Source organism: Pleurodeles waltl, chromosome 2_2 (genome assembly GCF_031143425.1).
Source record: "Pleurodeles waltl isolate 20211129_DDA chromosome 2_2, aPleWal1.hap1.20221129, whole genome shotgun sequence".
In the NCBI taxonomy this organism is placed as follows: domain Eukaryota; kingdom Metazoa; phylum Chordata; class Amphibia; order Caudata; family Salamandridae; genus Pleurodeles; species Pleurodeles waltl.
Window position 1 is genome coordinate 961403572 of NC_090439.1, and position 288358 is coordinate 961691929.

Here is a 288358-nt window from a genome sequence, read left to right on the forward strand (position 1 = left end):
TTCCCTTCAATTTAGTACAAAAACAGTTCATGGTTTTTAACAAGGGGACTGCAAGCAGGTAGTCTGCAATCTTCAAAGGAGTAGCCATACACCATGGGCATAAATTACAAAGACAAAGGCAGAAGGGCAAAACAGGGTCTCTAGCATCTTTAATTGGGTTCTCTCCATTATTCTCTGCCATCTATAGCTACAAGAGAATTCTATCTGAATGGATTTCCTCACACAGTGGCATTGTCTAATGGGGTAAACACATATTTTCTTCAATGATTAAGTCTAGGTGTTCCTCCTTATCTTAGAACATCTCAATAGAGAAATCACATGATACCGATTATCAGGGACATGTAGAAACCTTCCTTTAAAAACTGTGCATCAGGTGCACGATGCAATACACAGGCTAATAGTCAAATGTGCAAACAAAAAGACAAGAACTAGAGGGTCCTGATATTTGCATGATTAGGACACATCTGATGCCACCAAAAATTAAAGTAGCAGGAACAGAAGGGAACCGAAAACCAAATTAAAATAGACATTGAAAATTCGTCATGTTCAAAAAGGTAAACATAAGATATCTCCTTTTGAGATGGAAAACTTGTCTTACTATAATATTGAGTCAGTTAACCAGTCTATCGCTGCCCTGACAGTCAGGCTGGAAAACATTGAAGCAGGCCTAAGGCAAATTCTTGAAAACCAGTCTGGTCATACCAAAGGGAATTATACATAACATGGGGGTCCCTGGTACATCACTGCAGTCTGGAAATGTGAACCTGAACAATACATCAATAATAATAAAAGGTCTGACTGGTGAAAGGAATTTGAAAAAGAGAAATGGGACTAGGACATAGCTAAAATCTCAATAACTAAGCATGATGCGACATTGGTCAGGGGAAGTAACAAAAGAAAAAAATCTATAGGAAGAACAAAAAAAATTATTTGGGTGATAGTCAGGCATGTGACACAACACCGAGAGTACGGGTGATACACAAAGGCCAAAGTTACACAAATTTTAACTCTACTGTTGGCGACTACACCATATGCGGTACTCCTAGCTAATGTTTCAGTTCCTTCTTCAGGAAAAAATGAAAACCTGGTTTTCTTTTAAGGAACGAAAGCCATATGCTACTTAGGAAACAGAACATCATTAACTAATGTAATATAGAAATTAGGCCACCTTGAGTCACAGATCTATAATTTCATCCTTAGGTCCAATCAAGGCTACATAAATGTAGGGCTGCCTGTTCCTTTAAGGGAAGGGGCAGTAACGTGACTAACTGCAGGTGACACACTTTGATCCTGTATATCTCTTTTTATTTTCCTTCAGTACCATTATAGCCAAATAGACATGCACTGGTGAAGTGTTGTCTTTTATGTTCACAGCATGAAATATCATTATCTGTGGAATTTAGTTACCAGAACAAGTTCAACCAACTATTGCGTAGCGATGGGCATCGTCATGACCATCCCCTCACAACACAGGGGAGCTTGTAATAATATCAAAAGCAGCAACAAACATGCAAAAAACAAATAAAAAATAATAAAAACGCACAAAACGTCAAGCCATCAGATATACTTGCTGTGTATCAAGCACAAAAAGCATAGACAAAACAATAGCATGTGTGAATAAGCGGTGACACACAACACCATGTCATGTACTTTATGCACTGTAAACCTGCAGCCCAAAACCCAATATTTGGGCCTGTTTAATTTGTCAGGTTTAAAATCCTTACCCTCCTTTTGACAGTAGATCACCAGGCAATGGAAATCTGCTGTCAAATATAACTTTACTGTTTCTCTTCTAACATACAGGACCAGCAAGAACAATTCATGATAGGACCAAATACATGAAAATAAATTTCCATTACTTAACTGTTACCCTCTTGTCAGTTACTTCGCAACATCAAGCCACCTTAGTTTTACCTTTCTAAAAGTAAAAATGTTTACACTGACACTCCATATTAATTTGGCACCTACAATTTCCACTGTGAAAAATAAGTCTTAATTGGTAAATCGTTCTCATTAAGGCATGTAGCCTTCAAAATTTTAGAAAAGTGCTGCATCTTATTTTCTGTCTAAGACTTAATGCAACACTTCGTTTTCTGTCAAATAAAAGCAACTAGCAGGCATCAATTTATTTTTTTAGAGCAGAGACACAAATGTATCAGTTCTGCAGAGCATTTAACATGATGTTGGGACTTTCGAAGAAACCCCTTTTTTTATATTTTCCCTTTGGAATTAAGTTCTTTAATTGTATTGATGTTCTTCTGGAGAAACCAGAAATCCCACTTTTAGAGGCTTGTAGGGTCATTCTGCATTTCACAGAGACAAGGCCCTAATTTAAAAGGTCACAAGTGTCAACATGACAGCCTCCTCCATTGTTTATGGGAAAACTAAAGATAGCATCTCAGCAGCGTGACTTGAGCCAGCCTCTGTAGCTCTCCTAGCTTCTGCCACTCTGAATCTGTCAAAGACAGTAGGCCTTCCTGTTTTCCTTCTAACCTGCAATAATTCACTCTATATAAAAAAAATAAAAAAAATCCTTTTTAGGCGCTAAAATTTTTTATCTCTATTTCCAGATTATTAAACTACATTTACTGTGAATAATGCACAAACCTTAATAACACACATACCAGTTGTTAGAATAAATGCTTGTTGCAATCCCATGCAATGGTACATATTTCATCAACCTCGAATGAATGAACGTCTCAGTAGGCCCAGCTGAAGTTAGCACCTTCAACCTCAATATTAAAACAAGCCTTTGTACTGGCACATTGACTCATTGAATCATAAGAAGGCACAACCTGCAAAAATATATCAAACCTAAATGTATGCATTTACTGAAGCCTGAGACACTTTAAAAAGTACTCTAAATGAAAGAAAATGCAGTTTAAACAGTGTTTTTGCCCAAAATCGACTTTGATATTTTAGGCATTAAAAATCAATATCCTACAATTTTCTTGCATAATATGCATTACCAGAATGTCTATTACACAATCCATGAGTCAGCCATTGAAAATAGTAACTTATACTTTATAGAAATGAGCTGGTTTGCTCCTGCGCCAAGGGAAAATTGCACATACAAATGTCATTTTAGCGGTGCTACATAACTTAAATTAAATTTTAATGCTAGGAGGTCATAGTATAGGTATTAAGCTTTATAAATATTAAAAAACGATTTTGAAAGGCACTTATTTTTTAAATAATTTTTCCATAATTAATAATTTTCTTTAAAAAAAAAAAAAAAAACAATTATTCTTTTTTTTGGTGATAATTCCACATATAAAAGCAAGCTGCATCCCTTGCCTATTATTTGGGATACATTAACTCACAAGCCTAAGCGTATAAGCCTAACTTGAAATGCGTCACATTTTTGCGCCACTTTCATTTAAAAGGAAGGTTATGCAAAATTCCACCCGTGTTTAACTGGGAAAGTGCTGGCTGAATTGAACATTCCTATCAAATATACTGCAGCTGAAAAGTTTGCCTGTGAACATCTAATACAATGCATCTAAGAAAAATGCTGTAAATTTTTTTTTTTTTTTGCAAAAATAGATAATTTCGTTTTTTTTTTAGGGCCCTATTTATATCTATTGAATGTGTTTTCTAATTTATTAAGCATTTAACGTCAGTTTTGTATATGTGCACAATTGCTCATTCTATAAATTAAAGAGCAACATATAGCTATGTTAGCACATCACACGGTTCATTTCTGGATTTTTTCTAAGTTTCTACTTAATATTAATTAACCAACATTTTACTTAACAAACTGAAAACATCAAGAAGACCCACAAACACACATTGAGCTCATTTCAGATATAAACAGAAAACACTCAGGACACACAATACAGCGCGCTTTAGCCATTTTTCATAGATAGCGCCGTCGCAATTTACTTACAGAACCGTTTGCAGATCCTAGTTGTAAGTCATATTTACAAGAGAAAAGAAAACTTTTCTCAATAGTGTTCCAAAAAACTGCAAAAACAGCCTCACAGACATTTATTTCCAAGAATAGCGGACCCATACTTTATTAAACGTGATGGGGCCCACTCCGTGCTTCACATATAGTTCATAGGTTGGAGTTCCAATCGGAGGAACCGGACATGAGTCCTCCAACCGGGAGTCCCTTTTACAACCAAGACAAAACAAATTTCCAAGTCTGCTAAGACCAGGCATCTTCGCTCACTAGTCTAGCTTCAAACTTCAAAGGATTATCGTTTACGATAGTCTCGTGAATACACGAGTCCTTCGGCTTTGGTACTTGCAAGTTCCAAATCAAAGTGATCCCGAAGGGATACCAAACCAAATGTCCAACTAAGGACCAAACCAAGTGTCCAACTAAGGACTGGGAGACGCTCCACTTATACTTAACTGAAAATATCGATGACGTCACCAGAAGACTCGTCTTATCGTTTCGCTCTAACAAACATCAAGGGTCCAAATCAGGGCGATAGCCAGGGCAGCAGTCCTTCGTAGCCGTCGGGAAGCGGGGAACCTCGCAGCAAAGACTTTCGGACCACGTCGACATGCAGGGGTCGATGAAGTGGCGGCCTTCCTCCAGAATTTTCACACAAAGCTCCCCACGGACCTCAGGCTTGGACCGGTACCGCTGGTATCGCCCCACGTTTGGGCGCCAACTGAGGTACTGGGTTTTTCAGAACCGGTACTGATCCGGTAACCCAGCGGTGCCAGGGTACACCCAAAGACCTCGGGTACTTTCCTGATTCAGACCACAGAAACTCAGAGTCTTCTAGGTGAAGTCAAAGATCGAATTTATTGGCTGCAACCAAGTGACAAGCGTCCTAGAAGTACAACAGCACGGTTTGTATGTTCTCAGGAGACTGTGTTTCAATGCAAAGTCAGGTTTCCTTATATACAGTTTTTTAAGCTTCAGGCAAACATTCTTGACATTTTGGTTGGTCATTCACATGTTTTCACTACAAAGGAAAAAACAGTGTCATGATGAAACCTCATATTTCATGTCATCCAACCCATAATAAATTACCCGGCAAGGCCTAGTATTTTACATCAGATAAGTGTGGACCCCCAATAAAAACGGGCACCTCCCCCTCGTAAAGTAAGAAGAAGAAAAGAGCAGGTGCAGGTGTGAGCAAGATTAGGCAGGGTGTGTGAGCGATAATAGGGGTTTTATGGCATGGTGTGCCTTGATGCTATCTGATTCGGCCACTGGGAGAGGGACTGACCAAACAGGTTTGGCCTGAGGCAATGGTTCCAGCTTGCCCAGGTCAGAGAAAAGTCAATCAAGGCGTATGTGTCCTTGGAATCAAATCTGACTGTATTATAAGCCTATGTGAGGGCAACTTTTAAAAATGGCTGCCGTGTATAAAATGGGAGCCTTGAGTGCAGGACGAAAATGGCGATTTCGAGGTGAAAACGCTGCTGGAATTGAGCGAAAATGCTCATGCTTAGTGTACTAGTCATTATCGGTCTTTTGATACTAAAATCGTACTGCTGTGGCAAAGTAAATTACATGGGTCCAGAATTTTTAGAACCACAAACCCTCCTTTTGCCCTTACATAGGCAATAAACCTATTCTCATGCTAATCTGAGTCCAGGTCTATGTTTATAAGGCCATGGAGATGTTGCTGGAGCAAAATTCTAGTACTTGGTAACTCTCTCTGGACAGGTCTCCTCGAACATGAAGTAGCACAAAAGGCCACATATGGCAGGACAAAATAAGGAATACCTCTATCTGCAGTAGGTGGCATAAGATCACACACCCAACAATTAGTGATGTTCACTACTAACTAGTGTTGATGCAGAAGCTGTACAAAAGAATTGCTTACGAATTCTGATCTTCTAACCTGCTCATGTTCAGGAAAAGGGTGAAAAGAGTGCAAAGAAACAATAGTAGGAAAAGACATAGGTTGGGAAGTGGGTGCAGAAGTCAATTGAGTAGAGAAAAACAATCCCACCCATAAATGACAACGTCATGTTTAAAAGACACTAGAAAACACGTTATTAAGAACATATAGACAACGGGAGAAAGTAGTGGCCACTATTACAAATGAAATAATAATTTTTCACAACCCTAACCAAAAAGCAAATCCTAAAATTATCTAGTAACATTTTTAGGGCTCCTCTGCATTTCAGTAATTTTTGTATGTTCAGGTGGAACAGTGGTGACTCTCATCAATGCTCTAAGGTGAAAAGGGGGTACTCTTTCCACAGAAAATGGACTTTATTCTGCTTTTACTAAACAGCAAAGTACTTTAAAACAATGCCAGCAAAACAATCAGTCTCCTAACACCTAGTCTATACAATCACACGGAAACCTCTTGTGAAACCAACTATGCCCAGAGTCCGTTCAAAAAGCCTCTCTGGCAGGCTTCTATTGTCCATCAAATTTTCTTTTGTTGTTTTCTTTCGCATGGGCCTCTCAATTCAGGCCTCTTCGTGAGAAAAGTACTGCTTAGTTGGAGTGCCCTCCTGGCAAACACCCACAGCTCACTCGAAAGTCTCAATGTCTTAAAGCAATGCACCAGTGTCTCTCCTCTGTGGCAGACACTACAAACAATGTGCTCTTCATTGATCAAGGGCACAAATCATCTCGTGCAGACCCAAGCACCATTAATTGGGAAATAGCTCAAGCTCAGCAGCACTTTCAGACTCCAACACTCATTATTTAGTGTCAGAGGACGCTCAAGCTGCTCTTTCATGGACATCACAATATAGTGCCTTTTTCCAAACTTGAAATCTCCGGTGCACTGCCCTTCTTCCGTTGGAGCAAAGAAAAGGGGGTGTGTGGCCAAAACTCAGGCCAAGGGGCTCAAGGGATTGCACACTGTCAGAGGTTTCCAGCACATGACAGGTAGAGAAATGAAACCTCAAAACAGCTCTGCCATCAACAACAGGAATCCTTCTCTTTAGCTCTTTTACACTGAAACTTTGGTTTTGTGATGTCCAACGCCGTCTGATGGAGCAAGTACGATACCATGCGCTGGCGATCGCTGTCCAGCTTTGCTACTTTCTGGGTGCTGAGACTGTAGGGCCAAAATGTCCGTCTTTCATCTGTAGCTGTCACTGATGGGAATTAGGCTTAAATCAATGTCCTGCAGGTTATTATGACTTGATACCCGCAGAATCTAGTGACGTAGGAAATGTGCCACAGTTGTTAGTTCCCTTCAATTTAGTACAAAAACAGTTCATGGTTTTTAACAAGGGGACTGCAAGCAGGTGGTCTGCAATCTTCAAAGGAGTAGCCATACACCATGGGCATAAATTACAAAGACAAAGGCAGAAGGGCAAAACAGGGTCTCTAGCATCTTTAATTGGGTTCTCTCCATTATTCTCTGCCATCTATAGCTACATGAGAATTCTATCTGAATGGATTTCCTCACACAGTGGCATTGTCTAATGGGGTAAACACATATTTTCTTCAATGATTAAGTCTAGGTGTTCCTCCTTATCTTAGAACATCTCAATAGAGAAATCACATGATACCGATTATCAGGGACATGTAGAAACCTTCCTTTAAAAACTGTGCATCAGGTGCACGATGCAATACACAGGCTAATAGTCAAATGTGCAAACAAAAAGACAAGAACTAGAGGGTCCTGATATTTGCATGATTAGGACACATCTGATGCCACCAAAAATTAAAGTAGCAGGAACAGAAGGGAACCGAAAACCAAATTAAAATAGACATTGAAAATTCGTCATGTTCAAAAAGGTAAACATAAGATATCTCCTATTGAGATGGAAAACTTGTCTTACTATAATATTGAGTCAGTTAACCAGTCTATCGCTGCCCTGACAGTCAGGCTGGAAAACATTGAAGCAGGCCTAAGGCAAATTCTTGAAAACCAGTCTGGTCATACCAAAGGGAATTATACATAACATGGGGGTCCCTGGTACATCACTGCAGTCTGGAAATGTGAACCTGAACAATACATCAATAATAATAAAAGGTCTGACTGGTGAAAGGAATTTGAAAAAGAGAAATGGGACTAGGACATAGCTAAAATCTCAATAACTAAGCATGATGCGACATTGGTCAGGGGAAGTAACAAAAGAAAAAAATCTATAGGAAGAACAAAAAAAATTATTTGGGTGATAGTCAGGCATGTGACACAACACCGAGAGTACGGGTGATACACAAAGGCCAAAGTTACACAAATTTTAACTCTACTGTTGGCGACTACACCATATGCGGTACTCCTAGCTAATGTTTCAGTTCCTTCTTCAGGAAAAAATGAAAACCTGGTTTTCTTTTAAGGAACGAAAGCCATATGCTACTTAGGAAACAGAACATCATTAACTAATGTAATATAGAAATTAGGCCACCTTGAGTCACAGATCTATAATTTCATCCTTAGGTCCAATCAAGGCTATAAATGTAGGGCTGCCAGTTCCTTTAAGGGAAGGGGCAGTAACGTGACTAACTGCAGGTGACACACTTTGATCCTGTATATCTCTTTTTATTTTCCTTCAGTACCATTATAGCCAAATAGACATGCACTGGTGAAGTGTTGTCTTTTATGTTCACAGCATGAAATATCATTATCTGTGGAATTTAGTTACCAGAACAAGTTCAACCAACTGTTGCGTAGCGATGGGCATCGTCATGACCATCCCCTCACAACACAGGGGAGCTTGTAATAATATCAAAAGCAGCAACAAACATGCAAAAAACAAATAAAAAATAATAAAAACGCACAAAACGTCAAGCCATCAGATATACTTGCTGTGTATCAAGCACAAAAAGCATAGACAAAACAATAGCATGTGTGAATAAGCGGTGACACACAACACCATGTCATGTACTTTATGCACTGTAAACCTGCAGCCCAAAACCCAATATTTGGGCCTGTTTAATTTGTCAGGTTTAAAATCCTTACCCTCCTTTTGACAGGAGATCACCAGGCAATGGAAATCTGCTGTCAAATATAACTTTACTGTTTCTCTTCTAACATACAGGACCAGCAAGAACAATTCATGATAGGACCAAATACATGAAAATAAATTTCCATTACTTAACTGTTACCCTCTTGTCAGTTACTTCGCAACATCAAGCCACCTTAGTTTTACCTTTCTAAAAGTAAAAATGTTTACACTGACACTCCATATTAATTTGGCACCTACAATTTCCACTGTGAAAAATAAGTCTTAATTGGTAAATCGTTCTCATTAAGGCATGTAGCCTTCAAAATTTTAGAAAAGTGCTGCATCTTATTTTCTGTCTAAGACTTAATGCAACACTTCGTTTTCTGTCAAATAAAAGCAACTAGCAGGCATCAATTTATTTTTTTAGAGCAGAGACACAAATGTATCAGTTCTGCAGAGCATTTAACATGATGTTGGGACTTTCGAAGAAACCCCTTTTTTTATATTTTCCCTTTGGAATTAAGTTCTTTAATTGTATTGATGTTCTTCTGGAGAAACCAGAAATCCCACTTTTAGAGGCTTGTAGGGTCATTCTGCATTTCACAGAGACAAGGCCCTAATTTAAAAGGTCACAAGTGTCAACATGACAGCCTCCTCCATTGTTTATGGGAAAACTAAAGATAGCATCTCAGCAGCGTGACTTGAGCCAGCCTCTGTAGCTCTCCTAGCTTCTGCCACTCTGAATCTGTCAAAGACAGTAGGCCTTCCTGTTTTCCTTCTAACCTGCAATAATTCACTCTATATAAAAAAAATAAAAAAAATCCTTTTTAGGCGCTAACATTTTTTATCTCTATTTCCAGATTATTAAACTACATTTACTGTGAATAATGCACAAACCTTAATAACACACATACCAGTTGTTAGAATAAATGCTTGTTGCAATCCCATGCAATGGTACATATTTCATCAACCTCGAATGAATGAACGTCTCAGTAGGCCCAGCTGAAGTTAGCACCTTCAACCTCGATATTAAAACAAGCCTTTGTACTGGCACATTGACTCATTGAATCATAAGAAGGCACAACCTGCAAATATATATCAAACCTAAATGTATGCATTTACTGAAGCCTGAGACACTTTAAAAAGTACTCTAAATGAAAGAAAATGCAGTTTAAACAGTGTTTTTGCCCAAAATCGACTTTGATATTTTAGGCATTAAAAATCAATATCCTACAATTTTCTTGCATAATATGCATTACCAGAATGTCTATTACACAATCCATGAGTCAGCCATTGAAAATAGTAACTTATACTTTATAGAAATGAGCTGGTTTGCTCCTGCGCCAAGGGAAAATTGCACATACAAATGTCATTTTAGCGGTGCTACATAACTTAAATTAAATTTTAATGCTAGGAGGTCATAGTATAGGTATTAAGCTTTATAAATATTAAAAAACGATTTTGAAAGGCACTTATTTTTTAAATAATTTTTCCATAATTAATAATTTTCTTTAAAAAAAAAAAAAAAAACAATTATTCTTTTTTTTGGTGATAATTCCACATATAAAAGCAAGCTGCATCCCTTGCCTATTATTTGGGATACATTAACTCACAAGCCTAAGCGCATAAGCCTAACTTGAAATGCGTCACATTTTTGCGCCACTTTCATTTAAAAGGAAGGTTATGCAAAATTCCACCCGTGTTTAACTGGGAAAGTGCTGGCTGAATTGAACATTCCTATCAAATATACTGCAGCTGAAAAGTTTGCCTGTGAACATCTAATACAATGCATCTAAGAAAAATGCTGTAAATGTATTTATTTTTTTGCAAAAATAGATAATTTCGGGTTTTTTTTAGGGCCCTATTTATATCTATTGAATGTGTTTTCTAATTTATTAAGCATTTAACGTCAGTTTTGTATATGTGCACAATTGCTCATTCTATAAATTAAAGAGCAACATATAGCTATGTTAGCACATCACACGGTTCATTTCTGGATTTTTTCTAAGTTTCTACTTAATATTAATTAACCAACATTTTACTTAACAAACTGAAAACATCAAGAAGACCCACAAACACACATTGAGCTCATTTCAGATATAAACAGAAAACACTCAGGACACACAATACAGCGCGCTTTAGCCATTTTTCATAGATAGCGCCGTCGCAATTTACTTACAGAACCGTTTGCAGATCCTAGTTGTAAGTCATATTTACAAGAGAAAAGAAAACTTTTCTCAATAGTGTTCCAAAAAACTGCAAAAACAGCCTCACAGACATTTATTTCCAAGAATAGCGGACCCATACTTTATTAAACGTGATGGGGCCCACTCCGTGCTTCACATATAGTTCATAGGTTGGAGTTCCAATCGGAGGAACCGGACATGAGTCCTCCAACCGGGAGTCCCTTTTACAACCAAGACAAAACAAATTTCCAAGTCTGCTAAGACCAGGCATCTTCGCTCACTAGTCTAGCTTCAAACTTCAAAGGATTATCGTTTACGATAGTCTCGTGAATACACGAGTCCTTCGGCTTTGGTACTTGCAAGTTCCAAATCAAAGTGATCCCGAAGGGATACCAAACCAAATGTCCAACTAAGGACCAAACCAAGTGTCCAACTAAGGACTGGGAGACGCTCCACTTATACTTAACTGAAAATATCGATGACGTCACCAGAAGACTCGTCTTATCGTTTCGCTCTAACAAACATCAAGGGTCCAAATCAGGGCGATAGCCAGGGCAGCAGTCCTTCGTAGCCGTCGGGAAGCGGGGAACCTCGCAGCAAAGACTTTCGGACCACGTCGACATGCAGGGGTCGATGAAGTGGTGGCCTTCCTCCAGAATTTTCACACAAAGCTCCCCACGGACCTCAGGCTTGGACCGGTACCGCTGGTATCGCCCCACGTTTGGGCGCCAACTGAGGTACTGGGTTTTTCAGAACCGGTACTGATCCGGTAACCCAGCGGTGCCAGGGTACACCCAAAGACCTCGGGTACTTTCCTGATTCAGACCACAGAAACTCAGAGTCTTCTAGGTGAAGTCAAAGATCGAATTTATTGGCTGCAACCAAGTGACAAGCGTCCTAGAAGTACAACAGCACGGTTTGTATGTTCTCAGGAGACTGTGTTTCAATGCAAAGTCAGGTTTCCTTATATACAGTTTTTTAAGCTTCAGGCAAACATTCTTGACATTTTGGTTGGTCATTCACATGTTTTCACTACAAAGGAAAAAACAGTGTCATGATGAAACCTCATATTTCATGTCATCCAACCCATAATAAATTACCCGGCAAGGCCTAGTATTTTACATCAGATAAGTGTGGACCCCCAATAAAAACGGGCACCTCCCCCTCGTAAAGTAAGAAGAAGAAAAGAGCAGGTGCAGGTGTGAGCAAGATTAGGCAGGGTGTGTGAGCGATAATAGGGGTTTTATGGCATGGTGTGCCTTGATGCTATCTGATTCGGCCACTGGGAGAGGGACTGACCAAACAGGTTTGGCCTGAGGCAATGGTTCCAGCTTGCCCAGGTCAGAGAAAAGTCAATCAAGGTGTATGTGTCCTTGGAATCAAATCTGACTGTATTATAAGCCTATGTGAGGGCAACTTTTAAAAATGGCTGCCGTGTATAAAATGGGAGCCTTGAGTGCAGGACGAAAATGGCGATTTCGAGGTGAAAACGCTGCTGGAATTGAGCGAAAATGCTCATGCTTAGTGTACTAGTCATTATCGGTCTTTTGATACTAAAATCGTACTGCTGTGGCAAAGTAAATTACATGGGTCCAGAATTTTTAGAACCACAAACCCTCCTTTTGCCCTTACATAGGCAATAAACCTATTCTCATGCTAATCTGAGTCCAGGTCTATGTTTATAAGGCCATGGAGATGTTGCTGGAGCAAAATTCTAGTACTTGGTAACTCTCTCTGGACAGGTCTCCTCGAACATGAAGTAGCACAAAAGGCCACATATGGCAGGACAAAATAAGGAATACCTCTATCTGCAGTAGGTGGCATAAGATCACACACCCAACAATTAGTGATGTTCACTACTAACTAGTGTTGATGCAGAAGCTGTACAAAAGAATTGCTTACGAATTCTGATCTTCTAACCTGCTCATGTTCAGGAAAAGGGTGAAAAGAGTGCAAAGAAACAATAGTAGGAAAAGACATAGGTTGGGAAGTGGGTGCAGAAGTCAATTGAGTAGAGAAAAACAATCCCACCCATAAATGACAACGTCATGTTTAAAAGACACTAGAAAACACGTTATTAAGAACATATAGACAACGGGAGAAAGTAGTGGCCACTATTACAAATGAAATAATAATTTTTCACAACCCTAACCAAAAAGCAAATCCTAAAATTATCTAGTAACATTTTTAGGGCTCCTCTGCATTTCAGTAATTTTTGTATGTTCAGGTGGAACAGTGGTGACTCTCATCAATGCTCTAAGGTGAAAAGGGGGTACTCTTTCCACAGAAAATGGACTTTATTCTGCTTTTACTAAACAGAAAAGTACTTTAAAACAATGCCAGCAAAACAATCAGTCTCCTAACACCTAGTCTATACAATCACACGGAAACCTCTTGTGAAACCAACTATGCCCAGAGTCCGTTCAAAAAGCCTCTCTGGCAGGCTTCTATTGTCCATCAAATTTTCTTTTGTTGTTTTCTTTCGCATGGGCCTCTCAATTCAGGCCTCTTCGTGAGAAAAGTACTGCTTAGTTGGAGTGCCCTCCTGGCAAACACCCACAGCTCACTCGAAAGTCTCAATGTCTTAAAGCAATGCACCAGTGTCTCTCCTCTGTGGCAGACACTACAAACAATGTGCTCTTCATTGATCAAGGGCACAAATCATCTCGTGCAGACCCAAGCACCATTAATTGGGAAATAGCTCAAGCTCAGCAGCACTTTCAGACTCCAACACTCATTATTTAGTGTCAGAGGACGCTCAAGCTGCTCTTTCATGGGCATCACAATATAGTGCCTTTTTCCAAACTTGAAATCTCCGGTGCACTGCCCTTCTTCCGTTGGAGCAAAGAAAAGGGGGTGTGTGGCCAAAACTCAGGCCAAGGGGCTCAAGGGATTGCACACTGTCAGAGGTTTCCAGCACATGACAGGTAGAGAAATGAAACCTCAAAACAGCTCTGCCATCAACAACAGGAATCCTTCTCTTTAGCTCTTTTACACTGAAACTTTGGTTTTGTGATGTCCAACGCCGTCTGATGGAGCAAGTACGATACCATGCGCTGGCGATCGCTGTCCAGCTTTGCTACTTTCTGGGTGCTGAGACTGTAGGGCCAAAATGTCCGTCTTTCATCTGTAGCTGTCACTGATGGGAATTAGGCTTAAATCAATGTCCTGCAGGTTATTATGACTTGATACCCGCAGAATCTAGTGACGTAGGAAATGTGCCACAGTTGTTAGTTCCCTTCAATTTAGTACAAAAACAGTTCATGGTTTTTAACAAGGGGACTGCAAGCAGGTGGTCTGCAATCTTCAAAGGAGTAGCCATACACCATGGGCATAAATTACAAAGACAAAGGCAGAAGGGCAAAACAGGGTCTCTAGCATCTTTAATTGGGTTCTCTCCATTATTCTCTGCCATCTATAGCTACATGAGAATTCTATCTGAATGGATTTCCTCACACAGTGGCATTGTCTAATGGGGTAAACACATATTTTCTTCAATGATTAAGTCTAGGTGTTCCTCCTTATCTTAGAACATCTCAATAGAGAAATCACATGATACCGATTATCAGGGACATGTAGAAACCTTCCTTTAAAAACTGTGCATCAGGTGCACGATGCAATACACAGGCTAATAGTCAAATGTGCAATAAAAAGACAAGAACTAGAGGGTCCTGATATTTGCATGATTAGGACACATCTGATGCCACCAAAAATTAAAGTACCAGGAACAGAAGGGAACCGAAAACCAAATTAAAATAGACATTGAAAATTCGTCATGTTCAAAAAGGTAAACATAAGATATCTCCTATTGAGATGGAAAACTTGTCTTACTATAATATTGAGTCAGTTAACCAGTCTATCGCTGCCCTGACAGTCAGGCTGGAAAACATTGAAGCAGGCCTAAGGCAAATTCTTGAAAACCAGTCTGGTCATACCAAAGGGAATTATACATAACATGGGGGTCCCTGGTACATCACTGCAGTCTGGAAATGTGAACCTGAACAATACATCAATAATAATAAAAGGTCTGACTGGTGAAAGGAATTTGAAAAAGAGAAATGGGACTAGGACATAGCTAAAATCTCAATAACTAAGCATGATGCGACATTGGTCAGGGGAAGTAACAAAAGAAAAAAATCTATAGGAAGAACAAAAAAAATTATTTGGGTGATAGTCAGGCATGTGACACAACACCGAGAGTACGGGTGATACACAAAGGCAAAAGTTACACAAATTTTAACTCTACTGTTGGCGACTACACCATATGCGGTACTCCTAGCTAATGTTTCAGTTCCTTCTTCAGGAAAAAATGAAAACCTGGTTTTCTTTTAAGGAACGAAAGCCATATGCTACTTAGGAAACAGAACATCATTAACTAATGTAATATAGAAATTAGGCCACCTTGAGTCACAGATCTATAATTTCATCCTTAGGTCCAATCAAGGCTACATAAATGTAGGGCTGCCTGTTCCTTTAAGGGAAGGGGCAGTAACGTGACTAACTGCAGGTGACACACTTTGATCCTGTATATCTCTTTTTATTTTCCTTCAGTACCATTATAGCCAAATAGACATGCACTGGTGAAGTGTTGTCTTTTATGTTCACAGCATGAAATATCATTATCTGTGGAATTTAGTAACCAGAACAAGTTCAACCAACTGTTGCGTAGCGATGGGCATCGTCATGACCATCCCCTCACAACACAGGGGAGCTTGTAATAGTATCAAAAGCAGCAACAAACATGCAAAAAACAAATAAAAAATAATAAAAACGCACAAAACGTCAAGCCATCAGATATACTTGCTGTGTATCAAGCACAAAAAGCATAGACAAAACAATAGCATGTGTGAATAAGCGGTGACACACAACACCATGTCATGTACTTTATGCACTGTAAACCTGCAGCCCAAAACCCAATATTTGGGCCTGTTTAATTTGTCAGGTTTAAAATCCTTACCCTCCTTTTGACAGTAGATCACCAGGCAATGGAAATCTGCTGTCAAATATAACTTTACTGTTTCTCTTCTAACATACAGGACCAGCAAGAACAATTCATGATAGGACCAAATACATGAAAATAAATTTCCATTACTTAACTGTTACCCTCTTGTCAGTTCCTTCGCAACATCAAGCCACCTTAGTTTTACCTTTCTAAAAGTAAAATTTTTTACACTGACACTCCATATTAATTTGGCACCTACAATTTCCACTGTGAAAAATAAGTCTTAATTGGTAAATCGTTCTCATTAAGGCATGTAGCCTTCAAAATTTTAGAAAAGGGCTGCATCTTATTTTCTGTCTAAGACTTAATGCAACACTTCGTTTTCTGTCAAATAAAAGCAACTAGCAGGCATCATTTTATTTTTTTAGAGCGGAGACACAAATGTATCAGTTCTGCAGAGCATTTAACATGATGTTGGGATTTTCGAAGAAACCCCTTTTTTTATATTTTCCCTTTGGAATTAAGTTCTTTAATTGTATTGATGTTCTTCTGGAGAAACCAGAAATCCCACTTTTAGAGGCTTGTAGGGTCATTCTGCATTCCACAGAGACAAGGCCCTAATTTAAAAGGTCACAAGTGTCAACATGACAGCCTCCTCCATTGTTTATGGGAAAACTAAAGATAGCATCTCAGCAGTGTGACTTGAGCCAGCCTCTGTAGCTCTCCTAGCTTCTGCCACTCTGAATCTGTCAAAGACAGTAGGCCTTCCTGTTTTCCTTCTAACCTGCAATAATTCACTCTATATAAAAAAAATAAAAAAAATCCTTTTTAGGCGCTAACATTTTTTATCTCTATTTCCAGATTATTAAACTACATTTACTGTGAATAATGCACAAACCTTAATAACACACATACCAGTTGTTAGAATAAATGCTTGTTGCAATCCCATGCAATGGTACATATTTCATCAACCTCGAATGAATGAACGTCTCAGTAGGCCCAGCTGAAGTTAGCACCTTCAACCTCGATATTAAAACAAGCCTTTGTACTGGCACATTGACTCATTGAATCATAAGAAGGCACAACCTGCAAATATATATCAAACCTAAATGTATGCATTTACTGAAGCCTGAGACACTTTAAAAAGTACTCTAAATGAAAGAAAATGCAGTTTAAACAGTGTTTTTGCCCAAAATCGACTTTGATATTTTAGGCATTAAAAATCAATATCCTACAATTTTCTTGCATAATATGCATTACCAGAATGTCTATTACACAATCCATGAGTCAGCCATTGAAAATATTAACTTATACTTTATAGAAATGAGCTGGTTTGCTCCTGCGCCAAGGGAAAATTGCACATACAAATGTCATTTTAGCGGTGCTACATAACTTAAATTAAATTTTAATGCTAGGAGGTCATAGTATAGGTATTAAGCTTTATAAATATTAAAAAACGATTTTGAAAGGCACTTATTTTTTAAATAATTTTTCCATAATTAATAATTTTCTTTAAAAAAAAAAAAAAAAACAATTATTCTTTTTTTTGGTGATAATTCCACATATAAAAGCAAGCTGCATCCCTTGCCTATTATTTGGGATACATTAACTCACAAGCCTAAGCGTATAAGCCTAACTTGAAATGCGTCACATTTTTGCGCCACTTTCATTTAAAAGGAAGGTTATGCAAAATTCCACCCGTGTTTAACTGGGAAAGTGCTGGCTGAATTGAACATTCCTATCAAATATACTGCAGCTGAAAAGTTTGCCTGTGAACATCTAATACAATGCATCTAAGAAAAATGCTGTAAATTTTTTTTTTTTTTTGCAAAAATAGATAATTTCGTTTTTTTTTTAGGGCCCTATTTATATCTATTGAATGTGTTTTCTAATTTATTAAGCATTTAACGTCAGTTTTGTATATGTGCACAATTGCTCATTCTATAAATTAAAGAGCAACATATAGCTATGTTAGCACATCACACGGTTCATTTCTGGATTTTTTCTAAGTTTCTACTTAATATTAATTAACCAACATTTTACTTAACAAACTGAAAACATCAAGAAGACCCACAAACACACATTGAGCTCATTTCAGATATAAACAGAAAACACTCAGGACACACAATACAGCGCGCTTTAGCCATTTTTCATAGATAGCGCCGTCGCAATTTACTTACAGAACCGTTTGCAGATCCTAGTTGTAAGTCATATTTACAAGAGAAAAGAAAACTTTTCTCAATAGTGTTCCAAAAAACTGCAAAAACAGCCTCACAGACATTTATTTCCAAGAATAGCGGACCCATACTTTATTAAACGTGATGGGGCCCACTCCGTGCTTCACATATAGTTCATAGGTTGGAGTTCCAATCGGAGGAACCGGACATGAGTCCTCCAACCGGGAGTCCCTTTTACAACCAAGACAAAACAAATTTCCAAGTCTGCTAAGACCAGGCATCTTCGCTCACTAGTCTAGCTTCAAACTTCAAAGGATTATCGTTTACGATAGTCTCGTGAATACACGAGTCCTTCGGCTTTGGTACTTGCAAGTTCCAAATCAAAGTGATCCCGAAGGGATACCAAACCAAATGTCCAACTAAGGACCAAACCAAGTGTCCAACTAAGGACTGGGAGACGCTCCACTTATACTTAACTGAAAATATCGATGACGTCACCAGAAGACTCGTCTTATCGTTTCGCTCTAACAAACATCAAGGGTCCAAATCAGGGCGATAGCCAGGGCAGCAGTCCTTCGTAGCCGTCGGGAAGCGGGGAACCTCGCAGCAAAGACTTTCGGACCACGTCGACATGCAGGGGTCGATGAAGTGGTGGCCTTCCTCCAGAATTTTCACACAAAGCTCCCCACGGACCTCAGGCTTGGACCGGTACCGCTGGTATCGCCCCACGTTTGGGCGCCAACTGAGGTACTGGGTTTTTCAGAACCGGTACTGATCCGGTAACCCAGCGGTGCCAGGGTACACCCAAAGACCTCGGGTACTTTCCTGATTCAGACCACAGAAACTCAGAGTCTTCTAGGTGAAGTCAAAGATCGAATTTATTGGCTGCAACCAAGTGACAAGCGTCCTAGAAGTACAACAGCACGGTTTGTATGTTCTCAGGAGACTGTGTTTCAATGCAAAGTCAGGTTTCCTTATATACAGTTTTTTAAGCTTCAGGCAAACATTCTTGACATTTTGGTTGGTCATTCACATGTTTTCACTACAAAGGAAAAAACAGTGTCATGATGAAACCTCATATTTCATGTCATCCAACCCATAATAAATTACCCGGCAAGGCCTAGTATTTTACATCAGATAAGTGTGGACCCCCAATAAAAACGGGCACCTCCCCCTCGTAAAGTAAGAAGAAGAAAAGAGCAGGTGCAGGTGTGAGCAAGATTAGGCAGGGTGTGTGAGCGATAATAGGGGTTTTATGGCATGGTGTGCCTTGATGCTATCTGATTCGGCCACTGGGAGAGGGACTGACCAAACAGGTTTGGCCTGAGGCAATGGTTCCAGCTTGCCCAGGTCAGAGAAAAGTCAATCAAGGTGTATGTGTCCTTGGAATCAAATCTGACTGTATTATAAGCCTATGTGAGGGCAACTTTTAAAAATGGCTGCCGTGTATAAAATGGGAGCCTTGAGTGCAGGACGAAAATGGCGATTTCGAGGTGAAAACGCTGCTGGAATTGAGCGAAAATGCTCATGCTTAGTGTACTAGTCATTATCGGTCTTTTGATACTAAAATCGTACTGCTGTGGCAAAGTAAATTACATGGGTCCAGAATTTTTAGAACCACAAACCCTCCTTTTGCCCTTACATAGGCAATAAACCTATTCTCATGCTAATCTGAGTCCAGGTCTATGTTTATAAGGCCATGGAGATGTTGCTGGAGCAAAATTCTAGTACTTGGTAACTCTCTCTGGACAGGTCTCCTCGAACATGAAGTAGCACAAAAGGCCACATATGGCAGGACAAAATAAGGAATACCTCTATCTGCAGTAGGTGGCATAAGATCACACACCCAACAATTAGTGATGTTCACTACTAACTAGTGTTGATGCAGAAGCTGTACAAAAGAATTGCTTACGAATTCTGATCTTCTAACCTGCTCATGTTCAGGAAAAGGGTGAAAAGAGTGCAAAGAAACAATAGTAGGAAAAGACATAGGTTGGGAAGTGGGTGCAGAAGTCAATTGAGTAGAGAAAAACAATCCCACCCATAAATGACAACGTCATGTTTAAAAGACACTAGAAAACACGTTATTAAGAACATATAGACAACGGGAGAAAGTAGTGGCCACTATTACAAATGAAATAATAATTTTTCACAACCCTAACCAAAAAGCAAATCCTAAAATTATCTAGTAACATTTTTAGGGCTCCTCTGCATTTCAGTAATTTTTGTATGTTCAGGTGGAACAGTGGTGACTCTCATCAATGCTCTAAGGTGAAAAGGGGGTACTCTTTCCACAGAAAATGGACTTTATTCTGCTTTTACTAAACAGAAAAGTACTTTAAAACAATGCCAGCAAAACAATCAGTCTCCTAACACCTAGTCTATACAATCACACGGAAACCTCTTGTGAAACCAACTATGCCCAGAGTCCGTTCAAAAAGCCTCTCTGGCAGGCTTCTATTGTCCATCAAATTTTCTTTTGTTGTTTTCTTTCGCATGGGCCTCTCAATTCAGGCCTCTTCGTGAGAAAAGTACTGCTTAGTTGGAGTGCCCTCCTGGCAAACACCCACAGCTCACTCGAAAGTCTCAATGTCTTAAAGCAATGCACCAGTGTCTCTCCTCTGTGGCAGACACTACAAACAATGTGCTCTTCATTGATCAAGGGCACAAATCATCTCGTGCAGACCCAAGCACCATTAATTGGGAAATAGCTCAAGCTCAGCAGCACTTTCAGACTCCAACACTCATTATTTAGTGTCAGAGGACGCTCAAGCTGCTCTTTCATGGGCATCACAATATAGTGCCTTTTTCCAAACTTGAAATCTCCGGTGCACTGCCCTTCTTCCGTTGGAGCAAAGAAAAGGGGGTGTGTGGCCAAAACTCAGGCCAAGGGGCTCAAGGGATTGCACACTGTCAGAGGTTTCCAGCACATGACAGGTAGAGAAATGAAACCTCAAAACAGCTCTGCCATCAACAACAGGAATCCTTCTCTTTAGCTCTTTTACACTGAAACTTTGGTTTTGTGATGTCCAACGCCGTCTGATGGAGCAAGTACGATACCATGCGCTGGCGATCGCTGTCCAGCTTTGCTACTTTCTGGGTGCTGAGACTGTAGGGCCAAAATGTCCGTCTTTCATCTGTAGCTGTCACTGATGGGAATTAGGCTTAAATCAATGTCCTGCAGGTTATTATGACTTGATACCCGCAGAATCTAGTGACGTAGGAAATGTGCCACAGTTGTTAGTTCCCTTCAATTTAGTACAAAAACAGTTCATGGTTTTTAACAAGGGGACTGCAAGCAGGTGGTCTGCAATCTTCAAAGGAGTAGCCATACACCATGGGCATAAATTACAAAGACAAAGGCAGAAGGGCAAAACAGGGTCTCTAGCATCTTTAATTGGGTTCTCTCCATTATTCTCTGCCATCTATAGCTACATGAGAATTCTATCTGAATGGATTTCCTCACACAGTGGCATTGTCTAATGGGGTAAACACATATTTTCTTCAATGATTAAGTCTAGGTGTTCCTCCTTATCTTAGAACATCTCAATAGAGAAATCACATGATACCGATTATCAGGGACATGTAGAAACCTTCCTTTAAAAACTGTGCATCAGGTGCACGATGCAATACACAGGCTAATAGTCAAATGTGCAATAAAAAGACAAGAACTAGAGGGTCCTGATATTTGCATGATTAGGACACATCTGATGCCACCAAAAATTAAAGTACCAGGAACAGAAGGGAACCGAAAACCAAATTAAAATAGACATTGAAAATTCGTCATGTTCAAAAAGGTAAACATAAGATATCTCCTATTGAGATGGAAAACTTGTCTTACTATAATATTGAGTCAGTTAACCAGTCTATCGCTGCCCTGACAGTCAGGCTGGAAAACATTGAAGCAGGCCTAAGGCAAATTCTTGAAAACCAGTCTGGTCATACCAAAGGGAATTATACATAACATGGGGGTCCCTGGTACATCACTGCAGTCTGGAAATGTGAACCTGAACAATACATCAATAATAATAAAAGGTCTGACTGGTGAAAGGAATTTGAAAAAGAGAAATGGGACTAGGACATAGCTAAAATCTCAATAACTAAGCATGATGCGACATTGGTCAGGGGAAGTAACAAAAGAAAAAAATCTATAGGAAGAACAAAAAAAATTATTTGGGTGATAGTCAGGCATGTGACACAACACCGAGAGTACGGGTGATACACAAAGGCAAAAGTTACACAAATTTTAACTCTACTGTTGGCGACTACACCATATGCGGTACTCCTAGCTAATGTTTCAGTTCCTTCTTCAGGAAAAAATGAAAACCTGGTTTTCTTTTAAGGAACGAAAGCCATATGCTACTTAGGAAACAGAACATCATTAACTAATGTAATATAGAAATTAGGCCACCTTGAGTCACAGATCTATAATTTCATCCTTAGGTCCAATCAAGGCTACATAAATGTAGGGCTGCCTGTTCCTTTAAGGGAAGGGGCAGTAACGTGACTAACTGCAGGTGACACACTTTGATCCTGTATATCTCTTTTTATTTTCCTTCAGTACCATTATAGCCAAATAGACATGCACTGGTGAAGTGTTGTCTTTTATGTTCACAGCATGAAATATCATTATCTGTGGAATTTAGTAACCAGAACAAGTTCAACCAACTGTTGCGTAGCGATGGGCATCGTCATGACCATCCCCTCACAACACAGGGGAGCTTGTAATAGTATCAAAAGCAGCAACAAACATGCAAAAAACAAATAAAAAATAATAAAAACGCACAAAACGTCAAGCCATCAGATATACTTGCTGTGTATCAAGCACAAAAAGCATAGACAAAACAATAGCATGTGTGAATAAGCGGTGACACACAACACCATGTCATGTACTTTATGCACTGTAAACCTGCAGCCCAAAACCCAATATTTGGGCCTGTTTAATTTGTCAGGTTTAAAATCCTTACCCTCCTTTTGACAGTAGATCACCAGGCAATGGAAATCTGCTGTCAAATATAACTTTACTGTTTCTCTTCTAACATACAGGACCAGCAAGAACAATTCATGATAGGACCAAATACATGAAAATAAATTTCCATTACTTAACTGTTACCCTCTTGTCAGTTCCTTCGCAACATCAAGCCACCTTAGTTTTACCTTTCTAAAAGTAAAATTTTTTACACTGACACTCCATATTAATTTGGCACCTACAATTTCCACTGTGAAAAATAAGTCTTAATTGGTAAATCGTTCTCATTAAGGCATGTAGCCTTCAAAATTTTAGAAAAGGGCTGCATCTTATTTTCTGTCTAAGACTTAATGCAACACTTCGTTTTCTGTCAAATAAAAGCAACTAGCAGGCATCATTTTATTTTTTTAGAGCGGAGACACAAATGTATCAGTTCTGCAGAGCATTTAACATGATGTTGGGATTTTCGAAGAAACCCCTTTTTTTATATTTTCCCTTTGGAATTAAGTTCTTTAATTGTATTGATGTTCTTCTGGAGAAACCAGAAATCCCACTTTTAGAGGCTTGTAGGGTCATTCTGCATTCCACAGAGACAAGGCCCTAATTTAAAAGGTCACAAGTGTCAACATGACAGCCTCCTCCATTGTTTATGGGAAAACTAAAGATAGCATCTCAGCAGTGTGACTTGAGCCAGCCTCTGTAGCTCTCCTAGCTTCTGCCACTCTGAATCTGTCAAAGACAGTAGGCCTTCCTGTTTTCCTTCTAACCTGCAATAATTCACTCTATATAAAAAAAATAAAAAAAATCCTTTTTAGGCGCTAACATTTTTTATCTCTATTTCCAGATTATTAAACTACATTTACTGTGAATAATGCACAAACCTTAATAACACACATACCAGTTGTTAGAATAAATGCTTGTTGCAATCCCATGCAATGGTACATATTTCATCAACCTCGAATGAATGAACGTCTCAGTAGGCCCAGCTGAAGTTAGCACCTTCAACCTCGATATTAAAACAAGCCTTTGTACTGGCACATTGACTCATTGAATCATAAGAAGGCACAACCTGCAAATATATATCAAACCTAAATGTATGCATTTACTGAAGCCTGAGACACTTTAAAAAGTACTCTAAATGAAAGAAAATGCAGTTTAAACAGTGTTTTTGCCCAAAATCGACTTTGATATTTTAGGCATTAAAAATCAATATCCTACAATTTTCTTGCATAATATGCATTACCAGAATGTCTATTACACAATCCATGAGTCAGCCATTGAAAATATTAACTTATACTTTATAGAAATGAGCTGGTTTGCTCCTGCGCCAAGGGAAAATTGCACATACAAATGTCATTTTAGCGGTGCTACATAACTTAAATTAAATTTTAATGCTAGGAGGTCATAGTATAGGTATTAAGCTTTATAAATATTAAAAAACGATTTTGAAAGGCACTTATTTTTTAAATAATTTTTCCATAATTAATAATTTTCTTAAAAAAAAAAAAAAAACAATTATTCTTTTTTTTGGTGATAATTCCACATATAAAAGCAAGCTGCATCCCTTGCCTATTATTTGGGATACATTAACTCACAAGCCTAAGCGCATAAGCCTAACTTGAAATGCGTCACATTTTTGCGCCACTTTCATTTAAAAGGAAGGTTATGCAAAATTCCACCCGTGTTTAACTGGGAAAGTGCTGGCTGAATTGAACATTCCTATCAAATATACTGCAGCTGAAAAGTTTGCCTGTGAACATCTAATACAATGCATCTAAGAAAAATGCTGTAAATTTATTTATTTTTTTGCAAAAATAGATAATTTCGGTTTTTTTTGGGGCCCTATTTATATCTATTGAATGTGTTTTCTAATTTATTAAGCATTTAACGTCAGTTTTGTATATGTGCACAATTGCTCATTCTATAAATTAAAGAGCAACATATAGCTATGTTAGCACATCACATGGTTCATTTCTGGATTTTTTCTAAGTTTCTACTTAATATTAATTAACCAACATTTTACTTAACAAACTGAAAACATCAAGAAGACCCACAAACACACATTGAGCTCATTTCAGATATAAACAGAAAACACTCAGGACACACAATACAGCGCGCTTTAGCCATTTTTCATAGATAGCGCCGTCGCAATTTACTTACAGAACCGTTTGCAGATCCTAGTTGTAAGTCATATTTACAAGAGAAAAGAAAACTTTTCTCAATAGTGTTCCAAAAAACTGCAAAAACAGCCTCACAGACATTTATTTCCAAGAATAGCGGACCCATACTTTATTAAACGTGATGGGGCCCACTCCGTGCTTCACATATAGTTCATAGGTTGGAGTTCCAATCGGAGGAACCGGACATGAGTCCTCCAACCGGGAGTCCCTTTTACAACCAAGACAAAACAAATTTCCAAGTCTGCTAAGACCAGGCATCTTCGCTCACTAGTCTAGCTTCAAACTTCAAAGGATTATCGTTTACGATAGTCTCGTGAATACACGAGTCCTTCGGCTTTGGTACTTGCAAGTTCCAAATCAAAGTGATCCCGAAGGGATACCAAACCAAATGTCCAACTAAGGACCAAACCAAGTGTCCAACTAAGGACTGGGAGACGCTCCACTTATACTTAACTGAAAATATCGATGACGTCACCAGAAGACTCGTCTTATCGTTTCGCTCTACCAAACATCAAGGGTCCAAATCAGGGCGATAGCCAGGGCAGCAGTCCTTCGTAGCCGTCGGGAAGCGGGGAACCTCGCAGCAAAGACTTTCGGACCACGTCGACATGCAGGGGTCGATGAAGTGGCGGCCTTCCTCCAGAATTTTCACACAAAGCTCCCCACGGACCTCAGGCTTGGACCGGTACCGCTGGTATCGCCCCACGTTTGGGCGCCAACTGAGGTACTGGGTTTTTCAGAACCGGTACTGATCCGGTAACCCAGCGGTGCCAGGGTACACCCAAAGACCTCGGGTACTTTCCTGATTCAGACCACAGAAACTCAGAGTCTTCTAGGTGAAGTCAAAGATCGAATTTATTGGCTGAAACCAAGTGACAAGCGTCCTAGAAGTACAACAGCACGGTTTGTATGTTCTCAGGAGACTGTGTTTCAATGCAAAGTCAGGTTTCCTTATATACAGTTTTTTAAGCTTCAGGCAAACATTCTTGACATTTTGGTTGGTCATTCACATGTTTTCACTGCAAAGGAAAAAACAGTGTCATGATGAAACCTCATATTTCATGTCATCCAACCCATAATAAATTACCCGGCAAGGCCTGGTATTTTACATCAGATAAGTGTGGACCCCCAATAAAAACGGGCACCTCCCCCTCGTAAAGTAAGAAGAAGAAAAGAGCAGGTGCAGGTGTGAGCAAGATTAGGCAGGGTGTGTGAGCGATAATAAGGGTTTTATGGCATGGTGTGCCTTGATGCTATCTGATTCGGCCACTGGGAGAGGGACTGACCAAACAGGTTTGGCCTGAGGCAATGGTTCCAGCTTGCCCAGGTCAGAGAAAAGTCAATCAAGGTGTATGTGTCCTTGGAATGAAATCTGACTGTATTATAAGCCTATGTGAGGGCAACTTTTAAAAATGGCTGCCGTGTATAAAATGGGAGCCACGAGTGCAGGACGAAAATGGCAATTTCGAGGTGAAAACGCTGCTGGAATTGAGCGAAAATGCTCATGCTTAGTGTACTAGTCATTATCGGTCTTTTGATACTAAAATCGTACTGCTGTGGCAAAGTAAATTACATGGGTCCAGAATTTTTAGAACCACACAGTGGCACAACAATAGGCACCTGACACTAGCCAAACCGAGGAACAGCCTTCCACCTCCGCCGGAGCTAGTGAACAGTAGGCCCCGTCACAGGACCAACAGGCCATTAGCACCCCACCCCCTGCAGAAGGAGAACCACCCCGCAAACGGTCCCTGCGATCCAGGCAGAAGACAGAGAACATTGTCAAGACCACTGCCAAGAAATAAGACTCTTCTGATTGTCACCCTTCTGTCCCACTCTGTCACCTTGTTCACCTTGAACTGCCATTACTCTCCTTCCTATGCCCCACTGGACAATGCACCTGTGATACCAAAAGACTGGACTCTACCCTGGACTTTCCTCCACCATCAGCCCAGCCCCTTGCACATCCCCCTCTACTTATGAGCACCTAAATAAACACCCTTGGAACAAATACCAATCTGGAGTCTGTCAAATGATTCACAAATATATTAGTACAACATTATCAAAGCATTACAACTCAAATGTACAGTGAAATATACTTTAGGATGACCTTTGGTGGGCAGCAGTACACACAGTAGGAGCCAGAATGGGGCACAGAGATCTGAAAACAGAGATTCCAAAGGGAACAGTCAGTGGCCATAGACATAGGGAAAGAGGCTGCCTTGTACAATGTCCAACAGATAACTGCAATGTAAAGTGTCACTGGAAGTACTGCAGAATTATGTTGGTTCTGTTGTCCACATCTTCTTTGTCTGCCTCCTCTTCCTCACTGTCCACAGGCTCCACCACTGCCACAAGACCATCTCTGGGCTCATCCTCCTGCAGAAAAGGCACCTGGCGTCTCAAGTTCAGGTTGTGCAACATGCAATGATGATCTGGCACACTTTCTTGGGTGAGTAGTACAGGGACCCACCTGTCAGATGGAGGCACCGGAACCTGGCCTTCAGGAGGCCGAAGATCCTTTCTATAATCCTCCTTGTACGCCCATGTGCCTCATTGTGACGTTTCTCTGCCCATTCCTCACTGGGGTCAGTAGCCATGAGAGGTTGGAGTAACCAGAGTCACCTGCAAATATCGAGGAATACCTGTTAACCACACACTCACCCTTAGGGACAACCCCATACCCAGGCACCAATTTATACTGGGTGGGGACCTTTGGCTCACCTATAAGCCACACCCGGTGCCTCTGGAGTTGGCCCATCACATATGGGATGTTGCTATTCCTCATGATAAAGGTGTCATGCACAGAGCCAGGATATTTGGCATTCACATGGGAGATGTACTGGTCCGCCAAACACACCATCTGCACATTCAGAGAGTGATAGCTTTTTCTATTCCTGTAAATCTGTTCATCTCTCCGGGGGTCGGGGGGACAAATGCTACATGTGTACGATCAATGGCACCAATGATGTTGGGGATATGACCCAGGGCATAAAAGTCAGCCTTCACTGTGGCCAAATCCTCCACCTGGGGGAACACGATGTAGCTGCGCATGTGTTTCAGCAGGGCAGACAACACTCTGGTCAACACGTTAGAGAACATTGACTTAGACATCCCTGATGCCATGGCCATTGTTGTTTGGAAGGAACCACTTGCCAGGAAATGGAGCACTGACAGGACCTGCACTAGAGGGGGGATTCCTGTGGGCTGGCGGATAGCTGACATCAGGTCTGGCTCCAATTGGGCACACAGTTCTTGGATTGTGGCACAGTCAAGTCTGTAGGTAATGACAATGTGTCTGTCCTCCATTGTCGCAAGGTCCACCAGGGGTCTGTACACCGGAGGATGCCGCCATCTCATATTCTGTCTCAACGGTTGAAGCCTATGGAAGAGAACGGTGAGCAGAGGGTCATATTCACACATCTATTGCTTGATGATTTCTTTACTTTACGGAAACAGTATGTGAACTTGAGAGTCAGTTGATGTGCCAATGTCTGCTGTGACATACTTAGGTACCATGCCCTGTGCCCCCCTGAAATGGTGGCTGCCTGACCTGTGAGACCTGTGGGACAAGTGGAAATGAGGTAATTGCGCTCGTGTTGTGCGCCGTCGCGGTAGGCGGTCGATGGCGCAAAATCACATTGGTTATCATTGGGCCCTATGGGTTTAAGGAGCCAATGGCGATGTACGCGGGCGGTGACGGCAGGCACCTCCGCGGACGTCACCGCCATTTTCTATCTGATCACTCACTTGCTACCTGACCTTCAACAGAAGAGGACCTACACTGCAAGTGCTGCTGTGACCTGTGTCTAGAACCGACCATGGCTGATGTGTCTGGGGAAAAGGCCCCTGCCTTCACTGCGGAGGAGTTGGAGAAACTGGTGGATGAGGTCCTACCCCAGTACACATTACTCTACGGTCCTCCAGACAAACAGGTGAGTACACTGTGAGCATGATGCGTGGGCCATGAATGTAGGGATTGCTGTGTGTGTAAGCCACATGTAGTGGGGTTGCAGAGGCGTCCTGGCCTGAGTGCAGCATGTAAGGTGGTCAATGTATGTGCATCAGGGGATGGGTGGGATCTGGTGGGCAATGAGTCTGATGGTCCAGATGGGTGAATAATTCCCTTTTCTGCTCTCTTTTCCCTCCAGGTCAGCCCCCACCAGAAAAAGCGTATTTGGCATGCCATCGCCAAGGAGGTGCAGATCCTGGGGGTTTTTGACAGGCGGAGCACCCACTGCCGCAATGTAGGTCCCTTGTTGTGCAGGCTCTGGAGCACTCCTACTCCAATAGTGTAAATGGGCATCTACTACTGGGCAGGGTCCTGTGGGTTTCTGGTGTGCAGATGATGGCGTTAGGCATTGTACCCCATGGGCTGGTGACTGTCTTACTAAATGGTTGGGCATGGCCTAGTGTATAGGGCTGCTCCGTGTGTGTTGTGTGCGCCAACGGTAGGGTGTTGGTGGCATTGAGCAAGAGTTTCCTCTGTCTCTTCCCCCATATTTATGTTTTGTCACCTTGTCCTTATGTGCATTAGCATAATCTGGCTGAGGAGCAGAGGCACCGGTGACGGAGGGAGCTGCATCCCACATGGAGGCCTAATCCACCGAGTGTGAGGGTACCAGTGGGACGGAGGGCGAGGGGAGCACCACAACGGGGACATGAGGGGAGACCACAGACAGCGACTTCTCCTCCGATGGAAGCTCCCTGGTGGTAGCGGACACCTCTGTGCCCACCCCTACAACAGGTACAACCGCCACCCCCACTACCAGCACCGCCCTCCCAGCAGCCCCTCAGCGTGTTTCCCGTGCCCGTTCACCCAGGAGGGTGGCCATCTCCTTCGCCCCAGGCACCTCAGGCCCTGCCCCAGTCAGCCCTGCTGCCTTCAGTGAGTAGGCTATTGACCTCCTGAGATCCCTCACTGTTGGGCAGTGAACCATACTGAATGCCATCCAGGGTGTAGAGAGGTATTTGCAACAAACAAATACATACCTGGAGGGCATTCACTCTGGTGTGGCGGCTCAACGGAGAGGCAGCCCTTGTCCCTGTGTCTAGCCTCCCCCTCCAAATTCCTCTACCCAGACCCAATCCCCTCAAACCCCGCCTATCCCAAGCAAACCTTCAGACCAGCATTCACCCAAATCACCACACAAAAGTGGCTCAGGCAAACATAAGCACCACATTTCATCTCACAGGCACTCACACAAGCACCATACCCATGCAAACACACCAACATCCACTGCCTCCACTGTGTCCCCCTCTTCCTCTTCATCCACCTCCCTCCCAGTAGCATCTACACTCACACCTGCATGCACTACATCTTCATCCACTACCTCCATCACCAGCATGCCCATCACAACACACCCCTCACAAGCAGTCACCACCCCTACAACCATGCACACATCCCCTGTGTCCTCTCCCAGTTGGTCTGTGACACCTCGTCCCAAAGTACACAAACTCAATCACCCACCCAACAGCCATCCACCTCACAACAGCATCCAGTCCATGCACCTTCACCCAAACTCAGCAGACATACACCTCCTACAACCACTCCCTCTTCCTCCACTCCCAAACCCTCTTCATCTTCCCATCCCAGTGTGTCTAAAAACCTTTTCCTGGCATACATTGACCTGTCCCCTACCCTTCCCCCTGTCCTTCCCCTCGGGCCAGTGTGTCCAGAACACAGGCCAGCACCTCAGCCACCAAGTCGGCGTCCGCTGTGGTACCTGCAACTCCCAGAGGACCAAAGGGTGCACCCGTCAGGCCAGCCAGCGTACCACCAACCCCTGCAAAGGACCAAACCATTCCGCCACCTGCCAAGGTGAAGAAGGGGACAGCATGCAGCAAGGGCAAGGAGCATGACCCACACAGCAGGGCTTCCTCCAAAACTCCAGCTGCCAGAGCCAAGGTCCCAGCAGCATCTGGCAAGGTGAGAAAGGGGCAGAAAAGCCAAGCCAAGACACTTAAGGCATCGGAGGCTCCAGGTGAGGGCCTGGTGGCCACAATCAGAACGGACAGCCCCGCCACCTGTACCGCAGCCAGCACCGCCAGCATCCCCGTCGCAAGCACCGCCACCTGCACTGCCGCTGCCACCACTACTGTCTGCAGCAGCATCCCCAGTGGGCAGCCATCCGAGGCTGCAGGAGACGGGCTGGTGCCTCCCCCCACCACTAGCAGCACCAGCACCTACACCACGGACAGCACCGCCAGCATCCCCGCTGCAAGCACCGCCACCTGCACCGCTGACAGTATGACCACTACCAGCAGCAGCAGCCCCAGTGTGTGCCCATCCGAGGCTGCAGGAGATGGGCTGTAGACTCCCAACACCACTGGCAGCACCTCCACCAGCACCGGCATTACCATCAGTTTGCAGCCTTAGTCGCCGCAGGATGGAGTCTGGCCCTGCCTCCATGGAGTATCAAGCTACCTTGTCCCTGCAAATCTCGTGCCTCAGACACCCAGGTGAGAGAATGTGAACTGCCACACCCCAAGTGCTGCATCACTGGGCACAAGGCCCCCTCCAGAACCAGTGGAAGAAGCCATCCACTCACCCTATCCTTGGCAGGATGAAGCACAGTGGGCACAAAGCCCCCTCCAGAACCTGTGGAGATATGCATCCACTCAACCTATCGCTGGCAGGATGAAGCACACTGGGCACAAAGCCCCCTCCGGAACCAGTGGAGATATGCATCCACTCACCTCCTCCTTGGCAGGATGAAGCACACTGGGCACAAGGCCCCCTCCAGAACCAGTAGGTATATGCATCCACTCACCCCCTCCTTGGCAGGATGAAACACACTGTGCACAAAGCCCCCTCCAGAACCAGTGGAGATGTGCATCTACTCACCCCCTCCTTGGCAGGATAAAGCACACTGGGAACAAAGCCACCTTCAGAACCAGTGGAGATATGCATTCACTCACCCTATCCTTGGCAGGATGAAGCACACTGGGCACAAAGCCCCCTCCAGAACCAGTGGAAGAAGCAATACACTCACCCTATCCTTGGCAGGATGAAGCACACTGGGCACAAATCCCCCTCCAGAACCAGTGGAGAAGCCATCCACTTGAGAGACTGTGGCCTTGCACTCCCCAGGACCAAGCAGTAGGCAAACCACCCACTAGAGAGACTGTGGCTTTGCACTCCCCAGGACCAAGCAGTGGGAAAACCACCCACTTGAGACACTGTGGCTTTGCACTCCCCAGGACCAAGCAGTGGGCAAACCACCCACTTGAGAGACTGTGGTCTTGCACTCCCCAGGACCAAGCAGTGGTCAAAGCACCCACTTAAGAGACTGTGGCTTTGCACTCACCAGGAAATCGCTGTGGGCATGGAGCCCCCTCCAGGAGCAGTGGCATTATTCCATATCAGGCTGAGGTGCCCCCCACTTCCCCATCCCCCTGAGGTGCCTGTGTGTTTACGACCTGATGCCCCTGCAGTGTCCTCTCCGTCTTGAGGCAAGAGATTTTTTGCCCAGTGGCCCACGGTCATTTGCAAAGGACAATGTACGGCCTTCTGTCCATATTGTAAATATTTGTAAATACTGTTTTTATATTTGTTACGTATATATGGCTATTTCTAATATATCACTGGTTGGACTCTATTCCTTTTGTTCTTGCATTCTTCCAGGGTTTTACAGGGTGTAAATGTACTGTTGCTGCATGTGTTTGTGTGTATGCTGTTGTGGGTGAGGGTGGGGGTGTTGCGTGTGTGTGTCACTCTCTTTTTCCTTCCCCCCTCCGCTGTGTGCTAGGTGCAGTACTCACCGTGGTCGACGCCGCCTTTGATATTCCTCGTGTATGAAGAGGTAGACCATCATGGGCAGGACCTGTAACTCGGGCTCCATAGCATCCTGGTTCTTCGTTGAGTGTCGTGAGGTGAGTGTTTCCCGGCACTTTATCACCTACCGCCACGGTTGTAATAAGGGCCTATGTTTCATGGATGATGGTTCCTTTGCAGTTGTAGGTACACAATATCTGATATGCACAACTAATAGTTTTTTACTTGCCAAGGGTGCAAATGGTTTAACACTTGTTTTAGTTTGTTTAACTGCTGTGATTTCGGTTGGTGTTTTTCCCTAAAGGTGTTGGCACTAACTTTAGTTTTCCCAACACAGTTACAGTTGCTGGACATTTAGCTCTATCTTGGCTACACTATCAGCACCAGTCTCAGTAGTGTGGTAGGTGCAGCTGAAGACTTTGAGGCACTTGCTATAGCCTTAACAGATGTAACTGGTGCATACTCTTGGTTGGTGTGTTCTGGTCGGGTAAGTGCTGAAGAGACATCATTAGTAATGTTAATTCATTATACATAGTACATTGTGTTTTTATTTTTTCTAAAAAATAATTTAGCCAGTCTGAAAGGTTAACTAAAGTCTTCCGCAAAATGCATTTCTTAAATTTAAAGTAACATTTTTTAAATGTTTCTAAAATGTAAAAGAAAATAATTTAGAAGCTTTGCTCCTCAAACCAATAATTCAGACTTTGTCATTACTCAATTTTTTTTTATTAATTATTAAAATGTTTGAAAGATGCCTTGCCCTTGTTTATACTCAAAATGCACATGTAGCCATAGTAGCCCCTGGAACTGAAGGCAGCCACTTTGTGTGGATGTGCTCCTTGTGAAAAGCAGAACGCCATCATGCACACAAACGCTAGACAATGGTTGCAGTGGGCTGGCCCACTGTCCCATGTGATTGACATTATTGAAGAACAATAGAGGATGAGAGCTGTGTAAAAGCCATTCTAAAATAGATTATTATACATATGTTTGAAATGACTTTTCAGACATGGTATTGGGTAATGCTGGAGCTTAAAAGGGCAACATATATGATATGAACTTCCATAATACCCTAGGGAACAAATCTTGTGGGAAGTAGGTCCGATTTATGAATGGTTGGGATTATAGACACTTACCTGATTCCTCCTCCTGTGTTCCGCCATAGTCTATTAATTCAAAAATCGCATCCATTCCCAATAGATCCAGGATTCTGAGTAGCTTCTCTTCACATGGGTTTAAATACAGCTGTGGTGTAGCTCCTGTTGCTAGAATATCTTTGCGGTACTTAGCAACTATTTCACATGCTTTTCACTTCAGCTCATGGTATCTTTTCTGGATATTTTCTATGTCTCTCTGGTACAATGATACAGCATTTACTTTCATTGATATTTACTCCCATAGTCGAGTCATAGTTTAAGGAAGTGTGCTAAGGAAGGGGGCTAAGTAATTTTTAGCCCGTTTCTGCCCCCGGGGGGGGGGGGCAGAAAACCCCTAGACACCAGGGATCATTTTCTTGTTGTTTTTTTTTTTTTTTAATGGGTAGGGAGCGACCCCTTTGGAAAGGGTCGCTCCCTGGGGGACTATGGCCCATATTTATACTTTTTGACGCAAAACTGCGGCAACGCAGTTTTGCGTCAAAAAAATTAGCGCCGGCTACGCCATTCTGAAGCGCCATGCGGGCGCCGTATTTATTGAATGACGTTAGCCGGCGTTAGCCGCCGGCGCTGTCTGGTGTGCGTTAAAAAAAACGACATACACCAGGCAGCGCCGGCGTAGGGGGAAAATGGCGTATGGGCGTCCACAAATGGTGCAAGTCAGGCTGAGGCAAAAAAATCGCCTCAACCCGATTTGCGCCATTTTTTTACGACGCCCATCCCCCATTGAAATGACTCCTGTCTTAGCAAAGACAGGAGTCATGCCCCCTTGCCCAATGGCCATGCCCAGGGGACTTCTGTCCCCTGGGCATGGTCATTGGGCATAGTGGCATGTAGGGGGGCACAAATCAGGCCCCCCTATGCCACAAAAAAAATAAAAAAATAAACTTACCTGGACTTACCTTAATGTCCCTGGGGTGGGTCCCTCCATCCTTGGGTGTCCTCCTGGGGTGGGCAAGGGCGGCAGGGGGGGTACATGGGGGCAGGGGAGGGCACCTCTGGGCTCATTCTGAGCCCACAGGTCCCTTAACGCCTGCCCTGACCCAGGCGCTAAAATCTGGCGCAAATGCGGGTTTTTTAGTCCCGCCCACTCCCGGGCGTCATTTTTGCCCGGGAGTATAAATACGACGCATATGCATCGCAGTCATTTTTTAAGACGGGAACGCCTACCTTGCATATCATTAACGCAAGGAAGGTGTTCACGCAAAAAAATGACGCTAACTCCATGAACTTTGGTGCTAGACGCGTCTAACACCAAAGTATAAATATGGAGTTAGTTTTGCGTCGAATTTGCGTCGAAAAAAACAACGCAAATTCGGCGCAAACGGAGTATAAATATGCCCCCAAATTGTTTTTAGAGCCATTTCTGACCCTCCTGGGGCAGAAACCACTAGTCACCAGCAATTTTTTTTGAGATTATACTTATGTATAAAGGGAGCGGCCCCCTGGGCAAGGGCCGCTCCACAGGGGCCAAATACATTTTAGGCAATTTCTGCCTCCCCCGGGGGCAGATCCTCCTAATATAATTAAGCTGATCTGCCCCCAGGGAGGCAGAAAACCCATAGACACCAGGGATCTTTTTTTCTTTTGTTTTCATTTATGTGTGGGGAGGGACCCCTTAGGCAAGGGTCGCTCCCTGTGGGTCCAAATTCTTTTTAGACCATTTCTGCACCCACAGGGAGCAGACACCACTAGGCACCAGGGAGGTTTTTTGTTTTTAACCTTACATATAAGTGGAATGGCCCGCTGGGCAAGGGCGGCTCCCAAGGGAAGGCAAAATATTTTTAGGCCTTCTATGCCCCCAGGAGGCAGATCCGCCTAATATAATTAGACCGATCTGCCTCCAGGGGGGCAGAAACCTCTAGACACCAGGGATATATATATATTTTAAATTACTTTATGTTTTTATTTATGGGGAGCGACCCCCTAGGCAAGGATTGATCCCCTGGGGGGGAAATTGTATTTAGGCCATTTCTGCCCCCCTTGGGGGCAGATCAGCATATTTTTGTTAGGCCAATCTGCCCCCAAGGGGGAATGGTGTGTGTGTATATATGTGTGTGTTTTATTTGGGGGGGCTGCCCCTTGGGGAAGGGTTACTCCCCTGAGGGGGAAATTACTGTTGGCCATATCTGCCTGAGCCTATTTTTGGGAGGCCCATCTGCCCCCAAGGGGGGCAGAAAACCCACCAGATACCAGGGAAGATTTTCTTTTCAAAATAAGAGGGTGGGGGTATGGCCATACCCCCACCCCAAATAAATGGGGCCAAAGAGGTTCTGCCCACCAGTGGGCAGATGGGGCAATTACCCCTGATCCACACCCCCAGGGGGGCAGAAAGTCTACTAGATGGCATGGAATAAAAAGTTTAAAAAATTGTGGGGTGGTGGCTACCAACCAGTATGGGTCTGGTTAGGCCCCCACCCCAAATGAAGGGGGTAATAGTCTCTCAGCTCTCCCCCCGCACACTAAAATATCTTATCCTACGGCAAGCAAGAAGACATTTGATTATTTTGGGTTTTGGTTTTACATTTGGGCCATGAGAGCTTGGTAACTCTCAAAATCGTCCCAATTGGAATGGTGAGGGCTGCACTTTTTTGACTTTGGGACACTGCCATGTAGAAAAATCCACAAGACCCAGACACATCTGAAAACTAAACATCTGGGTGATTTCAGGGTGGTGTGCTTCACATGCACCCTGCATCATTTTTTTACCCACAATGCCCTGCAAACCTCCAACTTTGCTGGAAATCACACATTTTTCCCACATTTTTGTGACGGAACCTTCCGGAATCCACAAAATTCCTACCACCCAACATTGTCTCATCTATACCGATAAAAATTCAGCTGCACTTGTCAGCCTAAAAATGTTTTTTTTCAAACTGCCCTTTTGGAACTGCTTTCGTTCCCCCCTCAATTTTGACAGGTTATGGCTTTTCCCTGTCACAGGCACTTGGCCCACCTATACAATTAAGGTATCATTTTTACTGGGGAGACTGAGGGGAACGCTGGGCGGTAGGAAATTTGTCCCGGTGTGGTGATCCCACAGAGAAATGTGGGAAAAAAAGGTATTCTTTTATCTAAATTTGAGGTTTGCTGAGGATTCTGGATAAGAAATCATTGGGGAATCCACGCAAGTCACACCACCCTGTACTCCCTCAGGTGTCTAGTTTTCAGAAATGTCTGGGTTTGGTAGGTTTCCATAGGTGGAGGCTGAGCCCAGGACTACAAACGCAGGTGTCCCCCAACAAAAACAGGTAGTTTTCTATTTGATAATGTTCATGTGTCCAGATATGGTAATAGGGCATTTCCTTTCAGGAGCACTAGGCCGAACCACACAAGTGAAGTACAATTTTTATCGGGAGACTTCGGGGAATGCTGGGTGGAAGGACATTTTTGGTTCCTCTCAGATTCCAGAACTTTTTGTCATCGAAATGGGAGGAAAAAGTGTTTTTTGGGCCAAATTTTGAGGTTTGCAAAGGATTCAGGGTAACAGAACCTGGCCAGAGCCCCATTAGTCACTCAATCTGGGATTCCCCTAGTTGTCTAGTTTTAAAAAATGCACAGGTTTGCTAGGTTTCTCTAGGTGCTGGCTGAACTAGAGGCCAAAATCTACACCTAGGCACTTTGCAAAAAACTGCTCTGTTTTCTTTGGGAAAATGTGATGTGTCCATGTTGTGTTTTAGGGCATTTCCTGTTGCGGGTGCTAGTCTTACCCAGACAAGTGAGGCACCATTTTTATCGGGAGACTCGGGGGAACGCTGGGTGGAAGGAAATGTATAGCTCCTCTCAGGTTCCAGAACTTTCTGTCACCGAAATGAGAGGAAATACTGTTTTTTGGCCAAATGTTGAGGTTTGCAAGGGATTCTGGGAAACAGAACCTGGTCAGAGACCCACAAGTCACCCCATCTTGGATTCCCCTATGTCTCTAGTTTTAAAAAATGCACAGGTTTGCTAGGTTTCCCTAGGTGACGGCTGAGCTAGCGGCCAAAATCCACAGCTAGGCACTTTGCAAAAAAAAAAGCTCTGTTTTCTTTGGGAAAATGTGATGTGTCCACGTTGTGTTTTGGGGCATTTCCTGCTGCGGGTGCTAGGCCCACCCACACAAGTGAGGTATCATTTTTATCGGGAGACTTGGGGGAACGCTGCGTGGAAGGAAATTTGTGGGTCCTCTCAGATTCCAGAACTTTCTGTCACCGAAATAAGAGGAAAAAGTGTTTATGGGAAAAATGTTGAGGTTTGCAAAGGATTCTGGGTAACAGAACCTGGTCAGAGCCCCACAAGTCACCCTATCTCGGATTCCCCTATGTCCCTAGTTTTAAAAAATGCACAGGTGTGCTAGGTTTCCCTAGGTGATGGCTGAGCTAGAGACCAAAATCCACAGCGAGGCACTTTGCAAAAAATAGCTCTATTTTCTTTGGGAAAATGTGATGTGTCCACGTTGTGTTTTGGGGCAATTCCTGTCGCAGGTGCTATGCCCACCCACACAAGTGAGGTACCATTTTTATCGGGAGATTTGGAGGAACGCTAGATGCAAGGAAGTTTGTGGCTCCTCTCAGACTCCAGAACTGTCTCCGAAATGAGAGGAAAAAGTGTTTTTTTGGCCAAATTTTGTAGTTTGCAAAGAATTCTGGATAACAGAACCTGGTCGGAACCCCACCAGTTACCCCATCTTGGATTCCCCTAGGTGTCTAGTTTTAAACAATGCACGAGTTTCCTAGGTTTATCTAGGTGCTGACTGAGCTAGAGGCCAAAATCCACAGCTAGGCACTTTGCAAAAAACAGCTCTGTTTTCTTTAAGAAAATGTGATGTGTCCACGTTGTGTTTTGGGGCATTTCCTGTCACAGGCGCTTAGCCTACCCACACAAGTGAAGTACCATTTTTTATGAGGAGACTTGGGGGAATGCTGGGTGGCAGGATATTTGAGGCTCCTCCCAAATTCCAAAACTTTCTGTTACCGAAATGAGAGGAAACGTGTTTTTTTGGCTAAATTTTGAGGTTTTCAAAGGATTCTGGGTAAAAGAACTTGGTCAGAGCCCCACAAGTAACCCCATTTTGGCTTCCCCTTGGTGTCTAGTTTTCAAAAATGCGCAGGTTTGCTAGGTCTCCCTAGGTGCCGGCTGAGCTAGAGGCCAAAATCCACAGCTAGGGACTTTGCAAAAACAGGTCTGTTTTGTTTGGGAACATGTGATGTGTCCATGCTGTGTTTTACGGCATTTCCTGTCGCGGGCGCTAGGCCTACCCACACAAGTGAGGTACCATTTTTATTGGGAGACTTGGGGGAATGCTGGGTGGAAGGAAATTTGTGTCTCCTCCCAGATTCCAGAACTTTCTGTCACTGAAAGTAGAGGAAAAAGTGTTTTTGTGGCCAAATTCTGAGGTTTGCAAAGGATTCTGTGTGACAGAAGCTGGTCAGAGCCCCACAAGTCACCCCATCTTGGATTCCCCTAGGTTTCTAGTTTTCAAGAATGCACAGGTTTCCTAGGTTTCTCTAGGTGCCGACTAAGCTACAGGCCAAAATCCACAGCTAGGCACTTTGCAAAAAACAGCTCTGTTTTCTTTAGGAAAATGTGATGTGTCCACATTGTGTTTTGGGGCATCTCCTGACGCAGGCACTAGGCCTACCCACACAAGTGAGGTACCATTTTTTATCAGGAGACTTGGGGGAATGCTGGGTGGAAGGGAATTTGTGGCTCCTCCCAGATTCCAAAACTTCATGTCACCGAAATGAGAGGAAAACGTGTTTTTGGGCCAAATTTTGAGGTTTGCGAAGGATTCTGGGTAAAAGAATCTGGTCAGAGCCCCACAAGTCACCCCATCTTGGCTTGCCCTTGGTGTCTAGTTTTAAAAAATGCGCAGGTTTGCTAGGTTTCCCTAGGTGCCGGCTGAGCTAGAGACCAAAATCCACAGCTAGCAACTTGACAAAAAACAGCTATGTTTTCTTTGGGAAAATGTGATGTGTCCACATTGTGTTTTGGGGCATTTCCTGTTGCGCGTGCTAAGTCTACCCACACAAGTGAGGTACCTTTTTTATCGGGAGACTAGGAGGAACGCTGGATGCAAGGAACTTTGTGGCTCCTCTCAGATTCCAGAACTGTCTCCGAAATGAGAGGAAAAAGTGTTTTTTTGGCCAAATTTTGTAGTTTGCAAAGAATTCTGGATAACAGAACCTGGTCGGAACCCCACCAGTTACCCCATCTTGGATTCCCCTAGGTGTCTAGTTTTAAACAATGCACGAGTTTCCTAGGTTTATCTAGGTGCTGACTGAGCTAGAGGCCAAAATCCACAGCTAGGCACTTTGCAAAAAACAGCTCTGTTTTCTTTAAGAAAATGTGATGTGTCCACGTTGTGTTTTGGGGCATTTCCTGTCACAGGCGCTTAGCCTACCCACACAAGTGAAGTACCATTTTTTATGAGGAGACTTGGGGGAATGCTGGGTGGCAGGATATTTGAGGCTCCTCCCAAATTCCAAAACTTTCTGTTACCGAAATGAGAGGAAACGTGTTTTTTTGGCTAAATTTTGAGGTTTTCAAAGGATTCTGGGTAAAAGAACTTGGTCAGAGCCCCACAAGTAACCCCATTTTGGCTTCCCCTTGGTGTCTAGTTTTCAAAAATGCGCAGGTTTGCTAGGTCTCCCTAGGTGCCGGCTGAGCTAGAGGCCAAAATCCACAGCTAGGGACTTTGCAAAAACAGGTCTGTTTTGTTTGGGAACATGTGATGTGTCCATGCTGTGTTTTACGGCATTTCCTGTCGCGGGCGCTAGGCCTACCCACACAAGTGAGGTACCATTTTTATTGGGAGACTTGGGGGAATGCTGGGTGGAAGGAAATTTGTGTCTCCTCCCAGATTCCAGAACTTTCTGTCACTGAAAGTAGAGGAAAAAGTGTTTTTGTGGCCAAATTCTGAGGTTTGCAAAGGATTCTGTGTGACAGAAGCTGGTCAGAGCCCCACAAGTCACCCCATCTTGGATTCCCCTAGGTTTCTAGTTTTCAAGAATGCACAGGTTTCCTAGGTTTCTCTAGGTGCCGACTAAGCTACAGGCCAAAATCCACAGCTAGGCACTTTGCAAAAAACAGCTCTGTTTTCTTTAGGAAAATGTGATGTGTCCACATTGTGTTTTGGGGCATCTCCTGACGCAGGCACTAGGCCTACCCACACAAGTGAGGTACCATTTTTTATCAGGAGACTTGGGGGAATGCTGGGTGGAAGGGAATTTGTGGCTCCTCCCAGATTCCAAAACTTCATGTCACCGAAATGAGAGGAAAACGTGTTTTTGGGCCAAATTTTGAGGTTTGCGAAGGATTCTGGGTAAAAGAATCTGGTCAGAGCCCCACAAGTCACCCCATCTTGGCTTGCCCTTGGTGTCTAGTTTTAAAAAATGCGCAGGTTTGCTAGGTTTCCCTAGGTGCCGGCTGAGCTAGAGACCAAAATCCACAGCTAGCAACTTGACAAAAAACAGCTATGTTTTCTTTGGGAAAATGTGATGTGTCCACATTGTGTTTTGGGGCATTTCCTGTTGCGCGTGCTAAGTCTACCCACACAAGTGAGGTACCTTTTTTATCGGGAGACTAGGAGGAACGCTGGATGCAAGGAACTTTGTGGCTCCTCTCAGATTCCAGAACTGTCTCCGAAATGAGAGGAAAAAGTATTTTTTGGGCCAAATTTTAAGGTTTGCAAAGGATTCTAGGTAACAGAACCTGGTATGAGCCCCACAAGTCACCCCATCTTGGATTCCCCTAGGTGTCTAGTTTTAAAGAATGCATGGGTTTCCTAGGTTTATCTAGGTGCTAACTGAGCTAGAGGCCAAAATCCACAGCTAGGCACTTTGCAAAAAACAGGTCTGTTTTCTTGAAGAAAATCTGATGTGTCCATGTTGTGTTTTGGGGCATTTCCTGTCGCAGGCGATAGGCCTACCCACACAAGTGAGGTACCATTTTTTATCAGGAGACTTGGGGGAATGCTGGGTGGAGAGACATTTGAGGATCCTCCCAGATTCCAAAAGTTTCTGTTACCGAAATGAGAGAAAAATGTGTTTTTTGGGCCAAGTTTTGAGGTTTTCAAAGGATTCTGGCTAAAAGAACTTGGTCAGAGCCCCACAGGTAACCCCATTTTGGCTTCCCCTTGGTGTCTAGTTTTCAAAAATGCGCAGGTTTGCTAGGTTTCCCTACGTGCTGGCTGAGCTAGAGGCCAAAATCCACAGCTAGGCACTTTGCAAAAACAGCTCTGTTTTGTTTGGGAACATGTAATGTGTCCACGCGGTGTTTTACGGCATTTCCTGTTGCGGGCGCTAGGCCTACCCACACAAGTGAGGTACCTTTTTTATCGGGAGACTAGGAGGAATGCTGGATGCAAGGAAGTTTGTGGCTCCTCTCAGATTCCAGAACTGTCTCCGAAATGAGAGGAAAAAGTGTTTTTTGGGCCAAATTTTAAGGTTTGTAAAGGATTCTGGGTAACAGAACCTGGTATGAGCCCCACAAGTCACCCCATCTTGGATTCCCCTAGGTGTCTAGTTTTACAGAATGCACAGTTTTCCTAGGTTTATCTAGGTGCTAACTGAGCTGGAGGCCAAAATCCACAGCTAGGCACTTTGTAAAAAACAGCTCTGTTTTCTTGAAGAAAATCTGATGTGTCCACGTTGTGTTTTGGGGCATTTCCTGTTGCAGGCGATAGGCCTAACCACACAAGTGAGGTACCATTTTTTTATCAGGAGACTTGGGGGAATGCTGGGTGGAGAGACATTTGAGGATCCTCCCAGATTCCAAAAGTTTCTGTTACCGAAATGAGAGGAAAATGTGTTTTTTGGGCCAAGTTTTGAGGTTTTCAAAGGATTCTGGGTAAAAGAATCTGGTCAGAGCCCCACAAGTCACCCCATCTTGGCTTCCCCTTGGTGTCTAGTTTTAAAAAAATGCGCAGGTTTGCTAGGTTTCCCTAGGTGCCGGCTGAGCTAGAGGCCAAAATCCACAGCTAGGCACTTTGCAAAAAACAGCTCTGTTCTTTTGGGAAAATGTGATGTGTCCACGTTGTGTTCTGGGGCATTTCCTGTTGCGCGTGCTAGGTCTACCCACACAAGTGAGGTACCTTTTTTTATCGGGAGACTAGGAGGAACGCTGGATGCAAGGAAGTTTGTGGCTCCAGAACTGTCTCTGGAATGAGAGGAAAAAGTGTTTTTTTGCCCAAATTTTGAGGTTTGCAAAGGATTCTGGGTAACAGAACCTGGTCAGAGCACCACAAGTCACCCCATCCTGGATTCCCCTAGGTTTCTAGTTTTCAAGAATGCACAGGTTTCCTAGGTTTCTCTAGGTGCCGACTGAGCTAGAGGCCAAAATCCACAGCTAGCCAGTTTGCAAAAAACAGCTCTGTTTTCTTTAGGAAAATGTGATGTGTCCACGTTGTGTTTTGGGGCATTTCCTGACGCATGCGCTAGGTCTACCCACACAAGTGAGGTACCATTTTTTATCAGGAGACTTGGGGGAATGCTGGGTGAAAGGGAATTTGAGGCTCCTCCCAGATTCCAAAACTTTCTGTCACCGAAATGAGAGGAAAACGTGTTTTTGTGGCCAGATTTTGAGGTTTGCAAAGGATTCTGGGTAACAGAACCTTGTCAGAGCACCACAAGTCACCCCATCTTGGATTCCCCTAGGTGTTTAGTTTTCAAGAACGGACTGGTTTGCTAGGTTTCTCTAGGTACCTACCGAGCTAGAGACCAAAATCCACAGCTAGGCACTTTGAGAAAAACAGCTCTGTTTTCTTTGGGAAAATGTGATGTGTCCATGTTGTGTTTTGGGGCATTTCCTATCACGGGCGCTAGACCTACCCACACAAATGGGGTACCATTTTCATCGGGAGACTTGGGGTAATGCTGGGTGGAAAGAAATATGTGGCTCCTCTCAGATTCCAGAACTTTCTGTCACTGAAATGAGAGGAAAAAGTGTTTTTGTGGCCAGATTTTGAGGTTTGCAAAGGATTCTGGGTAACAGAACCTGGTCAGAGCACCACAAGTCACCCCATCCTGGATTCCCCTAGGTTTCTAGTTTTCAAGAATGCACAGGTTTCCTAGGTTTCTCTAGGTGCCGACTGAGCTAGAGGCCAAAATCCACAGCTAGCCAGTTTGCAAAAAATAGCTCTGTTTTCTTTAGGAAAATGTGATGTGTCCACGTTGTGTTTTGGGGCATTTCCTGACGCAGGCCCTAGGTCTACCCACACAAGTGAGGTACCATTTTTTATCAGGAGACTTGGGGGAATGCTGGGTGGAGAGACATTTGAGGATCCTCCCAGATTCCAAAAGTTTCTGTTACCGAAATGAGAGAAAAATGTGTTTTTTGGGCCAAGTTTTGAGGTTTTCAAAGGATTCTGGCTAAAAGAACTTGGTCAGAGCCCCACAGGTAACCCCATTTTGGCTTCCCCTTGGTGTCTAGTTTTCAAAAATGCGCAGGTTTGCTAGGTTTCCCTACGTGCTGGCTGAGCTAGAGGCCAAAATCCACAGCTAGGCACTTTGCAAAAACAGCTCTGTTTTGTTTGGGAACATGTAATGTGTCCACGCGGTGTTTTACGGCATTTCCTGTTGCGGGCGCTAGGCCTACCCACACAAGTGAGGTACCTTTTTTATCGGGAGACTAGGAGGAATGCTGGATGCAAGGAAGTTTGTGGCTCCTCTCAGATTCCAGAACTGTCTCCGAAATGAGAGGAAAAAGTGTTTTTTGGGCCAAATTTTAAGGTTTGTAAAGGATTCTGGGTAACAGAACCTGGTATGAGCCCCACAAGTCACCCCATCTTGGATTCCCCTAGGTGTCTAGTTTTACAGAATGCACAGTTTTCCTAGGTTTATCTAGGTGCTAACTGAGCTGGAGGCCAAAATCCACAGCTAGGCACTTTGTAAAAAACAGCTCTGTTTTCTTGAAGAAAATCTGATGTGTCCACGTTGTGTTTTGGGGCATTTCCTGTTGCAGGCGATAGGCCTAACCACACAAGTGAGGTACCATTTTTTTATCAGGAGACTTGGGGGAATGCTGGGTGGAGAGACATTTGAGGATCCTCCCAGATTCCAAAAGTTTCTGTTACCGAAATGAGAGGAAAATGTGTTTTTTGGGCCAAGTTTTGAGGTTTTCAAAGGATTCTGGGTAAAAGAATCTGGTCAGAGCCCCACAAGTCACCCCATCTTGGCTTCCCCTTGGTGTCTAGTTTTAAAAAAATGCGCAGGTTTGCTAGGTTTCCCTAGGTGCCGGCTGAGCTAGAGGCCAAAATCCACAGCTAGGCACTTTGCAAAAAACAGCTCTGTTCTTTTGGGAAAATGTGATGTGTCCACGTTGTGTTCTGGGGCATTTCCTGTTGCGCGTGCTAGGTCTACCCACACAAGTGAGGTACCTTTTTTTATCGGGAGACTAGGAGGAACGCTGGATGCAAGGAAGTTTGTGGCTCCAGAACTGTCTCTGGAATGAGAGGAAAAAGTGTTTTTTTGCCCAAATTTTGAGGTTTGCAAAGGATTCTGGGTAACAGAACCTGGTCAGAGCACCACAAGTCACCCCATCCTGGATTCCCCTAGGTTTCTAGTTTTCAAGAATGCACAGGTTTCCTAGGTTTCTCTAGGTGCCGACTGAGCTAGAGGCCAAAATCCACAGCTAGCCAGTTTGCAAAAAACAGCTCTGTTTTCTTTAGGAAAATGTGATGTGTCCACGTTGTGTTTTGGGGCATTTCCTGACGCATGCGCTAGGTCTACCCACACAAGTGAGGTACCATTTTTTATCAGGAGACTTGGGGGAATGCTGGGTGAAAGGGAATTTGAGGCTCCTCCCAGATTCCAAAACTTTCTGTCACCGAAATGAGAGGAAAACGTGTTTTTGTGGCCAGATTTTGAGGTTTGCAAAGGATTCTGGGTAACAGAACCTTGTCAGAGCACCACAAGTCACCCCATCTTGGATTCCCCTAGGTGTTTAGTTTTCAAGAACGGACTGGTTTGCTAGGTTTCTCTAGGTACCTACCGAGCTAGAGACCAAAATCCACAGCTAGGCACTTTGAGAAAAACAGCTCTGTTTTCTTTGGGAAAATGTGATGTGTCCATGTTGTGTTTTGGGGCATTTCCTATCACGGGCGCTAGACCTACCCACACAAATGGGGTACCATTTTCATCGGGAGACTTGGGGTAATGCTGGGTGGAAAGAAATATGTGGCTCCTCTCAGATTCCAGAACTTTCTGTCACTGAAATGAGAGGAAAAAGTGTTTTTGTGGCCAGATTTTGAGGTTTGCAAAGGATTCTGGGTAACAGAACCTGGTCAGAGCACCACAAGTCACCCCATCCTGGATTCCCCTAGGTTTCTAGTTTTCAAGAATGCACAGGTTTCCTAGGTTTCTCTAGGTGCCGACTGAGCTAGAGGCCAAAATCCACAGCTAGCCAGTTTGCAAAAAATAGCTCTGTTTTCTTTAGGAAAATGTGATGTGTCCACGTTGTGTTTTGGGGCATTTCCTGACGCAGGCCCTAGGTCTACCCACACAAGTGAGGTACCATTTTTTATCAGCAGACTTGGGGGAATGCTGGGTGGAAGGGAATTTGAGGCTCCTCCCAGATTCCAAAACTTTTTGTCACCGAAATGAGAGGAAAACGTGTTTTGTGGCCAGAGTTTGAGGTTTGCAAAGGATTCTGGGTAACAGAACCTTGTCAGAGCACCACAAGTCACCCCATCTTGGATTCTCCTAGGTGTCTAGTTTTTAAAAATGCACAGGTTTGCTAGGTTTCCCTAGACGCCGGCTGGGCTAGAGGCCAAAATCCACAACTTGGCACTTTGCACAAAACAGCTCTGTTTTCTTTGGGAAAATGTGATGTGTCCACGTTGTGTTTTGGGGTATTTCCTGTTGCGGGTTCTAGGCTTACCCACACAAATGAGGTACCATTTATATTGGGAGACTTGGAGGAACGCTGGTTGGAAAGAAATTTGTGGCTCCTCTCAGATTCCAGAACTTTCTGTCTCTGAAATGAGAGGGAAAAGTGTTTTTGTGGTGAAATTTTGAGGTTTGCAAAGGATTCTGTGTAGCAGAAACTGGTCAGAGCCCCCAGAAGTCACCCCATCTTGGATTCCCCTAGGTGTCTGTTTTTCAAGAATGCACAGGTTTTCTAGGTTTCTCTAGGTGACGACTGAGCTAGAGGACAAAATCCACAGCTAGGCACTTTGAGAAAAACAGATCTGTTTTCTTCAGTAAAATGTGATGTGTCCATATTGTGTTTTGGGGCATTTCCTATCGCGGGCGCTAGACCTACTCACACAAGTGAGGTACCATTTTGTATCGGGAGACTTGTGGGAATGGTAGGTGGAAGGAAATTTGTGGCTCCTCTCAGATTCCAGAACTTTCTGTCACCGAAATGAGAGGAAAAGGCGTTTTTTGGGCAAATTTTGAGGTTTGCTAAGGATTCTGGGTAACAGAACCTGGTAAGAGCCCCACAAGTCACCCCATCTTGGATTCCCCTAGGTGTCTAGTTTTCAAAAATGCACAGGTTTGCTAGGTTTCCCTAGACGCCGGCTGGGCTAGAGGCCAAAATCCACAACTAGGCACTTTGCACAAAACAGCTCTGTTTTCTTTGGGAAAATGTGATGTGTCCACGTTGTGTTTTTGGGTATTTCCTGTTGCGGGTTCTAGGCTTACCCACACAAATGAGGTACCATTTATATTGGGAGACTTGGAGGAACGCTGGTTGGAAGGAAATTTGTGGCTCCTCTCAGATTCCAGAACTATCTGTCTCTGAAATGAGAGGAAAAAGTGTTTTTGTGGTGAAATTTTGAGGTTTGCAAAGGATTCTGGGTAGCAGAAACTGGTCAGAGCCCTCAGAAGTCACCCCATCTTGGATTCCCCTAGGTGTCTGTTTTTCAGGAATGCACAGGTTTTATAGGTTTCTCTAGGTGACGACTGAGCTAGAGGACAAAATCCACAGCTAGGCAGTTTGAGAAAAACAGATCTGTTTTCTTCGGTAAAATGTGATGTGTCCATGTTGTGTTTTGGGGCATTTCCTATCGCGGGCGCTAGACCTACTCACACAAGTGAGGTACCATTTTGTATCGGGAGACTTGTGGGAATGGTAGGTGGAAGGAAATTTGTGGCTCCTCTCATATTCCAGAACTTTCTGTCACCGAAATGAGAGGAAAAGGCGTTTTTTGGGCAAATTTTGAGGTTTGCTAAGGATTCTGGGTAACAGAACCTGGTAAGAGCCCCACAAGTCACCCCATCTTGGATTCCTCTAGGTGTCTAGTTTTCAAAAATGCACAGGTTTGCTAGGTTTCCCTAGGTGCTGGCTGAGCTAGAGGCCAAAATCCACAGCTAGGCACTTTGGAAAAACAGCTCTGTTTTCTTTGGGGAAATGTGATGTGTCCATGTTGTGTTTTGGGGACTTTCCTATCACGTGCGCTAGACTTACCCACACAAATGAGGTACCATTTTCATCTGGGGACTTGGGGGAATGCTGGGTGGAAGGAAATTGAGGGCTCCTCTCAGATTCCTGAACTTTCTGGCACCGAAATGAGAGGAAAAAGTGTTTTTGGACAGATTTTGAGGTTTACAAAGGATTCTGGGTAACAGAACCTGGTCAGAGCCCCACAAGTCAAAACATCTTGGATTCAGGTTTGCTAGGTTTCCGTAGGTGCCGGCTGAGCTAAAGGGCAAAATCCACAGGTAGGCAATTTGCAAAAACAGCTCTGTTTTCTTTGGGAAAACGTGATGTGTCCATGTTGTGTTTTGGGGCATTTCCTGTCATGGGCGCTAGGCCTACCCACACAAGTGAGGTACCATTTTTATTGGGAGACTTTGGGGAACGCTGGGTGGAAGGCAAGTTGTGGCTCCTCTCAGATTCCAGAACTTTCTGTCACCGAAATGAGAGAAAAAAGTGTTTTTGGGCCAATATTGAGGTTTGCAAAGGATTCTGGGTAACAGAACCTGGTCAGAGCCCCACAAGTCACCCCATCCTGGATTCTTCCCCTAGGTGTCTAGTTTTCAAAAATGCACAAGTTTGGTAGGTTTCCCTACGTGACGGCTGAGCTAGAGGCGAAAATCCACAGCTAGGTACTTTGCAAAAAACATGTCAGATTTCAATGTAAAAATGTGATGTGTCCAGGTTGCGTTTCCTGTCGTGAGCATTATGCCTACCCACGCAAGTGAGGTACCATTTTTATCGGGAGACTTGGGGGAACACAGAATTGCAAAACAAGTGTTATTGCCCCTCGTCTTTCTCTACATTTTTTCCTTCCAAATGTAAGACAGTGTTTAAAACAGGCGTCTATTTGAGAAATGCCCTGTAATTCACATGCTATTATGGGCACCCCGGAGTTCAGAGATGTGCAAATAACCACTGCTTTTCTTCACCTTATCTTCTGCCCATTTTGGAAATACAAAAGTTTTCTCTATACCTATTTTTCACTTTTTATATTTCTGCAAATGAATTGCCGTACACCTGGTAGACAATGAAAACCCATTGCAAGGTGCAGCTCATTTATTGGCTCTGGGTACCTAGTGTTCTTGATGAACCTACAAGCCCTATGTGTCCAAACAACCAGAAGGGTCCAGCAGACATAACAGTATATTGCTTTCAAAAACCTGACATCGCAGGAAAAAGTTACAGAGTAAAACGTGGAGAAAAATGGCTGTTTTTTAACCTCAATTTCAATATTTTTTTATTTCAGCTGTTATCTTCTGTAGGAAACACTTGTAGGATCTACATAAATTACCCCTTGCTGAATTCAGAGTGTTGTCTTCTTTTCAGAAATGTTTAGCTTTCTGGGATCCAGCACTGGTTTCACACCCATTTCTATCACTGAGTGGAAGGAGGCTGAAAGTATAAAAAATAGTAAAAATGGGGTATGTCCCAGTAAAATGCCAAAATTGTGTTCACAAATGGGGTTTTTCTGATTCAAGTCTGCCTGTTCCTGAAAGATGGGAAGATGGTGATTTTATCACTGCAAACCCTTTGTTGATGCCATTTTCAGGGGGGAAACCACAAGCCTTCTTCTGCAGCCCTTCCCCCCCCTTTTTTTTTTTTATAATTTTTGCTGTATTTTGGCTAATTTCTTGATTTCCTTCAAAGAAACCAAAGTCTGGGTACCTCTAAAGTCTCTAGGATGTTGGAAAAAAGGATGCAAATTTGGCATGGGTAGCTTATGTGAACAAAAAGTTATGAGGGCCTAAGCGCGAACTGCCCTAAATAGCCAAAAATAAGGCTTGGCACCTGAGGGGGAAAAGGCCTGCCAGCAAAAGGGTTAAATGACCCATCACCTGTCATGTTGTTTTATCACCTCCTTTACTGAAACCTCTAATTCTTGGTCAGTAACATATATTTTGTTTTATTCTATTGGCTGCTATGTTGAAATATGTGTATTTGTTTCGGAGTTCACTATCAGGCAGGTGATGGATGGCAGTGGAATGAATCAGCTTCTCACCAAACAAAAATAGGTAAAAATCCAAAATGTCTGCCTCCATAATCAGGGCCTTTGGGTTTTAATCACAGGTTGGAATGGGGCGTGATAACACTATGGCGCCAATTATAAGTGGGTTTCCGTGTTCTACCCCCTGCATAAACTCCTGTTTGCGCATGGGGTCGAAAGTTCAAAGTTATTTAACCCCTTCCAGTATTAACACTTTTACGCTTTGTACGCTTTGTTACATTTTGGCAGGTTAAGCTTTTGGAATTTAACACCGGAAAAGTCTACAATATTTACCATACTATGCAGATTTTTGTGCGGTAAACAACAGAATCTGTATGTTAGTCCTCAGATACTCGTAATTAGTACTATTATCACACCTAATTAATTACGCACCTCAGGGTATCGTTATTTATCTGGTGCGATAAAATGCACCCGGACCCTAACAAACTCAGAGGGTGGACGTATCGATTAATTATTCTGTCAGTATAAATTGCAGCTTTATCGTTCCCTTCAATGCCTTCCCGGTTAGCGTCCAACATATTTTACAACTACATCCATTAGTGTCCTACCAAAGTATAAAAGCACATGATTATGTTTTGCTCTTCCAATCTGAATCTTTTCAATAAAGAAGGCCTGGCATTTAACTCTGCATGACAGAGGCCTCTTGATAATTGGTGTGATACAAATGAGAGTTAATTATCAGTTCATATGCTCAATAAAAATTAATTATCGGTCGTTTGATTGTTACAGATGTATCCCTGAAGCTTCATCTTAGAGAAGCAATTTAAAATCCCCATGATTTCTTTTATCCTTTTTTTAGATTCAAATTAGTATATTTATTTGCGAACTTGTCATTTTACATCCCCGTAAAATTATAGATAATTTATCATGTGGTTTATCGCTCTGTTTTCAGCAGAATTAAAATTGCATTTTCCTGTTAGAAGTCTAATCAAGTAGTTGCCTCGCCATTAAATTAGAGTAAAATGCAGAGATGGTGAGGTACATCAAAGCCTCCGGGGCTGCTTCCGTTCTGTTTTACTTCTGTGTCACGCATAGCTTGTGATCACTACACCTCTCTCCTCCCCCTACCATGTGAAGGGCTCCCTCAGAGACATGTTTGATCAGCATGTTACTGGAATTGAACTTTGCATTATGCCTATTGCATTACAGCCCCTTTTCCCACACTGAAGCAAATAAACAAATGACTGACTCTCATGGTGGTGGATATTGTATGAGATTCAGAACTATGGGCCAGATGTATGAAAATATTTTGCACTCGCAAACGGTAAAATTGGCCGTTTGCGAGTGCAAAATAGTGGTCTGCAATGCATGAAAGGCATTCGCAGGCCACAAAGTAGAAATCGCTAAATTTGCGATTTTTAGCTTTGCGACCTGGATTTTGCGAATCACAATTTGCGATTCGCAAGGCAATGCTGCAAAAAATTGCAAATTGCGATTTTTCGCAGAATGGCATTTTGCACATGCAAAATACTATGATCTGCAACCAGGTGGTAACCTGGTGCAAAATTAAAAAATGCAGTAAAACTGCATTTTTAAATTGAACATGTAAAGCACACATGCCCTTTTTGCATGTGTGTACCTTACATGTAAAAAAAAAAAAATGGGGTGCAGGAGAGGGGGCCTTAGCCCCCAGCACCCTGGCCTTTTGCATTTCCAAAATGGCGATTTCTGGTTCAGAAATTGCAATTTTGGAAATGCAAAAAATTCGCAGCTATAGGCCAACAGGCCCATAGCTGCGAATGGGGCCGGTATCGCAATTTGCGATTCGGTAATAGCATGTGCGATTTTTAAGAAATCGCTATTACCGATTCGCAAATGTGATACATGGACCTTTGCGAGTCGGTAATAGCGATTTCTTAAAAATCGCTATTACTGAATCACAATGGGCCGTGATGGTACATCTGGCACTATGTTACACATGTATTCTGGCCAGGATGCTTTTGAACTAATGCGTTTGGAAGTGATTTACAGAACGTTTTCACATTTAAAATATCACACTAGCCTTGGACAGATAAAGATTTATGGACTGTAGAGACTGAGTGCACTGGTATTTTCCAAATCACCTGAAAAAAGAGACGGTCAACCAAGGGGTTTAATAAGATAGCAAGTCATGGTACCGTTCACTACAGCACCCAGGACACTAAATTGCATCTGGTCACTATTGTATGCCTACTGTTTAATTGTAAACTTCTCGTCTTGAAAGTAAAACTTTGGGTTCGACAATCAGTAATTGTGCTGATTTATGATGTCGAATTTTGAACTTGAGAAACCCCTTGCCCTTCCACACTACCTTCCTGACAGCTCTTTCTCACTTCCACTGAGAGTCATGTGCTGAACGGGTTATACTTGGTCCCAGTTTGCAGGTCTGTGGCCTTGTGAATGAGCTTTGTTACAAGGGTACTCGCTTTAGGGCATCTATAGTCCAGAACCATGTACTGCTGCAGAAATCAAGCAAAATATTTACAATGCTTACCACTCTGAGCCCTCAGGGAGAGTTGAATGGTTTAATGGTCTTTGAAAAAATGAAATGCTATGATGTGCAGCAAAACTGGGCTCTGGTGGCCCAGTGCTCTTCCTTTTGCACTCTGGTCGATCTAAGCCACTCCTAACCAAAAACCTAAGGTAAGACAAGTTGAGATTATTATGGGTCACCCTGTGGTGCTTCTGTCTATCCCTTAAACATCTCCTGATTGCAGTTGAATGATGATATGGCTCTGCAACGTTGCAAATAGCTGATTTAGGGCCAGATGTACGAAACGTTTTGCGACTCGCAAACGGCAAAATTTGCCGTTTGCGAGTCGCAAAACGCGTATCCCAATGCAGAAATGCATTTTGCGAGTCGTTACCGACTCGCAAAATGCATTTCAGACTCGCAAATAGGAAGGGGTGTTCCCTTCCTATTTGCGAGTCGCATTGGGATGCAATACCATTTGCGACCGCATATGCGGTCGCAAATGGCATTGCAGTTACCATCCACTTCAAGTGGATGGTAACCCAATCGCAAATTGGAAGGGGTCCCCATGGGACCCCTTCCAGTTTGTGATTGCACCCAAAAATATTTTTTCAGGGCAGGGAGTGGTCCAAGGGACCACTCCCTGCCCTGAAAAATCCGAAACTAAAGGTTTCGGTCTTTTTTGTAGTGCAGCTCGTTTTCCCTTAGGGAAAACGGGCTACACTTAAAAAAAAAAAAACTGCTTTATTGACAAGCAGGTCGCTAACATGGAGGCCTGCTGACGTCAGCAGGCCTCCATGTTAGCGAGTGCCCATACTCGCAATGGGGCCGCAATTTGCGACCCACCTCATGAATATTCATGAGGTGGGTCATTGCGACCCCATTGCGAGTTGCAGTCGGTGTCTGAGACACCGTACTGCATAGCAATTTGCGACTTGCAAATTGCGAGTCGCAGGGACTCGCAATTTGCAAGTTGCAAATTGCTTTTTTCGTACATCTGGCCCCTAGTTCTTAAACAGTTTCCATTCTAAGATGTGCTCTGCACTGCACACCTGCTGACCAAAGCCTACTGCGAGCATCAGACTGGTGACTGTGTGCTTGTAATAATAAATCAGTGGAAGGCAGTGCACCATCCCTGATGGCAATGCCTGTTCCAAGTCTTGCTCACCAAAAAATACAAATGTGAAGTGCCAAGGGGTTGCCTGCTTGGTGCCATGTATCACACTGCAAGCAAATTACTGAATGCCTCATTGCTTAGTTCACTGTGCTTTGAAGGGTTGGGAGATTAGTGTACAGCCTTTCATCAACTTCCAAAATTGATGTTCGATCTATTGTGATAATGTTTTCATGCACTTCATGGAGCAATATGAGCACAACCATCACCTTCCCCTGTGCTGGATGTCAGCCCATTTGCTTACCTACTCCAATGCGTATCTATTGTTTTTACTGCATTTGATGAAGAAGCACAATGTGTGGCAGCTCGCCTGCATGGGTGCTTCTCCTCAAAGTATAGCAGTGTTACAGATCACATTTCTCTCTGAACTGAGGGTTTTTGTTTTCCTGACCAGCAAATCTACCTACTGCTGTTCATTTGGCTGCCTCTGCGTATATATTAGGTTATGAAAACTTACTCCATGAGCAACATGGCAACATCTTTGTAGGCCAAATCGAATGTGACTGTATAAGAAATTGGAGTATTAGCTGACAGGGTTAATTATCCACCTCAAGTAATAATCACAGTCTGTGTTAGGGTTAACCACTAAAGTAACTAATTACATTTGAGTGTAACCTCCTGCTATGGCATGGAGCAGACAGACTTAACTCAGAGGCAAAACAGTAATACAGTCAAAATACAACACAAGAAAAGCTCCGAAACAATTTAGAAAAATAGAGATTGTTTTAATAAATAAAATGGCACTATAAAACAAACATCATGAAGGGAAACCACCAGAGATATAAGCTTTTAAAGTGTATATTAAAAATAGAGCTAGAAAGCATTACGTGCCAACTGCAGTCATCTGGTCCACTTGAACGGTACCTAGCCACAACTTAAGGCTAGCTGAGATGGAGCTTGCATCAGATAAAGTAACCATGTTCGGCCCAGTTGGAAGCTTTACCTTTGGACTTATTTTCTGAAATGGAAGTAAAAAATCTTCAGCTGAGCAAGGCAGCAGGCTGTGGCCGAGGAGGGCTCCACGATGCTGATGGCCGTTGGATGAGATTTCCGGCCCTGGTAAAGCTTTTGACTTCTGCCTGTATAAAAATTTCAAATCTGCACCCAGAGAAGGTCCCTCGCTGGCCTGATACTTTGGGTACCTTTGCCTGGTAAAGATTTCCACAGTTTGACTTAGTCACTTTTTTCCAGCTAGGCAAGGTTCCAACCTGTAGACAAAGGTGGCTTCACAAGGCTGAATATTGTCTTTGTGAGGTCCAGCTGAAAATGATTTGCTACTGCTAAGAAGCTCTTAGTGGGAAAAACCTGAATCTTTGGCCCAGTTGCAACACACCTTCATCGGATAGAATTGGAAAGTTTGCCCCCGGTACGTCAAATGCCTTTGGAGCCAAAAAGGTTTTCAGGGGTAGTAGGTGGAGTACACTTTGACACCAAGCAGGGGCCAGGACCTTGGGGACTGCACTTAGCGGTCAGGAGTCACTCCAGAAGAGGTCACAAGCAGGGTCTAGGGCAGGTCTAGTTAACAATGGTCAGCTGTGTGACTGCAGACAAGGTCTCTCATAGCTTGTTATGTCCCAGTACCTTGAACAGGAGGTGTTGTAACTGCCCCTTGGGGTCCACTTCTTAGTCCAGGGTACAAAAGAGAGCAGGCCCAGTCCTTCAGCATTCATCTCAGTGCACAGGCAGCAGGTTTGGTCCTCTTTTGATTCTTCTACATGCTCATTAGTGTTCTAAGGAGGTTACTGGGGATGCCACATGTATGCCTGATGCCAGCCTGTGGGTGGGAGGAACTTCTGGACACTCCCTAACCATCAGGATAAACATTTCCAGGGGTACACCTACCCACTGAAAACAATCCCACAGTGCCCCTCTCTGTCTAAATCCATATGATAAACCCCGTTTTCCCTTGTTCAGAGTCAGTGTGCCCACCCAAGAGGTTTGGCCATGGAAATGAACAATTCATCCTCTGTAGTCGCTCTAAACCAGTTTGAGGGGCATGTCCCCTCCCACTGGTACTGGTGTCTGCCAGACTGGGGACACAAACAAAGGGGCCTACCCGTTGCCAGTAATATCTGTCTGTGACAGCATAGCTCTCTTTGAAGTTAATTAAAATCCTGGACCAAATCTACTGGTCATTCTGTCATGGCAGCAGCAACATATCCTTATACCCATGGCTTTTGTCTCAGCTCTGGGAGCAGTTTCACACCTCATCAGTGCTGGATCACTCTGAGAGCTAGTATTGGAGGCACATATAAATTAACCTTGAAAGTCCTTGGGCAGAGAACAGGTAACTTTCAGAAAGTACACTTCCCTTAATATTTATCAGAAATTAGTTTTTATTATGAAGAGCCCTTGAATTATAATCTAGCTGTTTCCTAACGGAAATTAGCATCATTAAATGTAATAATGTAAACCAGTGTTTTCCTATGAAACAGATAGCCTTGCTACAGTGAAACTAGTGTTCGGGGGCTATTCGCTATAAGGACATGTGTAACATTACTTTTTCCTACTTTTAAATATCATACACTATGCCTTGTGGCCAACTAGGCCTACATAGGGGTGACACTAATATCTAAAAAGAAGGGGGTTATTTTGACAGGTCAAAATTCAGTATTTAAAGTGCAACAGTTTGACATTGTCACTGTAGAGGGTGGTGCAATGCGTGCAGCAGTCCAGTAGTGACACTTAACTTACAGGCCATGGGTACAATTTGTTCCTTGATCTAGGGATGTATAGGTAAGTTAAATATGCCAATCAGGTGGTCACCAATTTTTTCATGGTGAAAGGGGGAGCAGAGGCGCTTTACCACTGGTTAGCATGGGTAAAGTGCACTTTAACCAGCAAAAAGAGTTAAGGCAAAAACTTGAGGGTACACCACACAAAAGATTGCCAATTCCTGTAGAATTCTACTATCCAGCCTTACCTGATTCTGAAATGTGCCTGTACTTCTTCAAACTGCCATCAGGGGTACTTTATACCCACAGACACACCTGTGGTTTCCTGGCACCTTTTTCACCTGTGGGAAAAGGGCATATGATTAGCACCGAAAGACTGGACTGGATCTTTCCATCCAGCTATTGCAGTACCTAGCATATGATATATTCCAGCTAAAATCCACCCTCTCCCCCGCCCAGAGAAATTTCTGAGACTTCTTGTTTCTTTACAATCTTGTTTCCTAACTGAAATAAGAGGGTATACAAAAACTAGCCAAAGTATTGTAGGAGATGGTAAACTCAACTTCAATAGCCATATTGTCAGGTTTTTACAGAATAGGAAGGCTCTTGGTTTTGTCCTGACTGCCATAGGTGGTGTCTGTGCAATCATAAACTTTGGATGTTGAACCTTTACACCTAATGTCTTTCTAGGCATTCTTGAACAGATTGCTCATATGTGAAGCATTAAGAAATTTCATATTATTGATGATTGGGTGCGTTTCAAAGTGTTGAATATTTGGTTCTGCTGAAAAGATTTTTTTGAATGTTGAGAAGGAGGATTCTTGCAATTATATTGATCAACTTTGTCAGTCTTAAAATGATTTACAGTGTTGTTCAAGTTTGCAAAGCTTCTTAGTGATACCGATTGGTATATCATATTTAGGTGGGAGGATTTTACTCCTCCACACTATCCATTCAATTATAACAGTGCAATATTCATTGTCAACTGATGATATATTGTGTAACATTTATAGCAGGGGCTTGATTTAGCAATCTTTCATGCAATGTAATGCAACGCAACACGACAAGAAAACTTGCTGCATGATGCTGCATTTAAGGGAGGTGGAGGGAATGCTTCATATTTACTAGTATTTGCTGCATTCCTGTTCTCATCCTGTGCTGGAGTACATTCTGCTGCCTAGTGCCAAAATAGGCAGCCTTGCGCCATGGTGCATGGGTGTCTGCATTTTAGGCAGGATTGTTTTTGTGCAGTTGTCCCTTCATAAAACATAAACAATCCTTTGAGGTTTTTTCCTCTTTCTATGTATGCTGTACAATGACGTATCTGTATACTGTAAAGAGGAAACAAGGAAGAGAAATAAAGACATTTCCCCTTTTTGCGCCTCGCCTGGGAAGGTATAGTATTTTGGTGCATTCCCACGTTTACTAGTCTTGATCTTGGTAAATCTGGCAATGTGCTAAAATCCATCCACACTCAGAACTCCTTCCCAGAGCAGATTAACACAAGGCAGCTACTTGCGCTGCCTTGTGTTACTGAAGATTTACCAAGAAATGCAGGACCAGACAAGGTGGCCTTGTATTGCTTGATAAATCTGACTCTATTAGTGTGTTGACCATATGACACCTTGTGGGACACAAGGGCAATGGAGTTACTATGATAAATCTGGGCCCCAATGTTTATACTGTTTATCTTATGTGATATATTATTTTGCTATTGTGTGATAGAAATTGTTTGGTCCATTTCCTTATGCATACATCTATATATCTAAAGTCATGTTAAATCATTGTTACATAAAAAAATAGCAGCCCCGGCTTGCCATACTTTCTTTAATGTACCACCTTTTCTCTGGGACTTGACTGCTCAAACAAGCTACCATGATGCTTAAGGGCCCGCATTCACACTTTCGTCATTGTCCCTGAAATGGAAGCAATGCAAGATACCTTAGTATGCAGGTCTGAGCATCACAGGTTTATCCAAAAACAAAATTCATTTCTTTAACACTTGAAGGGTAGAGGAGCAAATAAATGTACTCTTCTACTGTTCACTCATAATAAGTTAATATTGGTTCTTGGAGTGGGGGGGTTGCTGAATCCTGGAGATTGCCTCGAGGTAGCTGGTAAGCTCCCCTATCATGTGTGGCAAGTTATGTATTTCTAGACTGCAGTAGGTTGGATTCTGGGACATGAAGTTTTGAATTCAACATTTAAAATCTCAATATGCAAAGTGCTGCATGCTAAAAAGGCAGGACTGTGGAAGGTGTCATATAACATGGTCCGATATGAAAAATATGTAATGTATTTACAGCTGGAGAGGGCAAGTTTATCACATGTATTTAGACAAAATATCTGTTTAGGTTACATTATGAAAGATATGTCAAATGACCTTGGATGTCTGTGGCCAATAAAGGCACTGGCCTGTGGTCTCTTTCTTCTTTATGGTCATTAGCTACCTGTTTACATGCAACATCCTTAAAATGCACAGTTGGTGTAGAATCCTTTGCTTAGCATCTTGCCTTCTGCCTCCACTCTGGTCAATTACTACCTGAGAGTGGTTTCCACCTTCCTCTTAGATAATAATGCCTATGTACTTCCATCACTGGAAGCACAAATTCAGATATATGATTGCACTGATTCAAGTATTTATTGAATTTCTGCCAGTAAAAGTATCACTGCAGCAGTGGGCATCTTTAAACATAGAGTATTTTCAGAGAAGTAACATCCGCCATCAACACAAATAGAGTTCCTAGAAGCTTGGCACTTTTCATCTTCATCTCTGTTCATTTGCTTACGTTTATCAACTTTTCTTTTTTACTAACCTTTTTTCGCTGTCTTAGACATTGGCTTTGCTTATGCCTTTATTTTCACTTCCTCCCCAGTTTTCTCATTCCCTTCTTTCCTTCCTTTCTTTCCCATTTTTCCATATTTATTTTTAATTTATACCATTGCACGATTGAGCTGGGAGATAGGAGTGGCTTAGTTCGAGGTTATGAAATCTATCAAACTCACAAATTTTGCAATTAGTTTTACACTCTTTAGGCCCGATTATTTTACATCTGATATGACGTGTGCAAGTCTCCTGTTTCCAGTTTGAACATTTCTCGTTTTTACAGCCAGGAGAGAAATCAGAAGTGATTAAAACCAGAGTGGGCGGAGCAGGGTAACTAAAGATATTGTACTTACCCTTAGATCCCTCCTAATCCCAAATACTGACCTCATATCACTGTAGAGGGGGGCTGGTAACTGCTTTCCCTTTTGGTGATGACAAAATCAAGTCCCCAATCAAAATTCAACTTTCTGTTCTATCAATTGTCAATGAATGGTTGTCATCCCTCTCTTCTCTCTAACTCAAAGTTATCATCAGTTGCCAGGCTGCTGCTACATGTTTGTGATATCCAGGACCCTCAGTCCCCCTTCCTTGTTGATGTCAATAAAACTTTGTCTTGGATCTACACACAAAGACAAAGGGGCAGATTTAACCGAGAAATATTGCAAAACAGTGCGGAAACCAAAGTTGCTGTATTGTGCTGAGTGCACACAACTTTGAACAATAGCACAATATAGTATACAGTTGTGTGTGTGTTTTCTAACATAGATTTTGTTGAGGTATAAAATCCAATACTTTAACTTAAAAAAATGCACACTGAATGTGTGGTGAATAACTCTGCACACATGCAATGTTTGAAATAGTAGTGCCTGCCTCAAGGAGGTGTTATTTTTTGTGTAAAGCTAGGTCTCTTTATCTAATCTTTAGATTTAAGTCGAAAACCATGGGTTGGAACACGCAAGGATCACCCATTTAATGCCTCTTTCACACAGTGTAGCTCAAAACACCACAAAGGACTATTGTGCTACCGAAAGGGTAACTTTTAAGCACAAAACACTTGTGTTGTGGACCGTAAATACCATATCAAGACTGCATCAATGTGTGTCACTTTGTATGACTTTAGAGTGACACAAAAACTTGATAAATCCCTCTAAAATTATTTTCAGCATTTGGGCAATTTTAATCGTGAGGGCCCCAGGTAGGTCAATTGTGGGTTGCCAAGGGTTGCAACTGTGACCACTGGCATGCCCTTTGTGTCCCCTGGCATTCTGTTATGTTATGAAAAACGTATAGAGAGTCCAAACAAAAGTAGAACGTTTTGACTAACTGTGGGCAAAGAGTGCAGAAATGTCTATCTTGACAGTAGCACTCATGGCAAGGGGTGGAATGCAGCACATCCAATGATGTGCACTCAGCTTGTCACAGACTGCTTATGTTGACTGAGTTGTACTGTGAAACATATTTTTTTATTTAGCAGATAAGGCACTGAAATGCACTTTCTCATTTTTCCATTTTACCTAGGGCCAGTTATTTATATAGACCTTGGAACAAAATGCACCATCACATCAACCGATCTCCATCGAAGTTTGAGGAGCCTAGGCCTAGATTAATGAAAAGTTCACGCAATGTAGATCAGCTAAAGTTGCTGCAATGTATTGTGTGACAGAGAGAGAGCAGAACGGCACTGTAAGGAAGCAGGTTTTTTGCAGGTCCCCGCTCCCACACTTTTTGCCCCCATTTGGATTTCTAGCTGCTGGTTTTCAAATTCGAGAGTGCACTAAGGTCTGCCAAGCCGACTTCAGTGCCAGTGTTCTAACCCCTCACAAAATACATGTCAACTGGCTAGTTCTGACTTACTTATAAGTCCCTAGTATATGTACTCAGGGCATGGAAGGCAGAGTGTCTACTCAGGGCTGCAGCACTGTTTGTACCACCCAAAAGGACAAAATGTCTCCCACCCTGTAACAGCAGATTCGAAGGGCAGTGTTTACACTGCTAGTTTGATTTTGCCATTTTAAGGACAAAGCCACCTCCTCCTTTAACCCCATATGGAGGTCTCTCCTTTGGAAGGCCTATAGAGCCCCAAGGCAGGGAACTATATATTGCTAACTGGGGCATATATGTTCATATATGTCATAACAACAAAACGCCTCAAATTGTCATTTTGCTTAGGAAAAGGTAGCAGCCCTACTGGCTAACAAAGGGTTACCAGCTGGCATCCCAGCCTGACTAACTTCTGAATTGGACTACTTACCTGGGTATTGTAAGGTATCAAAATAATTGTGACATGAAATCTGACCTCATGCCCAGGTTTAATTTAAGTTCACAATTAAAGTTCTGCAACTTTCAGACAGGTCCAGGCCCACCTGGGGAAATGTGTGAATGCCTTCCATGTCTAGAAACACAGGCAGCTGCTAAAGGGTGAGGTGTTACCTCCCCTCTCACAAAGCCAATCTTGGTGTTATCCCAAAATACGAGCTTCAAAGGGGTAGACACCTTTGAAGGGTAAATGGTGATAACACTCCCGAGCAGGCTGCCATTTGTTCATGCAGACAAGTTAGAGATAGGGCCAGAAAGGGAAAACTCATCCCCAAACGGGTTATCCCATGAGCACGTACCCCTTAGTTAGCCACACCTCTGGGGGAGGGCTACCAAGATCCTCACAGTCAAGAGAAGGTCTTTAGAGTTGCATGAATATTGCACTCTGGGATTGCTAAATGCTGCACAGCACAAGAACTTTCCCATAAAAGAAGAGGGGACCTAGTACACAATTGGCTAGTGACTGCGTTGTCCCCTTGAGACATTTTCCCAGGATAAAATGGGCATCCCTGGACTTCAGCTTACATTGGATTTGGAGAAAAGACTGAAGAAAGACTGCCCTACTGCTATTGAAACTGCACAAAGAGAGGTTGCACCGTTGGAGGAACTGCTCCTGCTGCACTTTGGGCTTGTGAAGTTTGGACTGTGTCTGTGGCTCCTGGCTCAGTGAGAAGTTGATTGCCTGCCCCAGATCAAAGCAGTGACTCAGAGGGTCAGTTGGCTGCCCCCCTAGAACAGCATCAGGGACATCAAAGCTGAAAGAGACCAAACCAGCAGAGCCGTAGCCACTTCTGCAGAATCCCAGCTGCCGGGCCCCCCATAAGACAAATCCAAGATAGCCAAAAGTTACACATGAGTCTGCCGGACCCTGGAGCGCTATCTGATTCTGGATTCATTACCCAAGAGGGACTCTAGCTCCCAGTCATAGCTGCCCTTCTACTATTGCAAAGAGGGCTTTGTGAGACCCCAAGTTCAGTGGCCAAGGTTGCCCCACCTCACCTGTGGACTGAAGGATCACCAGGAACTGATCCTCATCAACTGAACAACACCAGGAGCATCTTTAAGCATCTTTTCATCCTGCATCCCCAGCATCAGGACCACTCCATTTTATTCTATGGTGGTTGTTCTATAAGGGCTGGAACTGGGCTGAAAAAGGCTCTGGTCGACTATTGCTATCAGGGAGAAATGTAAGGGGGAAAAAAGGCTCTGGTGGCCAGGTAATTTTCAAAAGTATCCTTACTGGTCTCCTAAACCTCTGCCCTGTTGAAAGTGGTCACCCAAATCAGGTCAGAGTTGCCGAACCAACTCTTTCTAACTTTTCAAACGTTTCCAAATTTGTTGTTGATCAGTGCTTGTTTCTAGTTAAATTAAAAAGGTATTAAATGCCTATAAATTCATATCTCCAGAAACTTCTGGTAGATTTTGATGATCAAGTAATAATGAATAAAAACATACTCTATTTTTATAAATTGTTGCGTCTCTTTCTTGATTTCTTTTTTGTCCTTATTCACATTTCCGGGTAGTGGCGTGTCTTATTGGAGGGCCTCATCTGGGTGGCCCATTCGTTCAAGTTCAACCTTCCCTTACAGGCTCCTAACCGGAAGTGGCCCAAATCTCTGAATTGGTATAGTCTATTAGGCACATGTTCGAGACATTCCCTTGGACCGACTGTTGAGTGATCATGGGACAAGCCAATTATTGCATAGCTAGCCAGCTGTTTAATGAGGCCAAAAAACTGTTCTTCTTATTCATCTCCTCCTTTCCACTTGTATCTAATCTAAGGGTAAATGTTAGCGAGTCTTTCCACTCCAAAACCGTCTGGGGGAAAATACTGATCCACTTCCAGCAGATCTCCCTCCTGGCCAATAATATCATGTAAAACAGCAATTTGCCAGTGTCTCTATTTACCTTCATTGTTTCCAATAGACAACCAAAGATCACCAATGGGGGGCTTACCTTACACTTTATAGGTAAGATTTTGTTGATAATCTCTTCAACCTCGCTCCAGAATCGGCTGAGCCGTGAACACTCCCAGAACATATGCAAATCTCCAACGGCTTCCAGGCCACAATTCCTACAATTGACCACACTACTCTGCTTCAATCTTGATAGTTTCTCTGGGGTCCAAAAGGCCCTGTAAATTGAAAACAGATGGTTACTTCTTAAACAAGCAGGTTTAACTGTAGAATATAACTAGGTAGTAGATACTTGCCATAATTCTCTTATCTGTGATCTTTTCAGGTGTTCTCTCCAGATTTCTTCTGGCATAAGGAATTCTCCATCTATAGTCTCCAACAGTGCCCAATACCATCTCAGTCACTTCTTTCTTTCCGGGGCTGTCCTGATGAAGCAGTCTCTCTACCTTGTTTGAGCTGCCCACTTCTTCTTTAATACCCTTCACCCAACACTTTATTTGCAGATATTTAAATTTGGAGGGGTTACCAACTGTCTCCATATTGAGATCCTCATACGAGATCAAGCCCTCTTTGTTGCACAATTGTCCCCACTGCGCGATCCTAGCCTCTTTCAGAGGTCCAGCTAGAGCATGTTTAGTTAATTCTGGCAAGCCCGGTGAGTCCCAGTGGGGGCATATTTGCCATGGTATGGTAAATTGGTGGCTCTCCTCACAGGGTACAACATTTTTGCGGAGTCTTGCAATATTTTGAATCTCACCTTCTTGAACACTTTAGGATCTTCAAATTTATTTTAAAAAATCACACCTCTGTTACCTTCTCAAATTTCATCATGACTTTAAATATCTGCCCCAGCTCTGAAACCCCTGGCTCCTTCTATGCCCCTCTCGGGTTTTTAATAGCACCCAGGCATAATATTTCAAGTCCGGTAGCTCGAGCCCCCCTTTCTCCTTCCACCGTCTCAAAGTCTTCCAAGCTATACGTGCACCCTTGCAGGCCCATAGAAAACTGCTCATTTTTCCCTGTAGCTTACTCAACCACTCCTTTTTATGCTCCAAAGGCAGTGCATTAAAAATAAATAGCAATTTTGGTAAGATCATCATCTTAACAAGGTTAACCCTCCCCAAAATCATAACGGGTATGTTAACCCAACTCTTCATTAGTTTGCAGGATAACTTTCAGGGAAGCCGGGAATTTAAGTTGGGCCGTAGCCTCCAACCCCTTTAAAACTTCAATTTTCTTCCCCAATTCCCATTGCTTGTTTAGTGTGGCACTTGAAAGATCAGATCTAATCTCAAAACTAGTACCCTCAACCATTAATATTTTTTTTTAAGAGCTGCAACTAAAATAACCTCCTTCATAGCATACGTGTGGAAGCAGACCAGGATCTTTCTGGGCTTATCTCTATTTAGGGGTTTTCTAAATGGATCCCAGTGCACCCTTTGGATGTCTCTTGCTATAGCTTCATCCGTGTCTTCAACTTGTACCCCTTATAATCAACTGGACTACCAAACCCTTCAAGTCTCCCCCTTCCAAACCTTCTGGGACCCTTAAAAACCTCAAGTTATTTCTTTTCTGATTATTCTCCATAGTTTCAAGCCTCAACTGCACCTTTTCCTCCCCTGTTCTCAGGTCTTGAATTTCCACCCTATTTTTCTCTGTTGCTCTCATCAATCACTGAAGACAATTTTTGTAAGGGTATTCAATGGTGAGACCACACAGCCATACCATATAATACACCTAAATCCTCACAAGCATAACATTTACTAAGATGTGGTGCAGTTTTCATCTCTTTCTATGCTTGCACACTTTAGTGTCCCATGCACCAATGCACACGCAATTCTGCCATAGTGGAAGGGTAAGTGTGTTCTCTAAGGAATAGTTTTTGTACTTTCCAGTACTAAAGCTATCCTTTAACATTTTTTACTTGAATTTGTTCTTTTGGGGCTGTCCCTGACATTTAAGACTGTTTGAGCTTAAAATCACTGCCTGGCATATAATGGGTACTGCAAGTTAACTGATAGCTGCATCTCTGACATATGGTATCACCTAATTAGTATATTTGTGACTATGAAAAAATACATGGTTGTTTTAAAAAACATTCTGTTGTGTTATTAATATTGAACTTATGTCATTGTGTACTTAGCTTAGTTTTCTTCGGTGATATCACTTCCAATGATGTGACAGAGCCAAAGGTCACATGAAATCATTTCCTGTAATGTGCCAGGCCTGATGTTATCTAACGACACCTGTAAAAGGACATGTGATGTCTCTTCTGTTACCCCTGACATTTTGGTGAATTTACATCCATAGAACATAAAGCAGTCAGACATAAAATTAATTTTAAAACTGTTAATCCTTCCTAACCAAGTCATTTCTAAGATTATTTACAATTCTTTATTGTGGAAGAGAGAGTCCAAGAGTTTATGGAGAAGAGGAATGGAATATGATACATTTCAGATTTTTATCTTCTCCAGTTTAAAAATGTAAACTATCACATTTACTTCATAATTAAAAACTTTTAAGGGTATTAATTGCAGCAAAGCCAGAAAATGCTATCTCCTGCCATCAACACACTCCATGCAGGGCCTTCACAAGGCACCCATGACAGTCACAAACCCTAAGAGAATCAAATAAAAACACACATCTTCTCTGTACATGTGCACAGATTATGGGGCAAATTCTCTTCATGCCTGAGATCTCACTGATGTAATTCAGTTAGACAATCTAGAGTTTCTGCATTTGCCACCAGGAATGTAACACTACTCCGGAGTGTTCACATACACTCATATCCACCCATATCCAACATACACTACTGAATTATTGAAACTTTTATACATATAATCCAACTGAGAGGCACATATGTTTTGGCATGCTCTATGTAGATCTTCAATGCCAGGAAAACATCTTTCTATAGGACAATTAGCTGTCTCTTGTGGCCAGCCATGCAGGAGCAGCTCGCGGCACGTGATGGGGTGGGTCAGCACGAGGCTTGGGGTGCCAGGTGAACAAAAATTTATATTAATTTTTTTTTAAACTTACCTGAATCCGCCGACACCACCACACAGCTCCTGTTTCCTTCGCCATAGGCACAGGCTCCCAGCCTGCCCTCTGGCCAATCTTAATGCTACTAACATGCTGCTGGAAGCATGACAACAGCATTCAGATTGGTCGGAATGCCCAGCCAGGCAGACTGGTAGAGTGTGCCTGCTTGCTCCAACCCAGCACTGAGTTGCCTAGTTGGACAGAGCTTAGTGCGCTTGTATGTTTAGCCGGCCTGAGACGGCCGGCCAAACATACATGCGCACTGGGGGAGCACTCCCCCTCTGTGCTCGTCATAACCCATGGCCCCGTCCCTTCTACAATAAAACAATAATGAACACAGTTTATTATTGCTTGATTGTAGAACTTTAGCAGCTGCTGCTGGCGGGGGTGATGCTCCTTCACCCTAACGGAATAGCCACCCCTGCAGCCATGCACCTTATCAAAGCATCCAACTGTAGGAGTGTAAATGTTAGTAATTATATTAGAGACCCTGACATCAGCAGATAGTGACATCTTATGCTTCACATTTAAAAGACTAATGTAGAAAAACTGCACTGACACGTATTTTAAAAGTCCTCATGTTTTCATTTGTGGTGGTAACAATTGTGCCAACCGGACTTTACAATGTGTTAATAAGATTTAAGTAATGTCAAAGTATAGTTTAGACACTAGATTAGCTGCTAGTAACAAAATTAATTAGCATTTATAATGTTCAATGTGTGATTTATGAGTTTAAAGTTACTTGTGATAAAGTTAAATGCTCTTCTCTGTCATACTTAATGTGATGCCTTAATAAATATGCAATTCTTAATGAAATGTTTTACATTTTCTGATGATGTATTAATAATGCTGATTTTACAAGTTTGCATTTTATGTGTGTTATTAACAAATACATTAATGCATTATATACCTTGTGTTAGCATAACTAATTCTCCACAGCTGGTATTTTGCAGTCATATAAAGTGATGAATCATTGTTCTTTCGGACGTGAAATTTTCCTCTAGGTTCTGTTCTCATGAAATCCTTTGGAAGTAGTAATAGGTTCTTTGTTCAACTGTACAGATACTTGTAGTTAGTTTCCGGAAAATTTAGGCCTGTGGGCATAACGTGAAAAAAATTGCTTTAACTAACACAGATTCACAAGGGACTGAGTCAATTCAATTGTACACCCGGAGAAGAAACTGGATTGTTACAAGCAAAAATAAGTTGTTACCAAACTGTTTGGATTCACAAGGAGAGAGGAGATGATCCCAGACCGAACCTGAGAAAATACCGGGCTGTTGCAACCTGACATTTTCGTGATTTTGTTTTTGATTGAATGATGCCACTTTTGCGTGATGTGAGGCCACTAAACTGACAAATCAGAGCGATTCATGTGCTTTACCATAGGGATGGACTTTGCAAGTTTTAGGCAGTCTTGCCTTGGCTATTGCCCCTGCTGTTCCCTGTGCAGCTAGTGTTCTGCACTTCCCTGATGGTGCTTCTAATAGACTAATTGATCTACATACTTTGCTGATGAAGAGTCTTCGAATGCTGACCCCGGAGAGTTGTATCTCCCTCTGATTGTCATTTAATTTGACATGTTTTTCCTTTTCTACAATAGAAGCTAGCATGCTCACACTCACTCTTTTCATTTTTCTAGTCAGTAGACCATAGCCCTAGATATGTTTTCCAAATAATCTTTGTCTTTCTTTTGTATTTTGCTCGCATCTGTTAACCCATCCCCACCCATACATGTCCTAATTTGGTTAGCTGTAGGGATAACCTATGTGCTCTCTGCTTACCAAATGCTAAAACAGTCTGATCTGAGATATGTTTCTGTGGCTCGTCGTGTCTCTAATGATATGTTTTATACTTCTTGAAAGATTTATTGTGTTTATGCTAATTTGATTACATTTGTTTCGCCGTTTTGGACAACGAATGGTGCTGATTTATCTTTACAATTCGATTTTGTGCACAGTCTTCATGACATTAACTTTGTGGTTATAAAATAAAGGTTTGAAACTTTTCATTGATTAGAGTGTCCTTCTGTAGCCAAATTGGTCATGTGTCTAAATTGTTTGGGCGGTGTTATTGTAAATTTGTGTATAGTTCACCGCACTCCTTGCTGTGTCACAATGTCTGTTGTCTTCAGTGAAGCAGTTGATTTATTCAGTTGAACCCACCAGTGACACAGAGATGTCAGAATGTTTTGGGAATGGTTAGCTACTGCCGCCAGTGGATTCCGAAGATTCCCCCTTTGTCCAATCCTTTACTGAAGTTGACACACAAGGAGGTGTCTAATCCACTACCATTTGGTGACACAGCATGAAAGCCTTCTCTGAGCTGAGAGGAAGCCTGTGCCAAGTCCCAACTCTGGGAATGCTTGATTAAAACAAATGTTTTTCTTTGTTTTTTTGCGAAAGAGATGCTTTTGTGCTTTCTGTTTTGACGGAGTAACATGGAGGTGTCAACAGGCGAGTGGCGCATTTTTCCACCACACTTGATCCCGCAGCTGCTCCATTGCCCGGCTGTTTTAAAGCTGTGGCAGCTGTCAGTGTTGCTATTAGCCAGTGCAGGAGCATTGTCAGAATGTGCTCCATTCTGTGAAAGTCCTTTTGACCTGAACCAAGACCCAGCATTTAACCAATGCGCGTTCAACCCATTATGAACAAGGTATTTTGGGATCCCCAAATGTTATTACTAAAAGGTGTAATGTTTTAAATCCAGCAATGCTTTCACCAATCTCTGTTGAAAATGTAAATGACCGCAAAGATGAAGTGGAAAATGACTGTCTAGATGTGACTGAACTGTGCACCAAACCAAGACCTCCAATTACCACCGCCGGCATGGCGGTCCAGACTGCCATGTTCTTTATGAGGGCCTATGTCATGTTCGTTCATGGCTCCTGTTAAAGAGATACTATGGAACTTTGGAATCTGGTAATTCAGTCTGCACAATCTCAGAGTGATAGAAGCTTCATGGCTTCAAGGAGTCTTATCTGCCCAAGTAGCCTATTGGTTGGTTGCTCTTACTACAGCATACTGTGCTTCTGAACAGCATAAAGTGACCATTTTCAGTATGGTTTTGGTGTCATTCATAATTTTGGACAGTTATGGTCCCAGAGAGGGTTATGACCTCTTTTGTATCACCTATCTGAAATAGCAACAGGGTTTACCAATTGTTGAAAGCATTACAATGACCTGTGAAAATTGCAGTTGTTAAATGAGTAGCACATCAAAAGCCAAACGATTACATCTCATTAGGCAATGCCTATGCTGACCAAGCAGTACATTATTGTGCTCTCCATGGCACATCCTTCAATGAAGAATGAAGTGATAGAAGCAGCACCAGTGAGACAAACCAAAGTTTCCTTATGACAGCAATTGATATTTGGGAGGAAGTCAAGTGATTGCAGAAAGAAGTGCCAGAAGAAGAACAAAGGAGTTGGAGTAAAGCAGGTTATGTTCAGAGAGATGAGGATCATGGGAAGGCTCATATAGGCAGAGGCACAATAATCAGAACTTTCAGACAAATATGATACAACCCTCGATCCAGATTGGTGGCAGAAGCAGTGTGTCACAGATGTTAACATGTCAACGTAGGGAAATACACTGTAGTTAACCTGAGCCTCATAGGTAGATCAGGAGGTCATTTCAACAGAATATAGCTTGATTTTATTGAAATGCCTGTCTGTATTGGATTGAGGTATGTTTTGGTGGTGGTATGTGTATTCTCACATCGGGTTCAGGCTTACACAACTCGCAGGAATAATAGCCTTACAGTTACAAAGCTGCTTTTGATGGAATTGATACTTCAATTCGACTTTCCAACTTCTCTGGAATCAGACTGTGGAACTCATTTCAATACTGAGATCATAACATTGCTGTGTGCAGATTCACAAATTGAGCAAAGATTGCATTGCAGTTACAGACCAGAAGTTTCAGCATTAGTCGAGCAAATGAATGGAACGTTGAAGTCTCAACTGGCAAAAGTATGTGCATCTACAACGTTGAAATGGCCAGATGCATTGCCTCATTTCCTGATGTGCATCTACAGGACACCAGACAGAAAGACAGGATTGTCCCCTCACAAAATCATTATGGGACGTGCTATAAGATTGCCAGCTGTGTCCGCCAATGCACTTGTGAACATTACAGATGACTTAGGGCCTGATTATGACTTTGGCAGAGGGGATTACTTCATCCCAAAAGTGACAAGATATCCCGCCTGCCGAATTACGAATCAATTATATCCTATGAAACTCGTAATAGGGCGTGCAGGATATCGGTCAAAATCGTAATCAGGCCCTTAGTTCTGGATTACTGCAAAGGACTAGCTGATGGTTCGCTCTTTGTCTCACCAGTTTGAAGAAAAACTGCTCAACCACCACAATGACTGTGCTATGACCCGAGTCCTGGAAACTGTGTTCTGGTGAAGAAGCATGTAAGAAAGTCATGCTTAGGGCTGTGCTGGTGACTACAACTGCTGTGAAGTATGCTGGTCTACCGAACTGGGTTCATGCGAGCTACACATGCAAAGCTCCAAATGCTCTCGATGATACAGTGCCTGCTCCTCTAGGGTTGGATACAGTGAGAGAAGGGGTCCACGTTAACCAAACTGTGAGGACTTGACAAGTGGCTATCACAGACCATGTACAGTCTGGTGAAAGCGTGAGTGCGTCAAAGACAATTGAAGGTGCAGGAGGGTCGAGTCAGTTGACTCCTGCTAGCTCAGAAAATGCTGAAGTCCTAGTTGTGCCTGAGAAAAGAATTGTGACTGGAGACCGGTGGCTTGTAAAAAGTCCAGACCCAGTGATAAATGTGCCTCCTGCTATTGTTGAAGTGACTGAAGATTCAGAGCAAAGTGACAGTGATATTGAAGTTCATGCAGTAAGGAGGTCAAAAAGAAAAAGAGTGGCCAGTCAAAAATATTCAGCTCCTGACTGGACTTATTTTGCAGCTGCTGTTTGGGAGAAGGAGTTTGTTGCTTTTTGTGCTGACAATTTAAATACAGCTGAACCTTTTGGGACCTGGAATTGCTTTAGAACTGAACTTTGAAATCTCATTGCCATTTGATGAACATAGACATTATTTGCTGCAAGTGCTAATCAATGATTACCAGATGGTTTATTACTAGAGGCATTTGAACTTTTAATAGTGGCTTTTGAATATTCTCAAGTAGAGAAAATCTTGATTACATTTCTAGAAGTTCGCGAACTTGGTAAATAAGTGCAATGAAACTTAAGAAGATACATTTTTGTTTTTTGTTTCTTCCTTTGCTTACAAAACAAACAAAAAAGGATGCCTTACATTAATTGGAAGGCGCTTTTCCATTTTTTATGTTTATTTTTATTTTTTAATTTGATGTATTTTTGGTCTGAATCTAGGCAAGCCATGAATCCGACCAAGGTAAAAGGAGTAAATGTAAGTATGTATGTGTAGGATCAGTATGTGTCAAAGGTAGCATCTTATTGATACTTGGATTGAGTCTGCAGTGAAAGAAGACATTGAGAGCACAAGTACACCAATGTTAGGAGATTCACATACAGAACACGATCCCCTGTGTGAAGAAGAGAGGTTGTTACACACTGACAGTTGTAAGGGAGATTTGTCTTCTAATGTATATTACAGGCTATTGTTCCGAAAATTTATCATGTGGACAATTTTGACAGTCCAGTCTAGAAAGAAAAAACAAATTCCAAATTGAAGAGAGGAGCTAGTGCAGAAAGGATTATTGGTGATATATTTAGTGCCATCATTCCAACAGTTGGTGTGATCTTGAATGATATCAAGATTAGGAAGTTGTCAACCATAGTAGGCAAAATATCTATTGATTATGCTGGAGCTATTCATTTAATGGATACGGAGATGGTTGCAGTAAGATAAGTGGTTTTGGAAATTTTTTTGCGTTAGACATCTTATTGGCGCAGGAGGGTGGAGACTGCACAGTTTTGCATGTGCAGTATTGCTGCATTTACATCCGTGACAATGGTAAGGAGATAAGGACGTTTTTCTCTAACATCACAAATCTGAAAAATGACCTGAAAGGACTGACAGCCACTGGTGCATAGGAAGCAATAGGTAATGGTTTTTCAACTACTGGGAAGTGGTTTGGAAACGGGAAAGGGGGTAGTAGGAATGATCTTGAGACCTGTGTTAATTGTGAATCTGTGTGACTTGGCTGAAACTTGGAATATGCAAACAATACAAATTGTGGAAAGAGAAGCAAGCTAAGAGTAGACAGGGGAGGAAAGACATAGAAATGGAGAAGATGAGAAGTGTTTATTATGCTAATCTCAAGAAAATGGAAAACTACAACAGAACTTACCAGAAAGACATCGAACTTTTGAGTTGTCTCATCGAAATGAGAGTGTGTCCTTTTGGAATAGATTGCCGTCAGAGGAGGGACTGTTGGAGCGTATGTTTTAGTGATGATTTTCGAGACCCATATGTCAGCAGAAGGTGACATCTAATGCTTTACCTTTAAAAGCCTAACGTAGAAAAGCTGCACTGGCATGTATTTTAAAAGTGCTCATGTTTTCATTTTTGGTGGTCACAATTGTGCCTACTGGATTTAACAATGTGCTAATAAGATTTAAGTAATGTATATTTTAGACACTAGATTAACTGATAGTAACAAATGAATTTGTATGTATAATGTTTAATGTGTGATTTATGAGTATAAAGTTACATGCACATAAAGGTAAATGCATTTTTCTGTCACATATAACGTGATGCCTTAACAAGTTTGCAATTCTTAATGAAATGTTTTACTTATAATGGTGCTTCTAACATACTTTTCTGATGATCTACATGCTTTGCTGATAATGAATACTTGAATGCTGACTCTTGGAGAGGTATATCTCACTGCTGATTGTCATTTCCTCTAACAGGATTTTCATGATCTAGAATAGACACTGGCATGCTGACACTCACTTTTCTTTATTTTTCTAGTTAGTAATCTAACCCTAGATACATTTTTCCAAATTATTTTTGCCTTTCTTTTGTATTTTGCCCGGATGTGTTAGCCGGTCCCGGACATGCATGTCCTAATTTGGTTAGCTGTATGGATAACATATGTACAACTCTAATTGTGTTCTCTGCTTAATTTGATTTGACAAATGCTACAGCAGTCTGATCTGAGATATGTTTCTGTGGCTCAAGTAATTTCTCTAATGACATGTATTATTCTTCTTGAATGCTTAATTGTGTTAATGCTAATTCAATTAGATTTGTTTCACCATTTTGGGCAACCAATGTTGTTGATTTATCTTTACCATTCGATTTACGCACAGTCTTCATGACATTAGGTTTGTGGTTATAAAACAAATGTTGGACTTGGCCCTTTCTGCAGGGTCATTCCCAACCTTTTTACTTCCTTCATCCTATTTTTCTGACACGTTTTTGTTGGCTTTAGGGCTCTGGGAACTTTACTACTGCTAACCAGTGCTAAAGTGCAAGTGCTCTCTATTGTGATTATGATTGAGTATCCCTGGTTGGTATATCTGATTTACTTTTAAGTCCCTATTAAAGTGCACTAGAGGTTGCCAGGGCCTGTAAATCGAATGCTACTAGTGGGTCTGCAGCACTGGTTGTGCCACCCACATGAGTAGCCCTGTTAACATGGCTCAGCCCTGCCACTGCAGTGTCTGTGTGGGCAGTTTGGAACTGCCAGTTTGCCCTTGCAAGTGCACCCACTTGCCAGGACTCAACCTTACTTTTTACTACATATCTACGTCACCCCTAAGGTAGGCCCAAGGCAGCCCCGTGGGCAGGGTGCAGTGTATCTAACAGGTAGGACATGTCCTGGTAGTGAAATAATGCCAAATTCAGTTTTCACTATTGCAAGGCTTATCTCTTCCATAGGTTAACATGGGGATTGCCTTTAAATACCTTTTAAGTGTAATTTCCTAGAAGGAGCAGATAGAGATCCGGAGTTTGGGGTCTCTGAACTCACAATTTAAAAATACATCTTTTGGTAAAGTTGGTTTTTAGATTGTGAGTTTCAAAATGCCACTTTTAGTGGCCATTTTCTTGCTTAACCATTCTGTGCCTCTGCTCGGCTGCTGAATCCACGTCTGTATCAGACTGACAGTTGGGCTGAATTCACTCTAGACATTAACATAAAGGGGGTTGAGGAGTGTCCTGCATATCCTGATGGGTCTTCCTGAACTAGAATGGGAGAGAGGAGCTGACACCTGCACATGAAAGGGCTGTGCCTGACCTCACACAATACAGTCTCCAACTCCCTAGAATGTGGTTGGGGCAGGGCAAGGAAAAGGCAGGGTCTTGTGCACTACAAAGGCTTTCCTTTGAAGTTTGCCCACTTCAAAGGAAGAAATTAGTCTAAGTATTGGACTGCTGACTCCACAGTTTTAGAACACTTCTGGATCAAGAAGAACATCTGCCAAGGAGAAGAGCTTAAGAGTTGTTGGAAGGAGTACTGCCCCTTTGCTGAGCGTGCTTTGCTGGGTTGGCCTTCAGTTGCTGCTTCTGCCTTAGAGATGACAAAGACTGGATTTTGCTGTGCATCCTGCTTGTGAAGTTTCTCCAGGGGCTTTGTCTGAGCTTTCTTCCTGTTAGGAAGTCTCAGGGACATCTAAGACTTCATCTGCCAACACCTGGGCTCTCTTGCTGAGACACCCCCCTTATTTGCCAAGTGGTTCTGCTCCAGTCCCTGGGCCCTTGGAGGGAGAAGCATGTAAAACATGAGTGAAAATTCATGCACCAGAGCCGAGCGGCAGAATAATTGATGCAGCACCCAGCTCACAGCTGTAAAACTAATGCAGCACCTGCCTCGCGGCTGCGGAAATCGACGCATCACCAGCTCAGTGCAACTTCCTTGTTACAGTGCATCTGGATTTTCCATGCATCGTCCCTGGGCACCATAACTTTAACATCACGGCACGGACCCAAGGTTGCCTGTCCGGAAATCGATGCATCTCTTCTCTGCATGGTAAAGAATCTATTTGTCGCTTACCCGGCGGGCAAAATAATCGACGCATGGCCTCACTTGCGAGTAAGGAATCAACACATCACTTGCTTTTCTGATGCACCCTTGCAGATTTATTTTTGACGCATACTAGGACTTTGTGCTAAAACAATACATTCATTGATAATTATGGATTGTGGCTCTTTTTAAACTTTAAAATGTGATAACTTTACCTGTATGTTGAATTTTTGTCGTTTTGGTCTACTTTGTTTTAGATAAATATTGACTACTTTTTTTTAACTGGTGTGGCGTCTATTTGTGGTGTTTTCACTGTGTTACTGTATGTGTTTGTTCAAATACTTTACACATTGCCTCTGAGACAAGCCTGACTGCTTGTGCCAAGCTACCAAAGGGGTAAACAGGGATTAACTTAGGTGTGTGACTCCCTTATCCTGACTAGAGTAAGGGTCCCTACTTGGACAGAGTGTAAACTGACTCCCAACTAGAGACCCCATTTCTAACAATAAAGCTTTGAAATTTTGATTGGAGTCTCCTTCCGTAGCTAAATTGGTCATGGTGCCTAAATTGTTTGGGTGGTGTTAATGTAAATTTGTGTGTAGTTCACCACACTCCTCACTGGGTCAAAAGGTCAGTTGACCTCAGTGGAGCATTTGATTCCAGTGAAGGATGAAAAACTTTTTAACACAAGAAAGTATAAATAAGGAAAGCTGCTAGTTTCAACATGACTGCAGAGTGTCTATAAGAAAGATGTAAAGATGACTTGACTCTTGCAGAATACAATGATAAAAAGTAGTTTAGTATTTCCACCATGATAGAGCAAGTAGTATGAAATGGCCCCACCATGGCATCCTAAATTAAAGAACAAGATACCATGGTCGGACTGGGACAAAAAAATAGGCCCAGGCACCAAATAAAAGGGGCCCCTGTTAGTGAACCAGATAGCTAAAAAGTGACCCACATTTGCAAATCAGGCCAGTTTTGAACCATTGCATGGGTATTTTCAAGGTATGGGAGACTGCATGAATTTGCTGTAGAAAGTATGAGGCAAGTGTAGCACTGGATTGAGTGGTCCAGGTTCAAGCTTTGGTGAACATGTTACTATTGTGTTTCCATGGGGAAACATAGGCAATGCCTGGTGATTGGACAGCACGTTTTCGGTCCGCTGATCCTGTGACATCAGTACCTCCACGATGGCATTCAGTTTAGTGTCCTCAGTGGGTGCATTTCTAAAATTCTGCAGACTTCTTCCTCAGATGCCAATGATATACAGGGCAAAATTTATGAAGGTGTCGTAGAACGCAGCGTTGCTGCCAAAAAGGCTGTGCTGCATGACAGGGAGGAAGCAGGAGAACTCCATATCTACAGAGTCATTCTCCTCCTCTTCCTCGAGACCCAGTGCATTATTTTGCTGCTGAGTGCCATGCACATACCTTTGAGTCATAGTGCAAGGGAGTGTGCATGAGTCTGATGTAGGTTTTGTACTGTAAAGATTCTCTTCAAGTACAAAATAGTATGCCTAGACCAGTTTTAAAACTGTTCCTACTTTGTATGTGTGTTGCACAGTGCAGCACAAATGCAATGAAAATAGTTCTTGTTTCAAGTGGTGTTCATTTTTAACACAAAACCCTGTCTACTATTGTTAGTAGATAGGTTTTTTAATAAAAAAGCATGGGTGGTTGCATGGGAATGCCGATGTAACACCCATGTATCGCCCCCTTGACGTCAAGTAAGACAAAGCAGCCATTCACACTGGTTTCGGTTGCTTTTTACACTGCCTTGCATTACTTTTAGGAAACTTTCCAGCGCAAAACAAGTGTTGGGCTGGAAAGTAAATAACAAAAAAGCATTATGTTCTGGGTTTGGGGCACTCTTGTCACCCAAACCCACCAAAAAATGTTAGCAAAATTGCCCAAAGCATTCAAAATTATAAAGCAGATTCAAATAGTATTTCCTTACACACATAGGCCCTCATTCTGACCCTGGCGGTCTTTGACCGCCAGGGCGGAGGACCGCGGGAGCACCGCCGACAAGCCGGCGGTGCTTCAATGGGGATTCCGACCGCGGCGGTAAAGCCGCGGTCGGACCGGCACCACTGGCGGGGTCCCGCCAGTGTACCGCGGCCCCTTTGAATCCTCCGCGGCGGCGCAGCTTGCTGCACCGCCGCGGGGATTCTGACCCCCCCTACCGCCATCCAGATCCCGGCGGTCGGACCGCCGAGATCCGGATGGCGGTAGGGGGGGTCGCGGGGCCCCTGGGGGCCCCTGCAGTGCCCATGCCACTGGCATGGGCATTGCAGGGGCCCCCGTAAGAGGTCCCCTAAATGTATTTCACTGTCTGCTGCGCAGACAGTGAAATACGCGACGGGTGCAACTGCACCCGTCGCACAGCTTCCACTCCGCCGGCTCGATTCCGAGCCGGCTTCATCGTGGAAGCCTCTTTCCCGCTGGGCTGGCTGGCGGTCTGAAGGAGACCGCCCGCCAGCCCAGCGGGAAAGTCAGAATTACCGCCGCGGTCTTTCGACCGCGGAACGGTAACCTGACGGCGGGACTTTGGCGGGCGGCCTCCGCCGCCCGCCAAGGTCAGAATGAGGGCCATAGACTTACAGCTATATTGGCTCAATTGCACTCCGAAGCATGAGCATGACAAACCTTTGAACTATGAATAACAGTTAGTTTGGGATTTAATATTTTAAGTTACCATTGCACGTTTGGAAAAAACTTAAGACTTCTGGCTGAAAAATTTAAGAAATAGAACAAAACAGGAAGATGTGTTCACAATGAATACTAAAATAGCTGTCAATGTGACATAGTTGGTAAAGCATATTTATAGACACGACCCATTGATAAAAAATGATGCTAGAATTGAAATTGCAATCCCAAGAAAAACAATTGCTATTTTCACTGTAAGACAATAGCAGCCTCAGTAAACGAACAAGAGTGATACATTATTTTTTTTAAATGGAGAAAGAGGTTTGAGACAATAAAATAGGAATACAAGTGGATGCGAGGAAGAAAATAGGATGGGTAGATGGAAAAGTGAAGGGTGGAAAGTTGCGAACAAGGGTGAAAGAAAGGTAGAATTGGTAAGACCAAGGATAAATGGATGGATGGAAGGTGAAAGGATATGTGAATAAACAGTTGAAAAATGAATGGATGGCAAAGGGAATAGAAAGGCAAGAGTGTGAAAAGATAGATGGGCAAAAGGTTCATTGGTGAGTAGATGTATTTATTGATGGATGACTACGTCAAAGGGTGGATGGGTGGATGGAAGTTTGCATTGAAGCATGCATAGATGATGGATGTGTGAACGGATGGCTGGATAGAATGAAATGGTACACGATTAATAGATGGTTGAATAAATGAATGTATGAAAGAACAGAAAGGTGAAATGGTGGGTATCAGTTGAATGAAAGAATGAAAGGATAAATGGATAGATGCTTGGATTGCGGAGTCAAGGGAGCTCTTCTAGGGAAAGTCAGGTTAACTAGCTTTGTTTGCATGGTGGGAATAGTGCTTTGACTTAGGGGGAGATATTTAAATTGTCTGTCTTGCACTGCCACCCATAAAGGAACCTCTTGTACTCTGAAAGACAAGGCACAATAATATCTTAACTATCATTTTGAGGTAGCCAAATACAAGGCATTACAAACAAGAGATTTTGGATTTTTAGAGTGAGCTAACAGGGAGGTAAGCCTCTCTTTCTACCATAAAGGCAGCCTTTCATATTTTATTTGCAGCCTTCGTCTCTGGGTGTCTGCTGAAGTTACTAATTGGTATGTGAAAGCATCTTTTGTACCATGCTGGGGTTGACTGAACGTCCATAAAATGTCTGTCTTGTGCGAGTTGCACATGCATTCTTGCAATCTAAAACTCAGAAGACAGAGGTTGCCCAAGAACAGTCACTCTGCCAACTCCAACCCACCTCAACTCGTTTTTCCTTTACACAATTCACAGCCGTGTTCAGGATCAGTCAATTATGTACTTCTCAATCATATAGCTACTAGGGCTGGGGAATTTCAATAACGTTAGAGTAATCAAAGTAATTCTGGTAATTTTTTAGTACTCCTTGATACAGGATTTCTAACAATAGCACAATTACTATTGCTCACTTGATTAAAATAATTTGGAGTGAAAAATCCTACTGCAAGAGCACAGTGAGAGAGCACAAGCAGCAGCTCACACACTCTATTCATGTTCTGGTACATTTAGAGCTATTTCTAAGTGCAAAATGAAGACGTCTCACAACCATTTTGGAGTAATGTTGCATTTTGTATTATGAAAATAGCTCTAAATCCTGGGAGCACATTGGGGGAATATTACACACCAAGAGCACATTTAGCAAGCACGAGCAGTTGCTATTGCTCCCTAATTGTGTTAGTTGCATTCAGCGGTATTTCTTAGCGCAAAATGTATTCTTGCATCAATTTTGGAGGTGAGGGGTATTTTTGCTTTAATAAATGGCACTTTGGGCCTGATTGCGAGGCTGGTGGTCTTGCGACCGTCAGCTTCGCAGGGAAGTGGTGAGGAAAGCCTCTGCTGTGGCAATCCAACCACCAGTTTATGACCCTGACGGTCAGAGCACCAGGGTACCATCATCTCCGCCGGGATCAGTGATCCCGACGGGCTGACGGTGGCGGAGGTCAGAATCAGCCAGGATGGGGCTGCATGCAGCCCCGTCCTGCTGATTACGACATGGTTCTCTGCCAGCCTTTTCATGGCTGTATCACCCCCATAAAAAGGCTGGCACAGAACAGGTGCAGGGGATCACAGGGGGGCTCCTGCACTTCCCATGCACTTGGCCTGGGCAGTGCAGGGGTCCTCCAGCACCCTGCAGTGGCAGCATTGCCACAGCTCAATTACAAGCTGGCGACAATGCTGCTATCACTTACCTGCTGGGCTGATGGGCAGAAACTTTGGTTTACACCTGTCAGCCCAGGGGGAAAGTCATAATGGGCCCACCGGGGAGGCAGCCAGCATTGCAGCAACCTCCCCGTTGGAAGTTCGTCAGACAGGTTATCCCATCCGTCAAAGTCGTAATGAGGGCTAAATGCCGAAATACTCGTCTCTCACCAACGTCTGCGTAATCTTGCAGAATTCTTAGTGAATGCCAGGTGATTATGCTAAACAGAAAAACACAAGTTACATCCCAACCCAAATCACTACCTAAAACCTATTTTGGGATAGCGGACCTAGTTGTCGCCAAACAGCTATTAAAATATTCCAGCTAGCTGTGTTGCCAAAAAAGTCTGTTAATTAGATTCTATGGCACTGAATTTACAATTTCATGTTTTCACACTTTCTCCCTGGTCAGATTTTCAACATAGTTCATTTTATTTGTTAGCTATCGTTTATTCAACGACTGCTTTGATGTCAGCCGTTTTTTCTTTCGAGTTGCTCCTCTCCTCTTATGCTTCCTATGAGTCGACTCTTCCGAACTAATGCTTCTGCATGGTAGACAGTAGACATATTCTAAAATGCCATTCCATTTGTTGGTGACCTCATTATCCCCTTAATATCTCTGGGTACATGTATACATATTTCGGTGCCATTTTAGAAAGTTGTGGATGGCTTTGTCTTTCCTTAAGTAAATTCCCTTTCTCTTGGAAGCACAGGGTAAGAGAGGAAGATGTGAGGCTTTTAAAGAGATAAAGAATTCTTAAGGGATTATTTTTGCCAGAAGCCGAAGATTAACAGGACAAAAACCATGAGTCAGGAATATGAAAGTTAAAGACTTTTCCAAAGCAAAGTTACCAGCACAGACAATAAACTACCACCGTGTCACTTTTGCTGAAAGCAGGCCTTTTAAAATCTGCACTGGACAGGAGAACAAAGAGAACATGCTGCTGAATGGAAATGAGGTTATTCTTCTGAAACACTGCATATAAGTGACAGAAGATTTTCTAGAGTCAGTGCAGTCATCCAAGGAAACGACAAGCAAGGGCAAATTTTACAAATCCCAATGAGCTTACAGGCTTCTATAGCGATGATAGGAGCAAGGTCACTTGAATAGCAATAGAAGAATCTTCTCAATACCTTTCAGTGAAGGAAGCACAAGGACACAACTGTTTTCTCCTCAGAACGGAATGCCCTCAAAAGGATCTGGGTAGCAGTCCTGTAGTCTAAAAACTGGCCTGAGAAGTTAACATAATCTCTCTTCAGACACTCTTAGCTGTCTGTTGTCAAAAGATCTATTGTGGACAATTCCAACACATACTAAAGGCTTTGGTTTAGACCACTGCTTACAACTGGGCCAACTTTCTTGCTGATTTCAGTTGTGTCTTCTGTTTGTCCCCCTCTTGGAGAATATCTTTTTTACCAGCCTTTTGATTAGATGACTCAAATGCTTACATTCAATGAATTACATGTTCTTTCACTTTCAGCACTCCATCGAAGTGAATATGAATATGTTTTCTTCTTCTCTCTTTACTTCGTATGCTGCTTCCCCGCCATGATCTCTATGTTCCTCTATGTTCCTCTCCCTAGCCCATTCCACTCAGTTTTTCTTAATAGTATACAATGTAATGTTTTCTGATGTTGTTTAGCAAGGGCAATAATCACTTATTTTTTTATTTTTGCAAATACTGAACACATTGTCAAAATGCATTGGTGAAGCCAGTAGGCCTGCACTGGCAAAGCCAAAAGGCAACACATATTGGCCTTGCTATACTTGTTTATTTACGGTAAGCTTCAGCCAATGACAGAACATCCAGGTCGTGTCCTACCAGGTGGTGATGAGACCAAATAAAACATGAAAGAAGCTCAGCATAGATATTGCAAAGACTTAGAGAAATCAAAGCCAGCCAAATACCAGAAATACGCTGATGGAACAATATTATGGTTTCTGGTGCTTTTGACTACAATGCAGCAGCATATCATATTATTGCTTCAGAACATCAGACTACATTTTAATGTGTAATGTCACCTACCAATCACTACAAGCTTAATATTGTTTCAAATGTTGTCAATAAAGCATATGAGAGGACTTGCCTAAAATGAGGGAACATGGCAGCCAGCTAGTGTAGTGGGTCGGAAGCTCAGCCCACGGGAGCTGCAGAGCGTCATTACAACATGAGCTTACCTGTATCCTTTTTCGAATGTGGGTCCCTCTTTGGTAATACTGGTTTTACATTGCTTTTCTGGCCTTTTTTGGGTCTAATGTGTGGGCATCCAGAGCTACAGTGGTCAAAAGCAGCAAGTGCATTCCATAGTATTAGGGTGGCTCAGCACTCCTCCTCCAACATGGAAGTAATCCCGGCGCGGGCAGTGCTGGCAGAGTCAGCACAAGTCTCGGGAAATGGGAAGGGATTTAGTAGGCTGTGGAAAAATCACTGCATAGCGAGTGAGGTGCACTGGATCATGAGAGATAGATGAGTAACCCAACCACAGCAGATTCTATGGAAGCTGGGAGACTGTGGTCTGAGGGTAAGGCTGCAGTTGGGAGGCCTGGGGCAGTTTCAGAAGAGTCAGTAACACATGGCATTGACATTGATGGGCAGGCACTAAGGGATGAAGTCCTAGGCAAGATATATAAGTTAAGATGAAAGACCTTCTTACAAGGAAAGTCTGCTACCAGAACCACGGCTGACAGCGCAAAGGGAAGTTCCCAGGCTAAACAGTCTACATTCTAAGAAGTCCTGCAACAAAATCCCATCAAAAAAGAGATCCCGCTCTGACTGAATCAGCAACACTGCTAGCAACTACTACTGAGTCCTACTTTAAAGAAAACACTATGAGTAATGTAGGGTATAGTGTAGGGAGCAGTGTAGAGACTTCTGGGGCAGGTATGTGCTGAATCAGGTTAAGGGTAGGGATGGTAGGAAGCAAGTTCAGATCAGGGCTGAAGTTTGTGTTGCTTCCCCCACAATATACTTGGATATTCCCACTACAAATAGATTTATACCATTGGAGGGAATTAGTTTCCCACAGAGTAGTGAGGATGGAACTGAAGGAGCAGCAGGAGGGGTGGATGTGTCAGGGAAGCCTCAGCTGCCTTCAACACTGAATCAGTCAGAAAAGGAAACCTTTAGTAGGGGTAGTAGCTGGCTGTTGGGATGCAGTCCAAGCAATGTTTAACAAACTATCCCAAGAGATTAAGGTACACTTTTCAACTTCAGAAACAAATCAAAAGGAGATACAGGCTACATGCCTAAGCCTAGAGGAGAAAATGTTTAGTTTGGCCCAGAGTACAGATGTACTAGAAAGTAGGATTCAGGATTTAAGCTGAACAGTGAATGGAAACACGCAAGAGGTAGCTATGTTGAGGCATAGAGAGAAGGTGCTAACAGGGAAGTTGGAAAGAATGGAGAATAACTCAAGGCAGAATAATATTAGAATTTTGGACATTCAGAAGGGCGCAGAGGGGGAAGATGTTAAACGCTTTGTGGTGGATCTTCTTACCAAGGCTTTTCCCCAGGTGATCTCATCGTTGAATTAAGAAGCAGAAATTCAAAGAATACATTGAGACCCCTTCAGGCTGAACCCAGGGCTTTAGAGGCCTGGGAAGATTTTAGTTAATTTTGATGACATGTGTAGCTAAAGAGAAAATTCTGTCACGGAAGGAAAAATCTCTGCAAGTTCAAGGTCTGGCATTTAAAAACAGGTCCGACATTTTCTGCGCTACTAAAGATAGATGGTGGGAGCTGAGCAAACATACAGAGGACCTTAGAAGAATGGGGGCTGTGGTGCATTGAGGTTTCCAGCAATCCTGAAAGTTATGTGGGCCAATAAAATGCACAACTTTCTGGTCCCAGAAGAGGTGGATAACATTAGAACTCAGAATGACTCTCGGCCCAAGTTATTATGTTGCAAGAAACTCACTTACTGTAGTCAGAGTGCATGAGTCTCTTTACGAGACAAAGGTGGGTGGAGAAGGTCGTTGCTACAGATCAATTATACTGTAAGAAGGGGATAGCCATCTTGGTCAAAGTGAATGCTGGGGTGGAAGTGGCGTGTTATAAGGGAGGTGATGGATATTAGCAGAAGTTAAAATATGGCAAAGTTGTTGTACATTAGCTAGCTATTATGGCCCTAATGTGGATGATGCTAGATCACTGACCACCCTTTTCTCTGTATTGTTAGAATCTGATGCAACTATTATTTTAGACAGAGATTTTAATATTTTATTGAATAATAACTTAGATAGGTCTACAGTTCATACACAAATTAGCTCACTAAAGATGAGGGCCTACCTTCATTCAATACTAGAAAACTTGAACCTTTGTGATGCATGGCGCAGATTAAGGGGGCAAAGCAGGACCTATTCTTTTTATAGCAAGAAGAATGGTTATTATTCAAGGATTGATTATCTCTCCTTAGGTGAAGGGAAGGCTGAAAGAATTATGGATTTAGAGTACCTCCCTATCCCTATCTCTGACCATGCAGCATTATTTCTGATATTCCGGGTTCCAGCTTCTCTTACAACAAGAAGGTGGACTATAAAGAGAAGATTGTTTCTTCATCCGGGAATTATGCATGAAATAGAGGAAGGCTCAGTGGATTTTTTAAATTGGAATATGGCTTTGGCACCCATATATTTGGAATGGGATGCTTTTAAGGGGGTCCTTAAAGAACTCTTCCGTTGGCTGGTTCAGGAGAGCAAACAGGCGGATGTTACAATTGGAAGAGGCATGGCAGAAAATGATCTGAAAGCATCTCACATACAGGGGGAAAGTAGACAGAGCGTAGAAAAATAAGTTGGAGGACCTGCAACTGAAGTTTAAAGTTAAGCTGAAGTAGAAAGTACAACAGCAGTGGGAAGCAAGCAAGTTGAGGAGACATGAGCAGGGGAGAGCAGCGGAAAGCTGCTGGTGTGGAAGGCAAGGATGGATAAGACAAGAAACAACATCAGTATTATTAGGACTGAAGAGAATAATAAGGTGGTGGAGAACTCAGAAGGGAAAGAACATGTATTTCATCAATTCTTTCAAGATTTATACTTAGAAATGCTTGAGGTAGATGAGGAGGAGTTGGATAACTGGCTTTCAGATAAGCAGTTATTGAAACTTACTTCTGAGCAGCAGCTTTATTTGAGTAGTCAAATTATAGGGAACAAAATCTTGACAGCTTTTATAAAGCTTAAAAGAGGGAAAGCAGCAGGCCCGGATGGGATCCCAAATTAATTTTACATTGTCATGTCGGAAGTAGTGATCCCAGTCTGGCTTGAGTTAATTAACCTCTTAAGTGCGGGCTTCGCCCAGTGGCCGATGCCCACACTACCTCCCTGGTGCGGGTCACGAACAGTGGCTGACACCAGGGAGGGGATTGAAAAATCCTCCACGATGTGCACTGACGTCTGTTTTCCCCACCAGAGCAGGAAGCGGGGATAAGGCCGTTTCTTGCTCCGGTGGGGAAAACAGGCCCAATTGGGCCTCCCCGCCTTGTTTAAAAGGGGAGATTCCTGAAATGGTTTCCTGGCTATCGAGGGCCAGGAAACCTCACTAGACACCAGGGATTTCACTTGGGGGGTCAGCTCCCTCTAAAAACACCCCCAGGCATATTTTTTTTTAAAGTAAGTCTACCCCTAGGGGAGCGCAATAGCAACCCCCCTCCCACCCCCAGGGTTAATTTTTTTTTTAATATACATATATTTTTTTTTTATGAAATAGTTAGGGGGATGCCCGTGAGCAGGGCGAGGTCCTGTGGGGGCAATTCTTTTTTTTTAGTTGTATGGAAAGTGCCCCCCAGGGAAAACCATACAGCTATAAAAAAACTATATATAGATCTATATATATATATATATATATATATATATGTATATATGTATGTATATATCTATATAGATAGATATATTTATATAGAGATATAGATAAATATAGATATGTGTGTGTGTATATATATATATATATATACAGATAGAGAGAGAGAGAGAGAGAGATCACTTTTGTCAATGTGTGTGTGGTTTCCCTGGGTGCTGCGATCGCTCCCCAGGAAAACCACACCCACATATATATATATTTAGGTTATAGATATATATATTTGCCACCGGTTCTGTTGCAGTTGCAGCTTGCGTCTTCAAAGCAATGCACAAACTCCAACTGACGCGTTTCAACTGTAGCTTTTAGGCAGGAATAAAAAAGTCAAGTAACTCTTATTGATTACGATTATGTTTCTGCTACAAAAGGATCTGACCTTTGTCTAGTTGCAGTTTTGATGTCATAACGTTGTGCAGAAGATTTGTATGCCTACTGCAAAGACCAAATCTGTATTTTATGTAAATAGCTGAGTAGATTAGTAAAGCCAGCCATTACCTGCGCTACAATACAAATGAAATGCATGTGCGAGGGGGGCTAGGGAGAGATGAAGGACACTTTTGCTGGGTAGTAGTGAGGGAATCCAAGAAGGAGGTCATGGGAGTGGGAGAACCAATAATGATTGTTGGACTGGGCGCCAGAGACGCTAAAGACTGTGACGATTGGTACGTGACAAGGTGAAGAAATAGTGTGTCTTTTGTTCTTTTGAGTGTTTTGAGAGAACGTGCTGATTGAGGGAAGAAGCAAAGATAATGTGACTGGCCCTTATTGTTGTATGCATCATACGCATACCCACCAGCAATTATGTGACTGTCTATGTAGGCTAGTGTTTTAGAGCGAGAGTTTAGAACGTAGCAGAGAGGGCGTCTTGTTGGATGACTGCTGCGGTCTAACTCGGGTTATAGAGGAAAGCTCTGACATAGGATCAGAGAATGAGACAGCAGATACTGAGAGAGCATCTGAGGGATAGGACAACAGAGCAGACTCTGGGAGTGATTTTTCCAACAACTCCTCTTCCAGTGTATCTGAGGGAGGTGATGAAGACAGTCCTGCTATCCCTTCACAAGCACAGTCTGTGCAGCGGGACAATAGTGGGTTAGCCCAACCCAGAGAGCAGGTGCATGTGGCGGCAAGCACAGAGAGAGTTCTCTCTTGGGAGCACCCCAATTTAGTTCAGCCCCAAATTCGACCACCCAAATTGTATTGTGGAGACATCAAAATTATCTATCACAAAACAACCTGGTTTTGTAAGGCAGGCACCTGCGTTTTTGGTCTTAGGCTCGGCGGCCATATAGGGAAACCTACCAAACCCAGACATTTCTGGAAACTGAACACCTGGAGAGTCCACTGAGGTGTTACTTGTGGGGATTCCCCTGCAAAGGTGAAATGTTGAATAAAACTCTATTTTTTTCTTGCATTTCTGTCACACAAACTACAGGAATATGCTGGGATCCACAAAATTCCTACCACCCTGTGTTTCCCCACCTGTCCTGATAAAAATGCTACCCCACTTGAGTGCTCATACGTAGTGCCTGCATCAGGAATGGATCACCCAAGGGTCAACAGTTGCTCTCATGTAATGACTAACATTGACCGTTGCATGATCCATTCCTGACACGAACACTAGGCCTACCCACACAAGCGAGGTACCATTTTTATGGGGAGACTTGGGGGTGGAAGGAAGTTTGTGGCTATTCTCTGATTCCAGAACTATGCAGAACCAAAATCTGAGGGAAAAGTTTTTGTTGCCACATTTTGAAGTTTGCAAATGATTTTGGGTACGAGAACCTGGTGAGAGCCCCACATGTCACCCCATCCTGGATTCCCCTAGGTGTCTAGTTTTCAAAAGTACACAGGTTTGGTAAGTTTCCCTAGGTGCGGGCTGAGCTAGAGGCCAAAATCCACAGCTAGGCACTTTTCAAAAAACACATCAGATTTCAATGTAAAAATGGGTTGTGTCCATGTAGGCCTACCCACACAAGTGATATACTATTTTTATTGGGAGAACACAGAATAGAAGAACAAGTATTATTGCACCTTGTCTTTCTCTACATTTTTTCCTTCCAAATGTAATACAGTGTGTAAAAAGAAGTCTATTTGAAAAATGCCCTGTAATTCACATGCTAGTATGGGGACCTCATAGCTCAGAGATGTGCAAATAACCATTGCTTCTCAACACCTTATCTTGGGCCCATACAAAGGTTTCCTTGATACCTATTTTTGACCCTTTATGTTTCACCAAACGAATTGCTGTGTACCTGATGTACAATGAAAACCCATTGAAGGTGCAACTCATTTATTGGCTCTGGGTACCTAGGGTTTTTGATAAACCTACAATCCCTATATATCCTGGCATCCAGAAGAGTCCAGCAGACGTAATAATGTATTGCTTTCAAAAATCTGCCATAGCTGGGAAAAGTTATAAAAGAAAATGTGGACAGAAATGGCTCTTTTTTTCACCTCAGTTTCAATATTCATTTTTTATTTTAGCTGTTACTTTCTTTGGGAAAACCTTGACTACACAAATGACCCCTTGCTGAATTTAGAATTGTGTTTACTTTCCAGAAATGTTTAGCTGTCTGGGATCCAGCATTGTTTTCACACCCATTTCTGCCACTAACTGGAAGGAGGCTAAAAGCACAATAAATAGAAAAAATGGGGTATGTCCCGAGTAAAATGCCAAAACCTTGTTGAAAATTTTGGTTTTCTGATTCAAGTCTGCCTGTTTCTGAAAGCTGGAAAAGTGTTGATTTTAGCACTGCAAACACTTTGTTGATACCATTTTCAGGGAAAAATTAATATGCTTTCTTCTGCAGCCCTGTTTCCCCATTTTTCTGAAAAAATGAACTTTTTGCTGTATTTTGTCAAATTTCTTGGTCTCCTCCAGGGGAACCCACAAACTCTGGTTACCTTCCGAATTCCGAGGATGTTGGAAAAAAAGGATGCAAATTTGATGTAGATAGCTTATGTGGCCAAAAAGTTATACGATCTAAGTGCAAACTACCCCAAATAGCCAAAAAAGGGATCAGCACGGCGGGAGGCTCAGCAGCTAAGGGCTTAAGGTGCTCACCTTTACCAGAGTCCTGGGATGAGGCAGTTATTTCGATGATTTTAAAACCGGGTAAGAATCCCATGCAGTGTCAATCATACCGGCCGATACAGCTGTTAAACTGCAATTATAAAATTATTATGAGTATTCTGGCTACACATTTGTGTAAGGTAGTCGGGATTAAAAGAAATGAATATCAGGGGGGCTTTCTACTTGAGAGGCAAATGAGAGATCTTAAACGCTCCCTAATTGTCTCAATAGATGGTGCTATATAGCACCTGGAGTCCCCCGGTCAGTTGTAACTCTGGATGCGGCCAAAGCCTTTGATTGTGTAAACTGGAAATATCTTGCAGGTACACTAAAGACGTTTGGAACTGGGGATGAGATACAAAACATGCTAATTAAGATTTACATTAAGCCATGTGCTCAGGTGCTAGTTAATGGCAGCCTCACCTCCCAGGTAAAGGTGAGTAGAGGGACTAGATAGGGCTGCCCCCGTCCCCAATAATTTTTGATTTGTATATTGAGCATTTAGTGCAAAGTTTGAGGTTAAACGGTGAAATTAGGCCATTTATGGTGGGAGTTTTCTCAAGAAAAATAGCCTTATATACTGATGATCGTATGATGAATGCCTCAAATGTTGAAAACGTTATACCATGCTTGATGGCAGAGGAGAAGTCTTTTGGGAAACCATCTGGTTCAGAAATTAATGACAGTAAAACTGAGATATTGATATGGAACCAGAAACATCAGGGTATTCAGACATCAAAGGAACAAAGGTAAATAGGGATAACAATATTACATGATTTAAAGACAATACCCACGGTAAACTTGGACAAAGTGTCCAAAGAGGTAGATACAATTCTAAAACAGTGGCAAAATCTCCCACTTACCTTGTATGGCAATGTAACCTGGTAAAGATGTATTTTCTCCCCAAGTTCTCATTCTTGTTTGATAACATCCCATTGGCGTTTGATAAAACAATCCCTCTCTAAGGTACAGGGGAGAATTACAACTTTTATTTGGGCCAATAAGGGGGTCAGACTATCTTGGAAGAAGCTGAGAAGGAGGATAGGGAGTGTTGGGCTGGGACTGCCAAATGTTTAGCTGTATTGTTGAGCGTACCAGCTTAAGAACAACAGAATGCTGATGCTCCGCCCGGATAGCTAGCTAGTGGGCCTCATGTATAGTGCAATGGTGAATGACTTGTCTGAGGTTGGCTTTATGTGTAAATTTGGAGTGCCTACATTTTTTAAGAAAGTGCAGCTGAAATGCTTAAAAGCTGCGGTATAAAATATGGTACGGGGTCTGGTCCTTTTTGGAGATTTTGTACTATAGTAAGTGGTGTCCAGTGTGGGACTAACCTGGGACTCCAGAATCTCTACTGAGTAGCCAGGCAAGACCCCTGAGGGAGTCCGGAATATCGTACAGGGGCAGATAATGGAAGGGGATTGTGGTCTCTCCTGGGATACGCTGAAATGGGTGACTAATGCAGCACTCTCCAGGTTTAAGTTTTACCAAATATCTGCCTGGCTCAGGAGTCAGGGGTGGATGGATGTGAAGTTAAATTCCATGGAACAGGAGCTGCAAGATCCGAATCCAAGAAAGAAGGAGATATCATGCTAGTGTTGACATGTGGTGGTGATCACAGAAGAAAATATGAGACCCCTCACCTGGTCTGGAAAGGATACATGCCAAGTGCGGAGTTGGAAGAGTTACAGCAAGTCTCTATAAGTATGCTTTACTTTGTGAATAAATCTGCTTCATTAAGGAGAAATCACCTTTTCACTTTACAGAGTGTATTGGACCCAGGTGAAATTGACCAAGGTGAGAGGAGATGGGGATTGTAAATGGAAGTGGTGTGGCGCTCAAGATGTGGATGATGTCCATATGTTTGTTAACTGTCATGTTTTGGAATATTTCTGTAGGAATGCTGGTAAGACCATTTTTGATGTCCTGGGATTCGAAGTGGAGGTAAGACCCACTCTTATTATATTTGGTATGATGCAGCAAGGATCTGGTTCTAGGGCCTCTTCAAAACTTCAAAACTATTTTGATATGCTATCTGATCCTCCTGGCAAGAAGAGAGGTATGTATTGTGTGGTGCCAACCCTCACCCCCAACTTGGCTGGAGTGGTGGAACTGTGTGAGATATTTTAGGGAATTTGATGACAAGATTAAATGGAACAGGAGCAATGCAGAATCTGGGTTATTTTTGAATCTGTTGGAATTGGTTGGAAGGTCATGATGTCCGATGATTATACCTTTTGGTCAGTTCTTCTAGATGCAAGGCACTGGGTGATACCTTGCCTCAGACATTGACTGATAGTGCTCCCTGACATAAGCATGAGGGGTAGACGGATCAGGAGGGTGCTTACTTATTCGAGGTGATATGAGGACTAAAATAAATATGAGAGTTTTGAAAAAAACACAGGGGCAGAATATTTATGTGCTTTATATGGAGGTACAGAAAAGTAAAAGAAATTAGGTTTTAGGAGGTAGCAGGTAGCAGCTAGATATTCTGCATATCTGCTTGACCTTATAGTGCTCCATTTGAAACAGACAGCTTTCAATAATTAATTGTGCATATGGTCTGATGATTTGGTGGTTGTTGTACTACAGCACATTGGGCTCCACTTTGGGCTGATGGCACAATACCCTACAAAGAAAGATGGGCAAAGGAAGCTTTTTTACCACAAAATCAGACGTCTACAGTGTTATGAAATGTATTATCGCAATGCAAACTCCAGTCCTATCTAAAAGAAAATAGGAGGCAGTGGGGCCAGAGGACCTTTGTTCTGGAGAATCGCTCCAGGGGTTCTGGTGCATTGTCACTTCTCTAAAACCACCACGAAAACTGAGGAATGGCATGAGGAAGCCTCCTCAGTACCAGGCGAACCCGGTTATTGAAAATCAAACTATGGACCCCTAGAAATATCCTCAGTTTCTCTCACTCCTCCTTGTACATGCGAAGGAGATTCTAAGGTGGCACATGTAGTACTGCTATGCAGCAGATACCAGATCCTGTGAATGTGGGGGGATAGCTATGTCCCAAGCTTCTTGTGCCATTTCTGAAGTGAAGCGGAAACTAAGTCAATCCTGGAAGAAGGTTAGTAGTTGCCTTTACTTACTGCAATTGCAGTGAATGCAGCAGTATGGTGCCAAGAGGCAAATGGGCCAGGAAGGGAACCAGAACCACAGTCCTCTTAAAGTGAAAATGAAGACTGTCTGAGTCAATTAGACCCTTGCAGGTGGGCAATAATTCTATCAGATCAGCAATGGCCGTACCCTCCATTTTCCAGTGGAAGATCACCCACCATACTTTGCGATCACCAACTTCTTGATCTGTAAACCTTCAGACCAATCACTGGTGTACCAGTTGCTCTGAAGAGTCTTTGAGCAGGGGGAATGCCTGGTTTTCTCACTATGCACGTTTTGTATTTTTCAAGAATTAACCTACCAAAGCAGTGGTCTGTTCTGGAAAAAACATGAACGGCAATGACCCAGATGCATAGGGAGTTCTATTAATCAATATGGGGCTGTTAAATTATGTCCCTACCCTGGACCACCACGCCTTGTCTGACTGTCCTGAGCAAATGGGAATCTAGTGGCGGTCTCTCGCCTGTGCGGGGAGTAGCAACCTATCATATTATCGTATGTTCCTGTAAGGCACTGTAGTCAGTCCTCTACCTAGACCTTTGGATATACCTTTCAAACATGGAAAATCATTGGTAAAAGTCATTGTCTTATTGTTAGTTGTGTGCCAACTAATGCATATTGCTCACACTTAAGTTCCAAAAGGATGAGCAAAAGCACCAGTCCCAAAGGAGACTTAGAGGAGTAGCAAAAAAACATTAAATACAAATGTGATGAACTGCAGTAAAGTACTATATATGTATTTATTTATTTATTGTTCTGTAGAGCAGGTGTGCATCTTACAATAACTCAGTAGCGTGTTGTTCTTTGCAAAGCTAGAAAGGCAAATGAGAGTGGAACAAGGTGAAGACCATCATCCTGCATTCATAAGTATGCTAACACATTCCATTCATGCAAATAATTTCTCACTGTAAGAGGTCTTTGGCTAGTAGCCTCCCATTTCTGGACTAGCAAAGTGCACACAGCATTACAAATACTGAGGGTATAGGTAGCACTGTGAGATCACATGTTGATACTGTACAGGTACCCGTGGAAAGGGGCATAACATGTGGGCAATTTACTGAGGACAAAGCCCCCTGTACAAAAATTGTATTACCCCACCTGGAAATACCAGGTATTACATTTTGGCATTATAATTTTAATACCACACTTTTTTTTTAATTCACAGAAAACTCCCATTTTGGTGACAGCTGGAACAATGCACACATAAAAGGCTTAAGATATTTTTGGGATCAGTGTTACCTTGGATTTGCTCAGATTTGAGATTTCAGAATGCACTTCAATAATGTTTTGGGTATTTATAGAGCCTGCCTAATTCAGAATCTACCCTTATCTTAAAATGAAGTCAACCAAGCATAAGCTGTTCAGAAAGGCAGGAGAGTTCACAAATCCATACAGTTATCCTAATGTTTGAAAAGGGGTTGAATGTACAGAAATACATTTATAATTAAAACATAGAGGGCCTGATTTAGAAGTCGGCAGAAGGAATACTCCTTCACACACATGAGGGATATCTTGTCCTCTGTATTACAATCCCATTATATCCTATGGGGATCATAATACAGCGGACGGGACATCTAAATCAAGCCCAGAGTCCTTGCTTTTCAATCAGTCAATCAATCAATCAGGAAATTTGTAAAGCGCACTACTCACCCTTGAGGGTCTCAAGGCGGTGATGTGGGGGGTGCCCTTCACCAAGAGCCTACACATCTGACAGGCAGAGCGTAAGGCAGGCCCGAGCAGCTCCTGAAGCGCAAGGGGCCCCACAACCCTGTAGGGCCCCTCTATCTCTCAAAAGGCCCGAATTCATTCAAAGGCAAATGAACATCTGTGAGAGATGGGAGACTCGAGGACCCTCTTTTTGAGCTTCTGTGGAGGGGCTTGAGGGGGGCAGGCAGGCCTGGAATGGTATCTAATAGTGGAGTGCTTTTTAGGGCGCTTTTAAGCATACATATCATAGTTCAGAAAATTTTGCGATAGGATGTTTTCCTCTTTTAAACTTCAAAAGCAGCAGCCGACATGGCATGCATTTTATATTTCCAACAAGGGCGAGACGTGTCGCGCCTCGAGCGTTGCACTGTGCGGAATATGACAGAGATCGAGTAGTTAATATCAGGAATGTTTGGGGCTCTGCAGGTTATAGGGGAGAATCCTGCCCATGTTCCCTGATAAACGAATATGAGATTGAACATTATCCAGCTGTCATCTGCAGCGCATGTTGGCAAGCATAGTTCCCCGCTGGCATTATTTGCTTTAATGCAGGACTCCAGCGTCCCTTCCACTGGTCGCCTGCAATCCTCTGGAATTAAATACGTGCCATGATAATGGCGCTGCAGTGGTCAGTTTCCGAATTCCAATAAGGAGCATTGAAGAAGAGCGCAAATTAAAGCAGGGGTGGACGGACAAGAGACAAAGGCGTCTCATCTCCCTGGCAGGCCACGTCCATGTTCTGCGGCTAAAGGATGAGACGTCGGTTATCGTGACTCATACCCACTCCCCCCACACGCTGATGCTGTTTATGAGAAACAAACACTAAGTGAAACGCAGAAGGCCAGATGCTAAATAAATCACAGGCCCAGCAGCGACACAGGCGACGCCAGCTTTGCCCACACTATCATGGTTATGATGTAACAAATTCCTCCTCGCTGACATTCTATCCAGATTTCGGCACACAGTCCCCTCCTGATCTCTGAGAACACTTTATTTTTTCATTCCGACCTCCTTCCAAATCCCCAAGGTCCCACAATCCACAGAAACAGGCCGCTACACAAGCAACTAGAACCAAAAAGGTGTACAAGGATTGTAAGCACGTGCACAGAAACTTCTTCCAGCACAATGAACTTCCGAAGCCAGCTATTCTCTGACCTTAGACGTTGAGGAATGGCTGGCACTGAGAAAGCACTACAGCTCTCAGAAGACAGACAATGCCTTTATCTTTGTTTATCCCATCCCAGCTAAAAGGCTCATTGTGAAATGTACACCCCGAGAAGCCAACCGTGCAAGACAGACAAGCTCTTTAGATAAAACCCAAAAGCCAGCTTTCCAACCGAGGACCAGATGTATCGCCGGGTTTTGTTCTTGTACATATTTAGCCGAGCTTTTCAAGTGGTAACGACTAGCATGTTTGTTTTGCGATACTAATGAATATGGTTTTGATTTACATTTCAGAAAATGGAAACTTTTATCTTCTCTGAGACTTTGTTGCCTAATGAATCCCAGAAAGGACTTTGGTGTCCTCTTTTAAACCTTCACCGCAAAACGTGTATCGCTTTTCGCGAGGCCTGTCCTGCAGGCCTGGAAGCGGGGCGACTTGTCTTTTGTTTGTTTTTGGAATGGTGTGAATGCAGGGTTTTTTGGAAAGTCTAGTGGAAACATATGGACACGCCAAATTATTTTTAAAACGGCTTTAATGTGATTCCCTGGGTAGAGATGAGTGCATCCGAGATGAGACTAAAGCCAGATAAGAAATGCCTATTCCTTTCTGCGGTACACTGTGTTCAGAGATAGCATTCACGGTTCCTTACTTTTCCGTACATTTCTCTGCAGATAAGAGTGTCTTGGAAGAGTATTAACTCCTAGCAGACGTCATACAGTCACAGCGGAAATGTGGCCTCCTCATTTGGAGGCCATAATGAATACAACACAATACTCAAATCCTTGTACCCAGAACCTTATTTTTCTGCAAATCTCTGCTTGGGAAGAACTTAAACTGACCATCCTTTATTTTCCTTTAAGGCTAAAAACATAGGGCCTGATGGACTAATAACTGGTTGCGAAATACTGGTCGCGAATTGTGACCAGTGATGAATTTTATAAACCAGCTTATGTAGTAATAATTTGGCTCGTAAAATTCTGAATCATACTGCGTCACAATCCGAACTATTAAATGAATATTAATACAGTAAGTTGCAAACTGTGACTCACTATGATTGGAGGCCATCATTGAGATGGTGGCCTGCTGGGGTCAGCAGACCACCGTGTCTGTGATTACTATTAAATATAGCATATAGAAATCTAGTGGCCAACTCCCTGACCTATAGAGGGAGGGACAAGCTTTACTGTGATCTTTCTGATGTTCCAGTACTGCACTGTAGTCAGTCCTCTACTTAGACCTCTGGAGAAACACTTTTTTTTTAATGCAGTCCTTTTTTTTTCTAAAAAAAAAAAAAATGGAAATTCCACTTTGTTTAAAAAGAAAAGCTTTTTAGAGAGTTGGCAGTCCCACGGACCACTGACTATTCTCCAATATTTTTTTCAATTCACACTTTTTGCCACAGGTTAACACGATATCTGTGGTATCAGTAACTTTTCAATGTTTTGCAACTGTATGTCAGTAGCAAAACTTCGGTGCACAGCAAACTGATACAGTATACAGAGAGGAGTCCTAAAACATTACCCTTCCAGATACTGAATCAGTCTCATTTTTTGAGTACCAAAAATGGGATTAGTTCAAGCAGCCCACATTAGGTGCAACAAAAACTGCAATTATGATTTTGAAAACCATGCCAGTCATTGCCTTTAGGCATTTTATTTATTTATTTAGAAAAAATGTAAAAGGGTAGCAAGTATCTTTTTTAAAGCGTCATACTGCATATTCCTTTTTTCTTGAATGGCTCCTTTTATGAAAACCAACCTGGTAAATAAATAAATAACTAAATAAATACACAAACTAAAGTTTTTCTTGGAAACCCACTGCCGAGTGTGAGGGTTGCAAAGTACCAAGACTGCCTCATCTTGTTTCCTCCTCATGCTTCATTCTTCACCCTACTCTCCATGTCTCTTTAGGTCACTTTTACTGATACTTTTTATTGTACCTGGCCCTTTTTACAGGGTCATCCCCAAACTTTTTGCCTTTGTCCTCTTATTGTTTTCTGACCCTTTCTGCTGATGTTACGACTCTAGGCACTTTACCATTGCAGATCAGTGCTAAAATGAATGTGCTCTCCCTTGTAAACCTGGTATGCTTGGCTTACACCCGATTGGCACATTTAATTTACATGTAAGTCCCTTGTACGGTGGTGCCCCTGTACCCAGGGCCTGTAAATTAAATGCTACTAGTGGGCCTGCAGTGCTGCTTGCATCACCCACAGAAGTATCCTTTCAAACCTGTCTCACGTCTTGTAGCACAAGGCCTGCATGCACAGTTTACTGCCTCAGGGACCTGGCATCTAGAATTACTTGCCAGGCCTAGAACTCCCCTTTTACTACATCTAAGTCACCCCTAAGGTAGGTCCTAGCTAGCCCTATGGGCAGGGTGCTGTTTATGTAAAAGGGAGGACATGTGATTAGTTGTGTGGCCTGTCCTGGTAGTGACAATCATCATATTTGGTTTCTCACTGCTGTGAGTGCTGCTTTCTAATAGGATTGCATTGGTAATGCCCTGCCTTATATCTGGGTGGTATTGTCTGATCTATGAGAGGTAGAGTAGGCATGTTTGTTATGTTTGTAATGATAGGGAGAAATGCTGCTTACTGGTGTAGGTGAATTATTTATTACCATAATAGAAATGCCACTTCTAGAAAGTGAGCATTTCTCTGTGCTTATGACTATTGCTTTGCAGCTTGATTCCAATCCACATATGTGGGAGAGTTACAGCTGGGCTTGTGCATATTTTTCAGACAGCCTGTACACAGGGAGGGTGGAGGTGTCACAGAGGTGCATCTGCATATTTTGACTGGTCTTCCTCAGCTGAGGGAAGGAGATGCTGAGCACGCCAGCATTTGTAAAGGCTGTGCCCTGGCCTCACACAAGGGCATTGTTTAGTCCCAACTGATGTCTGGAGCCTGTGCTGGAGGAGAGATGGGTGCCATCTGTTTATTGCCCTACTGCCTGGTCCCTGCTAGGTGGCACAAAGAACTCATCAGGATTGTTTTTCTGCTTGTTGCCCTGCTGACCAGCTGCCCCCTAGATGTGGGCGGGACTGGTATTGCTAGACTAGTTGAGGAGACTGCCCCTACCTCCCTGTGGGGTTCTGGTCTCCCTGTTTGCCGCTGCCTATCTTCATGTTTCCCTGAGTGCCTCCAGAGAGCCCAGCATGTGAAAAGTGCTGCTTCTGCACCTGGGTATCTCCTGGTGGTGCAGTCCTTTGGCTTCCTTCAGCGCGAGGACAGCGCTAAGTAGGAAAGCAGTGTGTGAGAAGCGCTCCTCTTTATTTGCCTAAAGCACATTAGAAGCGCTTTTCTTCCACTCCCCGTGGAGCTATCACCACAGCGACCTTGGGCAGAGGAAGACAAACCCAGAAGTGATTGCAGTCCGCTGACTGCCCACAGGCGAAGAGCACTGTGGAGAGTGCCCCCGGGGACAACGCGGGGACCTACTCTGATGCCTTCACCACTGCCACCTGGGAAGGCTGAAAGGGAGGCTTTCGCAATATGTTGGGTGTGGGCGCATCATCCGGCTGGGGACTGGCTGCCTATAGGAGAGGAGATCTCATAGGAGGTCCCTCTCTCCCGCCAGGCCCCCCTTGTCACTGTCTTGGAGATCACGGATGGGGTGGCAACCTTGACGAAGGTCCCCAGTTACTACTGGGCTTCCCTGTTGTTTGGTGGAGGATTGCAGGTGATAAAACCTCCTCGGAGGTCCCCCGTTACTGCTGCCCACCCCCACCTGCATTTTTGTGGCACATAGCAGGCCGTGGTGGCGACCCTCGATGGAGGTCCCCGGCCCTGCAAGTACTGCATGAGGATCGGAGTGCAGGAGCTCTGAACTCTGGACATCCCCCATTTTTTCCCCCCATCATTCCTTGTTGTGGCATCTGGGGTGAGTGGCTGATTATACTCGCCGGTTTGGGTGAGAAAAATGTATAGGGGTATTCACAGGCCTCTTTAGTGCCTTTCATGATACCGTTTTGGCAGTTATGATCATACGTGTTACTATAATATGTGCCTCCTAATGACAACGTTTGACTGACTACTACCTATGTTACATGACAACCTATGTATTATTGATACTTGTTATATGATATCTAATGATGTTTCGTGCAATACAGTTTATTTTTACATAACTAGGTGTTGTGTTTCCTTTGTGGTGGGGATAGTGTGTCACATGTGTTGTGTGTGTTGTGAAAACGCTTTACACATTGCCTCTGGGTTAGGCCTGACTGCTCATGTCAAGCTACCAAGGGGATGACCGGGGGTTATCCTGGGTGTGTAACCCCCTCACCCTGACTAGAGTGGGTGGGTTCTGCCTGGCTTAGTTGCATACCCTAGCCAACCAGAAACCCAATTTCTGGCTGTTTTCCTATATTTCTATTCAACTTTATTTCTCATTTATGTGCGTTTCCTTCTCTCCCTCTGAGTAAAAGTCTGAAACAAAAATGACTCCTTGCCCACAAAAATGAGTGTCATACACGAACACCTATAACCTTTTGCACAAATCATGCATATCTTTTAAGTAATGAGCCAACTATTCCGGTGGGCCTGGGGTAATTATACCTTGTTAATGCATCATTTAAACCTGACCTAATAAGTGTTAAACATATAAATGCATGCAATATATGTGTGCGCAGTGTACACGCATACATACTCTGGCCCTGGGTTGCTTGTGTTCTGAGATGTTTTCACCCTGTGTAAAATGCTGATTCTCTCCTACAAATTGGTGAACTGTGTTTGAGAAAAAAACTGTATTCTCACATGATTCTCACATGATTTTCTCCTAGATGTTACAGAATGTGCTCCAGAAGCTAAAAACTAGCTAAAGGTTAGTTAGAGAGCTAACAATTTGCATTTTCTACAAGAGTGCCACACCAGGTCGCCTTTTGATGTAATCAGAGCTCTAAAATACAAACATTTTACAGCAATAAATGAATAAATGAGGGAAAATTATTTAAAAAAGGAAAGCCGTTTCTCACGATGGGTGCCCAGAAAAAAAGAACCCAAATGTAACCCCAATATTGCCCAATGAAAGAAGTGTACAAAATGCGTACGTAACTCATACAATAAATTGGACCAATTGGATAAAAAAGGGGAAAATAGCAGCTACTTTAAAAGCACTCTGTTGCTTTTTGAGAACTCATAAATAGTGTCCTTACTTTAGCTTTCTACTGCACTCACGATAACTTCTATAGGGAGAAAAAAGCCAAGTCTCATGTTGTTCAGTTCTAAAGGAAATGCTTTAGGAAGGGGAGTGGTTCAGACAAGGGAGGGCAGGAGGGAGAAAGCAGGGGTAGAGACAGCAAGCTGATCATGCCAGGAAGGTATGAAGGGAGGTGGAAGCACAACTGATCAAGCAGGGTAGGTGGGGGACAGCGGCAGAACAATGGAGTATATAGGGCAGGGTGGTAGTAGGCAAGGGCTGCAAGCAAGAGGTCGTGGCAGCACAATGAACTATGGAGGGCATGAGGGAGAGGGAGAGGCAGTGGCAGCACAAAAGACCATGGTGCGTGGGAGGAAAGGTGCACAGGCATGCACATGGACAGTGGAGGGCAGAGGGAGAGGAGGGCAGCAAGCTGACAGGTGGGACATTGGTGGCACAACAGACCATGAAGGGCAGGATGGATGTGGCAGGAGCAAACCCACCAACCATAGAGGGCATGAGAGAAGGGATAGGAGCAAGTACTCAGACAACAGAGGGCAAACAGGAGGATGACATGGACTGGGGTAATAAGCTAACCACTCAGGGCAGGCAGAAGGGGCAACTGCAGCACAATACATCCTGCAGATCAAGTGGAAGAGGGAGTGACAGCACAGCAGACCATGAAGGGCAGGAGGGAGGGGATAATGAGAAGGACCTGGACAAAGGAGTGCAGGGGGAACTGGGGCAGCAAGCTGGCCACACAGGGCAGATGAGGGCTATGGCAGCACAATGGACCAGTCAAGGCAGGCAGGAGAGGCAGAGTCAACTCAATAGACCAGGGAGGACAGGAGGGAGGGGGCAGAGACGCATATACAGGTAACAGTCGGCAGGGTGGAGGGGCAGGGGCAAGAGGGAAGGACCATGGAGGACAGAAGAGAGGGTTTGGGGCTGGCCTTAGGCAACAGAGTGCAGAAGTAAGGGAAAGGGCAACATGAGGTGTAGTGGCAGCACAACAGACCATGCAGATAAGGTGGGAGTGGCAATAGTAGCACAACTGATCATGGAGGGCGGGAGGGAGTGGGGCATGGATTCAGGCAATGGAAGTTGGGGGGAGGGAACAGGGACAGTGGCAACAAGCTCACAATGCTGGCAATGCTGGGCAGGTGAGAGGAACAATAGCAGCACAACTGACCATGCCGGTCTGGGAGGAGTAACAGTGACAGCTCAATAGACTATGAAAGGCAGGAGGAAGAGTGCAGGACCATGAACACAGACATTGAGAGCAGGGGGGACCAGGGCAGGAGCAGAAAGCAAACCAGACAGGGGAGGCAGGGGGCATTGGCAGCACATTGGACAATGTAGGGCAGGGTATTGTACAATAGTGGGAACGGAGGAGATGGGTATGAGCAGCAAGCTAAGGACTGAGGGCAAGAAGGTAGGATAGGGGCTGCACAAAAGACCACACGGGGCAGGAGGAAGGGGGCATGGACAGACCCAAACAATGGGGGTTAGGGGGCCAGGAGCAGCAAGCTGACCATGGAGGAAAGGCCTGCAAGGGCAGGGGCAGGACAATGTACCATGGAAGGCAGGAGAGAGAGGGCAAGGGTCCGCACAGAGAGAAAGATGTAGGTAGAGGATGTGGCATAAAAGCTAGAGCTGCTGACTGTGGAACTTAGGAGTCAGGTTTGAGTCTCAGCATTGGCTCAAAATCTTGTTTTTATGGGCAAATCACTTATTCTACCTGTGCCTAAAACCCCCCAAAAATTAATGTGCAAAGTAACTGGTGCTCATGTAAAGCACTCCAATACCTTTAGGTCGAGTTTGCTCTATGTAAATCAGCAAAAAAATGACGGGCAGGGAGGAGGGAGCAAGGGCAATAAGCTGACCACATAGGGCAGTTCAGCATAGGCAGGGGCAGTCAGTCATCAACAGAGGGCTAATGGAATGTAGAAGGGGCACACAGATCGTTAATGGAGGACAGTCAGAAGAGGGACAGGAGCAGCAATATGACTGCAGCGAGCAGGCCTACATGAGCAACGTCAGCACAATAGACCATTGCGGACAGGAGGGAAGGGCAGGAGCATGCATATGGAGAACAGAGGTTAGGGAGAGACAAGAGTAGCAATCTGACCACAGAGAACAGGCTGGCAGGGGCAGTACAGCTGACCATGGAGGGAAGGTGAGAAGGGGCAGAGAATGCACACAGAGGATGGAGAGCAGCGGGGAGCGGGGGCAGTGACAGCAAGCTGACCACGGAGGGCAGAATACGGTGGGTTGGCCACCAGAAAGGAGTGGGCCTGTGCCAACCACTGGTTGCAAATGAACAGTGGAGATGTTGGCTGAATATGTTACACAAAACTCAGAAATTCGCTAAAAAACAAAAGTTATATAGATGTTATAGTCAGGAATGGTAATCTGATCTCCCCAACCATTATAAAAAAACTTCAGTGAAAACAAATAAAGGTTAATATGATGTTACAGTTAGGTATGGTAATAAGATGTTAGCTTGCAATAAAAACCCTAGAGGTGTGTTGAAAAAAAAACAAAGGTTAAAGTAAATTTATACTTAGATGTTACAATGAGCTAAAACATAATGCTTAAAAAAAACTCTGAAATTCGCCAGTGATGGTTCGGTAAGCTAACTATAACTTTGCTCCCCATTATGGACTGCTTATGACCTAACATATCACATCACCCATGGCAGTTTAAATGGCATCCTTCTCATCATCACTGCTGACATCTCAAATAACATCATAAACAACCATTTCAGCAAAACATTATTCCAGAATACAGCAGGCCAACGCGTTCTCATGAACATCTATGTAGATATATGCAGAATGAAGCCATATGTAAGGATGCACGTGGAATGTCACACCTACAATGACAGATGTAGAAGCTGTAGGACTGCAGATTATTGTTGAGAGAGGGTTTCCTCATGTAGCCTTAAAGGTTTCAAGGAACACATCAGACTCATGGTGTCTTCTAAGGAAGCAATAGGTTCAACCTAATATTTCTAGCCTATATATTAAAACAATTGCTCTATTTAAAAGTATCCAGCGTGTATTGCAAGTTCTTAAGCTTGGTGGAGGTCCAGGGGGTGCCTAAAGCCAAACAGCACAACAAAATAGGCACAAACTGTAAAGCAACTTACAACGTACACAACGTCTTATTCTACACATCACAGATTCTATGGCGCCTGGGACTAGCTCTTAAACCTGAATACTTCCCAATATGAGTTTGAATCCTTGAAAACTCTTTCATCTTACCAAGATTTTTAAATAGAGCCCTATAAATCGGGTAATAGTAACAGATGCTATTAAAGGAAATTTAAAATCGCAGATGTGCAGCATGAAGCACTATACACAAAACTATATTATTGGGTTTCAAATATGCAAATTCTTAGTAGGGAAGAACCAAATGTTAGCATCAAATATTGAAACAAATATCTCAGCAATCAAGTGGGTGGCACCGAACGGTGTATGACAGCTGTTCAGCAAATTCACTCAATAGGGTAATAACATTTTCAGGGAAAGAGTAATAAATTACGCCGAAAGTTATTTACAAAGCTTCCTTAATTTATGCAATATTTTCTAAAGTCTCGTGAATAAATTGCACAGGTTGAAAAGTGCTCGACAAACGAATATGATTAGCGAAAACAAAGAGCACTGACAGGCCTTGTTGGTAGCCCTGAAAAGGTAATTTTCACATTATCAAAGTTCTAAAGAGCGTTAACAGTAAGCATTTTTCATAACACCAAACAGAAAGTGAAAATATTCTTGTTTTGACTGTTTTTATGAGGGCAGTATTTTCGCTTTGAAACGACAATTGAAGAATCCACAGATTTGCCCTCACAGTGGTCTCAGAATTGCCCGTGAAAATTTCCGAACTCGTGCTGTTTTTAAACGGGAAAACCATAACCAAACGGTGGGTCGAAATAAGTGCATAGCACCAGCGGCTCGCCAATTTAGCTTCATTATTTGCACTTAATAAGGAGCGAAAAGAACATAGCCACCGATCAATGAATGGCTTGATCACTTCTTGTAAACTCCCCAAGGTTAGTACACTGCTTTGTGATTTAAGTGCAGACCACAACTATGCGTGTAAGAATTAGGGCCATATTTATACTTTTTGACCAAAACTGCGCTAACGCAGTTTTGCGCCAAAAAAATTAGCGCCGGCTAACGCCATTCTGAAGCGCCATGCGGGCGCCGTATTTATTGAATGGCGTTAGCCGGCGTTAGCCGGCGTTAGCCGACCGGCGCTGCCAGGTGTGCGTGAAAAAAAACGACGTACACCAGGCAGCGCCGGCGTAGGGAAAAATGGCGTTTGGGCGTCCCAAAATGGGGCAAGTCAGGCTGAGGCAAAAAAATCGTCTTAACCCGATTTGCGCCATTTATTTTGGGCGCCCAGACGCCATTAACATGACTCCTGTCTTAGCAAAGACAGGAGTCATGCCCCCTTGCCCAATGGCCATGCCCAGGTGACTTATGTCCCCTGGGCATGGTCATTGGGAATAGTGGCATGTAGGGGGGCACAAATCAGGCCCCCCTATGCCACAAATTTTTTTTTAAGAAAATACTTACCACAACTTACCTTTTCTTCCCTGGGATGGGTCCCTCCATCCTTGGGTGTCCTCCTGGGGTGGGCAAGGGTGGCAGGGGGTGTCCCTGGGGGCAGGGGAGGGCACCTCTGGGCTCTTTCAGAGCCCACAGGTCCCTTAACGCCTGCCCTGACCCAGGCGTTAAAAAGAGGTGCAAATGTGGGTTTTTTTGCCCCGCCCACTCCCGGGCGTCATTTTTGCCCGGGAGTATAAATACCACGCACATGCCTGGGAGTCATTTTTTAAGACGGGAACGCCTACCTTGCATCTCATTAACTCAAGGAAGGTGTTCACGCAAAAAAATGACGCTAACTCCATGAACTTTGGCGCTAGACGCGTCTAACGCCAAAGTATAAATATGGAGTTAGTTTTGCGTCGAATTTGCGTCGAACAAAACGACGCAAATTCGGCGCAAACGGAGTATAAATATGCCCCTTAGTCTTTTGCTTTCATGTTTTGTTCGGCATAATTTCATTTCTGCATAATGTATGCATCTAATAAGGATGTGCAAGCCTTGTGAGCAACTTTTTTTTTTTTACAATAGGTCTGGATTCATTCACAATGGAAAATGTAGAAGCAACACTTCTGTATTGTAGATGAGTTTTTGTCAGAAATAAAGAAGTGACACAATTCTAATAATAATTGAGTATATTTATAAGTAAATAAAATACGTCCGGGAGTATAGCACAGTTTTGTAACTGAAGCCACACTCAACTCAGCTCTTACAAACAACGATTTTTCTACACTTGGTGGGCACTTAGGTTCCACCTCCTTCATACATTTACAATTAACAAAAAAACGTAGGGCCAGATGTAGCATTTTCCGATTTTGCGAATCGGATGTAGAACGGTGTCTCAGACACCGTCTGCGAGTTGCTATGGGGTCGCAAAGACCCACCTCATTAATATTAATGAGGTGGGTCGCATTTTGCGACCCCATAGCGAGTCGCTGCACTCACAGGGATGGTGGCCTGCTGAAGTCAGCAGACCTCCATGTCTGTGACTGCTTTCTAAATAAAGCATTTTTTTATTTTTATTTTGCAGCCCGTTTTCCTTAAAGGAAAACGAGTTGAAAAAAAAAAAATAATAACGAAACCATTTGGTTTCGGTTTTTCAGAGTAGGCAGTGGTCCATTGGACCACTGCCTGCTCTGAAAAACCCTTTGTGGCAACATTCACAAAGGGAAAGGGGTCCCCTGGGGACCCCTTCCCTTTTGCGAACTGCGAATTGCCTTGCGACCGCATTTGCGGTCACAAAGCAATTTAGCATAGCGATGCGAGTCGCAAATAGGAAGGGTCCACCCCTTCCTATTTGCGAGTTGCATTCACAATTTGCGAGTTGTGAATGAGCATCGCAATCGGCATTTTGCATGGTGCAAACTGCGATTTTCGCAGTTTGCATCATGCAAAATGCATGCTACATCTGGCCCATAGTTCTTTTCACGTATCATATACGCTTCTGACCAGAGTAGGCCTTCTGTCATTTTCTTGAGGCCTATTATATTCCCCCTCTAGTTGAATTTTCAACTACCTGCTCACATTTCTACCCAATGCACCTATCTCGTTGTATGTGCTCTGCTTCTCCTTCCACACTTTGTTAACTCCGCTATTAGTAAACACCCTAAAATAACCTGAACAAGACAATATGGAAATAAGATCATCACAAGAATTGGAAGAAGTCCTTTGTCAACACCATGGCTGCGCACGCGCTCTAGGGTCCGCCTGATGCCAGAATCCGCGCATTACTGTTTCCACCACATAGTCTTAGTCCAGAAACTGCCATTTGCAGAATCTAGTAGCTGATGCAGCACGCTATACGCGCTTTATCTTTATTTCATGGCATTGGTCCCAAGTATCTTTATAACAGCCATCTTGGGCGGGGCACTTTGGGTGTGGCACATTGGGCGGGGCACATTGGGTGTGGCACATGGGGCGGGGCACAAGTCTATTTAAGTGACCCCACCCAGTTCTCACTGCTCACTATTCTGAGGATTTCGTGAGGACTAGAGCTTTTCTGTTTGAAGTCGGGAGTTTCCATGTTCCTGCTTGTTCACCTGGGATTTCCCTGTGTTGAGGCATTTGAATCAGCGAGTAGCAGACACTCAGGGCGGTAAGACGGATGGTGATTTCTAGCTTCCATCATCCGTTTTCTTATTTGATAAAACTGTTTAAAGTTTGATATTCTTTTTTTTTTGGAGAAAGTACTAATCTTTGGCAATCAGCTGTAAATATTTAAATTGTTAACAAACTAAGCGAATGTTTTGCTGTTACAGCGTTATCCCTTTCTCGCGGTCACTTTTCAACTTCAGCTACTTACTTGTGGAGCTGCTCGTTAGCGACAGAGATTCATTGTATAAGCGTGGTTATTCAGAAGAGGTTTAAATGGTTATGAATAAATGCTAAAGCGATAATTTGAACTCAAGGGAATATTTGATTATGGTTAATGTAAAATACGGAACAAACTGAAATCGTGTATCTTGGAATATTTTTGAAATGTGAAGTAACACTTCTTTGAGTGAATACCGTGTTAACCTTTTATTTCTTGAAACTTATGAAAGGCGCTATGATTTACTATTGTTCCAAGCGGCTGCTGGATTTATAGTTGACAGATTCCGAAGAGTTCTGTGATTCATATTTCTCTGTAGTATCAGTGATTCTTGTTTCCGCAGGTCTCCTTCCCCACTGTACCCTTCCTTAACTCTCTACCCCCCACTTGGTCACTCTAAGACTCTGCGCTGTTAAGGCTTATAGAGTTGGAGCTGCCAGCTTGTACTCTGAGGATTTGGTCTCGCTGACAGAATAGTGAGCCCACATATTTAAATCCTCCTGGTTTATTCTTGAGTTGTCAATATGGCCACCTTGGATGATTTGTTAAAAGTAATTACACAAATACAACTTGACTTGATTGAGTTGAGGAACGCCACTGCAACCTTAGCTGAAACGGTTGCTCAACTACAAGATAAAGTGGGAAAGAAGGAACAAAGTTCTTTTGGAACGGGTTGGCATACTGTTCCACCACAAACATCAGGAGTGAATCCCCCAACTCACATTTCACTCACTGTTCCCACACCAATTCCTTTAGCTGCACCAGAGTGGTTTTCTGGTGATCCCAATAAAGTTTAGACTTTTCTTACACAAGTGGAACCCTATTTCACTTGTAGACCAAATACCTTTCCAGATCCACAATCCCGAGTAGCATTTCGAATTTCCTATTTATCTGGAGATGCTGCCACATGGGCAGTTCCCTTAGTCCGCCAAGATAGCCCATTACTCTATAACTGGAGAAGGTTTGTGCAAGAGTTCGAAAATGTCTTTGACCGAAGAGCAATTACCTTGTCAGCAGATCGAGCAATTACATTGTCAGCAGATCGAGAGTTGGTAGATTTACGCCAAGGAAAAAGTGATTTTGTTTCATATTTGGCTAATTTTAATTTTTATAGCAGCGGAAACGGCTTGGCCAGAGGAGAAAAGAGACGCTCTTTTCTATCAAGGTCTTAAAGACGAGTTGAAAGATGTTCTTGCACAAATTGATCCTCAACCAACTGGCTGTTCAGAGTTAATCAACCTTGCTTTAAGATTGGACCTTGCTGAAAGGAAAGGAGAACGGAGAAAACCTGAGAGAAGCACTTGGCGTGCAGACAGGAGTAAAGGTCCACAACCAAAAAATGAAGTTAGCCCAGAACCAATGGAGATAGGAGCAGTCAGGCTACCTTTAACTATAGAGGAAAAAGAACAGCGCCAAAAAAATGGACAATGCTTGTATTGTGGCCGTCAGGGTCATTTTGTAAAAGAATGCCCAGTAAAACCAAAGAGCAAGATACCAGTAACAAAAAGAACAGTTGCAAGTGTAGATACCGAAAAGGAAAACTAGAACACCCAAGGTGTAAAGAAGGGTTACTCTTGGGTGTAGCCATTAACCATTCCCAAGACACAATCAAAATCAACAAGTAACAAGGTCACAACATTTAAGAATCGATCTGGAGATACAGGTACAAGATCAAGTTCATCTCGGCAAGGCTTTAGTGGACTCTGGTGCTACTGGCAATTTCATAGACGCACAGATAGTTCAATCATGGAATATCCCGTGAGAGAAAAAGAAAACACCAGAGATGGTGCAAGCAGTAGATGGCAAACTACTATCTGGAGGACCAGTGGTTCTACAAACTCTTCTTTTGTCAGTAACCTGTGATGGACAGATGTAAAAGATTAAACATGTTGCATTGATAATGTTTGATGTGATTCATGCTCCTCAATATGGGATGATTCTTGGAATGCCATGGTTGAGTTATCATAATCCCCAAGTAGACTGGAAAGAAAGAAAGATAACGTTTTCATCTCCTTTCTGTAAAGTAAAGTGTCTTAAGACAATGAACAATAAATCTCCCAATGAATCCTACGTAGCCACAGCCGCTGACAAGGATATAGTATTACTCTCGCAATATTCATCATTTACTGATGTGTTTGATGAAAAGGAAGCAGAAGTTTTACCCCCGCACAGACCATATGACTGTCAAATTGATCTCATGCCTGGAGCAGTACTTCCTAGTTGTTGTATATATGCCTTATCCGAACAGGAAAATCAATATCTCAGACAGTCCTTAGACCAATTTCTAGCTAACGGATGTATTTGCCCGTCTAAATCTCCAGCAGCCTCTCCTCTTCTTTGTCTCCAAAGCAAATGGAGATCTTAGAACTTGCATAGATTATAGGGCGCTTAACAAGATCACGATAAAGAATAAGTATCCGTTACCCTTAATTCCCGTCCTTCTAGACCAAGTAAAAAAGGCAACAATCTATACAAAACTAGATTTAAGAGGAGCATATCATTTAGTCAGAATGAGAACTGGTGACGAGTGGAAAACTGCCTTTAAAACTCGGTATGGGTTATTCGAATACACTGTCATGCCATTTGGACTTTGTAATGCCCCGGCAGCCTTTCAGTTCTTTCTGAATGATGTCCTGCGAGAATATTTGGATCTTTTTGCAATAGTATGTATAGACGACATTCTCAATTATTCCGATAATGAAACTGAACAAGAGCAACATGTTAAAAAGATTCTTCTAATGCTCAGAAAACATCATTTATATTGCAAAGTGAGCAAATGTGAATTTCATGTCACTACCGTTGAATTCTTGGGTGTAATACTTACCCCACAAGGAATGACCATGACCGAAAGAAAAGTTCAAGCGGTCACCAATTGGCCAATCCCTAAAACTGTGCGAGATGTACAATGTTTTCTTGGTTTCGCCAACTTTTATCGCAGATTTATTGATCATTTTTCCCAAACAGTATCACCAATTACCAAGTTGCTGAGGAAAAACAACCCTTCTTGTGGTCCCCAGAAGCTGATAAGGCCTTAAAGAAAGCTTTTTCTACCGCGCCTATCTTAGCTCATCCAGATACCGAACGCCCATTTGTTAAAGAAGCACATGCTTCTGATATAGCGATAGGTGCAGTACTTTCTCAACGCAATAAAGAAACTGGTGAACTTCATCCGGTGGCTTATATGTCGCGAAAGTTGAATGAGGCAGAGCAAAATTATGTAATAGCAGAAAAAGAGCTCCTAGCAATTCGTGACACCCTTAAGGAATGGATACATTACTTATTAGGTCTAAAATATATCATCACAGTCCACACAGACCATCGTAATCTACAATTCATGAGCGCAGCTCGCCTCTTAACACCCAGACAATTATGATGGATGTTATTTTTTGCAGAATTTGACTTTGTGGTAACCTTTCGCCCGGGTAAAGACAATCGTAAAGCTGATGCTTTATCCAGACAAGATTCTACGATATTACCCATAACTCAACCACCACAAGCCATAATAGCCCCAGAAAAGGTTCTATGTATTATAAGAACTGAAGACTTTTTTGAAAACATCTGTAACTATTTTATCATTGAGAAATGGCAGAAATGGGTTCAAGCAAATCGTGATAGAACTATCAAACAAGGCCTGCCCTTCCACAAATCTTGTTTGTTTGTCCCGAAAACTAGCCTACGTAAACTAGTTTTTCACTGGCTACACACCGTCCCCATAGCAGGACATCCAGGCATCCCAAAGACACTTGAATTAATTCAAAGATACTTTTGGTGGCCTACCCTAGTAAAAGATGTTAAAAAATGTTAACAGACTGCGAAATCTGTGCCTGAACAAAAACAAGTCATTCAAAGCCCAAAGGACTTTTACAACCTCTCCCAACTCCAAATAAACCATGGGAACATATATCTGTGGATTCTATTACAGGATTAGCATCAGTACAACATCATTCTGTAATTCTCATAGTTGTAGACAGTCTCACTAAATATGCACACTTCATTGCTTGCAAAAAATTACCTACTTCCAGTGTTTTGGCCATTATACTTCTAAATCAAGTGGTTCGCCTTCATGGACTGTCTAAAATGATACTCTCTGACCGAGGATTGCAATTTACCTCACGTTTCTGGCAAACGTGGTGTAAAACATTACAAGTCACATCCACTCTGTCCACCAGTCATCATCCACAAACAGACGGACAAACCGAAAGATTAAATCAATCATTAAAGCAATATTTATGAGCTTATGCAGAAAAGGCGGTAACTTCTTGGGTATCAATGCTTTGGCTAGCTGAATTAGCCTATAATAACTCTTACCATACATCCACAGGATCAACACCCTTTTGTGGGATGTTTGGGTATCACCCAGTTACATTACCTATCACAATACCCCAAGAGACCTCCCTTACTCCTGCAGTCTCTGATACTATACAACAACTTCATCAGGTGCAAAAGCAAATTCAACAACACCTGGAATAAGCGAAACTAAAATATAAAAGACATTATGATAAAAAAACATTGTGAAGGTCCACAATACAAGCCAGGAGATAAAGTGTGGCTCTCAACTCGTCACATCACCTTTAAGAAAAAACATATGTTCCATCCTAAATACATTGGTCCTTACACAGTACTTCAGCAGATAAATCCAGTGACATACAAACTGCTTTTACCCACACCATTACATATTCACCCTGTTTTTCATACTTCCCTTCTGAAAAAAGCACATAAAAAATCCTGTTCTCGGCCTTTCTCCAGTTCTAGTGCAAGGAGAATGGGAATATGAAGTGTGACAGATTTTAGATTCAAAATTCCGAGGTCGCACCTTATGGTATCTGATAACATGGAAAGGCTACGGACCAGAAAATGAGTCCTGGGTTCCAGCACATGGAGTGCATGCCCCAGGACTCGTGCAGAGTTTTCACCGTCTCCATCCTCATAAACCAGGCCTTAGAGCACGCTAGGGAGGGGGGAAAACTGTCAACACCATGGCTGCGCGTGCGCTCTAAGACCCGCCTAATGCCAGAATCCATGCATTTCTGTTTACACCACACAGTCTTAGTCCAGAAACTGCCATTTGCAGAATCTAGTAGCTGCTGCAGCGCGCTATACGTGCATTATCTTTATTTCATGGCATTGGTCCCAAGTATCTTTATAACAGCAATCTTGGGCGGGGCACTTTGGGCATGGCACATTGGGCGGGGCACTTTGGGTGTGGCACATGGGGCGGGGCACAAGTCTATTTAAGTGACCCTGCCCAGTTCTCACCGCTCAGTATTCTGAGGATTTTGTGAGGACCGGAGCTTTTCTGTTTGACGTCGGGTGTTTCCATGTTCTTGCTTGTTCACCTGGGATTTCCCCGTGTTGAGGCATTTGAAGCAGCAAGTAGCAGACACTGAGGGCGGTAAGATGGATGGTGGTTTCTAGCTTTCATCATCCGTTTTCCTATTTGATAAAACTGTTTAAAGGTTGATATTCTTTTTTTTTTGGAAGAAAGTAGTAATCTTTGGCAACCAGCTGTAAATATTTAAATTGATAACAAACTAAGCAAATGTTTTGCTGTTACAGCTTTATCGCTTTCTCGCGGTCACTTTTCAATTTTCAAATGGAGTACTGACAGGACCTGCACTAGAGGGGGGATTCCTGTGGGATGGCGGTTAGCTGACATCAGGTCAGGCTTCAACTGGGTACACAGTTCCTGGATTGTTGCACGATCAAGTCTGTAAGTGATAATTATGTGTCTGTCTTCCATTGTCAACAGGACCACCAGGGGTCTGCACACCAGAGGATGTCGCCATCTCATCACCTGCCCCAGCGGACGTGCCCTTTGGAGGAGAACGGTGAGCAGTGGGTCATATAACACATAGGTTTCACAAGGCTGTTTAGCACTAACGTTAAAATTTCTCTATGTGCCTTTGTCTGTTGGTATTCCTGGCCTAAATAGATGTGACACCGTTATTTGGCCTGCCATTTGGCCCCCTGAAATGGCGGCTGCCTGACCTGTAAGGTGGGACAAGGGGAAATGATGTAACTGCGCTGGCGTTGTACACCGTCGCGGTAGGCAGTCGAAGACCGCAGCGCAATCCATCATTGGGCCCTATGGGTTCCAGGAGCCAATGACGATGTACGCCGGCGGTGACGGTTCACACCGCCGCAGACGTGACTGCCATTTTCTATATATTGCCTCACTTGATACTTGACCTTCAATAGGAGAGGACCTACACTGCAAGTGCTGCTGTGACCTGTGTCTGGAAACGACAATGGCTACAGTGTCTGGGAAAGGACCCCTGCCTTCAGTGCGGAGGAGTTGGAGAAACTGGTGGATGGGGTCCTCCCCCAGTACACGCAACTGTATAGTCCTCCCGACAAACAGGTGAGTAAACCTGCATGGTGGATGGCACATGATTGTATCTAGTTTCATGGATGGAGGAGACGGGGGGGACAGGCCAGCATGTGAGGATGGTGTGTGTATATATGTCTGGGCCAGGGTGGGAGGTTTCTGGGCAATGTGTGAGAAGAACTGTATGGGAGAGTAACATTCATTACAACTTCACTTTTCCTCTAGGTCAGCGCCCACCAGAAGAAGGGGATTTGGGGTGCCATCACCAAGAAAGTGCGGACCCTGGGGGTCTACCATAGGCGGAGCACCCACTGCCAGAAAAGATAGGAGGACCTGCGCCGCTGGAGTAAGAAGACGGCAGAGGCCCAGCTGGTGATGGCCTCCCAATGCAGAAGGGGTGCCAGATCCTGGCGGTGGCATATCCGGAGTTGGATGGGCGCTTGGGGGCATCACAGCAGCTACAAGGGTGTGAGTACTCTCTCATTCAGCTGACTCTGTGCGCATTATGAGGTGTCTGGGTGGGGGAGGTGGGCTGTGGGTTCCCCAAGGCCAGGGGAGACGCGCAAAGGTAGATCCATTGATTTGCAGCCTCATTCCCTGTCCAACCCCAAAGGTGGTATTTGCCTTCTACACCTAGTCTGGCTCCTGTGGCTTCCAGCTGTGCATCAAATGGGTCTAGGCAGAGTCCCCCATGGGCACGTGTTTTTCCCCTGCCCTGTCAGTGCATGGCTTAGTGCATAGGGTTGCTCCCTGCGTGTTGTGTCCGCCAACGGTAGTGGTATTGCATGCATTGACCATGTGTCTCCTCTGTCTTCCCCCCCTTTTGTTTTGTCACCCTGTCCATGCGTGCATTAGCATCATCTGGCGGAGGATCAGTGGCACCTGGAGCAGGCGGGAGCTGCATCCCACACAGCCCTGGAGGGGGCAGTAACGGAGTCAGAAGGCACCAGTGGGACGGAGGGCGAGGGGAGCTCCACGACGGGGACAGGAGCAGACACCAGCGACAGTGACTCCTCCTATGATGGGAGCTCCCTTGCGGTGGCGAGAACCTCTGTGCCCACCACATCAACAGGTACAGCTTCCACCCCCCTGCTAGCACTGCCCTCCCAGCAGCCCCTCACCGAGTTTCCCGTGCCCACTCACCCAGGAAGGTGGGCATCTCCTTCGCCCCAGGCACCTCAGCCCCTGCCCCAGTCAGCCCTGCTGCCCTCAGTGAGGAGGCTATTGACCTCCTGAGATCCCTCACTGTTGGGCAATCTACCATTTTGAATGCCTTCCAGGGTGTTGAGAGGCATTTGCAGCAAACAAATGCATACCTGGAGGGCATTCATTCTGGCCAGGCGGCCCAACAGAAAGCATTTCAGGCTCTGGCCTCAGCACTGATGGCAGCCATTGTACCTGTGTCCAGCCTCCCCCTCCAACTTCCTCCACCCAGTCCCTGTACCTCAGCCTATCCCAATCACACCATCTGACCAGCATGCACACTCATCAACACACAAGAGTAAACATGGCAAACATAAGCACCACACATCCCATCGGCACTCACACAAGCACCATCCCCATGCAGACACACCAACATCCACTGCCTCCACTGTGTCCCCTTCCTCCACATCCTCCTCCTCCCTCCCTGCCTCGTCTCCGCTCACACCTGCATGCACTACATCTTCATCCACTACCTCCATCACCAGCACGCCCATCACCACACACCGCTCACGTGCACTCACCACCCCCACTGCCATTCACAAAACCTCTGTGTCCTCTCCCTGTGTGTCTGTGAGCCCTCTTCCCAAACTACACAAACGCAGGCACACACCCACCCAACACCCATCCACCTCACAACAGCCTCCGGCCCATGCACCTTCACCCAAATAACACAAACGTACACCTCCTACAACCACTACCTCTTCCTCCACTCCCAAACCCCCTCCATCTTCCTGTCCCAGTGTGTCTAATGGCTAACATTGACCTCTTCCCTACACCTCCCCCTGTCCTTCCCCAAGGGCCAGGCTGTCCAGGTCCCAGCCCAGCACCTCAGCCACCAAATCCTCCAGCACAGTGGTCTCAGCAACTCCAGTCACATCGCAGGCGCCACCCATCAGGGCTGCCAGTTTGCCACCTAGCGAGGCCAAGGAGCAGGCCATTCCACCACCTGCCAAGGTGAAGAAGGTTCCTACATGCCAGAGGGAGAAGCCGCACCTACCAGCAAGCAAGGGCTCCTCCAAGCCAAAAGGGGACAGTGGCAAGGCACCAGCAGTGACATCAAAGGTGGGGAAAGGACACAAGCCGGAGAGCAGGTCAGGACAGGGCACGGAGGTTCCAGCTGAGGGACCAGAGTCACCCCTTCTGTCAACCACAACACCAGCCTGTACAGCGGTGGACACCGCCACCTGCACCGCCACCTGCACCACCACCAGCACTGCCACCAGCACCACCACCAGCACCTGCACATCTGCTGCCTCACCAACAGTCCGCAGCATCAGCCCTAGTGGGCAGCCGTCGAGGCTGCAGGAGGCGTCCTGCTGTGTCCTTCAACAGGTGCAGACACATGCACACCGCCAGCACCTCCGCCCCAGACACCGCCGCAACCACCGCCACCAGCCCCGCAATGTGCTCAGACAGTGCCACCACAGCTGACATGGCAATCATCCCCAGTGGGCAGCCATCCGAGGCTGCAGGAGACGTCCTGGACCCTGCCCCGCGTACATGAGGCATGACTCCCAGCATTGTTTGTACCAGCAGGTGGCAGGCGAAGTCGCAGCAGGGTGGAGCGTGTCTCTGCCTCCAGGGAGTATCATGCTACCTGTTCCCAGGCAATCTCGTGGCACATATACCCAGGGGAGGGAATGGGACCTGCCACACTGCATGTGAAGAACTCTGGGCACAAAGCCCCCTCCAGAACCAGTGGAGAAAGGCAGCCACTACCCCAGTCCTTGGCAGGATGAAGCACTCTGGGCACAAAGCCCCCTCCAGAACCAGTGGAGATTCACATCCACTACCTCAGTCCTTGGCAGGATGAATCACTCTGGGCACAAAGCCCCCTCCAGAACCAGTGGAGAAAGGCATCCACTACCCCAGTCCTTGGCAGGATGAAGCACTCTGGGCACAAAGCCCCCTCCAGATCTAGTGGAGAAAGGCATCCACTTGAGAGACTGTGGCTTTGCACTCCCCAGGATAAAGCAGTGGGCAAACCACCCACTGGAGAGACTTGAGAGACTGTGGCTTTGCACTCCCCAGGATAAAGCAGTGGGCAAACCACCCACTGGAGAGACTTGAGAGACTGTGGCTTTGCACTCCCCAGGATAAAGCAGTGGACAAACCACCCACTGGAGAGACTTGAGAGACTGTGGCTTTGCACTCCCAAGGATAAAGCAGTGGGCAAACCACCCACTGGAGAGACTTGAGAGACTGTGGCTTTGCACTCCTCAGGACCAATCAGTGGGCATGGAGCCCCCTCGTGGAGCAGTGGTGTTGTCCGTTCATCCGTCTGAGGTGCCCCCCTCCCCTGAGGTGCCTGTTTTTTTTCCATCTGATGCCCCTGCAGTGTTCGCTCCGTTTCAAGTCAGGAATTTTGTGTGGGCTTCGCCCATGAATTTTGGGACACTGATCCACAGACAATGGTTTCATTAATATCCGGACTTGAGTAGTTGGTGTACAAATTTGTATATACTGATTTCTGATTTTGGCCTATCTGATATTTACTTGATTACACTCGTTACAATCATTTCCTTTTGTCCTTGCGTTCTTCCGGGGGTGACGGGGTGTATATGTAGGTTTGCTGCATGTATTTGTGTGTATGGTGTTGTGGGTGAATGTGGGGTGGGGCTGTTGCGTGCTGCTTGTGTGTATCACTCTCTTTTCCCTCCCCCGCCAGGGTTGTAATGAGGGCCATAGTGTGTCTTCCAGCCTGGCCTGGATATCACATTTCATTACTACATCAACATTATGGCCCTCATTCTGACCTTGGCGGGCGGCGGAGGCCGCCCGCCAAAGTCCCGCCGTCAGGTTACCGTTCCGCGGTCGAAAGACCGCGGCGGTAATTCTGACTTTCCCGCTGGGCTGGCGGGCGGTCTCGTTCAGACCGCCAGCCAGCCCAGCGGGAAAGAGGCTTCCACGATGAAGCCGGCTCGGAATCGAGCCGGCGGAGTGGAAGCTGTGCGACGGGTGCAGTTGCACCCGTCGCGTATTTCACTGTCTGCGCAGCAGACAGTGAAATACATGTAGGGGCCCTCTTACGGGGGCCCCTGCAATGCCCATGCCAGTGGCATGGGCACTGCAGGGGCCCCCAGGGGCCCCGCGACCCCCCCTACCGCCATCCGGATCTCGGCGGTCCGACCGCCGGGATCTGGATGGCGGTAGGGGGGGTCAGAATCCCCGCGGCGGTGCAGCAAGCTGCGCCGCCGCGGAGGATTCAATGGGGCCGCGATACACTGGCGGGACCCCGCCAGTGGTGCCGGTCCGACCGCGGCTTTACCGCCGCGGTCGGAATCCCCATTGAAGCACCGCCGGCTTGTCGGCGGTGCTCCCGCGGTCCTCCGCCCTGGCGGTCAAAGACCGCCAGGGTCAGAATGAGGGCCTATATTTTTTTTAAACCTACACAAATTCCCCCATGCACTTATTTCCCCATACTACAATTACCACAGAACTATGCACTTTTAACTATAAGAGTTGGAAGCCCAACCCCTCCTCACCCTTTAGGACAGCAGCCTCTGGAATCCCACCCGTCCACTTGAGCAGACAGGTGTTATTCTCACCTGGTTTGCGCGCAATGTTCTATTCAAGAGTCACGGGCGGTGGTTCCTTGAGCCGCGTCCAGGGACTTGAGGAGGTAGCAGGCTCCTGGCTACCGCTCGCCAAAACGTAGTTGAGTTTTTGTCAGAAATAAAGAAGTGACACAATTCTAAGAATAATTGAGTATATTTATAAGTAAATAATATGCGGCCTGGAACAAAGGACAGTTCTGTAACTGAAGCCACACTCAACTCAGCCCTTACAAACAATGATTTTTATACACTTGGTGGGCACTTAAGTTCCACCTCCTTCATACATTTACAATTAACAAAAAAACATAATTCTTTAAACGCAATCTGACTGCTTGTTACAAAAATACGGTTATAACAGAAATAATACAGATATATCTTCCTGCATAAACAGTGACCTTCGATCCTACCCTTGAACTCTATCAATATGTCCTCCCTACACCTCTACCACCCTTTGAGGTTTTACGGTCTGTCTCCCACTTACTGCCAACCTTGAAACACAAACATCTAGTGCTGTGTCTCCCTTTCAGCCTGTCATGATTGACCCCTTCTCCTAACTCTGGTATCAGAAAGTGGCTCAGACTCTCCTTTGTGTATGCGTCCTTCTAAATTATCTATGGTATGCAAAGTCGAACTGTGACTGCTTTTACCCTGCACCTGGCCTCTCTCCTCATGTTCCTTTCTGTCCCTGCATCCCTACATGACCATTGTATTCAAACCAAGGCCTGTACTTTTCATGTATCATATACACTTCTGCACATTTGTTTTCTATGTCGTGTGTTGACCAGAGTAGGCCTTCTGTCATTTTCTTGACTCCTATTACAGTATATAAGATTCCCATAAGGATTTAATTGCACATTCAGAAATCACTGACTCCACCCATGCAAACATCAGGGAGCAATTATAATTTCAATCTTTGTCTCTAGCTACTGTACATCTAAAGCATAAGCATAGCTGGGTTTGTAGCCCTCACTAAAGACATCTAAACGGCATGTGAAGTACCATCACATATGTTGTGGACACCATGATTAACTCCACATTGTGAGAGAGAAGAACCTTGCTGGAGTTGCCATGATTGAAGGGCATAGACAGGGTGATTTGGCAGGGTGTAAGGATACACTGAGGCATGTGACCTCTTAAATTAGGCTTAGGTGATACGTTATAGGGCAGCAACTTCTACTACTCTCAGAGGTCGAGACAAATCTTTTGACTCAGACAGGAGTAATAAGATCATCAAATCAAACAATAAGAACCAATAATAATAAGCAACAACAATATGCAATAAAGAGTCAGTAATCTACACACATATGTGGCCATGAATCACCATATCAATTTAGTAAAGTTTAAACATTTTTTGCCCTTATATTAACAATGCCAAAGTCACTTAAATAATATGCAAAACCAGTTCAATCAATCAATCAATCACATTTATTAAGCGTGCTACTCACCCATTAGGGTCTCAAGGCTCTGGGGGGGGGGTATTATTACTCAAAAAGCCAAGTTTTGAGGTGCTTTCTGAAAGTTAGGAGGTCCTGGGTCTTGCGTAGGATGGTGGGGAAGGAGTTCCAGGTCTTGGCATCGAGGTGGGCGAAGATCTACTGCCGGAGGTGGTGCGTTGGATGTGGCGGACTGTTGCGAGGACTAAGTTGGCGAAGCAGAGCTGTTGTGTTTGGTTGTGGAAGTTGATTCGTTTGTTGAGGTAGGCCGGTCCGGTGTCGTGGAGAGCTTTGTGAGCGTGGAATAGGAGTTTGAAGATGATCCTTTTGTTGATGGGCAGCCAGTGTAGGGATCTGAGGTGGGCGGAGATGTGTTTGTGGCAAGGGAGGTTGAGGATGAGACGTGCGGCTGCGTTCTGGATGCACTGGAGTTTTCCCTGAAGTTTGGCAGCAGTCCCTGCCTAGAGGGCGTTGCTGTAGTCCAGTCTGATGTTCATGAGGGCGTGGGTGACCGTTCTTCTTGTTTCTAGGGGAATCCATTTGAAAGTCTTGCGTAGCATGCGGAGGGTGTTGAAGCAGGAGGATGATATGGCATTGATTTGTTGAGTCATGGAGAGAGAGGAGTCCAGTATGATGCCGAGGTTGCGTGCGTGGGTGGTGGGTGTTGGGGGGTGGTCCTAGGATGGTGGGCCACCATGAGTCGTTCCATGCTGTCTTGTTGGGACCGAAGACGATGATCTCGTTTTTTTCTGAGTTTAATTTGAGGTGGCTTGCTGTCATCCAGTTGGCGATGGCGAGGAGTCCGGCGTGTAGGTTATTCTTGGTGGTAGATGGGTTCCTCGTGAAGGAGATGATGAGCTGGGTGTCGCCAGCATATGAAATGATGTTGAGGCCGTGGGGGCGGATGATGCTGGCGAGCGGAGCCATGTAGATATTGAAAAGGGTGGGGCTAAGGAAGGATCCACAGATGGTCTTGGTGGCAGTAGACCTGAAAGGAGGGAGGCAAACTCTTTGGGTTATTTCGGAGAGGAAGGAGGTGAGCCAGTCCAGGGCTTTGTGGTAAATTCCGGCATCGAAGAGGCGTGTGCAAAGGGTTTGGTGGCATACGGTGTCAAAAGCTGCAGAGAGATCTAGGAGGATGAGGGGGACAGTTTCGCCCTTGTCCAATCTGGTCCTGATGTCATCTGTGCAGGCGATGAGAGAGGTCTCGGTGCTGTGGTTTTTGCAGAATCCAGACTGGGAGACGTTGAGTATGTTGTTTTCCTCCAGGAAGTGAGACAGTTGTTTGTTAACTATCTTCTCTATGACGTTCGCGGGGAAGGGGAGTAGAGAGATAGGACAGTAGTTTGTGAGGTCTTCAAGAGCTGCTTTGGGTTTTTTGAGTAGAGTGTTGACTTCAGCAGTGATAGCAGTACAGAAACAACACAGGCTGTCCAAAACATCTGAAGAATCTTAGTCTGACAAGACCAATCACCATTAAACACTCCATAAGAATAATACAGAATAACAACATAATTATTTGAGAAATAGCAACAGATTTCATTAGTTAATTCAGTCATAATCAATTAATAAACATTCATTTCAATTCTTGGGCCAGACATCACTGCTGCTTCTTCTAATTCAAAAAGCATGTGTGGGGCTGGACTTTGGCAAATGCAAAAATTTTAAATAAGGCAAAAAATAAATTTGAAAAACATCTGAACTAGGGTGCGAGCAAAACCTCTGTTGGATTTCTAAGGAAAACCTGCAAAGATAACAAATGCACATTGGTTATACCTCTCCTAAAAGAAACAGCAGTTAGCAGAGTCGTTGTCAGCAGAGCACAGGAAAAGCAGGTCTTCAGTGATCCGCATCAGGAACATGTGAAAGGGCAACAGTTCAGTAGAGTTGGGCCTAAGGTATCTAAACTTTTAGAAGCATAAGTCATCTAAACATAACTGCAACTGGAAAACTTTAACTAAATTGAACACAACTTTAACTGTACCATAACTGAATGATATCATCTAGAATTTTGCCTACTTAAAGTCCCACAATTTACTAGCTAGACTCCTACTGGACAATAAAATGAGGTGTGACAGTGAGCAACCAATTGTATTACATTCTTTCTCCAATTTGTAACTTTCCTTACATTTCCTCAAGATAGGTCCATGTGACGCTCTTCTCCGGATGGCAGTTTCCACAAAATATTAGCATTGTAGAAAACAGCACAGAACATGACATTTTAACTAACATTATTGCCTAACAAAAACTAAGACCTATTGTTAAAAATTTCAATAGTTTATCACAAGGAAGTGCAGAATGAACAGAGTGGAAAAAACAGTAGGTGTCCACTGTGAGCTTTCAATGGGATAGCTAATACACAAAGCCTGCAAAAGATTTTCAGTGAAGTCAGCATAACATCTCAGCACTGTATTGAAAAATACTGAAGCTTAGTCCTTTTAACTAATGCTAATATGTAAAGAACTAGAACAATTTTAATATTCAAATCATATACATCTTATGATTAGTATCCTAATTAATATCATGGATTTCAAATCATATTTTGCACATTATTTAATCAGTTAATAACAATTTCATATCATTACTTTTATTCATAAATATTCTCTTTTGTCAGTCCAAATGGTTATGATTGATCAAAATATTTTTTCAAAGTTATTTATTATTTCACATAAACCTTGATATGGTGGACACCATGTCAACCACATTTCAAACATGCACTACATATGTAGTACATATCATCTATACAATTTGTTTACACATATTTTGCTAATAATGCTTACTCTTCAACAATCCCTCCTCTGACTGCAATATGTGCCATCACAAAAGAATACATAATTAATGAGACAATTCAAAGCTTAGTTTGTTTTAGTATGTCTACAGTTAGGTTTTTGCCATTCCGCAAAATTTCTCAAATCACGAAAGTATCTTCTTCTAATCTTTTCCATTTCTATTTCTTCCATCCTCTATTTATTTCTCATCCATTGTATTTTTCTGCATAAATACAGGTTGTAAAATCCAGTTGTACAAATGAAACACACAACCACCATTAGTAATGATTTCAGTATAATTCCCACAAAAACCCTGACCAAGATTTTCCAACCAATTTCCCATTTTAGTAAAACATTTACCTATATTTTCCCACACACTTAGTTGATTCAGATACTTTAAGTCAGAATTCAAATTCGTCAAATTTGTATTGCAGCTTCTTATTTCTATGTTGAGCCTTAAGCATCCAACAGACTCCGTCCTCTTTTGCTAAAAGGATGTCTAATGCAAGACATTTCTGAAGAACTATTGCACAGACCACAATTATTATTGTATCCATGAGGAACATTGCTCCATAAAAATCTGTTAACATTCTGTCCACAATGGTTGACAATTTTTGAATTTTCATGTAATTCAGAACAATTCCTACAGAAGGAATAATTGCCCCAAACATATCTCCAATCATTTCTGAAAGGCTTGCTCTTTTTGATCTTTGTCTTGAATTGTCATGAGTATCATTTATGTTGTTAATTTGGTACATTTTATGGAAAACCACTCACAAATAACAAGTCCTGTATCATCACCTAGGGAGACGATAATAGGCATTTTTATCACAAATATAATATACACCAGGAATCACAGGATCATGTCCATTTAGCACAAAGTTACATATGTCCCTAAATAGAAATACATGTCTACAGTCACTTCTTCCCACAAACCTAATATCAGTTCTGGATTGAGGCCATATATACAAAGCTTCTCTTTATGTTGATAATCTAAAGCAAGTTTCCTTGTGTGTTAGTTAAGCTATGTGCTTGGTCATACTTATAATGGTGTTTTATTAAGCCCTTTTCTGTTTTCTCTTTAATTGCTTTTCTTCTATCATCAACCTGATTCAGGACACTTTTCTCAAGGGGTGAAAGTATGCAGGTCAAATTATTCCTGTGAGCATAAGCCATACAAAAAGCCAGTGTAAGCTCAAAGAAACCCTCCACAATATCTAGGTTTCTAGCTTTACCAATACTAGTCAGTTGTTGATTAACTCGAACAAAAGAAAGTACCAGATTTTAATTTGAGTAAAAATACTGTATATATTCCTAATTTTAAAGCCTTGTTTATACAGTAAAAGACTACAACTGATCCCATAAGTTAATGGTAAGCTATGACATGTAATTCCTTCTTGTATCAAGGAAGGAATTTGTGTACACATGTAACATCCTCTCACATCCACAGTCTCAACATATTCATATAACAAGTGATAGTAAACATTAGAAGAATGCCACCCTGTGAGTTGTTTAAGTGTAAGTAACTCATCTTTCTAGAACTTGTCTAACTCAGAAAATGTAGACTTTATCAGAAATACTCATGCCTATAATCAACAACAAACTTAACAACACACATACAACTGCCAATCCAACACACATATACTTGCACCCATTGTTTCTATTGTGGGTGACACTTATGGCCTGTAAAGAATGAAAATTGGAAGGAGGTAAAATATACGCTAAACTATGCAGCCACTACATGAATCAAAAATCTTAAATTATTTTGCAATTATATACTGCACCTTTCAGGCTCTCCGGAATTCATAAAAAATCGGTTTAGTAGCTTTATCAAAATCAGTTTTGATTGTCTCTTTGGTAGCTCCCAGCCTGCTAGTCACTGACTATTATTTCCAGTTTATAATGTCTTTCTTGGTCAATTGACAATGTAATTTCAAAACTCAGTTCAAGTGCGATTTCAAGCTCCAAAATGCTGAACTGGATTCTCACGGTCAAAACAAAAGGACATAAACTCATCTTCCCATTCATCACCTGCAAGGTATGCCCATTCAGGACCTGAATATCTCCGACTTACAACTCTTTTTATTTTTTATTTTCAACTTGTACTTATTTCTCCTTCACTCAGAACTGTTCCTTCTACAGTTTCTGCTTCCTCATTTATGCTTAGCAACACATCAGAAACATTTTCAGTTGCAAGTGAGAATGGCCACTTATCTCCTTTCACAGTTTTTCTAGACAGTGATGATACAACTACACTTACGATTCTTCTTGGTCTTGCAGGAGTTTGACAAATTCTTTGACTTGTTTCACTTGCACCACTAGCTACTTCAGGAGGAGTCAAATCTGTATGATTTTGATTCAACTCAACTCCACTTTTAGATGCTTCAGGAAACAATATTTGTTTTATATCTTTTCCCAATCGTCTGCTTCTGGGAAAGTCCTCCGGCTCATACTCAACTCTCCTGTTACATCCACTTCCATTTCTGCTGATAGAGGAGTGTGAGGATTAGAATCTTCATCAGTTTGCACTGTCTTTACCTCTGCAGTCTCTTGCTGTGTTTCTGTCACTTGCTTCTTTTGAGATTGTACAGTTTCTGCTGATGCTCTCAGAAACACTGGATCTTCATCATCCAAAGTATATGGCACTTTACAAGTACAGCTTGCATGAATCCAGTTTGAAATTTTGGCATACTTCACAGCAGTCGTCGTCACCAGTATGACCTGGAACAGACCTTTCCATCTTGGCATCAAGCAAGTCTTCCACATGTGCTTCTTAATCACCACCCAATCACCAGCACATAGAATGTGATACTGATCTTGTAATGGTGGCATGGCTGTTGCCTCCACCTGGTGAGAGAAAGAGCGAACCCCATCAGCTCAACCCTTGAGGTATCAAGCACTGTTCTGCTTTCCTGCTCTTATCTCATAACCGAGCTTACAGAACCTCTCTGGAATGCACTTCTGAGTTTAAAGAAGACATTTATTGTTCACCACAAGGTTCCTGAGAGACGAAGTTAGTAGATTGGAAGCACACGTTCAAAAGTAGTCGTAGCAATGAAAGCAAAATATATCAAAGTACTACTCAGTTGCAATGTACACAGCAAATACATGTGATTATATTATAGCATAGGCTGTAGGGCCTATATCTCAGCTTCATCTTTCTGGGGCTTCAAGTTGATGACTTCTTTCAACTGCAAGAAAGATATTTTCTACCCAAACAGGAGACAGGCAACTGACGTCTAGTTCCTGTCTGAAGTCAAAGCAGATTCAATCTAACTAACTCTGCCGCTGTCCAGAGCGATCATTCAGAAAACGTGCCCCCTCCTCTCAGACCCGGGAAAACTACGCAAGCCTTTGGAGACTGGCCAGATCTCCAAGACTTCTCCTCTTCCCAAGGCTGAGCAGAAAGGAAAACACCAAATGTACTCTCTCTTATCAGCTATAGTCTGGTGTGAAGAACACAGCTTGGTCTATCTTGTGGAAAACCACAGCTTGGAAAAACACAGCTCATCTGCAATGTCTCAACTGCAATGTCTAACCCCACGTTAAAGCCAATAGGCAGCTAACCTAAATACCAAATGTAATGTCTAATGCCATATCAAAGCCAATAGGCAGCTAAACTGAATACAGAATGTAATAGCTAATGCCATGTCAAAGCCAATAGGCAGCTGACCTGAATACAGAATGTAATGGCTAACGCCATGTCAAAGCCTATAGGCAGCTAAACTGAATACAGAATGTAATGGCTAATGCCATGTCAAAGCCATTAGGCAGCTAAACTGAATGTAGAATGTAATGGCTAACTCCATGTTAAAGCCAATAGGCAGCTAAACTGAACAAAACATATAGGCCGCCAAGATCTGACCACCGTGCGGCCGCCAATGCGGCCGCACCCCCGCCGCGGTCATTAAGAGATCCCCGCTGGGCCGGCGGGCGGAAACCTGGTTTCCTCCTGCCGGCCCAGCGGGGATCTCGGCTGCAACATAGGAGCTGGCGGTGTTGCGGCCGTGCGACGGGTGCAGTTGCACCCCTCACGCTTTTCACTGTCTGCATAGCAGACAGTGAAAAGCTGCATGGGGCCCTGTCAGGGGGCCCCTGCACTACCCATGCCAGTGGCATGGGCAGAGCAGGGGCCCCCAGGGGCCCTGCGACTCCCCGTACCGCCAGACTTTTCCTGGCGGTTTAAACCGCCAGGAAAAGGCTGGTGGTAGGGGGACTCGTAATCCCCTGGGCAGCGCTGCTAGCAGCGCTGCCCTGGCGGCTTACAATGGCCCCGGTGGTGCGACCACGGCGCTTCCGCCGTGGTCGTAATGACCCTGGAAGCACCGCCAGCCTGTTGGCGGTGCTTCCGTCATTTCAGCCCTGGCGGTCCGGTACCGCCAGGGTTGAAATGACCCCCATAATGTGCTACTGGTGAACACTGAGCAACTAATATGTGCAGTGGTGAAACACAAAGTCATTGGTCAAACACAATTAATAGCATCATAAGCCCTAAGTTATCTGTCATGCTTATAAGCGTATTTGCAGGAATAGCTAGAAATCTCATGGCTCTCATGTGGCAAAATTTATTTCTTTCTGTCTGGTGTACTTCGCATAGTCATCAGAACCAAAGGTAAAGCATCAAGCCATTTCAGACCACTCTAAAAGTGTCCCATTCCAATGAGAACAAAATAAATTGTATTGATGCAAAACAGACAGCATTTCAGGAGCTAAAGAAAGCAATCACAAATGCTCCAGTGTTAGGTACGCCTGGAAAGCAATCACAAATGCTCCAGTGTAAGGTACACCTGACTACAGTAAAATATTGTACCTCTTCTGTCATTCTAATGAATTGACAATGGCAGCAATGCTGACTCAAAAGATATGCATTGGACACAAACCAATTGCCTTCTACAGTGGGCTGCCTTATCCTGTCATAAAAAGTCACTACCCATGTGACCAAGCACTGGCTACTGCATCATTTGTGGCATAGCAAAGCACCACCATAGTGAAGGAATCACCTATAACACTGTATGTGGAGCATGGGGTATTTGCTTTCTTATAAAGAGGCAAGAGCACCCTCACAACTCAGAGAGCATCTGGATATGAGGCAATACTCTCAGTACCAACATTGCAAGTGGTTTGCTGTCACACAGTTAATCCAGCAACATTCTTTGCACACCTAGTTACTGATGATGAAGAAGTACGTGACTGTTCTAATTACAAACCAGATGAAGGAAGTAAGGCGGGAGAAGACCCCATCCCAGGTAGCATGTTGCTCTTTGTTGATGAGTCCTCTTTCATAGATCAGGAAACTGGGATTAGACGTTCTGGAGCAGCAGTTTTAAGAGCTGAACAGCAGGGATCATCTGATACATTACAAATAATTAGATGCCACTACCGTCTTATTTTTCAGCACGGGCTGCATAATTAGTGGACATTATTGAATCATTACAGCAAGCTGAGGGACTAGAGGTCACCACCACTGTACATTCTAGCATTCACAGATGGAAAAAGAGGGAATTTCTTAAACCTTATGGGTCCTCCATGATGCACAAAGATTAATTGGCACAATTAAAAGTCTAACTATTCCATCAAAAGTAGCAGTGATAAAGTGTGTGCGCACACTAGTAAGCAAGGTTTTATCTCCAGGGGTGACGCTCTGGCAGATTGGGCAGCAAAAGAAACATCTAAAGCATCCTCAAATCATTATGAGTATGATGAACACCTATTGGAAATAATGACAAGCAGGCAACAGGATGCTACTGAATCACTACCCCATATACAGAGATAGCGCAATTACATTTACTCAAATTGCAGGAAGAAGCACTACCTCAAGAAAGGGAGTTGTGGGAACAGCGAGGGTTCTCACAGTCATCAACAGATTACATTTACAGGCAAGAGCACACAGGCAAGCCAGTAATGCCTCAAGCCCTTTTGTACACAGCTCTAGAGCAACTACATCTCCCAGCACACACCGCAGATGAATATATTCTTGCTAAACTACAGGGAGATTGGTTTATTCCACAACTATCTGAAATGATCACTATGTATATTGCAGAATGTGCAGTATGCCAATAGTATAGTCCTAAGCCTGCATTGAAATTCATCACCTCAACAAACCATGCCCAACAGGTCCATTTAAAAATTTACATTTTAAACTTCGTTGACATGATTGAGAGATGTAACAATTAGAAAAGGATATAATCATGACAGGGATCTGGGTTGATTAAATACGATATTTCCAGACCTCTAGCCATTTTTATTTTCACATACATATATACCAATCCCACATACTAGCACTCAGTTACCAGCATTCTTTACACTCAAAAGATCTCCGGCAAAAAGCCCCCACGAGGGGCGCGCCAGGCATTGCAGTGCCGGCCTGATGAGGAGCAAAAGCCCGATGATGAAGCATGTCACCATTTGGTGAGCGAGGGCTCTTGTTCTAATAAGAGCAGACTCATAGACTCTATTACTTACTGCATACATTTGTACTAGTCTATTGGCTGGAACTGTGTACTTTTGTTTTTTTGGTATTATGATGGGAGTACCGTACACAGGACCAACTTTTCTCTAAACACTCCCGACATATTAGCCCTTCTTTGTTTGTATTCGATAATTTAGTACAGCTTCTCTGCTGTAGGGCTTACCCAGATATTTCTGCTTTGGTGGAGTCTCACCAGTAGTAGTGATGGCTGACCTTCAGGGCCTGAGTTTTGATGAGGACTCTGTCCAAGCAATTTTACAAGCACCATCTATACTTGATGGTGACCACAGTGGTCCATCTGGTTGTTCAAAAGAAGATTGGGATAAATTATCCAGCCTGAAAAAAGAATTAATTAAAACAATCTTACATGGCACTATTATGACAGAATATCTCCGGGCCAATATTTCACCTAATGGTCTGATAGTCACCAATGTCCCTAGAATTTTTCTACAAGATCTGCAATTCTGAAAAGACTGGGCACAGGTATCATGGAAATGTAAATGTGATTGGTTGGTATTAATTATCAACACCTCTAAACGTCTGGCGGACTCCATCACAATACAGATTTCTTTGTTGGAGTCATCTATTAAGACTACTGTTCTATTGTCACAATTCAAATCTCGTTTAGCTGAAATCAACACAGAACTCAATGAGACTAAAGAACACTTGAATCACCAGAAGATTACTAAACTCCAAAAGTATATCAAAAAAGTTAGTAGAGAGGATTTATCCATACACAAAAGAAGATTACCAACAGGAGGGTGGCTCGGAAACTTCAGATGACACATACGATCAGTACCGGAAAACACGTACACCACAGTATAGTTCTAGCTCCGATCGTTGGAGCAGCAATGATGAACAACAATCGTACCGGAACCGCCAACCACTTTCACTTGGTCCAACTCCTCCGTTTCCATACGCTCAGTTCCCAATGTGGCAGCAACCCCCATACCCCTTCTTCCAACCACAAGCCCAGATCCCATATCATCCTTTTTAAGGAAGAGGCCGGGCCAGGGGCAGAGGAAGAGGCAGGAACGTACACTGGACCCAAGAGGAACCACAGATGTTGACCAGGAGCCGCAGTACAGGACCACCGAAGAAACCCTAGTTGTTAACTTATCAGACACTGGTGGTCATTACAACCCTGGTGGTCGGTGTTAAAGCGGCGGTAAAACCGCCAACAGGCCGGCGGGAAAAAAATGGAATTACCACTGTGGCGGAAACCGCCAACATAGACAGCCACTTTAACACTCTGACCGCCAAGGCGGTACAAACAAACACCGCAGAGGTAACCGCCAACAGACAGGCGGAAGACAATGTACCGCCCACATTATTACAAGCCACCAATCCACCACCTTTTCCAGGACGGATACACCGCGAACAAAAACACGGTGGAAACAGGACTTAGAAGGGAAAACGCTCACCTCTACACATCCCACGAGGAACCAGGACGCCATGGAACCGGAACTTCAGATACTTCCAGCCCTTATCCTCCTGCTCCTCTACCAGGAGCACGAATGCCAGCGGAGAAGAGTACTGCACTTACGACACATGGGAGGGGGGAGGGAAAAAACAGTGACACACACACGCAACACGCAACACTCTCACCCCCACCCTCACCCACAACAACACACACACTAATACATCATGATACATCACAGTTACACCACACCCCCGAAACCCCCCGGAAGAATGCAAGGACAAAAGGAAATGAGTCGAATGATTGTAATATATACGAAGACAGTAATAAAAAATATATACATATGTTAAGATATTCACACTATAAACAAATATATAACCAAGAATACAAGTCCAAGGTATTCCACTATCATAGTCCGTAGACCACTGGGCCCAAAAGGCATGGGCGAGGCCCACACTCAATACCCGAACAAGACGGAGAGAACACTGCAGGGGCATCAGATAGAAATAAAACAGGCACCTCAGGGGGAAGGGAAGGGGGCACCTCAGCCAGATAAGTGCACAGCGCCAGATCCAAGAGGGGGCTCCATGCCCACTGTTCAATCCTGGGGAGTGCAAAGCCACAGTCTCTCAAGTCTCTCCAGTGGGTGGTTTGCCCACTGCTTTATCCTGGGGAGTGCAAAGCCAGTCTCTCAAGTCTCTCCAGTGGGTGGTTTGCCCACTGCTTTATTATGGGGAGTGCAAAGCCACAGTTTCTCAAGTCTCTCCAGTGGGTGGTTTGCCCACTGCTGCATCCTGGGGAGTGCAAAGCCACAGTCTCTCAAGTCTCTCCAGTGGGTGGTTTGTCCACTGCTTTATCCTGGGTAGTGCAAAGCCACAGTCTCTCAAGTCTCTCCAGTGGGTGGTTTGCCCACTGCTTTATCCTGGGGAGTGCAAAGCCACAGTCTCTCAAGTCTCTCCAGTGGGTGGTTTGCCCACTGCTTTATCCTGGTGAGTGCAAAGCCACAGTCTCTCAAGTCTCTCAAGTGGGTGGTTTGCCCACTGCTTTATCTTGGTGAGTGCAAAGCCACAGTCTCTCAAGTCTCTCCAGTGGGTGATTTGCCCACTGCTTTATCCTGGGGAGTGCAAAGCCACAGTCTCTCAAGTGGATAACAGTCTCCACTGGTTTCTGGAGTGGGCTTTGTGCCCAGAGTGCTTCATCCTGCCAAGGACTGAGGTAGTGGATGTATCTCTCCACTGGTTCTGGAGGGGGCATGGTGCCCAGAGTGCTTCATCCTGCCAAGGACTGATGTAGTGGATGTATCTCTCCATTGGGTCTGGAGGTGGCATGGTGCCCAGAGGGCTTCCTCCTGCCAAGGACTGAGGTAGTGGATGTATCTCTCCACTGGTTCTATAGGGGGCATGGTGCCCAGAGTGCTTCATTCTGCCCGTGGCGGCCTCAGTGGCGTCGGAAGCTATGGCACTCATTGGCCTGCAGTGCTGCTGGCGGCGGTGTCCTGGGCAGTGGTGCTGCTGGCGGCGGTGTCCTGGGCAGCGGGGATGGTGGCGGCGGTGTCCTGGGCAGCGGTGCTGCTGGCGGTGGTGGCCTGGGCAGTGGTGCTGCTGGCGGCGGTGTCCTGGGCAGCGGTGCTGATGGCGGTCTTGTCCGCCGTGCAGATCTTCCCAAAATTGCTGGTTTTACTGTGCCCCTTCCCCACCTTGGATGGTGGCACAGCTGTCTCGACACCCCCAACTGTACCACTGGGAGCAGCTTTGGTGGCTGATTTCTTTCCCCTCTCCCGCCGGGCACTGGCCAACTTTTTATGCTTTACAGGTGGGGGACTGTCCGTGCTCTGGCTCCTTGCACACTGGCTGCCCTGCTGCCTGGCGCACTCCAGAAGCCGGTTACTACTGGCACCACTGGTCCCGCAGATGTTGTGGCTGAGGTGCTGGGTTGGGACCTGGAGAGTCGGACCCTAGGAGACTGACGGGGTGGGGGAGGTGAGGGAAAGAGGTCAAGGTTGGACAGGAAAAGGTTTTTAGGAACACCGGGACGGGTAGATGGAAGGGGTTTGGTAGTGGAGGAAGAGGTAGTGGTTGTAGGAGGTGTACGTTTGGTGACTTTGGGTGAAGGTGCATGTGCTGGAGGTTGTCGTGAGGTGGATGGCTGTTGGGTGGGTGTGTGGCTGCGTTTGTGTACTTTGGGAGGTGGCCTCACAGACACACTGGGAGAGGACACAGGGGACGTGTGAATGGTAGTGGGGGTGGTGAGTGCACGTGAGCGAGGTGTGGTGGTGGGTGTGCTGGTGATGGACGTAGTGGCTGAGGATGTAGTGCATGCAGGTGTGAGTGGAGACGAGACAGGGAGGGAGGAGGGAGACGAGGAGGAGGGAGACGAGGAGGAGGGCGACACAGTGGAGGCAGTGGATGTTGGTGTGTCTGCATGTGTGTGATGCTTGCGTGAGTGCCTGTGGGATGTGTGGTGCTTGTGTTTGCCTGAGCTTCCCTTGTGTGTTGATGTGTGTGCATGCTGGTCTGATGGTGTGCTTAGGATAGGCTGAGGTACAGGGGTTTGGGTCTGGGTGGAGGAAGTTGGAGGGGGAGGCTAGAGACAGGGACAATGGCTGCCATCAGTGCTGAGGCCAGAGTCTGAAAAGCTCGCTGATGGGCTGCCTTACCAGAGTGAATGCCCTCCAGGTATCCATTGGTTTGTTGCAACTGCCTCTCTACACCCTGGATGGCATTCAAAATGGTAGACTGCCAAACAGTGAGGGTCCTGAGGAGGTCAATGGCCTCCTCACTGAGGGCAGCAGGGGTGACAGGGGCAGGGGCTGAGGTGCCTGGGGCGAAGGAGATGCCCACCCTCCTGGGTGAGTGGGCACGGGGCAAACGCTGAGGGGCTGCTGGGAGGGCGGTGCTGGTAGGGGAGGTGGCGGCTGTACCTGTAGATGCGGTGGGCACAGAGGGGCCCACCACCGCAAGGGAGCTCCCATCAGAGGAGGAGTCCGTATCGCTGGTGTCAGCTCCTGTCCCCGCCGTAGAGCTCCCCTCGCCCTCCATCCCACTGGTAAATTTAGACTCCGTTGTGTCGCCCTCCAGGGCCATGTGGGATGCAGCTCCCTCCTGCTCCGGTGCCACTGCTCCTCCGCCTGATGATGCTAATGCACATAAAAAGGGGGGGGGGGGAAGACAGAAGAAAGAAATGTTGAGTGCATGCAATACCGCTACTGTTGGCGGACACTACAGACACAGAAGCCCCCTGCACTACACTGCGCACTTGGAGTTCCCTATTAAATCCCAGGGACATGGGTTACAAGGCTATGCCCGATTGCTGGACACATGGATGTCACAGGAGCCTGACTAGGTGTAGTTGGCACTGTACACAGGTGGGGTGCCACAGGGCCTGCCTTAAGAAGGGTCCTTGCCTACTAAACTCGCCCACCACCCCCACCCAGACACCTACAATGCACGCTGAATCAGCAGAATGAGAGTGTACTCACCCCCTTGTGTCTGCTGTGATGCCCTAAAGCGCCCATCCAAGTCCGGATACACCACCGCCAGGATCCTGAACATCAGGGGGGTCATGGTGCGACGGGAGGCCATCCCCAGCTGGGCCTCCGCCGTCTTCTTGCTCCAGCGGCGAATGTCCTCCCATCTTTTCCGGCAGTGGGTGCCCCATCTGTGGTAGACCCCCAGGGTCCGGACTTCCTTGGCGATGGCATGCCAAATGTCCTTCTTCTGGTGGGCGCTGACCTACTGGAATAGTACAGGGGAAAAAGGTAAGTTACAGTGATTGGCCCGCATCCCTACCCTTGCCATGACGCACATGCACTCACCGTTGTTTCATGCATTCCTCATTCTCACCCCCCCCCTATCTTTCATCCACACCACTCCACACAGGCATTGCCCATACAGCATGCTCACAGTGTACTTCCCTGTTTGTCTGGAGGACCGTAGAGTAGCGTGTACTGGGGGGGGACCCCATCCACGAGTTTCTCCAACTCCTCCGTGCTGAAGGCAGGGGCCCTTCCCCCAGACACACGAGCCATTGTCTCTTCCAGACTGAGATCACAGCAGCACTTGCAGTGTAGGTCCTCTCCTGTCGAAGATCAGGTATCAAGTGATTGAACAGAGAGAAAATGGTGGTCACGTCCGCGGCGGTGCGTACCGTCACCGCCGGCGTACATCGTCATTGGCTCCTGGGACCCATAGGGTCCAATGTTAACCAATGCAGGATTGCGCCGCGGTCTTTGACCGCCTATCGTGACGGTGTACAACGCCAGCGCAGTTACCTCATATCCCCTTGTCCCACATTACAGGTCAGGCAGCCGCCATTTCAGGGGGCCACATGGCATTCATTTTAAATGTGCCACACATATCTAGGCCTTGCTTAAATGCTCATACAGGCATATGTCGATTTGCTAATCTTTCTGAGAATGCTGTGTTTACGTACCTCAGAGTTGGTTGACTCTCTGCTCGCTGTTCTCCTCCATAGGTACCGTCCGCTGGGGCATGTGAGGAGATGGTGGCATCCTCCGGTGTACAGACCGCTTTTGGACCTGTCGACAATGGAGGTGCGACATGTGATCATCACCTACAGACTTGATCGTTCCACAATCTAGGAACTGTGTGCCCAGTTGGAGCCAGACCTGATGTCAGCTATCCGCCATCCCACAGGAATCCCCCCTCAAGTGCAGGTGCTGTCAGTACTCCATTTCCTAGCAAGTGGGTCATTTCCAACTACAGTGGCCATTGCATCAGGGATGTCCCAGCCTATGTTTTCCAACGTGTTGTCCAGAGTGTTGTCTGCCCTGCTGAAACACATGCGGAGCTACATCGTTTTCCCTCAGGTGGAGGATTTGCCTACAGTGAAAAGTGATTTCTATGCCCTGGGATATATCCCCAACATCATAGGTGCCATTGATGGGACACATGTGGCCTTGGTCCCCCCACGCAGGACTGAACAGGTGTACAGAAACAGGAAGAGTTACCGTTCGATGAATGTGCAGATGGTGTGTTTGGCAGACCAGTACATCTCCCATGTGAAGGCCAAATTCCCAGGCTCAGTGCATGACGCTTACATTTTGAGAAATAGCAGCATCCCTTATGTGATGGGGCAACTCCGGAGGCACCTTGTGTGGCTATTAGGTGAGGACATGGCCCCAATACAGTGTGAATAGGTGTCTGGGTCTAGGGTTGTCCCTAAGGGCTAGTGTGTGTCTAACAGTTGTCCCTCGACATTTGCAGGTGACTCTGGCTACCCCAACCTGTCATGGGTACTGACCCCAGTGAGGAATCCCAGGACAAGGGCAGAGGAATGCTACAATGAGGCCCATGGGCGAACTAGGAGGGTTATAGAGAGGACCTTCGGCCTCCTGAAGGCCAGGTTCCGGTGCTTCCATATGACAGGTGGTTCCCTATTCTACTCACCAAAGAAGGTGTGCCAGATCATCGTGGCCTACTGTATGCTTCACAACTTGGCTTTGTGACGGCAGGTGCCTTTTCTGAAGGAGGATGGTCCAGATGGAGGTGTTTTGGCAGCTGTGGAGCCTGTGGACAGTGAAGACGAGGAAGCTGAAGAAGAGGACACAGACAACAGGAACACAGTGATCCTGCAATACTTCCAGTGAGACACAGGTAAGAAGACAACACAGCCTGCTAAATCTGATTTAATTCTAATACCTCTCATCTGTCTATCATTTTCACCCAGTGTATGGTCACTGAGTTGTCACTTTCCCTTACGATTTCACAGATGTGGGTCCCACTGTGTGACATCTGCTTTGTTTCCGCATGGACTAGTGCTGTGTGACATAGGTATGTTGACATTACATTTGATATAGCATTTTGCCACTGTTATTGCAAATACACATTTTCGAAAGCACAGACTGACTCCAGATTGTTTTTTGATTTAAGGGTGTTTATTTAAGTGCTCAATAGTGGAGGGGGTTGTAAAATGGTCAGGGGTGATTGTGGAGGAATGTCCATAGCAGAGTCCAGTCTATTAGTCTCACAGGTGCATTGTCCAAAGGGGCATAGGAAGTGGAGCTGGGGCAGTTTAAGTATGGACAGGGTGACAAAGTGGGACAGAAGGATGACAATCAGGGTGGTCTCATTTCTTGGCAGAGGTCTTGGCATTGTTCTCTGTCTTTGTCATGGATCTCAGGGATCGTTTGCGGGGTGGCTCTCCATCTGCAGGGGGTGAGGTGCTGGTGTCGTGGTCCTGTGGCGGTGCCTCCTGACCAATAGCGCTGGCGGAGGTGGTGGGCAGTTCATCGTCCAGGCTAGTGTCAGGTGCCCCTTGTTGTGCCACAGTGTCCCTCCTGGTGTTGACGAGTTCCTTCTGCACCCCTACAATGGTGCCCAGGGTGGAATTGATGGATTTGAGTTCCTCCCTGAAGCCCAAATACTGTCCCTCCTGCAGCCGCTGGATCTCCTGAAACTTGGCCAGTACCGTTGCCATCGTCTCCAGGGAATGGTGGTAGGCTCCCATGATGTTGGAGAGTGCCTCGTGGAGAGTGGGTTACCTGGGCCTGTCCTCCCCCTGTCGCACAGCAGCCTCCCAGTTCCCCTGTGTTCCTGGGCCTCTGTCCCCTGAACCGTGTGCCCACTACCACTGCCCCAAGGTCCCTGGTGTTGTTGGGGTGGTGGGTTAGCCTGGGTTCTCTGTAGTGGTGGACATACTGCTGATTGACGTGTCCTGGGGACAGAGGGATGGGCCCGCTGGGTGGGTGCTGTGCTGGTGTTTCCAGAGGGGGCAAGCTCTGTAGTGGCCTGTGCCAGTGTGAGGGGAACCGACTGTCCTGAGGTCCCATATGGGCCAGGCTTGTCATCTAGAACCAGTTGGACAGAGCTGCTGTCATCACTGTGGGCCTCTTCTGTGGGTGGAGTGGACATATCTGGACCCTCCTGTCCGGTGACGTTGGGTAGGGATCCTGCAGGGGTGTAAAGGCATGATTATTGCATCTGTGTGTGCCATGATGTGCAATGGGTGGGTGACCGTGTACCCCAGTGCTTGCATTCCTGTGTAGGACCTTGTGTGATAATGGTTTAGGGGAGTGTATGGGTATGTGTAGTGGCCATGCATTGGTGATGGGTGTCCATGCTTTGGTGTTGCATGCAGGGCTTGGTGTTGGGATGGGTGGTTTGTGATATTGGGACATATGTGAGGAGTTGGAGTGATGGGGGTGCGGGTGACGGTGGGGGTATGTGATAGTATGCAGGTGGGTGGGGGATGTAATAGTTAAAATTTGACTTACCAGAGTCCATTCCTCCAGGTACTCCTGCAAGGCCCTCAGGATGCAGTATAGCCAAGACCTGCTCCTCCCATGTTGTTAGTTGTGGGGGAGGAGGTTGGGATCCGCCACCAGTCCTCTGTACCGCGATGTGGTGTCATGAGACCACGGAATGCACCTTCCCCCGTAGGTTGTTCCACCTCTTCCTGATGTCATCCTGTGTTCATGGGTGCTGTCCCACTGCGTTGACCCTGCCACGATTCTGTGCCATAGCTCCATCTTCCTAGCTATGGTGGTGTGCTGCACCTGTGAACCAAATAGCTGTGGTTCTACCCGGATGATTTCCTCCACCATGACCCTGAGCTCCTCCTCAGAGAACCTGGGGTGTCTTTGCGGTGCCAATGGGTGGTATGGGTGATGTGTGGGGTGGTGTGTGTTGTGATGTGTGGGGTGATATTTAGGGGGGTGTAGTGTTTTGTGTGTGGATGTTGTGTGAGTGATGGTGTTGAGTGCCTGTGGATGCTAGTTTGTAGATGATGGTGTCTCTCTCTGGCCCTCAGTCGCAATTGTTGTTGTAAGGGTTTGTGGGTGATGTGGGTGTGTGTTTTATATTGTATTGGGTGTGTGGGAGTGGTGTGTGTATGTGTATCAGGTGTGTGTAATTGGAATTGTCCAATGTGGTTGTGTTTTGTAAATGTGTGTGTATTTTGAGCGTAGCGGTATGTACCGCCAATGGAATACTGCGGTTGAAAGACCACTGCGTCGATTTGTGGGTCGTGATAGTGTGGGCGTATTCTTGTTGGTGTGACGGTGTAGGTTTTTTTATCGCCAGTTTATCACTGACCTTTGGTGTGGCGGACTTGTGTTGGTGTCTGGATTTTGGCGGATTCTGAGCTGTGGGTCATAATGACCGTGGAGGAATTCCGCGGCCACGGCGGTGTGTTAGCGGTCTTCTGCACGGCGGTAGGTGGCTTTTACCGCCAATGTTGTAATGACCCCCACTATTCTTTCACCAGATGAAATCTCTGTACTTAATCGGGGTCTGGGCTTTGCGCCCACTCCTAAAGAAGATCCTTTCCGCCTTAACTGTGAAATTACTGCATTGTTCCGTAAGATCGGCTTGCATTTCTTTTTTAAGAACCAAACTGCGCCACTTCCTCTAGGTGATACTAATTTGAGAAACCCTTCCACTTTCATGCCTCCATCTTCTTTAATACCAGTGGAAGTACTTACTTTCGAAAAAGCACTGCGACAAGAGATCGAGTCAATGAATCCAACCTTGCACTTTCAGAATGTGTCCAACAAAGAAAGAGAAGCTATCCGCACATTGTCCCATCATCCAGATATCACTATAAAACCTGCGGACAAAGGAGGTGCGATAGTGATCCAGAATACAACTTCATATAGACAGGAATGTCTGAGACTATTAAGCGACACTACATACTATGAACCTATATCCTCGGACCCTACTCCACGTTTACAGAAGACAATTCGAGGATTGATCACTGAAGCTGAAGATTCAGATTGGATATCCCATGCAGAGGCCAAATTTATGGACACTAAAGAACCTAGGGTTCCCCTATTTTTATTGCCTTCCTAAAATACATAAAGGGACCCCACCACCGGGACGTCCAATTGTATCAGGCATAGGATCTCTGCTAGAACCTCTGTCAAAATTCTGTGATTTCTATCTACAACCAATTGTTCAGGATACACCTACTTTTCTGAAGGATACTAAGGATACTTTGATCTTGTTAGATGATATCAATAAGAGTGGGACCACGGATATGTTAATATGCCTTGATGTGGAGGCATTGTACACCAACATACCGCAAGATGCCACTCTGGAAGCAGTCAAAGACATCCTGGGCAAAATGGACTGGCCCTACAAAACTCCAGTTTCATTTATTTTACAGTGTGCAAATCTAGCCCTAAAAGAAAATTTATTTCAGTTCGAAAGTCAACTATACCATCAAATGCAAGGGACCTCAATGGGCAGCACATTTGCTCCGAGTCTGGCCTGTCTATATATGTATACTTTTGAATCAAAATATATTCTATCATCCACTCAACCTTTCTCCTCTAATATCCGACTATGGCGTCGATACATAGACGACATACTAATAGTCTAGAAGGGTAACTGTGACCAAGTGAAAGCATTTATTGAGTGGGTTAACACCCTGGACAGCAATTTACGTTTTAGTGCTAATTTTTCCTCAGACGAAATTTCTTTTCTGGATTTACGTATCATCCTAACTTATAGATTGTTACACTCTTCCATTTTTCATAAACCCACAGATAGGAATAGTTTACTGCTATTTGACAGCCACCACCCCAAATCTCTCTGACAGAATTTACCTTTCGGTCAATTCCTGAGGTTAAGACGTAACTGCACAGAGGTTTCTGATTATAATAACCAGGCTGAAATTCTGAGCCACAAGCTAGTACACCTTAAATATCCACTACGGATTATCAGTCAGGCCAGAAAAAGAGCTCGAAATATCCCAAGAGATGTCCTTCTTAACACAAATTCACGTGAACGGCAATCAAGACTGACTTGTGTTACCACCTTCATCCCTTAGAATAACCAGGTTAGGAAGATTATTAGAAAACACTGGTCCATTCTGAACATTTCAGGTTAGGCTTTAGCGCAACCCCTTTTTGCATTCAAACGCACACAAAACATTTGAGACTTAGTAGTACACACTAGACCACTACCACAACGGAATTGTGACAACACACAATCTAGATCATGGCTAGGGGTTATAGGGTATTATCCTTGTGGTAACTGCAATGTATGTCCCTTCTCGATGCATACACAGGATGTGGACTTGGGTGAGAGGAAACCATGGCAATTAGCTACACATACTAACTGCCGCACAAAGAACTGCATCTACATGATCACCTGTCCATGCAATTTCCGATACATCGAGATGGCCACTAGAATGGTCAAAACTCGTATCAATGAGCATCAGAGCACTATACAATGTCAACGAGCCGCAACGAAATTGACTAAACATTTCATTGAATTCCAACATACACCTGATGACCTGAGATGGGTTGTATTGGAACGCATTACAAACACTAGAGACTGTACCAAGAGACTCTTTGAGAGAGAACAACGCTGGGTGTTTAGGTTAGGAACACATCGGACTGGACTAAATGGTGATATACGCAGGTTGGAATTTACTAATCGATAGTCACAGGGTTCGATCTTTTCACTACGGAGATATCACAATCAATATATAGTTTTTTTAACGGCAGCCTCCATTATGCTTGGATCTCCGAATATACAACCATTTCTGAGGTTCAACATCATTTTATGATTGTGTTACCACAACTGATTCTATTATGACTCCTTCTGTCATCAATGGCTGCATAGTGCACCCTCCTACATTGTTTATGCCGCCTTGATGGCAACTTTCATTTCAGTAAGATTGGGATATTTTCTATTTTCTATTATCTTTCTACAGACAGTCCTTTGGGATTACCATTTTGGGAGTACAGCTATTGGTTGCCACCCTTGTTTGACCACAGGTCCCCCATTTTTTTGTTACAGTATTTCCTATTCCTAACCCCATTACAAAATGGCCGCCACTCTTTTACTGTTAGGGAATTCCTTCAAGATGGCCGCCACTATTTCCTATTCCTAACCCCATTACAAAATGGCTGCCACTCTTTTACTGTTAGGGAATTCCTTCAAGATGGCTGCCGCTTTTCTCCAGTCCTCTTTCTAGCTTGATGCCCCACCACCATTTATAAACCCCTCTCTGACTATGTCTCACTTTTTCTGGGACGTGGAGTAGGGGTAGGTCACCATCCGGTGGGCACACGAGCGTGGTAAGTCCTATGTTACCTTTCTTTAAGGAGCACAAGAGTAACTATCTATATTGCAGACCACTTTCTTTGCCCCTTCTTGATCCTTGGTGGGAGCTGTCATTCAACATTGGACACTACTATGACCCTGTGTCCTTAATATTAATAGTATTGGTGTACATTATTGGACTGGCGATTGTCTACACTATACACATTTTTTGGACATGTTTGACTTGTGATTTAATATTATTTTGACAATTTGAATTGACTAACAATATTCCACATAGTTATGGTGATTACCTGTGTCCTCATACTTAGGACTTTGTTATTGGACATGTTTGAGCCATGATTTATGTTTGTCCTGAATAGTTTGAATGGATTTATAATCCTTGAGATATTTATACTTGTTATGTATGACATGTCATCTATATCTATACTTAGTTGACTATACAAGCCTGGACCACTGATGCTTATCGCTATCCCGATGGGGCCCATCCCTTAATACAAGGAGGGTAAGGATTCATCCTCTGAATTAAGAGGAGTCTGTTTGATTTATATTTCACCGTGTGATACACTGCACATTAGGGTTTCTCAGCGGAATGAGCTCACTGTGCACATGGTTATATTTGTATTTTGAGTCTGTTTTTTTGCTCTTTGTGGGTTTCTGTGGTACGAAGAAATCCCATATTGGGTTTTAACATGTGGATTGGGTACGTTTTTTGGTCCTGACGAATCGCACCAATCTTAACAGACATTTTTTGCTAGAAACATGTTGACCCCGATGATAGAAGTATAGTTAGTTCTGTACTCTAACTCTCCACATTCCCCCAATTCAGGGACTGACAGTTTTTTTGTTTCTGAGGGTGGACTAGACATTACTTCTAATCATTACCCACACTCTGTTTTTAATCATGACAGGGGTCTGGGTTGATTAAATACGATATTTCCAGACCTCTAGCCATTTTTATTTTCACATACTTATATACCAATCCCACATACTAGCACTCAGCTACCGGTATTCTTTACACTCAAAAGATCTCTGGCAAAGAGACCCCACAAGGGGCCCGTCAGGCATTGCAGTGCCGGCCTGACGAGAAGCAAAAGCCCGATGATGAAGGATGTCACCATTTGGTGAGTGATGGCTCGTGTTCTAATAAGAGCAGACTCATAGACTCTATTACTGACTGTATACATTTGTACTAGTCTATTGGCTGGAACTGTATACTTTTGTTTTTTTGGTATTATGATGGGAGTACCGTACACAGGACCAACTTTTCTCTAAACACTCCCGACATATTAGCTCTTCTTTGTTTGTACCCTCAAATATTACCCTTTGTCTATTACACGTTTTGCTTTGCAGAATACGAGGGCAGATGCAGCCCCTGCAGGCAAAACAGGGAACATTCCTAGTAAACACCACGCAAAATGAGAAAGAGTTAGCAGACATAATGAACATCCTAACAGAACGCAAAGAACTAGTAGTGAAGCTAGATGCAATGGCCAAGACAGGAATTATGAGGTACAAGGATGAAATGTGGAGAGCTAAAATATTGCAACACAGATTTTTAGGGGTATCCGACCGACACATTCCTGTAGGTACTACTCTGCCATACCTCAATCCCACAATTGTCAAGAGAGACCATATTTCAGTTGAAATAGATCGGTATATGTTCATGGTCACTGGCACCATGGTGCTACATTTGGATGCAGGGCCCTTTCCTTATGGAAAGGAAACTGGAGTAATAATATCACACAACAAACGTGTCAGGCAGTATGGGATGAGTACATATCTAGACTAACTTGGGTATAAATACCTACAACTCTTCAAGTATCTAGAAAACCCATTCTTTTTTCTTTATGTTTCAGCAGGAATGGAACCGTCCTGGTGGGGAGCAGTATCAATTGCATCACCACAAGGTATAGTGCTGACATGCAATGGTGCATCTCCAGTTTAATGGATTACTACTGGCATTGTGGAAAGTGGCTGTACAAGTGACTTCCTACATGTTGGGCAGGTCTCTGCTCTTTGGTCACCGTGCACACCTCCTCCCTGGTGGCTCCAGGAGTGGACGTTTCAAAGTTACATGTCCATCCCATGAGCCGTCCAACTACCTTGCTGCACCATCATCACAGAAAGAGAGCTGCAGACTATTGTGGCACTACAACCTGGAAACTCGTTCTGCAGGAGCACAGGTTGTTCAACAATGCCCAGTTGTTCTTTGAAAGCATCTTTCTGTTCGTCCAAGCAAAAGCGACTGCACGTTGGTTGCAACTAACTCACTGGGACCTTATGAATGCAATTAATGCCACTGAAGATGACTTTAATGCAGTCAAAGAAGAGTCATGAGCTATAAGAGTAATGCTCATCCAGCATGGGAAAGTGCTTTGCTTGATGCCGGCCATAGAGGGAGGAGTCTGTACAAAAATTGGGACTGCCTGCAGTACGTATACCCAGCCAACGATGCAGACAATGGAACATTAACAGAGGCCATACAAACTCTGAATACCTTGCAAAAGAAGATGGTGAATGAGGTTGGTGCCCCCAATGAGTGGTTCTCAGGGTGGTTCACTTGAATACTGTCCTGGATGTCGGGACTGTTTAAGGCCTTGTTGTCCATCCTTGTGCTGGTGCTCTTGATGTATTGTATGTCCAGTTAGTGATAGGAGGCTGCAACAGGGTTAGCCAGAAGTTGGGAGGGATGTTTACCACTTGATTGGTCACTATAATGCAGGATATTAAGTAGAACATATTCACACTGATGGATGCAACAAAAGAGAAGGTGAGGAAATAATTGAAATATCAACTAAAGGGGGAATGTTATAGTGAATGTAGAAAAGACAGAAGGCCCACTCTTGCTAATGCACGCATCAGCAGAACGAAGTATGTAATTGTACGTGGTCAAAGACAAACACGAGCCCAAGCAGTTTACAGTGTCAGAATAGAGAGCCAGAATAGAGTTTGGTCCTAGAGTGGAGGCAGACATGAGTTCTAGCAGATAGAGAAATATAATTAGTAAACACAGCAGAAATGGAAGGTCACAGCATGCACATCAGGCACGCAGTGCAATACAGGTCTCTGAGAAAAAATGTAGATAAAAGCAAACATGAAGGAACAAGATAAGCAAGTGGATACACATTGCATAAAAGCAGATGTGTAGGGAGGGAACTACTGGTATGCTTCAAAGCATGAGACCATGATTCAAAGTATATAAAAAATGTAACAATAACACATGCACTTCAATCACAGTCTGTAACATGCGGTTAGATGATTTTCCAGAAACTATTGTTTCTTGCTGAAATTATAAGAGATAATGATGTGCTTGAGCAAGCAATTGATTTAATATGCATACCAATGAATAACACATCATTGTGGTTTTGAGACTATAGAAGGCACTGTCTTTTATTTTGCAGTCTGAGTTTAGTTCCAGTTTTACAGAGCTGTTGTGACCTCCCACCCTTCTTTGATAGAAACCCAGGCTATATTGCCAACCGGATTTGTATTGCTTCTTTATTTCTTCTTCGACAACAGTACTGGACAGGACATGTAGAACCCTATGCATGTTCCACTTTTGAAATACCATGTACCCTGCCCTATTGTACTTATAAGTCACCCTACCTTAAGGATGACCTATAAATACTAAAAATAAAGGATTAGACCTGCTAAAAGTTTTATTTTGCCAAGTCAAACTGGTAGATTTAGATTGCCCCACAGGCTACAATGGCAGCCTGAGTCACGATTTACAGTGCTACTGTAGAGGGCTGTATGAGCGCTACTGTCTACTTGCCACATATAATTTACAGGTCCCTGGTACCCATAGTACCAAGTACTACGAACTTATAAGTAAAATAAATGTGCCAATGAGGTGTACACAATTTGACAATTTTGGGAATTGAGAGTACAAGCATTTTACTTCTGGAAATCAGAGGTGAAGTGTAGAGTCATAATGCCCATCAAAAAGAGGTTGAGCTACAGAAAGCAAAATAATTTGGGCTGGTCCTGCAAATAAGGGCAGCTCCATTCAAAGTACTGAAATCCCCGCTAGGGATGCAGGTATCCCTCTTAGAGGTGAGGGAGCCATTTGTTTCACTCCCTCTCAGAACAGTGGACTATCCCTGAGGGCGAAAATGAGTTAAATTTCTTCCTATTGGAGTCCCCATTGACTCCCTATCGAAGCCAGAGTAAAATTTAGAAAATTGCTATGTTCGAAAAGTGTGTAAAAATGATTGCCAGAGGAATGTATGTACAATCTATCCCTTCATTTTTTTGCGGTGCGTAAGATCTTCTGATAATGAGACAAATATGGAAATATGTCCATACAGAAGCATAATGCTGCTTTTGTTCATCATCTGGCCTGCGACACAGCCAAATCTTTGCACTATGTCTGACAGCTTAGAAACATTGAGTACAATGAAGCCATTTGCTAGAATTGACAGGAATACTCTATTGTCATGAATTAATACATTCAGTCACTCACCCAATCATTAATTACCAATGTTCCCTCTAATGTTTCCCTGCTTGTGCAGCAATGAAGGTCTCTGTGCACTGCGTCCAAGGCTACATACCACAACTTATTATGAAATATGCAAGCTACCAATATCTGTGGGTCAGATGGCAGAATGATGGAGATATTTCCTACCTCCAGTCCCTATCTTCCCTATTATCTTCATCTCTATTTTTCCTGTGTTGTTTACTTCCTCGATCTTCCAAAACATTCCTACTTCTTCGAACACCCGTAACATTTTAACCCTTCTCTTCAAGCACCCGCAGCCTTTTGCATTTTTTCTTATTCGTCCATTCATTCTTTATATCTCATTTAACACCAACTTTCTTTTCCAATCTCTCCTGCACCACTACGTCTGTCATTTAACTTTATTACTTTTTCACATCATCTCCATTATTGTTCCCATCCCTTTAAACATCTAACTAGCCTCATTCTCTGATTATTGTACACAATGTTCCACCTTCTCTCATCACTCTATCTTTTCTTTCAATTTTAAACATCTCCTATTACCCTGTTCCTCTTACTTAATTACAATCACCTTCTGTGCTTGCATTCTTTCCCTCCATTTTCATGAATCTGCTCCTCTGCCTTAAACATTGTTTCCTTTTCTGTTGTGTCTGCTGTCCTTCTCATCTTTAGGCATCTTCCACTTTCAATGACTCCTTTCTGACTTATGCACTGTCCCTTTCTCTCCTGTCAACTCTATACACATCATCCACAATCTTGCAGTTCTCATCAACAGATCCCCTTTCCTTCTTTCTCATCGCTCATGCCTGCTATGATGACTGATTCCAGCACTAGCTAGCCAACAAGTCAAGAGATAAAAGTTGTAGGACTCAAAGACACCATCCCTACTGCCAGGCCACTGACAAAAAGCTGGAAGCAGATCTCTGAGCCCTGCATGCTGTATGATAATGAAAAATGCCAATCGTTAACATAGCTCTGTACTTGAAAGAGAAGGTGATGCAGGTCAGAGATAGGTTGCACTGGCACTGGTCCATAATACAAAATTAGCAAAGGGTGCTAACACCTCAAGTGACACCCAGAAAGAACTACAGTTTTACCACTCACAGATTTTGAAGATGTAGCACATGATGTAGAAGGGAAACCAGCCCAACATCCTTGAGCGCAGAAAGATGTGTCACAAAGTGTTGCAGCATTGTTGTAATGTCACTACATCTCATAATACTGGTGCTTTTGCAATGGATGGTGGTTATGAGATATCTCAATTGTTTAAGGGGTTAGAGGCATCAATACTTTCTGTGCAGTGGCTACAAGTAAGACATATGAAAGTATAAATCACCAAATATTGTATATGAGTCACGCAACGTCTCACTTGCTTGATGGCCAAGAAAGTTTTATTAAAATAGCTGAGGATGGTGAAGATGGTCAGATTATCATGAACTGGAACTTAGTTAAACTCACAGAATCTCTGGACAGACTCCCAAGAACAATGCAACAACACCAGACAACACAAAGGAGTAGGAATCACCCACACATGTTGTAGTTTGATATATTGAGTAGATCAACTAATTGTCTGGCACAGACTACTACTATGCTCTTCAGGCTCCTGTAAATGGCACATGATTTAAAGCAGGTCACTTCTGCCTTGGAAAGTATGCAAACCAGTGCTATATCTGGGCTGCATATTTAGGGGTAGTGAGAGTGAAGAAGTATCAAGCTTATGTAGTCTCTCCATGCCTGATGTCTCCAACGTTAGGTGCACACAGCGACATACATCTAGTACTGATGTAGGTGGTACTCCAGGGAGAGGTACTGCTGAGAAAAGTAGTGCAAGAACAGCAAGAAGAAAGCACTAATGTGATTTTTTTATTTTTCATAGGCTGCTCACCTATGACTATTTTGTTTGTAAAACAGAAAACTCTATAGGACAAATTTGTGTCTGGGTTATTATTTTTGCTTTAGTAAAAAAAACTGCTATATGATGCTTTCCTTATGAGTAACATTTTTGGAGTTTAAAAATGTAATCTTATATTTATTTTCCTTTGTTCATTTTACTTACCTTAAAAATGATTGTTGGTAATATCTGTACCATGTGCTCCAACCCAGTGGCACCAGACCCATCATGATGGCGTTGTATTGTGGAATTCCTTCCTCAGGATCACACTCCGAATCAATTTCCACAATGTGAAGCTCCTCATCATAGCAAGATTATGTAACATTGCACTGGTAGCTATGATTTTGCAACATATATCCGGACAATACTGGAGGGCTCCACCACTGTTTTGCAGACACATGAAGCATCCTTGTACTATTTCAGAGGTCCACTTTATAACTTTATAACCAGCAGGGTTATATCCCCTCTCACTTCTTCTACTTGGGTTTAACTTTGGTGTTAAGATCTAGGGCCATAATGCATAGGAACTGTCTCCTAACAAGAAAAGGTAGCTTACGTCAGCATGGATTATTATGATAAAGTGGGTGTAAAATCAATCAAGCAGTCATTTGTAGAGTTTGTCACTGAAACCCCTGGGGGTATCTGGGCACTGGGGTGCGATGTCTCTGTCAAAGAGCCAGGTCTTGAGTCTCTTTCTGAAGTCTGCCAGTGAGTGTGAAGGGAGGGGGAGTTCATTCCAAATCTTGGCAGCAATGTAGGGAAAAGAGCAGCCGCTGCTGTAGCTGTTACGGATTCTATGTGTGTGTGTGAGGGACAGAGAGGAAGAGTACAGGTGTCTGGTAGGTTGGTGGAAGTGTAGACAGTGGTTGATGTAGACTGGGCCTTGATCCTGTAAGGGGTTTGTAGGCATGCATGAGGAGCTTTGTTGGACCTGGCCCTTTTACAAGGTCATTCCCCAGACTTTTTGCCTTTTTCCTCCTTTTTTTTTCTGACCTTTGTTGGCTGACGTTATAACTCTGATCCCTTTTTCACTGCTAATCAGTGCTAAAGTGTATGTGCTCTCCCTTTTAAATTGGTATGATCGGCTTGTCCTCAATTCGGCATATTTAATTTACCTATAACTCCCTTGTAAAGTGGTATCCCTATACCCAAGGCCTGTAAATTAAATGCTACTAGTGGGCCTGACGTGCTGCTTGTGTCACCCACTGAAGTAGCCTTTCAAACCTGCCTCAGGCCTGCTAGCGCAGGGCCTGTGTGCGCAGTTTTCTGCCACAGGGACCTGGCATCTAAATTTACTTGCCAGACCCAGAACTCCCCTTTTACTACATGTAAGTCACCCCTAAGGTACGCCCTAGCTAGCCCTCTGGGCAGGGTGCCATGTATGTAGAAGGCAGGACATGTTCCAGGTTGTGTGTCCTCTCCTGGTAGTGACAAACAGCCTAACTTGGTGTCTCACTGCTGTGAGTGCTGCCTTCTCATAGGATTGCATTAGAAATGCCCTGCCTTATGTGTAAGGGGTATTGTCTGATTTATGAGGCGTAGCGTAGGCATGTTTGGTATGGTTGTAAAGGGGATAAGAAATGCTGCTTACTGGTGTAGGTGTATTTTTTGTTACTATTACAAAAATGCCACTTCTAGAAAGTGAACATTTCTCTGTGCTTATGACTCAGGTGTTTTGCAGCTTAGACTCCAATCCACGTCTGGGCAGAGTGACTGTTGGGCTTTGTGCATACTTTTCAGACAGCCTGTACACAGGGAGGGTGGAGGTGTCACAGAGGTGCATCTACATATTGCATGGTCTTCCTGGGCTGAGAGAAGGGAGAGGCGGGGCACACCTGCATTTGGAAAGGATGTTCCCTGGCCTCGCACAATAGGATTGTTTACCCCCACTGATGTTTGGAGCCTGTGCTGGAGGAGAGAAGGGGCACACCCAGAACCAGTTGTAACTGGTTGAAATCCCCTCTCCTCCTCATTGTAAAAGACATTGTAAACTGAGTATAAGTACAGGGGAATTTCCCCCACAATTTAGACAGACATTCTTGGGACTTGAAGAGACTTACTTGAAACTGGACACAGAACGCTGCTGAATGGACTCACCAGGACCCACTTTGGACTGCTGCTGCTGCGGTGCTGATCTGTAGCAACACAAAAGGATGATGGACGGAGTGCTGACCAATGCAAACACTCACCCCCAGTCACAGATCTGGGTTTAATCCATCATTGTTTTGCTCACCATGCCACCCCAGTTTGGACCCAGCCATATGCAAATCAGTCTTGACCTTGTTCCTTATGGGAACAGTCCAGCCTGAACTGCCAAGCCAGGACCTCCCGGGACCGGAAACAAGCATCCTGGAACCAGTTTCAGGGTATTACCCTTCATCAGCCAGACTAGCTTGAATCCAGTGGCACAGTGAGCAAGGGACTCACGTCTAGGCATACCCTTCCCACTTAGGGCAACTTTAGCAACACAAAAGAATGATGGACGGAGTGCTGAACAATGCAAACACTCACCCCCAGTCACAGATCTGGGTTTAATCCATTGTTCTTTTGCTCACCATGCCACCCCAGTTTGGACCCAGTCATATGCAAATCAGTCTTGACCCTGTTCCTGATGGGAACAGTCCAGCCCGAACTACCAAACCAGGTCCTCCCTGAACCAGAAACAAGCATCCTGGGACCGGTTTCAGGGTCTCACCCTTCATCAGCCAGACTAGCTTGAATCCAGTGGCACAGTGAGCATGGGACCCATGTCTGAGCATACCCTTCCCACTTAGGGCAGCTTTAGCAAACACATGGGGAACAGGGTCAAGACTGATTTGCATATGGCTGGGTCCAAACTGGAATGGCATGGTGAGCAAAAAAACTGATGGATTAAACCCAGATCTGTGACTGGGGGTGAATGTTTGATTTGGTCTACATTCCGTCCATTAACTGTTCTTTTCGCATTTGTTGGCCCAAGTGGGAAGGGTATGCCCAGATGTTGGTCCTGTGCTCACTATGCCACCCGATTCAAGCTAGCCTGGCTGAAGAGAGGTGGTACCCCAAAACCGGTCCCAGGATGCTTGTTTCTGTTCCAGGGAGGACCTGGGCTGGTAGTTCGGGCTGGACTGTTCCAATGGGGAACAGGGTCAAGACTGATTTGCATATGGCTGGGTCCAAACTGGAATGACATGGTGAGCAAAAAAACTGATGTATTAAACCCAGATCTGTGACTGGGGAAATGTTTGATTTGGTCTACATACCGTCCATCAACTGTTCTTTTTGCATTTGTCACCCTAAGTGGGAAGGGTATGCCCAGACGTGAGTCCTGTGCTCACTATGCCACCAGATTCAAGCTAGCCTGGCTGAAGATGGGTGATACCCCAAAACCGGTCCTAGGATGCTTGTTTCTGGTCCAGGGAGGACCTGGCCTGGCAGTTCGGGCTGGATTGGTCCCATGGGGAACAGGGTCAAGACTGATTTGCATATGGCTGGGTCCAAACTGGAATAGCATAGTGAGCAAAAAAACTGATGGATTAAACCCAGATCTGTGACTGGGTGAATGTTTGATTTGGTCTACATTGTGTCTCAACTTTTCTTTTTGCAGCTGTGCTGATCTGTGACCTGCCTAGTCACTAGGAGGAACTGCCACCATCTGCATCTCTGGTGCTGGCCTGTTGTTGGGCCTGCCAGGCCTGTGCTCCCTCCCTCTCTTGTCTCCAGGGGCAGGGTGCTGTGGCCCCTGACCCCTGTAACTAATCCAAACCTGAGGAGGGCTTCACTATTCTGTCCTGGTGGCTTAGCGCTGAGTACAGCACTTTCTACGTGGCCCTCTTAGTGCCACGCGAGCGCTCTCCTGGTGGCTCCCTCAATTTGTGCTTGGAAGCACATCACTGGGGGAATCACCGCTGCAGCTTGGGTCTTGCAAAATCACTGCCACGACCCAGGATACGATACGTGCCTCCAGCGCTTTTAAGAAGCTCTTCATTTGCTGCCCGATTTCACCGTCGCAGCCCGAGTGTGTTTGCTGTTGTTTGAGAGCATCGTGCTCTCCCCAGTGCCCCCAGAGCACCAAAAGAAGGAAAAAAGGAGCGAGCATGCTCCAACTGTGCCCCCGGAGCGAAGCTCTCTTTCAGATGCAGTCCCGGAGCACCAGCAGGCACCTTCCTTGGTGGCTGCTCACCGCAGTGGCCTGGGAAAGGGCAGAAGAGTGCCTCGCGCACTGTGTTGGGTGCAGCCGTGGAAGAACAGGAGGGAAGCCTCATCGGAGGCCCCTGCTCCACTCTTCATTTGAGGCAGCCGCACCAAGGACGAGGGCCTCTGCCTACAACGACCCAGGGCACGGGCGGAAAGGGAGTTCCTTTCCCCCAGCCACTGCCTCAGGGGCGTGAACGCCCCAGTAATTTACCTTTGGCATTGTGGTGGCCCCCTGGGTGGAAGGGCCAGTGGAGGGGCCCATTAGATACTCCGGAGAGGGTGCCGACTGCCCCTCTCCCCAGGGGCCAAATGTGACCCCTGTTTAGCGCACAGGAGCGCCAGGGGCCCCACCATCCTCTTCCAGGCACAAGGAGTGCCTTTTTCTCAGGAAACAGGTACTTCTGGGGACATGTTAGGGTGATATGCTCCATACTTATCTTGCTAAAGCTAAATAGATTTGCTACATGTTCCTTTTATGGGCATGACCTGCTGATATATGTTTTTCCTGACTTGCCATAGATTCCCTAATGTTCCTTTTATGGATATTTATGAGGTGTTCATGACGAGTACATATATTTCTTTATTGTAATTCCTGACTACTGTTTATGTTGCAGAATCCTGAGCACTTACGTGTTCCATTGTGACAACTGCTTATTCTTGCAGTGTATCCTTCTGACAACTGCTAAGGTAGCAGGGAGTTAATGACGTTTATTCGTTGGTCTAATTATGTTTTGTGCAATATAGTTTATTTTTACATAGCTCAGTGTTGTGTTTACTTTGTGGTGTACATCTTGCGTCACATGTGTTGTGTGTGTTGTGCAAACACTTTACACATTGCCTTCGGGTAAGGCCTGACTGCTCGTGCCAAGCTACCAAGGGGGTGAGCAGGGGATATCTTGGACGTGTAACTCCCTTGCCTTGACTAGATTGGGTGGGTTCTGCCTGGCTCAGGTGCATACCTTAGCCAACCAGAAAGCCCATTTCTAACAAGCTTGATATTACATCTCCTCTGAATGGGGAGCAAGTGGAGGTTTCTGAGGTGGGGTGATGTGGATGTGCCTGGGAAGGTCTAGGATGAGTCTGGCAGCAGTGTTCTGTCTTATCTGTAGTCTTTTTAAATGTTGGGAGGACATTACGGCATATAGAGCGTTGCCGTAGGTGAGGCAGCTAGTGACGAAGGCCTGGGTGACAGTTTTCCAGGTGTTGGCTGGGATCCATTTGAAGATTCTGTGGAGAATTCCAGAGGGTGTGGAAGCAGGAGGAGGCAACTGCATTGATCTGCCACTTCATGGTCAGCTCACTATCAAGGATGAAGCCATGGTTTGTAGGCATGGATGTTCGGCTGGCCACCACCTATGGTCCCAAATGGTGATGTTCTTCCCGAAGATCATGACTTCCGTCTTGTCGGAGTTGAGCTTCAGGCAGTTGGTTTTCATCAAACCGGCTACGCTGATCATGGCATTGCGGAAGTTGGTTCTGGTGGTGGAGGGGTCTTCAATAAGTGAGAGGATCAATTGAGTATCGTCTGTGTAGGAGAAGATGTTGAGCCTGTGGTATCTAATGATGTCGGCCAGGGCGGTCATGTAGGTTTTGAACACGGTGGGGCTGAGGGATGAACCTTGGTGTATGCTGCAAATGATGCTCTTGGGTGCGGAGGTGAAAGAGGGTAGTCGGGCACTCTGAGTGTGTCCTGTCAGGAAGGAGGCAATCCATTTGAAGGCTGTGTTATGTTTTCCAATGCTGTGAAGTCTGTTGATGAGGGTGTGGTGGGAGATGGTGTTGAACATGACTGATAGGTCAATGAGGATCAGGGCAGAAATTTCACTGTAGTCGAGGAGTACTCTGATGTCATTAGTAGTGGCGATGAGTGCAGTCTTGGTGCTGTGGTTGGAACAGAAAGCTGATTGGGAGATGACCAGTAGGTTGTTTTCTTCTAGGTAGCTGGTGAGCTTCTGATTAATGGCCTTCTCGAGTACATTGGCCAGGTAGGGGAAATAGAGAGAAGGGTCGGTAATTCTTGAATTTGTTGGGGTCGGCGGAGGGTTTTCTCAGGAGAGGTTTGATTTCCGTATGTTTCAATTTGTCCGTAAAAAGTGCAATGCTGATGGAAGTGTTGAGGATGCTGGTGAGTTCCGTGCTGATGGGGTTGGTTTTGAGGTTGAACAGGTGACAGGGCCATGGGTTGATTGATGCCTGTAGTAAATGGATGACATGATAGCTGAGGTGGATTGAGGGGTGAGCAGTACCCACATGAAGAACATACTGTTGGTGTGCGCTGGGGGGACAAGCGAGCTGAGGTTGGGGATCATGGGTTGGGGTCGAAGCTGTTGTAGATGTTAACAATCTTGCTGTTGAAGTAGTCTGAGAGGGTGTTGCAGAGTTCTTGGGAGGGGTGGATGTTGTTCTCTGTGGCTGTTGGGTTGGAGTATTCTTGGCTATCTTGTAAAGTTCTTTTGTGTGGTTGGAAGCTGAATCTGTGCATGTCATGATGGTCGCTCTCTTGGCCTCTTTGAGTTGTCAGTGCTAGTTGCTGAGGGCTGCTTTGTGGGTTGTTCTGTTGGAGTGTTTCCTGGTGGATCGCCATTGTTTCTTGAGTTTGCAGCAGGTGCGTTTGGTGTCTCTGAGCTCCATAGTGTACCAGCTGGCATTTGTAGTGCTTCTGTTGGTTCTGGAGGAGAAGTTCAGGATGGCCTGGCCGAGGTCGGGGGAGGCCTTGGGTTTGGATGAGTGGAGGGTCTGCATCCCCTGTGGTTCAGTTACTCTGCTCCAATTGTGGTAGTCGCTATGTGGTTCCTAGTGGTGGTGTGTTGGGCATCAGTGATGGTGAAGTGGACAATGCTGTGGTCGGACAAGGAGAGTTCTGTGATCAGGCTGAATCTGACTCTGTCGCTGGAGCTGAAGAGGGGGTAGAGAGTGTGTTCGGCCCTGTGTGTGGGTACATCGACTATTTGGGTGAGGCCTATGTTGCTCAAGTTCTCAAGGAGGGTGGTGGGGTTGGCGTAGTTGAGGTAATCGATGTGGAAATTGAGGTTGCCGATTAGAATGTAGCGGTAGGAGTTGAAGGCTAGTGGTATGTTGATGGCTAGTGGTAAGTTCATGTTGGGTATGGCATGGCAGAAGGCTGGTCGGGGTCCTTGGTGTTTGTTTACAAGGGTGCAACTTAGGGTAGTTTTGGCATCAGTTTGTAGTTAAAAATGGAGGTGTTCCAGAAGGGGTGAGGTGTACTTAAACATGATGGCGATGCCCCTGCAGTCTTTGTTGGTGCAGCCTTGGTGTATTAGCTTGTAGCCATCAGGTGTTGTGGTGGTGATGTCAGGGCTCAACAATTTATATAGGCTTACCAAGTGGAAAACCTTTTAAAAAAATCACCTTGAGACAGTCTATTATATAACCCACTATGGCAAAACATTAATGAATCAAGTGTGCTGCCTAAAAAGCAGGCGACAAGGTGTGTTATTCTACAAGAGGCATCACACTCAACCCGTATTTTGAGCGAGTGACTATTTTTGCATTTTCTAAAAATGAATTAATTTGTAGATGGAGAACAGATGTCAATATGTGTACCATCAACACATTCTATAACCTTTAGAAAATTTGCCAGACAATAAAATATCATTTTGGTATATAGTAATTCCTCCTGAGATGCAGGAAAATAAATGTAATCATTTTGGATCTCACAATATCAAGAAACCTATGGAATAAAATGCGACAGCGCTTTGGGACACTTCCTTTGCCACTGCTATGACTCCCTGGTAACTTCAATAAGCAAAAAAGTTTAGACAACACAGTAAATGCACATGCAGTAGAATATCATTGCTTCCGTTTGTAGGGGTCAATAGCCATGGATGTCAATCAGCTAGTATAGCCAAAATGACCTGACTACTAACCATGTAGCAATATCTCCTCCTCAGTTTCATCAAAAAGGTTTATCCTAACCCTAAAAATCTTCTCTTTTCTCCTTCTTTGTATACCAGCCAAAAACATCATCCTGCTGGCCAGAACATATAAAGCCACCATTGAGAAAAGGCCTGATGCATTTTGGTCCACTTTATATGGGTCAAACCTGAGCAACACTTTATTTAACTTGGTGGTAATTGCATTTCCTAAAACTGCATTTTGCGACTGGTCGTAATTAGAAACTGTTCCATGCATACTATTTGCAATTTGAAAAGTTCTATTTGTGAATCCTTATTCAGAATTGCAAAAATAGCGATTATCAAATGGAAGAAATCACAGATTAGAGCTACCATAATGCCCTTTGTGAGAATGCAAATAGCTTTTGGATAACTGGTCCTTGATTCTACATGTAGGATTTCCGCAGAGTGGGGCAAAAATTATAAAAATGTATAACTGGCACACAACTGGAGATGCAAGGAGAAAACTGGCTGTGAGTGACAAAGATAGAAAACAGAAAAACAAAGACAAGCCCATGTTTCTATTTGTTCCAAACCCTGACTAACCTACTGCAATAAGGGACATATTTATGAAAAGTGGAGCTGCACCAAGTGCAGCACCACTTTTCTAGCACCCCGTAAAGCCACCATGTGTGCACTGTATTTAATATATGGCGCACCATGGTGGTAGTTAGGGAGCTAGCATCAGAATTTTTGACACTAGGTCAGCACTTTGCAGGATCAGTATAAAAAATGTTGACGCTAATCCTGCAAAACACCCAGAGGCCCATTGTAACCAATGGGAGCCTCATTTTAATGCCTGCTCTGAGCAGGCATTTAAAGTGGTGAAAAAAATGATGCAACAAAATCTCTTAGATTTCTTCGCTCCATTTTTCGGCCTTCCTTATGGGGGAAAGCCTCCTTTGCATACATTATGCCTGGTGCAGGCATAATGTAGTGTAAAGGTTTACAAAGTGGCACAGTGCATGCATTGCACCACTTTGTAAATATTGCACAGTCTTTTTGGCCACCTAACGCCACATTAGTGTAAAAAGATATTGCTAGTGTGTCTTTAGGATGGCGCTAACCTTCTTAAATCTAGGCCTAGGTGTTTACTCCTCTAGAATGCAGCTGGAAGCCGTGGAATAGTCACAACAATACAGTTCAGAGCTTAGTTAGTGTGTGTTTCTACTCATTGAAACCACATTGTACAAAATCTTAAATTCGGCAAAAACACACTGGCACTCATTGACACAAGTTCACACCAAACTATGAATATAGCCTTGCCACACAGCACTTTCAGTACTCAAGCTAAAGGTCTGTTCTTAGGCAGGGTACGAGGAATTTTCCTTGGTTTGTTGCTGTCTCCTCTCTGATAGATGGCCTGGACTTCTCTCAGAGCCACCAGTGCTAAATTTGGAAACAAAGGCGTGCCAGTGCCCAAAACTCTACTCAGAAGCCATCACTTTCTGACGGTTTTTCTGTTTTTCTCTTCTTCCCTCTTTTCCATATGTGTGGTTTTCCCTCTCTTACATTCGTAAACTTCTGATGCAGACAAATAAGGTCCAGTCAACAGAAATAAGTGTAGGTCGCTCACACTGCAATCACTGGGTCAAGTTCAGCACTAAGTGCCGCACACTGCCCTCCAAAAGAGAAAGATGACTTTCCCCACCAGCCCGTTCTTGCTAAAGACCTCCAGTAATAGACTGGGCATTGGAAGAGCAGGCATGCAAGCGTTGAGCTCATAGGGAACATAAGGGCATATTTACAAGAATGTGGCGCATTATAGATGATGCACCACTTTTCTTGTGCCGCCCTACCAACTCCTAACAACACCACGCATGTGCCGTATTCACAATACGGCGCACCATGGGGGTCGTTAGCACAATAAGGTCAAAATCTTTGCACAGGGAGGCTCATAGAATATAATGGGTGCGTCATTTTAACACCTGCTCTGAGCAGTAAAAGAGTAAAAGACATTGGTGGAGCAGGCAGCTTTGTGATGTCTACAGCTGTACATTTCAGTGCTAGCTGTCCCTCACCTACAGGTTTCACATGAATATTCGCTTTAAAATGAAGTCAGTTACCATAAAATGTTTGAGACCGCTGAAGACGTCCCAAACCCTTCAAAATTTCTTATGGGGACCCCATAGTGCTGCATAATTACTCTGATGCTGTTCGGTCTCTGCGTGGAGCTATTGAGAAGTCCAATATGCCAATTTCACCCAGATATATGTAAAAAACAGTTCCATCCAAGACATCCTCACTTTCAAAGGTCTGTATCAAAACACCTCATGATCTAATGGCTTCACATTTTCTCACAGCTAACCTTGAGAAAACCAAATTTGTTCTTTTCCAGAGACACCAACAATAGTAATTCTTTATGAAATGACTGAACAAGCCCAATTTTGAAAGATTCACCCCTCCTATCTCACAAAGTAAGGTCCCTCGACGTGAGGTGTATCATTAACTAGTAATTTCTTTCACATTCATTACTCCCTAAAGTCTGCTAAAGTTATAATACTCTCACTAAAAACATTAAAGTGTTTCTTACACTTATTGAATTTCACACAGAAGTCCCGGAACTAGGCCCAGATGTATGAAGTGATTTTGCTTTCTTAACGGACCGAATCGCTATCTCAGGCCGTAATGAAATGCAAAATCGACATTTGTTATGTACGAATGCAGAAAACCCAGTTGCAAAATGCGATTCCTGCACTGTAGGAATCACATTTAAGAAATCACAAAAATGGGGAATCGCTATTACCAATTCCGTATTTGCAAATCGCTACCGCATTTACCAAGAAATCGCAATTTGTGACAAAACAAAAAAAGGCCTCTCAAGAAATGCAATTACCACCAACCTGACCCAGGTAGTAACCATGTGCAAACTATAAAAAAGCCCTAAAATGCATCTGGCTCATTCACAATGGCAGCATAATACATCCTAGCAAGGTGGACGAGGATCCAGGCTCTGAGGGACAGGAGGAGGAGGGGACAGAAGAGGATGTTTGGGGTGAGGGTCTCCCTCTTTAACCTGACAGAGGAGGAGATAATAGACAGATACAGACTGTCTATCCGGGCCATATTTGACCTGATAGCTGATATACAGCCCCAATTACAGTCCCCTACAATGCACAGCAACCCCATACCACCCTATGTTCAGGTATTATGTTGCCTACATCTCCTTGTGTCAGGGAGCAACCAGTCAGTCATAGCAGTGGCAGGGGTGTCACAAAATGCATTATCAAGGTCCCTACATAAATTCCTGGATGTAATGGTTGGTAAGCTGCGCCAATACATCTATTTCACAAATACCCATCAAACATCGCAGCAGACAAAACTCAATTTCAATAGGATGACACAGTTCCCAAATGTAATTGGTTGCATGGATGGCACACAAATGCCATATGCCCCCCCTTCAGCATCAGAATATATTTACGGAAATAGGAAGAGCACTCACTCCTTGAATGTTCAGGTTGTGTGTAATGCTTCGTCTGTCATCACAGTCGTTGTGGGCAGGTACCCAGGTAGCACACACATCTCATTTATGTTCTGCCAAAGAGGAATTTACAACAAACTGGCACAAGGGGAATTTGGAGATGGATTCCTCTGTGGTAAGTTTACCCCATACTCATTGCACACACTAGCCAGGAATGTGTGTGTCAACTGACCTGATGTTTCCCCACTCATGCTCCATAGGAGACAGTACATATCCCTTACGCCCATGGATATTCACACCTTACCTGACCGCCCGGACACCAAGTGAGAGATGGTACAACAAGGCACACAGAGCAACATGCTCAGCTATTGAGAGGACATTTGGCATACTCAAATCCTGCTTCAGGATCATTCATAAGACTTGAGTTGCACTTCTCTACAGGCCACATACACGCTGTAAGGATATATCGGCCTGTGCCATTTTGCACAACTTAGCAATGCAGAGGGGACTACACAATGTTGTTATTGAACCTGAATCTGATGAAGACTTTGATGATGAGCAACAGCCACAACAGGGACAACAGGATGGCAGTCATTCAGCTGAGGGATGGGCTAGATGCACAGAAATCATCAACAACTATTTCTGAGGTAAGGCATGACATTATGGTATCAATGAGACAACTCACACATGGCTTAGTGCACGGTGCACAATCTTGTGCCCACCTTTTATTGAGGGGTAACATACGCAAATCAAAACTTAACATGTTTAAACAAATATGTTGCATTTGTGCCAAGCGTAGTGGAACTGGGATGTGTCATATCATTTCTCCCAGCCCTTGCTGTGCTCCTCTTGCCAGGTACAATGCACCCTGGTCCTGCAGCTGTACCAGATTCCGACTCTAGCTGGGGATCATGCCTAGTGGTACAGGTCTCCTGAGGAGTCACACCACTCATACTGGAGCCATCCTTGCTCCCAGGTGGGGGTGGGTTTTGCAGCAGCATAGGTTGTGTGTCTGTATGCTTTCTAATGCTGAAGTCACCTGCACCAGGCCCCTGGCAACATCCTGGCAGCAGTGTGACATATCCATTTGGATATGGATGGTACAACTTGCCAGGTTTTAGGTGCCATTGGCCAGCCGGTTTATTGCCCTGGCATGTGAGTCAAAGTGGCCCATAAACTGTCTATGCCGCATGCGCTGCAGCCTGTGTTCCCGCTCCATCACACTCTGCCAGCACTCCTGCCCCTTCTCCACTCCTGCTAATGTTCTTATTTTGCATGTGCTGTGTCCTGATGATCGCCCTCTCCAAGCCACCATAGATGCCTGGTGTTGCGGTAGCTGCAGGAGTAGACACAGTGGGCATGCTGATGAGCCTGGGGTGAGCTATGGTGTGTCCCCTGTGGAGGAGTGCTCATCATCACTCTCATGGAAGCTGGGCAGTGCTGTGGTCCTGCACCTCACAATTGTTGGGGTGGAGGTGAATGCAGTGCGTGATGTTGCAGTTGTTGCCTCCAGCTGGACATCAATACCTGCTGCTGGTTCTGTGGTATCTGGGCTGAGATCTGTTGAACACACATGCACACATTAATAATGAATAAATGTTACTACTTTGGGCACAACAAGCTTGTGATGTTGTTACATGTGTGTATGTGCTTTAGGAGATGTGTCTGCTTTCTAAATGTAGCCTTTGGCACACAGTACAGCATGGGGAATGAGTGCACTGCAACTCCCATGATGCACTGGATGAGTGGGTGAGGCACCTGACTGGAGTAGTCCACACTGTGTGTTATGTGCTGTGGTTTACCTAACAGTATAGCCTACAGGAAACAAATATATGTCACTTACCCTAGAGGGTGCCTGCTGGGAGGGAGATGTCAATGTCTCCTACTTCATTGACACTGGCAGGTTCCAAAGTCCTCTCAATGAGGCGCTCCATGACAGTCAGGGGGAGTTGAGTAGATGGTCCTCCTCCTGTCCCACGCCCCTCAGCCATCCTGCTGTCCAGCTTCTCCTTTGCCCTGGGGCACAGGTCATACCGCCTTTTGCGCAGCTCTGGAATAGTCCTCTGGGTGACCCCCAAGTAATTCACCTTTTGCTGAATCTCCATCCAAATTTTGTTTTTTTGGGCCTCTGGTACGGAAAAGGAGGACTTGCCAAAGAGCCAGTTGAATTTGGACATACATTTCTCTGTGAGGACCTCCAGCTTTCCCTCAGAAAATTGTATTTTTCGCTTTCTGCTGCCTCCATTTTCCCTTCTCTCCTCTGCAGCCAGGCTGTGGTGTTCACCTCCTTCCCTGTGTCTGCATCAGTGTGTCTGGTCCACTCCCTGATTCCTGAACCTGAGTCAGGCCCCACGGTGTGGTCACGCCCTTTTAATCACTCCCACCTGGGCTTTCAGTTGCATTTGGGCCTGGATTTCTAAAAATGTAGAGGCATATTTCTACTTGTTTTGTGCCGAATTTGCATCACTTTTTTAATGCAAATTCGGTGCAAAACTTATTCCATATTTATACTTTGGCGATAGACCTGTTAAAGTAATTCTTTGGACGTGGAAACCTACTTTGCGTCAATGAGATGCAAAGTAGGCGTTCCCATGTAACAAATGACTCAATGGAGTTAGTGCCATATTTATCCCCCTGTGCTAAAATCACACACTGGAGGGAAGAGGGGTCAAATAATGGTGCAAAGCCAGCTTTGCACCATTATTTAATGCCTGGGTCAGGGCAGGCGTTAATGGACCTGTGTGCCTATTTCCATGGTGGAACACAATGGAATAAGCCAACAGGTGCCCTCCCCAGGCCACAGCAACCCTCCCACCCACACCAGAGGGACAGCGGAGGATGGGGGACCCCATCCCAGGTATGTATAGGTAAGTAGAAGTAACTATATATATATATTTTTTTAAGTGCCATTGGAGGCCCTGAAATGGGCCCGCCTGCATGGCACTGGGTGCAATGGCCAAGCCCAGGAGACCCTGGTCCCCTGTGCTGGCCTTTGGGGTGGTGGGCATGACTCCTGTCTTTTCTAAGACAGGAGTCATGTGGTATGGATCGTTTTGCATCACAAAATGACGTTAGGCTGGTCAGAGTCATTCTCTTTTACTCTAACCTGCCTAAAGTCATTTTTGGGTGCAAAACCCCCTTCTTCCATACCGCCAGCCCCCACACGGCTAACGTAATTTTTTTAATGCTAGCCCACCCTTTGCAGCGGCTTGCACGATTCCATAAATATGGTGCCCGGCTGGTGCTCAGAAATGGTGCAAACAGAGGCTAAACTTTTTGGTGCAAAACTGCATTAGTGCAGTTTTGCACCACAAAGTATAAATCAGGGCCATGATTTCTTAATAAGGCATTGCAATTTTGCAATTTCTTATTTACAGATGTCTTGTTTGTGATTTCGTCCCTGTAGAAATCGCAAATAGGGAATCACTCAATACGTACATCAGAAACCGCAACTCACAAATAGCAATTTCTATCTAATCGCTTTTTGAGAATCACAATTCTTTACATTTTGTACATACGGCCCCTAGTGTGGTATTCAGTATTGACTATGGCTACTACTCCCTTATGGGACTTCGCAAGCCCACACCACCTTCTCTTTCTGCCATCCTTTATTCAACAGACAAAATTGAATTGTATCAGGCAGTAGAAAATGTTATCACAAAGAGCTACAATGACTCCTCACAAAGCCAAAATGAAGTTTCAACTGCCACACATCACGTTCAAAGCCATCCACCCTACCCAGCACAATCGTTTCAGACCCACTGTACAAATCTAAGGAGGGAACTAATATCTAAATAGGAGTGGCTCCTTCGCAATGACAAAGGAGCATGTCCCCTCTTGCTAAGAGCCAGCAGCTTGAAAAATAAAACAATATTATACTATTGTTTTATTTTTCAGCTGCTGGCTCAGCCAGCAAGTGCAGGGAGGGGCGGGGCTGGTCCATGGGAGTGGGGAGGAAAGGGACTGGAGTCAGTGTGCAATAAGTGTGAATGTCAGTTTGGCCGGCCGTCTCAGGCTCCGATGCAGTGCCTGAGCGGCTGAACAAGCCGATCAGTCCAGGCACAGCATGAGAGCAGTGCCAGGGTTGCATGAGGAGCATGTGTTGGTGTCCCAGGGACTGCTGGAAAAACGCAGCAGGCAGCACCTGAAAGGTACATTTTTTTTTGTTTTTTTAAATCATCCTCCCCAGCCAGCCCCTCCCCTTGAGATTTGCAGTGACCACCGCTGTATCTAAGTAAATATAGCTTCAGACTGACATGACAAAATTGAGAACTCACACTGCCACCTTCCAATCCTTCTCAGGAGCTGTGCTGTGTATCTGGAACAGAATACCAAGCAAGGCATATCTGCTTGTTCTCCTCATCACTTTCTCTCCTCTTCACTGTCTCCTCCTGACTGATCGTTCATTCTCTTTTCCCCTTTTTTTATCGTCTCCTATCAACTCTCACCCTTTCTCTCCTGCATGGTCTCTCTCTCTCTCATTTTGCTCAGCTATTTCTTCAGTGGTGGATATTCTCCCACAGTCTGCTGTTGATGATTCAATATACGTTCAATGCATGTTGTTAACTATGTTACCGTTGGATTTCTAAGTAACTGATAGTAGTATGTTTAGGTATTTTATGGATTAAATATTTTTATTGTAAACAACATGTTACAACATCAGTAAGACAAACTCCAAACTAAGTTTGCAGAATCATGCTGGCCCCACCATGGGTGATAAGGGTCCATGGCCCACAATGTACGGGAATTGACATGGGAAAATGCCAACCTCATTCAATTGATCTGCAACCACAATTAGACTCAAAATTGAGTTAGGGTGTGAAGGATTCTGAAAAGAATCCATGCACATGTTCAAAAGTCTCTAGTACAAAGTTTGAGCATGTAAGAAGCCACCATCAGCAAAGGTGAGCTGTAAGAAGCCACCATTGTCAACACCAGAACAGTACGCGCTCTATTGGCGTAAAAAAATGCAAAAAAAATCACTTTCAAAATAACATGATTCATGCATTGTGCTGATATGTTGTATTTTACCCTTTTGCATTGCAGAGTTCAATCCTAAACACTTATTCTTAATATGTTTACAAATACTGTTTCTTTGCAAGGTATTGCTACAGGTTTTCAGAGTGGGTTAGGGTGTGGCCTCTTTCCAGGGCCTTCCAGAGACTTTCCCTGCAACATGCCTGGGCGTGGTTCTGGGCTGGGCCAAGACTCTATATAAGGAGAGTCAGCCCAACTCCCAGTGCTCACTATTCAGAGATTCCAGTGCAGAAGAGCAGCTATTCCCAGAACTTCAGTTCCAGTGGCCTTTTTGATCTCCCAGTTCTGCTTTGAAATCTTCATTGGTGCATCTTGTTCCTGGGTGGTAAGACGGTAGTTGGGTTTATTCCCAATACCGTTTATTTTATCTAGAATTATCTCATTCTAAGATCTGATCGTTTATTTATGTTAACAACTTGTTTTAAGTTCATAGTCATAAAAAGTGCACTTGAGTATTTTTGTTAAAGTGTGTACATGAATGTTTATGAATCGGCAAGAAGCGCGATTCGTTTATAGTTTTGAAACTCATGTTACATTGCACGCCAGCGTTTATTGACATACGCGTTGAGGTTTACAAATCAGCAGGAGGCGCGATTCGTTTGAAAAGCTTTGAAATCTTGAGTTGCATTGCACGCTGGCATTTATTGACACATACATGATTGATCACGAATCGGCAAGAGGCGCGGTTTGTTTATGAAGCTTTAAAAGCTTGTGGTACATTGTGTGTTTCTATTTATTGACATTTAAAAGAAGGTTTTGAAGTGGCACGATGTATAATTCAATGTAAAATAATTTCAAAACCTGTCGCTATTTATTGTGCAACCATTTCTTGACTTTGCATGGTGGCATTCGAGTCAGCAGGACATGCAATTTTTTACTAGAGTTTATTTATGTTGTGAACTGCATATTACCATTCCAGGATAATTGCTTGGTACAATTCGAGTTGACGAGTATGGGAAATATTTCTTGAACTATTGAACCCATTGAAAAATATTTCTTCTATAGTGTTTTAAGAGTGTAATCTGTGTTGAAAACATTTCAAGGAAAATATATATAGGATCAGAAGTTCTAGATGCAATATTATATGCTCCTATTATGCATATTCTTGTTATTCTAATTCATGCTTAAATAAGAAAAGTTTTATTTCAAATTAATCTTGATTCCATTACAGGTATCTGATCATCACAAAATCTGTTCATTTTTAAAACTGCAATTCAAGATTGCTCATATTTTCAGAAAGACTATGGGCCTGATTCTAACTTTGGAGGACGGTGTTAAACCGTCCCAAAAGTGGCGGATATACCACCTACCTTATTACGAGTTCCATAGGATATAATGGACTCGTAATACGGTAGGTGGTATATCCGCCACTTTTGGGACGGTTTAACACCGTCCTCCAAAGTTAGAATCAGGCCCTTTGTTTATTAATATTTACTTCAGGTTATATTGTGTGTTCTAACCTTTTTTCCCATTAAAGGTCTCCTTCCCAGCAGTACCCTTCCTAATCCCCTCTTCCCCTCTTGAACTCTCACAGTCTCTGTGAATTGTCTATCAGAGTCTTGGAGTTGTTCATTAGAGGACGTGTTGGGAACGTGCGCAAACCCCGAGGATCTGGTGACTCTGACAGCCATCAGCGAAGGTGAGCTATAGAAACTTTTCTATTGAGCCATTTTTTCCCAAGCCACCTCACCTTTAGCTCTTCTTTTAGAGTCCAGGAAATGCCTGGAAGCACTGGGACTCAAAAATAGAAAGGTTTTACTCTCTCCTTTTTTTTACCCTTGCTTGGAACACAGAGGGGCATATTTATGAGCTTCTAGCACCACTGGAGAGTCACTTTATGTCACGGTCCAGTGGCACGGACCTCAGCTCCACATTTACAAGGAGGTGTAATGCCACTTTTTGTGGCTTTACTCCTCCTTGTAAATAGGGGCTCCTACAACACAGTTTTTTGCTTCAGAGGGGCATGCAATGGGTATTGCTGTGGGTGTGCCACAGCAACACCCATTGCATTTTGATGCTACCACAGATACACAAGATTTTGTAAACCTCAGGCAGCACCAAAATCTAACGCCATCCCATTCCGCAGCACTCATAGAAAGAGCAAAATGCCAGAAATTATTGTTTATGTGCGGGAAGATGTCCCTTCCTGCACATAAACATTCATTTGAAAATTATGCTTTGCCACTTCTGTGTGTTCTGCATTCTACAGCACACACAGAAGTGCCAAAGCAACATTAGTGATTGTTTACGTGCAGGAAGGGACACCTTCCCACGCATAAACAATCACACCCCTTAACGCAGACATCTTTGCACGATGGTGCAAGGATGCCTACGTTGGCACTGGCAACTAAATTTAGCGCCAGCACAGGGGATAACACAGGGGTGCGCCATATTCACTTGAATACGGTTAATCCCTGCGTTGTGAAAATGGCGGAGCGCGGCGCTGCCAATTTTGGCACAGGGTCACGCTCCATAATTTTCTCATAAATATGGGCCAGAGATTCATCACTACACATATACACTGCTCATATAATGATAGGACAATAAATAAAACAAGGATTGAATTGACCCACACATGAATGTCCAAACAGAGGTGGTAAGGAAAACTGCACATCATTGAAAAGTAATGGAGGGGAAAAAATTCAATAGAGAGAGAACACCGCTAATGAGTGACAACCACCCTCAGAACGAACAGAATAAATAGAAATGGACAGTCAAGGAACTTGCATGCCAGATGTATACCAAATTGTCATAGACCCAAAAAGCTGGCGACTGAAAGACCTTTGCATACACAAACATGTACCCTTTCACTTGCTGATGATCTTGCCTCCACATGAATTGTGTGGTTCAGGTCTGGGAATATGTATATTTTGGAGTCCCTGCATCATCGAGTTCTACTTTACAGTGCTGTTTTGATACCCTTTCTCTTTTTGTGTACTGTTCCAATCAACCAAAATATGCCAGTAGCTGGGTTCAGACCTGGAGAACCAGTAGTAGGCAGCTAAAGGGCTCATATCACTTTTAATCCCATAGTACAGTTAAGAATCATATCATTAAGGAGTTGCTGCTCTTCCTATGACAAATGCCCCTATGTGGTTGAGGTTGCCAGGCTATCAGACTCAGAATTCCCAACTTTGATGCTCTTGCACTATTTGAAGTTGCTCTCAGGAATAGAGATAGTGACAATTGCACAATTTTTTAATGTGCTTGTTCCTCTGGAATCTCTGCTCTCCTTCCTTCAGTTATTCCTCCGGTTCCTCCGTACAGTTACTGGTGCCCCACAGCTTGTTCTTTATGGGTTATGCAGTGAATGATTGATTAGAGAGTCCTCTCCATGGAAGACACTTTTCCCTCTAAGCACCTTGTAGCACTACACATATTATGATGCGTGGACATAATTAGTTTGTGCTTTTTATGCAGGATTACTGGAGTGGATGTGCGGCTGATTCAGTTTATTCCCTATTCTTCACAGCATTGATGAGCAGAGGGTAGGATTCTACCTACCAGGCTCCTAAATGGCATTGTTGTGACTCTGGTCCTCCCCACTTATGATGCCACTGCTGCTCCAAAGGACTGAGAAAGGCTCTTGGGGGGTGGTTCACCCAGAGCACATAGCCCCTACCAAGCACTTTCATGGAAAAGTAAAGTTTATTTGTCAATTAAAACCACAATCATTACAAAAGCCTGCAAATAAAAGACACAATAATAAGCAATGAATCATGCAAGGAATAATCGATACAATGTGCAAAATTGTCCTAAAGTGCAGATGTCTACATACGTAATATGCAAGGGTGACACCAACCCATAAATGTACAAACACATGTAACAAATGCTAGTACACCATTCTAAAAAAGGTTGAAAACAGCAATCCTGATCCGAGTAACAACATATACTATATGCATTTCAAGAGCTTCTATCAGAGGTCTTCTGCACCCCACATCCTAGGATCTTCCACCTGGATAAGTAGTTAAAACAGCACAAAAAGGATTGTCAGGGATATGCTGTTAATATAACCCATTGTAGGCATCCTAAGGAGAGAATACACATAGGGGGTCATTCCGAACCTGGCGGTACAAAACCGCCAGGGTCGCGGATGACGGAAGCACCGCCAACAGGCTGGCGGTGCTTCCTGGGCCATTCTGACCGCGGCGGTAAAGCCGCGGTCAGAAAACCGGGTCCGGCGGTCTCCTGCCGGATTTCCCCCGGTTGCCCAAATCCGCCATGGCGGCGCTGCTTGCAGCGCCGCCATGGGGATTCTGACCCCCTTCCCGCCACCCTGTTTCTGGCGGTTTTTACTCCCAGGAACAGGATGGCGGGAACAGGTGTCCTGGGGCCCCTGGGGGCCCCTGCACTGCCCATGGCAATGGCATGGGCAGTGCAGGGGCCCCTAACAGGGCCCCAGCCTGCTTTTCACTGTCTGCCTAGCAGACAGTGAAAAGCGCGACGGGTGCTACTGCACCCGTCGCACACCTGCAACACCGCCGGCTCCATTCGGAGCCGGCTTCAGTGTTGCAGGCCCATTCCCCGCTGGGCCGGCTGGCGCTACCTTAGGTAGCGCCCGCCGGCCCAGCGGGAAAGTTGGAATGGGCCCAGCGGTCTTTTGACCGCGGGGCGGCCAAATGGCGGTTCCCTCCAGGCGGGCGGCAACCGCCGCCCGCCGGGGTCAGAATGACCCCCATAGTGTGCAACTGTATGGATCTTTGCTGTAATATGGTCGTCGGCCAGCAGATTAAACTAATTAGTCACTATTCCGTCTAACCTTTTAATAGTGACAAACTATTATACTTGATTGATCTCAACTTGTGCAAGGTGCAAAATCTACACAAAGTGCTGATGTGCTCTTACCTAATATATTAGGCTGGCAGAGGCTTACATATTATACTAGAATGCGCAGGGCATTCAACTGTTATTAGTGTTACCTCCTACAAGCAAATATAAAAACCAGGCATAGTAATTCAAATGGCGGAATAGAGTGCCATCCAAGTTGTAAGATCCCTAGCATCCCGCCATAAATAGTCACGGCCTGTATGGTAGAGAAAATTACACAAATCAGCTTCACTGTAGCACACAAGGCTATCAAAGCTAATAGAAGCTCAAGTGGACGCTAAACAGTCAACCCATGCCCGCATGACTCAGAGAATTACGCAAGAAGACAAATCTACCCAGCTATAACATACGTGGCTGTAAAAGACTTTTATGATGCACAAGTGGACACAAAACAGTCAGCTGATGCAGATATTTCATTATATAAATGGTTAAGAAGGACAGTGCAAATACTCAAGCTGGTGGGATAGGGTGCCAGCCACAATATAATGGGGGCCATTACAACATTGGCGGTAAAACCCGCTTCCTGCCGTGCATAAGACCGCCAACACATCGCCGCAGCCGTGGAATTCCGCCACATCTATTACGACACACATTTCGGAATCCGCCAAAATTCAGACACCCACACAAGTCCACTACACGAAAGGTCAGTGAGAAACTGGTGAAAACAAAACCTCCACCGTCACGCCAACAGAAATATGGCCACACTATCATGACACACGAATCCACGCGGCGGTCTTTCAATCGCGGTATTCCATTGGCGGTACACACCGCTGCGCTCAAAATACACACACTCTTACAAAACACTACCACATTGGACAATTCGAAATACACACACCTGATACACATACACACACCACTCCCATACACCCATTACAATATAAAACACACACCCACATCACCCACAAACCCCCACGACCAAAAATTCAGAAAGAAGGCCAGAGAGAGACACCACCAGCAAGAACAACAGCATCCACAGGCACACAACACGATCACCCACAGAACTTCCACGCACCTCACACAACACACCACTACATGTCAGCACACTTATCACCACACACTCCACCCCACACATCACCTACACCACCCCATGGCACGGCAAAGACACCCCAGGTTCTCGGAGGAGGAGCTCAGGGTCATGGTGGAGGAAATCGTCCGGGTAGAGCCACAGCTATTCGGAGCCCAGGTGCAGCACACCTCAATTGCAAGGAAGATGGAGCTATGGCAAAGAATAGTGGACAGGGTCAACGCAGTGGGACAGCACCCAAGAAATAGGGTTGACATCAGGAAGAGGTGGAACGACCTACGGGGGAAGGTGCGTTCCGTGGTCTCAAGACACCACCTGGCGGTTCAGCGGACTGGCGGCAGACCCCCACCTCCTCCCCCACAACTAACAACATGGGAGGAGCAGGTCTTGGCGATTCTGCATCCTGAGGGCCTCACAGGAGTAGATGGAGGAATGGACTCTGGTAAGACAAATCTTAATTATTACATCCCCCACCCTACCTGCATGCTATCACATACCCCCACCCTCACCCTCACCCCCAGCACCCCAACTCCTCACATATGTCCCAACATCACAAACCACCCATCCCAACACCAATCCCTGCATGCAACAACAAAGCATGGACACCCATCACTAAAGCATGCCCACTGCACATACCCATACAACCCCCTAAACCATCATCACACAAGATCCCACAGAGGAATGCAAGCACTGGGGTACACGGTCACCCACCCATTGCACACCATGACACACACAGATGTAATAACCATCCTTGTATACCCCTGCAGGACCCCTACCCAACGTCACCGGACAGGAGGGTCCACACATGCCCACACCACCAACAGAAGAGGCCCACAGTGATGACAGCAGCTCTGTCCCACTGGATCTAGATGACCAGCCCGGCCCATCGGGGACCTCTGGACAGTCGGTTCCCCTCACCCAGTCACAGGCCACCACAGACCTTCCCCCCTCTGGAAACACCAGCCCAGCACCCACCCAGAAGGCCCATACCTCCGTCCCCAGGACACGTCAATCAGCTGTGTGTTCACCACTACAGGGAACCCAGGATAACCCACCACCCCAACAACAACAGGGACCTGGGGGCAGTGGTAGTGGGCACACGGTTCAGGGGACAGAGGCCCAGGAACACAGGGGAACTGGGAGGGCTGCTGTGTGACAGGTGGAGGTCAGGCCCAGGGAACCCACTCTCCACGAGGCCCTCTCTTCCATCATGGGAGCCTACCACCACTCCCAGGAGACGATGGCAACGGTACTGGCCAAGTTTTAGGAGACCCAGCGCCTGCAGGAGGAACAGTATAAGGAACTCAGAACCATCAGCTCCACCCTGGGCACCATCGTAGGGGTGCTGAAGGAAGTATTCAACACCAGGAAGGACACTGTGGCACTACAAGGGGCCCCTGACACTAGCATGGATGATGAACTGCCCACCACCTCCACCGGCGCTAGTGGACAGGACGCCCTGCCACAGGATCACCAGACCAGCACCCCTGCAGAGGGAGAACCACCCCGCAAACGGTCCCTGAGATCCAGGACAAAGACAGAGCACAATGCCAAGACCCCCGCCAAGAAATGAGACCACCCTGATTGTCATCCTACTGTCCCACTTTGTCACCCTGACCATACTTAAACTGCCCCAGCTCCACTTCCTATGCCCTTTTGAGCAATGTACCTGTGAGACTAATAGACTGGACTCTGCCATGGACATTCCTCCGCCATCACCCCTCACCATTTCACCACACCCTCCAATATTGAGCACTAAAATAAATACACTTAAAGCACAAAACAATCTGGAGTCTGTCTGTGATTTCGAAATAGTGTATTATCAATTGCAGTGACAAAATGCTCTTTCAATTATAATGTCAACATACCTATGTCACACAGCTCTAGTCCATGAGGAATCTAAGCAGATGTCACACAGTGGGACCCACATCTGTGAAATAGTAAGGGAAAGTGACAACTCAGTGACCATACACTGGGTGAAAACGACAGACAGTAGAGAGGTAGTAGTGTTAAAGTACATGTAGTAGGCAGGTCTGTACTCTTACCTGTGTCTCACTGGAAATATTGCTGGATCACTGAGTCCCTGTTGTTCATGTCTTCTTCCTCTGCTTTCTCGTCTTCACTGTCCACAGGCTCCACAGCTGCAACAACACCGCCATCTGGATCATCCTCCTGCAGAAAAGGCGCCTGTCGTCGCAAAGCCAAGTTGTGAAGCATACAGCAGGCCACGATGATCTGGCACACCTTCTTTGGTGAGTAGAATAGGGACCCACCTGTCATATGGAGGCAACCTAACCTGGCCTTCAGGAGGCTGAAGGTCCACTCGATCACCCTACTAGTTCGCCCATGGGCATCACTGTAGCGTTCCTCTGCCCTTGTCCTAGGATTCCTCACTGGGGTCAGTAGCCATGACAGGTTGGGGTAACCAGAGTCACCTGCAAATGGTGAGGGACAACTGTTAGACACGCACTAACCTGGAGGGATATCCCCAGACCCAGACAACCATTCCCACTGACTTGCCTCCAGGTGCTCACCTAATAGCCACACACGGTGCCTCTGGAGTTGACCCATCACATAAGGGATGCTGCTATTACGCAGGATGTAGGCGTCATGCACTGAGCCAGGGAACTTGGCATTCACATGGGAGATGTACTGGTCTGTCAAACATACCATCTGTACATTCATAGAATGATAACTCTTCCGGTTTCTGTACACCTGTTCACTCCTGTGGGGGGGGACCAAAGCCACATGGGTCTCATCAATGGCACCTACGATGTTGGGGATGTGTCCCAGGTCATAGAAATCCCCTCTCACTGTAGGCAAATCCTCCACCTGAGAGAAAACGATGTAGCTCCGCATGTGTTTCAGAATGGCAGACAACACTCTGGACAATACGTTGGAAAACATAGGCTGGGACATCCCTGATGCTATGGCCACTGTTGTTTGAAAAGACCCACTTGCAAGGAAATGGAGCACTGACAGCACCTGCACTTGAGGGGGGATTCCTGTGGGATGGCGGTACACAGTTCCTGGATTGTGGCACGGTCAAGCCTGTATGTGATAATCACATGTCGCTCCTTCATTGTCGACAGGTCCACCAATGGTCGGTACACCCAAGGATGCCGCCATCTCCTCACATGTCCCAACAGACGGTGCCTATGAAGGACAACAGCGAGCACAGAGTCAAACAACTCAGAGGTACGTACCCACAGTTTACCCAGAACACCAATCATACACAAAAAGTGGCCTGTATGTGTGTTGAGTCTAGGCCTAGGTTTGTGTGACGTAGTTGGAAATGAAGCCATGTGGGCCCCTGAAATGGCGGCTGTCTGACCTGTAAAGTGGGACAATGGAATGTGAGGTAACTGCGCTGGTGTTGTACACCGTGGCGGTAGGCGGTCGAAGACCGCGGCGCAATGCTGCATTGGTTAACATTGGACCCTATGGGTCCCAGGAGCCAATGACGATGTACGCCGGCAGTGACGGTACGCACCGCCGTGGACGTGACCGCCATTTTCTATCTCTTCAATCACTCGATACCTGATTTTCGAAAGGAGAGGACCTACACTGCAAGTGCTGCTGTGACCTCGGTCTGGAAGAGATAATGGCTCGAGTGTCTGGGGAAAGGGCCCCTGTCTTCACATCGGAGGAGTTGAAGAAGCTCGTGGATGGGGTCCTCCCCCAGAACACGCTACTCTACGGTCCTCCAGACAAACAGGTAAGTACACAGGGAGCATGTTGTATGGGCTATGCCTGTGTGGAGAGGGCTGGATGTAAGAAGGAAGGGGGGAGAGTGCTGCGTGCATGAAAGATGGTGAATGCATGTGCCGCATGGCAAGGGTAGGGATGGGGGCCAATCACTTTGACGGTGCAGCTGGTAATAACTTCTCTTTTTCCCCTGTACATTTCATGTAGGTCAGCGACCACCAGAAATAAGAGATTTGGCCAAGGACATCCGTACCCTGGGGGTCTACCACAGACGGAGCACCCACTGCCGGAAAAGATGGGAGGACATTCGCCGCTGGAGCAAGAAGACGGAGGAAGCTCAGCTGGGGATGGCCTCCTAACGTGGGAGGGGTGCCCGTCGCACCATGACCCCCCTGATATTCAGGATCCTGGCTGTGGCATACCCGGAGTTGGATGGGCGCTTGAGGGCATCACAGCAGCCACAAGGGGGTGAGTACACTCTCATTCTGGTGACTTTGCGCGCAGTGGAGGTGTCTGGGTGGGGGAGGAGGACTGTGGGTTTCCCTAGGCCAGGGTGAGTTCCGTAGGCAAGGCCCCTCTGTAAGGCAGGCCATGTGGCACCCCACCCCACCTCTGTAAAGTGCCAAGTACACCTACTCATGCCCCTGTGTCATCTATGTGTGCAGATGTCGTCCATAGCCTTGGAGGCCATTTCCCAGGAATTGAACAGTGGACCCCAAGAGCGCGGCGTAGTGCAGGGGGCTTCTGTGTCTGTCGTGTCTGCCAACGGTAGCGGTAATGCATGCACTCAACATGTCTTTCTTCTGTCTTCCCCCCCTTTTTGTGGTCTCCCTGTTCTTGTGTGCATTAGCCTCATCAGGCGGAGGAGCAGTGGCACCGGAGCACGAGGGAGCTGCATCCTACATGGCCCTGGAGGGCGAGACTACGGACTCAGAGTTCTCCAGTGGGACGGAGGGCGAGGGGAGCACCTTCACCCAAATAAAGAAACGTACACCTCCTACAACCACCACCTCTTCCTCCACTCCCAAACCCCCTCCAGCTACACGTCCCAGTGTGTCCAAGAACCTTTTCTTGTCCAACCTTGACCTCTTTCCCACACCTCCCCCACCCTGTCCGTCTCATAGGTCCCGAACTAGCACCTCAGCCACAACATCCCGGGACCAGTGGTGCCTGTAGTCACCGGAATCTGGAGTGCACTGGCCACCAGGGCAGCCAGTGTGGCACGGAGCCACAGCACAGACAGTCCCCCACCTGTGAAGCATCAGAAGTTGGCCAGTGCCCGGCGGGACAGGGTGAAGACTCCAGCCACCAAAGCCGCTCCCAGTGGTCCCGGTGGGAGTGTGGAGTCAGCTGTGACACCTTCCAAGGTGGGGAAGGGCCACAAGAAACCCGTCAAGTCTGGGAAGAGCAGCAAGGCGGAGAAGACCCCCATCATCCCCGATGCCCAGGAGCCCACTTCCAGCACAAGCCCAGCTGCCCAGGACAGGACCACCAGCACCAGCCCAGCTGCCCAGGATGCCACTGCCAGCACCAGCCCACCTACCCAGGAGGCCACTGCCAGCACCAGCCCACCTGCCCAGGAGGGCACCGCCAGCACCAGCCCAGCTGCCCAGAAGGCCACCGCCAGCACCAGCCCACCTGCCCAGGAGGCCACCACCAGCCCAGCTGCCCAGAAAGCCACCGCCTGCACCAGCCCACCGGCCCAGGAGTCCACCGCCAGCACCAGCCCACCTGCCCAGGAGGCCACCGCCAGCAGCAGCCCACCTGCCCAGTAGGACACCGCCAGCACTAGCCCCGCTGGGCCTTGAAGGATCGCCAGCAAAAGCCCCGCTGGGCCATGAAGGACCGCCAGCAAAAGCCCCGCTGGGCCATGAAGGATCGCCAGCAAAAGCCCCGCTGGGCCATGAAGGACCGCCAGCAAAAGCCCCGCTGGGCCTTGAAGGATCGCCAGCAAAAGCCCCGCTTGGCCATGAAGGACCGCCAGAAAAAGCCCCGTTGGGCAATGAAGGACCGCCAGCAAAAGCCCCGCTGGGCCATCAAGGACCGCCAGGAGCTGAGACCCTGCAATGGAGACCGCCATCTCAAGCACCGCTGCACAGGGCACCGCCATCTCAAGCACCGCTGAACAGGGCACCGCCATCTCAAGCACCGCTGAACAGGGCACCGCCATCTCAAGCACCGCTGCATACGGCACCGCCGTCTCAAGCACCGCTGAACAGGGCACCGCCATCTCAAGCACCGCTGAACAGGGCACCGCCGTCTCAAGCACCGCTGAACAGGGCACCGCCATCTCAAGCACCGCTGAACAGGGCACCGCCGTCTCAAGCACCGCTGGCCCATGAGCGGCAAGGGCACTGACGCAACTCAGTACGTCACGGGGTGAATGATGCACTCTGGGCACCAAGCCCCCTCCAGAACCAGTGGAGAAAAGCATCCACTACCCCAATCCTTGGCAGGATGAAGCACTCTGGGCACCAAGCCCCGTACAGAACCAGTGGAGAAAAGCATCCACTACACCAATCCTTGGCAGGATGAAGCACTCTGGGCACCAAGCCCCCTCCAGACCCAGTGGAGACTGTCATCCACTTGTGAGACTGTGGCTTTGCACTCCCCAGGATATGACAGTGGGCAAACCACCCACTGTAGAGACTTGCGAGACTGTGGCTTTGCACTCCCCAGGATTGAACAGTGGGCAAACCACCCACTATAGAGACTTGAGAGACTGTGGCTTTGCACTCCCCAGGATATGGTAGTGGGCAAACCACCCACTGTAGAGACTTGAGAGACTGTGGCTTTGCACTCCCCAGGATGAAGCAGTGGGCAAACCACCCACTGCAGAGACTTGAGAGACTGTGGCTTTGCACTCCCCAGGATATGGCAGTGGGCAACCCACCCACTGTAGAGACTTGAGAGACTGTGGCTTTGCACTCCCCAGGATTGAACAGTGGGCATGTGGCCCCCTCGTGGATTTGGCGTTGTGCACTCAAGCGGCTGAGGTGCCCCCCTTTCCCTCCCCCTGAGGTGCCTGTTTAGTTTCTGTCTGATGCCCCTGCAGTGTTCTCTCCGTCATGGTCGGGGATCTTGTGTGGGCCTCGCCCATACCGTGTGGTCCCAGTGTTCCACGGACTTTCTTAAAGCACTACCTGGACTACTATGCTTGGTATATATTATGTACATAGTGTATATATATATATTTCTGCCTACTTGCTTTTAATATATTACAATGTTTACACTCATTTTCTATTGTCTTTGCATTCTTCCGGGGAGCTTGGGGTGTGTAACTGTGATGTATTGTTATGCATTAGTGTGTGTGTGTTGTAGTGGGTGAGGGTGGGGGAGTTGCGTGTGTGTGTCCCTGTTTTTTCCCTCCCCCCTCCCCTGTGTCGTAGGTGCAGTACTCACCGTGGTCTTTGCCGCCGGCGTTCGTGCTCCTTGTAGAGGAGCAGGAAGACTATTGCAGGGAGAATTTGGAGTTCGGGTCCATGGCGTCCTCGTTCCTCGTGGGGTGTGTAGAGGTGAGCGTTTTCCCTTTGGGATTCCTGTTTCCGCCGTGTTTTTATCCGCGGTGAATCCGCCCCGGAAAAGGTGGTGGATTGGCCTGTCATAATAGTGTGGGCGGTACATTGTCTCCCGCCTGTCTGTTGGCGGTGACCACCGCGCTGTTTGTTTGTACCACCGTGGCGGTCGGAGTGTTAAAGTGGCTGTCTTTGTTGGCGGTTTCCGCCACGGTCGTAATTGCACATTTTTTACTGCCGGCCTGTTGGCGGTCTTACCACCGCTTTAACACCGACCGCCAGGGTTGTAATGACAACCAATGTCACTAGCAGCCCATTATATCTAAAAATATGTTTTAGAGATTTTAAGCTCTTATATGAAGCCTTTCTTCCCATCTGATTCGATCTACTCCTATATTTGGGGTGCTGCTTTAATCAGGGCATTAAAAATATTCACTGAGTAAATCGAATATTAAGCATTGTATTTCTTGGATCCAGTGATTCAATAATAGCTGATGTACAAGACCTGACCCCGTGTATTAAATTATTTTCTCAGCAGGTTCTTCGCTGTTAGCCAACAACTGGGCAGAAGCAACTTATGTGCTGCAATGTATCATCCACTTGGTGGCATAGGCAACATTTCCAATTTTGCAGTTTAATTGATTAATTTACTGCCCTTCTAAAAACATGACTGGGTATATTAAGGTTTCATAAGTCACCCAGCTTGAGCTTTTCGATACTTTTGTCCAGGTACTTTTTATATTCGCCGTTCTCTCTAAGAAGATTAATTTCAGACCAGACTAAAGTTGCCAGTGTACCCTCGACGGCTAACCATAGTTTGTGACAACATTTAACAAATACTGCAAGGCTGGGCAGTTTCTGCTTTATCAGTGAACAGTCCAGCCTGACTTGGGCAGGTGATGCAAATGACGGTAGTCGAAAGGCTTGCTTATAGGATTTTACCATAATTCTATCAAAGAGGCTGGCCTCTGCACCTATCATTCTTTCAATTCAATATGTAAGTGTAGGTAACAATTTAGCCTCATTACTGGGGCCAAAGGCTAGAGGTTGTGCCCCTAAATAGATTTAGCTAGCATAGTAAAGGCATGGTTAAGAGCCTGAGCTTTACTCTTTATCACTTCTATCTGAGGAGCGAATGTAGCCCTTGCGTCTATCTTAACTCCAAGGTACACATATTTGAGGGTTTCATCAATTTCACCATTCAGGTACCATTTGCGTTTGTTTAGGATGTGGGGATTAAATGGGATAACTTTTGTCTTCTTATGGTTTACTTCTAGCCCATCAACTTTGCATATGAGCCAATGCAATTTTGGAGCCTCTGTAGGCCTCCTCTTGTGCTACCGAGCAGTAACAAAACATCTGCGTACAACATATTTGACAGTGGCTGACTGCCAAGACTTGGGGCATGTGACTCCATGGCATCCAATTCTGTTGAGAGATCTGCAATGTACAGGTTGAAGAGAAGGGGTGCCAAAAAGCAGTCTGTTTTAATCCGGGAGACTTTTTCACTTCTCTTGACAAGTGGGTTCCAGCCCAAATTTTGATCTTGACCCACGTATCCGAGTATAGCAGGATGATAGCCTTCAAAATGTTTAATGGAATTCCCCACTGCTGGGGCTTTGCCCCTAGTCTGGTATGTGGTACGCAGTCAAACGCTGCCTTAAAGTCAATAAAACACAAAGGTGGGTACTTGTGGCTTTTGCTCTACTAAGTGTCAACCCCATTGCCAAAAGGATGGTTAGTGTACCTTGGCTCTGTAAATCCGATTTGATTGAATAAGAGCCTGTTGGTGTCTGAAACCCATGCTCTCAGGCTATTTAGTATTAATGTGGAAAAATATTTGAGGTCAGCATCCATAAGCGTGGTTAGGAAATAGATGCTTGGTGAAGATACAGCCCCTCCCTTAAAGATGGGCCTACCAGGCATGTGATAACCTGCTGTGCATCTGTGCCCCTTTTCCAGACTCAAAGAGAGTGTGGTCTTCTTGTAAGACCAGGGGGAAGAGAAACACCTTCAACCATTGCAGGCTTCATACCTCTCCAATGATTACAAGGATGCCCCACTGGAGTGCAGCTCCTGCTGTGTCTAGGGGAGCCCCTTTTCTGTGCCCTACACACTCTCCACTGCCAGGCAGAAGCCTGAGTACAGAGTTGTGCCAGAGCAACTGCCATCTTGGATCCCAGCATGCCCTTCCCCGATGTTTAGGCATTTTAGAGCAAGCACATTTAAACTGCAAAAAAGCAGGAACACTTACCTGCTCTGAACAACTTCACCCTATATCAAAATGGTCTTCAAAAAATATATGATACACACATCAATACTGTCCATGAGCTGTTCAAATAGATATGTAAAAATGTGTGTGTGCTTGTGTCAGTGTTGCAGCTCAGTAAAGGTTGTACCTTTTTCGTGAAAGGCAGGTTGGCCAGAAAGTGGGGAATCTATTAGAGCTGCAATCTTCCATCAGTCAGAAGGATGGTAAAGAAAAGAAAGAGGAACATATATAGGGAGAAGAAGATTTTTGTACCACTGTATTGACTAGCACCCAGTTTTGCAGGACCCTTCAGCTAGTCCTGGGAACAATCCCAAAGCCTCATGCCAACCTGTGTACTAATGTGCTTCGCCTGACTGCCAATATTCCTATTGACCCCAGAAAAACTTCTGCCAGAACCCTGGACCCTTAGGATAATGGCTCATTTGTCTCATTTGAGGAGGTCTTTGTTGAGGGCAGCAGGTCCACCTAATGTCAGTCCCGAAGGACCAAAGACACACCCTAAAAATACTCCAAGCACAATTCCCCATCAGACACTTGTACAATAAATGGACTTGAATAGGAGGTGATATTAGTCAAGGCAATGGACGAACTTGAGAACAGAGGTTCTTCCTGCAAGAAGAGCAAGTAAAGTACACAGCCATAAATGTCTCACTCTGTTAGGTCTTGTGGTAGACAATATCAAGAAACTATAAGTTCTCAAGTTCCTGGCAAGGGCTGTGTGCTTTGGGCAAACCAGCAACCAGGAGCTTTTCCGCTTCCTTTTGGGCAGCTGTAACACCACAAGTGAGGTGGACCAGAGACACAAGAAGGCTTTGTAACCTGCTATCTTCACCGGTATTGAACAGAATTGGCCACAGCACACAGGAAGTATAGTCCAGAAGTATGGCAGGGAAAAGTGTCCCTGGTTGTCTGATGCTGAGGTACACAGTTGAAAGAAGTCTCAAGTCTTGTATGTAGATGGTGTCTTTATTTAGTAGATACTAGAAATCATAGTGCCATCAGCGAGATACAGCCAACACGTGTTTCGTCACACCAGTGACTTTATCAAGGCTGCAAAGTAATATTCAAAACAAGAATTTAGGCATATAGAAGTTTATGGACTTGGGTGCAGGCTCGTAGGAGAGTGTGTGGGAAAGACTCCAAAAACTGGATACCAGTGACCTATGTGTCAAATGTAAGTTCAGTGGGTTTTTAAAAGGTGAGTAGGTGAGGGTTTTTAAAAAAAATGTTTTTGGCAAACAAAACTCGTAGTAGGGACACAAAGTGCAAAGTATATGAAAGAAAGTGAATAGTGACCAAGTGCTATGCAATCGAGAGCCAAAGTGTACGAGCTATAGTGAGAGAGTTTGTGGTGGATAAAAACTACTTGGTACTGGAATAAGTGAAAAAAGACTATAATAAAGGTGTGACAGGTTTGAGAAAATCAATAGACAAATCAGGAAGGACAGAGACAGAAAAAGGCTCGTACCTGGGCCGTCCGGCCAGAATGGTACGTAGCGCAGGTAAGTGATGAAGGAGCCTTGAGATCAGTTGAAGAGGCTTTGAAACGTCAGTGGTAACTGAGAAAAGAGATAACAGTAGTAAAGTAGCCAATAGTAGAGTGAAGAAAAGAAGTGGAGCAAACTGTACATACTTTCTCGAAGTAGAACTATCTATACTATGGCTGAGTAAGAAATTGGACAAGTATGAAAAAGGCAGGTACACAGGCCCTGATACGCCTGTGCTCGGAACCTAGCAGGTAACGGATAAAGGGAAAAAGAAAACTGAGCCGATTAATCGTGAATGAGGGAAATGAGGACATAAGAGCATGGGTTAAAGCTAAGTACGAAATCAAAGGGGCGGGAGGGGGGGCTCGAAGGAATGTGAAAATGGTAACGTAAATGAAGACCATTAAAATGAAGCCAATGTATGGCAGACAGGTCGCTACAGTGTGGACAGTAGTGACCAGTAGTTCGGAAATAAATATTGGCCAGTAAAGTAGAGCTAGATCACAATAGCTGATTGGTAACAAAAATTGGAGAAGGCTGCACGCCGTACACAGAGCTGAGGAAAACCCCTTAACGGTAAAGAGTATATTAGGATATGTTCAAAAATAATGATTAATGGAACGCAAAGCGAGCGTATAAAGATGGAGTCAGAATGGTAGTGTAATTGAAGACCATTACAGTGAATTCACTATAAGGTGGCACGGTCGCTACAGTGTGGACAGTAGAGACCAGTGATTCAGAAATAAAATTTGGCAAGAAAAGAAACGCGTGATCATAACAGCCGATTGGTAACCAGAATTGAACAAAGGCTGAACGCGGTACACAAAGCTGAGGAAAACCCCTTATTGGTAAAAATTATATTTGGATATATTAAAAATAGTGATTAATGGAACGCAAAGCGAGCGCATATATGAGTTGATGTGGAGCGTCTACGATGAAAAAAGCCCGTGTGTAAATGGCTGCGCTTCACGTCGGGGATAATGAATTAATCAGAAAGGCGGCATGGCAAGAAGTGTGATAGAGTGTTACGGAAAGTTGAAAGAGTGGTGATAAAGTGCTTAAGAAAACGCTCGGTCACAAGCGAAATGTATATATATAAACATGGCAAAGGCGGGTATTGAGCCATGGTCAATGTAAATGCTTAAAGATAGACAAACATGGATAATATGCTATGGTGACTGTAAAAGCATGTAAACTAACATAAAGGTGGTAAAAATTAGAACGCCAACGAAAACGGAAGGTAAAGAGCAGAGGTAGAATATGACGAGGGCCTACCTGAAAAGGCATAAGGATGCGTGGCACCGAGTTGTTTGTACGAGTAATAGTCTGGTGAAGGTCTGTGCTCTCAGCTTAAGAAGAGCAATTAGGAGTGGTGCCGAGATTGAAGAAGGACAATGAAGTGGGTAGTGGAGCAGTGTGGCGGCCATCTTGGGTGTGGGGGAGGAAAGTAAGGGTCTCTGAAAGTGGATGCTGGCAAGAGAGGTCGTTGTATCAATGGGGCAGTAACCAAAAAGTAAGGCGAAAGTGAAAGAAAAAATGCCTAGGTATGATATGTTAGGTGGGTGGAGAGAAACGTGGGAAAGTAAACCAAGAGAGGAAAAGAAATGTAGAAATAGACCGCCGTTGTATACAAGACAGTTCGGATTGAAAGATGAAAAAGAGAGAACAAACCCCATTTCGGTGCAACTTAGAAAGCACTCTTAGGTTAAGGTAACAAGTTGTGTAGTGTGAATAAACAAATCGGTAGAATAAACACAAGTGATGGCAGGCGAGGGAAGTGACATGGGTGAGATGTGAAGCAGGTAACATCAGTGTCATAATAGCAAAAGGTGATTGTATAAGTTTTAAATAGGGAAAGTGATAATAAACATAGTAAGTAAGTGACGATCAGGTACAGATATAATGAATTGTCAAGTACAACGAATAAACAGTAGGGAAATCTGTAAAGACCGAGGCCACGAGGCATATTAATCTGGTACAAACAGTGATTACATATAGGCAAGGAATAGATGCTAGAATACATGATCAATAGGTGATGCACACGATCAAGAATGACATTGTTAACACATGATAATAATACACAGAGAACCGTAAGAGTTGAACAGTATTAATCATAAGGTGGCCCAATATATGTTGAGCAGACAGAGAGGTGGTGGAAGCTAAAACTCATGTAAGAAAGTAATGTAATTCACGGTCTGTGTTCAGGCCTAGCTCAACTGAGCGGAGTTTTAAGATCCACTTAGCCTTGCATCTGCGTAGATCCCTTGTTCTGTCTCCCCATCTTGGTGAGTTGGAGACATGTGTAATACCGTGGAATCTGATGTTTAACAAATCTTTTTCACCGTGCAGGGTGTTGAAGTGTACAGCAAGGGGATAGTTGGTGTTGCCATTCCTGATGGCTCTAACATGTTCCTGTATGCGTTCCTTGAGAGGGCGTATGGAGCTACCAATGTAGATTAGGCCACATACACAAATCAAGCAGTACACAATGCATTTAGTGTTGCAATTCATGAAGGTTTTGATGTGGTACGTGGTCCCGGTATTGTAGGAGAACGATGTAGTTTTGTTAAGGGCCAATCGGCAGGATATGCAGCAGCCACATTTGTAGAAACCATTGGGTTTCTCTGGAATCCACCCCAGTAGGCGAGTTGGAGGGGAGGGGCAGAGAAAGCTGGGACACAACATATTCCTGAGTGTACGACCTCTGGTGTGTACCATAGTGGGTGACAAGCCCACTGAGTTCTTAAGACATGTATCCAACATTAACAGGTGCCAATGTTTCTTGAGAATGCGCAGTACTGTCTTGCTCGCAGGACTGTATTGGGTGATGAAAGAAACCGGGCGTCTGTTGGGAGACCCCTTGCTACCAGGTTCTTTGTGGCTTTTAAGTAGTAAAGTGTGTTGGTTTGTGTTAGAGATGCGCCTACTGGCTGTCGAGATGAGTTTGTCGTTGTACCCTCTGGCTTTGAAACGTTCAGTCAGGTTCTTAAGTTCCTGCTTAAAAACATCCGTGTCAGTACAGTTGAGTCTAATTCTGACCATTTCACCGTAAGGAATGGCCCTGATCTGTGTGAGGGGATGGGGGCTCTGTGCATGTAGAATGGAATTACAAGCCGTGGGTTTCCTGTAGAGTCTAGACATGATCTTGTTATTGGTGATGTATAGCAGTAAGTCCAAGAACTCGATTTGAGTCGAGTCCACTTTATGAGTGAACACTAGGTTGAAATCGTTAGTGTTAAGGTGTTCTATAAGTTGGTTAAGGTCAGGGATGTTGCCAGTCCAGATAGCAAGAATATCATCAATGTATCTCCCCCAGAAGAGGATATGTTCGGTGATGTGTATAGGACAGTTGGACCATAGATGTTTCTTCTCAAATTGGCCCATGTACAGATTAGCGTATGATGGGGAAAATTTAGCTCCCATGGCTACACCTTGACACTGTCGAAACCATCTACCATTGTGTAAAAAAACATTGTTCTCAAGCACTAATCGAGTAAAATCAAGAAGCATCAGTGTGTGTTCAAACAATGTGGCGTCACGGGCACTTAACGTCAGTTGGAGCATTTCCAGACCCTTCTCCAAGGGAATGGAGGTGTAGAGAGAGCTAACGTCAAGACAGACAAACATACATTCCTTCGTCCATTCAATGTCTTCCAGTTGACACATCAAGTCCCTAGTGTCCTGTATGTACGAGGGTAAGTTATGTACCAAGGGCTGTAGAAAAGAATCGATGTATTCCGAAATATGTTCAGTAGGGGATCCAATCCCCGAGATGATGGGTCTCCCGGGTGGAAAGCCACCTGGTTTGTGGACTTTGGGTAGAATGTAGATGCATGGAGCCCTAGGCGTCTCAGTGAACAGAAATCTGTACTTTAAGTCAGTAAGGAGACAGAGATTCTTCCAAGACGTTAGTTTCTTGGCGATGTGACTGGTAATGTCAGGAAGAGGGTTAGACTGTAACGCAGAATAGGCCTGTGTGTCATTGAGTTGTCTATTGATTTCTGCAATGTAGTCGGTTCTATTCAAAATGACAACGTTACCCCCTTTGTCCGCCTCCCTGATGACTATGTCTGGGCAGGTAGAAAGTTTGTGTAGCGCTCGGAGTTCATTGGGATTAAGATTTTTGTAAGGTCTGTGGGTCTTGTCCTCTAAGTTGTGTAATTCCGTACTAACAGCTTTGTAAAAGACATCGATGTGATTGTCTGGTGACAAGGTGGGTATAAATGTGGAGCTGGGTTTGAGCCCACTGTTGACGTCTAAGTTCGGTGTAATGTCAAGTTGAGTTAGTAATTCGTCAAAGATAGGCGGCGAAGATAGAGTGTTGTCAAGGGAGAGAATTGTTTGTATGTCCTGTAGGTCTTTAATGGATTGGTTGCATGTAGGTGGTGAAGTATCTTCACCGGTACATCAATTTCTCTTGGTTTGAGTATCTAATCCAGCACTTTGTTTTTATGTCTACAGCAGTAATAGCAGAACTTTTTAGGTTTTATTTTCTTAAGTGCCTGTTGAAATTTGTCCTGATGATGGCCTGCTCAATTAAACCTTAATGGCAAAAACTTCAATTTTCTTCTCTTTGACAATATTGACTGCATCATTTGTTGAAATTGCATTGAATTGGAAGTTTTGTGTTGCTCATATTTAATTATCATATGAAATATGATCAAATGCAGCCTACTTTCTGTGCTTGATTTATAGTTTTTTTTTACAAAGTTTATTGCACCTTATCTTCACTAATTTTCAGAGCGCCAACACGCTAATATTAATATATTCAGCTGTCTACTTTTGTTTCAGTTCTTTATTGTAATTATGTGGGTTTGCCTGTTTAAAAAAGTATTCATTGCTTCCCCCAAGTGAACCATTTTCTTGATGCACTCTAACTGACCTGTTTTTTAAGGTTATTGGGTTTACCCTATTGATTGTTGTACACTTTCAATATAGCACTTAATTTTGTCTGCTAATCCTATTTTTAAATGCCGGCTAATTAGGTAGATACAGGATGTGAAGTACATAGGACTGCAATCACTGCCTTACAGTAACTGTAACTGTTGTAGACATGTTTTATTGGCCATGCTAACTGTGTCAAAAGGAAATACCCTCTATGATGCTTGGAGACTCTTTTTCTCATCTTGGCTGTCAAGACAAGAAAGTGCTCCGTCAAAAGGTTTGCATGTTAGATAACGCTGGAAGTTCCCTTTTTCCTTTCTCATGATGCTGGTCTCTGCAACCTGTGTGGTCCCTTTGTTTCCATCAAAACTATGTGATTCTCATTGAAAGCCTGTTTGTAAAATACAACATATTTGTGTTTTACTTTTGCTTTGCAGTGCTCATTTCACACAGAAGTTGGAGGGGACCTCCTTGTTGTTGGCTTCTGTGATTCATAGATATATATTTTTCTTTTACTAATATTAATTTTAGGACTTGAACTGTCTTAGGCACAGAACTTCTTTGAATGACTGGGTGCGCAGGTGCTCAGATGTGCTATCCCGTGACCAAAGACTGGACTCCACATGGCAATCCCTCGGAGTCAGAGGTGAGATGAAGGTTTCTCTGTGGGGACTTGATTGAAGGATGTCCTGAGTTCGATCTGCCGGACAGTGCTAGGACACTTCAAAATTTCTAAAATACAGAGTTTGATTGCGTTATGGACTGTATAGAGATAAGAATGGCACAGAGAGGGTCCCAGAAGGGCAAAGAGTGCCTAGAACCCATAGCAAACGGCACTGTTCTAGCCACCCCAGAACTTCTGCAAGCTCCAATAGGCTGTGAACAGTGGTCAGGGTACAGGTGAGATATAACATTCATACCTCCCTCCAAAAGAAGAGATATCTTTCTATCCCACCCTTGCATTGGATGAGCTGTGGCATGAGGCTGGCAGGTACCTAATTGTGTACCTGGTCATAAATAAGGATGTAGAGGGTATAAGTGGGGTCCACGAAAATCTAAAGTAAAGAAAGTCCCAGTAAAGGGGACACCTGTTCAGAACCATTAAATTACGTTCCCTTTTAGACCCTTGTTAGACCCTTCTTCTCCTCGCATTCTAGTTCAGCCAATCTATATATTGTACCCAATTTTAAACTGTACTATCACTATTTCGATAGCAACCGTCTCTTCTACTTGGAAACAGCTGAAGAAACTCAGTGCTGATCCCATTTAGATGAGTAACTCTCATGCCACATCTTTACTTCCCTATACTATTGAAGTCCTGAAGAAAGTATTCAACAAACAACTCCTCAGAAACCAACATTTTTTTAGACTACTTCCAATCAGGATTCTGTGGCCTGCTTAACACAGAAACAGCTATTCTAGTGGCCACTGATAGCCTTAAATCAGATATCAGACTGACTTTATCACTCTATTATTACCAGACCTGCCACATATGTTAAATACAGTGTAACATGTAATCCTTCTTTCCAGGCTGTTTGATTTTGGACTCAACAAACAGCTCTGCTCATTTCTCATTCTGCTCTATATGCCAACTTTTCACTCCAATTTCCTCTTCCCTTAACATGGAGGGGAACACAGGGTTTGTCCCTAAACTCCATCTTGTTTAATGTGTCTGAACCCCACTCAGGTACTCTTGTGTTCAGTTTCGGTTTCGAAAATGTATTATGTGGTGACAACTCTTATTAGAAATTGGGTCTCTAGTTAGCAGAAGTATGCACTCTGTCCAAGAAGGAACACAATTCTAGTCAGGATAAATCAGATACACACCCTAGATTAACCTGTGCTCACCTTCTGGTAGCTTGGCACAGAGCAGGCTTGACTTAAGAAGCAAAGTGTAAAGTATTTGTGCAACACTGAAATTACAGTAACCCAGTGAAATCACCAGAAAAGACAAAAATGGAGAATATATTTAGGAGTAAAACAAGACTAAACGACAAACATCCAAAAAGTAGATCTTCAGATTAAATTTTAAAAAAATAAACTGAAATATAGCACTTGGAATTCAAAGGTGCTTAAACGTTACTTGAGGATTTGCTAGACTAGGGTAAATCCAAAGTCAGACTGGCCTCCACGGAGGGCAGGCTGGCTACAGGACCCATGCAGGGCCCACTGAAAAGAACCTTGGATGGAGTGTCACGTAGATGTCGAGGAGGCGATGCAAAGGCAATGAGTAGGTTCCAATCCATGTAGCCAGAGGATGCATCATCTTCGAGATACGTAGTCGTCGTTATGATGTCCTCGAGGTGCACAATTGAACCCTTTGCGTGAAGGCGAAGCGTCATCAAGCTGCACAGCCAGCGATGTGAAGGCCATGTGCCAGGGCTGTTGGTGATGTGTCAATCTGGAGCAGCGCGGTCGCTAATGCAAAGTCCTCATCTTCAGCGTCAGCAGAGATGTGTCAGCATCAAGGAGGGAGGCAGTGGTTCTGATTGAAACAACGCCAGTGATGCTCGATTTTTGTAGAAAAACAGCTGGAAAGCCCACTTCAAAGTCCAGTACTGGATTGCCACCTGTTGGCAGGACAGGAATCACACTTGGTGGAGGCCAACACCTGAAATAAGGTTGAAGGAAGTCTTTGATGCCCCTCAGACTTCAAAACAGGTGGCAAGTCAACATGCCATGGAGTCACTTAGGTTCTTGAAGTGATATAGAGAGGCTGGCCCAGTCCTTCTCACTCCCAGACAAGAGGCAGCAGGCCAGCACAACAAAGCAGTTCAGCAGTCCCTCCTGGCAGCACAGAAGTCCTCCTTCCTGACAGAACATTCTCAGATCCAGAAGTGTACTGATTTGGTGGGGTTTGGGGTTTAGTACTTATACCCAGTTGTGCCTTTGAAGTGGGGGAGACTTAAAAGAGAGACCTTTGAAGAGCACACTTCCTTCCCTGGCTCCAACCACTCTACAGGGGGCTATGCAGCTCTTTGTGTGGGTACAGGCACAGCCCTATTCAGGTGCAAGTGTGAGCTCTTCCCTCCGATCTAGCTCATGAAGGCTTCTCAGCCTGGTGATGGGCCAACAGAATGTGAATGTCACACCCCAGCTTCCTTTGCGTGTGACAGTCTAGAGGGAATGCAAAAACCCAGCTATCACTCACCTCAGACGTGTATTCAGAGACATGCAGAGGTGTGGAATGGTTAAGGCAAGAAAATGCTAATTAAAAATAAAGTGGCATTTTCAGACTCACAATTTAAAATCCAACTTCACTATAGGTTGTGATTTTAAATTGGAAGTCCAGAGACCCCAAACTCCAACTTTCTATCTTTTTCCATTACACTGAAAAACTGTATCAATGTAATCCCAATGTTAACCTATGGGGGAGATAGGCCTTGGAGTAGTGAAAAATGTTTTTAACAATTTTCCACTAACAGGACAAGTTAAACTTAAAAGTATATGTCCATTCTTTTAAATACACTACATCCTACCCTTGGGGCTACCTAGGACCTACCTTAGGGGTGACTTTTATGTAATAAAAAGGAGGACTTGAGCTGGCAAGTAGGTGAACTTGTCAGGTTAACTTGGCAGTTTAAAACTACTCACACAAGCTCTGCAGAGGCAGGTCTGAAACATGTTTAAAGCAGTGGTTCCCAACCTGTGGTCCGGGGACCCCTGGGGGTCCGCAAAGCCACCTCAGGGGGTCCACGACTGCTTAGAAAATTAAATAATATTAACAGATTAGGTCCCCAGCTTTCAGAAATGACTCAGTGGGGGGGTCCCTGGATTCCCATAATGATTCAGTGGGGGTCCCTGGGTTCCAGTAATGACAAAGTGGGGGTCCAGAGAAGTCCAAAGGTTGGGAACCACTGGTTTAAAGGGTTACTGCAGTGGGTGGCATAATCAATGCTGCATGCCAGCTAGTATATTTAAATTACAGGCCCTGGACACATATAGTGCACTTCACTATGAACTTACAAATAAATGAAATATGCCTATTGTGAATAAGCCAATGTTACCATGTTTAGAGTACAGAGCACCTGCACTTTAGGAATGGTTATGTGTGGTAAAGTGCACAGAATCCTAAAGCCAGCAAAAATGAAGTCAGCAAAACAGAAAGTCAGAAGGCAATAGGTCATGGGAAACCACACCAAGGTTGCCAGGTCCAACAACACTCATATGATCATTACATAAGCTAACGATCCTCAAACACATCAAAGTGAGATTACTAAGGGTGTCAGTACGACCGTGGTGGATGGCGGTAATTTTTGGAAAGGTACTGCTGACAGGCTGGCGGTACCTTTTCCCGAATTATGACATGTACCACTCCATCCGCTAGGGTGGTAACAGACTCCGGGCTGGAGATTTCGGTCTCCAGCCAGGCGGCCGTCACAATCCCACCCTTAGGAGTATGACCCTGCCTACCGCCAGGGTTTTCGTGGCAAATCTACTCCACCAAAAACCATGGTGGTAGGCACTTTCAGAGCCAGGGAATTCCTTCCCAGGCACTGATAGAGGTCTCCCCCGCCCCAGAGTCCTTCCTCTCCTGACCCCCCGACATCCACACACCCACACACGCACACATACACACTCATAAACACATGCATACCCACATCCACCCACGCACGCACACATACATACCCACACCCCGCAACACACACTAACATACATTGTAGCACACACGCATTCACAACACACAACATACACTCCCATTCATTCATTCATAGACACATTCCACGTGACTCACACACGCATGCACGCATACAAAAACAGACAAACACCCCCATACACAACACCCCCACACATGCACACAACACCCCCCATCCCACACTCCTAATGGAGAACCCGAAATACCTGCTTGCAGGGGGTCCTCCAGCAGGAGACGGGACACGGCATTTCTGCCAGCAGCAGCGTCCTCTAGGAAAACACCGCCAGGCCGTATCATGGCACATGATATGGTCTGCAGTGTTTTTTCTGGCGTGGCGCTGCTGCTGGCAGCAGCGCCACCTTACTGCCGCCCACTGCCATGACGGTCAATGGAATACCGCCAGCCTTCTGGCGGTGTTCCGTCTACAGTCATAATGCGGTTGGCAGCTGTTAGCCACAGCGACAGTATGTTGGCGGCCATAGCCGTGGTGGTAGGCGGCATTTACCAATGTGATTATGATCCCCTAAGTATATATCTGCATTGGTAAAGTAAGTATGCGGCTTCATTCAGATAAAAATAGAATTAAGGCCCTCATTAAGACATTGGTGGTAATGACCGCCTATCGCCGCAGCGACAGCCGCCAAAACACCGTCACCATGGCTACCTTCTGTCTGTTATATTATGACCGTAGCTGGAATTCCGCCAGAAGGCTGGCGGAATTCCAGTTACGGTCATGGTGGCGGACGGCCTTAAGGTGGCACTGCTGCCAGCAGCAGCGCCACGCCAGTAGACCGCCGCAGACCGTATCATGACACATGATACGGCCTGGCAGTGTTCTGCTGGTGGATGCTGCAGCTGGCAGCAGCGCTGCGTCCCGTCACCTGCCGGATTACCCCTTGCAAGCAGGTAAGTTGGGTGATCCGACAGGGGATGAGGGTGGGGGGTGTGGTGTGTGGGTGTGTGTGTAAATGTGATTGTATGCGTGCATCTGGGTGTGTGGTGTGCGGAATGCATGTGTGCATGAATGGGTGTGAGTGTGCGTGTATGTTGTGTGGTGTGAATGCTTGTGTGCTAGAATGTATGTCAGTGTGTGTTGATGTGTGTGTGAATGAATGTATGCATGCATGGGTGGATGTGGGTATGAGTGTGTGTATGCGTGTGTATGTTGGTGCATGAATGTGCATCTATGTTGGGGGTTCAGGAGGGGTAGGGTGGAGAAGGAGTCTGGGGAGGGTGAGGAGACAGGGAAGACCCCTATCAGGGTCAGGGAAGGAATTCCCTGGCACTGATAGTGCCTACCACCATGGTTTTCATGGCGGTAGGATTGCCACGAAAACCATGGTGGTAGGCGGGGTCATTATCCCGTGGGTGGGACAGTGACAGCCACCTGGCTGAAGTCAGTGTCATATTTTGGGGAAAGGTACCACCAGTCTGTTGGCAGTACCTTTCTCCAAAATACCGCCATCCGCCAGGGTCATAATGACCCCCTATGTGTACTATGGGTGAGGATCAATTGCATTGTCTGGAATACTTTATTTTGAATGCTTAAAGAAGAATGAGAGAAGGGTTCTAAGTATAAATTGAGGGCAGAACAATGTCCAGCCATTCTAAACTGGTATTTCATGTAGACAGGAATCTCAGCTACAGCGATTGAAAGACACCCATAAGAAATGGAGGTATCAAATTATCCACTTTAAACATAGGGAAGGGGCTTGCACCTCCACTACTCCATCTCCTCCTTGCATGTTTGTTCAATTGCTAGTAAGAACTTAGATATGGCATAAGAAAAAGGAGGATTTGCTAATGGCTCTGAATATCCTCATCAGGAGATGCTGGGGTGCACCACAGGAAGTGCTCCGGGATGGAACAGCGCATGCCGATACAATCACAGTCTCTTAGCTACTGCTGGTGTTATCTCACTTGGTATTCAACCATTCTAAAACCATGCTCTAGAGTGGTCAGACTCATAGCCCATTATCACCTATCATAGTTTGAGGAAGTACTCTAGCGTTCTCCTGGCCAGGGAACACTATCCCTTGACTAATCGATCAAATTATTATTTTGTTTGTCGATTTGTTCCATTCAAGGAGAAATACTTAGTAATCATACATCCCATGATGATCATAAATCCCATTTCATTTTGGACATTGCCCTTCATCAGGGAATATACATTCGAAAAAATACAAAACATAAACCGAATGAACAACGCTGCTGCATGAATACAGGATCAGTGTAACTTTACCAGATCTAAATATGATGCTAAATGTAGCCACATGTCCACAGTAATAACTATAAATTTTACATTAATTAATGTGTCACCTGTATGGCTTGCATTCAAGTAAAAATCGATATGCTACCCAACAAAATGCATAACAAAAAGCAGTTTGATTGTGCTCTAATTATGACCCTGGGTTCTTCACTAATGAGCCATTCAACAGACTGACGTCATAGTACATGTAAGGGTGTAGCATTTATACTGTTTGGAAAAGAGGCGCAGTTATGCATGTAGGGGTCTACTCATGACTATGCTATGGAAAGACTGCAGAGCCTGATGCCAATCCAAACAGCATTCTGCAATAATGATACTCCCCCAAAGGTGTGACAAATGAAGATAAGGGACAAGATTCTGTATGCAGGTTGACCTGGTGATATGAAGCGGACATATCCAACACACTAAACACTTTGCTACCCCTCGGCTCTAATATGTTTCCTTCTAACAATTTATTATGTTCTTGTTAAAGTGACTCACTCATTAAGAATGGTATAGATCTCACTTTGTGCACAGTGAGTGTAAAATTTTTCTTCAAACGTATTTGATATGTAAACTTCTTCAACACACCTAACCTGTCAGTAAACACGCTAAGACATTTTTGTTTTAACCTTTTACCCCATTCAGTATCTATATCTTGTTTTTCTGCACTATTCTCATTTTTTGTTTCAACAATCATGACTGGTGCCTTGGCATTGGGATGAAGCCCAATTTTCACAAACAAAATTGTGATGCCACGCTAAAAGATTTGGGCCCTCATTACAACATTGGTGGTAAAAGCCGCTTACCGCCGTGCAGAAGACTGCCAACACACCGCCGCGGCCGCGGAAATCTGCCACAGCTCTTATGACCCACAGCACGGAATCCGCCAAAATTCAGGCACACACACAAGTCCACCACACTAAAGGTCAGTTATAAACTGGCAAAAACAAATCCTCCACCGTCACGCCAACAGAAATACGCTCACACTATCACAACACACGAATCCATGCGGCGGTCTTTCAACCGCGGTATTCCATTGGTGGTACACACCGCTGCGCTCAAAATACACACACATATACAAAACACAGCCACATTGGACAATTCAAAATACACACACCTGATACCCATACACACACCACTCCCACACACCCAATACAATATAAAACACAAACCCACATCACCCACAAACCCCTACGACAAAAATACCGAAAGAAGGCCAGAGAGAGACACTACAAACTACTACCAAGCATCCACAGGCACACCAGACCATCACCCACATAACTTCCACGCACCTCACACAACACACCACCTCACACTTATCACCACACACACCACCCCACACATCACCCACACAACCCCATGGCATGGCAAAGACACCCCAGGTTCTCGGAGGAGGAGCTCAGCGTCATGGTGGAGGAAATCGTCCGGGTAGAGCCACAGCTATTCGGAGCACAGGTGCAGCACACCTCCATAGCTAGGAAGATGGAGCTATGGCGAAGAATTGTGGACAGGGTCAACGCAGTGGGACAGCACCCAAGAAATCGGGATGACATCAGGAAGAGGTGGAACGACCTACGGGGGAAGGTGCGTTCTGTGGTCTCAAGACACCACCTGGCGGTTCAGCGGACTGGCTGCGGACCTCCACCCCCTCCCCCACAACTAACAACATGGGAGGAGCAGGTCTTGGCGATTCTGCATCCTGAGGGCCTCGCAGGAGTAGATGGAGGAATGGACTCTGGTAAGTCAAATCTTAACTATTACATCCCCCACCCTACCTGCATGCCATCACATACCCCCACCCTCACCCTCACCCCCATCACTCCAACTCCTCACAAATGTCCCAATTTCAAAAACCACCCATCCTAACACCAAGCCCTGCATGCAACACCAAAGCATGGACACCCATCATCAAAGCATGCCCACTGCACATACCCACCCCCCCCCCCAAACCATCATCACACAAGGTCCCACACAGGAATGCAAGCACTGGGGTACACGCTCACACACCCATTGCACACCATGGCACACATAGATGTAATAAACATCCTTTTATACCCCTGCAGGACCCCTACCCAACGTCACCGGACAGGAGGGTCCACACATGTCCACACCACCAACAGAAGAGGCCCACAGTGATGACAGCTGCTCTGTCCAACTGGATCTAGATGACCAGCCCGGCCCATCGGGGACCTCACGACAGTCGGTTCCTATCACACAGTCACAGGCCACTACAGAGCTTCCACCCTCTGGAAACACCAGCACAGCACCCACCCAGCAGGCCCATACCTCTGTCCCCAGGACACGTCAAGCAGCAGTGTGTCCACCACTTCAGGGAACCCAGGCTAACCCACCACCCCAACAACAGGGACCTGGGGGCAGTGGTAGTGGGCACACGGTCCAGGGGACGGAGGCTCAGGAACACAGGGGAACTGGGAGGGCTGCTGTGCGACAGGGGGAGGACAGGCCAAGTGAACCCACTCTCCACAAGGCCCTCTCCTCCATTATGGGAGCCTACCACCACTCCCAGGAGACGATGGCAACGGTACTGGCCAAGTTTCAGGAGACCCAGCGCCTGCAGGAGGAACAGTATTTGGGCTTCAGGGAGGAACTCAGAACCATCAATTCCACCCTGGGCACCATCGTAGGAAGTACTCACCACCAGGAGGGACACTGTGGCACAACAAGGGGCCTCTGACACTAGCATGGACGATGAACTGCCCACCACCTCCACCGGCGCTAGTGGACAGGACGCCCTGCCACAGGACCCCCACACCAGCACCCCACCCACTGCAGAGGGAGAACCACCCCGCGAACGGTCCCTGAGATCCAGGACAAAGACAGAGAACAATGCCAAGACCCCCGCCAAGAAATGAGACCACCCTGAATGTCATCATTCTGTCCCACTTTGTCACCCTGTCCATCCTCAAACTGCCCCAGCTCCACTTCCTATGCCCATTTGGGGAATGCACCTGTGAGACTAATATACTGGACTCTGCCATGGACATTCCTCCACCATCACCCCTCACCATTTTACAACCCACTCCAATATTTAGCACTTAAATAAACACCCTTGAAGCACAAAACAAACTGGAGTCAGTCTGTGATTTCGAAATAGTGTATTAGCAATTACAGTGACAAAATGCTCTTACAATTGTAATATCAACATACCTATGTCACACAGCTTTAGTCCATGAGGAAACAAAGCAGATGTCACACAGTGGGACCCACATCTGTGAAATCGTAAGGGAAAGTGACAACTCTGTGACCATACACTGGGTGAAAACGACAGACAGTAGAGAGGTAGTAGTGTTAAAGTACATGTAGTAGGCAGGTCTGTACCCTTACCTGTGTCTCACTGGAATTTTTGCAGGATCACCGAGTTCCTGTTGTCCATGTCCTCTTCTTCTGCTTCCTCGTCTTCACTGTCCACAGGCTCCACAGCTGCAACAATACCACCATCTGGACCATCCTCCTGCAGAAAAGGCACCTGTCGTCGCAAAGCTAGGTTGTGAAGCACACAGCAGGCCACGATGATCTGGCACACCTTCTTTGGTGAGTAGAATAGGGATCCACCTGTCATATGGAGGCACCTGAACCTGGCCTTCAGGAGGCCGAAGGTCCGTTCGATAATCCTCCGAGTTCGCCCATGGGCCTCATTGTAGCGTTCCTCTGCCCTTGTCCTGGGATTCCTCACTGGGGTCAGTAGCCATGACAGGTTGGGGTAACCAGAGTCACCTGCAAATGGCGAGGGACAACTGTTAGACACACACTAACCTGTAGGGATATCCCCAGACCCAGACAACCATTCCCACTGTCTTGCTTCCAGGTGCTCACCTAATAGCCAAACACGGTGCCTCTGGAGTTGACCTTTCACATAAGGGATGCTGCTATTCCGCAGGATGTAGGCGTCATGCACTGAGCCAGGGAACTTGGCATTCACATGGGAGATGTACTGGTCTGCCAAACATACCATATGTACATTCATCGAATGATAACTCTTCCGGTTTCTGTACACCTGTTCACTCCTGCGGGGGGACCAAAGCCACATGTGTCCCATCAATGGCACCTATGATGTTGGGGATATGTCCCAGGGCATAGAAATCACCTTTCACTGTAGGCAAATCCTCAACCTGAGGGAAAACGATGTAGCTCTGCATGTGTTTCAGTAGGGCAGACAACACTCTGGACAACACGTTGGAAAACAGAGGCTGGGACATCCCTGATGCAATGGCCACTGTTGTTTGAAATGATCCACTTGCAAGAAAATGGAGCACTGACAGCACCTGCACTTGAGGTGGGATTCCTGTGGAATGGCAGATAGCTGACATCAGGTCTGGCTCCAGCTAGGTACACAGTTCCTGGATAGTGGCACAGTCAAACCTGTATGTAATGATCACATGTCTTTCCTCCATTGTCGACAGGTCCACCAGCGGTCTGTACACCGGAGGATGCTGCCATCTCCTCACATGTCCCAGCGGACGGTGCCTATGAAGGACAACAGCGAGCACAGGGTCAACCAATTCAGAGGTAAGTACCCACAGTTTACACAGAACACTAATCCTAATCCGAAAAGTGGCCTGTATGTGTGTTGAATCTAGGCCTAGGTATGTGTGAATGAAGCCATGTGGACCCCTGAAAAGGCGGCTACCTGACCTCTAAAGTGGGACAATGGGATGTGAGGTACTTCGCTGGCATTGTACACCGTCGCGTTAGGCGGTCGAAGACCGCGGCGCAATGCTGCATTGGTTAACATTGGACCCTATGGGTCCCAGGAGCCAATGACGATGTACGCCGGCGGTGACGGTACGCACCGCCGCGGACGTGACCGCCATTTTCTATCTGTTCAATCACTCGATACCTGATCTTCGACAGGAGAGGACCTACACTGCAAGTGCTGCTGTGACCTCGGTCTGGAAGAGACAATGGCTCGAGTGTCTGGGGAAAGGGCCCCTGCCTTCACATCGGAGGAGTTGGAGAAACTCGTGGACGGGGTCCTCCCCCAGTACACGCTACTCTATGGTCCTCCAGACAAACAGGTAAGTACACTGGGAGCATGCTGTATGGCCTATGCCTGTGTGGAGTGGGGTGGATGTAAGAGGGGGTGAGATTGCGGCATGCATGAAACGACGGTGAGTGCATGTTCCACATGGCAAGGGTAGGGATGGGGCCCAATGACTGTGACGGTGCACTTGGTAATCAGTTTCTCTTCCCCCTGTACAATTCATGTAGGTCAGCGCCCACCAGAAAAAATATATTTGGCGTGCCATCGCCAAGGACGTCCGGACCCTGGGGGTCTACCACAGATGGAGCACCCACTGCCGGAAAAGATGGGAGGACATTCGCCGCTGGAGCAAGAAGACGGCGGAGGCTCAGCTGGTGATGGCCTCCCAAAGTGGGAGGGGTGCCCGTCGCACCATGACCCCCCTGATGTTCAGGATCCTGGCGGTGGCGTACCCGGAGTTGGATGGGAACTTGAGGGCATCACAGCAGCCACAAGCGGGTGAGCACACTCTCATCCTGCAGATTATGTGCGCAGTGGAGGGGTCTGGGTGGGGGAGGTGGGCTGTGGGTTTCCCTAGGCCAGGGCGAGTTTAGTAGGCAAGGTCCCTCTGTAAGGCAGGCCATGTGGCACCCCACCCCACCTCTGTAGAGTGCCAAGTACACCTAGTCATGCCCCTGTCTCATCCATGTGTGCAGATGTCGTGTATAGCCTAGTAGGCCATTTCCCAGGGATTGAACAGTGGAGCCCAAGAGCGCGGCATAGTGCAGGAGGCTTCTGTGTCTGTCGTGTCCGCCAACGGTAGCAGTAATGCATGCACTCAACACGTCTTTCTTCTGCCGTCCCCCCCCCTTTTTGTGGTCTCCCTGTTCTTGTGTGGATTAGCATCATCAGGCGGATGAGCAGTGGCACGGAGCACGAGGGAGCTGCATCCCACATGGCCATGGAGTGCCACACTACGGACTCGGAGTTCACCAGTGGGACGGAGGGTTAGGGGAGCTCCACGGCGGGGACAGGAGCTGACACCAGTGACACGGACTCGTCCTCTGATGGGAGCTCCCTTGTGGTGGCGGCAACATCTGTGCCCCCCCATCTATAGGTACAGCCACCACCCCCCTACCAGCACCGCCCTCCCAGCAGCCCCTCAGCCTTTGCACCGTGCCCGCTCACCCGGGAGGGTGGGCATCACCTTCGCCCCAGGCACCTCAGGCCCTCCCCAGTCACCCCTGCTGCCCTCAGTGAGGAGGCCATTGACCTCCTCAGTTCCCTCACTGTTGGGCAGTCTACCATTTTGAATGCCATCCAGGGTGTAGAAAGGCAGTTGCAACAAACAAATGCATTCCTGGAGGGCATTCATTCTGGTCAGGTGGCCCTTCAGAGAGCTTTTCAGACTCTAGCCTCAGCACTGATGGCAGCCATTGTCCCTGTCTCTAGCCTGCCCCTCCAACTTCCTCCACCCAGACCCAATCACCAGTACCCCAGCCTATCCCAAGCACACCTTCAGACCAGCATGCACACACGTCAACACACAAGGGAAGCTCTGGCAAACATAAGCACCACACATCCCACAGGCACTCACGCAAGCATCACACACATGCAGACACACCAACATCCACTGCCTCCACTGTGTCCCCCTCCTCCTCTTCTCCCTCCTCCCTCCCAGTCTCGTGTACACTCACACCTGCATGCACTACATCTACAGCCACTACTGCCATCACCAGCACACCCACCACCACACCCCGCTCACGTGCAGTCACCACCCCCACTACCATTCACACGTCCCCTGTGTCCTCTTCCAGTGTGTCTGTGACGCCACCTCCCAAGATACACAAACGCAAGCACACACCCACCCAACAGCCATCCACCTCACGACAGCCTCCAGGGCATGTACCTTCACCCAAAGTCACCAAACGAACACCTCCCACAACCACAACCTCTTCCTCCACTCCCAAACCCCCTCCAGCTACCCACCCCAGTGTCTCCCAAAAACTTTTTATGTCCAACCTTGAACTCTTTCCCACACCTCCCCCACCACGTCCGTCTGCAAAGCAGACAGTGAACATTGCGAGGGTGCTGGCAAGGGGGTCAGTGCAGGGATCCCCTGTACCTGTTCTCTGCCAGTCTTTTCTTGGCAGTGAACGAAGTTGTAATCCTCAGGGCAGCACTGCTTGCAGCACTGCCCTGATGATTAGGACCGCCAAGACCGCCAGACCGCCAGATCTCAGGGATGACTAATCCTGGCGGTGCTGGCAGTCTGACTGCGGCGGTCAAAATATGGTGCCTGGACCACCGCATTGGTGGCGGTCCGACTGCCACTGCAAACCTGGCAGTAGGTACGTAATAAGGCCCTCATTTGGACCTCGCCGGTCTTTTTCCAAGACCGCCGAGGTTCCGCCGGGCTGAAGACCGCCAGTGCAGGCGGTCTCCCGCACAGCGTATCATGACTACTGCCTGCTCTCACCCCTTTTTCGGACAGAGAGCCGCCAGCAGCCATACTGGCGGTCGGCGGTGAAGTGGAGGCTGCTCCACCGCCACGTCATCAGAACACCGCCCAACGAATAACAACCCAGGATTCGGTGCTGGCGGCGGAGCAGCCCCCATGGATCTTGTCCCTCCCGGAGGATCACCGGACCAGGTAAGGTGATCGTCTGCTAGGGAAGGGGGTGGGGGGTGTTGTGTGTTGTGTGCGTGCATGGAGATGTGCGTGTGAGTGTGTAGAGGGGTTGTTTGAGTGTGTGTGTGCATGCAGTGAGTGTATTGTGTGTATGGAAAATGTGACGAATGTCTGTGTGCATGTCTGTGTGTATGTCTGTGTGCATGTATGTGTGCATGTATGTGTGCGTGTATGTGTATGAGTGGTGTGAGCGTGCCTGTAGGAGGGTGTGGGGGGTGTGTGTGTATATCTGGGGGGCTGTGGGTGGAGGGGGTCATACCACCTTTGCAGGGGGGTCGTGGGTATTGAGGGAGGGCTCTGAGGAGGGAGAGGGAGGAAGGGTAGACCCCAATCAGTGCCAAGGAACGTATTCCCTGGCACTGATAGTGCCTACCCCCATGGATTTCGTGGTGGTACAAAACCCCACGAAATCCATGGTGGTATGCGGGGTCCTGATACTGCAGGTGGTATAGTGACGGACGCTGGGCTGGAGACTGAAGTCTCCAGCCCAGCGGTCATTCCCACCCTGGCGGTTGGAGTGTAGAAGTGGTGGTTTGCCATGGCGGTTACCGCCATGGCCGTAATTCAATTTTTTTTTCCGCCGGCCTGTTGGCGGTATTAACGCCACTTTTACTCCGACCGCCAGGGTTGTAATGAGGGCCTAAGTGTCTAGAGGAAAAGCGTAAGCTGCCCAAACTACCAAAAGGGTTGCTCTGTCTCCTAATTCAAAAGTACTTTCTATGTATCTCATGTTATTGAGCCCCTCATTCTTTCTTGAGAACTTGCCAAATTGACAAATGTGCTCCTGATGGGAAAAATAATCTATGGTTCAAATAGGCCTGTAAAAAATAATCAAATGGAGTTTGGGCCAACCAAGGCATACATCTTCCATATCCTACCCGACTGAACAACTGTGTTGCCTATCTAGGCAAAGAAGGCATGGACTCTGGCTTTCTCCCCTCCTTCCTCTCCATAACCCCACAGTATTGCCTTTTTTGTGTCACTTGTCAAACACACAACATAGGGAAGGGTGCCTAAACCTCCTTCACTGCATGTGCACCACCTTGGGGGACTTTCATCCACCTTCAGTTGATTTCATCCAAAAGCCTTTATGTTGCTCTTATATTTATGTTCTGTTTATAGTTTGCATGTTCTCTGGATGGATTGAAGACTACCCATCTGGCTGGACTGATGACATCAGAGTAGCCAAAATCAGGCTAAAATAATTAATTCCTAGGTTTGGGATACTTCTGCAGGTAGGGAGAGACAAGGACACAAACTCTATGTTATCTGTGGTCCAAGTATTATGCATGACATTAGGAATCAACACTGCTTCCACTGTGCTTATCATTTTGAGTTCTCCAGGCGGGTGGAACTGTTCATTGGTACTTTAAAGAACAAGATAGGTAAGATTTGTAATGAAACTGAGCTTAGTGACTTGGAGCTTTACCTTTAGCCCTTTGGTCAATTTGAACAACTTCTAACCAAAAAGCAAAGCTAAGTTCATGTTAAAATGTTATGGGTCTTTCCATGTCGCTTCTGTTGTCCTCATCAATGTCTCCAGCTTTTCTTGACTTACACTTGAATGACGGTGTGACTCTGCAGTATTGAAAACAGATTATTCATTGTATCAACAGGCTTCCATTCCCAGGTACAAGTTGTACGTCCACCCTGCCCAACCAAAGCTTCCTATTGTTTGCAATCTGGTGGATGTACCCATGCAAAATTAATCAGTACAAACAGGCACTCCAACCCTGTTGGTGAGGTCTATCCCAGATACTGCTCACCACCAACACCGCTTCACACAACCATGCCTAACTGCCTGTCTGCATCCATGCTTTGCTCTGCAAAAGGACCACCAAATCAAAAGACTCCAGACTTTTTACAAGCCATCCCTGCATCTGCTCCTGCCAGTTGAGAAGTTTTTTGTCTACTGCACAAGCTGTGATCCCTCAAATGATCCTTGACCTCTTCCTACAATGCTTGGATGATATCTTGTCGCAGCTATTCTTGCCCAACCCTGTTTAAGGGATGTCTTCCTTCTACCTCATCCATGGACCTTCTAGCAGGTTTTCTCCTCTGCAATCCTATTTGTCTCTCTCATCCTGTTGCTACGTCTGCAGCAGATAGTTAGTGATGCAGAAATCACTGACCATTCCTGAGCCCGCTGCCCACCTCCAGGACAAACACTCACTTTCTCATGGTAATAATTTCCTATATTTCCTGGAGCAATATAAGTTGAACCTCTACCTTTCTTTGACTGGATTTTGCCCTCTTGCCCACTGATTCTAAAAGAGAACTGACCCTGGTTCCTGTCCATTTAAATGAAGACGAACAATGCTAGAAAAATACCTGCATGGGTCCCTCCCCCGTAAATATGATAATGTAACTGTACAAATTCCTCTATCAACTCTGAATTTTTGCTTTTAATGAACAGCAAATTTCAACCCCTGCTGTTCAAGTTAATAGCAATGCTTTTGGGCTGGGTTGCAAAACTAGAAATGGCAGCTCCTTTGTGAGCCATAATGTTTGTAACTTTTTCTATCATGCCTGGCTTGATTCTGAGCTATACTTGAGTTCTTCAAACTCTCATGAGGGGTGCTCTACACATGTTATCAAACCTGTGACTTATATGGATTGTCTTTCATCTGTAGTAACAGGTCCTATGCCTGGTTAGGGAAGAACTGATCTGGAACCAGCTATACTGCTCATATTGCACCGACCATGATATATACAATAGTACAACTCTGCACCTTTTATAACAGACTGCCTTTTAGAAATAGGTTCTCTGGTTGGCAGTCAGTTTGCACTCTGTCCAAGCAGGGACCCTCTCTCTAGTCAGGGTAAGGAAGATGCACAGCTCAGATAACCCCTGCTCACCCCTTTGGTAGCTTGGCACAAGCAGTCAGGCTTAACTCAGAGGCAATGTGTAAAGTATTTGTACAACCACACACAGTAACACTGTGAAAGCAGCACAAAAGGACACCACACCAGTTTAGAAAAATATACAATACTTATCTAACTCAAACAGGACCAAAACAACATAAATCTAATATACACAAGCAAAGATATTACTTTTTAAAGTAAAAAGAGTCTTAATCCATAGAAATCAATGGATGCATTGTTTTAGCACAAAGTACCTGGTATGTGTCAAAAATAAAGCTGCACTGGCGAGCGTACATCGGAAAAGCAAGTGATGTATTGATACCTGACTCCTAAGTGAGGCCATGCATCGATTCTTGCTCAGCCGGCTAGTGATGCGCCGGTTTCCGGACAAGCAACCTCAGCTCCCTCTGGTGATGTTGAAGATTGTGACACCCAGGCACAATGCATGGAAAATCCAGATGCATGGCAGCATTGAATCCACACTGGGCCTGCAATGCGCTGATTTTATCAGCGCTGCGTCAATTTTTTAGCGCACTGCAGGCGCTGCATTGTTTTTTCCGCCGCTAGGCTCCAGTGCATGTATTTTCACCTTGGGTTCACCAGTTTCTCCTTTCAAAGACCCAGGGACTGGATGTGGTGCCACTTGGCAGGATAGGGGTCTCAGCAAGAGAGCCCAGGTGCTGGCAGATGAAGTCCCTGAGACTTCAGAACAGGGGGCAAGCTCAGTCCAAGCCTTTGGTGAAACTTCACAAGCAGGATTTTAGAAAGTAAAGTCCAGTCCTTTCCTTCTTAAGGCAGAAGCAGCAGGCCAGTACAGCAAAGCAACAGGCAGAGTGACAGGTCCTTCTCAAGCATCAAGCTCTTCTCCTTGACAGACGTTCCTCTTAATCCAGAAGTAATCTGAAGTTGTGGTGCCAGCAGTCCAATATTTATACTCATGTGTGCCTTTGAAGTAGGAAACCTTCAAAAGAAAGTATTTGTAGTGCACAAGACTGTGCCTCTTTCTTGCCCTGCTTCAGACACACTCTAGGGGTTGGAGACTGTGTTGTGAGAGAGCAGGTACAGCCCCTTCAAGTGCAGGTGTCAGCTCCTCCCTCCCACTCTAGCCTAGGAAGTCTCATCAGGATATGCTGGACACACCTCACCTCCCTTTGTGTCCCTGTCTGGAGTGGATTCACAAACAGCCCAACTGTCAGTCTGACACAGAAGTGTATTCAGCAGCCAAGCAGAGACACAGAATGGTTAAGCAAGACAATGCCCACTTTCTAAAAGTGGCATTTTCAAACCTACAATCTAAAAACCAACTTCACTAAAAGATGTATTTTTAAATTTTGAGTTCAGAGACCCCATCCTCCACATCTCTATCTGCTCCCAATGGGAAATTACACTTAGAAAGTATTTCTAGGCACTCCCCATGTTAACCTATGGGAAAGATAGGCCTTGCAATAGTAAAAAACAAATTGGTAATATTTCACTATCAGGACATGTAAAACACACTGGTATATGTCCTACACTCCAAATACACTGCACCCTGCCCATGGGGCTACCTAGAGTCTACCTTACGGCTAACCAACATATAGTAAAAGGGGAGGTTTGGACCTGGCAAGTGGGTGCATTTGCCAGGTCGAACTGGCAGTAAACATGGCACACACAGACACTGCAATGGCAGGTCTGAGGCAGGTTTACAGGGCTACTCATGTGGGAGGTACAATCAGTACTGCAGGCCTCATTGTAGCATTTGATTTACAGGCCCTGGGCACCTCTTGTGCACTGTTCTAGGGACTTATTGGTAAATCAAATGGATACATCAATCACTAATACAATTTAGACAGACAGCATATGCACTTTAGCACTGGTTAGCAGTGGTAAAGTGCCCAGAGTCCTATTGTCAACAAAAACAGATAAAATAAATAGGAGGAACGAGGCAAAAGGTATGGGGGATGACCTCACAAAAAGTGCCAGGTCCAGCACTGCCCACAGAGATTTCAGAGATTACCCGTTTCTTTGCTATCTTGTTTCCTAGATGTGGAATATTACTGTCTATCTACAAAATCCGGCAACAAGCCAAAGTATTGAATGCAGTGGCAGACACAACTCCAATTGCCCTTGAGTTGCTTTCTGACCAACCGGAAGCACACAAATTGTAATTTTACAAATTGGGATAAATCTAGATTTTGCCATGGCCACCAAAGGCATGGTTTGTGTAATCATCAGCTCAGAATCTTGCAATTTTTTACCTTACAACTCTTGAAGCATATATGAGCAGATTGATCAAATATATGAAAACGTTATGAGCGAACACACAATACATTACTGGATGAGTTTTGAAGTGTGGAGAATTTGGTTGAACTTGAGCAATATGTTTGGAGTCTGGTGGAAGGAATATTATTAAAATTCTGTTGGTTACCCTTTGTCATCCTTATTCTGCTTTATATTATTGTCAGAGATTGAACTGACTTCATATATTCATTACTTGAATTGAGGGTACCGCTCCATCTTGCCAAGTAAAAAAATCATGATAATCAGGATATTTACTGGAGGTCTAAATATGGGGCTTCAGAATGTTTTGAGTCTGTTATGAACTTGGAAGCAGATTGTTGACTGATCACTGATTGTCCTAATATGTACTAATAAATAGTGCAAGAGAGAAGGGTTCTCAGTGTCAACTATTGCCTTAATGTAAATGTACCTGCTGCAGCCATGTTTTATTGCTCATGCTAACTGGGCATAAAGGAAATGCCTGCCTAGGATGTCTAGACACTCGCTTTCATCTCTTGGCTTTGAGAAGAGGAAGTGTTGATTAGCTTGCTCAGCCAAAAAGTTTCCATTCCTGTTCCAACTGAATACCATCTTTCTTGTGGTATCAGTTTCTAGCACCTAAATGCTTTCTTTGTTTTATTTAAGAATATCACTCCTTTTAGAAGCATGACTGTGAAATGATGTGGCCAATCAGGAATAGCAAACTTACAGCTTTTTGAATGCATTCATTTCATTGCTCCTGAATGCAAGATTACGTGTGTGCAGCAACCAAATTTGGTACTCGAGGTTGTCTGTGAAGAAGAGTGCAGGAAAGTGTTATATCTATTACTGACACTATCTTTCTCTCTTCCTAGTGCTGGTGCACAATCAGGCTGCTTAGCACCACCCACACTCCTTTGCACCATTGTAAGGTGAATGTGTCATGCCTAGCTTAGGTTTTGTACTGGAAGTGTTCCCTTCTTGTTCAAAATACTATGTTTATACTAACTTTTAAACTTTTCCCACTGCAGATGAGTGCTGTAAATTGTAGCACATATGCAAAGAGGGAAAGGTTAGTCAAAATAAAAGCATTTCTCCTTTTCATGCCTGCTTATAAGGCTATTTTGGTCCAAACCCTGTCTACGTTTGTTAGTAGTGGTTTTTGCAGCAAGAGACATGGGATGGTTGCATGGTAATGCCCAAGCCCCACCCATGGAATGCCTGCTTGATACTGAGTAATACAACACAGCTCTTTGCACTGCTTTGCGTTACTTTGAGGCAACTTTTGCAAGTTTTGCACTGGAAATGTTATTTAAAAAAACATTTTCAGGCAGGTGATGCAAACCCTGTGCAAAATGTTCGTAAATCTATCAGTATGTTAAATGAGGTCCGTAGTATGAAAACTGGCTATGTGTCTAGTTGAAGGCTGTCATCAATTGCCAGTACTGTACAGCCAATAAAAAACAATCAGTCAATCAGTAGATTTGTGGAGCACTACTTGTAAGCCTTTAAGGTATTCAGGTGTTGGCAGGGTCTAGTCGATTAGCTGACAAGCCACATCTTCGGTGACATTTGGAACTCTGGAAGAGATGGGGAGGTCAGGAGGTGAAAGGGTAGCTCATTCTTTGCCTTTGCTGCGTTGTAGGTAAAGAAGTGACCTCCTCATCTGGTATGTCAAATGTAGGGGGTGAGGGTTAGAAGAAGGGATGCAGAGAAGTGGTGTCTTCTGGGCTTATGGAAGTTCAAGGAGTTATTCAAGTAGGCAGGTCTGCAGTTGTGTAGGGTCTTGTAGGCATGGGTCAGGAGCTTGAACTGGCATCTTTTCTGCACAAGGAGCCAGTCGGGTTCCCAGAACTTAGGGGGTGATGTGGGTTCACCTGGGCATATCCAGGTCAAGTCTGGCTGCAGCTTTCTCTATGGCTTGTAGTCGGAGGAGGAGGTGAGCTGTGGTCCTTTTGTAGAGAGTGTTGTCATAGTTCAGTCTGCTTGAGTTGAGGGTCTGGGTGAATGAGGGCCTAGATCTTTGGGGTAGTCATTTGAATATTTTACAAAGCATGTGGAGGATGAAGAAGCAGGAGCAAAAGACAGAGTTGACCTGAGTCATCATGGTTAGCTTGTTCTCCAGAATGATGCCTAGGTTCCTAGCATGGTCAGTAGAGTAGGGTAAAGTTCTGAGGGCCACCGAAATGCATCCTATGGGAAGCTTTTGTTACTGAAATGCAGTTGTGGAAGACGGTGTTGGTGGTGTCTTCAAAGAAGGAGAAGATGAGTTGTGTGTGATGGGCATAGGATATGATGGTGAGTCCATGGGTTTTGGCGATGCTGGCCAGTGGTGTCATAAGTGTTGAAGAGAGTGGGGCTGAGCGAGGATCCTTGGGGTATTCCACCGATGACTTCAGTAGGTTCAGAGGTGAAGGGGGGAAGATGGACTTTTTTCAGACTTTGTGATGAGTGTGTCGTGGGAGACAGTATCAAAGGCTGTTGAGAAGTCTAGGAGGATTGGAGGATCGGAGCCACATTCTCACCTCAGTCAATTAGGGCTTGGATGCAGTTGATAGCTGCGATGAGGGCTGTCTCTGTGCTGTGGTTGCTGCAGAATACAGATTGGGAGCTCTAAAGTAAGAGGTTCCATTCCAGGTGTGAGGAGAGTTGTTGGTTGATGGCTTTTTCAAATACTTTGGCAGGGAATGAAAGCAGGCAGATTGGTTAGTAGTTGTTGAGTTTGCTTGGATCTGACAATGGTTTCTAGGGGGTTTACTTCTGCATGTTTCCAGTCCTCGGGGAAGTTGACAGGGCAATTTGGTTTTAAACAGGCTGGTAAGAATGTGGCTGGTGATAGCTTTGCATAAGTTGAAGATGTGATGAGTGTGTGGGTCGGTTGGATTTGGGTTAACCGAGTTCATGATGGAGACGTTGTCCTGTGGGGGAAGCTGCCTCCATTTGGTTAGTTGGATGTCTGTGGTGGTAGCAGGGTTGTTGTGTTACTTGAAGAGTTTGGTGGCCTTGGGCTGGTGTTGAAAGTTTCTATAGTTGTTGGCGATCTTGTTGTGGAAGACGTTTTCAAGGTTGTCGCACAGTTTTTGTGAGGGAGTAATGTTGTTTGCTGCAGCTGAGGGGTTGGACAATTATTTTACCATGTTGAAGAATTCTTTGCTGTTATTATAGGTGGAGGCTAAGTGTTGTTGGTACACTAGCACTTCCAAGACCTCAATTACAGTAAGGTGCTGTTGCTTGCAACATTCAGACTTATTTGGTTATATTTAACACGCCCTTGAATATCAAGTTTGCAATAAACAAGGCGTGTTAAATGTCTCATTTATTGTAACCAATGCTAGTTGATTATGCATGTTGTATCCCACCTGCTAAATTCATGCCAACTGTAACTGCCAAAACCTGTGCTCTTCACAATGTGATCTGTATTGAACATGTGCCACAATCAGAAGGATAATTGCACATTTCCTTAACAAGCAATCACCTGCCAAAAGGCACATGTGCACATTTGATTATTTAAGGATGCATGTCAGTCTGACGCCTTGCTTGGCTTCGTACCTATTGCTCTGCTCACCTGTTTCCAGTCAAGTCAAGTTCCTTGGCCTCCAGCCTGCCTGCAGTCGAGTTCCAGTGTTCTGGAGATGTCAGCCTCCTGCGGAGTTCCGGCTCTCTTCTTCCGTCTTCTGTCGATCCCATATTTCCTGTAAATGAGAAAAAATAAGAAAGGTGAAAAAACCCAGTTCAGGTTCTTCTGAAGTTTTCAAGCAAGTAACTTAATTTCAAGGTAAAGAAAGATTACTCGCATAATGCGTGCTGCACTAAAATCCATGAAACAAAACAGAGCTCTGTCTTTTAAATAATTTAAGACAATAAGAACTACTGTGAATTATGGTTTGGGTGGGAAACCAAGATACCGCTAAACAGACATTAAGGAAAGACGTGTTTCCTGTAACAAGCTCTTTCCTGAGAATTAGAAGATCTGAAAAAGAGCAAGTTTATCAAAACTATCACTGACAAGAGATAACGCCAGAACACAAAGAAGCCCTGTCTCTCAAGTTGATTGTTTTTTTAGTTTGGACATTGTTTCAGAGACTCTGGGAAAGTATTGTAAAAAGAGAAAGAGACTCGTTCAGTCTTGGAAATGTATGTAAAGAAAGCACAATGTCTCAACAATAACTGACATTATGCAATGTATAATGCTGCAATAGTTTATGCAAGTCCAATCTATTAACAAAGTAATTATTTTGCAGCCCAGAATCCTAAAAACCGAGAACCCAGTATTTTGAGAAATCAGTAGTCCTGACGCCCAACACGACATGCAGTCCAGGGTCCAGCAGTCTGATTCTGCTGTCCTCAAAGCAGAAGCCAGTATTTTCTCTATTTCTCTTCCCAAACCCCTTTCCCCATGAGGACTTTTGAGAGGGCAATGTACTCTTCATTGTGGTCATGTTAGTCCTCACCAGGATTGGGGAACTGTCATCGCCCCTTAGGAACCCATGGATTTCAGGTGAGTGGCTTGCACAGAACACTAAGGCATCTTTCTTTGATTTTCTCAACTTTCTGTGGTAGAGGTTGAGTGTGTCCTTGCTTCTGTGCCATCTCCTTTCCAGTAGTTTTCAGGGTCATTTAGAGGCTCTGAGGTCTTCAGAGTACCAGCTAGCCTGCTTTGTGGATCTTCTGTGGGTGTTGTTGCCAATAGGAGCAAGTCTGCTGGTGCAGTTGGTGATCCAATTGTTTCTGATGTTCTGATCAAGATTGTTGGGCAAGGTGGGGTGGTGGTGTTGAGGGCATTGATCCATGTGTCCTTTGAGACTTTGCTCTAGCTGTGGTAGGGGGCATTGGACAGACTGGGGGTGGAGGTCTGTGAGCTGGGGATGTTGAAGTGTACAACAGATGTTGTCAGTCCAGGTGCGTTCCATGGTGTGGCTGTACCTGATGCAGTCGCTGGAGTTGAAGATGGGTTCTAGAGTGTGGCTTGCAGTGTGCGTGATGTTGTGGATGAGTTGTGTGAGTCTGATGCTTTTCATATTGGTGAGAAGATTGATAGTGTTGATGTTACTGTGGTCGTTGAGATGGAATTTGAGGTCACTGAGGAAAATTTAGTTGTTGGAGTCTATGGCGAGGGGGGTGTTAAAGTCGGTGATGAAATTGAAAAAGGTTGGGCGGGGGTAGGCGAGAGTGCCCCCGATGGTGGTGGTTTTGCTGTTTGTTTCGAGTTAAAAATTGATGTGTTCCATAGCTGGGGTTATGTGATCATTTGAGGTGGTGAAATGGATGGATTTCTTGTGTCTGATAGTGATCCCTCTTCCAGACTTGTTGATGGTGTTGCAGTGGGTTATCTTGTATCCTTCAGGTATTGCAGTGGTGATGTCAGGCACAGAAGTGGGGATGAGCTAGGTCTCAGTGAGGAAGAGAACATCAGGTGTGAGGGTGGAAATGAGGTCCCAAATCACTGTGATGTGTGTGCACAGTGAGCATGTGTTGAGAAGGGTGCTTGTGAGTTGGTGTTTTTGGTCAGGTGGTATCTGTGGTGTGTTTGGGGTGGAGCTGGTCAGTGGGCTGGTGTGTGTGCTGTGGTAGATGAAAGGTCCTACCACAGAGCATGGCTCAGCATGTTGGCAGTGTTTGTTGCAGCGTCTGGTGTCAAGAGTGTAGAGCTCAGTGATGGTATATCTTTGGGGAGGCTTGAGGGCCAAGGGTCATGGTACTGATGGATGCAGACAGGCTTACCTTTGGCACATCTGCGGCACACCTGCAGTGCATCTGCTGAACACGTCCGCTGCCTGGGTGGCCACTATTAAGTAAGTCCTTGGATGAGCAGGGCTTCTCCTGGTGGGAAAGAACAGTGAGCGAGAAACACCGGACGGAAAAACCCGGCAGCAGCAGTGTAACTGGATTAGTCTTCAACAAACAGAAAGTGGCGGCCATAGGCAAATGTCAGGCTAGAGATTTCATATTTTGAGCATTTAAGTTGTATCACAATTTGGTGCCAGAATGCTGAGTTTTATATTTTTTGTGTATTTTATGTGTTTTGTATGTCTTATTTTTGCATGAAGTTTCTATGTGTTAAAATGCAAACTTATGCAAAATTCATGCAGCACAGCAACCACACTTGCTGTGCTATTTAGTCTGAGAAGGCAAATGCAAGAATGCGCCACAGTTACTAAATTATGACACTGTCCTACTCTCTTTCTCACGCTGACGAAAAATCAGGCCGTTTAGCACCACCACACACCTTTGCACTTTCTGCGTCATGTCTGGCGTATGTTTTAGACTGGAAGAGCACCGTTTCAGGACAAAATGCTATGCTTTGACAAACCTTAAAATTTCTCACTTTGAATGTGTGCTGCAAAGTGCAGCACACAAGAAATAGCGAAAAGTTTGGAGAAATAAAAGTAACCTCAGTGAATCAATATTTTTTGGCACAAAACACTACTATTCTTAGAAGATAGGATTTTGCATTAAAAATCATGGGTGATTGTATGTGAAAGCCCATGTCCCACCAATGGAAAGCACTCCTATAACTCAAAGACATCCGAAGCTGATTTTCATTACTTTCTGGTAACTTTCTGGTAATGTCCAAATGAACGTTTGTGCCAGTTTGTGTCACTTTTGTAACGCAAACTCCGCACAAAAAGTTAGTACATTTTCACCTAGGAGTTAGGTTCATTAAATGGCTGGTAGGATAGTGTTTAGTGAAGCCTATTTGTAAACAAGGCATTTCAACATTTAAGGAAAACTTTCAGTGTTAGTTCGAGTAGCAGACCAGGAGCGGCCATGGGGTGTCGCTTCTGGAAACAACATTTCACAGTCTGTAATTACTCTTCTAAGAGTGGAAAGGTGAAGCTTGACTGCTTTCAGGCCTGGAAAGCTTACATTTTCTAAAATGATTGATTGCTCTGGTGTAACACCCTTCAGCTCCCAGTTATGTCATGTTCTCCTGTCCACTTCTACTAAAGCTTCAAATGCACGGTAGGGCTGCGGACAGAGAATCGTGTGTGGGATTGTGATTTTACATAGCAGAGTCCAAATGAGGTGAATGCAAAGCAGTGAAGAGAGTATGCTCCTATATATCTGTCATTTGGACATCAGGGATAGTGCGGTGGATGCTTCTGTCGTCACTTGTTTTTATAAAGCCTTATGTTGAAGTCAAATAAGAGGAAATGAAGAGCCCTTTTGGAAATTCTGTTTGGCCATACGCAACTGGTATCTTTTGGCTCAATGTGCAACATATGGGCTTTTAAATACTGAATTACACATTTCAAGTATCTACAGCAAGGGAAATGCTGATTGTTTAGTAAAATATTAAGGGAGGCCGATGGCGGCTATTGGCCAGTTCTAAGAAGGCAGGGACACATTTTTTCAGAATTATTTTAAACAACCCATCTGCCAGCAAATGAGTCCAGAAGAAAAACACAGTTATAGCTGGTCAGCTGAAGCTTCCACCAGTGTGTAATCAAGAATGTCAGTTTCAAATTTGTATTTTCAGTTTTGAACATTTCCTTCACTAAACTACTGAAATTAGAACAAGCACAGAGAAATAAAGTCGGATTTTTTTTTAAAGTGGCACCACAAAATATTTTGGCCCTCATTACGACCCTGGTGGTTGGCAGAGAAGTGGCGGTCTTACCGCCAACAGGCTGGCGGTAAAAAAATTGGAATCATGACCATGGTGGTTCCCGCCATGGTCGTCCTCCACTTCTCCGAACCGACCGCCAGGGCGGAGACGACCGCTGGGCTGGAGACTTGGGTCTCCAGCCCAGCGGCCATCACAAGGCCGCCGGCGGTATAGAATGGCCCGGCTGACCGCCATGGATTTCATGGGGTTGGGCACCGCCATGAAATCCATGGCGGTACGCGCTATCAGTGCCAGGGAATCCCTTCCCTGGCACTGATAGGGGTGTCCCCCACCCCCCAACCCCCACCCCGAGTCCTACAGAACACCGCCACGCCAAATCACGGAGCGTTGAGGGGGCGGTGGAGCAACCTCCCCTTCCCCGCCGACCGCCAGTATGGCTGCTGGCGGCTCTCCATCCGGAAAAGGACGGGGGGCTGCCAGCAGTCATAATTCGCCGAGCGGAAAACCGCCACCACTTGCGGTCCTCAGCACGGCAGTCCCTCAGCGGTCTTGTGAAAAGACCGCTGAGGTTGAAATGACCCCCTTTGTTTGAATGAGGTAACATTATATTATTTGACCCTTAGATCTGATAAATGGCAGCCACAATTTAAAATGTAAATTCTGCACAAATATTTGTCGAGGTTAACTCTACTGTGTAACAAGGAACCACAACGATGTGAGCCATAGGGGGTCATTACGACCCTGGTGGACGGCGGTAATTTGGGGAAAGGTACTGCCAACAGGCTGGCAATACCTTTTCTCAAATTATGACATTGGCGGTTTACCTCAAGCTAAACCGCCAATGTACCACTCTGTCCACCAGGGTGGTAACACCCGCCGGGCTGGAGACCTTGGTCTCCAGCCCGGCGGCCGTCACAATCCCACCCTCGGGATTATGGCCCTGCCGACCGCCATGGTTTTCGTGGCAATCTTACTGCCATGAAAACCATGGCAGTAGGCACTATCAGTGCCAGGGAATTCCTTCCCTGGCACTGATAGGGGTCTTCCCTGGCCCCTCCCCAGAGTCCTCCCCCAACCTCCCCCTCCTGACCCCCTCCCGACATCCACACACCCACATGCGCCCACATACACACTCATACACACACACATACCCACATCCACCCACGCACGCACACATACATACCCACACCCTGCAACACACACTAACATACACTGTAGCACACATGCATTCACAGCACACAACATACACGTACACTCACATTCATTCAGTCAGACCCGCATGCATGCATACAAAAACAGACATACCCCCACACACTCAAACACCCCCACACACACACACAACACCCCCACCCCCTCTCCTGTCGGAGAACCCGACTTACCTGCTTGCAGTGGGTCCTCCGGCAGGAGACGGGACGCGGAGCTGCTGCCAGCAGCAGCGTCCACCAGCAAAACTCTGCCAGGCCGTATCATGGCTCATGATACAGTAGGTGGTGTATTTCTGGTGTGACGCTGCTGCTGACAGCAGCGCCACCTTACTGCCGTCCGCCGCCGTGACCGTCGACGGAATACCGCCAACCTTCCGGCGGTATTCCATCTACGGTCATAATGCGGTTGGCGGCTGGTAGCCATGGCGATGGTATGTTGGCGGCCGTCGCCTGGAGGTAGGATGGCATTTACCACCAATGTCATAATAAGGCCCATAATGTCGTATTGAGGACGGTGGTTAAGGTCAAATGTACATACATTTAAAACGTACGTAAAGCTATAAATCGAGTTGCTTTGTTCTGAAGTATGAACTATTTATTTGGATACAAAGTTTACTTATTCTTTGATTTTTATAGACAAGTAAGTTCTCCAAGGCACTGTTTTATCCATTTCTGCGCCTCATTACTGTCATTTATTAATGAAAAATTTTAATTTTGCACCACTTTTGCCTCAAAAAATGACGGTATTGCGGCACAAAAAAGTATAAATCAGGGCCTAAGTGCATAAGGCACTTTATCATGGCTGTCTTTCTTTACTACATTCATCAGGTAAAATGACTCGTTCTGTTACTAAAATCTTGAATATTGGTAGGAATCTTAATTTATCTTACCTTAAAAAAACGGAGCAAAGAGGACGTGGGTTTGAGTATGCTTAAGGTGGAGGCCGGTAAGTGAAGTTCCCATGAAACCCGCTACCTGCTTGTTTTATTCCATGGCAAGGAGCAGTGTCTTCAACCTGAATCGGTAGCAGTCTGAAGAGTGAACCTGAGGGTACATTTTAATGATGTGTTGGACACCGAGGTCTCTCTCCTGGAGGCTATGGAGCCAACGGTGGTCTGAACCATGAGCATGCTCCCTTGCCCAGGAGGGCCATGATACGTCAGATTCCTGAGTAGACTGAGAGTGTTGCTAAAAAATAGCAGCAACGGACTGGAGATGTGCCCTGTCAGCTGGTGAGTATCATAGGAGATGGAGTGACTCCACTGCTCAGAGATTTTGAAGTGACGACGCCCCAATACACCTTATGAGCGATGCTGGAAGGTGCATTTCCTCTGCCACAGGACATGCAAACCTTCCTGCGACACCATGTTAGAAGAGAGTCCTGCTGATCACACTGTTCGGCCATGGTCACTCAACCATCTCCTTATTACAACACTTTCTATCTAGGCCACACCAGCACCACTGGACATTTTGTATTCCTGAGTTCATACATTCTGCATGCCCATGCTGTAGGACATCTTTGTACATCTTGACTCTTTGGTCTCTTTGCAATTCTATTATCATCTTTCAACCTCCTGACACGCTTGGAATGTGTGCTAGCAATAGTGACCTAAACCAGGATTTTGCATAGTGACTGTTTTCCTGGACTATGAGAGTCTCTGTGGTTCACTGGGTTTCAGTGCCTAGCTTTTATCACCCCCATCTATGATTGTTTATTCACACTGACTCCTGCATTTCACCCTTCTAACTGGAGTGCTTCACCTGCTGAGTCTGGTATGTCCCTTTCTGTTCACCCTCCATTAGATGTCACCTCTAAACTGTCAAACTCAACAAAGGAAGATGCGGTTCTGAAAGGCATTCTCTGGAGAGGCAAAGAGGAGTCAGCAGCAAAGAAATTCATTACCATTGTGGACTGGGGCTAGATATGTATACCTGAATTATTTTTCCCTCAAGATGTCTGTGACAATCGTACAAGAGACATTGGCAGATGCCAGTGCGGAAATAACATCCATGCTTACCAACATTCCTTCTTTTCAAAACCAAATAGATTCTGATGAGGCTCACCATGGCAGGGGATGAGATGGACTAGGCTGCAGTGATGCAGGACTGGGGCCAGGCAGTGCTTAATTTGTGATTGTTGTTTCCGGTGCTGAGCACTGGCACTTATTTCTTAGGGCTGGGGCTTATTCTTCTGCATCAAGCATGTGCTGCGAGCAAAAGACACATATGGGAAAGACAGAGGAAGGGAAAAATGAAAAAGTGTCATAAAGGGAGAAAGTAGAAAGCTGCAAGAGTGAGCTGAATGGGGAGGGCGTGGCTTGATATGGATTGAAGAGGCCCGAGATAGCTTCAGGATTAGGCCTCCTTAGTATTCAGTGTTCACACATTTAATTGCAACAGCTGCGTGTTTAAGAGGAGGGTTTTAGGCACCGGCACCTTTTTATTTACAAATTAAGCACTGGGGCCATGGGTTGTGCTGCCTTTGTATGAAAACAGTTGCCTCAAAAGACAGAAGTTGCTGTGACAGTATGAGCATTTCGGGACTCCTAGAGGACAGTGAACTAAATGACATGCTGTCGTTTATTGCCCCCTTCTTACTGAACCAGAAGACATGACCTTTACATCATCTCCAGGATTTCACAGGGTCCACAGGTTCCACTCTGAAACATAACCCAGATTAGGGCCTCCACAGAATAGCCTGGCATGTTTTGTTTGACACTAGCAAGCCGGGCAAATGTGGCTGATGAGAAGATCCCAGGCTTTTCCCAGGAGACAAGCATGAAGAGGAAGAAGTTCCTAGCTCCTCACCCACAGACCCACAAAATGATTATTCACTATGGGTTGTTGGAACCAGCCACTATGCATATCAAAGCTGATAGGAAGAATAGAACATGTATGAGCCTGATAATCTGGAGAGGTATTTAGAGGACCTTGATGTCAGAAGCATGTACACATCTCATACTGCAGGTGATTAATCATCTGCTGTCTTCTCATCACCTGTCATGTAGTCAGGGTAAGAAACCATCACCCTCATCCCAGTTGATGATACAGATAGGTTGAAATCAGTAAAGAGGTGACAGACTAGTAAATCATGACCACCAGAAATGACAATATCAAAGGGTAGGAACAGAAATACTTTTAGTACACTGCACACATTTTGAGGTCATTGTGTTTCAAAAGACCCTACCAATCCTAATCCTGAAGACCTAGATACATATCAATGGCTTTTATGTATTTTTAAAAGTCTTCTTCAGGCATCAGTGATGATCACTTTTATGGTGAGTGAGGTGGAGGGGCTTGATCATAAACCCTGCCTGTTTAGGCATACTGTTGTGTCCCCTTAGGCCTTACCATGCTCAAAAGCTGCCTTACTTATTGTGGATCTTAAGCTGTTAGCATACTTGACAACTCTTTTTTATTAATTGTTTCATGGCCCTTGCACTCCCCATCTATTGTAACTCTCCATACTCTGCACCCTTCCTGGTGGCATTGGTGTCTGAGATCTCTCCATCAAATTGTGTCCAAATGCACACTCCTATCTCTAGTCCCAATAATACTGCATTAAATACCCTACAGGCATTCTATATTCTCCCCGTGCTCACACCCATCTGCTCAGTGCTATCTAATACTGGTGATACCTTGCATGGACATGAGGAAGTGAAAGCACTTCGCAATCCGTCTCTCATAGACCTCTTACCTTCCTCTTTCTGAATATCAATGGGCTGTCCCACTACATCAGGTGGAAAAACTGCTTCATTCTCCACCACTAAACCTCCTGACAGTGTACTCCAAAAGGCCCGCCCCTCCCCATCTGAAGCTGCAAAACTGAGGAAGGTCTGAGTCATTTGTGCTTGTGCTGGGTCAACATCTTGACCTGCACCATTGAGCACCCTCAACTACTGGCAGGGGGAATTTACCATTTTGTTGTGAAATATTCAACTTATCTCAATCCAGAAATTCTCAATAGATACCAAGGACTGTTATATCTTTGTGAAAGTGTCTCTTCAGGCATCAGTGATGGTTGTGAACTCTGTAAATGCCCCCATTGGGTGCAAACAATATTTTGTTTACCAGACTGTACAGGATCTTCGTTGAATTTGACTATAGTGAAAGATATACAGGGCAGCAGGAAAATGATGAAGAATTTGTCTTGTGTAGCTCCTGTGCAACAGAATTGAGTAATACCAAGGTCCATGATGTTTTGAGGGACCTCATATTTCACCACCTACCTGGCAATGCATGGAGGCTTCCACATCTGCTTAATAGTGATTAAACCTTTGTATAGTGTGTGTATTACCTGCATACAGATGGATTTTTTTCTTGCCTCAGCCTCCATACTACCCAGTGATGTGCAAAGTACTATCATGAAGGAGGCAATTCTTACCATGTGCTGATACAGCTGCAACTCTGTTTGGGGTTGGTGACACCACCGTCTCATCGCTGGCGTATGAATATATATAAGTAAACGTTACCTATAGAAAAAAGAAAAAGCAATTGAACTGTTCAGACTTGGCCACTAACTAAGTTCTATGTGCTAACTTTCTGGGTGGCCAGTAAATCATATGTAAGAATTCATATGAGGAGGGACTCAGTCCAGAGGAAAAAAGCTCTAGATGATCATGAGTTATTTGAATTTGCCACTGTAACAGGTCGCCAACCCCTCATTCCATCAACACTGAGCTATAGCTAGGTTTGTGCTAAATATGCTAATTACATTTCAAGCTGATTATACTCAATAAAGGCTAAGGGGGAAGCAGTATAAACAGGGTGAGGCAGTGGGTAGACTGTGGGTGATTCAGCTTCGACAGAGGGAAGCAACATCTACTGTTACTGCGATTCGTAATACCCAGGGAGGCTAATCTACACATCATGGACATTCTCACAGAATTCATTGAATTTTTTAGAGATCTTAGTAAATCTGCTCATGGAACCACTTTCCATTAAGAGGAAGACGTTTTGGCTGGGGCCTCCTTACTGAAGTTGATTGCAGACCAACGTATGTTCCTTGACAAAATAGTGTAATCTATTGATGTCATGAGAATGAGAAAAGGCCTAGATGATGACAGGAAGAGGATTGCAACATAAATAAGGCTAGAATATCACAGGTGTTGTGTTAAGCATCAGATAAGGCAGAAATGAGGGCAACATGTGCCCCAAATGTAATCAAGCAATAATCTCATTGATTCCAAAATCTATCAAGGACACATTGGTCTTGTGAGGGATGATGAAAAAGTAGCCCTATCTCTAGATGTCCGGAAAGCTTTTGATCACATGGAATGGGGCTACCTTTTCAGGACAATAGATTGGGCAGGGTTGGGTAGAAGGAATTAATTAACAAATTGCCTACAACAGTTTCCTTTCTGACATGTTTACATGTTATATGTTCATGCAACATGATATTAAGAGCTATGTGCAGTAGATTTAGATAATAGCTTTTTATCAGTCTGGGCTAGATTCTCTGTAATTGTCACGCCGCACCGCGCGGTGCAAGCCGAGCGTTCGGCACAAGCCGGGCATTCGGCTCGGGTCGCGCATCGCGTTCCTAAGACGCGGCGCGCCCCGAGCCTTTCCTGCACCCAGCGAGGCCCCAGAACTTACATGGGGCCTCGCTCTGCTCTCTCTCTCCGTTTTGTTGGGGTCTCCTGACCCCTCTTACCTGTTTTTGCTCCTTCCTCTTTCTTCTTTCTTCTTTCTTTTTCTTGGGTCTGTTTATTGCACTTTCCTTTATGTCTTTTCCCCCTTCCCAGGTTACCTTTTTCTTCCGGGCATTCCTCATTCCCTATTCTCTATGGTTTCTACTCCATTCTGTTCTATCTACTTTTCCCTATCTAAGATGGTGTCCTTTTTATTCCTGTGGGTCACTTCCTGTTCTTTGGTATTTAAGGGAGGTGTTTTCTTCTTTTCTTTGCGCTGCAACACTCTCTGTTCAGATGGTGTCTTTGCTCCTGATTTCCTAGCCTTTTGGTTCTGGAATTCGCCAATTCTGTGTTATTTGACTTCAGTTCTTTTTGATTCCTGTTCTTCTGTTCTTGTTTTCAGGAATCTTCTGTTGGAGGTTTTTTCCCCTTTTTTGGAAGGTTTTTTTTCCCTCTGGCGCTATTTTCTGAAGGTCACGGTCTGTTCTTGGTGTTTCCATTGCCTACAGCACCGTGGCTACCAGAAAGAGTCGCCCCTTTTCGGGCCAAAGCCGAACAATCAAGATCCACGCCACTAGATCTGCAGATTCCAGGCGCAAGCAGCACGTGAGTCGTGACAGATTGCAGCGCCAAACCATCCCGACGTCTTCAAACACCATGGATGACACAGTGGTGGCTGCTGCAGATCCGGATCAATCTCTCCTGACGACGATTCAGCAACAAGCTCAAGAATTACAACAACTACGCGGTGAGAATGCTGCGTTATGACAGGCTTTGGCTTTCCGTAGAGGTGATGTTCCGACGCTCTCCGCCTCTACCCATCGTTTTTCTGGTGAACCAACCAAACTGCGTGAGTTCCTTGATTCATTAACAGTGTACTTCGCCTTCCGACCCACCCAATTCTCCCATGACAGAACAAAAGTGGGTTATCTCATCAGTGCCTTATCCGGTCCTGCCTTGGCCTGGGCAACCCCGATGGTATTATCCAACGATCCGGTATTGTCGGACTATCCCGCCTTCGTGAATCGCTTCAAGCAAATGTTTAGTCGTCCGGGATTGGAGGCCTCAGCGGAGGAAGCCTTATGCGACATTCATCAAGGCTCACAAGATGTCCTTCAATACATAACACGCTTACATCAGCTAGCGGCAGAGACCACCTGGGTGGAACGTACTTTGGTGACTTTGTTTCGTAGAGGACTCAAAGAAGAAATAAAAGATGAACTAGTACATTCCACCAGAGTGGAAGATCTTCGTGGTCTGATGGATCAAGCCCTTTCCATCGAGTATCGCCTTCAGGAACGGAGATCGGAGAAGAGAAGGAGTAGAGAGTCTTTCCAACCAAGCACTTCACTAGTTTATCCGCATCGTTCTGAGGAACCTCGCCCCCCTGCTAGAGACATCGAAGGAGAACCCATGCAGGTGGATACTACCCGAGGCCCTCTCTCCGCTAGCGAGCGGGAAGACAGACGAAAGAAAGGGTTGTGTCTGTACTGCGGTTCTGCCGGCCACATGCTTGTACCTGTCCAGTACGTCCATCAAGGCCATCGGGAAACGCCACTTCCCGTCCTCTGTAAGAAGGGAGGGGACGGGATTATCAGCTATACCTTCCATCAGTTCCTTTAATGACAATACCACATCCTTGTTTATAGTACCAGTCATGTTACAATTTCCTGACGGCCGTCAAGAAAAGACTATGGCACTACTAGATTGTGGAGCTAGTGGTATTTACATGGATAAGAAGTGGGCCACTACTCAACAAGTTCCTACACAACCTAAGGAAATTCCCGAACAAGTACACACAGTGGACGGATCCTTGATATCCTCGGGTCCAGTTGATACAACTACCCTGATGCTGAGTTTACAGATCGGTAACCATCAAGAACACATCTCCTTTGATCTCATAACATCCCCCAACCATACCATCATTCTTGGAATTCCGTGGTTCATCAGACATAATCTATATGTGAACTGGGCAACCCGGACGGTCTCCTTGTCTTCACAGTTTTGTCACGAGCACTGTTTTGCTTCTGACAAGTATTGGTCACCTAAGAGATCAATAATCACGGAAGGTACTACCGGTTCGACCATTAATACAGTCCAAGGAGTCCCTGAACACTATTTGGAGTTTCAAGATGTATTCCAAAAACCCTCCAGACCTGTGTTACCTCCACATCGAGATTACGATTGTGCTATTCCCTTGGAACCTGGCACTATCGTTCCTTTTGGAAGGATGTATTCCCTCACGGAACCTGAAAAGGAAGTACTAAAGGAGTATTTGGAAGAAAATATACAAAGTGGTCTTATTGTTCCATCGTCTTCTCCGACCGGGGCTCCTCTCTTTTTCGTACCCAAGAAGACAAAGGATCTTCGCCCTTGCCTGGATATTCGAGGCCTGAATAAGATAACTATTAAAGATCGTTATCCTTTGCCTCTCATCAGGGATATTCTAGAGGCAGTCAGAGGAGCTCAACGGTTTACCAAACTAGATCTACGGGGAGCCTACCACCTTTTACGCATTAAAGAAGGAGACGAGTGGAAAACAGCCTTTAGGACTCCATTTGGTCACTTTGAATACAAGGTAATGCCTTTTGGTCTCACTAATGCCCCCGCAATCTTCCAGAGGTTTATGGACTCAGTGTTTTCTGATCTTCTGAACCAGACAGTTGTAATCTACCTAGATGATATTTTTATTTATTCTAGAAATCCCGAACTCCATTCTTCCCATGTGAAACAAGTCCTTCAAAGACTCCGGGCACATCAACTATTTTGCAAACCAGAAAAGTGTGAGTTTGACAAGACGGAAGTCAAATATCTGGGTTATCATTTAAGTCCCACCGGCGTAGCTATGGATCAAGAAAAGGTACAAGCTATTCTAGATTGGCCTTCTCCAACTTCTATTAAAGAAACACAATGTTTTCTAGGATTAGCGAACTTCTATCGGCAATTCATCTTAGACTTTGCAAAACAAACTAGCCATATAACTCACACTTTAAAGAAGGAAATTTTAACTAAAGGGTTTGTCTGGACTAAAGCGGCCGAAACAGCCTTTCAAGATTTAAAGAAGGCATTCACTCAAGCTCCCATCTTAAGACATCCAGATACCAACAAACAATTTATTGTCGTTACCGATGCTTCTGAAAAAGCCATTGGAGCCGTCCTACTTCAACAACAAGAGGGCGATGGTCTTGAACATCCTGTTTTCTATTTGTCTCATATACTCTCTATTGCAGAACAACATTACTCAGTACTGGAAAGAGAATTATTGGCTCTGAAAACAGCTTGCATGGAATGGAGACAGTTTCTGATGGGTTCCAAGGAGCCTTTTGAAGTGAGAACAGACCACCGTAACTTACAATGTTTACGAAATTTCGTATGCCAGAATAGTCGTCAAGCTCGTTGGGCCTTCTTCTTCAGCCAGTATGATTTCTACATTACTTATATTCCTGGCTCCCAAAACATTCTGGCTGATGCTCTGTCTCGTCGTTATCCAGATTGTACTCCTGCCCCATCTCAACATCTACTGGAACCTAATAAGATCATTGGGGTAGCTCAGTCTTTTCTGGAGGAGGTACAACTGGAATACTCCAATCTATCTGATCACGAAGTAGAGAAATTAAGGCCTCTATTACATAAGAGACATTATACTATTATTATCAAGACCTGTTATTCCTCCCTACTAACAGAGTTAGAGAAAAAGCATTACAAATGTGTCATGATTCACCGGTTGCTGGTCATAGAGGCATCAAGGCCACACAAGAACTTCTTTCACGATTTTTCTGGTGGCCTACCTGGAAACTGGATATTGAAACATACGTTCAGGCTTGTCCCACATGCGCTCAAGTCAAGATTCCCCGAACCAGACCTGCAGGATTACTCCAGCCTTTGCCTGTTCCGCCAACTCCATGGCACACCATCTCTACTGATTTTATGTGTTCGCTACCACCTTCAGCAGGAAACCGGGTAATCATGGTCACTGTGGATTCCTTTACTAAAATGGCTCACTTCACTGCCCTGAAAAAGCTACCTACATCCCAAGAACTAAGCCAGATATTCATCGACCATATCTTCCGTCTTCATGGACTTCCACATACCATTGTATCTGATAGAGGACCTCAGTACATTTCCCGGTTTTGGAGATATTTTTGTAAAACACTTAATATCAATAGAGCCCTGTCATCGGGCTTCCATCCTCAGACCAATGGACAGACCGAGCGTCTGAATCAAGGATTAGAGCAATACCTTCGTTGTTTTTGCAATTCTACCCAAAGCAACTGGAACACTTATCTCCCTATTGCTGAATTCTCCTACAATAATTCTGTCCATAGTGCCTCCAAGACCACTTTTTGTTCTTATGGCTTTCATCCTACCTCTTTCCCTACTTCTTCTCGGTCTCCCTCTCCCCTGCCCGCTATTACTTATTTTTCCAAACGCCTTCTACAAATCCATAGACTAATTCGATCCAATCTATTACACACTAAAAGATATATGAAGAAAGTAGCAGACAAGAAACGTAGGACCACTCCGGACTACCATCCACAAGATAAAGTTTGGCTTTCTTCTAAACTCTTACCCTCACGTCTTTCTCAGAACAAGTTCACACCTCGCTACTACGGGCCTTTCCGTATTCTCCAGTTGATTAATCCTGTCACTGTCCGTCTTCACTTGCCTCACACGTGGAAGATTCATCCAGTCTTTCATGTCTCCCAGCTCAAACCTTATGTGCCGGATCCTTATTCTCGTCAGTTTTCCTGTCCTCCTCCTGTCTTAGTGGATGATGTTCCTGAATATGAGGTTCAGGAAATTTGTGACTCTCGTCTTTTTCACAAACGTCTGCAGTATCTGATTCATTGGAAGGGTTATCCTCTCAGTGAATGTTCTTGGGAAGATGCATCTTCTGTTCATGCACCTCTTCTGATTCAGCGCTTTCACCGTTTATCTCCTCTCAAACCAGGGCCTTCTGGAGGCGCCGCGCATTGCGTTCCTAAGACGCGGCGCGCCCCGAGCCTTTCCTGCACCCTGCGAGGCCCTAGAACTTACATGGGGCCTCGCTCTGCTCTCTCTCTCCATTTTGTTGGGGTCTCCTGACCCCTCTTACCTGTTTTTGCTCCTTCCTCTTTCTTCTTTCTTCTTTCTTTTTCTTGGGTCTGTTTATTGCACTTTCCTTTATGTCTTTTCCCCCTTCCCAGGTTACCTTTTTCTTCCCAGCATTCCTCATTCCCTATTCTCTATGGTTTCTACTCCATTCTGTTCTATCTACTTTTCCCTATCTAAGATGGTGTCCTTTTTCTTCCTGTGGGTCACTTCCTGTTCTTTGGTATTTAAGGGAGGTGTTTTCTTCTTTTCTTTGCGCTGCAACACTCTCTGTTCAGATGGTATCTTCGCTCCTGATTTCCTAGCCTTTTGGTTCTGGAATTCACCAATTCTGTGTTATTTGGCTTCAGTTCTTTTTGATTCCTGTTCTTCTGTTCTTGTTTTCAGGAATCTTCTGTTGGAGGTTTTTTCCCCTTTTTTGGAAGGGGTTCTTTCCCTCTGGCGCTATTTTCTGAAGGTCACGGTCTGTTCTTGGTGTTTCCATTGCCTATAGCACCGTGGCTACCAGAAAGAGTCGCCCCTTTTTGGGCCAAAGCCGAACACTCAAGATCCACGCCACTAGATCTGCAGATTCCAGGCGCAAGCAGCCCGTGAGTCGTGACAGTAATGGCCCATGTGGTGCCCTCCATCATCAGCTATGAAATGGTCTTACCTGCCTGTCCAGACTAATGCCAGTCAAGCACCAGCATGTTTCAGTTCTAGAGAAGTGTGGGTTTGCAATATACTCAACTTTTGAAATAGATTGTGAGAACCTGCCTCACACTCCACCACCAGTCAGTAAGCGTCCCAATGTTTCCCGTCATTCAGAGTATATTTCTAAATGAATTGCTTGAAGAGAAAATCCAGGTGCTGCACTTTATCGCCCACTGGCTCTGGTTGGCCATTACACAGATGACCGTGTTGTGTAGCAGGTGTATTACTTATGTGTAATATATAACCTACAGCTTACCATGGGTATAGCTTACCTAACCAGGTTTTGCTTCCCATAGTTCTTATAATAAAGCCTTAATATTTGTTTATACGTAACAGTAACTGGAAGTGCTATTTCTCACAGTTAACAATAGTTAAAGTATTCTCTATTATTATTTATTCTAGTAGATGTCAGGGGCACCCATGATCAGTCTGTTTTGTCTGTTGTTGCATCAAACAGCTGCATTCTCATTTCGTTATTTCACTTTCATGCTCAGGATCAGGATAACCTTTTATCTAAAATCCTATAAAGAGGCAGTGCTCTCCCTAGGCCAGCTATACCTAAAGAAGGGCTGGACACGGGGGTACTTGCTTTCTTCTTATGTTCGTATTTTGCCAGCTGCCTGCAACAATAAAGGGTCTTGCAAGTGTATGCACTGTAACTTGTTCATCCCAGGTATATGTGTGTAATACCTTTCTGCTTGCATATGGATAGGGTCTCCTCTTCTAGAATAATGGAGTAAGGAAGTCAAAAATATCTTTAGGCTCATTCTCTGCAGAAATATAAAGAAAGAACATACACCTCTGATAGAATTCCTGTCTCTTTGCTGATATTATTAGCCAGAATATATAGCTTCTAGCAAGCCTTGAGCATTCCGCTTTTAAAGCAGGTTCTTTGGATGGGTTGCACACCAAAATATTTCAATACACAAACATTTTGTACAAAAAATTGGGGAACTAAAATGTTACGTTTACATATTTTGCATGTAAACTATAAAAATAACTTTGACCACAATTGATCATGAAACAGGTAAGTATATTGATTTTACAAATTTAAGATACATAGCATTATAGTTATTCAAATGTTAATATGAAAATTGCACATAGTCGCACAATTGAATGCAAATAAATATAACATTTAAAAATAATAAAGTAAAACAAAATTTTTAAAAAAGGAACAGCTACTTTAAAAAATAAAATAATATTTGAACAATTAATAATAATAATAAATTACATTAAATAATAATCATAACAATATAATTAAAATCTAACAAAGACATATATAACAAAAACATACAGCAGCATGTATAGAAACTATAATGACAAATAAATAAAAAAGCAGAAAAAAACACAAACTATTTCATTGTATAAATGAAAGCAATAGTAAAATAAAAATAAAAAATTATATATATATATATATATATATATATATATATATATATATATATATATATATATATATATTTCTTTTCCTAACTCAGCAATAGTAGGGAGTATTGCATTTTAGAGTGATTAGTTTTACAAATTCAAATCCAATATAAGCAACAGTATGGAAATTCATAGACTGTGAAGGGGTCCCACTTACTAACAGTAGGGGAAATGTTGTACTTTGAGGAGGAAGAGGGGTAGATTTATTATTACCACTACAAGTTAAACAACAGTAGGGAAAATGTTGGACTTTGGAGGGGGCATATTTACTCTTTCCATTCCAACGTAAGCAAAAGTAGGAAAACATTGTAATTTGGAGAGGTTAAATTTACTCCAGTATAATAGCTTACACTGTATCAGGAACAGTTGCACTCTTGCGGTACAGAGCCATGTTCATGCTTTTTCTGTTTGCAGTCTGCAACTAACACATATAACTCAGACTTTTTCGGAGTTAATGCATGGCGAGCAGACAGCATGGCTCAAAAACAGAGTAGGGCAATGAACTAATTGACTCAACAATATGGTAACTTTTCCACGGATATAGACCTGAATGTTCTATATCCTTTGTGCAGCCTTCAACCATATTATTTTTGAAACACAACTAGATCTATTGACAAAACTCATTAGACTGCATACAGCCATTACATGTTTCATCCAGTAACACAGGTCGATTTCAAGGCAAACTGGTGGCCCTATGTTACCAGAGTTAAAATTAGACATAAGGGTCACCCATGGTGTACAGATAATATAAATAGCAACATTCCGGGGCTGACATATTTTCTGTTATTGTGACACCCACAGTATATAGTGGGCACCCATGAGAAATTAGTGGCCCTGGAAAAATGAAGGTTACTTTTGGCTTGTGGAGGCACCCATTGCACATTTTGAAACAAATTGGGTCAACTCCTGTGGAACCACAGGTTTCATTGGCTTGGCACACAATGAAATGTCTTATATATTTAACAAGTGTTATTTCATAGACTATGGCTTTTTTAATGATTTATGTGAAAAATTTACTTTAAAATGTAATATTTGATCATTTTGTTTCAAAATGTACTTGTGGGGAGAAACCCTTAACTCTGATACCATTCACAAGAGTTCGGGTTCATTCACTTTGCTCAGTACAAGTTAGGGCAAGTATTTTATAACACTCCACCAGTTTGAAAGATGATGGCAGCACCCTATTATAGTAGTATTCAGACATTTGTGTTGTATTAATGATAGAGTCATAATGTTGTTATGCTCTGCTTCAGACTGAGAGGGGACACAGTATAAGGAATGTAAAGAATGCAGCACTCTTAGTACGAGTAAGGAATTTATTTAGGCACCTCCCAAGTTTCATACATGAAAGAATAACGTGAGATTTCATTTTAAATGCAGCAACACACGTGTAATTATATATATATATATATATAGAGAGAGAGAGAGAGAGAGAGAGAGAGACTATGGCCCTCATTATGACATTGGCGGTAAATCCCACTTACCGGCATGCCTACTTCCGCCAACGTAACGCTGCCGCCGCGGATAACCACCAACCATATTATGACACACACATACCACTCCATCACTATACAGCCACACACACAAGTCCGCCAGCCCAAATCTCAGTGATAAACTGGCTGTATCAAAATGCACACTATTACGCCAACAGAACAACGCCCATCACATTATGACCCACGAATCACCGTGGCAGACATTCAATGGCGGTAAACCATTGGTGGTACATACCACTGCGCTCAAAATACACACACACATACAAAACAACACCACATTGGTCAATTCAAACTACACACACCTGTCACCCATACACACACCACACCCACACCACTATAAAACACACACCCACATTACCCACAACCCTTTAGGACTAGAAATAATTGCCAGCAGAGAGAGATACAGCAAGAGCACCCACATAACCAGAGCCACATACCACCATCACCTATACATCACCCATGCACCTTACATCACACACCCTCACCCACACCACTCACACTACACCCATAGTACCACAACGACACCCCAGGTTCTCAGAGGAGGAGCTAAGGGTCAAGGTGGAGAAAGTCATCTGGGTAGAGCTACAGCTATTTGGATCACAGGTGTAGCAGATATCCATTGCTAGGAAGATGGAGCTATGGTGAAGAATCGTGGACAGGGTCAACGCCATGGGACAGCACGCCAGAACAAGGGATGACATCAGGAAGAGGTGGAATGACCTAGGGGGGAAGGTACATTCCATTACAGCTAGACACCAGCTCGCAGTACAGAGGACTGGGGGTGGACCCCCACCTCCTCCCCCACAACTAACAACATAGGAGGAGCAAGTCTTGGCAATCATGCATCCTGAAGGCCTGGCAGGAGTAGGAGGAGCACTGGACTCTGGTAAGTCAACTCTCTATTACTAACACCCCCCCACCTGCATGCCATCACATACCCCCACCCTCACCCTCACTCCCATTACTCCACCACCTCCCACATACCCGACCATCACAGCCCACCCATCCCAATACCAAGCCCTGCATGCAACACAAATGCATGGATACCCCTCACAGACCTGTATGGATACCTATCACCACTTCATGCACACTGGAGAGAATCACCTAGCCCGCCAAATAACAACTCACACAAGGCAAATCTGCCAGGGCAACACACCCATGCACAATATGTCAAACGCAGAAACAAAAACACTGCAATTACATCCCCACATGTATCTGAGCAAATTTCACTGGCGAAGAGGTGCCAGCAACATCCAGTCCCCCCACAGAAGAGGCCCACAGTGATGATAGCAGCTCTGGTCGCCTGGATCTGGATGAACAACCTGGCCCATCAGGGATCTCCGGACAGTCGGTTACCCAGGCACAGTCTCACACCACCACAGCACCCACCCAGCGGGCCCATACCTCTGTCCCCAGGACACGTCAATCAGCAGTGTGTCCACCACTACAGGGACCCCAGGGCACCCCACAAACACTGGATGATCAGTCACCTGGGGTCAGTGGCAGTGGGCACACGGTTCAGGGGACAGTGGCACAGGACAACAGGGAAGCTGGGAGGATTGCTGTGCGCCGGGGGAGGACAGGCCCATTGAACCGACTCTCCAGGAGGCACTCACCACGATCCTGGGAGCATACCAACATTCCCAGAATACGATGGGACAGATACTGGACAAGTTGCAGGAGAAAATGTGGCTGCAGGAGGGACAGTACCTGGGGATCAGGGAGGACTTGAAGGACATCAACACCACCCTGGTCTCCATTGCAGGGGTGCTGGCAGACATGGCCAACACTATCAGGGAGGCAGTGGCACACCACTGGGCCCCTGACACTAGCCAAATCACCGAACAGCCCTCCACCTCTGCTAGTGGACAGAAGTCCCAGCCACAGGAACAACAGGCCACCAGCACGCCTCCCCCTGCAGAAGGAGAAACACCCCACAAACGTTATCTGCGATCCAGGCAGAACCCAGAGACTACTGCCAAGACCCCAGCCAGGAAATAAGACTTTCCTGATTGTCACCCTTGCGTCCCACTCAGTCACTCTGTCAACCTTGAACTGCCATTGCTCCCCTTCCTATGCCCCCTTGGACAATGCACCTGTGATACAAATAGTCTGAACTCTATCCTGGACTTTCCTCTATCATCACCCCAGCCCATTGCACTCCCTCCTCTACTTCTTAGCACTTAAATAAACACCCTTTGAAAAAATACAAGTATGGAGTATGTCAAATGATTTAAGTTTGAATTCGTTTAACAAGGTTTAAACGTTGCAATTCAACTGTACAGTAATGTATACATAGAAAAGACCTTTAGTTGGCTGCAGTGAACACACCAGGAGCAATAGTGGGGCACCAACATCTGCAAAAAATGTTGCCAAAGGGTACAGTGGGTGGCTATAGAAGTGGGAAATCACAGCCTGCCAGTGACAATGTCAAACACAAAACTGTCAATTAAATGTGAAGTTACATTGTCTTACCTGTGTGTCACTGGAAGTATTGATGAATAATTGCACTTCTTTTGTCCTCATTCTCATCCTCTGCCTTCTCATCTTCACTGTCCACAGGGTCCACTGCTGCCAGACAGCCATCTCCAGCCTCCTCCTCCTGCATAAAAGGCTCCTGGCAACATAAAGCATGCCAAAATGATCTGGCAGACCTTCTGGGGTGAGTAACACAGAGATCCACCTGTTAGATGGAGGCAACGAAACCTGGCCTTCAGGAGGCCAAAGTCCTCTCTATAATTCTTCTTGTTCACCCATGTGCCTCATTGTAACATTCCTCTGCCCTTGTCCTGTGATTCCTCACAGGAGTCAGTAGCCATGAGAGGTTGGGGTGACCAGAGTCACCTGCAAATATCAAGCGGCAACTGTTAGCCACACACTAACCCTTAGGGCCCAACCATACCATACAACAACATCTAATGGGTGGGAACCAGGGCTCACCTATTAGCCACACCCTTTGCCTCTGGAGCTGAGCCATCACATTTGGGATGCTGCTATTCCTCAGGATAAAGGCATCATGCACAGGCCAGGATACTTTGCATTGACGTGGGAGATGTACTGGTCCGCCAGGCACACCATTTGCACATTCATGGAGTGAAAGCTCTTTTGATTTCTGAGCACCTGTTCATTTCGCCGGGGGGGGGGGGACAAATGCAATAGGTGTTCCATCAGTAGCCCCAATAATGTTGGGGATATGTCCCATTGCATAGAAATCAGTTTCACTGTGGCCAAATCCTTCACCTGAGGGGAAACGATATAGCTGCACTTGTGTTTTATCAGGGCAGACAACACTCTGGTCAGCACAATTGAGAACATTGCCTGGGACATTCCTGCTGCCAAGCCCACTGTCACTTGGAAGGAGCCAGATGCCAGGAAATGGAGCACTGATAGCACTTGTACAAGAGGGGGGATGCCGGTGGGGTGATGGATAGCAGAGATTAGGTCAGGCTCCAATTGGGCACACAGCTCCGTGATTGTGGCCCTCTCAAGTCTATAGGTGAGGATAATGCGCCTGTCCTCTATTTTTGCCAAGTCCACCAGGGGTCTGTATGGGGGGTGTCTCCATCTCCTATTCATCCACAGCGGTTGCACACTACGTGGTAAAATAGTGAGCAGCTGGTCTTTATCTCAACATTCCAACCACTACAGTTCAATGCATGTTGTGATTGTAACAGTATTTTATTGGAGATGTCCAAATGGAGCATTTGTGTACTGTGACGCAGTTAGGATCCATGGCCTGCACCCCCCTGAAATGGCGTTCGCCTGTCCTGTATGGAGGGACAGGTAGAAATGACGTAATTCCGCTGACATTGTGTGCCGTTGCAGGAGGCGGTCAAGAACCGCTGTGCAACTCCTCATTGGTTAACAATGGGCCCTATGGGGTACAGTGGCCAATGGTGATGTACGCCGGTGGTGACAGTATGCACCGCCGCAGACGTCACCGCCATTTTCTTTCTAATTCCTCACTTGCTACCTGACCTTCAACAGGAGAGGACCGACACTTCATGTGCTGCTGTGACCTGTGTCTGGAAATGACCATGGCTCGTATGACTGGGGAAAGGGCCTCTGCCTTCTCCTCAGCGGAGTTGGAGCGACTGGTGGATGGGGTCCTATTCCAGTACCGACTGCTGTATGGGCCTCCAGACCAACAGGTAAGTACACCATGAGTATGATGCATGGGACGTGAATGCATAGAATGCTGTGTGTGAAGGCCTCATGTAGGGGGTGGGTGGTGGATGGGCCCTGGGCAGCGTGCAGCATGTATTTGGGCCATGTCTGTGCTAATGGGGATGGGAAGGGGCATGGTGGGCCATGAGTGTAACAGGCAGGACAGTCGGACTAATACCATTCACTGTTTCTATTTCCCTGCAGGTCAGCGCCCATCAAAAGAAGGTTATATGGCGTGCCATCTCCAAGGATGTGCCAACCCCGGAGGTCTACAGCAGGCTAAGCACCCACTGTCGGAAATGGTGGGAGGACCTGAGACGCTGGGCACGGAAGACTGCGGAGGCCCAGCTGGGGATGGCCTCCCAACGAGGAAGGGGTGCCAGTCGAACCCTGACCCCCCCTGATGGCCTTCATACTGGCGGTGGCCTATCCGGAGCTAGATGGGCACTTGGGGGCATCACAGCAGCCACAAGGGGGTGAGTACAGTGCCCTAATATACAACCTGCGCCTGGTAGGGTGGTATCCAGGTGGGGGGTGGGCCCTGTGGGTGCCCCTAGCCCAGGCCTGGCATTGCAGGGTAGGTCCCATGTTGGGCAGGGTTCTGATGTGAAAGTACTCCAACCAAGCTAGTAGGCATCCACTACTGGGCAGGGGTCTGTGGGTCTCAGGTATGCTGCAATTGGCGTTAGGTGTCCCAATCCATGGGCTGGTGACTAGCATTGTGACTGCTAGTGCATTGCCTAGTGCGTGGGGCTGTTCCCTGTGTGCGAGTGTGTTGTGTACGCTAACTGTGGTGTTGTTGGTGCCATTGACCAAATGTATCCTTTGTCTCTTCCCCCTACTTTTTGTTTTGTCACCCTGTCCTTATGTGCATTAGTATCAACTGGCGGAGGAGCAGAGGCACCGGCGATGGAGGGAGCTGCATCCCACAGGACCCAGGAGGCCGAATCCACCGACTGTGAGGGCAACAGTGGGACAGAGGGCAAGGGGAGCACCACGGCAGAGACAGGAGGGGACAGTTCGGACATGGATACCTCCTCCGATAGGAGCTCCCTGGTGGTGGTGGACACTTCTGTGACCACCCCAGGTACACCAACTACCACCCCCCTGTACCAGCACCGCCCTCCCAGCAGCCCCTCAGCGAGTTTCCCGTGCCCGCTCACCCAGGAGGGTGGGCATCTCCCTTGTCCCAGGCACCTCAGGCCCTGCCCCAGTTAGCCCTGCTGCCCTCAGTGAGGAGGCTATTGACCTCCTGCGATCCATCTCTGTAGGGCAGTCAACCATTGTGAATGCCATCCAGGGGCTGGCAGCCCAAATGCAACAGACAAATGCATTCCTGGAGGACATTCACACTGGCTTGGTGGCCCAACATAGATCAATCCACGCTCTGGCCTCCTCTCTGATGGCAGCCATTGTCCCTGTTTCCAGCCTCCCCCTTCAACTTCCTCTTCCCAATCCCATTCCCCTCAACCCCAACCTATCCCAAGCACAAAGTCAGACGAGCATGCACCCAGGACAACACACAAGAGTGTACATGGCAAACACAAGCATCACACTTCATCCCACAGGCACTCACACAAACACCATCCAGAAGCAGACATACCAACATCCACTGCCTCCGCTGTGGCCCCCTCCTCCTCCTCGTCCACCTCCCTCCCAGTTGCGTCTCCTCTCACACCTTCATGCACTACATCCTCATCCACTACCACCATCACCAGCACACCTAACAGTACACGCCCCTCACTGGCAATCACCACCCCCCATCCATGCACATGTCCCCTGTGTCCTCTCCCACTGTGGCTGTGCCCCCTCCTCCCAAATTACACAAACGCAAGCACTCAGACACCCAACAGCCATCCACCTCACAACAGCATCCAGCCCATGCACCTGCACCCAAACACAGCAGATAGACACCTTCTACGACCACTCCCTCTTCCTCCACGCCCAAACCACCTCCCTCTTCCCACCCCAATGTCCCTAAGAAGCTTTTCCTCTCCTCCTTGACCTCTTTCCCACCCCCCCCTTCTCTCACATCAGGCCAGGGCATTAAAACCCAGGCAAGCACCTCAGCCACCCAGTCCACGGGCACAGTAGTGTCCCCAACTACTCCAGGTGGGAAAGGATCCCAGCCACCAGCCAGCCAGACGGACAGGGTGCCAGCCCCAAGTGTATCAAGGAAGGTCAAGGAGTCAGTCCCAGCTGCAGGATGGAAGGGCAAGGAGGCAGCCCCAGCTGCAGGACGGAAGGGCAAGGAGGCAGCCCCAGCTGCAGGAAGGAGGGGCAAGGGGCCTGCAACAGCAGGCAGTAGAGACAAGGGGTCTGATGCAGGGACTCAGTTGAGCCCCCACCACCAATCATGGTTGTGCAGCTGTCCGAGGCTGCTGGGGATGGTCTAGAGCCTCTCCCCACCACTGCCAGCACCACCACCAGCACCTCCACCAGCACCGCTACCAGCAGTAGCAGCCCCAGTGGGCAGCCGTCCGAGCCTGCAGGAGATGGTCTGGAGCCTCCCCCCACCACTGCCAGCACCGCCACCAGCACCATCACCAGCAGCAGCAGCCCCAGTTGGCAGCTGTCCGAGGCTGCAGGGGATGGGCTGGAGCCTCCCCCCCACCACTGCCAGCACCACCAGCAGCAGCCCGAATGGGCATACGTCCGAGGCTGCAGGGGATGGCTGGAGCCTCCTACCACCACTGCCAGCTCCACCAGCAGCACCACCACTGCCACCACTGAGTATCCGGCACAGCTGGCAGACAGTGTGTAGTCCTGCGTCCATGGGCTGTTGTGCAGCATGGACCCTGCAAATCCTGTAGGTCTGACACCCAGGTGAGAGACTGTGACCTTGCACTCCCCAAGATCTGCATCACAAGGCACAATGCCCCCTCCAGAACCAGTAGAGAAGCCATCCACTCACTCCATCCTCCCCAGGATGAAGCTCACTGGGCACAAAGCCCCCTCCAGAACCAGCGAAGAAGCCATCCACTCACCCCATCCTCCACAGGATGAAGCTCACTGGGCACAATGCCCCCTCCAGAACCAGTGGAAGAAGCCATCCACTTGAGAGACTGTGGCCTTGCACTCCCCAGGATCAAGCACAGGGCATGCTGCCCCCTCCAGAGTCAGTGGAAGTAGCCATCCACTTGAGAGACTGTGGCCTTGCACTCCTGAGGATCAGGCACAAGGCATGTTGCCCCCTCCAGAGCCAGTAGGCAAGTAACCCACTTGAGTGACTGTGACCTTGCACTCCCCAAGACCAAGCACAGGTCATGTTGCCCCCTCCAGAGTCAGTGGGCAAGTCACCCACTTGAGAGACTGTTGCCTTGCACTCCCCAGGACAGAGTAATGGGCATGCTGCCCCCTCCAGGACCAGTGGCGTTGTACCATCTCCTGGCTGAGGTGCCCCCCCCCATTCCCCATCCCCCTGAGGTGCCTGGCTATTTTCGACCTGATGACCCTGCTGTGTTTTCTCCGTGTGGTTGCAGGAGTGAGGTGGGGCCTTGGACTATGTGATGTGGCCCTGTAGCCCACGGACATTGATGACTGGGCAGTGTCCCTACATTTGTAAATATGTATATACTTGTTGATTTGGATGCACGTATTTATACTATTTTATCTTATTACACTCACTTTAATCAATCCATTGTGTCCTTGCATTATTCCTGAGGGGTACGGGTGAATATGTAATGTTATTGCATCTGGTTATGTGTATGGTGTTGGGGGTGGGGGTGTTGCATGTTGCATATGTGTGTCACTCTCTTTTTCCTCCCCCCTTCCCGTGTGTGCTAGGTGGCAGTACTCACCGTGGTCATCTTCGCCGGCGTTGGCGTTCGTAGTGGGGAAGAACGTAGAAGAGCATGGGAAAGACATGAAACTTGGGCTCCATGACGGCGTCATTCATCCTTGAGTCTCCAGAGGTGAGTCGTTTCCCTTCTGTGCTGTGGTTTCTGCCAGGCTTTTGATGTCTTTGGTACTGCCCCGGAAAAGGTGGCAGATTGGTGTGTTTATAATACAGTGGGCGGAACATTGTCTTCTGCCTGGCTGTAGGCGGTTACCTCTGTGGTGCCTGTTGATTTCGCCCTGGCTGTCGGTGTGTTAACGTGTCTGTCTGTCTGAGCACTTTCCGCCGTGGTCATAATTTCATATTTATTACCGCCGGCCTGTTGACAGTATTACCGCCACTATATCACCGACCGCCAGGGTTGTAATGAGGGCCTATGTATTCATGCATGCACAATGCAAAGCTAAAAATAAGAATTGTAAATGCATCACCATGAGTCTTAACACCAACTTCAGCCTTTTTGACTGCCAACTTCAGGTCGTGGAACCCTGGACAACCAAAAAAACAGGAGACTACCTACAACAGTATTATTTTCTGAGTAAGGCGTCCCTTCTCAGATGAGTTCATTCTCCCCAGCTGTCAAGCTCCCCACCCTTTATACTTTAAACAAACTTAAGAGGAAGGTTCTAGAAACCTCCCTTCCCTTTGAGTAAGTTGTAAAATTCACGAGTTGGTTATGTCAGGTCAGTGTTGAGAAAACATGCATCAAACTGGCCAAATCTCACTGTGTTTTTCCAAGACTAAGCTGTACCCTGCTTTATCAAAACATTTTCAGCATGGTACCTGCTTATCTTTAGCGCTCCCCCATGTTTTTGTTCCTTTCCCTGGTGAGAAGAGCGAAAACAGGTTAAGAAGCTCTGCACTGAAAAATACCTGTGCCACCAATGTGACGGTGTTTGAAGCTAAGCTAAGCACAAAATGCAGTCAGTGGTCAAGATGAGGCTGGTGGTTAAATACAGATAGCTTTACAAATGTAACTTCACAGATGTCCATTATTGTGACATTATCTGGGTTAAGGTTAAGTGACATCTCTATATATATTACCCTGTTGCGCTTGCCTCTGGGTAATTATAGCTAGGATTGTGTTTCCCTAGGGAATGCCTTGTTTGTGTTGCTCATAACTATAGTGCCTTTTGAACAACCTCCATGATGCCTTCCAAAAGAAGTGCTACTTTTTGACTAGTGTGCACATGGAAAGTTTTGGGGAGCTCCATCAAATGGGGGTAGAAAAAAAGGGGAGCCCCAAACTGATGTTTCCCATTCATTTTTTCATAAGAACTTTAGACACACCTACAGCCCAAACCCCTGATTGAATTTACACCATAGTTGACAGAATGCTAGATCTTGGTCCAGACAGAGTGCTTTTTGGGATTTGATGAAAATCTCTTCAGTAGTTTTGTGTAATTAATGCTCAAAACATTGTACATATTGTCAACATCAGGACAGTGCGCATTCTACTGGCGACAAAAATGCAAAAACCCAGCCTTTATGCAAGAGCATAATTCATGCATTGTATTTATATGCAGTATGTTAACCTTTTGCATTGCAGACTTTGACCTTGAAAAACACTATTAATAATGTTTGCAATAACTGTTCATTTGCAATGTATTGCTGCCGGCTTACTGAGTGTGTTAGGGTGTGGTCCCTTTCTAGGACCTTCTAGAAGCTTTCCCTGCAGCATGACTGGGTGTGGTTTGTGGCTGGGCCAGACTCTATATGAGGGAGCCAGCCCAGCTCCACGTGTTCACTATTCAGAGGTCCCGGTGCAGAGCAGCAGCAACTTCCGGAGCACCTGTTCCGGAGGCCTACCTTGATGTTCAAGGCCTGCCCCGCATTATATTGGTGATTCTTGAGCAGGGTGAGAAGGCGGAGGTCGGGCTGGGCCCCCGACCCCCTTCTCAAAGACTCTTGAGTTTTTGGGCCTACTCGTGTAACTTTCAGAGTACGCGACTCATTGCTCTCATATGAAACTTGATGTTCAGATCGGCGGCGGCACGCGCCATCATTCCATGGCATTTACATATTCTTGTTCGAATCGGCAGGGTGTGTGATTCATTTCCCCGCATATGAAACTTGATGTTCAGATCGGTGGCGGCACGCACAATCATTTCATGGCATTTGCATATTCTTGTTGGAATCGGCAGTGTGCGCGATTCATTTCCCGCGTATGAAACTTGATGTTCAGATCGGCGGCGGCACGCGCGATCATTTCATGCATTTGCATATTCTTGTTTGAATCGACAGTGTGCGCGATTCATTTCCAGCATGTGAAACTTGATGTTCAGTTCGGCGGCGGCACGCGCGATCATTTCATGGCATTTGCATATTCTTGCTAGAATCAGCAGTGTGCGCGATTCATTTCCCGCATGTAAACCTTGGTGTTCAGATCGGCAAAAGCTTGCGCAATCATTTCATGGCATTTGCATATTCTTGTTAGAATCTGCAGTGTGCGCGATTAATTTCCCGCATGTAAACCTTGGTGTTCAGATCGGCAAAAGCTTGCGCGATCATTTCATGGCATTGCATATTCTTGTTAGAATCGGCAGTGTGCGCGATTCATTTCCCGCATGTAAACCTTGGTGTTTAGATCAGCAAAAGCTTGCGCGATCATTTATTCGCATTTGCATATCCTTGTTAGAATTGACAGTGTGTGCATTTCATTTCCAACATATAAAACTTGATGTTAAGATCGGCAACAGTGTGCGTGATCATTTCATGGTAATTAAAACTTTGAGGTGAAGTGTTTGTTGAAGTGGACACATTTATCCTGGGCTTCTGGATTTTTTGCGAAGACGCTAAACTCAAAATGTGACATTCTTTGTGCGAATTAAGTTCTGAGTACAATTCCTATTGTTTTCCTGGGAATGTTTCAGATTGCCTTTGTCCTCATGTTTGAAATGCAATGTTTGTTCTGAAACATTATTCTAGAAGGTTCTTGTATCCCTAGACAGTTTGTGACATTTCATGAAAAGTCCATAAGAAACATAGTATTAACTCATTATTTTTTTTTTCCAGGTACCCAGAGTTCTTGAGGTCTAGTGATAGTAATTTCTTAGGTTATCCTTGATTACAGTATGAGAACGCTTAGAACCATAGTCTAGTGAAAGTAACTGTGATTATATCTTGATATTGTGTTGTTTAACCTTTTGCTTCCTACAGGTCTCCTTCCCAGCTGTTCCCTACCTAATCCCCTTTCCCCCCACTTGGACTCTCTCAGGCTTTGTGATATTTCTATCAGAGTTTTGGAGCTGTCTAGTGGTGGACATGTTGGGAGGGTGCACAGGCCCCGAGGATCTGGTCTCCCTGACACATATCAAGCTGTGGAGGACCCGAGAGCCCGACAGATCTCTTGGTGAGATCGGATTGGCTTCCACTACATGAACAGCAATGCGGTGGCAGTCATCTGAGAACTCAGGACTCAGTCCTGAGTCCTAATAACTGTAAAAGTAAGACATAGTGGGGCATAGTAGGGAAACCCTGACCCCTCAGACACCATGGTGGGTGCCAGAGGGACTCTGCCTGGGGACAAAAATGTTTTTTTTGTTTAATTTTGCTTCAAATTTGGATAGGATCAGCAAATATCCTATGCAGTAAAAAAATAATACTCCCGGGGTGGGCCCGGGGGTGGTGCATATGTAAGTTAGGGAGAGGTGGTGAGTGTGTTCACCTCGCCAAGCTTCTAAGAGGCCTCCGGGACCCCATCTCCTGAGACTGATATGTTAATGAAGGGAGGCGGACTGTATGCCCCCCCTGAGTCTAAAAGTGGGCCAGATCCCCCAGGCCGCATTTAAGTTAAAAGGGAGGATGACACATGGCCACCCCTTGTCAAGTTTCTTAAGGCCCATGGGACACCATCCATCAGGGCTGGATCACAGACTATGCTTCTGTGGGCCCACCCCAAAGACACAGTACTTTCCCTGCCTATACCAGCTTGGGCAGGGGCACATATGTTTGGTCACGCCATGCAGGAGCGTTTTTAAATCTCCCTCCAGGTATGATCAAGCATGCATTCCCTGCCTGCAGAAGCATATGCAGAGAAGGCATATCTGCTCTCACCCATCAGGAGATAATAAAATGCCCTTACTGTGTGGGAGCAGACTTCTGTGTCCCTGCCACAACTGCTCCTACCCCGCAGGTGCAGGCATAAGCATCTGCTCCCTGCGGGTTGGAGCCATGCTGCTCCAGCACCATGTGGGGAGCCGGCAGGGGTCATGAGGGCCTTAAGGCAACCCCCTAGCCCCAATTAGTGGTTTGTGGTTGTCCAATGTGGGCACCAGGGCACCCACCTCAGGCCCTGGGGGATGGGGTCCCTGAGGCCCACAGATAAAGGGGGAGGTGGACCCAGAAAGGTGAGCCCATCTACCACCTCCCCTTCATTTATAAAATAGGCCCTGAAGGATGGAGTCCCCGGGACCCAAGGAAGCTCAGGGGTGCCCGTCCCTCTTTTTATTGATGATAGACCTTGGGGGATTGGGTCTATGGGACCCAAAGAAGCATGGAGAGGGGAGCTGCGTGCCTCCTTTCCTTTACAAATAACATAGACCAGGAGATGGTATATGGGGTCTCAAGCTCCTATTCAGGCTCGATGAGGGGTCGCTATGTGGTCTCCGTCCCCCTTTTTATGGCATTCAGACCCAGTGGATGGGGACCCGAGGGCCCAATATGGCTTGGAGAGGATGGCATCCAGCATGGCAAGGTGCGAGTTATAGTTGCTCTAAAGCATGAGTTATAGTTGTCACCGCTAATTATAACTGGTGCATTTTAGTTTTTTTTGCACATGTATAACGTTATGTAGTCACTGAATATTTATACATATATATATATATATATTTTTTTATATATATATATATTAACTACTGGTGATAGCCAGTAGGTAGTTATAATTAGGACCAACTTTTCTCATAGACACTGCATTTTTTGTTTTGCAAGTAACTTGGGAGCCATTTGACAAATCTTCAAGAAATTATCAAAAACTAGTACACCAACCAGCTCAGCTGCTGTCTTGAAGGTTTGGTGGTGATTCGTCAAGCGAGGGTAGAGAAACAGGTGGGGTACCAAAGCACTTTTTCTCCATTCTGTGTCAATGGGAATTTAGCATTCTTTAGACATGGCTACAGCCCAAACCTCTGAACAGAATTACAGCAAAGTTGGCAGAAAGCTTAGATTTTGGTATGCAGATTGTGCTTTTTGTTCAGTAGTTTTAGAATTATTTAGGGTTAAAAAATATAGATATCTAGAGAAGCAGATCCTTCGCGGATCCATTCACAGAAGATCCACAGATCCTGGGGAAAAGTAAGGTCCTGATTGGCTGGCGGCAACCTGATAGAAAAGTTATGGCCACCATTTTGTTTCTCGCATTGGCTGGGGGTTGGGAAAAAAACAGTGCATAAAAAGATAAGGGGTCAGGAAGGTCAGGATACAGGTATCCTTACCCAATAGGATATATCGAGGGAGTCCCTTATTAAGTGTGCCCAATTTTTTTGAGGGGCCGATCTCCGGATACACCACAGGACTCTGCGCGTCCCCATAGTAAACTTGCGAAGGATCCGCAGATTTAAAAAAATACACTCAATAAAATTTAAAAACCTGCTGCTCATGGCCAAAGGGTTTGAGTGCATGCAGGGGAGTTAGTCACAGGGCCTGGCCCGCAGGCACTGAGTGTATAACATGTGGTAGTTTGATATTAGTTTTTGTTGAAAGAACCATACAAATTCACTGAACAAAAACAAAGGTTACAGGGACACCTATAATTATACTTATGTGAAGAAACTATAACATTTGCCGGAACTGTAACTTTAGGCAACGAGTTATAGTTTCTTAACATTAGTAAACCTATAAGTATAACTATAACTGCAGAATTTCTATGGTTTTGTATGGGTAAAATGTCAACTTAACTATACCATCCCTGTAACCTTTGTTTTTTTCTGTGAATAAATGTTATGTGTGTTACGTTATGTTAAGGGTGTTTATAAAGCACTGGTTACTCCAAAAGAAGTGTCCCCATGCTAGAAGTTCCCCGCCAAGACAACAAGACCTGTCTGCTCTATTCTTCCTTGGCCTGAAACAGGCAAGTCTTTAGCTTCTTCTGAAAAATAGCTTCCTGTTTGTCCTGTCTGAGGCCAAGAGGCATGGAATCCCACAGGTTTGAGGGCCAAAAATCGAAATGAACATCCCCCAGCTCGTGCCCTCTTTATTCTGGGCACTGCCATTAGGGCCCCATCGGCCGATCTGAGATTTCTGTTGGGACTGTACTCCTGCAGCACTGGAAATATGTATTGTAGACTTATTCCCTTCTGAATTTTGTTACAAAGACAGAGGGCTTTACATGCCACTCTCTTCCTCAAATGGTAGCCAATGGAGCTTCAGCCAAGCCTGGGCCAGAGAGGAGAACGTAGGGATATTCAAGAGTAAACGGGGGCAGTGTTCTGTATCCTTTGGAGTTTTGCAGCCTTCCCTTGGTGGCACTTAAATAGAGAATATGACAGTAGTCCAGTCTAGATTGAATTAGAGTTTGAACTGCTGTTTTCTTAGCCTCTTCAGGGAGAAAATCTATGATCCTTGATCTTCCTGATTATTTTTAGGATTCTGGAACAAGAACCAGTCAATACAGAAATTTGTTTGTCAAACATAAGGGTCGATTCGAACAGTATCCCCTGATTTTTCACGGCTGGCTTAGGAGCAGGGACTGAGCCTAAAATATCAGGCCACCCAGCCACAGACCAGATGGAAAGCTGTTTCCCTACCACCAGAACCTCATTTTTCTCTGCATTAAGCTTCAGACAACTACTGTCCATCCACCCAGCCAATTCTGTGAAGCAAGATCTCAACTGAGCAGCAGAGAAACCCTGATCTTGTGTAAGGGTAATAATCAGCTCAGTATTGTTGGCGTAGGACATGATCTTAAAGCCACAGCGCTATCTCACCTCTGCTAGAGGACGCATTTAAAGATTGAACAGCGGGAAGGTCTTAGAGGTGTACGGTTTTTGCACAACTTGGAAAGTGCGATTCTGAAGGATGGAGGCTAACCATCTCAGCGCTAAGCCCCCTATCCCACAGGACCACAGTCTTTCCAATAATAGGCTGTGTAAGACCGTATTGAATGCTGTGCTTAAAACCAACATGATCAGTGCTGCATTGCTTCCCTCATCAGCAATGCATCTTAGGTACTATGACACTACCAATAGAGCAGATTCTGTGCTATAATGTGAGCAGAAATCTGATTGAGTCTTACTTAGGAGGTCACTTGTTTCAACAAACTGAATTGATTACTGGTTGACTAATTTTTTGCTATCTTTGTGGAGAAGGGGAGAAGGGAGAGTGGCCTAAAGTTTTCAGGTTTGGGCTGGTCAAGTGTGTGTTTTTTCAGAAGTGGAACCACCATGGCATGTTTCCATTTCGAGGGGAGCCTGCCTGTAAAAAGAAACAGATTCACTAAATCACAGAGGACTCGGGCAATGACTTTCAATGCCCATTGCCAAAATCCTTGGCGGGACAGTGTCCTGGTGTCCCAGATTTAACCTTAAGCAAGATTCCTCACAGCTCTGACACTGATATTGTTTAAAAGTTAGAGAGGCACGTCTCAGTCTCGGGGGAAGACATACCAAGATTCCTGACAGTCCGCTTCTCTAAATTCCTATGGGAACGTGCCATAAATCTTCGCCACTTTATCCATGAAGAATTTTGCAATTCGATTACAGTTCTCCATAGACGGAGCTATGTTGGCAGAGACACGCTCCGTAGAGGATAGAGATTCCACTATAGAGAAGATCTCACATGATCAATTATGCGCATGAGGTATTTTCTGGGCATAAAACTGGCTTCGAGAAACTCTGATCTGCTTGCGGTAATTTTTCAGAGCATTGAAATATCAGTCCCTATCTGCCGCAGCATAATTTCTGCCCCATATGTGCTTGAGTCACTTGGGGGACTTTCTTAGGGCTTGTAGATCGTCATTAACCTATTCGGCAGATGGTTTAGAGTGAGTTGTCAAGAGCGTGGTCAAAGGAACAAGATCGTCCAGGCTCCTACTAATTCAATCCTCAAGTTGTGCCTGTGTATGTATATAGATATATATATACATATATGTATACCTTTAAGGTACATAGCGGTGGAGGTAAGAATGTTGAATCGAAAACTCCCCTATATGCACTTAACTTTTGATATTTTGGCTACAATATTAAAGTATTATGATATTTCGTACTACGAACACTGCACACATCTAAATGTAACGTAATTAAGATTAAACATAACTTTCCAAAATAGCAGTGTTAATGTCATACTTTATAATTATGCTGTCATGTTGCCATCGCTTTCTGTTAAGATATTATTATGGAACAGGTTGATAAGTAAGATTAATATAGCTATAAATGGACAGAATGTCTCGTTATACATTTATAATAATTCCAGAAAGCAAAGCATCGAGCTTACACTGTTGATGCTGACATTGAGCAACATAACCTTATTAATGGGCTCTCTAAAGCAGGCATTTTATGGAAATGTTGCAGATGCCTGGCCTCCGAGCTTGCAAGTGAAGCTGTTTGGCGTTCTGGGATTTGTACCCTTGAAAGGGAGAGAGAAAAAGAAGCAGGAACAATGAGCCATGAAGACACTTCTCTGTTTTCAATTTAAGTCAGTGTTGCATGGCTGATGTACATTACGTTTATTTTGATGGGAAAACGCTCCAGAAGAGAACTGAAAAGTTTGAAGTTCCATGGTGACTTACAAATGTATGAGTCCACCTTGTGCATATTCACACAATACAAGTGATGCTGTTATATAAAAATTTTTAAGAGCACACCTACACATTTGAGAATGTCGCCTCCCTTTTCCAAACTTAGCATAGATTGTTTAAATACATTCATCTTAAACTCTTTCTTGGAATGGATGGTTTTATAAATTGTCGGATGCGGCCCAAGGTCACTTTGGATCACAAAGATACTGCTAAGCAAACAACTAGGCTTGTACGAACTTGGAAGTCCATTGGCTTAAAACGTTGTATAGCTTATATATTTTGGTGCGTAGAATTTCGGAAGCGCAAATCTTGCAGTTTTGAAAAAGAAACAGACATTTATAGCAGACCTCCAGAACATTAGCATACTATGCGCCCATTACTGCGCAGTGGTCACTTTTTTCTTCTAATGTCAGTACTCCCCTAGTTGGGAAAGCAATGGCATTGATTCATTCATTCATTCATCCATTCACACTACCATGATGTGCAGTGGATGGAATGCCACGTCTTGGAGCTATTGCCTGCTCAAAGACTGTCAGCATTTATTGATGAGGCCTCATAAGGCTATTCAGCCACAGTTTAGTGCCACGAGATGCTCCACACGGGTGAGTGGACACCATATAGCAGGAACTCTACACCTTTAAGAAGCCAGGCAAGCTAAACTTAATTTTGGGCAATCTCATGCAAAGTTGGTAAACTATCGGACAAAGTTTCATGACTAATTCCAATATAAGGAACAAAGTTTAAACGTCACCTCAAATCTGAGAGTGTGAGGAGAGCCATCATTGATGTCCATTCAAAAAGTGAGATGTATAACGTATTGCTAAGTTTCAATTAGTCACTACAGCAGTCTAAATGTGGGCTGCCCATAAACCTACATGAAGCTACATGACTCACGATCACCAGTGTTGGACTAAACTTTAGGCCAGAATGTCACTACCAGGTGAACCAGCTTCAAAGCACCAGTAAGTAGGCAATTTGTTGGCCCCTTGCCAAGTGACAGGACCATAACAAATCAGCCCACGCACTGACTCCTTTATGCTAGCCCACCAGGCAGTGTCTGATTGACCGAATGGCCAGTCCAACACTGACAACCTCTGCACTCTATGTGAAACTTATATTGCTTTTGTGTAAACAAATGTTTTAACACTAACATGGTATTATGTTCATGTCATTGATGGCATATGAATCTCCACTTGCATGCTGTTTCCTACAAATCCGATTTGCTAGGAGTTTGTTTAAAAGTGTCTATGTTCAGACTGAAGGCAACCTTAGAGCGGAAAAGTCCACATTTTAGAACCATGATACGTGAAACTACCATTTACTTTGGCAATTTGCTTTGCAACATAACACTATGGATTAATTCTTTATTGGCATGCCACATGGGATTACAAGTATTGACGATGCCTCATAAGATTTGGGCTTTCCTTGAATAAAAGGCAAACTTTCATCTAGTCTTCGAACCATGTGAAGCAAGTGCTGCTCTTGGCTAATTTCTCATATTTAAAGTGCAGTCATCATATCTGCCAAAGTGTTTTTTGTTTTCCAGGACAAAGTCAGGCTGTTGAAACATTCACTCTGTCTGTTTTCTGACTGCTTATGCCTCAATCTTTCATTTTGTGGTCTCTGTTTGCTGACCATGTATATTTACTTTATATACCTCCTCGTTGTGACCTCTTTTTTGTCAAAGTGTAATTCTTATGTAGAGTTTGGAAACATTTCAATTTGCTTTGTGACCGTTCTTGTGTTTTCTTGAAGGCTGCTTAGATGTGTTCAGTTTATTTGGCTAGTAGTCCCACACTTATAGTGTGCAGAGATACTTTGCAGCTACTAGAGAATTTGTTGTCACATTTTAATGGATTTTAGGTCTCTGAATTGAAAAAAATGTTCTTTTGTTAAATCTGGTCTTTGAGACAACTGTAGCAGTATTGCCAGACTATTGTTCTGTTACAAAATATCCATCACTTACATACTTAGAGGTCATTTAACAGTTTGGCTTACAGGGTACTCTGTGCTGTTTACCAAAATGACAGTCTACCTCCCTATTTACGGATCAGAAGACCACCAACTTCTGTCAACTGAGCCCCTTTGGCTCCAACAAAAAAATCCTCTAATGACCCAATGGAGTAGCGGGTAGTCGGGAGAAAGGCATTAAATGGCCCACCCTAATAAGGGTGGACAAAGGACGGTCCTTGTTTTCTGTCTCTCATTGCCAGGTAAAAGCTGGACAGAAACAGAAACCCAGGGAAAAACTCACTGGTGTGAGTGTCATCATCTTTTTGTTTTTCAATAACGAACTCCCACATTTTTGGAAAAGCAAGGCCTAGATTTATAAGGAAATGGCAGAGCAAATTCAGCAGCGCCGCTCTCTGTCATTTTAAAAATGCAAGGATGTGCTGTTTTTAAATATAATACGTCACACCCCTATGTTGCCCTCTGCGCCGGCACTAAATTTGCTACCCAGCACCAACGCAACCACTCGTGTACCATGGTGCAAGGATGGCTGCGATGTGGGGAGATTGTTTCTTCAATATTCAATGGCCTTCTGCTCTTTCTAAGTGTACTGCACAATGCAGCACACATAGAAAGAGCAAAAAACGAGGAGAAATGAAAGCATTTCTCCCTGTTTCACCATGCTAATGCCACCCAGGGGTGGTGTTAGATTTTGGCGCTACTTCAAGTTTATGAAAACTCGTATATCTGGGGCAGCGTCAAAAAGGCACGCTGTAGGAGGCTGGCCTGGCTTGTAGTGGGTACCAGAGGTACTTACACCTTGTGCCAGGTCCAGTTATCCCTTATTAGTGTAGAAGAGGTGTTTCTAGCAGCTTAGGCTGATAGAAGGTAGCTATGGCAAAGCAGCTTAGGCTGAACTAGGAGACATGTAAAGCTCCTATTATACCACTGGTGTCATATGCACAATATCATAAGAAAACACAATACATAGATAAACTAAAAATAAAGGTACTTTATTTTTATGACAATATGCCAAAAGTATCTCAGTGAGTACCCTCATATGAGGATAAGTTATCTACACAAGATATATGTACACAAACCAAAATTATGCAGGTAATAGCAAAAGGAAGTAATGCAAGCAATGCAAAGTTACAGTAGATTGCAATAGGAACACATATAGGGGCAATACAAACCATATACTCCAAAAGTGGAATGCGAACCACGAATGGACCCCAAACCTATGTGAGCTTGTAGAGGGTCGCTGGGACTGTAAGAAAACAGTGAGGGTTAGAAAATTAGCCCACCCCAAGACCCTGGAAGGTAGGTGTAAAGTGCACCTACAACCCCCAGAGAGCACAGAAGTCGTGATAGGGGGATTCTGCAGGAAGAACAAACACCAGCAATGCAACAACAGTGTATTTCCGGACCTGAGTACTTGTAAGACAAGGGGACCAAGTCCAAGAGTCGCTACAGTGTCGATAGTGGGCAGGAGCCAAGGAAATGCCAACTGAGGGTGCAAGGAAGCTGCCACCGGTTGGAAGAAGCTTGGTGTTCTGCAAGAACGAAGAGGACTAGGAACTTCCCCTTTGGAAGATGGATGTCCCACGTCGTGAAGAAGCTTGCAGAGGTGTTCCCACGCAGAAAGACCACAAACAAGGGTTTTTGGATGCTGCTGTGGCCCAGGAGGGACCAGGATGTTGCCACTTGGATGAGGAGACAGAGGGGGCGCCCAGCAAGTCAGTGAGCCCTCACAGAAGCAGGCAGCACCCGCAGAAGTACCTGAACAGGCACTTAGAAGAAAAGTGAACTGGAGTCCACCCGAAGTCACAAAAGGGAGTCCCACGACGCCAGAGGACAACTCAGAAGGTTGTGCACTGCAGGTTAGAGTGTCGAAGACCCAGGCTTGGCTGTGCATGAAGGAAATCTCGGAAGAGTGCACAGGAGCCGGAGCAGCTGCAAATCACGCAGTGCCCAGCAATGCAGTCTAGCGTGGGGAGGCAAGGACTTACCTCCACCAAACTTTGACTGAAGAGTCACTGGACTGTGGGAGTCACTTGGACAGAGTTGCTGAGTTCCAGGGACCACGCTCGTCATGCTGAGAGGGGACCCAGAGGACCGGTGATGCAGTCTTTTGTTGCCTGCGGTTGCAGGGAGAAGATTCCGTCGACCCACGGGAGATTTCTTCAGAGCTCCTGGTGCAGAGAGGAGGCAGGCTACCCCCAGAGCATGCACCACCTGGAAACAGTTGAGAAAGCCGTCAGGATTAAGCGATACAAGGTTGCTAGGAGTCGTCTTGCTACTTTGTTGCGGTTTTGCGGTTTTGCAGGCGTCCTGAGCAGTCAGGGGTCGATCCTTTGGCAGAAGGTGAAGAGGGAGATGCAGAGGAACTCTGGTGAGCTCTTGCATTCGTTATCTGGTGAGATCCCCAAAGCAGAGACCCTAAATAGCCAGAAAAGGAGGTTTGGCTACCTAGGAAGGAGGATTGGCTACCAAGAGAGGTAAGAGCCTATCAGAAGGAGCCTCTGACGTCACCTGCTGGCACTGGCCACTCAGAGCAGTCCAGTGTGCCACAAACACCTCTGTTTCCAAGATGGCAGAGGTCTGGGACACACTGGAGGAGCTCTGGGCACCTCCCCTGGGAGGTGCAGGTCAGGGGAGTGGTCACTCCCCTTTCCTTTGTCCAGTTTCACGCCAGAGCATTGGGGGGACAATTCCATGATCTTAGACATGTTACATGGCCATGTTCGGAGTTACCATTGTGACGCTGTACATAGGTGGTGACCTACGTACAGTGCATGCGTGTAATGGTGTCCCCGCACTCACAAAGTCCGGGGAATTTGCCCTGAATGATGTGGGGGCACCTTGGCTAGTGCCAGGGTGCCCACACACTAAGTAACTTTGCATCCAACCTTCACCAGGTGAAGGTTAGACATATAGGTGACTTATAAGTTATTTAAGTGCAGTGGTAAATGGCTGTGAAATAACGTGGACGTTATTTCACTCAGGCTGCACTGGCAGGCCTGTGTAAGAATTGTCAGAGCTCCCTATGGGTGGCAAAAGAAATGCTGCAGCCCATAGGGATCTCCTGGAACCCCAATACACTGGGTACTTCAGTACCATATACTAGGGAATCACATGGGTGTACCAGTATGCCAATGTGAATTGGTAAATTTAGTCACTAGCCTGTTAGTGACAAATTTGGAAAGCAGAGAGAGCATAACCACTGAGGTTCTGGTTAGCAGAGCCTCAGTGAGACAGTTAGGCATCACACAGGGAACACATACAGGGCACATACTTGTGAGCACTGGGGCCCTGCCTGGCAGGGTCCCAGTGACACATAGACTAAAACAACATATATACAGTGAAATATGGGGGTAACATGCCAGCCAAGATGGTACTTTCCTACACACGCCCACAGCAACACAAACACCGATTGCACGCTCCTTCCATGCAAAGTGCTGCATGTGAAGGGGCCATATTTACAAGGTGGCGTTAAGCCACAAAAAGTGACTTAACGCCACCTTGTAAATATAGCGCAGTGCATAGTGCCACCTGAGTGTCGCTAAATGTGATGCTCCGGTGACGAAAGGGCCTTGTAAATCTGGCACCAAATGTTTTAGCCACAAAATCAATGGCAAACGTCCACCAACCATTTTTTACCACAATAGGAACTGGTACAGAGATGACAGCCTGGCCAGGGGTGATCTAAATTTTTGGTGGACAGCAGTCCATCAAGGTAGTGAGTGTTATGTCCTCTGCCACCTTTACGGACAGAGTTACATCCACCACACTCTACATCTGTGTCTTAGAGTGACTGTATTAGCAGTGTTTATCTTTGTTCAGTTAAGTTGTCGTGCATATTTAGCTGACAGCCGCCACAGCGTACAGCACAGATCGGTGGGCCAGCCCACTTCAGACACTGGCTGCGTTCACTGTGAGTAGCAGCATGCTGCTTGTGCACAATTGGCATATTCGTCATAAAAGTAATCACCTTCAATCACTTCTTTTAAAAAAAAAAAAAAAGCTTTTATAAAATGTATTAATTAATTTTTTTACACTAAGTCCACGAACTTCAAAGTAGTGTACCTGAAACATATGAAACATAGATGGTTGAAATGAAAAATGAACAGAGGCCACTCAGCAAACCCACAGAAGCTGAAAAGCAGCCGCCCTATTGTACTACTTTTTTTGTCTCCTGAGTTAACAAAGATCCATGAGAATTACTATTGCAATGTGCACTTAAAGCTATAATTTATATGTGCTGATCTTAACGAATAAGTTTAAAACATACTTAAAATGTAAATGCATCCGTGATGTATTTCTGTACTGTATGGGTTTTCAAGATATTGTCCGCTGAACAGGCGCTGCCCTGACACTGGGAAGAGCGTAACAGCGCGTCCGTGACTTTCCTCGGCGCTGCACTTCCGAGATGTCTTCAGGTTCGTAGACTCGGCGCCGTGAAGGCAGTGTCGCTGGCTGCCCAAAAACCTACGAGCACCTCCTCGGCACTGAGTGAAAGGCGCGCGAGCTCTAGGCAAAAGCCTGCGAACGCTTACATCCCAAACAACATTTATGTAGTGGACTGTGGAGCTCAGAGAGTGCTTCGTATGCTATCACTTTTTTCCTTCATATCCTGTCCATTTCTGCTGCAGCATCTTCAGCATGAGAGCCATTTAACCCGTCACCCGTCCTCATTCACAACTGATTGTTCAAGAAGGGGGTGACCCGGGCATCTACGAACGAGGTGACCTATGCGCACTTCACTTGCACTTTCCACCTTCGGCCTGCAGCTCATCGTACCTTCGCCCTAGTGATTGCGCTGCTTCCATGCCTATCATTTGACCTGATCTAGCGCTTTGAACACGGCGCGCTCGCTCAGTACTTCACTGTCATGCAGGGCACTGATAAGTAGATTTGTGTGTAATATGCACGTTTAGTTAGTAGCGCTGCTCGTTTCCCCACATATTATGGTGTTACCTGATCCCTGGTTTAAGCCCGGGGCATTCTTTTTCGGGTAGGTGACTGCGCTTCATAAATATATATTTAATTCATTCATCCAATCACCAGTAAAACGAGCATACTGTGGTGTTCTTTGCTAATTACTTGAACTGGTAAAATGAAATGGCTAAGAGAAGTAGAATTTGCCTTGTTGCTGAGAATCTGTGAACTGGAAGCTAGAAAATGTCAGGACTTAGTTTTTTTTGCCCTTGCTTCCAACCGTGCGGACCAGTCATATAATCTGGCCACACACACGATTTATTTGAATGGAGAGATGAGATTGGAGTGCAGGTCTCTTCCTCCTTCTGCCGAAGATTGATCTCCGGGAGGACAACCACTCCCATTAAAGCACCCAATCAGAGTGGCGATATTACGAGTCACTGGGGGTCATTACAACCCTGGCGGAAGGCAGAGAACCGGCGGTAAGACCGCCAACAAGCTGGCGGTCTTACTTTGTGGAATTATGACCATGGCGGTTCCCGCCATGGTCATCCGCCAGTTCTGTGTTCCGCCCGCCGGCCTGGAGACCTGAGTCTCCAGCCTGGCGGCCGTCACTATACCGCCGGCGGTATTTGGACCCGGCTTACCGCCGTGGATTTCCAGCGGTTTGAACCGCCATGAAATCCATGGCGGTAAGCACTATCAGTGCCAGGGAATTCCTTCCCTGGCACTGAGAGGGGTCTCTCCCACCCCGACTCCCTCCCCTACCCCCCACCACCCCTGCCACCCCCCAAAGGTAGCAGGGCCCCCCTCGCCACCCCGACCCCAAACATCACTTCACCCATACCCACACGACACGCACACAGGCACCACCTACATACTTACATGCACACACGCCGACATACATGCCTACATCCACACACACAGTCATACACGCACACCCACATTCAAACATACACGCACACATCCATACAGACATACCCCCAGAAATACACGCACTCATTCCCATACACATAACACCCCCTCTACATACACACACGCACACCCCCATGCACCCACACAACACACGCGCACACCCCCATGCACCCACACAACACACAACACCCCCCACCCCCCTCCCCTCACGGACAATCGACTTACCTGGTCCGACGATCCTCTGGGAGGGGACGGGAGCCATGGGCGCAGCTCCGCCGACACCACACCGCCAACAGAACACCGCCACGGCGAATCACAGGACGTGATTCGCTGGGCAGTGTTCTGTTGGCGTGGCGGTGGAGGTGGAGCAACCTCCACTTCCCCGCCTCCCGCCTCCCGCCAGTATGGCTGTTGGCGGCTCTCCGTCCGTAAAATGACAGAGAGCTGCCAATGGTCATAATAGGCCGAGCGGCAAACCGCCACCAATGGCGGTCTTCCGCACGGCGGTCCCTCAGCGTTCTTTAAAAAAGACCGCCGAGGTCAAAATGACCCCCACTGTTTCCTTGCAGCACACAACAAACTGGCTTGGCTCTTTCACTTAATAATGTGAATGTTACTATCACCAACGCAGTGGTACACGTGACCACCAGATGTATGAAACAGTGACTCTGTCCTGCAGAGTTTCGAGCCTGAAAAACCCATAGTTGCACAGATAATTTTTTAAGAGGATGCATTAACCAACTGAGCTACCTCATCACTACGTGCTTACTACACTGGTATAAAGTTACAGTTTCCCCAAAACAAAATAAATGTCCCCGCTACACAAGCTGGTGCTTTGACCTTGATGAAGGAGTGTTAACACCAAACAAAGTGCCAAAGCTTGACCAATGGCTTCTGCAAGGGGCAACTACGTTTCTTTTCCGTTACAGTAGTGTGTTATGGGTTATTCATTTTTAAAAGGGGAGAAAGACCCCAAAAACAAAGTATTCAAGCCTAGCTGTAGTTCTTAGACCCCCGTCCACAAAAAATGGATGGAGGTGCGATGGAGAACAGGACTCTGAAAAGTTTATTAAGAACTGTTGAAGCAGCCCACCCTCCTCACATACCGAAGCCACTGCCACACCGCCACCATCACTAAGATTCTATGGCAGAACTGAAGGTGAGGTTTATGCTTTCTCTTTCTTTACTGAAAGAACACAGCAGCCAATAAACGATTAAATATAACAAAAACTACATGAACCAACATTCCCAGTAGTCCATATCCTGACCAATGTCAGGTCTACTGTCCATATAAGTGTCTCTGCCTCTTTAGTCCTTCCTCTTTCTTTGCTGCTTGCAACCAAAAGATAAGTAACAAACAGTTTTATATTAACAACAAGTTTATGCATATTTTATTGGCATTTTCTTTGTGACGACCGTGGAGCGGGAGCAGGGGTTGAACGGCCATCTGCAGGAGGTTTCCTATCTCCTTTTATAATTTTGTTGTGCACTCCGTACTCGCTCACCTGTTCATTTTGCCTGTTTTTTGGGCCGGTTGCGGCGAATGGGAGAGCGCACTGTAGCACTGGCGAGGCATCAGGACGCTCCTGCGGGACGTCCTCCTGACTTGCGGTGTTTTTACAGCTTCTCGGTGAAGCCGAGCGAGCGCTGGTTTGAGAGGCTAGTCCCCTCTCGATTTCTACACCACGCACATGGACGAAGCGAGGTCCAAAGTTTTCCTTGCTTTGGAGCTCCTCTGCCTGCAGCACGTGTAGAGTTGTCTGATCATTACCCCTGAGAACAGCCAACGAGGGGGAAACCACGATTAAAAGGCTTTGCCTGAGGGAATTTGGTGCAGGTGCTCCTTCCACTTTAACTTCGGATCATTTTTGAGAGTTTTCTCTCATTTTTGTCAGGAGTTTCTCCATATTAAAATCTGAAAGGGCTGATTCCCCCTGTTGAACTCCTTCATTACCTCTTCTATCTAGTTATATGACATTTTACACAGAAGAGGACAAATTCTTCCAGGAAGAGACCAAAGAGCCATATGAAAATCAAATGGAGATAAGACTAGTACGTGCTCTGGGTCATCATGTGCAGGACTCTGTAAATCAATCTGTAATAAAAGCTTTGAAACCTTTTGTAGGAAAGTCCTTTTTTTTGCCTGGTCACCCCCACTCTTTCTGGATAGGTACTGGTGGTTACTGACTCTTGGCTGTGCCCTGGGTACTGCTTACCAGTCCCAGGGCCAGTGCTCTGTGTAAAATGGATATGCAAATTAGGCTAATTATAATTGGCTAAGTTAACCTACCTATAAGTCCCTAGTATATGGTAGGGCATGTAGGTTTAGGGACCACAGCATAGGTGGTGCACACCTAGGTGCATTGCTGAGGTGCCCAGTGTCATTTTAAAAGCAAGCCTGCCTTGCTGGCTGCTTTTAAATTAAAGTTATATGCAAATTCGACTTTGGAATTAAAGGTACTTCCAAAGTTTTAAACTACCTTATTTTTACATATAAGTCACCCCTAAGGTGTGCCCTATGTGCCCCTAGCGCTGGGTGCCATGTAACTATAAGCAGGGACTTTATAAAAATAGATTTATAAGCCCTGGTGAGGTAAAAACAGCCAAATTCGTTTTTCCCTCATTGAAGTAAATGGCCTTCATAGGCTAGAATGGGCAGACTTTATTTTAAATTTTAAAGTCTCCTTAAATGTTACATACCAAGAATTTGGTATCAAATTGATTGTTATAATAAATCCCACAACTTCCAGTTGTTGGATTTAATATAACTAGTGCAGGTAAAAAGTTTAGACTTTACCTAAAAAGTTGCCAATTTCAGCTCTGCATTGTTTTTGCTGCTGTGCTCTGATTGGCCAGCCTGCAGCAGCTTCTGCCAGGCCACTTTAATGAGGTGTGAAGTGGCCTGGCTTTACACAAAGGAATGTGCTTGGGGGAGAGAATCTCCCCTCAGCAGATGGGGAAGCAGGAAGGGGGAGGGCTGCCAAACTGGTCTTCAAAGGCAGAGAAGGACATCTGGAGCACCCAGCAACACCCCCACATCCTGCAACCCCAGACAGCTAGGTGCCCCCTTGATTAGATTAGGAGAGGGCAGGAGAGGGGTGTGTTTATGATTTTTAGCCACACCAGTGGGTGGGCTCAGCCAGATCTCTCCTCCAAAAATCAGATTCATCCATTTTGGATTTTTAGAGACTATTGCCTTCTGGGATGGATTTTTGCCACACTTCCCAGGAAGTGGTCATCACAGGGGGACGACCCTGTCCCTGATTGGAGGACTAGGGCCCCCCTGCTTTTCACCCAGGAGCAAGGATAAAACTGGCAGACCTGCACCCACGCCTGAGATCCCCACCAAATTTCAAGAAGAAAGAACTACAAGGAGAAGAAGGACTGCCCTGCTGGACCCCTGGCCTGCACCTGGACCCTGCACTCAGAAAGACTGCACCAGCTGCACACTTGGGCTTCACCACAAGAAGGACTTTGCCTGGCTTCCACTGGTTCAAGGAGGGACTCCCTGTTTGCTACAGGTGAAAAATTGCTAACCAGAGTCCCCTGCACCAACTCCTGAAAAAGTGACCAGCTGACCACTGCCCAGTGGCCAAAAAGGAGTTTGCGCCAGGTGCACTCTGGGAGTTGAAGTCCGCACTTCCCAAGGACCATCACAGAACTTCTGGACCCTTGGGGTGAGCTGTGGACCCCAAAAGAACCTTAAAAGAACATCTGGGTGAAGCCCCAGAAGTTTGGAAAAGATTGGAGAAATTTTAGAAAAAAGCTCCATAAAGTGACCGACTCGACGCAGAAATTCTAGCCGGCTTGCCTCAACCGCGACCCGGCCTGACTTCGTGGTTCGTCCCGGTCAAGAAAAACATCCGAAAAAAAGACTAAGTCCGAACGTAAAAAGTTGACCGGGACCTTCCAGCCATCGTATCCGAGAAGGGCTCCACGGACGTCGGATCAAGATCCAGGTTTACCCCGGTCGAAGGATTTTCATCTCGAAAAAACGACTAAGTCCGAAGGTAGAAATCACCACCGAGGAAACCGACTTCGCGTATCCGGACAAGGGCTCCAGGAGGTCGGATCCAACTGGCAGGTTCGTCCCGGTGAAGAAAAACTTCAAAATAAAGACTAAGTCAGAAGGTAACTTTTTAACCGAGGCTTCCCGCGACCTGTATCCGAGCAGGGCTCCATCGCGGTCGGCCTGAAAGTTTGACTTTGTCCCGGTCCTGGTGCAACCAGATGACCCGATTGGCGCTTTTTGTTTCTATGCGCTAGAAAATAATAATACTTCAAAAATTCATATCTCCGGTTCCCCTGAACCGATTTTAATCGTTTTTGTGTCATTTTAAAGATAAAAATATAAGCTATTTTTATAAATTGGTTTTGGATTTTTAAACTGTTTCCTGTGTTTTATTTAATTACTGTTGTGTGATATTTGAATGCTTTACACTTTGTCTCCTAAGTTAAGCCTTGACGCTCGATGCTAAGCTACCAAGGGTAGAGCTGGGATTAATTTACTGAGACCTAACTGTACTTTTGTGGAGGTTTGTGGCTTGTTGCTAGGTGTAGGTACCTACCTGCCCTATCAATAACCCATTTTCCAACATAATTGGAAGCAGCGACGGGATCCTGTACTTGTGTTCAATATCACGTTACAGTTTTAGATAAAACAAATTAAAAATCCTTTAAATTGTCCTAGTGCAAAAATTGTTTTTAATTTTTAATTTTAATTTTTTTTTTAAATTAATTTGGATTAATTTCAATTATTGAATTTTTGTAATTTTTCTAAATTCTTGTTTCCAATTTTTGCAAAAAGCTTTTGTTGACACAAAACTAGGGAACCATGGAGCTTGATCTGGCTAGCCTACCCACACTGACAGTAGTCCAGCTTAGGGGGTTGTGTACTGAGAGGGGGTTGCCTGCAACCCCTAATCTCAGGAAGGAAATCCTGATTAAATCCCTGACAGCATGGGCTGAGGCCCAAGAGGTAGAGACAGAGGAAGCTCCAGAGGAGGAACCAAAAGAAGATGATGCTAACTCTAACCATTCAGGGGAGGAAAGGCATCAGACCCCAAGTGAGGAAGAGGAGGAACGGTTCTCACTGGACACAGTCACTAGGGGCAGACCCAAAGCTAGTGATAGGAAGAGGGTCCTTTCAGGAGGAGAGAACCCATCCATCAGGGAGAGAGAGCTGGAAGCCCAGCTAGCCTACATAGCTTTGGAGGCAGAGAAGCTTGCCCTAGAAAAAAAGAAGTGGGCAAGCAAAGAAAAAAAAGATGGAAGCAGCGAGAAAGAAACTGAGGTGTCCCTGGGTGGGGGTTTTGCCCCCAGATTACCCAAAGGGGTGGTTCCTGCCTATGTAGAGGGGGATGACATCGATAAGTGGCTGGGGGCCTTTGAGAGGGCCCTCCAGATGAGGAAAGTCAAGCCTCAGTACTGGGTTTCACTCCTTTGGGAGTTAGTTCCCAACTCTGGGAGGGATAGGCTCCTAACCATGAGTGGGGAGGATGCAGACTCATACCCCAGTATGAAGAGATGCTTGACTAAAAAGTTTGGTCTAACCCCAGAGCAGTATAGGCTTAAGTTTAGGGACACCCAAAAGACAAGCACCCAGTCCTGGGTGGACTTTGTGGACATTTCAGTGAAAGCACTGGAGGGCTGGATACAGGGCAACAGGGTAAGTACCTTTGAGGGGCTGTACAATTTGATTATGAGGGAGCACCTTCTAACTAATTGTGTCCAAGAGAGGCTCCGCCAGTATCTAGTAGACTCTAGGTTGACCAACCCCAGAGAGCTGGGGGAGGCAGCAGATGACTGGTTAAGAACTAGGGTTAACCAGAGACCCCCAGGGGGTGATCAGAAAAAGGGAGGACATGGTTCTTCTCAGGGGAAGAACCAGGGGAAAGATGACAAAAAACCCAAAGAGTCCTCACAAGAGTCCCCAAAAACTTCTCAGGGAGGGGGAGCCCCGAGCCAATTCACTTCTAAAGGGAAAGGGTATCAGGGAAAGAATTTTGATCCTGCTAAAGCAGGAAGGTTTCAGGAGCTTGCTAAGGCCGGCAAGTGTTTTGACTGTTATCAGCCGGGACATAAAAGAGGAGATGCTATCTGCACCAAGAAGCCCCCCACTGGTGGGCAATCCCAGGGGATTGCTAGTGTAGGGTTGGGGGTGGAAGTTGGCCCAGGGGTGGAATCAGGGTACACTGAAGTCACCTTAGTATCCGTGGGTGGGGTGGACATTGCAACTATGGCCACCTTACCTCCCATCATGCAGAGGTATAGGCAGAGGCCTAAAGTCAATGGGACTGAAGTGGAAGCTCTGAGAGATACAGGAGCCAGTGTGACAATGGTCACAGAAAAGCTGGTTTCTCCAGAGCAGGTCTTACCTGGTGTCTTCCACCAGGTGACTTATGCAGATAGCAGAACCAAACTCCATCCCATGGCTATGGTGAGTCTGGAATGGGGAGGTGTGACTGGCCCTAAAAAAGTAGCTGTAGCTCCTGCCCTCCCAGTAGAGTGTCTACTGGGAAATGATCTTGAAGCATCTGAATGGTCAGAAGTGGAGAGAAGGGTCCATGCAAAGATGCTGGATCTCCCTGAATGGGTGTGTGCTGTGACCAGGTCACAGGCAGCACAACAGGGAAATGCTGGACACTTGGACCCTGGAACAATGGGCCAAGCCTCCAAGAAGAAGAGAAAGGGCACTGGGTCTGGCTTACCAGCCCCAACAAGTACAGAGGGTCAGGAAGAATCCAACCCTGAGGGGGAGGATCTGAACTCTGAGGGAGGGACACCTTCCCTGCAAACTCTGCCTGACTTGGCAGAACTGCAAGGGGCAGGTGGGCCCACCAGAGAAGATTTGTGCCAGGGACAAAGAGAGTGTCCCACTCTTGAGGGCCTGAGGCAGACTGCTGCCAGGCAAGAACAAGGGGATACCAGTGGTACCCACAAGGTTTACTGGGAGGATGGAGTTCTCTACACTGAGGCTAGGACCCTCAAAGAAGGGGCTACTAGGAGAGTAGTGGTCCCCCAAAAGTATAGAGAATTCCTCCTTACCTTAAGCCATGATATCCCCTTAGCTGGTCATTTGGGACAGACCAAGACCTGGAACAGGCTGGTCAACCATTTTTTTTGGCCAGAAATGTCAGAAAAAGTCAGGGAGTTTTGCAGCTCCTGTGTCACCTGTCAAGCCAGTGGCAAGACAGGGGGCAAGCCAAAGGCTCCCTTAATTCCACTGCCAGTGGTTGGGACTCCCTTTGAGAGGGTGGGGATTGACATTGTTGGTCCCCTAGACCCACCAACTGCTTCAGGTAACAGGTACATTGTGGTGGTAGTGGACCATGCCACCAGGTACCCTGAGGCAATACCCCTCCGGACAATCACTGCACCCACAGTGGCTAGGGCCCTACTTGGTGTGTTCACCAGAGTGGGATTCCCAAAGGAGGTGGTCTCAGATAGGGGAACAAACTTTATGTCAGCCTATCTGAAAGCCATGTGGGAGGAGTGTGGTGTTACTTATAAGTTCAGCACACCCTACCATCCACAGACCAATGGTCTAGTGGAAAGATTCAATAAGACCCTGAAGGGCATGATCATGGGTTTGTCTGACAAACTCAGGAGGAGATGGGATGTCCTCCTCCCATGCCTGCTGTTTGCCTACAGGAAGGTGCCACAGAAGGGGGTTGGATTCAGCCCCTTTGAGTTACTGTTTGGGCACCCTGTAAGAGGCCCATTGTGCTTGGTGAGAGAGTCTTGGGAAAAGCCTCTCAAGGAAGCCAAGGAGAATGTGCTGGATTATGTACTAGGCCTGCGGTCTCGCATGGCTGAGTATATGAAGAAGGCAAGCAGGAACCTGGAGGCCAGTCAGGAGCTCATGAAGCTCTGGCATGATCAAAAGGCTACCATGCCTGAGTATCATCCAGGACAGCTGGTGTGGGTTTTGGAGCCCATGGCTCCTAGGGCACTACAGGCCAAATGGACTGGGCCCTATCCAATCCTAGAGAAAAAAAGGTGAGGTCACCTACTTGGTGGATCTTGGCACCCTCAGGAATCCTCACAGGATCCTGCATGTTAATAGGATGAAACCCCACCAGGACAGGGCAGACATGACCATGCTGATGGTCACTGATGAAGGGAAGGAGGAGGAGGGTGAACCTCTGCCAGACCTCCTGTCCTCAAAGGAAAAAGATGGGTCAGTGGAGGGAGTGGTACTCTCTCCCAAACTGACAGATCAGCAACAACAAGACTGTAAGCAAGTCTTGGGACAGTTTGCTAGTCTGTTCTCCCTGACCCCTGGACTCACCAATTGGTGTGTCCATGATGTTGACACTGGTGACAGCTTGCCTGTCAAGAACAAGCTGTACAGGCTGTCTGACCAGGTCAAGGCCAACATCAAAGCTGAAGTGGCTAAGATGTTGGATCTGAAGGTAATTGAGCACTCTGATAGTCCTTGGTCCAGTCCAGTGGTACTGGTGCCCAAAGCTAGTCCCCAAGGTGGGAAGAAAGAATTAAGATTCTGTGTGGACTACAGAGGTCTAAATGCAGTCACTAGGACTGATGCTCACCCCATACCTAGAGCTGATGAGCTCATTGACAGGTTGGGGGCTGCCAAATTCCTGAGCACATTTGATCTGACCTCAGGATATTGGCAGATTGCCTTAAGTCCAAGAGCCAAGGAGAGGTCAGCATTTTCCACACCAGAGGGCCACTTTCAGTTCAAGGTGATGCCCTTTGGGATGAAAAATGCTCCTGCCACCTTCCAACGGTTGGTGAATAGAGTCCTATCTGGGTTGGAATCTTTTAGTGCAGCTTATCTAGATGATATAGCTGTATTTAGTTCCACCTGGAGGGACCACCTGGTCCACCTGAAGGAAGTGCTTCAGGCCCTGCTTCAAGCAGGCCTGACTATCAAGGCAAGCAAGTGCCAGATAGGGCAAAGTTCTGTTGTGTACCTGGGCCACCTTGTTGGTGGAGGCCATGTACAACCTCTCCAGCCCAAGATCCAGACTATCCTGGATTGGGAGGCTCCAAAAACCCAGACTCAGGTCAGGGCCTTTCTTGGCCTGACTGGGTATTACAGGAGGTTTGTTCAGAATTTTGAGACCATAGTGGCCCCTCTGACTGAGCTTACCTCCAAGAAACAACCCAAGAAGGTCATTTGGACCCCAGAGTGTCAGAAAGCTTTTGACACCCTAAAACAGGCTATGTGTTCAGCACCAGTGTTACTGGCCCCTGACTATAGCAAGGAATTTGTAGTGCAAACAGATGCTTCAGAGGAAGGGATTGGGGCAGTGTTAGCACAAGTTAATGAAGAGGGCCATGATCACCCAGTTGCCTTCATCAGCAGGCGACTACTCCCCAGAGAGAAAAAATGGAGTGCCATTGAGAGGGAGGCCTTTGCTGTGGTTTGGTCCCTGAAGAAGTTGAGGCCTTACTTGTTTGGCACTCACTTCCGTGTACAAACTGACCACAGACCTCTCAGATGGTTGATGCAGATGAGGGGGGAGAACCCAAAACTGTTAAGGTGGTCCATTTCCCTACAGGGGATGGACTTCACAGTGGAGCACAGACCTGGGACTGCTCATGCCAATGCAGATGGCCTTTCCAGGTTTTTCCACTTAGCTGATGAGGACTACCAGGGTGTAGGTTAGTACCCATCACCTTTCATCTGGGGGGGGGCAGTGTAGGAAAGTCCTTTTTTTTGCCTGGTCACCCCCACTCTTTCTGGATAGGTACTGGTGGTTACTGACTCTTGGCTGTGCCCTGGGTACTGCTTACCAGTCCCAGGGCCAGTGCTCTGTGTAAAATGGATATGCAAATTAGGCTAATTATAATTGGCTAAGTTAACCTACCTATAAGTCCCTAGTATATGGTAGGGCATGTAGGTTTAGGGACCACAGCATAGGTGGTGCACACCTAGGTGCATTGCTGAGGTGCCCAGTGTCATTTTAAAAGCAAGCCTGCCTTGCTGGCTGCTTTTAAATTAAAGTTATATGCAAATTCGACTTTGGAATTAAAGGTACTTCCAAAGTTTTAAACTACCTTATTTTTACATATAAGTCACCCCTAAGGTGTGCCCTATGTGCCCCTAGGGCTGGGTGCCATGTAACTATAAGCAGGGACTTTATAAAAATAGATTTATAAGCCCTGGTGAGGTAAAAACAGCCAAATTCGTTTTTCCCTCATTGAAGTAAATGGCCTTCATAGGCTAGAATGGGCAGACTTTATTTTAAATTTTAAAGTCTCCTTAAATGTTACATACCAAGAATTTGGTATCAAATTGATTGTTATAATAAATCCCACAACTTCCAGTTGTTGGATTTAATATAACTAGTGCAGGTAAAAAGTTTAGACTTTACCTAAAAAGTTGCCAATTTCAGCTCTGCATTGTTTTTGCTGCTGTGCTCTGATTGGCCAGCCTGCAGCAGCTTCTGCCAGGCCACTTTAATGAGGTGTGAAGTGGCCTGGCTTTACACAAAGGAATGTGCTTGGGGGAGAGAATCTCCCCTCAGCAGATGGGGAAGCAGGAAGGGGGAGGGCTGCCAAACTGGTCTTCAAAGGCAGAGAAGGACATCTGGAGCACCCAGCAACACCCCCACATCCTGCAACCCCAGACAGCTAGGTGCCCCCTTGATTAGATTAGGAGAGGGCAGGAGAGGGGTGTGTTTATGATTTTTAGCCACACCAGTGGGTGGGCTCAGCCAGATCTCTCCTCCAAAAATCAGATTCATCCATTTTGGATTTTTAGAGACTATTGCCTTCTGGGATGGATTTTTGCCACACTTCCCAGGAAGTGGTCATCACAGGGGGACGACCCTGTCCCTGATTGGAGGACCAGGGCCCCCCTGCTTTTCACCCAGGAGCAAGGATAAAACTGGCAGACCTGCACCCACGCCTGAGATCCCCACCAAATTTCAAGAAGAAAGAACTACAAGGAGAAGAAGGACTGCCCTGCTGGACCCCTGGCCTGCACCTGGACCCTGCACTCAGAAAGACTGCACCAGCTGCACACTTGGGCTTCACCACAAGAAGGACTTTGCCTGGCTTCCACTGGTTCAAGGAGGGACTCCCTGTTTGCTACAGGTGAAAAATTGCTAACCAGAGTCCCCTGCACCAACTCCTGAAAAAGTGACCAGCTGACCACTGCCCAGTGGCCAAAAAGGAGTTTGCGCCAGGTGCACTCTGGGAGTTGAAGTCCGCACTTCCCAAGGACCATCACAGAACTTCTGGACCCTTGGGGTGAGCTGTGGACCCCAAAAGAACCTTAAAAGAACATCTGGGTGAAGCCCCAGAAGTTTGGAAAAGATTGGAGAAATTTTAGAAAAAAGCTCCATAAAGTGACCGACTCGACGCGGAAATTCTAGCCGGCTTGCCTCAACCGCGACCCGGCCTGACTTCGTGGTTCGTCCCGGTCAAGAAAAACATCCGAAAAAAAGACTAAGTCCGAACGTAAAAAGTTGACCGGGACCTTCCAGCCATCGTATCCGAGAAGGGCTCCACGGACGTCGGATCAAGATCCAGGTTTACCCCGGTCGAAGGATTTTCATCTCGAAAAAACGACTAAGTCCGAAGGTAGAAATCACCACCGAGGAAACCGACTTCGCGTATCCGGACAAGGGCTCCAGGAGGTCGGATCCAACTGGCAGGTTCGTCCCGGTGAAGAAAAACTTCAAAATAAAGACTAAGTCAGAAGGTAACTTTTTAACCGAGGCTTCCCGCGACCTGTATCCGAGCAGGGCTCCATCGCGGTCGGCCTGAAAGTTTGACTTTGTCCCGGTCCTGGTGCAACCAGATGACCCGATTGGCGCTTTTTGTTTCTATGCGCTAGAAAATAATAATACTTCAAAAATTCATATCTCCGGTTCCCCTGAACCGATTTTAATCGTTTTTGTGTCATTTTAAAGATAAAAATATAAGCTATTTTTATAAATTGGTTTTGGATTTTTAAACTGTTTCCTGTGTTTTATTTAATTACTGTTGTGTGATATTTGAATGCTTTACACTTTGTCTCCTAAGTTAAGCCTTGACGCTCGATGCTAAGCTACCAAGGGTAGAGCTGGGATTAATTTACTGAGACCTAACTGTACTTTTGTGGAGGTTTGTGGCTTGTTGCTAGGTGTAGGTACCTACCTGCCCTATCAATAACCCATTTTCCAACACCTTTTACACAGCCCCTAGTGAGATTTGGGCAAAGAGAGCTGATGGGGAGAGTACCCTCCGAGACAAGGGTGACAGACACTCAAGCCCCAGATATGGGTCTTGCCCAGAGGGCTTCAAGAGGACCTAGGTCCTCTGTGGAAATTTTAGAGTAGATGGCTACTTCAGTTCTAAGGGACCACAAATATGAGCAGGATCTCATTGAGGACCTAGGAAGGTTGCCCACACAGGAGTTGGCACAGCCTGAGGGATCACAATCCCCTGATTCCCATTCTTCAGATTCCAAACGGGCCAAAGATGAACCCAAAGTGCTGGGTAAGTGGAAACGCAAACCCCATCATACTACTGAGGAGACGATAGTGCAAAATAATCTATTTTTGAACTAGAGAGTATCATTCACACTCGGTCCACTAAATAGGTGCCTTCTATGGAGGTTGTGCACTATGTCTAAGAGAGGTTGCGCAAAAGTTTCGACAAGGATGTACATAACACTCTGTGCTCAGAGTGTCCCTGCCCTTCTCTCACAGGCAAGGTGGAAGACACCCCTGAATTGAACCCTAGTATGGCCACTTTTCTAATAAAGTTTGTGAAAGACCCGAAGAAAGGCCTGGATAGAGCCTGGAGAGTCTGTCAGGATAAACATTTAGATATTTCTGGGCCTATTATGAAAATTCTGGAGCTGGCTGTTCAGGCCATACAGGAAAATATGCCATTAGAAACTGAAGCAGTCCTGGAATGGGTGCAAAGAGCAATTTGCCTCCTCAGGAATGCCAATTGTGCTATGTCCACAGAGCGACGCAAATCATTTTTAATGAGAATTGATTCCAAAGGGGTAGAATTGGCCTCTTTGGAGCCCGGGTCCCTTGCCAACGGTATTTTGTTTGGGGACAAATTTGTTAAGGACCTAAGTAAATACGTCTCCACCTTCTCCACCCTGGACAAAGCCCAGTCCTCAATGAGGAAAATGTTCAGCAGTGGCCTTTTTCTCAGGGCCGGACGCTTTTGGGGCCGAGCGGCAGGCCGAGGTTTCTATCAGGCCTCCTCTACATACTTGCAGAGAAGCCGAGGCTCATATCAAGCCTCTTCAGGATTGTTCTCCTGTTGTGGGAGAGGTCGAGGCCGTTCCCACCGAGGAGGAGGTAAAGGCAACTTCAACAACCCAGACATGGCAGCAACAGGTGAGAAGAATTCCCTTTTCAGAAGTTTTTCAGGGGGGCAGGATAAAAGCACTTACTGGTTTGGGAACGAATAACTCAATCTCCTCGAGTCACACAAATGGTAGTGGGTTACAAGCTAGAGTTCTATTCCCCTCCCAGGCAGATAACTTTTTCTTTTCCTTTACATTTTTCCCAATCAAAGAGCAATTTCATAGATGATGAAATCGCTTCTCTTCTACCGAAACGGGCAATAGTAAGAACAAATCTTCACCCAACAGGGTTTGTCAGCACAATCTTCCTCGTGCGAAAGAAAGGAGGAAGTTACCACCTGGTTCTCAGTTTGAAAGATTTCAGTTCTTACATAGTTTATCGCCATTTCAAGATGGAAGAAATTCATATTTTAAGAGATCTGTTGCAAGAAGGGGATTGGCTAGTCTGTTTAGATCTCAAAGATGCCTATTTAACGGTGCCAGTTTTCACTCCTCATCACAGATTCCTGCTGTGTTGTTGGTGAAACCAGCTGTTCGAGTTTGCCATCCTTCCTTTCGGTCTGCCCTCAGCCCCATGGTGTTTCACCAAACTTCTGCGGCCCGTTGTACAATTTCTTCGGGAACAAGGGGTTCGCCTCATCATTTATCTAGATAACATTCTGATCATGGCCCAAACCAAAGAACTGGTTCTGGTACACCTAGATTGGACCACTCAGATTTTGCAGGATCTGGGTTTCCTGATTAATTCAGAAAAATACATCATAGTACCCTCACAATGTATAGACTTTTAAGGCATCCAAGTGGACTCTATTAAAGCGCAATTAAAAATTCCTCTTGTGAAACGAATGATCAAGAGAAAGTTATGGAGAACCCTTGCCTCTCCAAATATATAACTGAGGACCCTACCAGGATTATTAGGACTTCTGGCCTCCTCTTTCCAAGCCATATTTCTAGGTCCTCTGCATTACCGGGCCCGTCAACGTCTAAAGATTCTTCACCTTCACAAAGGGATGATTTCCCTGACGGACGAAGCCAAGGCAAGGATATTTTGGTGGTTGGAGCACATGGATGCTTGGAATGGCAAAGCGATCTTTGCCTCTTCTCCGGAGATAATCAAAGAGTCGGATGCCAGTCAATGAGGGTGGGGAGCTCGATGTGGAACAGTGGAGAAGGGAGGCAGGTGGTCTCCAGAGGCCCTCTACCTGCACATCAATTGTTTGGAGCTTCTAGCAGGAGCGTTTGCAATTTGCTCCCTATCTCCCCATAAGGCCAGTTGCTGCATACTATCACGTATGGACAATAGTTCAGTGGTGAGATGCATCAATCAATTGGGCGGGACCAGGACCTGTGTGTTGGCTGAGATTGCCAAGGATATTTGGCATTTCTATCTACAACATCAGACACTGGTGATGGTGGATCACATTCTGGGATGCTCCAATGTCTTAGTGGATTAAATCTCTCGTCTTTTGAGGGACGGCAGTGACTGGAAACTTCATCAGTCAGTTTTCCTAGCTCTGACAAGTCACTGGAACGAGTTTGTGATAGACCACTTTGCGTCTTGGCTCAACTCTCAGTTACCTTGCTTTTACAGTTGGAGGCCGGATCCGCTAGCCCTGGGGATGAACGCTTTCCACCAGGTCTGGGCAGACAGTCTCTTGTATGTGTTTCCCCCATTCTCCATGATTCATAGGGTACCCTCTCAGGTTCGGAGACAGGGGGCGGAGATCATCTTTGTAAATCCTCTTTGGAGGGCTCAGTCGTGGTTCCCAGTGGTGATGCCCCTATCTTGTGCCTCTCTGACCTTTCTGTCATTGTTCTCTTCATTACTCCTGGATCCAGGACTCCCCCTCATCCTCTGATACTACAGGGACTATTGTCCCTCATGGCGTGGAGACTTTCAGGGGACGTTAGCAAATGCTGGATGTTTTGAGAGAAGTTGTCTTCTTCTTATCCCAATCTTGGGCACCTTCCACCCATAAGAGATATGAGGCTTCCTGGAAGCAAGGGTGGGTTGGTGCGGTGAACGGAGTACTGATTCCCTGGGTGCCCACATAAGCATGATTATCAATTTGGCAACACAAGGCTTAGCTTATAGGACTATCAATCATTTTAGATCTGCTCTTTCAGCAGGACATCCTCATACTGAAGGTAAACCGATGGGCGAACATCCAGGGCATTAGGGTGGTAAAACTCCCTCAACCTAAACATACAGTTTTATGGGATGCAGACATTGTGGTTAGGTTTCTGCAAAATTGGCCATGTAATGAAGACTTATCACACAAACAACTATCTTCCAAACTCACATTATTATTATGTCTTATTTCATGTAGAAGAGTATCGGATGTGAGAGCCCCTGATTTAACAGGTAGAGTATTTACTCCTACGGGAGTTCCTTTCACCATTTCCAGGTGCACAAAGACTGCCTCTAGATGTGTATCCTGTCGGGCTTTTCCACATCATCCTAAACTATGTGTTGTAAAATGTTTAAAAGCTTATGAAGATTGCATTTGAAAATTTTGCAAGAATGCTCGAGGGCAACTACTCATTTCATTACAGAAACCGTTTTCTCCAGTCTCATCAGCCACCTTGGCTAGATGGATCAGATGGTTATTAACAGAAGCAGGAGTAGACGACTCCTCTTTTGGAGCACATTCTGTAAGAGGGGCTATGGCCTCTAAGTCATTTGGGAATGGTTCTCGTTTGGAGGACATTATGAATGCTGCAGATAGGCCTTGTGATAGTACATTTAAAGTTTTTTATCATAAACCTATTGTGGATGTAGCTTCTGTTGTGGTGGATCAACTTTGAACTAGCATAAGCCAAAGCCTCCGGTCCTGCCATAGAATAAAAAATGTTATAGCTATCGTGTAAAGAATTTTAAATTCTACTAAGGACATGAAGGCGAGGATTATCCCACCCAGATGCTATTCATCTGGTTATAAGTGATGTTATTGTATGTGATGCATATCTGTTATCTTGTATCTAATCTGCTCTTCCCTCCCATTTTAAACATTCAATGCAAGATATTAGCGGTGTTTTTTTTTATGAATATGTTCCTATAACAAGGGTGCATGTCTATCCGGAGATACCGTGAGCAGAGGATGCGGACTGTAAACAGTATGGTTTCAAGGCGCTGTTCCTGATTGGAGTTGAAGATTCGGTTCATATACAGGTTGCCTTATTCTGTTATGGCAAAGAAAGAGGAAGGACTTAAGAGGCAGAGACATTTATATGGACAGTAGTCCTGGGACTGGTCAGGATATGGACTACTGGGAATGTTGGGTAATGTCGTTTTTGTCATATATAAATGTTTATTGGCTGCTTTGTTCTTTCAGTAAAGACAAAGAAAGCATAATCCTCGCCTCTGTGTCCTTAAGAGAATTGAAAATTGTTGATGTAATAGCTAGAAAAGTTTTTATTCTGCCCCTGGCTACCCACGGCAGGAAGTTACACAAAGCCAAGACTTTCTACCATCCATGTCACCCACTGATGCTATCAGGTGATAGAGCCACAAGGTACAAAGCGCTAAGTGTTGTAAAAAATCAGTCTGTTCTTTAAAAATGTATAAAAAAACATACAATCCTCCCGCCTGGAAACCACGCTCTTTGCATTTAAAAGATTTTAGAAAAAAAATGATCTGCCATTAGGTGTGCTTCGTTCAGCAGTTCTGTGGTAGTAGACTTCATTGTCTGAAGATTTCCTTTCTAAACATAGTGCTCTATGAAATTAAGAAGGAACCTGTCCTTATTCTGTTATTCTTGTGAAACTTTTAAATGGCTTTTTACAGGATTTTGCTTAGATAATTATATTTACAAAATAAGACTCAGCACAGATATAAATCAAATTATAGAAGGAGGAGTTTCCTTGATTGTCTTTAAATCCTTATATCACATCCTATGAAGATAACATTCCATCCACCACGTCTTTCTTCCTTTTAATTGAGTTTTTATTAATTCAATTTGTAATTATCATATGTGACTTCATATGCAATGAAAAGATCATAGCCTGATTGCTCTAGATATCTCCATAGTTGGATTGCCATCTGATTTCTCATAGCAAGTGTAATCAGGGAGTTGCCTTTCAATTTCTTTCAAGTAATCTTCTCTATTCATAAGTACAATGTTGCCACCCTTATCAGCCTCACGTATAACTTAATTAAGATAATTTCTCAAATTAGTTAAAATTCCTTTTTCTTTAAGTGTTAAGTTGAAAGTATGCCTGCAATTACCATTTTTAAAATGAGAATCCTCAATTTTATACAGATCTGTGGTCACCCTACGATGAAATTCATCAATAATATTATCCTGAGTACTAGGGGGCATGAATTTAGATGGAAGTTTAAAACGACTCTGTGTACTTAATTTTTCCTGGATATTAAGATCACTCACCACCTGAAAAAGATCTATAGGTTCTCCCTCATTATCTAGAGTGGCAATCGTATGTATATCCCTTAAATCTGCAATTGTCAAGTTAGAGACTTCTGGAGAACTTAATGAATGTCTGTTAACCAATTCATCAGTAGTATCAATTGACAAGTCTATCTCTTGCCAGTGTTTTTACCTGGCTGAATGTGTCTGTCTGCATGTCTTTCTGTTTATCTCTCTTTCCATCTATTCATCTATTTGTCTTTCTTTTCACCTGTCTGCCTATAAGTTTTTTTTTTCTCAGCATATCAATCAATTTGACCATCTGTATATTTGTCTACCCATCTGTCTCTTGAAGCATCTTTCTCTATGTGCCTCTCCTTTTGTTTGTCCCTTGATCTTCCCATCTGTTCTTGTGCTTAATATTCTGACGGTTCACCATCCTTCCACTCACCTGATGAATGTATGATGGAACAATGCACGTGCATATCACACACGCCTTTACAACCTGGTCTCTGCAACGACCACGTCTTTACTACGCATGCATTTACCACGCATGTCTTTGCAACAAATTTAGTTGTAAAAGCATGTTTGGTAAAGGAACATGCATGGCAAATTCTCCCCCATTTCCCCACTACACTTCACACCATACTACACCAGCCAAAGCCCTTAAAACTGCAACTTCCACCCCCTTCCCTGAGCCCTAACCTCCCTTACCCTGGTTTGTCCTAAAACCTACCCTGCCCTGCCCTAAAAACAACCCCCACCCCGCCATAAACCCTAAAACCTACCCTGTCCTAAAAACTACCCCACCTTGTCCTAAAAACTACCCGGACCTCCCTCCACACCCTAAACCCTAAAAGCTACCCTGCCCTGTCCTAAAACTTACCCCACTCTGTCCTAAAAACTACCCCAATCCCCCGCCCTAAACACTAAAACCTACCCTGCCCTGTCCTAAAAACGACCCGACCCTGCCCTAAACCCAAAAAAAGCTACCCTGCTCTGTCCTAAAAAACTACCCCACCCTGTCCTAAAAACTACCCTGACCCCTGTCCTAAACCCTAAAACCTACCCTGCCCTGTCCTAAAAACTACCCCTTCCTATCCTTAAAACTACCCCGACCCTCCATCCTAAACCCTAAAATGTACCCTTCCCTGTCCTAAAACCTACCCCGCCCTGTCCTAAAATCTACCAAACCCCCACCCTAAACCCTAAAATTTACCCTGCCCTGTCCTAAAACCTACCCTGCCCTGTCCTAAAACCTAACCCTCCCTATCCTATAAACTACCTGACTCCCGCCCCATCCTAAACTCTAAACCCTACCCTGTCCGAAAAACTACCCCACCCTGGCCTGAAAACTACCCCAACACCACACCCTGCCCTAAACCCTAAAACCTACCCTGCCCTGTTCTAAAAATTACCCCGACCCGCCCCACCCTGAATCCTAAAAGCTACCCTGCACTGTCCTAAAACCTACCCTGCCCTGTCCTAAATACTACCCTGACCCATGCCCTAAAACCTAAAACCTACCATGCCCTGTCCCAAAAACTACCCCGCCCTGAACCCTAACATCTACCCTGCCCTAAAACCTACCCTGCCATGTCCTAAAAACTACACCAACCCCGCCCCGCCTTAAACCCTAAAACCTACCCTGTCCTAAAAACTACCCCAACCCCCAAACCCCCACCCTGAACACTAAAACCTTCCCCACCCTGTCCTTAAAACTACCCCAACACCCCACCCCCAAACTCGGCCCCACTAACCTCTCTCTCCTCTGGTCGCTGCTCCTTTCTGTTTCGGCCAGACTACTCTCTCTTCCGTTACCCTGCATATGTATAGTAAAGGCATGCATAGTAAACGCATACGTGTGGTAATGGCAGCGTGGTCAATGCATAGTGTTACATTGACCTCGTTGTTAATGATGTTTCCCTCAACTGACCATTTATAGATCCGTCCAACTCTCTATCTTGCCATTCACTGACGCACACTCTCGCTTCATCTGTCTCTGCATATCTCTCTATCATTCTGTCTCAATTTCCTATTTTAATTCTGATTCACATGCATCTTGATTTGAATAGCCGAATCTTACTCCAAAATGATCCAGAGGCTTTCAGGAAGAGTTACTAATTACTCGATATCAGTTCCTAAACACTAACAAGTGAAAGTTGATTTGATCGTGGTAAAAAAGTAGCAGCAATTACAAATTCTGTAATAGGCAGTTGGACTGAAAGTACCTCTTCCTTGGCGAGTGAGAGAAATTGTGAGTATGTATTGGAAAATTAGTCACTGCACAAATGAGTCAGTGGATGGATGAATGTCTGCTGACGTCCATGCACTAAATCTCTCATCATTCACACACTTAGGAGAATATTTACAAGCCCCTTGCGCCACCTTAGTGCTGCCATAGCGTCACTTTTTTGATGTTAAGGCAGTGCTAAGGTGGCTTTTCTGACATGCCATAGTTACAAAGTGGCACAATGCTTGTGTCGTTAGGTGCTGGTGGGGGCACAAGAAAAGAGGCAAATCATTTATGATGTACCACTTTCTTGTAAATATGCCCCTTGGGGTCATTCTTGCGTTTATGCATCCACTGACTAACTAATTACCCAATTTAGAGGTTGGCAGACAAGGTAACCTATTGCACATGCAATGGCATAACCTCCCCCCCAAATGCTTTGTCTGCCCCTCATTTAAAGATGAGAGGACCTTAAGTATTCTGTCGATTGAGTCCCCCTTGGCCTCAGTGATGGAACACTTCCTCCAATGGCCCAAAGGAGTTTGGGCTGTCAGAGAAAGGACATTACACACAAGAAAAAGCTGGCAGTGAGTGACAGGGAAAAAATAACTCCAGAACCTTTGAAGAAAACTCTAAGGGTATGGGAGTCATTAGTTGTTTTGTTTTTCAGTAGCAAACTCAAGCTTTGGGGGTTTATTTCTGAAAAACAAAACAAATAAAAACATTGGTGGATGGTCACCTACACTGATGGCACTGTCTACCAACTTTTTGCTCATTGAACTGAACCACTGTGCCAGCAGTTCCTTTCAATGAACACAGATGATAGCTGGGATGGAGGGTCATCTCTAAATTTGTTGGATAGTAGTCCATCAGGGCAGTGGAGGTAATGTAAACCACAATCCTATTGGACTGTATTTCTTCAAAACCTTAAATTCGGCCCTAATTCTTCTATTGAAAAACACACAAAAAAAGATTGTAAATAGTCTAACCACTGACAACCCCACAGCGTGGCATTTCAACCCTTAGTTTTTCACCAGACATATGGATCCCATGCTCACTGTGACAGTGGAACCAAACTGCACTTAACCGAAGAGGCCAAAATAGTATGAATCAACCCTTGTGCTCCATTTCAGAGAGGACCTGCTGGACAGTTCAGGGTGGACTGTTCCTATTGGAGCAGGGCCAAGGCTGGTTTACATATGACTAGTTCTAACATTGAGGTGGCATACCAATAGCCCCAGCAGCCCCTGTGGTGGGGAGAGGGCCAAGATGCAGGGAGCCCTCTCAACACAGTACACTGGGTTGAGGAGGGTCTTCATGTTCTTTGCAGGGGGCCCCCACAAGTTTTGTTACATCACTGGATAAAAACAAGATATGTTAGAATGCTACTGCAAGCAATTGAAAGTGGTTTGACTATTTTCAAGCATTTCTCCTATCACCTATTTGTGTCTTTGATTTAGTAGCTGTTCGCTCATTTACAATATAACAAACACAAATTCAACAATAAACGAAGACACGCTTTGGGTATTAGGCCAAACATATTGGTTGTGGCAACGCCTATTTTTCTGCAGGTGGATCCAAATGTTGTGGTGCATGTCTTTCTGTCACGTAGTAGGCAACAGGCATCGTTGGAAACTTTTCTGTGAACCTTCAATATTTGTTTATGGTATTTCAGGCACATGCTTTCTGCCACCTATTCTAGCAGGGAAGGCGCTAGAGATATGCAGAGTAGTGATCTCAGGCATAATCTGTTGATTGCAGCCAGCTCCTTTGGAGAGTTAGTTACAACTAAAACCAACAGCAAACCTCTCACTTCTTCGGAGGCCAAAATCCTCTCGACTATTTTTCTTCAATGAAAGATTTGACCTAAATGCTATTTTTAAAAATAGCTTTTGATAAACGCTGTGAAGCAAAAATCAAAGTGACATACAGATGGGCTGTCACTTTATGGCTTTTGACCAAGGCTGGTTTAAACTGCCCACATTATGCTCAGTAAGTGACATTCCTAACGGTGGCCCAATGAAGCGGCATTGATTGTAGCCTCAGAGGTTGTGTCTTGTGCTGCTCTGGAGGTAGGAGGAAGGAGCACATGTTGCTTCTTCCATCGTTAAGAAAATGTTTCATATTCAACTGTATCTGAAATGACAGGGGCAGACACATTACCAGGTTTATTGGTTAAAATAACAACAATTACAAGCAGCTACAATTTGGCAAATACAGAACAGAAAACCTGTATTTTTTCCAATCTGCCACCTCTATCATTCCTACCTTTTCCTCTGCAAATAATGTTCAAATTAATATTTCTAAGATACTATTAACATCATAATAAAGACATACTCACAATAATACTGAAATGAGGTCCACAAGATTAAAAATATTCAAATGTATCATTCCAGATATTTTGTCTAATAAACACTTGTCATGATTATGTCTTCTGATCCATTTGCAAAATGTGTAAGTCTCATTTGTTTAAGTGTACTAGTTATTGGAACTTATACATTTTAAGCATCTTTCAGAACAATGACTATCGATAACAATAAAAGCATTTGAAACATTTATTCTGTAGATCTGAGATTTTCTATTTTCAGTTGATACAAGCATGTCAATGTTATGTACCTTCTCTTTTTTCAATAAAAATTCCAATTACAGAAGAGAGAAACAGGAAATGTTGCGACATCTAATGTGCCGTCAAAGGCAGGGCCTCCAGTGCACTAGCAGCGTAGCAGCTGGCCCACCAAGCAATAAGGTAGTTCTGATCTACATCCAATAGAATGTTATGGGATTTAGATTTCAGCAGATGGTATATCCATCATCATTGTGATGGAGTAACCCATCAGGCAAGTTCTAAATCAGGCCCATAGTGTTTCCTTCAGTGTGTGCAGGTAATCTTTCCAGGAAAGTGGCTCAGCCAATTCTGGGAGAGCACTTTTAGAAACATTGTGATGGCAGCTGAGCCATCATGTTGTGGCCTCGAAGCAGTGTTTTATAACTAAATCCAAAATTAATGTCCCTGACATGCTGGGTTACATTGCTTCCTGCCTATTTAGGACATGTCTGTTTTTTCATATTTGCTACTTACATGTTTGCATGGTGATCTTGAACAACAAAAATCAGCATCTCAAGGTCAATCTTAAGTGGACGGCATGCATTTTAACCAGGGGTTCCTCTGTGTATTGACCCCCAACACAGCCTGTTGAGACTCTCCAATCAGAAACAGAGCACTCTGACTCTGATACAGGCGCAGGCTATGTAAATATCCAGTGTAAAGAGTGACATTTAGGAATCTCTTAATGTATTTTAATTTTTTCATTGTTATTCTGTTGCCAAAAAACAGATGTGTCTTTGTTCAGTGTTCCACAACAATCAAACGCTGATAAGAGAGTCACAGTCCCATCTGTGTGTTTATGGCATATTGGTTGAATCTGCATGCCATTGCCTAAAATAAGGGACAGATGTATAAAGCTCCAGAATACTGAATCAAAAGTTGCAATAAATTCCAGTTAGCAAATTGAGAATCTGTACTCATTATGTATCATACTTCCACATCAAATTCTGTATGATTCACCAGCTGCGACTGCTGCAATCTCAAGGGAAGGGATGGGGAGAGGGATGGGAATTTGTTTTATGTAATGATAAAAAAGCGTACCTTTTTCCCTTCATCACCATCGCCTCCTCCTGCCGCGTGTCTCCCCTGGTCTTCTTGTAGTGTCACAGCATTGACTGGGACACCAGCACAGGCTCCCCAGCAATGCTGGCACTGCTTACATGGTAAGCATAGCATGTAAGCAGCGTCAGGATTGGTCTGGGTGGCTCGGAGTGCCGCTCAGACACAAGCCTGGGGTCTGTGCTGTTTCTCCAACCTGGCTGTGTACACAGCTGGGTTGGAGAAACCTAAGAGCGTGTGTTTGGCTGGGGCAGACAGCTGGTCAAACACACATGCACACTTAGGGGGTCATTCTGACTCTGGCGGTCACCGACCGCCAGGGCCAACGACCGCGGAAGCACCGCCAACAGGCTGGCGGTGCTTCCTGGGCCATTCTGACCGCGGCGGTAAAGCAGCGGTCAGAAAAGGGGAACCGGCGGTTTCCCGCCGGTTTTCCCCTGGCCCAGGGAATCCTCCATGGCGGCGCTGCTTGCAGCGCTGCCATGGGGATTCCGACCCCCTTCCCGCCACCCTGTTCCTGGCGGTTGTTACCGCCAGGAACAGGATGGTGGGAACGGGTGTCGTGGGGCCCCTGGGGGCCCCTGCACTGCCCATGCCACTGGCATGGGCAGTGCAGGGGCCCCCTAACAGGGCCCCATAATGATTTTCAGTGTCTGCTTTGCAGACACTGAAAATCGCGACGGGTGCCACTGCACCCGTCGCACACCAGCAACTCCGCCGGCTCCATTCGGAGCCAGCTTCATCGTTGCTGGGTCTTTCCCGCTGGGCCGGCGGGCGGCCTTTTGGAGGTCGTCCGCCGGCCCAGCGGGAAAGCCAGAATGGCCGCCGCGGTCTTTTGACCGCGGTGCGGTCATTCGTCAGTTCCCGCCAGGCGGGCGGCTACCGCCGCCCGCCGCGGTTGGAATGACCGCCTTAGTGCCCTCTCCCCTCCTCCCCCCTCCTGCCTCCCACAACCCAGCTCCCCCCCACCCTGAACACACTGCTGGGTGAGCCTGCAGATGAAAAATAAAACAATAATTAAATATCGTTTTATCTTTCATTTCCTGGGTTAGCCGGGGTGCGACGCTCATTCACCATTGCAAATGAGCCACCCCTGTGATTCAGATAAGCAATTTACTGATTCACAAATACCAAATTGATAAACTGTGCTAGCGAACAACTCACTTAATAAAGAACCCCACAGAGTCATAGTGCAGAGGAACACTAGAATGCAAGCACCATAACATTCTAGTTTAAAGGTACAAGTAATATTACTATAAATGACCTAAGTACACAGAAACAACACATCTTTTTCCCTTTACAGAAATAACACTCTTTATATGAATGAAACGTAATATACAATGCTAAACAGAGACATAAAGTTACGCATTTACGTATCTTGGTGGTACCCTACGCCAGACATCCTGTGATCACCAATCCTCTGTGCACCATCCATATCACTATCACCACTAAACTCTATCTCACCAGAACCTTGTTTTTTCCCAAAACATAATCATCATCCATCATCATAAAGCTTCTGCAGCTGTCCACGATGTCTGTCTTGGCAATGGTACCTCTCTCATACATTGCTACTCTCCTCATGTTCCATTGCTACCCACACTCTAAATAAACAAACCATGTACATCTCTCATGCTAAGTGAACCTCAAAACTGTTAGACCACCTTTAATATGTCCTGGTTTGCAATCACTCCTATCATTATCTCTGCTTGTCAAAACTCTCATCAATGAGGTTGACATTAGCCTTCCATCCCTTCATCATTCCGAACAGAATTTTTTGTGACAATGTTCTCTATGATGCGATATGCCCATACCAGGTCGCTCACCATAACCCTAATATCACTCCTCCTCTCAACTGTCTTTTGAATCATCCCTTTCACCATGTGGTTAGCCCTCTCGACAATGCCATCGGCTTGTGGGTTGTACAGTGAGGTCTGGGAGTATAGGATGCAACAAAAATGTAAATACTTTGTCATTTCCTCTGATGTTAGTTGTGTTCTATTGTCTGTGATTAATTTCACTGGGTAACCTTCGTCTCTGAATACTTCCTCTAACACTCTGACGGTATATTTTGTTGTAATTCCTTCCATACATTTCACCACAAGCCATTTGGAATGCACATCTACCATCACAATGGCAAACCTCAACTCAGACACAACCCCCATGGGTCCAATGAAATCTAGGCTTACAGTGTGCCATGGCATTCCTGGATCCACTATCTCCCATAACTGATTGCTCACCTACTCTCTACCTTTTCTCTTCATCTTTAAAATCCATACATCACACCACCTATTCAGTAACATTGTGATCCATGGCTGGCCACCAGAAATTCTCACGTATTCCTTCCTTGTCAGTGTTTGCCCCAAATAGCCCTTATGTGTCATCTTGAAAGTTCAAATCTTAAACTCTCTGGGGGTATGAACGCATTCCCTCTTCAAATTAGTTTACTGTCACACACTGACAACTCATCTACTATTTTAACAAATGTTCTTACAGCTACTGGCACAGCACTCTCTTGCCAACAACCTTTCAAAATCATGTCCGCCACCTGCTGCAACACTCCATCGTTTCTCATGTTCTTGAACCACTTTTCCTACCCAATAGCTCCTTAACTCTGCTCAACCAGACCATAAATACTTGCAACTGCACCTTCCCTTTCAAATGCCTCTACTTTTGCCTTGTCCACATCTTGCCATGGGAAGGCAACCTGGACAAACCACCCGCCTGGGCATTCTTCCACCTCGGTAGGCACTTCAATTTTTATTGGCATTCTAATAGTTGAGCTGCTAACTGAGCTAACCTTGCAAGACCCCTTTCTAGCCCCACCAGGGGACAGAAATTTTAACAAAAGCTTATGGTCAGTATGCAGAATTGTGGAAAAACCCAACAGGTACATTCTAAAATATTCTGCTGCTTATACAGCAGCCAAAGCCTCTCTATTTAAAACCCAATAATTCTGTTGAGGGCCGAAGGTAAAGAATCCAACACAAACGTGTAGATTAAATCTTCTTCATTTATGTTGACAGCAGAAATGTAAGAGCCTATTGACCAGCTTGCTTCTCAGTCTGCAGTCGACTTTTAACTGCTTCACAAGGCAACTACCTCAAAAGGCAGGAATTCAGAACTTAGAACCATGCTTGGAAGATGCCCCTCAAAACAGTACATGGAAAATCAGAAGAACATGGAACAAAGGAACTGTACACTTTAATCTACTGTGTAGTAACGGACTGACATAATGCCACATCTCCCCCTCAATAATAAACAAAAAAAATAAAACTAATAACATTTAACTTTAATTATATTAGATGTCAACGTCATGTAAGTAACCAGGTTTTTAGAGTGCCTACCACTTCTAGTTGTATAGTTCAAACAAGAAGTATATTCACTATTATTACTGTAATTAGAGTCAGTAACATTAGTATCTTGTACATAGCAAGGGCTTCTTTCTGGTAAAATAAAATAATGAGCTGTTACTGTTCTTGACTGAGAAGAATTCACCAAACCTTTTCCTTCCAGCATAAAATTCACAGGAGGTAATAACAAGTTCCCAGAAGATTGTGTTTTATTTGTTAACACTGTACTTCGAAGACCATTTAGCAAAATCAAATTCTGTTTAGCCCACCAACGTCCATCTTACAGTTTACAGATGAGCGTGCTATTTTGGACACTCTAAATGGACCAACAAATTGAAACTCAACTTTAGACTTCCTAGGCATCATGTATTTTTTTTAAAACACCTAATAGATATCTCCCTACATTAGTTTCTCTGTATGAATCTCTATGTATTAATGGACCATCCCATTCAATCTTCCCTTTCTACTCCCCTTTCTCTTACCTCCCAACCACGTACCCTTTAACCCCCCTCTCAAACTGTGCAGTGTTTTATTCAATAGTCTACAGCCACGTGTCTAGCCTTATATCTTATCCATTTAATGCTATGCATGCATGTTCTGCCTTGCCCCAGGTCCCAAAGCTCTTCATCGCACACCACCCATTTAGGGGGGACAAGACGGCGAGATGGTCGCTGGTGTTATCAATCGTCTGAGTTCATCCACTAAGATCGACCACCCTCTGGCCCTCTCTGAAGGACAACCTGCTTCTGCACCTCCCGTGTCAGTACTGCCCCTTCATAGTCAGCCCATTTTAAGAGTTCTTTTCACTGTGTGAGTGCCCAAGTGCCCCAGGAAGTTTTCCAATTGTGGGCTATTTCCCGTTTGGCTAGTATAAAGCCTAAGTCTAGAAAGTTGCTGGTAACCTTAGTCTTGGCAGTATGTGGGAAGTCACTCAACAGCAGTAAGCGGGGTCTCTAGGGACATTCCTTTAATCTAATCTGGAAAGTGAGTCTATTACTTCTTGCCAATATCGAGAAAGCAGAGGACAACTCCAGAACATATGCAGAAATCCAGCCCCCTTTTCCTCATATCTGGGACATTTGCTCTCCGACATCAGGAACATCCTATTCAGCCTATGGGGGGTTAGATATGCCCTATGAGAGATGTAGAAATGTATTAACTTAAACCTGGCATTGCAAGAGATTTTGGGTACACGCTCCATTTACATTTCCCAACATTCATCTGTAAATAATCTATCAACATCTGTTTCCCATTTCTTATGTAGACAAGTCAGGGGTGGTAGAAGGCTACAATGTATCTTACGATATAGACAAGTGACTGCTTTCCGTGTGCCCGCCGCTGTCGCTACATATGTGCAGCCCATATGCGAGGGAGGCCCCGCCCTACCCATTCCCCAATGTTGCCGTATTGCAGTCATTATGGCCCCGTGTACTAAGAAATAGTGCAGCCTGAGGTCAAATTCCGTCTGCAATTCATTATAGTGGAGCAATGTCCCATCTCTGTACAGGTCTCCAGTTTGGCACACGCCTGCTCCTTTCAATTGTTGCAGCACCATTCTATGAGTGCTGTGGACAAGAGTGGTTAAGTAATCAATTGGGAGTTCTGCTGAGTAAGGGCGTTTAGTCCCTGTCTTTTAGAGGCACCCACACCAGCAGTATGCCACCGCCTCCTGCTCCCTCATCTCCCATGGTCCTGAGTTGTTCAACCATAGAAGAGGTCGAACAAGTTTGGACCATGGTGGAGTTCCAAGACGTCTCTCACTTGGAGGGCACTGCTGGCTCCTCCTGTGTAAAATATTGCAGCTGCGCCGCCATGTAGCAGTCTTCAAAATTAGGCGCCGCCAGTCCTCCAGCGGATGCGGGGCATTGCAAGGTAGACAAAGCCACCCTTTTGCGCCCTGTGCCCCATATGAATGACAGGGTCAAGTTGTCCAATTCTTTAAAAAGAACAGGTGGCATTTTAATAGGTAAAGTGGTAAAGTAATAGAGAAGTCATAGTAATGTCACCATCTTCAACAGCGCCACTCTTCCCATCACAGATAATGGCAGTGTTCCCCAGAAGTCCATAGCCCGTTTTAGGGAGCCCATAACTCTCCCAATGTTACCTTTAAACATCTGAGTGATCATGATATACTCTCACTCCCAAGTATGTAATCTGGCGCGGTTCCCAGTGGATATTCTCCTGGTCCGCTGAAGGGGGCATGTCTTGGCATACCGGGAGTAGGCTAGTCTTCTCCCAATTGACTCAAAGGCCTGACATCTCTCCAAATGAGAGCAGCAATAGTTGTGCCCCTGCCAAGTCCCTCTCCCTGTCCTGTAGGAACAACAGAATGTCATTCGCATATAATGCAATATGCTGCCATTCTGCTAATGTCTTAGAGGCCCCTATAATCGGTCCCCAGGCGAGCTCGGAGCGCCATGGGTTCCATTGCCAGGGCGAATAATAGCGGTGACAATGGGCATCCTTGACGTATGTCTCATTCTATTCCAAAACTCTGCGAAATAAATGCACCAGTTTTAACTCGGGTTTGCGCCGCTGCATATAGAAGATTGACCCACCTTAAGAATCTATTACCAAGACCAAAACTTATGAGTACCACTTCTAGGAAATTCCATTCTAGGCCATCAAATGCTTTTTTAATGTCAAAAGACAGAATTGCAGCCTGCCGTACCATGGTAGGGGCTTTCTCTAGTATCAATAACAGCCGACGGATATTTTGGACTGTGTTACGATTCGGGATAAAGCCCACTTGGTCCCTGCGGCACATGGGTTAGAAGAACGGCTGCTAGTACTCTACTGAGAATTTTGTAATCCGTGTTGAGGATTGACAGTAGGCAGTAGGCCTCCATGTCCTGGGATAATTTCCCAGGTTTTAACAGTGGGACTATCAGTGCTTCTCTGGACGTTGATGGAAGGATTTGCAGTAGTTTAGCCTCATTGTACATTGCAACCAATTTAGGCACTACCTGCTCTATAAATGTTGCGTAGAACTCAACCGGGAGCCTGTCTGTTCCTGGAGTCTTCCCTCTCGCCTTGTGTTGTATGGCTGCCCGCATCTCTGGAAGTGTAACATCCTCCTAATAAATCTGCCTCTTCTTGCGTTATTCTAGGAAAGTTGAGAGGTTCCTGAAATGCTTTAATTTCAGTGGGGGTGACCTGAGATTTACGTTTATATAGCCCTGCATAGTAGGCATGGAAGGCCTCATGAATTCAAGTGTGAGTAGTCATAGTATGCCCTTATTCCACTTGAATCTCTACAATCGGGGACCCTCAAACACTTGGTGATGCCAATCAGGCCAATAGCCTCCCTGCCTTGTTTCTAGTTGCATGCGCTTTTATCATATAATTTTGGTAGTCATGACAGCAGAGACGTTCCACCAGAATTTCCAACTGTTCTTTGGCCTACAGTAGAGCCTCTCTATCAGCTTGCCCCTCCACCAAGTCAACTTCTACATAGCTTCTGCAGCTTGAGTTTCCCACAGGAGAGTTTGTCATACCCCCACTGATTCTGCTGTACAGTGACCCCTGAGGACCGTTTTAAAGGCAGCCCATTCTAAGCCTCTGGAGTCAGTAGACTCTTCGTTCTCTTGGTAGTATTGTGTAATGCATGTACCTATTTGTCCCCTAAATGGAGGATCCTACAATGCCTCTGGCCTGAGCTTCCACAGAGGTATGGGAGGAGGGTCAGTGCTCCAACGCAAATATAATAGTACTGGGTTATCATCTGATATGGTTCTAGCAAGATATTCTACATTGCATATTTTCTGCTGTAGTGGCGGTGAACTTAGACATTTATGTAACATTATATGTAAATTGTACACGGGGGAAAATATGAATATTCCCGCCCTTGGGGGTTTAACACACGCCAGGTATCAATCAACTTCCAGTTCACTCCTGTTAGCCTTTTCATCCTTGGCGTGGTCACCCTCAACTTTTTGCCTCTGTTCCCCAGGTTGTTGATGTGTGCTGGACTCAGATTTTACAGTTTTTGTTACTCTGGGCACTTTACCACTGCTAACCAGTGCTAAAGTGCAAGTGCTCCTTTACAAAATTGGTTTATCCATGATTGGCATATTTGGTTTACTAGTAAGTCCCTAGTAAAGTGCACTAGAGGTGCCAGGGCCTGTAAATCAAATGCTACTAGTGGGCCTGCAGCACTGGTTGTGCCACCCACATCAGTAGCTCTGTAATCATGTATCAGACCTGCCACTGCAGTGCCTGTGTGTGCAGATTTAACTGTAAATTCGACTTGACAAGTGTACCCACTTGCCAGGCCTAAACCTTCCCTTTTCCTACATGTCAGACACCCCTAAGGTAAGCCCTAGGTAGCCCCAAGGGCAGGGTGCAGTGTCTGGTTAAGGTAGGACATATAGGTGGTCATTACAAACCTGGCGGTCGGTGTTAAAGCGGAAACTGCCAACAAAGACAGCCACTTTAACATTCCGACCGCCACAGTGGTACAAACAAGCACCGCAGCGGTAAACACCAACAGACAGACGGAAGACAATGTACCGCCCACATTATTACAACAGGCCAATCCGCCACCTTTTTCAGGGCAGTTTCACCGCAAACAAAAACATGGCGGAAACAGGGCTTGGAAGGGAAAACGCTCACCTCTACACACCAGACGAGGAACCAGGACACCATGGAGCCGGAACTCCATATTCTCCCTGCCTTTGTCTTCCTGTTCCTCTACCGGGAGCACGAACGCCGGCGGCGAAGACCACGGTGAGTACTGCACCTATGACAAAGGGGAAGGGGGAGGGAAAAGAGAGTGACACACACATGCAACAGTCTCTCAAGTCTCTACAGTGGGTGGTTTGCCCACTGCTTTATCCTGGGGAGTGCAATGCCACAGTCTCTCAAGTCTCTACAGTGGGTGCTTTGCCCACTGTTTTATCCTTGGGAGTGCAAAGCCACAGTCTCTCAAGTCTCTCCAGTGGGTGGTTTTCCCACTGCTTTATCCTGGGGAGTGCAAAGCCACAGTCTCTCAAGTCTCTCCAGTGGGTGGTTTGCCCACTGCGTTATCCTGGGGAGTGCAAAGTCACAGTCTCTCAAGTCTCTCCAGTGGGTGGTTTGTCCACTGCTTTATCCTGGGGTGTGCAAAGCCACAGTCTCTCAAGTCTCTCCATTGGGTGTTGCCCACTGCTTTATCCTGGGGAGTGCAAAGCCACAGTCTCTCAAGTGGATAACAATCTCCACTGGTTCTGGAGGGGGCTTTGTGCCGAGAGTGCTTCATCCTGCCAAGGACAGAGGTAGTGGATGCCTTTCTCCACTGGTTCTGGAGGGGGCTTTGTGCCCAGAGTGCTTCATCTTGCCAAGGACAGAGGTAGTGGATAACAGTCTCCACTGGTTCTAGAGGGGGCTTTGTGCCCAGAGTGCTTCATCCTGCTCGTGGCGTCCTTAGTAGCGGCGGTGCTTACGGCACTCATTGGCCTGTGGTGCTGGCGGGTGGCTCAGTGAGCGTGCTGCTGGCGGCGGTGTCCTGGGCAGCGGTGCTGGTGGTCTGCGGTGTCCTTGGCAGCGGTGCTGGTGGCGGCGGTGTACTGGGCAGCGGTGCTGGTGGCGGCGGTGTCCTTGTCAGCGGTGCTGGTGGTGGCGGTGTCCTGGGCAGCGGTGCTGGTGGCAGCAGTGTCCTGGACAGCGGTGCTGGTAGCGGTCTTGTCTGCCGTGCAGGTTGGCGGCGACTTTCCTTTCTTTCTGTGCCCCTTCCCCACCTTGGATGTTGGCGCAGCTTTCTTCCCACTCCCAACTGTAGTCTTGGGAGGGCCCTTGGTGGCAGGTGTTTTACCCTTCTCCCCCCGGGCAGTGGCCATCTTCTTATGCTTCTGAGGTGGGGGACTGTCCGTGGTCTGGCTCCGTGGCACACTGGCTGCCCTGCTGCTTGGCGCACTCCAGAAGCCGGTTACTGCTGGCACCACTGTTCCCGCTGATGTGGTGGCTGAGGTGCTGGGTTGGGACCTGGAAAGGTGGGTCCTAGGGGACTGAAGGGGTGGGGGAGGTGAGGGGAAGGAGTCAAGGTTGGACAGGAAAAGTTTTTTAGACACACAGGGACGGGTAGATGGAGGGGGTTTGGGAGTGGAGGAAGAGGTAGTGGTTGTAGGAGGTGTACGTTTGCTGACTTTGGGTGAAGGTGCATGGGATGGAGGCTGTCGTGAGGTGGATGGCTGTTGGGTGGGTGTGTGACTGCGTTTGTGTACCTTGGGAGGTGGGCTCACGTACACTGGGAGAGGACACAGGGGATGTGTGAATGGTTGTGGGGGTGGTGACTGCACGTCAGCGGTGTGTGGTGATGGGTGTGCTGGTGATGGACGTAGTGGCTGAAGATGTAGTGCATGCAGGTGTGAGTGGAGACGTGACAGGGAGTGAGGAGGGAGATGAGGAGGAGGGGGACACAGTGGAGGCAGTGGCTGTTGATATGTCTGCATGGGTATGATGCTTGTGTGAGTGCCTCTGGGATGTGTGGTGCTTATGCTTGCCAGAGCTTCCCTTGTGTGCTGGGGTGTGTGCATGCTGGTCTGATGGTGTGCTTGGGATAGACTGAGTTAGAGGGGTTTGGGTCTGGGTGGAGGAAGTTGGAGGGGGGAGGCTGGACACAGGGACAATGGCTGCCATCAGTGCTGATGCCAGAGTCTGAAAAGCTAGCTGTTGGGCTGCCTGACCAGAATGAATGCCCTCCAGGTATGCATTGGTCTGTTGCAACTGCCTCTCTACAACCTGGATGGCATTCAGAATGGTAGATTGCCCAACAGTGAGGGATCTGAGGAGGTCAATGGCCTCCTCACTGAGGGCAGCAGGGCTGACAGGGGCAGAGGCTGAGGTGCCTGGGGCGAAGGAGATGCCCACCCTCCTGGGTGAGTGGGCACGGGGCAAACGCTGAGGGGCTGCTGGAAGTGCACTGCTGGTAGGGGGGTGGCAGCTGTACCTGTAGATGCGGGGGGCACAGAGGGGCCCGCCACCGCAAGGGAGCTCCCATCAGAGGAGGAGTCCGTGTCGCTGGTCTCAGCTCCTGTGCCCACCGTGGAGCTCCCCTCGCCCTCCGTGCCACTGGTGGCTTCAGACTCTGTTGTCTTGCGCTCCAGGGCCAAGTGGGATGCAGCTCCCTCCTGCTCCGGTGCCACTGCTCCTCTGCTAGATGATGCTATTGTACACAAGAACAGGGAGACCAAAAAAAGGGGGGGGGAAAGACAGAAGAAAGACATGTTGAGTGCATTCAATACCGCTACTGTTGGCGGACACTACAGACACAGAAGACCTCTGCACTACGCCGTGCACTTAGAGTTCCCTAATTAATCACAGGGACATGGGGTACAAGGCCTATGCCTGATTGATGCACACATGGAAGTCACACAAGCCTGACTAGGTGTAGTTGTCTCTGAACACTGGTGGGGTGGGGTGCCACATGGCCTGCCTTACGAAGGGACCTTGCCAACTAAACTCGCCCTGGCCT